At 44.4% G+C, this 288,358-nt stretch overlaps 4 protein-coding genes and 1 long non-coding RNA gene across 7 annotated transcripts; 3 read left to right on the top strand and 2 right to left on the bottom strand.

Moving 5' to 3' along the window:
- The first annotated feature begins 18,017 nt into the window (after positions 1 to 18,017).
- On the top strand, positions 18,018 to 33,834 carry TXNDC15 (thioredoxin domain containing 15). Of its 2 annotated transcripts, none has more exons than XM_010590768.3 (5): positions 18,018 to 18,182; positions 26,736 to 27,217; positions 29,114 to 29,277; positions 31,343 to 31,473; positions 32,961 to 33,834. In XM_010590768.3, exons 1-5 carry the CDS (start codon positions 18,116 to 18,118, stop codon positions 33,155 to 33,157), a joined length of 1,041 nt encoding a protein of 346 aa, XP_010589070.1. In that variant the 5' UTR covers positions 18,018 to 18,115; the 3' UTR covers positions 33,158 to 33,834. The 2 variants fall into 2 exon arrangements, with proteins under 2 accessions (XP_010589070.1, XP_064132540.1); XM_064276470.1 differs by lacking the exon at positions 18,018 to 18,182 and adding an exon at positions 18,661 to 18,895.
- On the bottom strand, positions 33,529 to 42,494 carry LOC135228640 (uncharacterized). Its single transcript, XR_010319342.1, has 2 exons — positions 42,265 to 42,494; positions 33,529 to 38,749 (listed from the first exon to the last, which is right to left on the bottom strand). It is a non-coding gene; the product is annotated as an uncharacterized LOC135228640 (long non-coding RNA).
- A 72-nt stretch (positions 42,495 to 42,566) lies between these two features.
- On the top strand, positions 42,567 to 91,548 carry PCBD2 (pterin-4 alpha-carbinolamine dehydratase 2). Of its 2 annotated transcripts, XM_064276475.1 has the most exons (4): positions 42,567 to 42,694; positions 46,312 to 46,443; positions 90,035 to 90,115; positions 91,301 to 91,548. In XM_064276475.1, the coding sequence occupies exons 1-4, from the start codon at positions 42,605 to 42,607 to the stop codon at positions 91,394 to 91,396; spliced, it is 399 nt and encodes a 132-aa protein (XP_064132545.1). In that variant the 5' UTR covers positions 42,567 to 42,604; the 3' UTR covers positions 91,397 to 91,548. The 2 variants fall into 2 exon arrangements, with proteins under 2 accessions (XP_064132545.1, XP_064132546.1); XM_064276476.1 differs by lacking the exon at positions 46,312 to 46,443 and having other exon boundaries at positions 42,590 to 42,694.
- Positions 91,549 to 91,670: 122 nt separating this feature from the next.
- CATSPER3 (cation channel sperm associated 3) lies at positions 91,671 to 165,542 on the top strand. Its single transcript, XM_003404784.3, has 8 exons — positions 91,671 to 98,890; positions 100,675 to 100,828; positions 146,543 to 146,782; positions 153,533 to 153,715; positions 154,050 to 154,190; positions 154,787 to 154,906; positions 155,826 to 155,983; positions 156,957 to 165,542. The coding sequence occupies exons 1-8, from the start codon at positions 98,790 to 98,792 to the stop codon at positions 157,057 to 157,059; spliced, it is 1,200 nt and encodes a 399-aa protein (XP_003404832.1). The 5' UTR covers positions 91,671 to 98,789; the 3' UTR covers positions 157,060 to 165,542.
- A 7,332-nt stretch (positions 165,543 to 172,874) lies between these two features.
- On the bottom strand, positions 172,875 to 178,162 carry PITX1 (paired like homeodomain 1). The gene is made up of 3 exons (XM_003404785.3): positions 177,994 to 178,162; positions 175,449 to 175,681; positions 172,875 to 173,417 (listed from the first exon to the last, which is right to left on the bottom strand). The coding sequence occupies exons 1-3, from the start codon at positions 178,160 to 178,162 to the stop codon at positions 172,875 to 172,877; spliced, it is 945 nt and encodes a 314-aa protein (XP_003404833.2).
- Between the last annotated feature and the right edge of the window lie 110,196 nt (positions 178,163 to 288,358).

Here is a 288,358-nt window from a genome sequence, read left to right on the forward strand (position 1 = left end):
TATGTATTTTGGAGCCCTGTCATTGGGTACATAAATATTTATTATGGTTATGTCCTCCTAGTATATTGACCCTTTAGTCATTATACAGTGTCCTTCCTTATCCTTTGTGGTGGGTTTTGCTTTAAAGCCTTTTTTGTCAGAGATTAATATTGCCACTCTTGCTCTTTTTTGATTGATGTTTGCTTGATATATTTTTTTCCATCCTTTGAGTTTTAGTTTGTTTGTATCTTTAAGTCTAAGGTGTGTTTCTTGTAGGCAACATATAGACAGATCATTTTTTAAAAATCTATTCTGCCATTCTCTGTCTCTTTGTTGATGCATTTAGTCCATTTGCATTCAGTGTAATTATGGTTAGATATGAGTTTAGTGCTGTCATTTTGATGTCTTTGTGCGCTACTGACAGTTTCTTTGTTCCACTGAATTTTCTGTGCTGAGTCATTTTTCTTTATGTATTTTCATCGTCATCGATTTTGTATTTGCTGAGTATTTATGTTTTTCTTCTTTTTTATTTTGATATTTAGGATTGGTAGTTTCTTTTGTGGTTACCTTAAAATTTACCTTTCTAATTTAAACCAATTTTTTATTTCTTGATATCGCCTTGACTTCCTCTCCATGTGAAAGTTCTATGACTACGTTACTTAAAACCTCTTTTTTAACATTGCCATCTTTTACGTATTGATGTCTGTTTCCCTATTTTCAGTGTTTTAGCTTTGACTTATTTTTGTGACTTCCCTATCTGGCTTGATATCGGGTTGTTCTATCCTGTGTTGTAGTCTTGGGTTGTTATCTGATATTATTGATTCTCTAACCAGAGGACTCCCTTTAGTATTTCTTGTAATTTTCTTTTGGTTTTTACAAATTCCCTTAACTTCTGGTTATCTGGAAATGCCCTAATTTTGCCATCATATCTGAGAGACAGTTTTGCTAGATATATATTTCTTGGCTGGCAGTTTTTTTCCTTCAAGGTTTTATATGTATCATTCCATTGCCTTCTTTCTTGCATGGTTTTTGGTGAGTAGTCAGAGCTTATTCTCATTGACTCTCCTTTGAGATGACTTTTCGCTTATCCCTACCTGCTCTTGAAATTCTCTCTTTATCTTTGATTTTGGCAAGTTTGATTTTAATATGTCTTGGTGACTTTCTTTTGGGATCTACCTTGTGTGGGGTTTGATGAGCTCTTGGATAGATATCTTCTTGTCTTTTGTGATATCAGGGAAGTTTTCTGCCAACAAATCTTCAACAATTCTCTACTTTCTGTTATCCCTCCCTGTTCTGGTTGTCCAGTCACTCGTAGGTTATTCTCTTGATAGAGTTCCACATAATTCTTAGGGTTTCTTCATTAAAAAAAAAAAATTTTTATCTGTGTTTCCTCAAATGAATTGGTGCCAAGTGCTTTATCTTCAATCTCACTAATTCTGACTTCTGTTGCCTCAATTCTGGTCCTATGAGTTTCTATTGAGTTGTCTAATTCTGACATTTTATTATTAATCTTTTGGATTTCTATCTGCTGTCTCTCTATGGATTCTTGCAGCCTGTTAAATTTGTCATTTTGCTTCTGTATCACCTTCTTAAGTTCCTCTATTGCTTTGTCTGTGTGTTCCTTGGCTTGGTCTTTTTTTTGTTTTGCCTGATCTCCTTCCTGTTCTCTTAAAGAGCTCTGTATATTGATCTTTTGAATTCTATCCCCAGTGTCCTAGCTTCTTGTTTTGTTTTGATGTGCCCAAATAGGCTGGTTGTGTGAGCTAGTTTGATTATTGGCATCTTTGAACCTCTCATGTCCTGTCTCCAGGTGGCTAAAGCTGTTACTAGGTATGTGAGCTTTTCTTGTGTGAATTCACCTCAGGTGTCTAGGTTTTTGGTCCCCGAGTGTGTAGTGCAGGCTTTCATCTACAGTCCTAGATGGGCAAGGCTACATAGGGCTGATTGGAGCCGGCACAGGTATCTGGCTACAGTAAAGGGTTATGTGGTGAGCAAGCTAGGGTGCTGATGGCTGCTCCTGAGTGCCTGGGTGGAAGGTGTGTCCCTGTTCCCTAGAGCACACAGGTGGGTGGGTTCTGCACCTGGACTTTCGGCACCCAATACTGTTGGCTGTAAGGACTGGGAGGCACCACTTGCTCTCAGACCCCTGTCACTGGTGGCTGGGTAGAGTGAGTGGAGCCACCAGTCCTCAGGCCCCTGATGTCGATAGGTGAGGACTGTGCTTAATGGGCAGGGTGGCATCAAATGTCAGCAATCTGCCACTCCCCCTTAGCTGTTGCAGTTGAAAATAGGCTTTAGATATATATACCCTGTTGTACTGTGCGAATGAGGGCCCACGCTGTTGAAATGGGCCCACGCTGTTGAAATGGGCCCACACAGGTCTAGGCAGGGGTGAAAGGCAAAGTCTGTGGACCCCTTATGACTGTGCCTAGGCAAAGGGGCTGTGCCTGCCCTGAGGTCCTGGCTTAGGGTAGCTGGCAGATTATTTTTTCCTGTTTGTTAATTTGTTCCCTCTCCAAAGCCAGGAAAATGGCTTAGGCATGCAACGGGTCCCACCCTGGCTCAGGGGGTGGGGCAATCCTTGAAGCTGGACTGGGATGAGAGCAGAGTAGGGAGAGAGCATGTGGATGGGAGAGAGGTACTTCTCAATGGGGGAAGGGTTTTTTAAAATTTTTTTATTTCGTGCGGTAGGTTAGACACTTGCACTTAACTTTTGGAGATTCAGTGCTGCTTCTCCCTGCTTTCGGAGACTTGTGCAGACTCTCTACCTCTTGGTTTCTCCCAGTGTGGAAAATGCATCCTGAGTGCTACTGCTTGCCTCATCCCTGTGTGCCAGCCAATCCAGCCTGTAGGATGCTGATCCAGCCTGTAGGGTGCTGGCCAGGTCAGGTCTGGCAAATCCTTACTGCTTCTGAACTGTCTCTCCTTCCCCCTGCTGCACTGTCTGACTCCCCAACTTTTTCTTTGATGTTCAGGGCTCCTAGATTGTCTTATATAATCGATTCACTTGTTTTTTGAGTCTTTGTTGTAAGAGAGACCACAGGAAATGCCTGACTCCACCATCTTGGCTCCTAAGTCAAATATTTTAAACTAGTTTGACAAATTTCTAATTTCTATATTTATATAACCCTTGGTTCCTACTAATGCAGTTGCTTATGTTATGGGAAAATTTAAGCTCTGTTTTATTAGATCTATGAATACAGTAGGGAGCCCTGGTGGCACAGCAGTTAAAGCACTCAGCTGCTAACCACAGGGTGGTTGTTTGAACCCACCAGCTGCTCTGCAGAAGAGAGATGTGGCAGTTTGATTTTGTAAAGATTTACAGCTTTGGAAACCCTATGGGACAGTTCTACTCTGTCCTACAGGGTTGTTATGAATTAGAATTGACTTGAGGGCAGCAGGTTTTTTTGGGGGGGCGGGGCTTATTAATACAGTTTTTCTGAATATTTGATGTTTCCCATTTCACCTGCCTATCCATATCCTGTATATCGGTTAGGCTTTAGGGTAATCATAGTTGTAACAGAGACTCCAAAATGCACTGGTTCCGATGAGATAAGCATACTCCTCTCTCACTTAACGGTCCAGTGCTCTCCTTCATGCAGTCTTTGAAAGACTTGGGCTTATAGCCACTGCCATTTTCAAAACAGATCACTCCAACTGTCTTTATTCTAGCCAGTGTGAAAGGAGCTGTAGAAGTCATCCTCTTTTAAGCAAATAATGCAAAGCTGCATCACTTTCACATTCTTTTGGCAAGAGCCTGGTCATATGAGGTTGCAGGAGGGGCTGGAAAATGTCATCCTTACTTGGGCAGCCAGGACCAGTTGTTATAGGAGAATGGATTTTAGTGGCAGTATCTACCACATTCCCATAGGTAAGGGTTGTGAGCAGAGACTGAGGTATAATGAAGACGCAAAAATTGTATCTACAGATTACATGAAACCAAATTGAGATTTCTGAAGCTAATTTAAATTATTACTAGTCATTTTTTTTTTTTTTTAACAAATTGTTAGTACACTAAATATTTGAGTGCCATCTTTGAGCCAAATACTATTCTGGGTCCGTGACTGCACTAGACTAGTGGTTTGTAGTCTAGTGAAAGGTTTAGACAAGAAACAATTACAATATGATGAATATTATTTCTGGAGTAAACAGAGGCTATGAGAGTACCCAGAACGAAGTAGTATTTATGCTGAGAACTGAAGAATAAGAATTGGCATAGGGAGATTGTTAAAGACAGAAGAAATGAGACAATACAGAAAAGCCCGTAAAGCATGACATATTATTTCAACAACAAATAACTGTGTATGGTGGGTGGTGGTAGTGAACAAGGGTTGGGAAGAGGAGAAGAAATAGACCAGATCATAAAAGGCCTTGAAAATCAATCTTAAAGAAGTCCTGTTTGTTTGTTTTTAAAATTAATATTCTATTGTGTTTTTGGAGAGAGTTTACACAGCAGATTAGGTTCCCATTTAACAATTTCTACACAAACTATTCAGTGACATTGGTTACATTTTTTGCACTGTGTCAACATTCTCATTTTGTTCTGGTTGTCCCACTTCCAGAAATCTAGTGTCCCTGCCCCTTTACCTTCTCATCTTTGCTCAAGGGTAATTGTTGACCATTTGCTCTCATAGATGATTTTTTTAAAGGGGCACAGGACTCAGGGGTTATGTTCTTTATTTAAGAGCCACTCTTTTATTTACCTAAAAGATAAACTTGGGATCGTTTCGGTTCAAGGTTTAAAGAGTATCTCACGATGATAGTTTTGGGGAGTCCTTCAGTGTCAACTGGTCCAGTAAGTCTGGACTTTTTAAGAATTTGAATTCTGATCCACATTTTTCTCCTGTTCTATCAGATTCCATCTACTGTGGCCCTGCTCAGAATTGTCAGTAGTGGTAGCTGTGTACCATCTATTTCTTCTGGTCTCAGGGTAGATGAGGCTGTGGTTCATGTAGACTGTTAGTCCTGTAGACTAATCTCTTCTCTTTGAGTCTTTGGTTTTCTTCTTTCTCTTTCCCTCTGGTGAAATAGAGGCAGTAGATGGCTGCTCAGAAGGTTTTAAGACCCCAGACACCACTCACCAAACTAGGATGTAGAACATAAACTTTTTGAACTATATTATGCCAACTGACCAAGTTATCGCATGAGACTATGGTCCTAAGCCTTCAAACCCAGACAACCAATCTTGCAAAGTACTTGGTTATGTCTAAGTAGTCATTAACTGTGCCCCCATGTGGTTTATTTTATATATATATATGAATATATATGCATACATATAGATACATATAACCAAAAAACAAATAAACCCATTGCCGTAGAGTCGATTCCAACTAGTAGCAACCCTATAGGACAGAGTAGAACTACCCCATAGGGTTTCCAAGGAGCAGCCGGTGGATTGAGACTGCTAACCTTCTGGTTAGCAGGTGAATGCTTAATCACTGTGCCACCAGGGCTCCACATACACATATAGATACCTTTATATGTGAATACATACATACACACATATACACATCTATGCATATATACATACTTATATAACCACATACTTTTTTTTTGTTTTCAGTTATTGTTGGTGTTGTCCCAAACTATATTATGTCTTATCCTTTATCAAAAATGACCTTTTCTCTTGTGTATTTCTTAGTGGAATCATTTACCTTGGTCAAGCTATTTGCATTTCATCCACATCGCCAAAAATAACAAGTGTCTCTATCTAGGGAATGGTTCCCCCTTCTCCCATCCCTGGTAACCACTAATGAACGTTGATCTCTTTATAAATAGCTATTCTTGTCTTCTTATAAAAGTGTGATCATACAGTATTTGCCCTTTAGTGATTGACTTATTTCACTTAGTATATCCTCCAGATTCACCCACGTTATATGTTTCAAGAACTCATCATTATTATTCATGACAGTATAGTATGTTATTGTATGTATGTACCACATTTTGTTTATCCATTTATCCACTGATGGGCACTTAGGTTGTTTCTATCTCTTTGGTATTATGAATAGTTCTGTAATGAACATAGGTGTACATATGTCTGTTTGTGTCTCTATATTAGATCTCTGGGGTATATACCTAGGAGTGGGATTGCTGGATCATAAGGTATTTCTAGTTCTCATTTTTTTCCAGAAAGTTCCATACCATTTTTCACAGTGGTTGTAGCATTTTACAATCCTACCAACAGTGGATAAGGGTTCCAATCTCTATACATCCTCGCCAGCATTTGTTTTCTGTTTTTTTAATCAGTGCCATTTTAGCAGAGGTGAGACAGTATCTCATTGTGGTATCTCACTGCAGTTTCAATTTGCATCTCTCTGATGGTTAATGATTACAAGCATTTTTTCATGTGTTTGTTGGTTGCTTGAATATCCTCCTTGGCGAAGTGTTTGTTCATGTCCTTTATCCATTTTCTAATTGGTTGTTTGTCTTTTGGTTGTTGAGTTGTTGAAGCTTTTGATTAGACCTTATTGGCCATGTCATTCCTGAAGATTTTTTCCCAGGCTGTAAGTTGCCTTTTTATTATTTTGATCAAGTCTTTTGATGAGCAAATCTATTTAATTTTTATGTCCCAGTTATCTAATTTGTCTTCTGCTGTTTGTATATTTGTAGTTGTGTTTGATAATCTGTTTTTGAAAAAAATTAGGTCCCATAGTTTTGACCCTGTGTTATCTTCCAGGAACTTTATACTTTCAGTTTTAACATTTAGGTTTCTGATCCATTTTGAGTTAGTTTTTATGGATGGTGTGAGGTATGGATCCTGATTCATTTTTCTGCAAATGGATATCCAGTTTTGCCAGCATCATTCATTAAAGAGACTGTTTCTTCTCAATGAATGGACTTTGACCCCTTGTCAAAAATCAGTTGTCCATACATGGATGGATTTATTTCTGGGTTCTCAATTCTATTGCACTGGGCTATGTGTCTATAACTGAACCTGTACCAGTCCATTTTGATTACTCTAGGCTATATAGTATGTTTTCAGGTCAGGGCTTGTTTTCTTCTGAGGACGATGGTGAGCCATTAGAAAGTTTTAAATAAGGAAAGGACTTGCTCAGATTTTTAGTTGAGGAAGATAGGCAGGCACTGTGGTAGGGTCTCATTTGGATGAGAAGACAGCAGTTCAGCTTAGTGTTGGGGCAATGGGGATGGAGAGAAGTGAACAGATGGTAAGATCTGAGACAGAACTATAAAGACATGGTATCACAAATGAGGGAAACAGGAGTCAAAGATGATGCCCAGTTTTGGACCTGAATGGTGATATGGTATTAACTAGGTTAGGGAGCATATGAGTGTGTGTCGTGGTGGGGCAGGAGGTTAAGAGTATATCCAAGCCAAGTATGACAGATTAAAGTCAGCCCCTGCCTATGAGTGTATGTCAAAGGTTTGTATTTTTTCTAGTATAGCCCAAGATCTACCCTTTGTAGATGAAAGTGAACATTATTTTTATAGCTGATGGAGGGTAAGGGACAAAAAAGAACTACTCTTAAACACAGAGAATCTAAATATTTTAAGTAAAAAAACCTATTTCACTTGTTCCTTTTTCCAAGCTTTCATCTGACCTACCAAATTCAACAAGCCTTAGTAACTATTGAGCATCTGCTCTACAATGTGGCAGCCTGTGTACAGTATCCAAAAAGACACAATTCCTACCCTCAAGGAACTTAATAGAAAACAAATGTTTTAATATTAAGCCATGTAATGCCAATTTTTATTCATTTTGAATTGATATTTTAACATGCTTTATCTCTCAAGATAATTAATTTTAGTCCGGAGCAAATGAAACTATAGCCCCATCTACCTATTTCTAAGCTAGTTTTTAGATGGATTTCACCAGAGGAACTAGTTATTGTGCTAATTCTTTCTGAGCTTAGAAGTATCAGCTAAGAGATCATTCATAAATTATGATGATCCTGGCTTTTAAATCATGCTGGGAGCTACTTATATGGCTGTTGTGCTCCCTCTGTCACACAAAGAAATGAATAATAAGAACTACAAAGCATTGTGTATCCACAGTTTGCCAGGTGCAGAATGCCTAATGACTGAAACTGATTATGACTTTTTCTGAGTAACTGACCATGGGACTGTATAAACACACACACGCAAGAAAGAAAAAAGGCATATTTAAAAAAAATTATGTTTATTTTTTTTATTCTGAAATAAAACATACAAAATATAAAGACAGAGTCTAATGACCTTCCACATGCTCATTACCAAGCTTTAGCAGTTAAGTAGTCATGCTTTCTCTTGTTTCATCTATATTCCCATCTGCTCCCCATCCCAATTACTTTGAAGCAACTTCTCCAAATCAAATAATTTTATCCTATAGTAGTATATATATCTAAAACCCAAAGATTCTTTAAAAAGCATAAGCATATCATTATTGTACTTAAAAATTAATAATAGTTCCTCAATAGCAAGTATTTGGTGTTAAAATTTTCCTGATATTCCCATAATTTTAAAAAATGTCCTCACTTGTTATGTCTCTTTATTGAAGTACACTTTATATATCATAAAATTTCACCCATTGTTAAGTATACAGTACATTTTATTTCTTATGGCTATCTAATTATTCCAGCACCATTTGTTGAAAAGACTATGCTTTCTCCATTGAATTGCCTTGGCACATTAATTGAAAATCAGTCAGTGTGGTGGTTTACATCTGGAATGTTTTGTATATTCCACTGATCTATATGTCGATACTTACACCAATACCACACTGTCTTGATTTCTGTAGTTTTATAACAAGTTTTTAAATCAGCTAGTTTAAGTCTTCCTACTTTGTTTTTCTTTTTCAAAATTATTTTGGCTATTCTAGGCCTTTGCATTTCCATATTAATTTTAGGATTAGTTTGTCAATTTCTACAAATCCCTAGGATTTTGTTAGAGATTGCATTGTATCTATAGACTAAGTTGGAGAGAACTGCCATTGACTTTTCCACTCTATGAACATGGTAGTCTCTCCCAGCTACTTAGGTCGTCCTTGATTTCTCTCAGCACTACCTTTAGTTTTCAGTGTACAGAACTTGTACATCTTTTGTTAAGTATTATTTTTGATGCTATTGTGAAAGAAATTGTTTTCCTAATTTAATTTTAGGATTGTTTGTTGATAGTAGATAGACATACAATAGATCCTGATGTATTGATCTTTTATCTGGCAACCTTGCTAAACCATTTATTAGTTCTAGTAGTTTTTTTGTAGATTCCTTAGGATTTTCTAAATATAAGATATGTCATCTGTGTATAAAAGCAACTTTACTTCTTCCTTTCCAAACTATATGTCTTTACTTCTTTTTATTTCCTTATTGTGCTGGCTAGAACCTCCAACACAATGTTTGATACAAGTAGTGAGAGTGGACATCATTGCCTTCTGCCCGATCTAAGGGGGAAAACATTCAGTCTTTCATCATTAACTATGTTAGCTGTAGGTTTATGGTAGATGTCCTTTAACATTTTGAGGAAGTTCTCTTTTATTTCTGGTTTGTTGAGAGTTGTTTATCATGAATGGGTGTTGGATTTTATGAAATACTTTTTCTACATCTATTGTTTTTTTTTTTTTTTTGTACTTATAGTCTGCAAATTTGGTATACTATAATTTATTTGTCGAAAAAACCAGGTCATTTTTTTCTCTACTTTTGGATTTTGCTGATTGTATCCCTGTGGTGTTATTTATATTTTTCTAACTCCTGTGTTTTCTGTAAACTGGTAGTGAATTCTACAGGTGTGATGAGATTCCAATTTGAATTTGATTTTTTGGGAAGAATCCTTCTTAAGTGGTGTTTTGAATTTCCTATTGCATTTTGTTGTTGTTAGCTGCTGTCGAGTGGATTCCAACTTACCATGACTCCATGTGTTAAGAGTAGAACTGCTCCATAGGGTTTTCTTGGCTGTAATCTTTACAGAGGCAGATCGCCAGGCCTCTCCCGTGATTCCACTGGGTGAGTTCAAACTGCCAACCATTAGGTTAGCAGTCAAGCACAAACTGCATCATATTAGGTTGCACACAATAATTGGTTGTCTCGTGTCATATTAATCTGTAGGTTCATGTGTTCTCTGCCTGATCCATCCATTTAAAAATTCCTCATCAGCTTTTCACCTGATGGTTTTAGCAGCCACTGATAATCATTGCCTAGCTCCATTATTTCATTAGGGGTTGCAAAATGTCAATTTTTAATTCTATTATTTCTTCATTAATTAGCACAAATACTTCTGTACAAAAAAGCTTCATCTCATCAAATATTTGGTTACCTTGAAATACACTTTGTGCAGGAAAGCCAAGATAAATGTCTGATAAATACCAGGATGTTGTTGTTAGGTGCCATCAAGTCGGTTCCGACTCACAGTGACCCTATGTGCAACAGAACGAAACACTGCCCGGTCCTGTGCCATTCCCAAAATCGTTGTTATGCTTATTAAGCCCATTTTAAAGCCACTGTGTCAGTCCATCTCATTGAGGGTCTTCTCTTTTTCACTGACCCTCTACTTTACCAAGCATGTATCCTCTAGGGACTGATCCCTCCTGACAACATGTCCAAAGTATGTGAGATGTAGTCTCACCATCCTTGCTTCTAAGAAGCATTCTGGTTGTACTTATTACAAGACAGATTTGTTCATTCTTTTGGCAGTCCATGGTATAGTCAATATTCTTCGCCAACACCACAATTCAAAGGTGTCAATTCTTCTTCAGTCTTCCTTATTCATTGTCCAGCTTTCACATGCATATTTTAAGCAGTTGAAAACACCGTGGCTTGGTCAGGCACACCTTAGTCTTCAAGGTGACATCTTTGCTTTTCAACACTTTAATGAGGTCTTTTGCAGCAGATTCGCCCAATGCAATGTGTCTTTTGATTTCCTGACTGCTGCTTCCATGGGTGTTGATTGTGGATCCAAGAAAAATGAAATCCTTGACAACCTCAATCTTTTCCATGTTTATCATGATGTTGCTTATTGGTTCAGTTGTGAGGATTTTTGTTTTTCTTTATGTTGAGGTGTAATCCATTCTGAAGGGTGTAGTCTTTGATCTTCATCAGTAAGTGCTTCAAGTCCTCTTCATTTTTAGCAAGCAAGGTTGTGTCATCTGCATAACACAGGTTGTTAGAGTCTTCCTCCAATCCTGATGCCCTGTTCTTCATTTGGTCCAGCTTCTCAGATTATTTGCTCGACATACAGATTGATAGATATGGTGAAAGGATACAACTCTGACGCACACTTTCCCAGCATAGGAAGCTTCCTTGTGTGTTGCTATGACAAGATGTTCCACGCTCGCAAAAAGGTCTTTTGAGTTAGCAAGGCAATATAGAGAAGTAGTGTGCTCTGTCTTGAATTTTAGGGTGCATGGTTTTTGGAAGAATTTCTTTCACTTTCCAGAATTGCTATTTTATAAAATATTTAAGCTCTCTGAAAGAATCTGTACAATGGCACTATTATATTTTTAAACTTATTTTAATCAATGGATATTTAAAGAAAGATTAGCACGGTCAGGAAGGGAAGCAAAGAAAACAAACAGCCTCTATTTTGAAGTGCCATACCCAGCCCGAGCGAGATCTGTTCCTAGTCCATCTCTGATTCTAAGGTATCCTTTTGAGCAAACACTGATCATAAATGACTGTTAGCTCGTACTAAGTACTCACATACCTAATGGCAAACTCATGAAATTTCCCTTTGACGATAATGTTAAAACTATATGGATAAAGAAATTGGCAACAATCAATATCTTCATCTAAGTTGCCCGTGGTCTTTCCATCATACCAGTCTGGCAATGCACCAACTTTGGGCTAATTTTGGCTACAGTTTACTCCTGGGATGCTAAGTGTTTTTGGATAAAAGTGCCATTTGCCACTGTAAATTCTTGGTTTCCAAGCACAGCTGGAGTCTCAATGCTGCCAGGAAATTATTTTTTGTATTCTTAGTCAGCTCTCACTGACATTTTTCACTTAGGATATTTCAAATCTCCACTCTCCTTAGATACTTCCATGGGTGCTGTCTCTGCAGACCACCTTCCTTCCTTCTTGATAGAGAAAATAGCTCATCTGCCTGCATCCTTTCCTCCTATTACAACGGAGGAGGTATCCGTCTTACTGTCCCAAGTTTATCCCCCTCTGGATCCCATTCCATGCTTTGTTCTTAGAGATTATCCTTGCTGTAGTACAGGTAGTCCCTTAAGATGGGGTTTCGTTCTGATGACTGCATCCTAAGTCAGTTCTGACATAAGTCAACTGCCTATTTTTTTTTCATTATTGTCTGCTATATGGCAGTGTTTTGAACATAAATCATAACATTGGACATCTGCCAGTGAACATCTGAGAACGATAACATCAGCAAATTAGGTGCTGCAACATTCTATGTAGTATATATTACTAACATAAAATGTACAAAAAAACCAGACAGTTGTAAGTGTGGTTCATCATAACTCAAATAAGTTGGGAGAAGTCGGAAGGTGGGGACTACCTGTATCTTAAACCTCTCCCTATAGGATCCTTCTCATTAGCATTTAAATAAAAGCAACTTATTTAAACTTAATACATACTTAGATGTGCCACAGCAAAAGTATTGCTTAATGATGTGATAGCATTTGAAATGAACTGGTAATTATATACCATGGTGTAAAACGTCTTAAATTCAGATTGGTATTCCAGCCTTAGCTCTGTCAGGACCCCTTACGTGAGACTGAGCAAGCCATATTCTCTGTGCTTCATTTCCTAATGAGTCAAATAGAAACGATATCTTTGGGAGAAAACCACCTGAGTGAAAACATAAATGCCAAGGGGTTAATACCCAGATTACAAATGCAGAGGTCTTCTCTTGAGGTTTATATTTGTGATTATATCAGGTAGCATCTCATGTATATCAGAGTAAAACCTAATTTTGATTAGGGCTGAAATTTTAGGATGTATGCCCTGAATAGACAAAGTTGGGAAAGATAGCTCGTAATTTTTTTTAAGTTTTCTTGACTATACATTGCTCCGATTTACCCTGTGCTCCAGGATACAACACTCTTAAAGTATCTTGGGAGAATAGTGAATTATTGAAGCAGTTGTATAGTTAGGGTACTTTCCATCCAGCTCAGTTTAATCTCCTTTTATCATAACTGCAAGGAATATTCAGTATTGATTAGATAATAATGAGTGCATTGGATCAACTTAGTCCTATCAAAATACAATATTAATAGAGATGAGAAAGGAGCTTGGAAGAATTAACTATGGAGGGAGTGTTGGGAAGATTATGAATATGTGTTCAAAGTACTGACTTATTACATTAATTCAGATACTCTCTTCAGATCAAAAGTATTTCATTATAAAATAAAATGACACAGTTACATTTTTAAAAAGTGACTTCAAATGATAACTAATTTTTCTTTTTTTAATCTCTGTTTCTGTGGGTCAGGAATTTGGGTGAGCTCAACTGAGCACTTCTGGCTCAGGGTCTCTCAAGTAATTGTGGCCAGATGGTGGCTGAAGATGAAAGAGAGTGAGGTTGGGATCAGCTGGGGATGGCAGACATCTGTCTTCATGGAGTCTCAGGGCCTCCCTATGCAAGCTAGTTTGAGCTTCCTCATACCTTGGCAGCCTCAGGACACTCCAACTGCTTATCTTGTGGCTCAGGGCTCCAGTGCAAGTTTTCCAGCAAAAAGAGGATGTACTGTGTGGTCTTTTCTGACCTAGTTTCAGAAGTCATACAAGGTCACCTCTGCCACATTCTGTTGGTTATAAGCTCACCCAGACTCAAGTGGAGGGGAATTAGACTCCACCTATCGGAAACCCTTGTGGTGTAGTGGTTAAGTGCTACAGCTGCTAACCAAGAGGTCGGCAGTTCAAATCCACCAGGTGTTCCTTGGAAACTCTATAGGGCAGTTCTACTCTGTCCTATAGGGTCACTATGAGTCGGAATCAACTCCATGGCAGTGGGATTGGTTTTGGTTTGGTTATTGATGGCCATGGCAAAGTTACACTGTAGAACAGCATGTGGGGCAGGGGATATTGTTGTGGCCATCTTTAGAAAATACAATTTGCCACAGTAATTTAAACAAAAGTAAATTCTTGTCTGTGTATTGGACACAGAGAGTGAGAGAGAGACCCTCATGACTGATCAGATTAAAAAAACCTAGGCAAACTTATCAAAAGGAATAAACTAAACACTGAGAGTGCAGGTCTGTGGTCACGCATAACAATTCCAAATATCAGACTCTTGCATGACCAATCTCTGACCACACATTGTTGGTGAAGAGATTTAATTTTGGCCAAAGGAAGAGGATGTCAATTTCCACCCCCACCAGAGGCAAAAAAAAAATCAAAAAGTTTTAGAACAAACCTGAAGGCAATTTTCTCACTAAAAACAAGTGCATGTGCCACCTGGTGGCAAGAGAGTCAAATGTGCATTCTATTCTATTGAGTTGTCATCAGTGTTTATATATGGTTATTTATTGAAAGACAGCAGTTCTAACATCTGTAAATGCATCTGTCCAAACAGAGCTAAAGCACAAACACAGGAAGGGAAAGGAGATAATAAAAAGGAAGATGTAGTAACCACAAGGCATCCATGCTGGTCAAATCAGCCTCCTTTTCACTAATCATAAATCACAGTGCCCTGTCCCATTAGCTTTTCATGCCCCTTCAAATCAGGTGTAAGGGGGTATGGGCAAGAATAAGTTAAAGAGGGAAAGGTTTGCTGTTACACTCTTGGAGATGAGAGAGGGTAGTTAGCCAAATGATGACTGTAGTGATAAACTGTGGGCTCCTTCATCCATGTTGTTCATAGTCTCAGATCTTCCTGGATACACAAAATGGTACTCAAGGATTCCTATACACGGCAGGCTGTTTGGAACATAAGAAGCAGCCCCAGAGTCAGATTAATAATGCATCTTTCTGGTCTAACAGTCTCTTTGATGGGTACAAGGGGATTATGGTTACTTTCTTAGAATTGTATGATCCAAATTGTAAAAATGGTGGCATGGGGGGCATCACACCTCCTCTAACTTCACCAGGGGGAAGAGAAAGAATCAAGTTCAGCATCAGCCCAAGGCCTATCCCTACAAGGTAGAGGTCAAACATCCCTCTACCCTCCAACCTTTTTATCAATTCTGACACCAGCTGTCCCTCCCACGGCACTGTCTACTTCTCTGCTGGGTTAGATAACTCACTGCAGTGGCCACACAGAACTCAGAGACAATACTCATAATTACAGGGTTTATTACGAAAGTAACAGGTTATAACTCGGGATCAGGATCAACAGGCCACAACTGGGGATCAGGATTAGGAAGCATGTAGGCAAAGTCTCCTTTCTTCAGTGCAGGACAGCTCTTTCAGCTCCTCTCAGCCTTGTAAGGCTCTTCTTGGCCCCCTGAGGACATGCCTCCTTTCTCGTTCTTCCGCCATTATGTCAAGTGTTACAAAGCTCTTTAGCTCCAAGTGCCCTGAGGCCCCAGTCTATCAGCAAGCCTCCTGCCTGAAGACTCTTGGCTCTCTCGGTCCACAGGTTGACATGCCCACTGTAGCCACCTTGCTCCTTGGGCCAGGAAGCTCACTGTGCTATCTCGTGCCTGTCTCCTGGTTCTGCTGCTGCTGTTTATCTGCTGCTGCTTCTTGCTGTCCCTTGTGTTACAGCTCTGTCTCCTGGGTCTAGGAGGTTCTCAGCCAGGGATTCCAGGTCCAATGGATGTGCTCCATTCCTGGCTCTTCTTTCTTGATAATATTGAAGTCCCCCTTTCTGTTCTGGGATTGGCTCTCTTTTTAAGCCTAGCGGGATGGCAAAACTGACCAATCCCCTTGTTAGGGTTCCAAACACTTTATTTGTGTGGTCCCACTGCCACAAGGGTTCCATGTACCTTATTTACATTGTTAGCAAGGTGTCCAATCCCCTTGGTGGCCCACGAGCACTTTATTTGCATAATCCCACCCAGTCATTGTGTGGGAATTACAAGACTATGCTTGGCTAAAAAGGCCATATTAAGTAATTCACTGCACCATACAAATGACTACCACTCTGAAGTGCTTACTATATGTGCCAGGCACGTGCTCACCACTTTACATCTCATTTAATGCACATAACAATTCTGTATCATTTCACCCCATGGTGATGGTGGTCATGGTGGTAGTGAAGCAGGGCCGTTGGGCTCCTGGTACATAGGCCGGGAAAAGGTCAAACGGGACAGAGAGTAGAATAAACAACCTGACCTACTGGCACTGGTGCAACCATAACCCACCTCCTGGAGATTGGAACAGAACACACAGGCCCTATGGGGGAAAAGTTCTTGGCTGTTTGGTGAAACTAACTGAAATGTTTTAAGATGCTGCAAATAAACTGTTGATGTAGATCCTGCAGGTCTCCACAGGTGCAGAGCACGCGCAAAAGAAGTAACAATGACTGCTGTTTGACTTTCCTGTGCCCGCTGAAGAGGGTGATGTGACGAAGAGAACCAGTGCGCCTGCGTTACATCCCATAATAAGTTATGTCAAGGGGAACCAAAGGACTTCCATCTTGAAGAAATCCTGCATGCGTACCTGTATTTACATAGCCCAACCCCTTCTCAGAAATCTCCGTCTTTCCCCCTGAAAACCTCATGAATAAACATCAAGACCCCTCCTTGTCAAATCTTGAATACCTGGCTCTTAGGCAAACCGGAAAGACAGTCTCTCTGAAGGTTCTAGCCTTTACTGTCTCCTTTTGCTAGCTGCTGGCAAAATAAATTTGCTTGTGTGACTCCAGGCTGCCTCAGTAGTCTTATTGGGCAGTGTGAATCCGGTTGGGTTCAACTGAGGTAGGGGCCCTAAGTCACAGTAGTTGCCATACAGTTGATTCTGACTCCTGGCGAACCCATGTGTGCAGAGAAGATTTGCTCCATAGGGTTTTTAAGGCTGTGACCTTTCGGAAGTAGATTGCTGGGCCTGTCTTCCGAGGTGCCTCTGGATGGGTTCCAAACACCAACCATTTGGCTAGCAGTTAAGTGCTTAACCGTTTGCGCCACCCAGGGGCTACTATAAGTGCTGGGGTCAGGAGTCACCCTTAACATCGCTTTATTTACCAATGGATTGATGTAAATATCTTTGAAATCTATTTCTATTTTTCAACCTCTTAGAATAAGTTTGAAAGGCGCAGTCTCTGCATTTATTTAGCACTGGTGGCAGCTCAAGAAATATCTGTTGCATGAACATAGTATTTCTATACTTTAAACTTGCTTTATTCTATTTTAGGCGCCCCCCCACCCTAATCGGTGACAAGGAGAGAGAATCCTCTTCATTCACTCTCAGAATTTTCTTAGCACCCCGCCCCCTCCCTCCTTTGCTTGGGAGTGCAGAGCCCTGGCCCTCAGTTGCACACCTCACTGACCCAGCTATCCCGTCTTCATTCTAGGCTCTTTCCCAGCTTTCTGCTCAGATGGTTCCACATTTGCCAAGTGCCAGAGCCAATACTCGTGGCCCCGGATTTGGGGATGGTTTAGGGAGGGAGTGATTGCCCTACGGGCCAGTTAAATGTTAAAACCAACTAACAGACAGGCAAAACCTCCTGTCCCACGGAGATGTGTAGGGTTAGGGTTGCCAGGAAGCTCCGTTAAACATGAATTTCGGTATGTCCCTTATACTAGAAATTATTCATTGTTCATGTGAAATTAAAATTTAACTGGGCATCCTGTATTTAATCTGGCAACACTAGGTAGGATAGCACGGGTAAAGGCAAGATTTGCGACCTTCAAAAGTTCTGTACTGGATGGGGCACCCGAAGGAGGACGCTTCTGAGCCTTACGGGTTCAGGGAACCAAGCGTGGAAACCCTCCCCGGGCGGGTGCTGTGAATGCTCCAAGCGGCCAGGCCCTGGCTCGCGCGTGAAGAAAGAGGTCCTCTCTGCTGGAGCCCAGCCCTAGATTTGGGGGTCGAGAAAGTTCGCAACGACCTACGATGGCTCGCGCTTGGCTCCTTAAGGAGCTTTGAGTGCGCCAGGTACCGGCCCCCGTCCAGAGGCAGGACGCCCGACTCAAAGATGGCGCCCGCAGCAACTGCCCGCTGCCAATATGGCGGCGCGGGGCCGCGCCCGCGCTCAGTGGCTCTCCGCCCCCAGCCTTCCTCAGGCTGGGAGCGCGACTCGTGTGGCTTTGCGCCGGTTGCCCTTCGGCCTGGGTGGTGGTCCTGGCCGCCACCCGCCCCGCGCCATGCGGCTCCTCAGCTGGTGGCCAGTGTTGCTGTGGGTGCTTGGGCCTCCTGCCCGCGGCCTGGAGGGTGAGTGCGCGTCGGCGGCGGGGGGCCGCAGGCGATGGTGCGGCAGGCGGCGGTGCGTAAGTGATGGGGCGAGGTGGAGATCTACCGGGGCGACGCTTTTACCTGCGTGAAGGCCCGCAATGCGCGCCTCGGCTTTTCTGGGTCCCTCCGTGCGCTTCTCCCCTTGTTATCCTGACCTCTTTCCCCGTGTGCGCTGCCGGCTTGTGGTGGTGATGGTGGTGGTGTGGTTCACCATGGGTACACCCCGGGCTCCTCGCGGCCCGGGCCAGGCTCAGGCTCCCTTTGGCAGGCGTCTGTTAGTCAGGAGTGACCGTGTATTAAGCGCTTACTGTGGGATATCATGTGGTGAGCACTTTATAAATAGTAATAATAATCATAGTAAATACCCAATATTTAATGTACCCTTGTTAAGATTGCAAAGCGTTTTATTACATAATTTTCTACGAGATATGTTCCCTTTGTGTCTCCATTTTACAGATTAAATTGCTGAGCTTCAGAGAGGCTTAAGTAATTTGCCCAAGTTGGCACTTCTGTTAAATGGTCGAGTGTCTCTGACCCCAGAGTCCAGGCTTACCTTGCACCCTGATGGAACACTTTGTTAAGGAGTCCACTCCTGCTCAGATGCCTGCATCAAGGACAGACCAGAAAAACTTATGAGACTCAGTGGGTTACCTGCTGCTCACCAGGGCATGCTCTCAGGACCCCCCTCAGAGGTGAGGAAGGCAGCCATCCTGGCGGCATGGCTGGAGGTGGGGGAGAGGTGGGGCGTGGAGAAGACCTTACTCTCGTTGCTTCCTCACCCCACTCTTAGCAGCCCTGTAAGCCCAGACCCTTTAGGCTTAACTTGTCATTCAGACTTAGCAAGAATAAACCCAAACCAAACTCGTTGTTGAGTTGATTCTGACTCATAGCAATACTATAGGACAGAGTAGAACTGCCCTGTAGGGTTTCCAAGGACCACCTGGTGGATTTGAACTGTTGACCTTTTGGTTAGCAGCCTTGGCTTTTAACTACTATACCACCAGGGTTTCCTGAGCAGGAATAGGCAGGTCTTTCCTTTCCCTGGGATGTCCTGGAAGGAGGGGGTAGAGGCAGACTGTGGGTGAGCCGGGAGAAGGGTGAGGAATAGCAGCACAACAACCATTTATAAAAGGACTCACTCTGTTCCAGGCCTTGTGTTTAGGGCTATTCGTGCATCATTGTATGTAATCTTCATATGCTTATGAAGTAGATGTTGCTATCTTCCCCATTTTATGGATGAATAAAACTGAAACTCAGAACCAGTAGATCTTTTGCCAAGGTGATAAAGGGAGAAGTGGAGAAGCTATGATTCAAGCCATTGTCATCTGGACTTCATAGCCAAATGTAACCTCTGTACTCTCACTGCACTTAACCACCAACCTCAGAAAGGTGATAGCATGTGCTGGGTATCCTGTTTGCCCCCAGATCATTCACCAGCCTTCTCCACCCTGCTCTGTGCCATGGGTGGCTGGCCTGCAGGAATACCAACTGGCTGTCCTGCTTTCTTGGTTCCTTTGGCTTGCAATGAGAGGAGAGTGAGGTCAGGGTATTGATTCCTTCAACTCCCTCCCTCAGGAGTTATCACAGGTTGGCTGTGTTCCTCCACTGAAAGTTACAGCTTCTGGAAGGCTGCCTTCTCTGTGCTGCCCTCGCTGTTCCAAGATCCTATGACTTTTTCCCTCCTCGAACCCTTTAGGACTGTAAGTAGCAATTGGCTGCCTCTGTGCTGTTGCTGATCCTGAAGTTTATTACCATTGCTCTTGGCTTTCCCAACTTCCTGCCCAAACCTTGGTTGTCCCTTTAGTAGCTCTTCTCAAATTTCTCAAGTTAAGTATGCTATGACAGGTCCTGGCAGGACCCTGGATGGTTGAGGGAACTTACTGTTGCTGTCAGTGTGAGCCCACCTTGCACTTAGGGTCAGATCATCAAATTATCTCGCAGATGCTGAAGTTAACATCTGTCATGGGGTGTCATTGGTCATCATGGCCAGTCCATAAATGGGGTGAGGTCACAGGAACTTTCACCAGCTGGTTCCTTCTTCACTGTGTCAAGTCAATTAGATTCTGACTGATAGTGACCTAACAGGACAGAGTAGAACTGCCCCATAGGGGTTCTAGGACCCTAACCTTTACGGACAGTGTTCTGCTGCTATTTATAAGGTTTTCACTGTCTAATTCTTTTCAGAAGTAGACTGCCAGGTCCTTCTTCCTAGTCTGTCTTAGTCTGGAAGCTCAGCTGCAACATGTCTGCCATGGGTGACCCTGCTGGTATCTGAATACCAGTGGCATAGCTTCCAGCAACATGCAAGCCCCCAGAGTATTACAAACCCAACAGACACGTGGGGGAATATAGTCTGATACAGTGCCGGAAGATGAGTCCCCCAGGTTGGAAGGGACTTAAAAGATGACTGGGGAAGTGCTGCCTCCTCAAAGTAGAGTCAACCTTAATGTTGAAAATGGAGTCAAGCTTTTGGGACCTTTATTTGCTGATGTGGAACGACTCAAAATGAGAAAAAACAGCTGCAAATGTCCATTAATAATTGGAATGTGCAATTCACGAAGCATGAATCTAGGAAAATTGGAAGTTGTCAAAAATGAAGTGGAACGCATAAACATCGATATCCTAGGTATTAGTGAGCTGAAATGGACTGGTATTGGCCATTTTGAATTGGACAATGATAAGGTCTACTATGCTGGGAATGAAAACTTGAAGAGGAATGGCTTTGCATTCATCGTCAAAAAAAAAACATTTCAAGATCCATCCGGAAGTACAGTGCTGTCAGTGATAGGATAATATCCATACGCCTATAAGGAAGACCAGTTAATATGACTGTTATTCAAATTTGCACATCAACCACCAAGGCCAGAGATGAAGAAATTGAAGATTTTTACCAGTTCTGCAGTCTGAAATTGATTCAACATGCAGTCATGTTGCATTGATAATTACTGGAGATTGGAATGTGAAAGTTGGAAACAAGGAAGGATCAGTAGTTGGAAAATATGGCCTTGGTGATAGAAACGATGGCAGAGATCGCATGATTGAATTTTGCAAATACCTTTTGTCACCAACATAAACGGCGACTATACACATGGACCTTGCTAGATGGAATACAGAGAAATAAAGTCAACTACATCTGTGGAGAGAAAACATGGAAAACCTCAATATCATCAGTCAGAACAAGGCTAGGGGTGAACTATGGAACAGACCATCAATTGCTCATGTGCAAGTCCAAGTTGAAACTGAAGAAAATTAGAATAAGTCCACGAGAGTCAAAGTACGACCTTGAGTATACTCCACCTGAATTTAGAGACCATCTCAAGAATAGATTTGATGTGTTCAACACTAATGATCAAAGACCAGACAAGTTGTGGCATGACATTAAGGACATCATATGTGAAGAAAGCAAGAGGTCATTAAAAAGACAGGAAAGAAAGAAGAGACCAAAATGGATGTCAGAAGAGACTCTGAAACTTGCTCTTGAACATAGAGTAGCTAAAGCAAAAGGGAGAAATGTTGAAGTAAAAGACCTGAACAGAAGATTCAGAAGGGCAGCTGTAAAAGACAAATTATTATAATGACATGTGCAGAGACCTGGAGATAGAAAACCAAAAGGGAAGAACATGCTTGGCATTTCTTAAGCTGAAAGAACTGAAGAAAAGTTCAGGACTTGAGTTGCAATATTGGAGGATTCTATGGGGAAAACATTAAATGATGCAGGAAGCATCAAAAGAAGATGGAAGGGATGCACAGAGTCACTATACCAAAAGTGGTCTATATTCAACCATTTCAGGAGGGAGCATATGATCAGGAACCAAAGGTACTGAAGGAAGAAGTCCAAGCTGCACTGAAGGAATTCGCAAAAAACAAGGCTCCAGGAATTGATGGGTTACCAATTGAGAAGTTTCAATAAACAGATGCAGTGCTGAAAGTGCTCATCATCTATGCCAAGAAATTTGGAAGATAACTACCTGGCCAACTGACTGGAAGAGATCCATATCTATTCCTATTCCCAAGAAAGGTGATCGAACCAAAATTATTGAACAATATCATTAATATCACCTGGAAATAAAATTTTGCTGAAGATCATTCAAAAATGGTTGGCAGGGAACTGCCAGAAATTCAAGCCAGATTCAGAAGAGAATGTGGAACCAGGGATATCATATGGATCATGGCTGAAAGCAGAGAATACCAGAAAGATGTTTACCTGTGTTTTTGACTGTGCAAAGGCATTCGACTGTGTGGATCATAACAAATTATGGATAACATTCTAAAGAATGGGAATTCCAGAACACTTAGTCATGCTCATGAGGAACCTTTACATAGATCGAGAGGCAGTCATTCGAACAGAACAAGGGTTTAGTGTGTAGTTTAAAGTCAGGAAAGATGTGCATCAGGGTTGTACTCTTTCACCATACCTAGTCAATCTGTATGCTGAGCAAATAATCTGAGAAGCTGGACTGTATGAAGAAGAACAGGGCATCAGGATTGGAGGAAGACTCATTAACAACCTGTGTTATGCAGATGACACAACCTTGCTTGCTGAAAGTGTTGAGGACTTAAAGCACTTACTGATGAAGATCAAAGACTACAGCCTTCAGTATGGATTACACCTCAACATAAAATAAAAATCCTCACAACTGGGCCAATAAGCAACATCATGATAAATGAAGAAAAGATTGAAGTTATCAAGGATTTTATTTTACTTGGATTCACAATCAACACCCATGGAAGCAACAGTCAAGAAATCAAAAAACACATTGCATGGGGCAGATTTGCTGCAAAGACGTCTTTAAAGTGTTGAAAAGCAAAGATGTCACCTTGAGGACTAAGGTGCACCTGACCCAAGCCATGGTGTTTTCAATTGCTTCATATGCATTTGAAAGCTGGACTGTTAATAAGGAAGACCAAAGAAGAATTGACGCCTTTGAATTGTGGTGTTGGTGAAGAATATTGCCGAATGAACAAATTTGTCTTGGAAGAAGTATAACCAGAATGCTCCTTACAAGCAAGGATGGTGAGACTATGTCTCACGTAGTTTGGACATGTAATCAGGAGGGATCAGTTCCTGGAGAAGGACATCATGCTTGGTAGATGGTCAGTGAAAAAGAGGAAGATCCTCAACGAGATGCATCGACACAGTGGTGGCAGCAGTGGGGTCAAGCATAACAGTGATTGTGAGGATGGCGCAGGACAGGGCAGCGTTTTGTTCTATAGTACGTAGGGTCGCTATGAGTTGGAACTGACTCGACAGCATATAACAACAACAATGACATATGATGTTAAACATCTTTTCATATGCTCTATTTGCCATCTGTATATCTTTAGCAAGGTGTCTGTTCAGATCTTTCGCCAATTTTTTAATTGAGTTGTTTTCTTATTGTTGAGTTTTAAAATTTCTTTGTATATTTTGGATATAACTCTTTTATCAGATGTGTTTGGCAAGTATTTTCTTGCAGTCTGTGCCTTGTCTCTTCATTTCTGAACAGTGCCTTTTGTTTTATTTATATATACACACACACACACACACATATATATAAACCCTTTGGCATCAAGTAGATTCCTATAGGACATAGTAAAACTGCCCCATAAGGCTTCCAAGGAGTGGATGGTGGATTCGAACTGTCAGCCTTTTGGTTAGCAGCCAAACAGTTTACCCCTGCACAACCAGGGCCCCATGTATATGTATGTACACTTAACTTTTGAACACAGGGAATACAGTTAAAATTGTTTAAAAATCCTTGCTTACTAATTTTGACATGTGTATCAGTTCTGAGCTAGTTTTGATTGATTGATTATTAAATGTAATCTGAGGTATGGATTACATTTTTCTGCCTGGCAATCTTTGATCAGATGCCAGACATGAATTTTACATTTATTTATTTTATTGTGCTTTAGATGGAAGTTTACAGAGCAAATTAGTTTTTCATTAAACAATTAATACATGTATTGTTTTGTGACATTGGTTGCCAACCCCACGATGTGTCAACACTCTCCCTGTCTTGACCTTGGGTTATCCATTTGCATTCTTGCAGCTTTCCAGTCCCCTCCTGCCTTCCTGTCCCTGACCCTGGGGTGGTATGCCCATTTAGTCTCCTTTACATGGTTGAGCTACTTGTGTTATTGTTTGTTTTATGGGCCTGACTGATCTTTGGCTGAGGGGGGAACCTCAGGAGTGACTTCAGTACTGAGTTAAAAGGATGTCCGGGGCCATACTCTGGGAGTTTCTCCAGTTAGAATTTTGTTCTACATTTTCCCCGGCTCTGTCTAGGATCCTGTATTGTGAGGCCTGTCAGAGTAATCGGTGGTAGTAGCAGGCACCATCTAGTTGTGCTGGACTCAGTCTGGTGGAAGCTGTGGTAGTTGTGGTCCATTAGTCCTTTGGACTAATCTTTCCCTTGTGTCTTTGGTTTTTTTCATTCTCCCTTGCTCCAGGTGGGACCAGTGGAGTATCTTAGATGGCCGCTCACAAGCTTTTAAGACCCCAGATGCTACTGACCAAAGTAGAATGTAGAACATTTTCTTTATAAAATATGTTATGCCAATTGAGCCAGATGTCCCCTGAGACCATGGTCCTCAGCCCAGAAATTTGGTCCTTCAGAGAGAATTTTATGTTTTTGAATGTTGGATATGTTCCTATAAATATTCTTGAGCTTTGTTCTGGGATAGTTAAGTTACTTGGAAAGGTTTTGACCCTTTCAGGTCTTGTTTTTAAGGGTTGTTAGATGTGAACAGAGTTGAATGTAGTCTAAGATTAGCTGTGCTCCGCTACTGAGGCAAGTCCCATTTGTGTATTCTTCCCAGTGCCCCATGAATTACGAGGTTTTCCAGTCTAGCTTGTGGGAACAGGTACTATTTCTAGCTCCGTGTGAGTGCTGGATACTATTATCTCTAATCCTTTGGGATGGTTCTTTCCCTGGCTTTGGGTAGTTTACTCACACACACGTACTGGTCAATATTCTGCTAAATACACAAGAGGGGACCTGCTGAAGATCTCTGGAGTCCTCTCGTCTTGTGTCCTGTGCTGGAAACTATAGCTTCCTTGACCTCCCTGGACTCTTAGCTCTATCTCTTCAATTCAGGAAGCCTACCAGGCTCTGCCTGCGTTCTCTCTCCTTGAACCATGGTTGAGAATTCTCTCAAGGCAGTAAACTGGGGCAATTATAGGGCTTTGTTTCCCCTTTCTCAGGGATCACTGTCTAGTGAGGTCTTTGTTGCCTGATGAGTAGTGTCCTGAAATTATTTAATATATTGTTTATTTTTTGGTTGTTTCAGGAAGGAGGGCTAATTTCATCCCTGCTACTCCATTTTGGCCAGAAGTGGAATTCCCAAAGAATGTTTTTGAATTGCCAAATGAATCTGCAAATTTCTGTGGGGATATTTGAGACCTTATAAAAATGTGCATACACTAGGAAGCTCTCAAACCTTTTCGCAGTTTAAGCCAGTCGGTCATTCACTCTCTGGTGTCATGCTCTTGGCATGACAGATCTCATTCTCATTATACAGGCTGCAGTTCCCCAGCTAGATGGTGAGATTGCCTGAGGGCAGGCACTAAGGTTGTCTGAGGACAGGGGCTGTGCGGGGCTTGTTTGTTTCCCCTGGTCAGTACTTGGTATAGAGCCTGGCAGCTGGTGTGTTGATAAGAGTTGGAGGGCAGGAGTCACTGCTCCAGAGATTAATGGAGATTGCTAAATGGACATGCGAGACTGCCTTGGAGTCTTCTCTTACCTGAGCATTTTGCCAGGACCCACCTTGTGGCTCCAAAGTGGGAGGAAGGCCCCCTTCTTCTTCCTTCTGCTGCTGCCCCTGTTCTTCTGGGCGTTCTTCTTGCACTCCCAAGGGCAGCAGGCAGGCTAGCAGAGTCCAGCTGTCAGGAAGGAGCTGCTATGTGACCCAAGCCTGTTCCTCAGGCAGTGCAGCCCAGGATTCCCAGGGGTATCATGGTGGGAGATTACGTCTGCTCTGGACTAGCAGCCAGGAGACTTTGCTCCTAAACCTGGCTCTGCTGCTTACTAGCTGTGTGCTATTCACATTATACTGAACCTCTCTGTGCCTCAGCTTGGTCATTTATTAATTGATTGAGGATGAACCCTTGTCCTGCCTATCTTGCAGAGCTGTTATTATGTGTGCAAAGATGCTTTGCCATAGTAGAATCTCCCGTAAAGCCATTATTATTTTGGGGGGTATTCTTATCAAACAAAAGGAAATGTTAAAATGTTTGTATCATATTTTCTTAACTGGATGTCTGCACTGGAATGCCTTTGGACATGCCCCAGATGAAAGTGGTAGGCTTTGAGTGAAGCTGTGTATTTGTCCACTTACCTACTTGGTGTTCATTGATCTAGTACCCTGTGAGCACTTTCTTCATGACCTGGAGAATGGTGGGGGCTCTTGGCTCTTAGATAGTTTAACAGGAAGGATAACTTTTTTCTCCAGAGGGGAACATTTCATAGTTGAGGACAACTATAACTATTTGAAGTTCATTTATTTTGAAGTCAGGTATGATCATGACCATGTGGCATGTTTTGGTTGCAGAGGAAAGTGGTCACGTCTGGTCTGAGGAGCGGCCTGCTCACTCTCTCCAGGCTGGGGCTGTGTACCTGAGTGAGGAGGAGCCCCCACATGGCCCGATGGACCAGGACATGTCAGCAGAAGAGGCTGATGCGGTGGTGGGACTGGACAGCGCTGGGGATCACACGGTGATGCTGTCTATGATTCCGGGGGAAGCTGAGGACAAACCGAGCTCAGAGCCCAGTGGTGGCACCTGCGAGGCTGGAGGCGAGGAAGATACGAGGTGCAATCTCAGAGAAAGCCTCTTTTCTCTGGACAACGTTGGAACAAACTTCCCAGATAGAGAGGAGGAATATTACACAGAGCCAGAAGTGGCAGAGTCTGAACACGCTCCGGCAGAGGAGTCCAATAATACTGATAGCCTGAAGTCCCCTAAGGTGAACTGTGAGGAGAGAAATGTGACGGGATTAGAAAACTTCACCCTGAAAATTTTAAATATGTCACAGGTAAACAAACATATTATTTAGTGCTTTCTTCCTTTTCAGCATATACTTTTATGATTTAATTCTTTGTCAACTTTCAAACTGAGGGTCACAATTTTTACTGTACTGTAAGTAGCATGGAGCCCTGGTGACACAGGAACTAAAAGCTACGGCTCTGATCAAAGACGTCGGCAGTTTGAATTCACTAGCCGCTCTTTGGAAACCCTATGGGACAGTTCTACTCTGTCCTGTAGAGTCACTATGAGTCAGAATCGACTCGATGGCAACGGGTTTGGGCAGATGCATAGCATTTCATGGCTGCATCAGTGAAAATTGCCCTCGCTCTCCCTGATGTTTATTGGGAAAGGAGGAAAGATAACTAGTGTCAATTATGCTTTTTAGGTGGCCTAAACCTAGTCACCCTTGGGGTCATCTCACCACCAAACCTCATGATAAAAATCCTCATGGACAGAGAGGTGCTTAGCATTAGAATCACAACATTTTTCTTTTTCAAAATGAAATATTTATTACAGAAGCAACTTCAAAATATCTGAATTAACACGTGGGAAATGTGCTATATGGATGAAAAGTTTCTCTGTCCTCCAAGGAGTGTGAGTCCGGCGTTTAGAGAGCTGAGACAATTGCTACAAACCCAGCCATGCTTTTCCAGATAGCTGGATAAATGATGATTCCAAAGGGAGTGCTGGGATAATGCGAAATTTCTGTGGGATGGTTAAGAAGCCAGAAGAGGAGGATGAATTCCAGGCTACTGATATAAGAGAAGTAAACCCTAGCTCTGAAAGTTGTGATTACTTATTTTATGTGAGAATATGGTACTGTTAGGAGCCCTGGTGGTGCAGTGATTAAGAGCTTGGCTGCTAACCAAAAGGTCAGTGGTTCAAATCCACCAGCCGCTCCTTGGAAACCCTATGGGGAACTTCTGCTCTGTTCTGTAGAGTTGCTATGTGTCAAAATTGACTCGATGGCAACGGGTTTGGTTTATTTATTTTTCCTGGTACTTGTAGTGCTCATAGCTGCCCTCCTAGTGCCAGATCAATGCTGGCCTCACACCCTCCCCCTAGTGCATGGTAGACACTATCCCTCAGCTCTGCAGGACTGTCTAACTGGTGTCACCCACAGCAACCAGGCCAGAGCAGGTTAAACAGTCTGAATTAGGGTGGTGGCAGGGGTGGTGCGCCACTGAATTGAACTAACCTTTAGCCAAATATATTGATCCAACTGCCTCGTACAGACTCCAGTCTGCTGAGGGAATAGTTTGACTCTGAGATCATAGTGCTCCAGCAATGCCATTAGGTCGAGTTAGACAAACAATTCAAAGGCCGGGGCAGCGGTCTCTACCCTGTGAGTGCTTAGTATTTGAATTGATGAATTATGAGAAATATTCAAGTAGCTGTGTAGTAATATTAGGAAAGCTTGATGTTGTTAGGTGTCGTTGAGTCAGTTCTGACTCATAGTGACCCTGTGTACAACAGAACGAAACACTGCCCAGCCCTGTGCCACCCTCACAATCGTTGCTATGCTTGACCCCATTGTTGCAGCTGCTGTGTCAGTCCGTCTTGTTGAGGGTCTTCCTCTTTTTCGCTGACTCTCTACTTTACCAAGTGTGACGTCTTTCTCCAGGGACTGATCCCTCCTGATAACATGTCCAAAATTATCCAAAGGAAAGTTTAGAGGAAGCTTTATAACTTTCCATTTGATAGTACTTTTCTGCTAATGCAGAATTCATCTGGCTCAAAATCCAAAAAGTCCTAAAGCGTATACAGCACAGTCTCCCTCCTGTCCTTGCCCCCACCCACCAGTTCTCTCCCTGGAGGCGGTAGTGTTCCTGTTGGATATCCTTCTAGACAAATGTGCATGTACATTTACTATGGACTTTGACACTTGTTTCTTTCATCGCAGGACCTTATGGATTTTCTAAACCCAAATGGTAGTGACTGCACGCTGGTCCTGTTTTATACCCCGTGGTGCCGATTTTCTGCCAGTTTGGCACCTCATTTTAATTCTTTGCCCCGGGCATTTCCAACTCTTCATTTTTTGGCGCTGGATGCATCTCAGCACAGCAGGTATCTTCCTTTAGGGGGTTTATGTCTCATCCTTTAAGATGGTGGTTGTGGTTATCTGGAGGTCAGAACTAGTTAAGTTAGAAGCAGAGGTGATGGGTGTGACCTTCAAAACTGTATTGAAGAAAGGAAAAGCCAAGGGAAGGTTCGGGTGGCCTAGCTTCTGAGGGAGCCGATGGTGTCATTTTCTGGAGGCCTCTAAAAGAGAGAGTGGACTGTTGTCTGTGTAACGGAATTTAAAGGTAGCTCAGCCTGATGTCCCATAGGGTTTGCCTAAGGGCTGGGGAGGGACTAGAGGACTTTTTTAGCACAATTAGGGTCACACATGCCACATTCCTTTGTGACTTAACCTGCAATTTAGGTTTCCAGCCCTAATATCCCATCTCCTCGGTCTATGTCTACTTAGGATTTCTTTCTTTCCTTCGCTTCTATTTCCCTTCTTTTCACTTACTTACATTTATTTTTGCATGCCTGTCCCACAGATGTTCAGATTAATTCAGTGAATTAATATATCCCTTCAAAATGACATTTTACCCTTGTTTATACTTTTGTTCAATGAGCTTTTGTATTTTTTAAGTGTCAATAAAATAAATTACAGAGAGCTTTGCTCAGATGTCATAGATTTCCCCTGACTGGTCCTGGCTGTCAGCTGTGTGTCCCCTTTTCCTCTGATTTAGAGATGCTCATGAGCTGGTCACAAGGAAGTTGTGTGTAAGTAAATTTAAAATGTCTGGGAGATGGTCAAGTTGGTGATAAAACATTATGAAAGTAAGTTGAAGTTGAGTAAAAGCTTATTAATTCATACTCCAGAGATTTTCAGTATAGGAGATGTTATTGCCAACATTTATCTCAAACTGTTTGTGAAGAAAGACATTGTCAACAAATTAGTAGTTCTCGTAAGGGTTTCAGGAAAATGTCTAAGCTGCCCAAGGGAACAAATTGATGGGAAGGACAGTTGAGGTTGGATGTCCAGTTTTGACTGGGCCCTCCACTGCTTCCGAGCCAACTGGGCTGACTCCCACACCTACTCAGTTCTCTCTGGACTCTCTGGTATGGGGTCCAGCACAGTTCCCTTTGCCTTTTTTCCTTCTCCTCCATGTATCCTTCTCAGTGTCTGGTATGGTGCCTCTCTTAGGGAGAATAGACAATACTTGTTCTTATTGTATGGACTGGGACTGGTGTTTCCCTCACATGCTGATACTAATACTAAGTTACAAATGAAAAAAAAAACCTGATGATCCAATATTATCACCATTTTACTCATGGGGGAACTGAGGCTTAGTAACCTGCCCAGAGGTCACATAGTTCTGAACTAGCAGAACGAAGGCTTGAACCCAGAGTGCTTTGACTCCAGAGCTTATCTTCAGTGCTCTGTATCATGTAAAGGTGAAACAACACCACAGGTCAGATTACGTCCAAACTGCTTTGCCCTAATTGGGAACTTCTTGGCATGTTTGTTAGATCATATATTCTCTTGTACTTACCATAAGTTGATTTTTTTTTTTGAGAATGGGCATTCTGAAGAGTTTGAAAATTATTCTGTCAAATAAACTGACACAATGTCCTTCCTCCATGAATTAGAGTTTTCTGGCCTGATCTGTTTGGTCATTTAGAAACTTAAATAAATAAATAAAAAGCCCAAACCCACTGCTCTTGAGTCGATTCTGACTCACAGTGACCCTATAGGACAAAGTAGAACTGTGCCATAGGATTTCCAAGGAGTGCCTGGTGGATTTGAACTGCTGACCTTTTGCTTAGCATCTGAACCCTTAACCACTACGCCACCCGGGTTCCCATGAAACTTAAATAGTGGAATCATAACTGTGTCATGGGTAGTCCCATATTGTAATAGAAAGCAACTCAAAGAGCAAAACAGGAATGCCCCCAAACCATGACTCATTAGGAAAGAGGTCAAAAACAAACAAAAGCCTAAAGTTTGATTGTTACAAATCTCCTTATGCACACGAAACTGATCCTTTCTCATTTATTTCCATCCATTCTGATAAGGGATTGTGTGAGAAAGCCCACTGTTAATTCAAGTTTTCTGACTGACTTCTTTCTCTTACAGTCTTTCTACCAGGTTTGGCACTGTAGCTGTTCCTAACATTTTGTTATTTCAAGGAGCTAAACCAATGGCTAGATTCAATCATACAGACCGAACACTGGAAATGCTGAAAATTTTCATTTTTAATCAGACAGGTATGTAGGAGAAATAATACGCTGTAGGAGAATTTTATTGCTGGGGGTATATGCCTTCTGTGGGTTCTGACCTGCTGTAATCTATATCCTAAGTGAAGGATTCAAGATTGACTCTGAGATGTAACCTTTTTTTTTATTATTATTATTTTTATAATAAACTACTTCCTGTTAAATACTTCCCCATCAGTGGCAAACTTAACATGAATAAGTAATTGTAATGATTGTAAATAGCTTTTTTTGAGACATGTTTTATTGAGGTAAAATTTACATACCATACACTTTGCCTGTAGATACCTTTTATATACGTTTTAATGTATAATATTTATACAAAAAGGTGCATAAATCACTATGTACAGCATGAGAAATTTTCTCAAAGTGAACACCCCGGGTAAGTAGTACCCAGATCAAGAAACGGGACATTTCTCCCCGTCTTCAGCACTGCCGTTCCCCTAAAGATAACCGCAATCTTGACTCCTAACACCGTAGTCTAGTGTTGCCCGTTTGTGAATTGTGTGTTATTGGGGACGTATAGTATGTATTCTTTTGTGTCTGGCTTATTTCACTCAACATTATGATTGTGAGATTCATCTGTATTATATGTGGTTTGTTTTGTTCATTTTTGTTGCTGTATAATGTTCCATTTATTAATCAATTGTAGATGTTATTTGAATTCATTAACATTTGCCAAAACATACAGCTTTACCTTTTACTCTGTTCGTGAAAGTTTGAGCATTGTAAATTGAAGGCATTTCCTCCATTGGAAAAGTTCTCTCCTCAAAAACTTGCATACCTCAAGTATGAACGCCCTGCTTCTTTCTGAAGTGTATTCCTTGGAAATAGAAAATAAATTATAACATACCTTCCATATATTTTAAATTGAATGTAAGTACTTATATCTAATACTAAAGAAGGAAGAGCTGCTACTTCCAGGAGTTATGAAGTGTTTAGCTATCTCAAGTCTTGTCCTGAATTGTCATTTAGATTGATATGGGGAGAGGGAGACATTTTGCTCAACACTCTGGGAAAATCTAGAATCCAGGAGTCACAGCATGTTTGGCATTCACTGGTCCCAGTGGTAGTTAACTGTTCTGACAGTTCTTCAAATCTTTCAGTACATTATATAAAAGCATTTTTTTTTTTTTTAAAAAAAGCATTACTTATTTTGTGAAAACATTCCATAGAGCCCTGCCAGTAGCTTTACTAGTTACTTGTTGAACTTTGGCCTTAAAAGAGAAGAAAATTCTTGCACTGCATTGGTTAAGAAGCCTTTAATTTTTGAACAGCTGACTGGATTCCTGCTTTCTTGATGTGGTGGGGAGAAAGGCAAGTTGCAAATTACACTGACAGGCAAGTGAAATTGATCCCAGATATACTAGCGGTGGTGTTTATATTAAGACTGCATATCACTTTGCATACCATGCATAATAGTTCAGAAAAATCTGTGGCAGGTGCTTTCTCTGATTTGAAACAACTGATTTCTCTTTCAGGCATAGAAGCCAAGAAAAATGTGGTGGTAACTCAAGTTGACCAAGTGGGCCCTCTTCCCAGCACTTTGATAAAAAGTGTGGACTGGTTGCTCGTATTTTCCTTATTCTTTTTAATTAGTTTTATTATGTATGCTACCATTCGAACTGAGAGCATTCGGTGGCTAATTCCAGGACAAGAACAGGAACATGCGGAGTAGTGTTGGACTGAAAGTAGAAGTTGGAAAGAGGAATTTCAGTCCTTCGTATCAGAAATTAGTGCTATGATTTCATAGATTTTCTTCGGTGAAAGGCTGACTTTCAACATCCTCCAGGTTAAAAGAATCATGCATTTGTTGAACTACTGAATGTGTAAAAAAATTATAAATGGGCGTTTTAACTAGTATTGTAATAAGCAAATGCAAAAATATTCAATAGAATTCACTGTTCTTGTTTTTACTACTTGAACGTAATACAGTATTTTAAGGGAGAAACCCAGTTTAAAATGTGAAGGCGTATTCTGGTGGAATAGTGAGTAGAATGACAATATGTTTACTACATAGAAGGCAGAAATTGGACTTTCAGATTATAGTTTTAGAAAACTCTTGATTCCCCGTATGTCCAAGAAAGTTGGTTTTCTGTTCTTTTGCAATTTCTTTTCCAGAGTCTAAGCAGGAAAATGTTGTGATGGGAAGAGTAACTAGAACCGACAAGTGTGACCTCTCACAAGTAGCAACTGCTACTTGCTGTCTTTACTGATGGAAAATAAAATAATCAAAGACCTTGATGCCTGTAGTCTCTAATTTCACTGGAAGAATTTGAAGTGGTTTAAGAAGTATTTCTGGATAAGGCAGATGCAAAGAGAAAATATATTTTATCACCACAGCTAAAGTTTATCAGTTCTGTAGCATAACGTAAATATTAGTCATAGCTGTCTAATCGGCATGCATTTATTGAGCCCTAAAATGTTCCTAACACTGTGCTAGATTTATTTATGTCTAAAAGAAGTTACACTGCCCTTGCACACAAGTTGATTCCAGGATACTTCAGGACACATTGAGTAAAGAGACACCATATAATTTATACAAACTTTTTTTTTGCATTTTCTTGCATTTTTTTAACTGTGATTTAGGTGAAAGTTTACAGAGCAAATTAGTTTCTCATTAAACAGTTAATACACAAATTGTTTTGTGATATTGTTTGCCAACCCCTTGATACTTTCCCCTCCTCCACCCTAGATTCCCTGTTTCCATTCGTCCAGTTTTCCTGTCCCTACCTACCTTCTCATCTTTGCTTTTGGGCTGGTGTACCCATTAGTCTCATATACATGATTGAACTGTGAAACACAACCCTCACATGTGTTATTGTTGGCCCTATTAAAAAAAAAAAACCCTGTTGCCGTGGAGTCGATTCCAACTCAGAGTGGCCCTATAGGACAGAGCAGAACTGCCTCATAGCTTCCAAGGAGCACCTGGTAGTTTCAAACTGCCAAACTTTTGGTTAGCAGACATAGCTTTCAAACACTACACCACCAGGGTTTCCTGTTGGCCCTATAAACCTTTGGCTGAAGGGTGAACCTCAGGAGTGACTTCAGTACTGAGTTAAAAAGGTGTCCAGGGGCCATACTCTTTTTTCTCCAGTTTCTGTCAGGCCAATGTCATGGATTGGATTATGTCCCCCCAAAAATGTGTATCAGTTTGGCTGGGCAATGATTTCCAGTATTGTGTGGTTGTCCTCTATTTCGTGATTGTAGTTTTATGTTAAAGAGGATTAGGGTGGGATTGTAACACCCTTACCCAGGTCACATTCCTGATCCAATGTAAAGAAAGTTTCCCTGGGGTGTAGCCTGCACCACGTTTTCTCTCTCAAGAGAGAAAAAGGGAAACAAGCAGAGGGTTGGGGACCTCATACCACCAAGAAAGCAGCGCCAGCAACAGAGTGCATCCTTTGGACCTGGGGTTCCTGTGCTTGAGAAGCTCCTTGACCAGGGAAAGATTTAGGACAAGGACCTTCCTCCAGGGCTGACAGAGACAGTCTTCCCCTGGAGCTGACACCCTGAATTTGGACTTTTAGCCTATTTTACTGTGAGGAAATAAATTTCTCTTCGTTAAAGCCATCCACTTGTATTTCTGTTATAGCAGCACTAGATGACTAAGACAACCAGCAAGCCTAGTCTTTTTTTGTGGGTATGAATTTGAATTTTGTTCTACATTTTTCTCCTGCTGTGTGTGGGACCTTCTATTGTGATCCCTGCCAGAGCAGGTGGTGGTGGTAATTGGGCACTGTCTAGTTGTTCTGGGCTCAGTCTGGTGGAGGTCATGGTAGTTGTGGCCTATTCGTCCTTTGGACTGATCTTTCCCTTGTGTCTTTGGTTATACAAACTTTTTGAAAAGCTATTTTTAAAAGATCCCTTAAATTCAGATATAAGATAGCTGATTACATAATGATAAATTATTTTATACTGTTTCCAGTGTTTATTTAGATAAAATGATTGAATGTTCATTTCATAAAGCACTGCAGTACAGTGAATTACTTAATATGGCTCCTTGGAAACTCCATGGGGCAGTTCTACTCTGTCCTATAGGGTCGCTATGAGTTGGAATCGACGGCACTGGGTTTTTTTAGTCTTTGTAACTCTTACCAAATGACTGGGTGGGATTATGCAAAGGAGGCACTTGTGGCCCACCAGGGGGATTGGATAGCTTGCTAATAGTGTAAATAAGGTACATGGCACCCTTGAGGAGGTGGGACTGTGCAAATATGGTGTAGAGAACCCTAATGAGGGGACTGGTCAATGTCTTAGTTATCTAGTACTGCCATAACAGAAATAAAAGTGGATGGCTTTAACAAACAGAAATTTATTTGCTCACAGTCATGGAGGCTAGAAGTCCGAATTCAGGGTTCCAGCTCCAGGGAAAGGCTTTCTCTCTTTGTTGGCTCTGGGAGATGGTCCTTGTCATCAATCTTCCCTTGGTTCTAGGAGCTTCTCAGCACAGGGACCCCAGGTCCAAAGGATGTGCTCCACTCCCAGTGCTTCTTTCTTAGTGGTATGAGGTCCCTCTCTGTTTGCTTCTCTCTTTTATATCTCAGAAGAGATTGACTCAAGATACAACCTAATCCTGTAGATTGTGTTCTGCCTCATTAACATAACTGCCTCTAATCCTGCCTTATTAACATCATAACCAGTAACCCAGTGCCGTCAAAAAAAAAAGAGGTTAGGATTTACAACACATAAGATTATCAGATCACAAAATGGAGGACAACCACACAATCCTGGGAGTCACGGCCTAGCCAATTTGGCACATATTTTTGAGGGATACTATTCAATCCATCCATGACAGTCAGTTTTACCATCCTGCTATGCCTAAAATGAGCCTTCCCAGAGGCGGGAAGGGGGCACCTACTGCCACCAAGAAAGAAGAGCTAGAAGTGTATCCATTGGACCTTGGATCTCTGCGCTGAAACTTCCCCAGGAGACAGAGAGCTGTAACCCTGGGGACAGCAAGAAACAGCAGCAGCAAAGGCAGCCAAACCAGAAGACCTGCAGGAGACAGCACGGTGGGCTTCCTGGCCGACAGAACAAGGTGATTACAGTAGGTGTGTTGACCCATAGTGGGAGAGCCAAGTGCCTTTGGACACAAGGAGTGGGGTGCCTCCTGGCACTTACTGGCAGAGCTAAAAAGGAGTGTAGACGGTGAGGGGCCAGAGAGAGGCCTGCCTGCAGGCATGGTTGAGAAGAGGGTGTCCTGATCAAAGAACTGCATCCTGAGTGTTCCTGAACCTGAATTGTAACCTGTTACTTCTCTAATAAACCCCATAATGTGAATATTGTCTGTGACTTCTGTGTGGCCATTGCAACAAATTATTGAACCCAGCAGAGAAGTAGAGGGTGCTATGGGAGGGGACGGTTGGTGTCAGAATTGGTAAAAAGTTTGGAGCACGGAGGCTTGTCTGACCACCACCTCAAAGGAAAGAGCCTTGGGCTATTTGATTCTTTCCCTCTCGTGAAGTTAGAGGTCAGACACTGCATCCGTGCCATTTTTACAACCACCTTAAATTCTATTAAAGCAGAACTTTAGACGAGTCTCCATCTCAGGGTGCTAAGTTGGATGGGAGTTTGCAACTTTATACTTATGTGTCATGCTGTGGATGGCAATGACTGGGGTGGTCACTGGCAGAAGGGGACCATGGCTCAGAATAGTACCTTTATTTCCATTTTACAAATGAGCAAACTGAGGCACAGAGAGGTTAAATAACTTGCCCAGATTACAAAGATAGTAAATTGATGAAGCTGGGATTCAAACCCTCATGTTTGCATGTGTGTAATTACAAATATATGTATTCCTTCCATCTTCTTTTGATGCTTCCTGCGTCATTTAATATGTTCCCCATAGAATCCTTCACTATAGAAACTTGGGGCTTGAATTTTTTCTTCAGTTCTTTCAGCTTGAGAAATGCTGAGCATGTTCTTCCCTTTTGGTTTTCCATCTCCAGCTCTTTGCACATATCATTATAATACTTTACTTTGCCTTCACGAGCCGCCTTTGAAATCTTCTGTTTAGTTCTCTTACTTCATCAATTCTTCCTTTTGCTTTAGCTGCTCGATGCTCAAGAGCAAGTTTCAGAGTCTCCTCTGACATCCATCTTGGTCTTTTCTTTCTTTCCTGCCTTTTCAGTGACCTCTTGCTTTCTTCATGGATGATGTCCTTGATGTCATTCTACAACTCCTCTGGTCTTCGGTCACTAGTGTTCAATGCGTCAAATTTATTCTTGAGATGGTCTCTAAATTCAGGTGGAATATACTCAAAGTCATATTTTGGCCCTGGTGGACTTGCTCTGATTTTCTTCAGTTTCAGCTTGAACTGGCACATGAGCAGTTGATGGTCTGTTCCACAGTTGGCCCCTGGCCTTGTTCTGACTGATGATATTGAGCTTTTCCATCGTCTCTTTCCACAGATGTAGTCAATTTGATTTTTGTGTGTTCCATCTAGTGAGGTTTGTGTGTATAGTCGCCGTTTATGTTGGTGAAAGAAGGTATTTGCAATGAAGAAGTCGCTGGTCTTGTAAAATTCTATCATTCAATCTCCAGCATTGTTTCTATCACCAAGGCCATATTTTCCAACTACTCCTCCTTTGTTTCCAACTTTCTCATTCCAATCGCCAGTAATTGTCAATGCATCTTGATTGCATTCGATCAATTTCAGGCCGCAGCAGCTGATAAAAATCTATTTCTTCATCTTTGGCCCTAGTGGTTGGTGTGTAAATTTGAATACTAGTCATATTAACTGGTCTTCGTTGTAGGCATATGGGTATTATCCTATCACTAACAGCGTTGTACTTCAGGATAGATCTTGAAATGTTCTTTTTTTTAAGAATTAGTCGAGGTTCAACCATTTCAAGAGGTGGCATATGATCAGGAACCGATGGTACTGAAGGAAGAAGTCCAAGCTACTCTGATGGCACTGGCGAAAAACAAGACTCCAGGAATTGATGGACTATCAACAGATATTTCAACAAACAGATGCAGAGCTGGAGGTGCTCACTCATCTATGCCAAGAAATATGGAAGACAGTTTCCTGGCCAACTGACTGGAAAAGATCCATATTTATGCCTATTCCCAAGAAAGCTGATCCTACCGAATGTGGAAATTATAAAACAATATCATTTAATATCACACGCAAGCAAAATTCTGCTGAAGATCATTCAAAAACAGCTGCAGCAGTATATCGACAGGGAACTGCCAGAAATTCAGGCTGGTTTCAGAAGAGGACGTGGAACCAGGGATATCATTGCTGATGTCAGATGGATCCTGGCTAAAAGCAGAGAATACCATAAGGATGTTTACCTGTGTTTTTTTGACAATGCAAAGGCATTCAACCGTGTGGATCATAACGAATTATGGATAACGTTGCAAAGGATGGGAATTCCAGAACACTTAATTGTGCTCATGAGGAACCTTTACATAGATCAAGAGGCAGTTGTTCGGACAGAACAAGGGGCTACTGATTGGTTGAAAGTCAGGAAAGGTGTGCGTCAGGGTTGTATGCTATCACCATACCTATTCAATCTGTATGCTGAGCAAATAATCCGAGAAGGGGGACTATATGAAGAAGAACAGAGCATCAGGATTGGAGGAAGACTCATTAACAACCTGCGTTATGCAGATGACACGACCTTGCTTGCTGAAAGTGAAGAGGACCACAGCCTTCAATATGGATTGCACCTCAACATAAAGAAAAAAAAAATCCTCACAACTGGGCCAATGAGCAACATCATGATAAACGGAGAAAAGATTGAAGTTGTCAAGGATTTCATTTCACTTGGATCCACGATCAAAAACCATGGAAGCAGCAGTCAAGAAATCAAAAGACACATTGCATTGGGTAAATCTGCTGCAAAGGACCTCTTCAATGTGTTGAAGAGCAAAGATGTCACCTTGAAGACTAAGGTGCGCCTGACCCAAGCCATGGTATTTTCAATCACCTCATATGCATGTGAAAGCTGGACAATGAATAAGGAAGACCGAAGAATTGATGCCTTTGAATTGTGGTGCTGGTGAAGAATATTGAATATACCAAGGACTGCCAGAAGAACGAACAAATCTGTTTTAGAAGAAGTACAGCCAGAATGCTCCTTAGAGGCAAGGATGGCGAGACTGCGTCTTACATACTTTGGACATGTTGTCAGGAGGGATCAGTCCCTGGAGAAGGACATCATGCTTGGCAGAGTACAGGGTCAGCGGAAAAGAGGAAGACCCTTAATGAGGTGGATTGACACAGTGGCTGCAACAATGAGCTCAAGCATAACAAGGATTGTAAGGATGGCTCAGGACCGGGCAGTGTTTTGTTCTGTTGTGCATAGGGTCACTGTCAGTGGGAGCCAACTCGATGGCACCTAACAACAACAATTACAAATATAAGGAAAAAAAAAAAAACCCCAAAATAGTGATTACATCTCTTATAATAATAACATTTGAGTATTACTATATGTGTACCAGGTACTATTTTAAGTGCTTTACATACACTATTTTATTTAATCCACAAAACAGCTCTATGAGATTGACACAATTATTAAATACCCTCATTTTACAGAAGAATAAATAAACTGAGGCACCAAGTTATACAGCTTCCAGTGGTGGGACTGAGCTTCGAACCTAAGCATCCTGACTCCAGAGCCTCTCCATGGGAAGGTACCCACCCCGCTGAGCCTCTTGTGCCACAGCCGTGATGACCATCGTACACATTTCCACTGTGTTTCCCATAGTTATAATTTAGAACCTTGGGTTTTGTGTATGTGTGTGCTTAAGTGATATTTCCTGTTGCTAATAGTTTTTCTAACCTTATCTACATAATAGGCCTTTGAGTAGATGCAGCATTACTTACTGAGTCTATCTTCTTTTGCTGGATATTAGGGTTGTGGATAGCTTCATTTCCTTCAGGGCAGATTCCCTGAGTGGGAATTACCTTATTAAAGGTAAGGACCTTTTTTTTGCTTTCTGGTATATAGGGACTCTAATCCGGGGGTGAGGGGAGGCTCCCAGGCACCAACAGATCCATGGATCTGCTTCTAGCACTTGGCTGAGACCAGCTACACTGGGGTTCTGTGGAGAGAGGGGGTTGAGAGTACAAGGGGAGATGGGGAGCCAGAAGGCACTAGTGTAAAGGGAATGGGAGGTAGAAAGGAGGGGAATGATCCAAGACCAGCTAACCCATCCCAAGCCAAGCATGGTGTTCACTACAGAGGACATGCTCAGTCAATATTTGCTGAGGGAATTAAGTTCTCTTAATTGGGGAGCTAGTGTAGTAAGGCCAGAGCATTCATATTGGTGGGCATTACATCCTGCTGCTGCTGCTTCGTGACTAGAGCTGGGATGCCGCAGTCTCATCCATGGCTTTACGGAAGGAAAATGATAAGTTATTACTAATTTGTTAACTCATACCTATCTGCTAATTCTTCAGTTCTCACTTTAGTGAGCAAATCTGTAGAGCATTTTTCATGATCAAAAACACCCAATGTAAATGTTGGAAATACAATCCTTATTTCCACCTCAAGTTTCTCTTGGCCTTAGGCACCAGGCAAAAGAAACCAAGGATAGCATGGAGTGAAGCTGGGGTCTTGATTTTAGTGTCTCTGGATCCCTGCCTGGAGATCAGCAAGCTACTTTTGATCAGGGTCCCCAGGGTGTTTCCTCCTGAGTTCTCCTCTTCAAATATATCTTGCCAAGTGGGCAAAAGGGAAGAAGCTGCGTCTTACCTTAAGTCTGAATTGTAGGTTATTTTGAGGCAAAGCCTCTATTATTCCCAAGTCTATATGGGAAATAAAACTGACTTACGACTGTTAAATTGAACTTAAATAGACTCTCATCCTTGAAAAAATACATATTCTTGAGTGTATTGCTATATTCTCTGCAAAATGCTTGTTATTCGCTTAAACTAGTAAAAACATGATACACGTGAATACACTAAGAACGACTGAACTATACACTTTAAAAGGGTAAATTTTTAAAATTATATCTCAACAAAAAAAAAGAATAAAACAAAAAAAGTGTGTGTATACATATACCTGTTGCCATAGAGTTGATTCTGACTCATAGTGACCCTAAAGGACAGATAGTACTGCCCCATAGGGTTTCCAAGGAGCAGCTGGTGGATTGGAACTGCTGATCCTTTGGTTAGCAGTCAAGCTCTTAACCACTGTGCCACCAGGGACGGACGGACACACACATACATACATACATACATACATACATACATACATACATACATACATGAAGCAATGCCCCGAAAATGATAGAAGAGGAAATTCAAATCTGTCCACAAGTATCTCTGGAATGCTTACATGTGCCGATGTTAACAATACTGCTACTTTTTGGAGAATTAAGAGCCAGTTTTTCCAGACTATTTTATCTAGGTAAATACATAGGAGAAATCTTGCCCTAGGACTTGTAACCAAGTAACGACAAAGCAGAGTTTAGATTCGAACCCACAGCATTCGTGTTATACAGATGGACTGCTGAGGTTGGGCGCTTGAACTATTGGACATGACCCTGCCCCCGCTTCCCGAATGCTGAATTGATGACAGCCAGAGTGATGGTCCTCAAGCACCCACAGCCCTTCTCCTCGTGCCCCCGTCCCACGACACTCTCCCACCGGCGCGGGCTGCTCGCCCTAACTAACGCCTAGGTGGGTGCCGGGTACGGTCAGCCAGTTCGCGAGTGTGCAGCAATCCGGGCCCCAAGTGGGGGCAGGAGTCCCAACACTCAAGAGCAGCAGAGGAGATCAAGCCTAAGTGTGGGAAAAGGCCCGCAGCGCCCCGCCAGCCGGCGTACCTTCCCTGGACAGACGGGAAAACCGGGCATCAGGTCGGCGATGTCGCGGAAAGAGAGCCGAGGCGGGAAGCGCGGACTGCTCCCCCGGCCCGGGGACCTGCAGCGCCACGTCCGCCCCGGCGGCCATTGAAGCGCCTGGGGGCCTTCCGGGGCCTGGGCTTTCCCGGCGGGGTCGGGCCTGTGCAGGACGGCCCGGCCCAGGGCTGAGAGCTGCTCGCACGTCCCCGGGCTCCAGGCTGGTCCCGCGGCGAGACTGCCGGGGCGCCGGGCCCTGAGCGGGGCGGGCCCTGGACGCGGGCGGGCGGCCAGGCAGCGCGCCGGGCACCTTCGGCAGGCAGCCATGGCGGCGGCGCTGGAGGTGCGGGGGGCGACCCGGCGCCTGTTCGCGGCGCTGCGGCGCCGGAGCCCGAGCCTGAGCCTCGCGGCCATGGTGAGTGCGGAGGGGCTGCGTGGCGGGAGGAGGGCAAGGCCTCCGCGGCGCCGGCTGAGGGACCGGAAGGGCCGGGCAGGTTCCGAAGTCGGCGCAGCTTGGACTTTGGGTCGCCACGTTTGGTGTCTCGGCACCTGCCCGACGCGCTGGTCTGAGTGGAGGGTGTCCACAGCGACTTCCAGTTTGCACTTGGCTTAAAAAATCCTAACTACGAATTTGCTAATCGAAAAACAAACGAGAACGAGTTTTGCTTAAAGAAAAAATATAGAGTGGTTGTAAAAATATTTGGTGCTTAGACTGACAGTAGTGCCGTTCCGGCCTTTAGATCGTACGCTCGGTGAGAGCAGGGCTCTCCACCACGGCACGCTCCTTGTAAGCGGGTGATGGAAATGTTGAATTAACTTATCATTATTATTTTTGGTGTAGTTATTAATTAATGATACTTTTTGTGCCACATATTGCTTTTTTTTTTTTTTGCTTACCATTTTCAAGGGAACATTTAGTCACATGTTTCAGAAATTAGTATTTTGGGGTAAATTAGAGGGGAAAGTTTTAACATGCAGCATCACCTAGTGGACAAATGTTGCAAAAGCGCACCATTTCGTTTTCTTAAAATTGGCCATTTGGCCCTGTTTATTGAAGAAATTTAAAATATCTCCATGGTGGAGGGGAGATAAACACTCTTTTTCCTGACCGTTAAGAAGAGAAGACAAGTTGAGCGCTACTGTCACCTAGGCATCGCTCAAGGCACAACTCTGCTCAAGATGCTGGTGATCAAGTAAACTTTGGTGTTTAGGGCCCAATGAATACACAGACATGATCTGCGTGGCTGCCACGTGCGAAACCCTATGCTGGGCGCCTTCACATTCAAGATCCCTTTAAGCCTTTCAGAAAATCTCAACTGGTAGGTATTGTAATATCGCCACTATAAAAACCCGTTGCCGTCGAGTGGATTCCTACTCTTAGTGACCCTATAGGATAGAGTAGAATTGCTCCATAGAGTTTCCACGGAGCTGCTGGTGGATTCCAGCTGCCAACCATTTGGTTAGCAGCAGTACCACTTAACCACTGCACCACCAGGGCTCCATGCCACTGTAGAGCATTAGAGAGGTTAAGTGACTTCTTTAGGAGCTCTGGTGGCACAGTGGCCAAGCACTTGGCAGCTAACCAAAAGATTGGCAGTTGAAACCCACCAGCTGCCAGTGGTAGAAAAATGTGGCAGTCTGCTTCTGTAAAGATTACAGCCTGGGAAACCCTATGGGGCAGCTCTACTGTGTCCTGTAGGGTCACTATGAGTCAAAATCGATTCCAAGGCAGTGGGTTTGATTTTTTTTGTTGTTGTTAGTTTGTTTTAAGTGACTTCAGTGTTCTATAGCTAAAAGTAACAAAGATAGGCCTTGAATCAAGTTTAACGAGTTAGCCAGTTGCCATTGAGTTGATTTTGACTCATACCAACCCCATGTGCATCAGAATAGAACTGTGGTCCAGAGTTTTCAATGGTTGATATTTTGGCAAATAGATTGCCAGGCTTTTCTTCTGAGGTGCCTCTGGGTGGACTTTGACCTCTAACCTTTTGGTTAGTAGCTAAGTGTGTTCACACCACCCAGGGACTCCTGAATCAAGTTTATTCTCCCCAAATCTTATGCTTTTTCTGGTCTTTCCCCTCTTCCCTTCTCACACCTCCCCCCCCCCCCCCAAAATAAGCCCACCACAAAGGGTTCTACTGAGGTTGGGCCTGCAACCAGGCCATTATATGGTATTATATGAATGCCGTGGCTCCATTCCACGGTCTTAGGCATGATCCCTGGTCCTGGGCAGACATCTGGGGGGAGCACAGACTACACACCATTGATCTCAGTGGGGATGTGGATGGCCAAGCATGCAGAGACAAACAGCTCAGAACCATTCCACAGACCCCAGGTGACTGCCGCATTACAACAGCAGGTTTGATAGTTTTCTTTGTAGCTGTTCACTGTGGACACAGATAATTCGTTTCTTTTCCCAGAGTACTCTGAGTTGACTTAAAATATTTAAGTGTTTAATAAGAATTTTAGATTATTTTCTACAGTGGATCTTGTAAAGATTTTCAGAGCTGTCGTAAAACTGAGTAGATCACTTGGCTCTTAACAGTAAATGGTTTTTGATAGCAAGCCTATAAATGTTTTTATGTAATTAAAAGTTACTTTTTTTTTTTGTCTTTTGTTAGTTGTGGGGAAGGATAGCTGCTCTAGCAAGGAAGAGAAACTACAGAGATGGTTTATTGGCATTTTTTTTCTCTTCACAGAATAAGTTGACTTAAAGTGAAGTAGTTTTGCTCTCTTAATTACAGTGAGGTCAATGATAGACAATTTCAGGATTTCTGAAGTGGGAGTGAATTGCAGCTCCATAGTGGAGAATCGGGCTCAACCCTGCATTGCCATTTGATGAGAGCCCTTGCAAGTTTTTCTGGGCAACCCTCTTTCTCTCACTTGAGCCTACAGTAATCCTGAAGTAGGTAAGGCAGGAGGTATTGGTTCACACTTACACTAGAATGAGGAACCAGCCCTTCTGACTTCTAGCAGGGGTGTGTCCTTTTCTCTGGCCATGGTGTTTAGAATTCTGTCAGTTAAGTAACAAATAGTGTGGTAAGTGTGGGCCTGCTAACCAGCAGAATTCAGATTTGCCACTGCCAGCACTGGAGTGAGTAGAAACAAGGTAGACAGTACGCACGAGTCCTTTGGACTGGGCAGTACTGTGGTCAGACTGGAGGGACTTTGTTTTCTGGTGCTCTCAGAAAGGGGTTTCATAAACTCAGTCCACTAGAGCAAGGGCTTTTTACTTGTAGCCCTGAGAGTCTGTGAAACCCCAGAAGTTATTATACAATTCTGTGTAAATGTGCATTTGGTTTTTCCTCAGATTCTGAAAGGGGATAGTGACCTCAGATGGTTAAGACTCATGTAAATAAGCAGTGAAGGCTACTCAGTTGGTGTGTGACCATCCAAAGAGCAGAAGACCAGGAGTTTGGAACCCTGAGTTCTAATCCTGGTCCTGCCCCTGGACTTGCCGGGTTTTCTTAGGTAGATGTTTTTTATGTTTCCCAAGTCCTAGAGTGCTATATATCTGCAAAATGTCTGAGATGGCCAGTGGTAATGGTCAGTCTCGGTTCCGTCTATAATAAGCCAGAGAAGCAGCATTGTAGAGCTTAAGGCAGCAGTAAGCAGTGGAGAGACAACATACCACGAAGGCAGCTCATTTTGCCCAGAGCTAGCCTTGCTTTTGCCTATCTTTTCAGAACTTTGTATTTTGAGAACAAAGGAACTGAAGATGGTTAGAATTTGTTGTCCTTGAAAGTTTTTTATGCATAAGGCACGTGAGGTAGGAGCCCGGGTGGTACAGTGGTTAAGTGCTCGGCTGCTAACCAAAATATCAGTACTCCGCTGGAGAAAGTTGTGTAGTCTGCTTCCATAAAGATTGATAGTCTTGGAAACCCTATGGGGCAGTTCTCTCCTTCCTATAAGGTCGCTATGAGTTGGAATCAACTTGATGGCAACAGGTATGCATAAGGGAAAGAGTTATAAGTTTATTTGAGTTTTAGCAAACCTCTACATTTCAAGATATTAAATATGTTCTTGTTGCAGTCAGCAGATGCTCACAGGTTGACAGCAGAGGAGAGGAACCAAGTGATACTTGACCTGAAAGCAGCAGGATGGTCAGAATTAAGTGAGAGAAACGCCATCCACAAGGAGTTCTCCTTCAAAAATTTTAATCAGGTAATTATCAGTTCTTGCTAGTGCCATGGTCTATTTTTGTCACTTGAGGCTGTGGCTGTATCTGGTACTGCTGGCTGTCTGGTTCCATGTGGATTCAGGATCCACATCCTCCTTTCCTTAAGACTTCAGTGATAGTTCCCCCATTCTTGATGATAGTTGCCACCACCCACTTGGCCATTTCTCGCCTCTGGGGGCGGGGGTGGTTTGTGTCATTTGGAAAATCGAATTTCAAAATTACTATTGCTTTGATTTGGTGTTGGTTAGGGTATTTAGTTTCTTTTGAAATTTCAGATAACATTAAGAGGGTGTGAGCTTTTTGTATTTATTTGTAAAAATGGTTGAGAAACATATACCTGCCTGTCTGATTTCCTTACTTTGCCTGGGAGGTTGGTAAATTTTCTTTCTTCCTGTAGTTGTATTTATGCTTCTGGAGCATTGCCCAGGCTGCACCCTCTTCCCTGATTGGCCCATTCTCCCCAAGCCCAATAGCCTTAAAGCTCTTGTCAATACCTGACTGCCCCTTTGGCAGCTGGGCCTTAACAAGGTAACTGTTCCATTAGGGCCCCACCCTGTTGAGAGAGTCATCTCCCATGACTTGCCCTTTAGTTATTACTCCACTGCATTTCTGTAAGGTAAATGCTTTTGGCTATTTCATGTTTGTTCAGTTAGTTTGGCAATCCTTTGGACAGATTTATGGTTTTTATTTATATTAGGTGTCGGCATGTAGAAGTCAGAGACCATGTTTGCTTAAATAACTCTCTATTGTACCTAACACCGTTCTGGGTGAAAACAGGCATTTGATAAATGCAGATGTTGATTATAGTGCTTACTGGTTTCTAGGAGGGTGTGTGAGGACCAGATTTCCAACAAAGAAACCTCCGGCTTGTTTTCCTAGTCAGTGCGGTTGGCTCCACTGAGCTGTGTGCACTTTTCTGCTCTCCATGCATCTGGCTGCCAGCCCTCTGCTGTGAGTCCCCAACTCCTAAGGAAACCTGTGGCAAACAAACTGCCTGTCCTGCCACCCCATGCGCTCGACAGCTCTTGTCAGGGGCTTAGCACTTGGTGGCTGGTGGCAGGGAATCCCATTGGTACAGTAAGCTTGTGCATAAGCTCTAGGTAGCATTTTCCAAGCTTATTAAAATTCTTACATGTGTACAGCCTGACTTCTTTAAGCCTGGGCTAATTTATTGGGCTTGAACATGTGGTTTAAAGTACTTGAGTAGGGCTGCCTCGGGCTCTGCCCACGAATCAGTCCTTCAGCACCATTCTAACCTTGAGCGTGGGGTGGCTTTCAGAAATGGCGGGGAAGGGAAGGTATGCACAGCATCCATGACTAATTGTAACCTTCTTCATCAGGACATTTAATTAGGTAGGCTTTTTTTTTTTTTTCTTTCACCCAGCTTTTAGGGGAAAAAGGCAGATGATAAGAAAATCAGCTGATGTCAGGGAATTTATTCAGAGAACCAGCACTGAGATTAGATCCTGGGGTCAGTTTTCCAGCCAGTCTCCTGCATGTACAGTGGCCTGTAATGGCAACTGATAATGACAGCTGTCAGTGCTCTTCCACCAGAGACCACCAGGAACACACCTGTGGTTGAGCAAGTTGGGCATATTACTCGTTGCAGCAAGGGAAAACATATCGTGGAGAATCCCGGGTCATCTCAGGAAGAGAATGTTAGAGAAGACTTATTATAGGATTTGGGCTTCTGTTAGTGATTTGGAGGGAATTTTAAGGAAGCAGAGCTTTTCTCTGGATTAGATGATAATGTCAGGAAGCAAGGGCAATTTTATTTATGGATATTTTAATAAATCTTACCTATAGGGAGAGCAGACTAAAGTGAGGCTTGATTGGTAGAGAATTGGTAGAGAAGCAGTAGTTATTCATGTTAGCTGGGAGGAGAGGGGTGTTTAGTATTTTGTGGCTTGGATGAGGTTCGTGTTTGGCAATGATCAGACATGATTACAGCATGGTCTTGTTTTTATCTTGATCCCATCATGGTCACAGAGAGGCCTTGTCCGATGTTGAAGTTCATGTTCAACAGGAGGACACCAAGGCTCAGCTGTGAGTACCAGGCCAGCTCCCAGATGTGAGGAGCTGCTTTTCTCTTTCCCACAGCTGATGGTCAGAGTGGTGACCCTCTGGCACTCACAGATCCTTCCTCATCTTTCATTTAAGAGATAGGCCATTTTTTTCAGTGTAACAACATATATTACCTTTCCCATGGCAGCTACATTCGTTTTTTCCTATTGTCTTCTAGTCTTTCTCCCTGTGTATAGTTTATTTAAAATGTGTTAATTGTACATCAGTTAACATTAAAAAAAAATTATTTAATTTGTGTTGTAAGAGCAATATTCATTAATTCAGCAGATATTTATTAAGCGTCTTCTCTGTCCCAGGTTCTAAGCTCGTGCAGCTTATATTCCAGTGGGGAAGGTAGACAGTAAATAAAGGAAGAGAGAAAATAATTTCAGGAAATGATAAGTGCCATGCAGGAGAGTAAAATGGGGTGTTGGGGTAGAGAGTATGGAGAGGTGAGGGCACTATTTTAGATGGAGTGGTATGAGAAGGCCTGTCTGGGAAGAGACATCTGGGGCCTGACAAACGTGAAGCAGTTCAGTGTGTGAAGATCTGAGGGAAGAGAAGTCCAGATGGAGAGAACAGCCAAGCACAAAGTTCCAGAAACAGGAATGATCTTGGCATGATGGAGGAGGAGACAGAAGGCCAGTGTTCTGGAGTGGACAGAGAGAGGAGAGAGAGTGGTGGGAGATGAGGCTAAAGTGAGGGGAAGGTGGGTATAGGGTGAGTGGAGGAATTAAATAAGAGGCTTGTTTTGGACATGTCAGTCAGGTTTGAGATACTTATTAGTCATCCAAGTGATGCCGTCAGATTGGCAGTTGGATGTGTGAGGTCACGGCTCAGACTGGGGATATCAGTTTGAGAGTTGCCACTGTACAGATGGTCTTAAAAGCCATGGCTTAAATGATCAAGGTGAGAGGAGAAAATTAAAACAGCACAGTCGTAGATAGGGGGGAGAGGACAGGATGGAATGAGCAGGTGGAGGCAAGAAGGCAGCAGGCAGCGGATATGAGTATAGATGCAAGTAGGTTGGTACATTTGTCCTGGAAGAAGAGGTAGTTCTCTTCTGATTGCTTCTGTTTTTTCAGTGAGGTCATCAACTGAGAGTGAGCAGGGGTGGAAGGGAGTAGTGTTGGAGATCTGGGGTGACAGGAGAAGGTGTGCAGTAGCCAGCTTGGGGAATAGCACAGTGAACTGACTAGGGAGGTATGGTCAGTTCCTGGGAGTACTCTGTGTCCACTGGAAATTGATGGACATACCTTTAACGTGAAGATTTTGTATGTTTTATCCAGTCATGTGCAGCTGCTTGGGCACAGGCTTGGAGAAGGGTTTAACAAACGAGTGCAGTGGAGGAACAGAGGGGCAAGGCAAGTAAAGATGTGTGCAAGGGAGGGATGAACACAATGGGCCATGGAGTCTAAGCTGGTAAGTAGGGAGGTGTGGCTGTGATGTGGGAGAGGGATAGTGAAGAGGTGGGAGTGTAATTTGATGTCATCTTTTTAGAGGGCAGTTATATAATGTCTGCCACTTTTTTAAATGTACATGCCCATTGTCTTACCCTAGAAATTTATTTTCTAGATATAGTCCTGCATGAATGCCAAAATGGATATGAAAGATGTCCTTTATAGCCCCCTGGGTGTGTAACTTTTTATTGTGAGCAGGCCTTATCATCTCTCTTGGCAGGAGTTAAGGGAGGCCCACTGTGCTGCACATCCTCCTGACAACAGCATCACCTCCCCTGGCCTCAGCTCTACAAACTAAAGAAGCCGCAATCCAGAACTGGTGACCCACCCTTCCTTAAGAGACTGTGACCCACACTGGGTGTTATCACATTTTTTATTTTTATTTTTTAAAAATCTTTGCTGAACATACAGGTTAAAAAAAAAAAGCTCTGTTTCTTTTGCTCAATAGTTTATGGACATTTTTCAATTGTTTACATAGCCTTTTCATTTTACTTATGACAAAACTTTAGGCATTGGTTGGGCATTGCAATTTTTAAATAGTTTACTAACACAACATGTATAAAATGGCACCACAAGTTTGCTTCGATATTTATTTTATTGCTAAGGAAAACGAACACTTTCCTTTGTTTGTTGGCTAGATTCATACGTCTTAGAGACATTTTCAGGGATACTGGGCGAAAAGCCTATTTCTCAAACATGTGGGTTATTCAAGGTTTTTACTATATGGTCAATAGCCAGCAAAATACATTTGAAATTTTTTCTCTCTGGTTTTATCTTATTTAGTCCCAAATAGTCCAGATTCATTTGCTAGCTCAGGTGGGTGCAAATACTTGGGGATCATAAGTGTGTAAATTCCCAAGGGATCCTAATGGCACAGGTGGATATAGTCACCTTGGGTTTCGGTTGCTTCCAGCCCACTGTCCCTTGGTGGTGGTGCCTGGCTCTGGATTGCATTGACCTACAGCACAGCTTGGGTTGGTGGGCAGTGTGTTTGTGACAGGTGACACTGTGAGCAGTTAGAGTGTGGCAGTACCAGGACTTGAGGCAGGGAGTTTCCACGCTGGAATGCTGGGACTGAGACAGGGTGGGGCTGGCATTTGTAAAGGAGTTTTGCTTTTTTCTGTTCATGTAGACATAAGGAGGGAGAGGTCTCTAAGAGACATATAAACGTATTCTTAGGTGTTTGGCAACTGCAGGGTGTCTGCATTGAAAGAACAAAATGGCAGTTAGAAATGTGGGTTGGGAGTGTCCCATAAAGATAAATTTTGCTATTCATCATCATGGATGGGGACAAGTGGGGAGTTTACACAATTGGAGGAGATTCGAAGCTTTAGAAGTAGTGTAGAAGGTGAGGTTTTGGAACCTGGGAAACAGCTACAGCAGATGCCAGCAGGTGGAGCCCTCCAGGTTAAGAGCCCAGACTGGCCAGGTGGCAGCTAACCCCCCAGGGGGGCTGCCCCCTTCTCTCACTCCTGGATTCCACAGGCCACCCATATTCAGCTCGGAAACAGGCGAGTAACAGGAATGGGTCAGCAGTGGTGACTGAGAGCCTGACGTGGCTCCATACTTTTGAATGAACGAAGAATTCCAGGTGGAGGATATAAGGAGTTTCCAGTTGGTAATGGAGAACACGTTTAATTCGGGAGAAAGGGACCAAGCTTAATGAGAAGGCACCCTAGTTCCCTGCATTCCTGGAGGAGCTCCTGTGCCTCGTCAGTGTTTTTCTAGGTGGGGCCGCCTGGCAGGACATTTGACTATGTTAGGTTGAATTATACGGGCTGGCTGTTTTGACCTGCAAAAATGGCGGTTTTCCATTTTTCAGTCTAATAGTTTGTCAGAGTGTGGTATCTCTTGCAGGACAGGGTCCCAGCTTTATTTGTTGTGTACTTTCTTCATCACAGTTAGGTTGTCGTAACTACTGCTGTGGAAAGATTCCTGGGGCTGCAGTGGTGGGTGGGAGCAGTGTTGTGAATGGCCTGGCCTTGGGGGTGATGGGGGCCCTGTGCATCTGGCAGCATAGTGGCATCTGTGAGTGTGGGTTTGTGAAATGTGTCTCTTCCTGGGGCCCAGGCGCCTGCTGTAGAGCAGCTGAAAGTTACTGTTGTTGACTTACTTTGTAAAAATGTTTTATTGAGGGATTTGATAATAGGCTTATGGCTAACATTTTGAAGCACTTAGTAAAGTCAAAGCTTGATGATACCAAACAAGAGACAACTGTTAATGAAAATCTTGATCTTCTGCAGGACATCGGTAGAGGTCTCAAAAGCTCTTATTGTGAATGAATTTGTTCAGATCTTATTGCTTGTTGTTGTGCACCAAGTTTACCAGTCAGTAATGCAGTCAGATCAATGTTACATCTGAGCACTCTTGAAAGCAGATCCTCACTCAGCCTGTGAGGGGCGGGAGGCACGCCCAGAGAGGGGGTTTCCAAGACTTAGAATCAGATAGGATAGAAAGTCATTTTGCTTTTAAAGTAGAGTCTGATATTTGCATGTCTGGGAGCCAGCTAAGGGGAACACAAATATGGTTATCACACACAGTAGCTTCTGCTTAACACATGCCTACTGATGGACTTTCCAACTATAGTAGACTAGAAACCTGGGGAAATGTCCATAGCTTTCTTTGGAATGAAGAGTAGAGAAGCTCACATGTTAGCACATTCTACCTAAAATTTGAGGAGCTAATAAAAATATCTGTGTGGCGTATTCAGTGTGGATGTTCACTTTGGGGTAATTCCTGGATTTCCAGGGAGCTGATGTTGTCAGGTAGTGGCTGGAACATCAGTGTTTTGGAGTCTTCTTTCTGCTGTTTATGTCGTACAATAGGTTTAGACCTGATGTGTGTTTGCAAAAACACATGCCGTAGATAGATGAGGGGAAATGTAAAACAGGTGTCAAAAATGCAAATATGACACCACTAGGTAGTGCAAAAACGCTGTGGTCGTTACACCATCCTTTAATAAAAGTGGACTTTTAAATGCATCATTTTTTCTTTGTCGTATAGTAAATCTTCTGTTTACAGAACTTAGTCTGAGTATTTTATAAAAGTCAAACAGTCAAGAAATATAATTTCCTCAACAGTCTTTGTTTTGCCCTTTTACAGATGGCGTAAAGTCAGGTGTGTAAAAAATAAAAAAGCAGTTGAGCTGACGTGAAAGGTATTTCAGATTTATGCTTTGCAGATGATATTGGTATGATTAATGCATTCATTGCTTTTTTTATTGCTTTTCACAGATAATGTACATGATGCATGGAAAATGCTGTGGGTTTAAATCTTTGCCAGGTTTAGACTGTGAATATCAACAGATGTTATCATATAAGTACCATAATTATTATAAAATAAAAAATTTGTTATGAAATACATTGACATAAATTTCATTTATGTAAATTGCTTTCATTAGTATAAAACCTAGTGTAGCTGTTAGGGTTTGTGAAGCACTTTAGATGAGATTAACTTGGTATAATGTGGTCATAAATGGGCTGCTTTAAATTTAACTGACAAGAAAATACCACTCAAGAGTTAGAAAATTACTCAGGCATTTGTTTTCAGCCTGCATTGCTGGTATCGCTTAAATAGGTTGAATATGAATTAATAACAATGGACTGCTGGCTCAGTAATTACAGAAAATAATTTAAAGGAGACCTTAAATAATAACTTACGAGTATTTCGGCCTTGCTCTTTTCCATTGTTTCTGTTTTTCTCTGGTATTCCAGTGCACTGCTTCAATATGGCCATTATCGATAGTGTTCAGATTTACACAGCAGGAGTTTTGCCGATAGAGTTTTTGGTGCATTAGGGCCATGACACAGGAACTTGCCATTCAGCTGTTTCAAAATACTGGCGTTGGGTGCCTGATGGAGGAGATTTATCAGCTAGTCAATAGTTCTTAGCAGCAGAGACAACACTGCACTCATGCTCCTGTGGCCTGGTGGTGACCAGCTGCCACCTGCCCTTGGGAGGGATTCAGGCAACAGTGTGGACAGGTGGGTGAGGTTCTTCCCTGGCTCTGAGCTCTCTGTGCCTGCTCTTTTTTCTCTGTCCTTTTAAACAAAACCAAGCAGTAATATCATCTCCCGTGTTTTGCAGATAATTTATCATCACATTGCCCTTCTGATCTAGGCTAGAATGGGACATTGAACTACTGAATTTTACAGAAGAATGCGGACCTAGACTGAGATCATGGAATTGCCTGGGGTCACACTGGGTCATGTCACAGGTAGTAGGTGCCAGATTCCCACTCTCGTTCCTACAGCAACATTTTAAATCCTCTGTGATACAGCAGGTTCTTTTTTAGGAAATACCTTGTTTTCCAAGGACTACCTGTTGGATTACTTTTCTGACTTAAATGAGTTTCACCATACTTCCCTGAGAAAGGGAATATTCACCAGCTAAAACAAACAAAGCTGTACTTGTTTAGGAGTAACCTAGGTATCACTGTTGAGCAATCAGAGGGCATTTAATTGTATCGCTAAAATCAATCCTATCAAAACAGCAAATGCCACTAGTGAATCTGTTTGCTTGTGTACTCAGCCAGCAAAGCAGGATTGTGGCCTCCTACCAGATCATTCATCAAACCGACTGCTCAAAGAGGCTGTCCTCGCCCTTGCAGCCTTGGCTGTGGACATGGAGCAGGCACCCAAAGCAGACCCAGTTCAGGCTGAGGCAGGAGCCACGTGGCTTCCCCACTGAGAGCCATAGAGCTGTGATTGCTGGCGCAGTGAGTGTAGTGAAGTACATGAGCTGAGGACTAGCACCACTCTGGGCCCAAGGTGTTAAAAACAAAAAAGGTGTAGAAGGATGAAAATGCATAAGAAGTAAATGATTGTTTCTGCTCAGAAAAGCTGTCAGTTTTGTTGGGGGAGGTGACTCATCTGAATTGTACAAGGTAGTTGATATTAAAAAAAATTTTTTTTATTGCCAAGTTAATCAGGCACTAAGTTGTGAAGTACTTAGTGAACGAAAGGAGGTGTACTCTAGGATAGCTGCCGAGAGAAGGGAGTTTTGAGCTGGTCCGTGATAGGTGTTTGTGAGGAAGCTAAGGGAGGGATCAGTAGGTGGCAAAGGTCAAAGATGGGGAAAGAGGACACATCTTGTTGGTAATGTGTTTGGGACATTAGGGCCCTAGTGTTGATTTGGCAAGCTGGGGTACAGATTGGCAGGGAGGGGCCTCGGTGAACTCACCCTGGGCTGAGCATTGCCTCAAGTTTAGGGTGTCTGAAACCGAATTCCTGCCTTTCTATCTTTCCTCCAGATTGCTTGTTTCTCTGAGCAATACCACGATCTTCTCAGTCCCCCAGACCTGAAACTGAAGAATTATCTTCAGTTATCATCCATTATCCTCTTTGGCCAAGAACTGGTCAGTCTTAGTTTAGTGTCTTTCACCAAGACTGTGCATCTGGTCTGGGTGCCCCTCGCCTCCCACTAGGGTTCCTGTCAAAGCCTCCTGACAGCCTTTCACCTCTAGCCTCTCCCTGCCCCCATCTGGCCTGCACGTCACTCTGTATAGGATGCACTTCAACTTCTCAGAGGTTTTCAAAGCTGCCCACAGGTCTGACCCTAATCCTACTTCTCATTTACTCCTCTGCAAGAGGCTTCTTCCCTCTGTTAGACATTAGAACTGTAAGGTGCCTGAGAGTCACCCAGTCATCCCCCCTCACTGAAGAAGTAGGAAAACCAAGGCTCTGGGGGTGGGAGGCGGAGTACCTTGGCCAAGGCCACACAGAGTCAGTGGCCGTGTTGGAACTGGAGCCAAGACCCCTAGCATCTCAGTTCAGTTCTTTTCTACCTTTATTCAAGCTGTTCTTCCCCACCATGCTGCATCCTACCCTACCCTACTCTACTCTATCTGTCCACACCCCACCCATTTCTAGAAAGTTTTACCTGACTTTATGTATTTAATAATAATGAACAATTATTGAGCACTTACTGTGCTAGACACTGGAGATGCAGTTGTGAACAGCACAGATATTGTTCCATCTTCATGGAGCTTATAGTGTAGCGGGGAAGGGAGAGTGTAAATGAAGAAAAGAACGAGTGTATAATTAGAAGTTATGATAAGTGCCATGAAAGAAAATCCTAATAGCTAATGCTTATTGAACACTTGAGCTGTGTGCCAGGCACTATTGTGAGGACTTTACATGTATTCATTCATTTAATCCTCACAAAACCCTGTGAAGTAGATACTATTTTCCTCATTTTAAAGATGAGGAAGCTAAGGCTTAGATTAAGTAACTTGCCTAAGGTCCCACAGCTAGTAAGAAGTGGAGCCAGGATATGACCCTGGGCAGTTAATGCTGTTAGCCCAAGTGCAATACTTCCTCTCCAGCAGAAGAGGGTGCTGTGAGAGAGAATGGTAGGAAGACTGGATTCAGTCTGAGGAAAGTGATCAGGGAGGACCTCTCTAAGGAAGTGATGAACTGATGCATGTTCGGGATGTAATAGGCCACTCTCAGAAGGAGTGGAGGGGCAAAAGTCAACTGGGGAGAGTACTGTGGAGACTGTTGTATTCATCCTGAAGAGATATCATTGCTAGGGTGGACAGGGACTATGAAAGAGGAGACACAGAGAAGTGTGGAGCTTGGAGTTACAGTTTGAAGTTTAAATGAGCAGGAACCAGTGGCACCATGCTAACTCTTTTAGAGAATACAGACGTAAAGACAAAACACAAGTTGCTTTTCCTGGGGGGACTGATAACGGTGCTGAGGAAGCGCAGCAGAGAGTGTTAAGAATGACTGTAGATTTGGGGCACGGAGGAACTGGGTAGTTGAAAGTGATATTACTGAGGAGGGCAAGTGTGGGAAAGGAACAGGATTGGAGTCCAGGGGGAATCAAGATTTCTGTTTTTTACATTGTTCGTATGAGTTGCTGTGAGACATCCAAATGTCTACTTCAAGAAGGTAGTTGGTTATGTGTGTTAGGAGCTTAGAGGAAAGGTCTGGGCTGTAGAAAATTGGAGAGTCATAGGTGTGTATAGAAAAAGCCAAGGTAATGATGAGATCACTCAGGAAGAAATTGTAGTGTGAGAAGGGAAGGGGACTCTGAATTCAGTCCCTATTTAGGGATTAAATAGAAGAGAAGGAGCTGGCAAAAGACCCAGAAGGACTTGTTAGAGAAATAGAAAGAAAACCAGGTCAGTGTCATATTACAGAGTCCAAAAGAAATGAAGATGATGTTTTAAAAAGGATGGAGGAGTCAATTTTGTTGCGAGGTCAAGTAAGATGAGGACTAAAGGATGACCGTTGGATTAAGCAACAAGGAGGTCACCGATGACGGTAGAAAGGATAGTTTTGGTGGGGTGGGGGTGCAGGCCAGCCTGGAGAGGAAGTGGAGCTCATGCGCTCAAACATTAGTCTGTTTGTTCTTTCCATGTAGAATTTAGCCCTTGGGTTATCTTATTTGTTTGCGGTGGTCTTTCAGCCTTGTTTTGATATTGAACCTATGGATGTTAGCACTAGAAGGGATGAGGGCCAAAGATAAAGTGGTTTGCCCACAGTGACAATGAACCAGTGGCAGAATTATGAGACTAAATGGAATTTAGATTATGTACCAGAGAAATGCAACTACTCACCTGTGTCTCTTTCCAGCTAGGATGTAAGCACTTTGAGGACAGAGGCTTGGCTGTGTTGTGTCTATCTCCCATAGTACCCAGCTCAGTGTTGTTGTTGTCAGGTGCCGTCGAGTTGGTTCCAACTCATAGCGACCCTAGGTATGACAGAACAAAAAAACACTGCCTGGTCCTGTGCCATCCTTAAAATCATTGCTCTTTTTGAGCCCATTGTTGTAGCCAGTGTGTCAGTTCTTCTCTTTGAGGATCGTCTTCTTTTTCACTGACCCTCTGCTTTACCAAAAATAATGTCCTTTTCTAGGGACTGGTCCCTTCTAATAACATGTCCAAAGTATGTGAGATTAAAGTCTTGCTATCCTCGCTTCTAAGGAGCATTCTGGCTGTACTTCCTCCAAGACAGATTTGTTCATTCTTCTGGCAGTCTGTGGTTTATTCAATATTCTTCACCAGTACCATAATTCAAAGACATCGATTCTTTTTTGGTCTTCCTTATTCATTGTGCAGCTTTCATATGCATATGAGGTAATTGAAAATACTGTGGCTCGGGTCAGGTGAACCTTAGTCCTCAAAGTGACATATTTGCTTTTCAACACCTTAAAAAGGCCTTTTGCAGCAGGTTTGCCCATTGCAATGCATTTTTGATTTCTGACTGCTACTTCCATGGGCGTTGATTGTGGATCCAAGTAAAATGAAATCCTTGACAGCTTCATTATTTTCTCCATTTATCGTGATGCTACTTATTGGTCCAGTTGTGACGGTTCTTTCTTTATGTTGAGGTGTAATCCATACTGAAAGCTGTAGTCTTTGATCTTCATCATTAAGTGCTTCAAGTCCTCTTTGCTTTCAGCAAGCAAGGCCGTGTAATCTGCATATTGCAGATTGTTAATAAATCTTCCTCCAATCCTGATTCCCCATTCTTCATATAGCCCAGAGTATTTGCTCAGCATACAGACTGAATAAGTATGGTGAAAGGATAACAGCCCTGATGCACACCTTTTCTGATTTTAAACCACTCAGTAATTTCTTGTGTTTGAACCACTACGTCTTGGTCTATGTACAGGTGCTGCATGAGCACAATTAAGTGTTCTATAATTCCCATTCACAATGTTATCCATAATTTGTTATGATCCAAATAGTCAGATGTTTGCATAATCAATAAAAGACAGGTGATCATCTTTCTGGTGTTCTTTGCTTTCAGCCAAGATCCGTCTGACATCAGATGGATGTTCCACGTCCTCTTCTGAATCTGGCTTGAATTTCTGGCAGTTCCCTGATGATGTACTGCAGCAGCTGTTTTTGAATTATCTTCATCAAAAATTTGCTTCTGTGTGATATTAATGATATTGTTCGATAATTTCCTCATTCTGTTGGATCACCTTTCTTTGGAATGGGTACAAGTATGGATCTCTCCATTCAGTTGGCCAGGTAGCTGTCTTCCAAATTTCTTGGCATAGATGAGTGAGCGCTTCTCGCGCTGCATCCGTTTGTTGAAAAATATCAATTGGTATTCTGTCAATTTCTGGAACTTTGTTTTCGTCATTCCTTTCCATGCAGCTTGGACTTCTTCCTTCAGTACCATCGGTTCTTCATCCTGAAATGGTTGAATGTTTACCAGTTCTTTTTGGTACAGTGACTCTTTGTATTCCCTCCATTTTCTTTTGATGCTTCCTGAGTTGTTCAGTATTTTGCCCATAGAATCCTTCAGTATTGCAACTTGAGGCTTGAATTTTTTTCTTCAGTTCTTTCAGCTTGAGAAATGCTGAGCATGTTCTTCCTTTTTGGTTTTTTAACTCCAGGTCTTTGCACATTTCCTTATAATACTTTGTCTTCTCAATCTGCCCTTTGGAATCTTCTATTTAGCTCCTTTATATGATCATGTCTTCCTTTTGCTTTAACTAGTTCACTTTAGCAAGTTTCAGAGTCTCTTCTGACATCCATTTTGGTCTTTTGTTTCTTTCCTGCCTTTTTAATGACCTTTTGCTTTCTTCATGTGTGATGCTCTGGATGTCATCCCACAACTCGTCTGGCCTTTGGTCATTAGTGTTCAATGCCTCAAATCTGTTCTTGAGATGGTCTGTAAATTCAGGTGGGATATACTCAAGGTCATACTTGGGTTCTCATGAACTTGTTTTAATTTTCTTTAGCTTCACCTTGAACTTGCATATAAGCAATTGATGGTCTGTTCTGCAGTTGACACCTGGCACTGTCTGACTGATGATATTGAGCTTCTCCATTGCCTCTTTCTATAGATATAGTAGAAATGGTTCCTGTGTATTCTATCTGGCAATAGTGAATAAGTCATTGGTCTTACAGAATTCTCTCCTGTGATCTCTGACATCATTTCTATCACCAAGATCATATTTTCCAACTACCGATCCTAGTTTGTTTCCAACTTTCACATTCCAATCACCAGTAATTATCAATGCATCTTGATTGCATGTTTGATCAATTTCAGAGTGCAGAAGTTGGTAAAAATCTTCAGTTTCTTCATCTTTGGCATTAGTAGTTGGTGTGTAAATTTGAATCATAGTCCTATTAGCTAGTCTTTCTTATGGGCGTGTGGATATTATCCTATCACTGACAGCATTGTGTTTCAGGTATCTACCATGGGTGACCCTGCTGGTATTTGAAATACAGGTGTCATAGCTTCCAGCATCACAGCAACACAAGCCACCACAGTGTGACAAACTGACAGAAGAATGGTGGAGCCCAGTGTTACCTAGGTGTATTTTGAATATGTGAAGTCCCTTGATCGGGTTCATCATAGGTGATCCTAGTCAACATCCTTAGCCCCAGGGGAACATAGTATTTTTAATCTTTTTGTCTCTTGCAGGTTATTACCTAAAGCCCCTTCTCACCAGGGACTTTTTCTCTCCCATATCTCCTTATTCCTAGACACAAATGATTCCTTATGGGTGACCAGCTTATTTGGCTACTAAGTTGCCGCATATGATGGGATGATAGAGGGTGATCTGCAGTTCCATGGGCACTTCCCTGAAGAACCATAGCCTTGATTCTGCGTTTGTTCCACATGCTGTTTTGAGCATCAGAGAAGGAAACAGGCTCTCATGGGCATCTCTAGTAAATTGCCTCCAATATTGAGAGACTGAAGCTAGTGTTCACCCAGGCTTTTGGCTCCACAGCTTCACCCATGCCCAGCCAGTCTTTTGTGAATACTGGTGTCCTGAAGGTCCATGTCAGATTCTTCCAGGAGATTGCTGCAAGTCCAGTTTACCTGCTGTCAATTAGCCACTTATTTCTGTTTCAAAATAATTCTGTAATGTCAGATCCTTTCTTTCTGTTTCCTTTTCTGTGATCACTGGCTCAGCACTCTGGGCTGATTTTTTTTTTTAAATCATAACTTGGTAGTATTCTGCGTAGGAGAGTTAAAAATATATTGTGTACATTTTGGGGAATATTATTAGAAATTTTGGTGTAAAAATATTGATTTAAGGTCATTCTGCATACAGGTAACCCTTAATGTTGCATTTTTTACCTGAAATGCACCCAAACAAGTTTTCTTTGTGACAGTGTGGAGAGTCACAAAGTGTTTTATGAACAAACGAGTGTGTGAGTGTCTACTAGGTGTTAGTAGCTGTTTGTTAGGTGGTCTGTGAAGTAGAATAGGTTATTTCATTGAAACTTCCCGGCAGTCTTGTCAAGTTAGGTCTTAGTGTCCCCCATTTTGCCAGTGGAGGAAACAGTCGGGGAAGTTAAGGAGCTTGCTCAAACCTACTGAGCAAGCAGATGGCAAGGCCGGTTTCAAAGCCTAGGCATCCCACCCCACTGTGACTGCTCTTCCACTCTTAACACAAGTCTACATTTTGAAGGGTTGTAGAATAACTCAAGATGTGGATTGTGGTTTTGTTTAGTAGTATCCTAGACTTTTGAATGAACAACTATGCTGTTTAAAACTGAGTCTATTTCTTTCTTCTCTTTATGAAAAAAAAGTTTATTTTGGAGGGCTTAAAGGAGACCTTGTATTCTTTGCAAATCTTAATGAGAAGGGTAGCTGCTACCTATAGGAATTTGACCTATAAATTATTACATGGTCCCCTGTGCCCTGAAAGCATTAGTTTATAATGCTAGATTGATCAGTTATCAGTCCTAAATCAATCACAGATTAGAGGTCAACTTCTACCTGGAGGGGAGAGCCCCTTCCATGCAGAAGGTCTACAAACAGCAGCTGAAATCTTTACTTGGAAAACCGGAACTCTGAATAGAGAAGATAAACTTGTCCCATATTGAGTGACCCCAGGTTTCTAAGCCATTCATCACACAGCTGTGGATACAGATGTGTAGAGGAGAAGGCCATTATAATTCTGAGTGTCTTAAGTGTGATTGTGTTATGTAAGCTTGAAAGTGAGTTTATTTCATCTTTCTAGTTGTTTAAAACTGCGAGCTTTAAATAGAAGGTTTAACATTTGTGGAATACTCGTACTCCGCAGAGATCAGCCAGGCCTCTCACTCTTACAGGAATGATATGACCGTACTACATTTGTGTAGTGTGTTTAGCTTGTTAGTACCAAACCAAAAGCAAACCCAGTGCCATCGAATCGATTCCGACTCATAGCGACCCTACAGGACAGAGTAGAACTGCCCCATAGAGTTTCCAAGGAGTGCCTGGTGGATTCGAACTGCCAACCCTTTGGTTAGCAGCCGTAGCACTTAACCAGTGTGCCACTAGGGTTTCCAGCTTGTTAGTAAATACTTTTTTTTTTTGGTTTTTCCGATCACATAATATGTTTTATAATTTGAAAACCAGAAAAGTACAAAGAAGAAAAATATACCTGTAATCCTTCTGCTCACTTAAAAAATAATACGTGTGAATGTGTATTTGTACGTGATTACATATGTTGTTGGTAGTTGCCATCAAGTCTATTCCAACTCATAGTGACTCCATGTGTGTAGGGTAGAACTGTACTCCTTAGGGTTTTCAAGACTGTGACCTTTTGGAAGCAGATCACCAGGCCTTACTCCCAAGGTGCTTCTGGGTGGTTTTGAACCTCCAGCCTTTCAGTTAGCAGTCCAGTGCTTAACCATTCGTACCACCATACATATGTATATATACGTATTTATATGTACTTGGGGTCATACTACAGATGCTTTTTGGTTAGTTGCTTTTTTTACTTCATGTATGGTGAACATTTTTGCAAGTAAGTAAAATATTTTACCTTCGTTATTTCACAGTTTTATATGAATTCCTTTATAATTCTATATAATTCCATTGAATGGATAGGCCATATTTCATTTAACCAATACCTTTCTTCAGTAACTGTCTTCACAGACAAGGCTTTGTGAGTCTACCTTTTTTTTTTTTTTAAAGATCATGCATAAAATATTATTATTTCTATGAAGATAATTATACAGTAGTCTAAAATTCTTCAGAAATAAGTGCTAAAACAGTAAAACTAATTTACACTTCACTATATTTTGCAGCACTTAACCTTAAGTTTTTTTCTTCATATATTTGCATTCATATTTCACAATGATTACAGTAAAGATTATTAGCTTTTTCATAAAGTAGGAAAACAAAACAAAGCCATCACCCTAAATAAAAAAAAAAAAAAATCTGCAGAGCGTAATTTTTTTTGACACAGACAAAAAACTCAAAGAACAATAAATTCACCCCAAACCAAAATATCTTTAACATAAACCCTGTAGGCTTTTCACAAGGGTTCTTAGCGCTTGACTTTTTGGCTGAATTGTTATTAGGTGCTGTTGAGTTGGCTCGGACTCACGGTGACCTTATGTATAACAGAATGAAGTGTTACCCAGTCCTGTGCCATCTTCGTGTTCGCTGGTATGCTTGCTGTTGCTTAGGCTCATTTATATCCAGTGATTTTCATGCATCATGATTTCCAGTTGTCATCCCAAGCAGCTTTCATTTCAGCAAGGTCTGAGGTGGGATACATTGTAAGTTATTAAATTATTCACGTATTTAAAACTCACAAATTAATCACATATTTAAAATCTCTAATGAAACTCAAGTATTTCATCAGAAACAGTGGTTAACCCATTTTTTTCCTTCACTCTCTTTTCATTCAAGAGCCCCCAAACCCCAGTGCTGTACCCTTTAGAAATCTGTAATATAATGTCTACAGGATGTGGCTCACAATTCTGGGGGGAAAATGTCATCTTAAGGAATTTCGTGCATGTTTTATTTTTTCTGCTTTCTTAGAGGTAGATGACCCCAAAATGAGGTCCAAACTTTGGTTCCTTCAAATTGTGTCAAAAAGAATAGTATTGCATGAGGAATATAGCTATCATAGAGTAAGAACTAAAGTTCTAGTTTTCTAGAAAGAAAAATCTTTGCTGATGCAAGTGTCTGTATATATGGAATAACAACCTTAAAAACACCACCGTAGAAGAAGAGGCCAATACAGTTTGCCACCTGACAAAATGGTTGGAATTTATAGTTGGATAAGACCTTATAGATCAGGTAATCCAACTTTCTGATTTTAGAGGAAAGGAAGAAAAGGTCCAAACATGGTAAGTGAATTACCTAAGGACCTTAGCAAGTTAGCTTGTATGATTGTTATTATTTTAAGTTTTTATCGTGCTTTAAGTGAAAGTTTACAAATCAAATCATTCTCTCATACAAAAACTTACATACATCCTGCTGCATACTCCCAATTGCTCTCCCCCTAATGAGACAGCCCACTCCCTCCCTCTGCTCCTTCCTTTTGTGTCCATTTTGCCAGCTTCTGACCCCTTCTACCCTCTCATCTCCCCTCCAGGCAGGAGATGCCAACGTAGTCTCAAGCATCCACCTGATCAAGAAGCTCACTCCTCACCAGCATCCCTCTCCAACCCATTGTCCAGTCCAATCCCTGTCTGAAGAGTTGGGTTTGGGAATGGTTCCTGTCCTGGGGCAACAGAAGGTCTGGGGACCATGACTACCGGGGTCCTTCTAGTCTCAGTCAGACCATTAAGTCTGGTCTTTTTACTAGAATTTGGGGCCTGCATCCCACTGCTCTCCTGCTCCCTCAGGGGTTCTCTGTTGTGTTCCCTGTCAGGGCAGTCACCGGTTGTAGCCGGGCACCACCTAGTTCTTCTGGTTTCAGGCTGATGTAGTTAGTCTCTGGCTCATGTGGCCCTTTCTGTCTCTTGGGCTCGTAATTACCTTTTGTCCTTGGTGTTCTTCATTCTCCTTTGATCCAGGTGGGTTGAGACCAATTGATGTGAGTCTACCTTTCCTAAATGCTCCATTTAAATGCTGTCAGTTGATCACAAAAATATCAGGGATCCATAATAGGTTCTTCTTGCTAAATATACTCAGGATCTTGATGTCCATTGAGATTGGTCATAGGTCTCATTACTTGTTAAATCATCACCTAGACTGATCTATTGAAACTGTAAAAATCAAGCCCTTCAAGTTGCTTGAGAAGGCCAGAAGGAAAATGTTATGTTATATACAGCTTGTAGCTACCATTCTCACTGCTTAGTTCGGTACCCAGTACCCAGTATTTTCGTGGAAGTGTCTCTCTCGTAGGTGTTTTTTTTTTCCCCCCAGATAAAGAAGGCTTGTTAAATTTGGGAAGAGTTATTTCATAGGAAATTAAATCTTTGTAAATCCTCTATCACATTTCCACACTTGCCAGTTCTCTGGCAAATGATGGCTTCTGAATGCTGTAGGAAAGGTTTCTTATAAGCAAATGATTCTGTGATTTATACATACTCATCTTTTTATTTTTGAATCAGGTAAGAGAAACTTGTGTTTTCTTTTTATATTTGTCTGTGGGTGACGTTGCTGGTTCTCAGACTCAGAATGGTACTTATAATGATTTTTTTTTTTCACTTCACCTGATGAGAATGTTTTCTTGGGTGCAGTCAATGACTCTGCAACTTTAAAAACACAACCAGTGATGCTGGCCAGGTGCTGGAGAGTTGCTTAGTGATCAGTGACTGTTACATCTTAGGTTTGGTATGCTCAGTGGTGTCTAATCATGTCATGTGCTTGGGAACCATGAAAGAATTTTCTTTTCAAGTCTTAGTGCATCATTTTTTCTGACATTGATCAAAGGTTAGAAGGCTACTATTACATATGTAACTAGGATATTCATAACTGTCTTACGTTCTTAATATTTTGGCTATTTGGTTGAAATATATCTACGCCTCAAAAGCATAATATCCTTTAACCTACCACTGCAGAGTTAAAATGAATTTTATGTGAAATATTTAGTTGTGGACCACATCTTCAGCTTTTTATACGCCACAGTGGTTGTGTTTTTTTCCCCCTTCCATTGTCTGATAGTGAGGTCATTTTCAGTCCTCTGAGAAATTCTATTCCCAGCCAGATGCGGCTCATATATTAAAAGTAGCACCTGTGGCTAATATCACAGCAGCTTACCATAAATTTACATGGTAACTAGGATTATATCTGTCAAGACTGTTAAAAAACATCTAGATTTAATTTGATTTCCAGTATTGGAGAAGCTATCCAACATTTTACTTCATAACTATATTTTAAAAGTTAAAAATCACTCCATTGTTAAGTTTTATAGCACTCCTAGTGCCCATTAAGTTGATTTGTTCAATGGAGGTCAGAGTAAAGCAACTTGGCTACATTAAGATCGGAAACCAACCCATTTGTGACAAATTTAGTCCTTTCGTGTGAATCTTCTCAACGTCTCTGCACTGATTGGATTCAGGTGTAGCTTATGTCAGTAGCATTTAACCTCAAAAGAATGAGCAATGTGATTTGGTTGTTGTAAATTATAAAGCATTTTGCCTTTGCTTGTTTTAATGTAAGTGTTGACTCTGCTGCCCCACTCCTGGCTGCTCCACTGCATTGGCCTATAAACGACTGGTTTGGTTTTAAAGACATCTCGGAAAATTGGGGTACGTGCCCTTGTCCCTCTCCTCCTTTGTGTGACCTCTCCTAAACTGCTTTATTCCCCCATTATCCTTTGAGTCATCTCCCACATGTTATGATTTGCACACCTGCAGTTATAAAATTATTTTGGGGTGCCATTATATCATGTTGTTCACCAACTTTCCAGCATTTATGAATACAATAATGATTCACCATAAATCACAATAATTTACAAGTGCCAGAGAATCTGTTCCTATAAATAAGAATTAAATGATGAATTTCTTTGGTGTCCTCCCATTTGACATGGGTCCTTAAAAAGAAACTGGTAATGTGTTTCTCTGTATTTATTTGCAAAAATTAATTCACAGTCGAGACTGAATTAAAGTATAAGTTCACCCTTCTGAACATTTAGTGTTTTAAAAGTTGTACGGAAATCGAAACTAAGTTTCTTGATTAGTAGTTGTAATTGCCTCAGCAATAACCTTGCTCCTGGATGAGACAATCGTTAAGTTTGAACCCAGAAGTTAGAGCATCACACGGCAACTCAGCACAGGGTCTGTAACCACGAATGCACGTGTCCACTTTGCGTTGGAACTCAGTGTAGAGGCACTTCCTGCTCTGTCGATCGTCTCTTTGGAGGGAAATATGTAAGTTTCTTTGAGCCGGAGCCGCACCAAGGAAGTGGAACAGCGGCGAAGAATTACTATGCTGAAAAAGTTGTGGCAATGAAAAAAACAATTAGGAGTGAGGCTAAAATTGTATACATTTTATATTATTGTTGTTAGGTGCCGTTGAGTCAGTTCCAACTCATAGTGACCCTATGAATGAAACACTGCCTGGTCCTGTGCCATCCTCACAATCGTTGCTGTTTTGAGCCTGTTGTTGGAGCCGCTGTGTCAGGCCATCTTATGGAGGGTTTTTCTCTTTTTCGCTGACCCTCCTCTGCTTTACCAATCGCCTCATATGCATGTGAAAGTTAGACGATGAATAAGGAAGTCTGAAGAAGAATTGATGCATTTGAATTATGGTGTTGGCTATGGTGTTGGCGTTAGTGTGTCACCAGGTGTAATTAATCACTTACTGATATGAGAAAACGAGTAATTTGGAGCCTTGTGATTTTTTTTTTTTTTTTGGTAAATTATGAAATCTCTTCTTTATTTGTAAAAAAAAAAAAAAAAACCAAACCCAATGCCGTCGAGTCGAATCCGACTCATAGCGACCCTATAAGACAGAGTACAACTGCCCCATAGAGTTTCCAAGGAGTGCCTGGCGGATTCGAACTGCCGACCCTTTGGTTAGCAGCCGTAGCACTTAACCATTACACCACCAGGGTTTCCTTTATTTGTATACCTGGGATAAATTTAGTTCCTTGGGTAACTTAGGTGCCCAACTTGTGAATCTGAATTGCTGCTGCTGTTTGTACTTGAACATACGTGGAGGAAGGGGTAAAATTACAAAGTGAATGTGCCCAGCACCAGTCTCTTACAAAAGCCTTTCTTGATTGTATTCTCCTCTTAATAGCTCTTCATGGTGGCCTTTCTGCCCTCTTCCACTCATTCTGAGCTTTTTGAGGGACTGGGATGGTGTCCCAGGGTCCAGAGTCCAGGAAGGCCCTTGGTACATAGCATAGCAGCAGATTGGTAAATGTGTATCACAAACTTTCATGAGCAGGCTATTAGAAAGATTGTGGATTTTCCACATATTTCGAAAGTTTCAGATCTTGTATGGAAAGCAGAAACATCAGAAATTGGTAACTTGTTTTGCTGTCCCTGATTCTTTTTCTCCTCTGTCTTCCATTGCAGTTAGAAGAATGCATGACGTTGCTTCTAAAGGTATCTTTTGATGCACTGAAGGGGACAGGAATCAGGAGGTTGCTGGCAATGAGGCTACCTCACCATGTAGCCAGCTGCCTTCACCAAAACCTGTTTGCTATTGCCTCATGGGAGACTCTACAGCACTGAATTTAGCCCACAAAGGGCCTCAGAGTTGTGTCTGCCCCATGGTCAACAGACACAACCTTAAAACTTGCTGTTGAATCAATTCCGACTCACAGTGACCCTATAGGACAGAGTAGAACTGTCCCATAAAGTTTCCAAGATGCGGCTAGTGGATTTGAACTGCTGACCTTTTGGTTAGCAGCTGTAGCTCTTAACCACTGTGCTATCAGCGCTCCAACACAGCCTTAGAAAGCTGATTTTTTTTAGAACAGAATTAAAACTTATTATAGAATTCCTGGTCATTCTCAGAGAGAAGCATCATTTCTCCTCAGCTCAGAAATGAGTTAAATCTAAAATAATCATTGAAGTGCACAGTGCCAGCTCTTATCATTTATTAATGCCATTTTACCTTAGGTGGTTCAGATTTGGGAAAAATGGCTACTATTTAAACCCAAATGGACCAATTTTGTAGAGCTCTATTTTTTTTATGTATATAAAGGGCATGCATTGGCTCATAAGGCAATATTTAGCTTGATTTCTTCAAAAGTAACGTCCCTTGTTGAAAAATGAAAACTATGATATTAATTGCATTTTTAGTTAGAATTTTGTTTTAAGCCATGTAAGATAGGCAGTGTCATGTAACTGGTTTTTCAGATTATAGTTTTTGAGTAAATTATATATTTCTTCTAATGAAAGTATTATTTGGCAAATTTTGGCTGTTACAGTTGCTGTTGGATGAGCAAATATTGTATTTTTGTGCAAATAACACATACCCTGCACATTTGTTTGCTAACTGACTGTCCCTGTGCGAGGTATTTTTGTAAGTGCTACTCTGCCAATATTTTTCACATGTTGCTGTAAAAAAAATTAGCATAGCACGCTTACGAAAATAACCTCATTGGGGGAGGGCATGGTTGGCAAACAAATGTAGAAGGCATGTGTTATTTGCGTAAAAACATGGTATATCCATTTTACAAGGAAAAAAATTTTCATCATTTCTATCAACAAGCATTTATCTTTTAAATACATGCAGCTTTCCCTTCACTAGATTATTAAACGTAAGTTTATTTTAAAAATATATCACATTCTAATCACGTTTTTGTTCTATAGAGACTGCGTTATAAATCTCTTCTAATATTGCAATATTCTGGGATTATACTTAAGACTGAATTCTGTTGGTAAATGTTGAGAAGAAGCAAAGAAGAAAGTTACAATACATTGCCTATTTACAAATTAACCATTACCTGCCGAAAGCACATCAGACCCACACAGCGGACATCCGCTAATCCAGTGGTGAGCCGTTCCGGGCTCTAATGCACACTGTTTTACACGTTAACGGTTTTGAAGTTCCAGGCCAAAGCTGACCTTTCACATACGCGCCATTCACAGTAGGAATCTCCAGTCATTGCTTCCTGTCAGAATGGATTATGGTGACACAGCCCAGAGCTCACTTTGGCTGCAATTAAGTTTTTGATCAGAATTATTTCGTTCACAAACAATCACATTTGTTAAAATGTTACATCTGCCCTGAAAACCACTGGCAGCCTCTCAGTTTATCAGTGTGTTGTGAGTGTAATTCTCATTTGTTTTTCATAAAATGGCAAACCATGTTATATATATGTTATTTAATTTTTTTTTTTTTCCTTTTACTGGTTTCTGCCTTTTATTTCATTGGGTTTGGAAGGAAACTATGTCTTGAAATTGGTACGAAGCTCCTTGAAGACTTTTGGGAATTTGAATGAAATTGTTTTTGGTGCAGAGCAAAATTACCGAGTTGGGAGCCAAGACTCAAATATTATTTCCCAAAATTGCTAGTGGTGTTTCCATGTTTCTCACACGAGGAAACGTTTTAGCTTTGTGAGGGTGGGGGTTTGAGGTTTTGATTCTTGGTCTGCAGTTCCTGCAACCTCATGCGTATGATGTTGCTGCCTTTCAGTATTAATCATAACGCACATCACCAGATCCATCACTCTTGCTGCAGACTGTGGGTGTCAGAAGGGAAACCAGCTTTGGCTTTATTAGCCTCTTCTCTCTTGGTTCTTTGACTTGCTTTTAACAGTAATTTTCTCACTAATAAGTGGCAGCAGAGATATACGGAAGTAGCTTTTTCACTGACTAACTACTTTATGTCCGTAATATGATGTGGATATCAGTGGAATTTTTGCATTTTATGCCTGATTTTCACTATATTACGAGGGTATTTGTCTTCGTGAAGAAGAGTCTTTTTACATGGTACTTCTATGTGTTGGGAGGGGTACTTTGGAAACACAGGATTGGAGTCTGGGTTAGGGTTTGACTTAGAATGGGAATCACCCTTTAATTTGACTTTGTGTGAGAGCAAAGATGAGAAAGCTGACACAGGCAGTGGTAGGGAGGCAGGAAGGGACAGAATTAAGAGGCTGTGAAGTTGGGGAAGGCTGGAATGCTTGAATGTCTGAGACGTTTAGAAATTTTAATTACTTTAAAAAAGTATATATTTATAATTCTGTTAAAGAAATTTATTACCACGTTTTAAAATATTACGTTAAAACCCAAACCGTTTCCCATTTATTTTGACGTAACCAAACTCATTTATTACTAACTCGTAAAATTACAAGTAGCAAAAGAAAGGTGTTGTACCAAAAAAGTCTCTTTATTTAGCTATAATTTTTTAAGCTTTTTAATAAAGTAGGATCTAACAATACTCCTAAAATCCAAAGGCTTTACTTAAATGGCCGTACTAATTTATCTTAACATTCATTTTCTCTATTTTCAAGACTTGTGAGCAGATTTTTAAAAAAAACTGAATCCATTATTAAAACTGGGTTTTTAGTATTTTTAAGAATATCACATTTGAAATATACCTGACCATAAAGGAAGCACATTTAAAGAAAATACTGAACAGCATTGGATTTTGAGAGAAAACACCAACCTGGAACTTTTCCAGATTGGCAAACCTTAGTTTCTTTAAGCTGTCACCATTCAGTGCTGCCCTGTCTTCTTAGAAGGTGGTACACAAACAGAAGGTGGCCGGGCAGAATTAGTAAACTATTACAAACTCATGATAATGTAGTTGTTTTCTAGCTTTCAGGTTTTGTTGTTTTTGTTATTTGACAATCTGAAAAATTTAAAACTTTGAATCCATGATCTGTTATATCCATATAATGTGTGGGGGACATCTGCTGGGTCACGGGGTGGGGGTGGGGGGCGTCCTCCTTAACCTTGGAAGCAGGTTTTCCTGAAATCTGAGGCAGTCAGGAGAAAACAGTGGTGCACAGTGCCCGCATCTGTGCAAAAAAAAAAGAGTCCACTCAAGTCCTGTGCAGCATCTACCACGTGTAGGCACAGCTCCTGGCCTAAGACCTTAAATGCATTTAAGGAAGGCAATGGGGGTCTGACCCATAGCCTGCTGTCTACGACAAGCAGCAGCTTCACACGAAGCATGTTAAGAAGGTTCAAAAGTACTCTTTCTACAAAGGCTGAGATAGACATCTGTGACATGGCGTCTGCTCTCACAATACGTGAAACTGAAAGATAAATTGGACACTTAACCACCTTAAAGTTTTACTGGAGCTTGTAAAAACACTTCTAAGGCCCCAACTACAGCATGTATGCCAGACAGAGACCTCTAGATTCTCTCCCAATTACCATGAAAAAACAAACCCTCACTTCGTAAACAACATGACTGCTGGCCTGGGAAGTCCCAATTCGGTGATATGAGAAGAATAATTTTTTATTGGCCAGAAACCTAGCGCTCTTCTCCTTACATTGGTCATGAAGGCATGCAGTGGGGGCCATTAGCCATTCCCTTCCTCCCATGGATGGGGAAGCCGAGGCTGAGAGGGAGAAGAAGTTATCCAAGGTGGTGGAGGGAGGCCTGCACCCCAAGCACTTGCCCTTGTCGGTTCATGGATTTTCTGTATCACAGGACTACTCGGGCACTTTCCCAGAACATTCTACCTTGGCCCAGAGAAATTTCAAGATAAAGCAGAGTGCATGATTTATAGAGAAAATGATTTTAAACTCTAAACATTGTAAGACACACTATTCTGAGCCTCAGGGATTTAAGCCCGGTGACTGCTCTGGCCCCTGCCAGTTCCAACCCTCTTGGTCTCTTGAGGCATCGGGCTCTAGATTGTATACTTCTTCAGAATCACCCCCAATTTATTTCTGACCTCACACCACTTCCCATATTCACAACTCAGCATATTTTTTATTTTGCTACAGCCCTGGATTTGTAACCCTGGATAGTTCTCAAGGTTTCCATGAAGAATACATCTTAGAACACTAGCCTAGGCATGGCTTCCGAGTTTGGGCTGGGAGCTTGAGGTAAGATTAGGCAGGCCACAGGACAATGGAGACTTTGACCTCATTATGAAACCCTATAAATATCATAATTTTGAAAATTTAAGATGTGGAATTTCAGAGCAGTACTCTTTGTGTGTGTATGTTGTTTTTTTAGCACCAAAGATAGAAATATATAAAGCTCTTTTGCATCCCTTGGCCTTCTCATAGCCCCTCTGTGAGTGGTTTTCTCTTGGAGGAATGTGGGAGCTGAGTGTAGAGGTTGGCTGGCATGCCTACGGTCACACATGTGGCTGGAAGAGATATTTTGAGGATATTCCCAGAGGAGTCTACTCTGGGGGTTTTTTCACAGCGCACACTGCTTGCACGTTGGAGGATTTGGTTACAACGTCCCTGCCATTTTCATGTTTGTTGCGTAGAATATTTGCTGTAATAGGTTCAGTTACCATTGTTGTTGGCATGGCAGACTATTACCTGAAGTAATTTGTTGCTTTAATAGGTGCTCGGCTAAAGAGGGCTTTATCATATTATCTAATATGTTAACTGGGCATAGAAAAAAAGATTAAAAAAAAAAAAGCCTTTTTTTATCCCATAAACCCCCAATTATACAATCACTCCTCTATTTTTACCCCTGGAACTCTTTTCAACATGTGTTGGTAGAGAATCCAAAGAATCTTTATGTTCAGGGGGCCTGACTTAAAAAGATATATTTGACATATGTGTCTCTCTTTACATGACTGAAGCATTTACAGGAAATCATTTCTAAAAGAGAAGGCCATCCACCCTGTGAGATTATGCAGCTTCTCAAAATAAGAAAACCATGGAGCCTCATGGAAAATGAGTGGGATGCTTAATAATATGAGAAGATTCAGGATACAAAATTAAACAAACATTATCTTCATAATTATGGCAAAAAGGGCATGGGGAAAAATAAAAACAAAATATATAATAGTTATTTCTTCTTTTTCTAAATCTTCTATAAGCTTTATTTTTCTCTTACAATTAATTTTAAATAAAAATCTCAGAGGACTTTATTTGCTATAATTAGCTTTTAGGTAAAAGAAGTAAGTGGAAAAGTATAATCTGACATGAGGGATTTGTACCTAAACACACACACACACACACACACACGGGACAAACTTGAATTTGAACACACACACACACACACGGGACAAACTTGAATTTGAAAACACACACACACACACACACACACAACAAACTTGAATTTGAAGCCCAGCCTCACTTCTTGTGAGGTGTGTGACCCTGGACGAGTGATTTAACCTCTCTGAGTCTCATTCTCTTCTTTATAAAATGGGAATGATAAACCTGTTTGCAGGGTTTTAGTCAGCGCCTCATGTGGAGTAGTTATTTTATAAATGCTCATGGTGTTTCCCCTTTTCCTTCTTTGTCCCCAGTATTGAACAGTGAGAATCAGTGGCCCAGGTAATGGCCTTGAGATACAATAAGATCCCTAGTCACCAAGAATCAGGTATGCTCAGAAGGTGCTCCTTGATCGCAAAAGAGTCTACTTGTAGGTGTTTCCGTGTACAAGATGAAAATAAAAAAAGTAATTTATAGTGAAAGCTGCAATAATCAGAAAGTAATCAGAAGCATCCTGTTCCTTGTGCATACTAGTTGATGATGGTATTATTATTTAGTATCAGCTAATATTCTTTTTCATTGAACATTACTGTGGGTGCCAGGGTACTGTGCTATGTGATGGATACACACCATCTCCTTGTACCCAGATGGGAATCTTAATCCAGGTTTTAAATTCTTAGTTTGATACTCTTTCAACATTTTACTGCACTGCTTTGATAGAGTGTATTTTTAAAATGTTCTATTCCTCTTGAATGTTTCCAAAAAATAAGAATTTAGATAAATTAACAATTTATGCATTCCTTTGTTGATGGGCAACTTAGATCGCTTCCAGTGTTCATCAATACTGTCAGTCGTGTAACAAGCAGAACTGTATCTTTTTGTGTACAAGTGTGAGAGTTTCCCTAGGATATAAACCTAGAAATAGAATTGCTGGGATAAACCCTCTGATATACAGATTAATAAAAAATGAAGGTCCAGGATTGTGAGAAGGTCAGGGCTTGGTGATAGTCACATTGTAGCTCAGTGACAGCTCTCCGTGTCATTGTAGAACCCTACCTGTGCACAAGGCCGTAGTAACCCATAGTGACCTAAGGCCTCAGGAATTAAGAGCAACATGAGCTGATTTTGAAGTGGCTCCGGAAATCTGGGAAGGTGCATAAGAAGCAAAGATCACTGAAACATGAATTAGCAAGTAGGCCTTCAGTCCAAGCTGTGAGTGCTTTGGAGCAAAAAGAGCCATTCTTTAGCAGCATTCCCTGTTGATAATGCTAACTTGGAGTGTCACCAATAACACTGCAGATTCGTAATCTTTTACCTTATTTTTTTTTTTTTTAACTTGGCTGAGGGTGTTTTATTTTCTCAAAACCCTCTTCCTTAAGCTAAGTTTTATTGTATTTCTGTTGACTGCCAGCATTTCTTTTTTTGTGTGCTTTAGATGTTGGTTTACACAGCAAATTAATTTCTCATTAAACAATTAATACACATACTGTTTTGTGACATTGGTTGCCAACCCCACAATGTGTCAACACTCTTCCCTTCCCGACCTTGAGTTCCCCATTACCAGCTTCCCTGTCTCCTCTTCGCTTCTCATCCTTGCCCATGGACTGATGTGCCTATTTAGTCTTATTTTGTTTGGTGGGCCTGTCTAATCTTTGGCTGAAGGGTGAACCTCAGGAGTGATTTCAGTACAGAGTTAAAAGGGTATCCAAGGACCAGACTCTCAGGATTTCTCCAGTCTTTGTCAGACCAGTAAGTCTGGTCTTTTTTTTTTTTTTTCTTCAATTATGCTTTAGGTGAAAGTTTACAGCTCAAGTTAGTTACTCATACAAAAAATTATACACATATTGTTATGTGACTGTAGTTGCTGTCCCCATAATGTGACAGTACACTCCCACTTTCTACTCTGGATTTCCCGTGTCTGTTCAACCAGCTCCTATCCCTTTCTACCTTCTCATCTTGTCTTGGGACAGGAGCTGCCCATTTAGTCTCCTGTAGCTACTAGAACTAAGAAGCACACTCTTCACAAGTATGATTTTATGTCTTATAGTCTAGTCAAGTCTTTGTCTGAAGAGTTGGCTTTGGGAATGGTTTTAATTCTGGGTTAACAGAGAGTCCGGGGGCCATGCCTTCTGGGATTCCTCTAAGTCTCAGTCAGACCATTAAGTCTGGTCTTTTTAAGTGAATTTGAGTTCTGCACCTCACTTTTCTCCTGCTAAATCTGGTCTTTTTTTGTGAGTTAGAATTTCTACATTTTTTTCCAGCTCTGTCCTGGACCCTCTATTGTGATCCCTGTCAGAGTAGTTGATAGCCGAGTACCATCTAGTTGTGCTAGACTCATTCTGGTGAAGGCTATGGTAGTTGTGGTCCATTAGTCCTTTGGAATAATCTTTACCTTGTGTCTTTGGTTTTCTTCGTTCTTCCTTGCTCCAGATGGAGTGGAACCAGTGGTATATCTTAGATGGCTGCTTACAAGGTTTTAAGACCCTAGATGCTACTCACCAAAGTAGGATGTAGAACATTTTTTTTATAAACTATGTTATGCCAGTTGAGCTAGATGTCCCCCAAGATCATGGTCCCCAGCCCTTAGCCCAGTAATTCAGTCCTTCAGGGAGTTGGATATGTCTGTGAAGCTTCCATGATGTTGCCTTGGTCAAGTTTTGCTGACTTCCCCAGTATTGTGTTCTGTCTTACCCTTCACCAAAGTTACCACTTACCTATTGTCTAGTTAATGTTTTTCTCTCACCACCTGTCCCCTCCCTCATAACCATCAAAGATTGTTTCTTTCTGTGTGTAAGCCTTTTCATGAGTTTTTATAATTGTGGTCTCATACAGTATTTGTCCTTCTGTTGTTGACTTATCTCACCCAGCATAATGCCCTCCAGATTCATCCATGTTGTCAGATGTCTCACAGATTCTTCATTGTTCTTTATCGTTTCATAGGATTCCATTATGTGTATGTTCCATAGTTTGTTTATCCATTCATCTGTCGATGGGCACTTAGGTTTTTCCATTTTTTGCCATTGTGAATAATGCTACAGTGAATGTGGGTGTGCATATGTCTATTCATTTGACGGCTCTTATTTCTCTAGGATATATTCATAGTAGTGGGATAGCTAGATCTGATAGTATTTCTTTTTCTAGCTTTTTAAGGAAGCACCGTATCATTTTCCAAAGTGGTTGTACAATTTCGCACTCCTACCAGCAGTGTATAAGAGTTCTAATCTCCCCCCAGCCTCTCCAACATTTATTATTTTCTGCTTTTTTTTTTTTTTTTAATTCGTGCCAGTAATGTCAAGATGAGATGGTATCTCACTGTAGTTTTGATTTGCATAAAAAAAAAATTTTTTTTTTTTTTTTTAATGGCTAGTGATTGTGAGCATTTCCTCATGTGTCTGTTAGTTGCCTGAATGTCTTCTTTGGTGAAGCGTCTGTTGCGCATTTTTTAATTGGATTGTTTGTCTTTTTGTTGTAGAGATGTTTAATTTTCCTGGAGATTTTAGAGATAAAATCTTTTCAGATTTGTCATAGCCAAAAATTTTTTTCCCATTCTGTGGACTCTTACTCTTTCAGTGAAGTCTTTTGATGAGCGTGTGTTTAATTTTTAGAAGATCCCAGTTACCTAGCTTATCTTCTAGAATTTGCGTGTTGTTAAGTTATGATTTGTCTCCTATTTATACCGTATATTAGTGCCTCTAGCGATGACCTTATTTTTTCTTCTATGATCTTCGTAGTTTTTGGTTTTATCTTTAGGTCTTTGATACATTTTAAATTAGTTTTTGTGTATGGTGTGAGGTATGGGTTCTGTCTCATTTTTTTTACAGAATGACATTCAATTTTGCCAGCACCATTTGTGAAAAAGATTGTCTTTTCCCCCATTTATTGAACTTTGGGTCTTTGCCAAAGATCAGGTGACCATAGGCAGATGGATTTACATCTTGATTCTCAATTATTATTACCTTAAATCTTTACAAATAGGCATGATGTCAGGCTCTAACCCAAGTTATTGAATGTCTATTGCCTGAAAAAGTATACTTCAAAATGATATTTTCCCTTTGATTTTCTGAATCAAAAGGCTCCAGGTCATGACAGAAAGAAACTACTTGCTGTCCTCTTTCTTGTACTGATACCTGTGAGAGACTGAAAAAGGGTGCTGGTCAAGTTGGCCTGGGTGCTGCCTGTTCTGAGCCTGGTAGAAGTGGGTTAGAATGTTGCAGTGGACTTTAGTGGAGATGGGTTTGGGGCGCCTACTATCCCCCAGTACTGTCTCATCCAGCTGTGTTTTAGTAATCATGTTGCTTTCAGTGGAGGGATCTTATTTTACATTGGTCTTTATGGGCAGAAATAATTATACATATATATTTGCCTGGGTAAGCAAATCGATAAACTTGTAATAAAGTGTATCAGACCATTTCTTTGGCAGGACCCACCAGAACAGTTTGTGAAGCAGAGCTGTTTCCAATGGAGCATGAAAAGCTTTGAAAATTCTCAGCAACAGCAGAAAGCAATATTTGAAACCATCCTTAAACAATTGTTTGTTTTCCTCTTACCCAACCAAGTTTATAAAAATTTGGTCAGGCAGGCGTTTTGTTTTGATTTAAAATGTTTTCAAGTGAATTGTTATCTGCCGAATGCACATGTGTTCCTGCACTTTTTCTTTCACTATTGTAACTTTAAACCTTCCTTAGTCCCCCTGAATACCTCCCTCTGCCCAGGAAGGTTTTGCATATTTGAGGAGGGTGAAGGGATTTGGAGCCTGGAGAAACCTAGCAATTTGGAGGCTGTCAATGCAGTTGTGTACCAGAAAAGAATTTCTATGTGGTCAGTGCCATAGTGTGCCCTTTCTCTTTTTCATTCGGGTTCCTTACCCCCAGAAGACATTGATTAATTTGGGCATTACAGTTTGGTTAATCAGACCATGAGCGCCCATGAACATTGCAGGAGGCATGATTGAAGGATTTATAAAAATTTGGCTTATAGTAAGGCCTCATGATTTGTTTTAAAGAATTAGCTCTTCAGTGATATGTAAAAAAAACCGACAACAACCAGGGCTTATAACACCACACCTGGTCCAGATTGTACTGGATGAATCCATATTCGCTTCGCCGTAAATGATTTTGAGGGTGGAATTCTTGGATTGTTTTCTGTCTTGTAAGACCTTGACATTGTACTGGTACCTGTGTGTGCGCAAACCTCCTGACATGGGAAAGGCCAGCCCAGCCTCCCACTGAAATGCAGGTTGGTTGCATTTATTCTGCGTGTTCCTAGAATGAGGAAATGATATGACAATAAACAGAAATGCCCTTGCTGAAGAGAGAAGGGAAGCTGGTGTTTATCTGGTCAGGTGGTTTAGATTAGCCGTGATGCGGCTCTGTATTATGTTACTTTAAATCATTGTGTCCCAACAGGACATAAATTATGAAGATTGTTACAGTATGTTTCATCCTATGTAAGATCAACAAATTGGAATAATTTTTTTATAGGAAAATCACAGTGCTTTTGGCAAGGCTATTGAAGCCTTTAAATTTGACTTGAGTATTTCTTAAATATCACTGCCTAATATATAAAGTATGATTTGCATAAGATATGAAATAATAAACTCTTAAAAGCAAAAGGGAAGTATTCCCCTTTAGCAATTGCATCAAGTGACAGAGCACTCCCACCCCATCAGCATCTATGTGCTTTTTTTGTCCCTGTGTTTTGGAGTCAGTTGCCTTCCTTTCGTCTGTCAGGATGGTAAACAAGCCGAGCAGGTCTTGGTGCAGAGAGGGAGCGTTGCTGTGTGCGCCTGCCGGCTAGCCCTCACCTGCACAGAGAAGGTCGCTCAGTGGAGAAACTGAATCTGAGCCTGCTCTGATGAGGAAAAAACAAACTTTCCCTTTTATATACATTCAGGAAAACATACCTTTTTTTTTTTCTTTCAGTACATTATGAGTTATTTTTTTAAAAAATCCTAGATCAACAGCTGAAGTTAAGGTAAATTTTTATAGAATATTGGAAGAAATCAATTTAAATAAGTATTTATTCTTTTTGAATGTTTCCTCCATCCGTTGCTGTTTTCTGAGTTGACAGTATTATTTGTGAGTTTTGAACACAACGACGTAATAATTTTCTGTTTGTATTTAGGATGCAGCAAAGTTTATTTGGCCACACAGAGCAACTTTTCTAGATTTAAAAAAGTGGCACAAGATTACTTTGTGTAGCATTCAAGCAAATTGGAACCTTGTCAGTGTTCCACAGTAACATGTTTTCTGTGCAAAGCACTCTACACATTTTTATCAGTCCTCCTCACCTAATGGTGAAGTTAAGAAGCCGTGGAGCCTCAGATTTACAGAGACTAGCGGAGGTGAGAGGGGTTTAGGATTCGCTCAAGGCCATAGACGAGACAAAACTCGGAGCAGAACTTTCCGGAATGTGATGACACCACCCAGCCTTGTGAGTCTTTTGATACCAAAAATAGGGTAAGTGCTGAGCTTATTTTACTCTCTAGTAGTCCGGAGATTTTTAAAAAAATTATTAATAATACTGTTTAAAACAGAAAAACCAAAAAATCCCTGCTTTCAGGTTATAAGGGTAGGAGTAGATCTCTCCTTAAGCCTTGTCATAACAGGTTGAGGATAAATTCTGAATATATTTGTGGTTTGCTTCAGCTCAGCGTCTGATGACTCTGACAGGTTCAGGGACCTTTCTAAGTTCACAACCTTGTGTGCCTTTTGAAACATAAATACAGATGACTCCCGAGATGGTCCCTTTCCTTGCTGCACTTCTGAATTGGCACCGTTTTCTGAGACGTGGGTCTGGCAGACGGTTTTCTCCCAGTGACTCATTGCAGCTGTCTATCACCAGAGGTCCTCTGTGCATGGAATTATCAGATGTGATGGGGCGCGAATATTTTGGTGACGTATTTTTCTTACAGGAAATATCGGCAAATGTGGCAGAAACTGCTTAAAAATCTCTTAAAAGGGGAATTGAGTCCCAGAGTAAAAATAAAAGTATGAATTTGTTGGTGTGTGCATACTTTTTTATATCATCAGATATTTTGTGACGTGAAGTGGGATGAGACTGTTTTATGAAATGTGTGCTGCTTGTAGAATATGTATCATTAAGCCAAATTAAGTGTTGCTTTGCTTCTTTAAAGTATTTGTTTAGTGCCCCGCGCCCCCATGGTGGGGAGTGGGTGTTCTTTCTGCCCTGACCCCTGGTCTCTTCCTCCACCCTTTTCGTTGTTGCAGGGTCTTGACTTTCAGTGTAATTTCGTGTGTCCCAATGTGAGCAGAAGACTTTTTCCCTGTTCTCTCTTTTTAAAAAAGCAATTAGATGCATATAGATTCTTTTTATTACCATAACAGAGCAAGACAGTTTCATGCCAAGAGTTATACTGAAGTAGTAGTTGCATCTCTTGAAAGCAGCCGGTTGATTAGAAAGAAGAAAAGCTAGGGAGTAGACTCTGCCATTTTGCATATTATTTGATTTTTTTTTTTAATTTATTTGGTCAGATACTCTGTATATCTTAGTGGTTTGCATGCATAAAGCTAAAACCTAGGGACCTTTTTCTATGTAAATTTGAATTTTTATAACTTTTATGATGAAAGTACCAAGAAGCTTAAATTCTAATTTTTAAGGAGAGTGCTGAAACAAAACAAACTTTAATGTCTTTGTAATACTTTTCACCTCGTAAGACCCTGAAAGCTAACAAATACAGATTACCAACAGATTAGGAAAGGAAACGCCCAACAGGATTTTTTGAGGTAGCTGATTGGCAATAGTGGACAGCCCCAGTGAAGAGGGAGGCATCAGAAGTTATCTTGACATTAGGGAACACCAGGTAAGTGGCTATTCTGAAGAATCCCTCTTGTGGTGATTTTTGAAACCAGTATTTCAGTGTTGTTTTAGGGGGAACAGGTAGACAGAAAGCTGGTGAAATGTGCTGATTCCAAGAGAGTGGAATTGAAGAGCTGTGAAAAATTCAGAAAGGAGCTAATCCGGCTAAGCAATTAGCAGCTGATGATACATGTGAGGAAATGCAATTTAAATTTATGAGCAGAGGAATTTGGAAATGAGTAGTGTCTTTTCAGGGAAAAGATACTCTCATTTTGTGATCGTCTTGGCCAAAATGTCTTTTTGGCATACATCAGCTGTCTGAAATCTGTCTAGTTAGAGGAGTGTCACTAAAAATGGAACAGAAATGAAGGGTCCTTAGGTGAAATTGTGTGTAGAGGTGTTCATGTTGGTTAGACTCTGCTGCCTGGAGAAAGGTGACTTACACTAGTAAACCTCTAGCAAAGCGGAGTTTTCCTAGCCTGGGAATTTAGGAGGAATTTACTAATGCAATGATGAATCCTAGATCTGCAAAAGAAAACTGTTTGGCACCTTGCTTTTTCATTTAACAATATATATTTGAAAGTGGTGCCATGTCATTGACTAGAGAGCTGCCTCATTCTTCCAGATGGCTGCTTAGGATATTATGGTAATTGCTCAAAATGGCAATTTAAGAACTTTTTTCCAAAGGCTGTAAGATGTTCTGGCTCCGTGAACATAGTGTTTGGAGGCAGTGTTTAGAACTGAGTGCTTTCACTGGTAGTGTACTTGTTACCTCTAGCTGAGGTGACTGGTTCAGCCTAGATCCAGTAGAGCCGGCTGCCCTTTTAGTAGCTTGTGGCCATTGCCACAGGTGCCTGGGGAGACCAGCTTTCCTTTCAGATTTGGATATTCTTGGTCTAAATGACTGGAAATGTTGAGCTTGGTAGTGGATCAAGCAGAGGCTAGGTAGATGAATGGCCCAGGATTGGTGGGGGTTTTGTTTGTCACCAGGCACACACACCAACCTGTCCAGAGAATGGTCTTCAGGCAAGGCCTTTAGTCTGGCTTCTCCAGGGAGACGTGAGTCACCTGCTGGGTAAGAAGGCTCATCCACAGATTGCCACTTCCACCAGGGCATCTCCCTACGAGGGTGGCCACTTAGAGAAACAGTCCTAGACGTTTTTGGTTTTCTCAGCCTTGCAAAGAGAAATTCCTTTTGCTTTCAAATGGGTTACCGGCTAGGTCTGGAAAGGAATTGTTCCTTTCCAACCCACAGACGCTATAATGTTAAAGTGTTGATGACGATGATAATAATAACTAAGTGCTTAATAGCGTGCCCGGCCTAATGTAAAGTGTATTACATCATTTATCCCGTTTGTATATGAGGAAACTGAGGCTCGTTCCAAAGGTGAAATAATTTCTCCGAGGCCCTGTAGCTAGTGAATAGCAGAGGCAGGACTTCCACCCAGATCTCTGACCTTAAAGTCTCTGCAGTTAACCACTGTGCTCAAATACAGCTGACAGCCTGGAGAAAAAAAACATGCACTGAATCCATCTTTGATTGGATCTGTTCCTCACAATCTTTGTGCTGATACACAAATCAAGATCTGATGTTCCCTTTGCAGCAGCTAGAGCAGTTAACAAAGAGTGTTTCCCATGTGAAGGTCATGGTGAGACATGCAGTCATATTCTGGCTCAAAGAACGCCTTTCCTCAGTACACCAGGCAATGTTTGCGTGACTGATAAGTCACCAACACCAAGGCAAGGTCCTGTCCCGTGACATGTGCGTGCTTGGCAATGATCTTGCCTTACATTTTGCTTAATAATTTTCATTATTTTTAATTAAAGTTGAAGAAGTGCAGACTCTAGCTGAAATTAAGGTAGGTTGTGTTGCCGGAATCTGGTAATTACTTTAATTGATCACAAGATAGTTTCCTTGATCACCAATTAGACTAAATTGCCGATCATGTTTCAAGACGTGAAGAAATGCCCAAACTGATTTATGTAATAGTGTTTTCATTTCTAATCAGACATAAATATCATTTCCTTCCATAGCAATTGTGTTTTATAAAAGAAGGGTTATAGGCCTACAAACATAAAGGTGATTCATAAACAATAGAGTTCTAATTCATTGAATTAGTAAAGGAAGTATTTAGAGGCTTAATGGAGGTTGTACTGGGGAAATTACTTTGGAGTAGCTGGTGTTCATTTTCTTAGTGGGAGATATGTTGTTTTTTAGTGCATAATTAAAATAGTCTATAATCAAAATATAAAAGGCAGCTGATTTAAAGAACCTATATCAAAGAGAATTGCTCTGAGTAATGAAAGATTTGTATTGTAAATATGTGCTAGAAGTTTAGTCTTAGAACTTTAATAAATCATACATGTTATTTGGACTGGAGCTACATTTTAAATTTGGTTGCTGTTAAGCATTTCACAGATTGAGACAAGATTTTTCCTTTGGTTTTGTGCGTCTGATATTCTTTCACAGTTCCACAGAATAAAATGAAACAAAAGGAACTTTAAGAAAAATTAAAGTTCACAAAGAATACTTGATTTGGGGTTCATGGAAAAACCTTTTAATTGCTGATGGTTTGGAGATTTCCAAATGACAAACTTCATTGGCCTAATTTACTGTGATTGTAATGCTTACATTCCTTAAAATGGCAGAGTGACTTAAAAAGTCATACTTCATCATGCATTCATTGACTTGTTCATAAAATGTTTGTAATTTGCAATAGAGGAAAGACTGAAACTATTATCAGCCATTATATGTTATTTGTTGGCCATATGTTTATTTGAAATGGCCGTAGCTCAACAGAACATGGCTCATAGACAAACTATGCTGTAAATTGGCACTAAAAACCCACCTAAACAGGTAGGCATATGTTAAGAAGTTAACATGAGCCAAAATATTTTAATATGAACCAGGTTACGTGCACTGCAGGGTCCTGGCTCCCTTTATAGTGGGACCTTCATTTACATGTCTTGTTCGTTTTTTCCCAATTAATTTTTAAAAATAGATCAGATATATACATGGTACAAAGTTCAAAAGGTACCAAAGAGTATAGTAAGTCTCTTCTTGTCCCTTATTCTCTATTACCCAGTTCCCCCTTTTTCTCTCTGCTCCTGCAGTCATATCCTGTTCTATAGATATAATGCATATATAAGCATTTAGTTTCTTTTCTTTTATAAAAAAATAAAATTCGTAGACTATTATTCTGCATTTTTTTTCCAATTAGTCATGTATCTTGGAGATGCTTCCATGTTAGCAGATAAATAGCTTTCTCATTCTTAACAGCTGTGCTCTTCCACTGTGTACATGCATCATAATCTATTTAACCAGTCCTTGTTGATGAACATTTAGCAATTTCAAGTCTGTGGCTGTTACAAGCAGTGCTGCAGTGACCATTATTTTAATATATGTATGAGTAAGTCTGTAGGATAAATCCTAGAAGTGGAATTGTTTGGTCTATAGGCATGCACATATTTTTCTAAGAGCATAGGTATTTTTAATTTTGATAGCTTTTGCCGAATTAACTTCCATAATGATTGTATCAACTTATATTCACCAACAATATATGAGAGTGTCTTTTCTCTTATGTCTGTACCAACAGTATCATCAAACTTTTTGATCTTTACCAATCAGATAGGTTTAACTTATAATTTTAATTTGAGTTCCTCTTACCATGAATGAGATTGAGAAATTTTTATTTTGTGCTTAAGAACCATTGAAGTTATTTTCTATTATCTTTCTTTTCATGTTCTTTACACAGTTTAAAAAGTTCAGTGGTGGGTAGTTTTCTTATTAATTTGTGGAAGCTCTTTATATGTTAAGGAAATATGTGTTGCAAAAATAGTTTGTCTTTTGAATTTGTTGGCTTTTATTGTCATACAGAAAATATTTTAATGTAGTCAGATTTATTTTTTAGTAGGATTTTTAAGTTTTCTACATATAGAACTTATACATTTTTTGTTAAGTTTATTCGTAGATAATTTTTGATTCCATTAGAAATAGGATCTTGCAATATATTTTCTAATTAGTTGTTGTTTGTATAAGAAGGATATTAACTTTTATTTTGTCTTATTCTTGATGCTAATGGAATTACCCTAATGTTTCCCTCTTAAGAATGATGCTGCCTTTTAGACTGAGAATATATTTTATCATGTTGAGGGATCCATCTCTTTAAGAGTTTTTAATAAGTAATATTTATCAAATGTCTTTTCAGCGTTTGTGGAAATCATAATTTTTTCTTTTGGTTTATCAATATAGTGAGTTATATTAATATATTCTATAATAGTGAACCAGCCTTGTATTCTCAGAGTAAACCCTACTTGGTCACAGTGTTTTGTTCTTGTTTTGTTAAGATTTTGTCAAATATGAGATTGGTCTATAATTTCATTATTATGTGAGGTCTTTGTGGGATCTTAGGGATGATGTTATGATGGTTTATAAAAATAATTTGAAATTGTTTCTTCTTTTTTCTATGCTCTGGAACAGTTTAAATTATATCGGAGTTAACTGTTCCTTAAAGGTTTGGTAGAATTCCTCTGTGAAATGATTTGGATCTGTTACTTTGTATCTGTTATATTATTTTTTTAGTTCTAGTGCCTGTATTTTATACCTTTAAATATACTTATGTCTCTAATACTTAAATTTTTCAGTTATGAAAGTTTTTTTACTTTCATCTACCTTCTCCTTTTTTTTCTTTTCCTTTTTCAACACCTTTAATTGTTGATAACATTTGCATTCCATTCTATAAGTCCCATAAATATTTTGAATGTATTCCTAGAGCTGAATAAATTTATTGCTCATTGCCAATATCTTTAGTGTAATTTCTCTTTTCATCTCTTAGTTGCTCATAGTTCATCCTTTAGTAGTTTCCTAAAGAAAGATGAATGGGAATTATTCCCTGAGTTATTACATTTCAGAAATGTGTGTCTGTTGCATTTGAGTTTTGAACAATAGTTTAGCTGGGTGTAAAATTCTTTGTTTGCACTTCCATTTTTCTGAAGTCTTTAGGTATTGTTCCACTGACTTTCTTTTTCCTTAATAATATTTTATTGTGTTTTCAATGAAAGTTTACACAACAAATTAGGTTTTCATTTGACAATTTCTACACAAATTGTTCAGTGTCATTAGTTACGTTTTTCATAATATGTCAGTATTCTCTTTAATTGTGTCTGATTGTTCTGTTTCCAGTACTCTAGTTTCCCTACTCTCTTATTTTCTCATCTTTGCTTTAGAATAATTGTTGACTTTTTGGTCTTATATCCAAAGCCAAAGAACCAAGCCCATTGCTGTGGAGTCGATTCCGACTCACAGAGACCCTACAGGACAGAGTAGAACAGCCCCATAGAGTTTCCGAGGAACAGTTGGTAGATTTGAACTGCCAACCTCTTAACCATCGTGCCACCAGGGCTATGGTCTCATACAGCTGGTTTTATAATGGAACAGCATACTCATGGTCTTCTAAATCTCTTACTGGGTTGTTAGTGGTATCTATTCTGCCTTGAGTTGTTTCCAGTTTTCTTTTATGGAATGGTTTTCAAAAGCCTGTATTTTCAGCTAGCTTAAGGCCTTTAGATTCTGATTGGAATTCTGTAAATAAATAGCTAGGGCTATAAAAAGAAACCTTTGAAAGAAGAGGCAGATGCTTTTCCATATCTACCAAATCTGCTCTTTGGTCGTATTTCTTCCTCATTATATTCCAAATAAGCAAAATTCCCCATTTTTTTCTTTTTTCTTCTCCTAGCCACTCGTCTAATTTCCTTGTAGAAGTTCTTTTACTTTAATTTGAATGTGCATTGTTATAGATGTTTCTCATTTGTGGGTTTAAAGATTTTTTTCAGAATTATTTGGTTCTGTTATATGGAAGCAGGATTATGTAATCCTTCTAGAAAAAGATTGTTCTTTCCCTAAGGGAGAATTATGAGTAAATTTTGTGTAAATGGTTTATCAAGCATTGTGATATTGTATTAAATGCATCTATTAGGTGACAGTTGAAGAGAAATGTGCTAAACTGAGGAAAATACAAGTTTGGATGGTCTTTGGATATATCCTTTTATTTTTTACATTGTATGTAGATATGGTAGATTTTTTTTTTTTTTTTTTTAATATACCTCTTAAGATATAGGTTTTTTGATTGGCTCTTGGGAAACAAGGGATTCTAAGCATCACTTTGGGCCTTTTAGGAGGACATGGTTCAAAGAAATTATGGCCACAGGGCTTGAAAACTTGGGCAGTGATTGACTGTGCCCACATGTTCCCTTGTCATTAAGCTGTTATCCCCATTCACTGCAGGTCAAGGTATTACCATCTAGTATGTTATGCTTGTCTGGTGTGTGTGTGTGTGTGTATGTGTATATTCATGGCAAACAAGAAGAGGAAAGGCAAAGACTTTTCTTCTGGGACACAGTAACTGGAATCTTAGATTCGCAAGGCTCTGAAAGAGCTTTTCATCCATTATTACATTTGGCCAGATTTGTCTTTTGCAGTTAGGCCAGTGGTGATTGTGGTAGCAGTAGTCCAGACAGGGACAACCTTCAATAATGCCCCCTTATTGAGCTCTTACTCTATGCCAAGTGCTTTTACATTCCCTATCTCTTTTTTTTTTCTTAGAATGGCTACGTGAGGTTTTTAGTATTTTATCCCATTTTACTGATAAGAAATCTGAGGCTAGAATTAAGACACATGACAATAAAGTGGTAGAGTAAGCATATGAACCCAGGACTTCCTGGCTCAAAATCCTATGCCCTTAGTGTCTGTATTACTGTCTCTCAGTGATGGCGATTAGTCTTAAAAGTCTTTTAAAGCTAAATAAGGATAAAAAATTGAGTAAAAAACTCTCATTATATATCATTCAGTACTCTGAATAGTAAAAAGGAATTTCACAGTTGATTTGTGTCCTCCCATCATAAAATCATACTATCCTAAAAAATCAGATTATGAAATAAGAGTGAGAGAGCAAGTATTATTTTCCCACTGATACTTCCATATGTGGCTAAATGGATTGTGCTTGAACTTCCTTCTTTTCCAAACAGGGGCAACCCTCAGGCTTAAGTGTTAAAATGAGAACCTTTATCCCAAATAAAATTGGCTCTGAGACAGGAACCATTATGAATGAGACAGAGTTGTTGAAAATTGTCCATATTTCCCATTGTTACCCAGGAAATGCGCCCTTATGTCGTTTATGATCCAAAGAGCAGAGCCCAGCTAACATCATGGTAGTTTTACTGGAAAGGGTAATGAAATTAAGTATTTACTCATGTGGGGAATAGGGACTGCCCTGTGAATTCCACTGTAACCTTGTAATTAATATGCTGTTAACTTCGAGTCTTACCAAGTATTTTTGCCTTCTGGACGTGATAGAGACAGACTCTCCTATTGTTTGCGGTTACCCTCACAAAAATTTGAAAGCAAACAAAGAAATTTTTTTTTTCTTTCTCAGTCCAGGTTTGTCTTCTGGTTAACAAAATTATGTTTCCACTTTCCTTGAAGTGAAGTGTAAGACAGAGCCCCATAAGTCCACACTTAGGCCTGTCGCTGGGTTTGCACCTTATTGGCTTGTCTTCTGCCCTGAGGCAGGTACACCGTTGCCTTAAGTGGCAGTGCTGGGCAGCGGCAAGAAGACCCCATGCAGGTAAACCAGGCTTTTCTGTTTCACTCTAGATGTCGAGGGGGCAGTGGTGACTCGATAGAATTCTCGCCTTCCGTGTGGGAGACCTGGATTTGAGTCCTGGCCAGTGTGCCGCACGTGCAGCCACCACCTTATGCCAGTGGAGGCTCGTGTGTTGTTGTGATGCTGAACAGATTTCAGTGATACTTCTAGACCTAGATGAACTAGGAAGAAAGGCCTGGTGATCTACTTCTGAAAATCAGTCAGTGAAAGCCCTGTAGATCAGAACGGTCTGATCCGCACCTGATCACGGGGCAGCGTTTTGTTCTGTTGTGCATGGGGTTGCCATGAGTTGGGGGCAATTCAGTGGCAGCTAACAACAACAACAACTAGATGTAAATGAAAGTAGTCTTTCATTCCTTTCTTTCCTGCTGGGAGGTAGGATTGGGAAACTTCATTTCTGCCAGTGATTTGCTTTAGACACACTCAGAAGACCTTTTCCCATACTCTTGAGGTTGATGACTTAGCAACCCAATACCTAAAAACAAGAGGATCAGTGCTGCACAAAAAGTGACTCCTCGGGTTTGGGACCAGTTAGTGAGACCCAGGGCACTGGCTTGAAGGGAAATTATTCCTGTGCTATTTTGGAGAGTCTTGTCCTAAGGACAATTAATCAGTCCAGACAGGTCATTGGGTGAGACCAATTTCCTGGTTTGTTTATTTGAGCCTGATTGTTTTTCACTATCAAGCAGCAGGTCACAGTCCTGCTTCACCGTCACCCCAGCCTGTGGAGAACAATCCCTTTCTTGATTTCTCCAGGTTTCCATAAGGATTCTAAAAGCCACGTCTTTATCTGGTTGAATTCCTCTGGTATCTTAGGTCCAGAGCAGAGGACAATGTCAGTGTTTAATTTTGACTTCATCCTGTACAGGCATTTGGCTTTATGTCCCGAGTTGCCCTACAAGCAGAGAAGATGAATCATCACCCGGAATGGTTCAACGTGTACAACAAGGTAAGTAAATTGTCTTATTTTTGAGTCATCTTAATTACGGAGCTTAAGAAACTTCTTTCTTCTTTGTCCTATTCTGTGTAGATGAATGTTGTTGTGCTTAGGAAAGTATTCTTTGCCCCTTTCTCTTAGAATCCCTGTGAACTATTGCAAATTAGTAACAAAATTTTAGGTCTGCTCATGAGGACCATGAATGAGCTCTTTATTTTCATGCTTGTCTTTTGTTGAAATTAGTATGAGAAAGTTGGGCCAAATTAGAATTCCAGATTAAACTTGAATATCAGTCATGCAGATAAAATTTTAAACCCTTTAATATAAATTATTGGAAGAAGTAGTAGCAAATAAGATCGCTATATTCTTATGTATTTCATGGAAATAAATTTTCTCAAGACCTGTGCTTTCAGTAATAACTATTTATTAAACACCATTGCATACTTAAGACAAAGGGTAGACTAAAAAGGCTATGGCAAGTATTTTTATGGGGGCACGGTGAGAAAAATCGTGTCCTCCTACCTCCCCAAAAAATGCCCTTGCCTTTAAGGTCATGCCATTTGTAATGTCTTATCATCCAGATTTCTGTGGGGGGTTATTTTCTTTTTGGAAGTCTTCTTTGAAAAAAGATAAATTTTCACAGATAATCTTGTGATTTACTGGAGTAATTCAAAGCACCCTGGTACCAGGATAAACTTTTCTTTCCTGCTTGCCTCTTCTTGCCCATAAATTTGCTTTTGCTTTTTAATTGATCGGTTCAAAACTAATAATCTATTCTTCTTAATTTGAAAATGTGCCTTTTTAACGTCATAGCTAAGATACTGCATTTGATAGCTTGGATTTTCTCAGTGGCCTGAAAATAGTCTGTGTAATTAAAGCAGTGGGAGTTAAAATGGAACCTCAGTCTCTCTTTTTTTCAAGAAACAGGATTTCAGATTCCGGCAGCTGAATTGCTTCTTCATATGAGAGAACTTTTTTGTCCCTGGACGGCTACTGGGCCTAGCCCGATGCAGGCTGTGCCCCTGGAGTTTGCCGGTTTTGGAAATGCAGTGGTTATTCATAATGTAGCATTTTCTAAACTATTTAATCCTCCCAATTCTCAAATATGAATGTAGGATAATAGATTAATTTCTGAACCACTGAAGGAGAATAACGAGAAGTACAGCTCAGGGTTTTAAAAACGTCTCTCTTTCTTAGGTTCAGATAACTCTCACATCGCACGACTGTGGTGGACTGACCAAAAGGGATGTGAAGCTGGCCCAGTTTATTGAAAAAGCAGCTGCTTCTATGTGACTTCTCCCAAAATGCATGTAAATCTAATACACATCTTAGCTGCAGTATACTTCGAAGGCAATTTACATGAACAAATTAAGTTGTAAATTTAGTTTTCCTTTATGCCACATTTTGTAAAATCAGTGCTTAAATACAAAATGATTTAAACTTGATCCTGAGGTGTTTTTCATTACATTTAATCACATACATAAGGTAAACCAACCCAGGTAATTATGTTGGTAATGTTCGAAAAGAGAAGTGACTTTCTTAAAGATCAGAGTTGGGATGAGGGAATATTCACACACTTTATAACCCAGCAATTCTAGCAATTATAGTGACTTTACAAATGCCAAGGTGGAAAAAGAACTGTGAACTCTGAAGGTATAACAATTCTGCTGGAGCTAAAGTTGGTGTAGATTTTGGCTGTTGTTGCTACTTAAGTAGTTAGATTATCAAAGTCAGAGAATTTGGTAAGCCATCCTGGTGTGTTTTATCCTCACTTTGCAGACAGGTAGTCGAAGGAGAGGACAAGTGTCTTGTTCATGGCTTCCAGCAAGGTGGGTGATATAGGGTTCGTTGTCACAGTGACGATTTTCCAGGCCCTTGTTTGCCTTACTAAGTTAAGGAAGAACTAAGGGTCATTTTTTGTTCACTGTTTATGTGATGTGCCCCTGAACTCAGGCTCTGTAGCCAATGAGCTAGAAGCTACTTGGGTATTAGCCAGTAATGAGCCCTACTTACTCTGTGTGGCAGTGATAGACATTAAAAGGAATATCAAGTAATCGGTTTTTTAAAAATTGCGGTAACAGTGTTCTTTGAAGGAACTTGGGAATGTACTTCTAAAGAAATTATAATGTAGATTAAAAGAACATATATAGCCATTCAAGGAACACGTGCTAGTTCTTGAAGCATATGACAAAACAAAAAAAAACCAAACCGGTTGCTGTTGAGTCGATGCTGATTCATAGTGACCCTATGGTACAGAGTAGAACTGCCCCATAGGGTCTCGAGGGAGTGGCTGGTGGATTCGAACTGCCAACTTTTTGGTTAGCAGCTGTAGCTTTTAACCACTGCGCCACCAGAAGCATACGGTAGTAGGATTTAATAGGGATAATCTTTGTAGCCGGCTTCACTTCAGAGGCCAGAAAAATCACTGTGTGTTACACCAAGCAAACCTTCCCCTCCCCAACCCTCTCTTCCACTGCCCTGAACTTGAGAAACCATATGGGAACATGACTAGGAGGCTTAACCCTCTGAAGCCAGTTCTTGGCCTGGGAGTGGCAGAAATGGCCAGTTTGTCCTACGGGTACAGAGTGTGCTGGGAGGGGAGGGGAAAGAAGAGCCACCTACTCTCTTGTGGCTCCCAGGGAACCTAGAGCCTTGACACCAGAGCTTCTATTTCTTAGATTTTTTCAGAGGAAAAGGCAAAGCTATGTATGTTTATAAACTCTTTTGTATCTTATAGATTTGGGAACTTTTATAAACTTTATTACCAAAGATCTTAAGTTCAGTGCCTCAATTTGAATCTTTTTTTTTTCCAAAAACATTTTTATTTTTTATAAGTAATCCTCAAAACAACCCTGCAAAGTAGGTGATATTAGGCTAGCCCCACTGTAAGGATAAATTAACTCACTCATATTTATGTGTTCATCCAACAAATATTTCTGAGGAACTATTATGGGGCAGGTACGTTCTGGGCTCTGGAGGTACAACAGGAAACATAACAGAGAAAAATCTGTGTCTTCCAAATACTGTATGACCCCACTTATATGAAATAGAATAGACAAATGCACAGAAAAATAAGTTTGGATCTTTTTAAACATAAATAGTATATTGAACCCCTATGTATTAATCACCCAGATTGAGCAGTTGCCAAGATTTTGCACCAGTTGCTTCATATATCCTGGTTTCATTTTTCTTTGTTAAAGTATTTAAAAGCAAATCCCAGATAGTATATGATTTCACCCCTATATCCTTCAGTAAGGATCTCTAGAAAATATGGTCGTTTTCTTATGTAAATCATAATGCCTTTATCACACATGACGAAATAAACCATGATTCCTCGATGATCCTAATATCCAGGTGAAATCAAATTGCCCTGAAGGTCTTTGTACTTTCAGGGAACAAAGAATGTCTTTGCACAGTAAATCTATTTTAATCAGTGTCCACATGAAGTCCACTCATCGCATCTGGGTGTTGTGTCTCTTTAATCTCAACCTACAGCAAGCCTCTTTCCCCTGTCTCTTTTCCCCCATGTCATTGACTTACTGTAAAAACCGGGCCAGTTGTCCTGTAGAATATTCTGCCTTCTGGATTTGTCCATTTGTTCCCTTGTGGTATTGTTTGACTTATTTTACTACATCCTGAATGGAACCCTTTCCCCCTATTTTGAATGTAAGTCTGGAAGGATAAACTTGTCGGCTGTGTTGACATATACCAGCATAGTGAAGATAGCAGGATGTGGCTCATAATCCAAATGTGGAGGACCTGGGAGTGCAGTTACTAATTAGCGTCTACATGTGGGCTTGACATAAGGTCCATGTTAAGGGGTGTTGCATCTGCTAGGACTCACAAACTTTACTAGACAGAATCAAAGATCCCATATCAGAAGTCTATGGGAACATTCATTGTGGTAAAATCTGATAGACTGAATCTCCAGACTTGCTTCAAGTAACTGACGTCTCAACTTAAAAGAGACATTGTCAGAGTTGGAGGCGCCAAGTTCCCTTCTGTTTCAAATCTTTGCGTGATGAGGGTGGTTTCTCTGATGTGGTAAGCTTTGGTTCCCTTCCCTTTTCTTTCCGAATGATCACTGGAATAGAGAGTTGTTAAACAGATATGACCTGTGACCCTCTGCATGGTCTCCTCAGGTAACAACCAGGGTGAAATCAAATTGCCCTGAAGGTCCTTTTCTAAAATTGAGCTAGTGAAAGTTCTGGAAATAATGGTTACTTTCTTACAATGCTAGGTTTTAGAAAATCTTTGGATACTAAATTCATTCTTTATGTTTTTTTTTAATAGACAAAAAGCAGCGGCATGTTATGTTGTATTTGGGCACAAAACTGACCTCCATCAATGTACAAAGCTACTGGACTGTTAGGGTTAGTGTATGAGTTTCCTTGAGCCCCTGGGTGCTGCAGATAGTTAACATATTTGGCTGCTAACTGAAAGGTAGGAGGTTTGAGTCCTCCCAGAGGTACCTCAGAAGAAAGGCTTGGCTATCTATTTCAGAAACACCAGCCATTGAAAACCCTATGGATAAAGGATAAGGGCTGTACAGCCGATTAATATAATTGATGTAAGTAAGTTGTATACCTATAAAAAGCTGAATTGGCAAATGTTGTGTGATATATTTATAACAACAACAATGATGAAAAGAGCAGCGGCTGAGGCTGCTTGTGTACAACCAAATACCTCATGGGATTTAGTTTCTTGATTTGGAGGTTTAGGGTCGTGTTTTCATGGGACATCACAGTTAATTAGCTTAATATCATGTTTAGTTCTTCTGTTCTACTTCCTAGTTCATTGCATACTGCCAGGGGTCTTAAAAACTTGCAGTGGCCATCCAAAGTATTGGTCTCTAGTCACCTGGAGCAACACAAGAAGAAGGAGAGTCAGGAATAGGAGGAGGAAATGTAATGAGTGGCTCATTGCCTTCATGAACAACTGCTCTCTTTGCCATGTGACCAGAATTGGATGGTGCCCGGCTACTATCACTGAACATTTTATTCAAAGATTCTGCAGAAGAATCCTGATCAAAGGGGGAAAATGTAGAACAGAATCTCGCATCTCATGTTCTGAAGCCATGGAGGCTTCATGAACCCCTTAAACTATTGTCCTAAGATCATCTTTAAACCTTAAACTAAAAATATCCCCTGAAATCTTCTTAAAATCGAACAATTGTTCAGCTTAACTAGTAAGGAATGTCTGTCTTGAGCATTGTGCTCTTTTAAGATCTGTCTATATGGGATCAATAACAACTTGAAAGATGAGATAGGAACCTTAAGGGGCAATGAGTTTATGTTAACAGGGAAAGAACAGCTCAGAAAAGGAAGATGAGAATATTTCCACAACTTGAAGAATGTAATCAATGTCGATGAATTGTACATGTAGAAACTATTGAATTGGTGTATGTTTTGCTGTGTATATTCTCAACAACAACAAAATAAAATAAATAAATAAAAAAGAAAACCCTATGCGATACAGTTCCACTCTGACATACGTGGGGTAACCATGAGTCAGAATCCATTCAAAGGCAACTGAAAAAAAATTAGTGTGCTAGGGCTGCCATAAGAAAGTACCACAAGGGGGTGGCTTACATCCACAAAAATGTATTGTCTCACAGTTCTGGAGGCTAGAAGTCTGAATTCAGGGTGTTAGCAGAGCCATGCTCTCTCTGAAGGCTCTAGGGGAAGACCTTGTCTCTTTCGACATATCTGGTAGCCCAGAAGTTCCTTGGCTTGCAGCTGCAGCATAACTTTATCTCTGCACCGTCTTCACATTGGCTGTCTTCCCTCTGTGTGTCTCTGTCTTTTCCCCCCTTTCTTAAGGACACTATCCATCTTGGGTTAACACCCACCCTACTTAGGTATGACCTCACGTTAACTGATAACATCTTTGAAGACCCTAGTTCCCACCAAGGTCACATTCATAGGTATCAGGAGTTGGGACTTTTGGGGAACACAGTTCAATCCATAATAGTTATTGGTATTTATAGTTACAAATGAAGCAGTCTATATATTTTCTATTCCAGCATTCAAAAATATACTAGTTGAAGTTTAGAACTTTCAGTTTTATGAAGTTTCCTGAAAAACAGCAAGAGCTGTCATAGAGTTTGGCTATAATATGTGAACTCTGTGTTTCAGTACCAGCTACTTGGGACTAGTAAGGGAATGACTACTCTTGGTAGCCAGAAAGCTTAAGAGTCATCCAGTCACCATGCCTGCCCATTGCTGACTTTCCCTGGCTACGTGCAGCTGAGGCAGTGCACCCAAGTCGGGCAGAGTGTGAACTTGCTGCAAGGACAGAAGAGGTGGCCTTCCACTTCTCATCCTGGGATGCCTGGCCTGCCCACCATCCATGAGAAGGTACAGAGTACAGTCGGTGCTCCGTATCTGCGGGTTCCGCACCTGCAGATTCAACCAGGTGCAAATGGAAAATATTCAGCGGGGGAAAAAGTTCCAAAAAACAGAACTTGAATTTTCTGCACCCCGAGCACTCTGCAGAATCCACATGAATGAAACAATGTGGAGGCATACCCTGCTGTAGCCTCCTACAACTTCATAGATCCCCAGCCTTTCTCTAGCACTCGTGTGAGCATTGTTCACCTCTCATCTTGTCATTGTTCCCTAAACAATACATACAGTACTGTATGACAACTATTTACATAGATTTACGTTATATTAGGTATTATAAGTAATCTAGAGGTAATTTAAAGTGTACAGGAGGATGTGTGTAGGTTATATGCACATACTACGCCATTTTATATAAGGGACTTGAGCATCCTCTGGTTTTGGTATCCGCGGGGGTCTTGGTCCAATCTCCCACAGATACTGGAGGGATGACTGCATTGCAGCAGGCCCTGGCCCTGGAGAAGCTTGTCGCCTCTAATGTCCTGTTGCTTTCCATTTGCCCAGCTGGAGCTCCATTCCCAGGCTCACTGCAGCTGGATACCTTCATCAGCAACCCCAGAAGGCAACTTCGGCTGTGATTGTTTGTGCAGCAGTAGTACACTGAGAACAACTGCTGCTGCCAGCTCCCTGGTCATCGTTCCCCACCCCTCCAAGCAGTGTGAAAGAGTTCATTACATTTTTAATCTCCCTGTCCGTTTCTCCCCAAAAGTGTGCTTCGATGCTTAAAGAGAAGGCACAGATGTGTACTGTTGGGGCTTCTGAAGATGGAATCCCGCTATGCCCTGCTACTGGACTGAGTGTAAGAATCCTGATGCCATTCATTCACATTTCACGTAGCACATGCTTACCGAGGGCCTCTTCTGTGCCCCACGGCATTAGACACCTCAGTGTAGGGGCAGGTGGAGCCAGATGGTGAGCTGATTCAGGCCCTCTCAGAGCAGTACTCAGGAAGGAGGCTGCCGTAGGGGATGTTGGGAACCAGGAACCAGGCAGCTTTAGGGGCCTATGACCAAAAGAGACAGGAGGAGTTCTAGGAGGAGCTGATTCCTGAGAGAGAAAGTTAGAGGGAGAAGTGAGACTAAAGTTTGAATCTTGGGGACATTAATCAAAGTGATTTTAAAGCTTTGCTGTTGATGATTTTAAATGGAGAATTTGAGTACATGTTTTTTTCCCAGTTCAGTATTTTGGTTGCCTACAAGAATATCTTCTTGCTGGGAATGGCTATATACACTTGTTTTAGAATACCAGGGGCAGCGGGGGTGGGAGCAGTGGTTACCTTCTTTTCTTATGCTCTGAGAACTTAGGTTTCCAGGAAGTTGACCAATTTAGCCACTAAACTGGAAACCCTGGTGGCGTAGTAATTAAGAGCTATGGCTGCTAACCAAAAGGTCTGCAGTTTGAATCCACCAGGCGCTGCTTGGAAACCCTATGGAGCAGTTCTACTCTGTCCTATAGGGTCACTATGAGTTGGACTCAACTCCACAGCAACGGGTTAGCCACTAAACGTGTAAAATGACCCGGGGCTACACAGATCCCTCTGTCTCGATTTGCCTCGAAAGTTAAAGGGGTTAGGAGAAAGAAGAGAATATATTAATCCCGAGAGTTGAAGAGAGCAAAAAATCTCTATTGCTCTTGTATTTCAAACATCTCTACCACACGGCCTCATCCGTTACACTGTATTTAGGTGGTTCACGTGTGCATATTCCATACCCCCATTTAGGCCAGCACAGGGATGTGTTACCCCTTCTGCTCCTATATCGTTTATTCCTGCCCCAAACTCATCAAAATCTTCCCTAATTCTTCAAGGCCCATTCCCAGAGCTGAGCCCTGAATCTGTTCTTTCTCTCTTAGGACACCAGAGAATTTTGCTTTTCCCCTTTATATGACACTTCACCTTATTCTAGCACATTATTAAGGGCCTTTGTACACCAGACGGGCTTTTTTTGAGGCAGGGAGGGGTTTTGGCCTATCCCTACTGTCTCCCAGCTTTAGCCTGGAGCTTCAGAGTTGCTGGCTGCTCATAACCCTTTTGCTCAGCTGAGGTGCCCAAACTCCAGGGAAGAGAAAATCTGTGGGTGAGAGACTTGGGGAGAATCCCTCGCCCAGGGGCCTGCAGGCTAGTAGCAGGTACTGGAATGCCCCAAGAGTGACCTCATAAGGTGAGAATTCTCTTCCTGGACCCTTCTTGGCTGCCTATTAGAATCCAGATGCCAAGGAAATCCCTAAGCAGAGATTTTCTGTTGGATGATAAAAGCAAGGAATAAAAATTGAGAATTTAGAAAATGTCTCTATTCTATTATCACCCAAGCCACGCGAGACGTGTTTCTACTACTCTGTTTGATTCTACATCAAGCATGTTCTGTGTGCGACTCAGGAGTTTTAGGTAAATGTACTGCATCTCCACTGCTTGCTAAGAAATGTGCAAACGGCAGTGTGGGGCAGGATGTCATTGCTCTTAGGCTCTTCCTGCAGGCACTCTTCTGCTTCCCAAATTGAGGTGCATGTCCTTGAAGATCTGGTTTCTCTGACTGGTGACCTTGGTGGGGGTTGAGCCAAACATTTTGTTTCTTAGGCTTGGTATCATGACTGACTTGGGTAAGTCAAACATTCAGTCACTCTGTTATTTGACTTGTAGACCGAATGACTAGTTTAATTCAATTTTGAACATTCTGCTAATGACTGTTAGATAAGTTAAAGACTTTTTTTTGTTGTTAGTAGGCCCGAATCTTGACTCGAATAACAATGAAAATGACATATCTTGTTTTCATATTTTATAAATACAAATATATATAAAATATGTATTCTATATTTTTTACTGTTACGAGTGTGTATAGCACATACACTCTGAGAAAAATTGGAAGGCACAAGGTAAGTATAATAAACAGGAAAAAGACTCACCTATAACCAACTTCACCACCCAGATGCAGACACCAGGCGATGTTTTGGAATATTTCCTGCTGAGTTTTTTTTTCTTTCCATTTTTGCATAGTTGAGAACAGTTTGAGTAGAGGATTTTTGTGTCTTGTTTTACAGTTTTTGTGTTTTGCTTACCAGTAAATTAAGCATTTTTCTAAATCATGAAAAATGCATAGACATATTTTAGTATCCATATAATATTCCATGATATGGATATGCCATAATTTACTTAATCAGTCCTTTTCATTAGACTTTTAAATTGTTTTCAAACTTTCTCCACGATGAACATCTTGGGCTAAAGTCAGTGTCTGCATTTCAGATTGTATTCTCTGAGGTAGATTCCTAGAAGAAAAATTACTGCTCAGAAGGTCTGAACAGTTTTGGGCCTTTTCAGAAAGTTTGGGTCTTTTACATTCCCCCGGCAGTTTATGGAAAACCCTGGTGGTATAGTGGTTAAGAGCTACAGCTGCTGAACAAAAGATCCACCAGGCTCTCCTTGGAAACTCTATGGGCCAGTTCTACTCTGTCCTATAGGGTCGCTATGAGTTGGAATTGACTCGATGGCAGTGGGTTTGGTTTGGCAGTATATGAGAATACTCCATAACACCATACCCTTGCCAGCATTATCTATTATATTGTGTAAGTCACTGTTAAATTTTTAAGCAAAAAAATTGGTTTTATTTAACTTGTAGCTCCTTGATTAGAAGTGCTACCATATGTTTTTTGTTCAATTTATTGGCTATTTGTATTTCTTTCATGAAAGAGCTGTTTGTGTGTTTACCCATTTTCCCTTAGGGTATTCAGTTTTTCATCATTGATTTGTAGGAGCTTATGTGGGTGATTATTTGATTATTATCAGTATTTATCAGACTGACAATACTTAGTTTTTCTCACATTGTATCCCCAGTGCCTACTCTGTTGCCTGACACATAGTCGTCACTCAAGAAAAATTTGTTGAGTGAGTAAATGAAGATGATTTTTTTTTTTTCCCTTGGGAAGAAGGAGTAACTGTTCTTTCCGAGAGGTTCAGGGAGAGGGAACTGAGTAACTGAGTGAGGACAGACCATCGATGGTCATCATGTTTCAGTGGTTGTTCAGTCAGCATTTCCTTGCTATTTTAAAGTACATGTAAATTTGTATTCACAGAAGGGGGAAAGCAAACCTCATTCCCTTCAGAAAGATATTTGTTTTGTGTACTTCTGGCTCTGTTGTAAGGTAACCGTACCTACCTCTTATTCAAATTTTTGACAGGAGGAAAGATACTGAGCTTCGGGCTTTTGTGCAGAGAGTCATAGCGGGTCCTCTCTTTAAGATAATTATGATCAGCACCATCTCGATGAATGCCTTTTTTGTGGTCTTGTGGACCAACTATAAAATAAGATTCCGCTTGTTCAGACTTTTCGAGGTAAGCAGACAAAATGGATCCATTTTCTTCTGTTTCACCTGTTTTAATTTTGAAAATGTTTAAGGCATTTTGTCTCAAGAAAATTTTCTGTAGAAAAATTCTAAGAACCTTAAAAATATACTCTCAAATATGGGAATATGGCAGCAGCAGCAACAGTGACACGGTTTTTTAACCTTTTTGAATCTTCTTTTAAAAATAGAGCAACTAGATAGCAAAACCAAAACCTCTCTGTGGCATTTACAACAAAACTAGATAACAAGGTGTCCTCACTAAGAGCCAGAAGAACTGCATGGTGTCAGCTTCTGTGCAGGAAGAAACAGGGAAGCCAATAAGAATTCACTGAAAGTATGGTGGGCTGACTTTCAGGACGGGTACTGCGTAACCCAGTGCCAGGGGAGTGCTTCCTGGTAATTCATGAAGGGGCTACGGGAGTATAGACCACATGAACTTTCAAAAATGGTCAGCCAGCATTCTGTTCAAGGACAGGGCCCCATACCTAGGAAAAATACTGGATGTGGAATAAAAATGGAGGAGATTAGAGACAGAGGAAGGAAGAGGGGATCCGGATAAAAACGGAAGAGGGGAACAGAGCCAGGAAATCCCTAAAAGTATGCTCCCGCATTTTTAGGCACTCAACAGAAGTGAGAACTCTGACATTAGAACCACATCTTCTATAAAGCTAAGAATAACTAATTTCACACAGAAAGGACAACAGAAAAGGATTGAGGTAAAATCCCATACAAAATTATTACAAGAAAATAGAGCATAAGGTAGAGAATAATGTTTCTATAGATAATGAAAGCCCACCAAAAGACATGCTCACAAAAAGATCAAACCTATAGTGTACTATTTCAAAACAAGGTAGATATTTAAGAAAATAATACAAAGCAACTTTGAAAAGGAGGGTGAAACTGGTTGCACAATTTGAAGCATGTAATCAGTGTCACTGAATTGTACATATAGAAATTATTGGGTGTATGTTCTGTGTATATTCTCAACAACAATAAAAACAAATTATAAAAAAGAAAGAATAATACAAGATACAAAAGAACATAAATGAGTGACAAAACTCAGGAAAGACTTAGAAATAAAAGAAAAATCATTTCAAAATGAAGACTAAACTGGACAAAGAGCAACTAAACACAACAGATCATAACTTAAGATTAATACTGGGTGAAATAGAGGAAAATTTAAAAGGTCACTAAGAAATGAGATTAAAAGGATTCAAGAGACAATGATGAACATGAAGATGGGAAATAAAAATCCAACATAAGGATACCAGGAGTCTCTGATTTTGGAACAAACAAAAGAAACAAAAAAACAAAACAAGAACAAACACTAAAAGCTATAACTTAAGAGAAGTTACCTGAAATAAAATAATTTGAAGTTGTATGTTGGAAGACCACAGATTGTGCACCTAAGGATATGGACTCAAAACAACCAATGCCAAAACGTATTCTAGTAAAATTATTAGATTTTAAAGAAAAGCAGTGGAGGAAACTAAGTATCTAGGCAAAGTGGCTCATAAAGAAAAGAAAATTGGATTATCACCAGACTTTGCTACAGTAATGCTTTATGCTAGAGGAAAATGGAGTATAATGTATTTAAGATACTTCAGAAAAGAAAATGTGAACTAAGGATGTTAGATCTTGCAAAACTGACTTTTAAGTGTAAAGGGCACAAACTTACTAACATTCAGAAACTTGGGGAATATTCCTCCACGTGCCCTTCCTGAGGAATCTACTAAAGAATGTATTTCAGCCAACCAAAATGAGTAGAGAAACATCAACATTAGGACTGGTGATGAGCATTGAAAATATAGTTATTTGTAGAATTAAGACTAATTGTGGGCTAACAGGGAAAGAATATAATATATAACGAATATATCCTCTGAAGATGAAGATGTAATATGACTATTTAAACAATGGAGGAGAATGGAGAGCCAAAGAAAAAATATTTTTAAAAACATTTCCAGCAATCAAATTAGTGGTGATACTCTTAATAGTGTTATTCTGAGATTGTTGACATGTGCAATGCAGAGTAAAACAAATGAGTAATTATGGAAGAGTTTAATTCTGTCATCCCCTGTGTCTTGAGAACTAGGATACTCATGGAAGAAAAGAGATACAGATATAATATGGAAGAGTTTAAGTAAAAACCGTGTAGTTCTGCAATGAATGAGGAATATGAACTCTTGAGGTATTTTATCTTTATCCATTGAAAGACCTAGAACATTGATCAACTAAGTAGCAATTACTCAGTCTTAGTGCCCAGAATGTGGTGTTGAAATATTATTTCTCACTAAAAGAAACCAGGGCTTCTTAGAGAAATGGCTGACTCCAGGTCTAGGGCAGGAAATATACAAGATGAGTCAGTAATATCTTGTCATACACACAGCAAGGAAGCTAACAAAGACTACTGGGGTCATGTCAAAAGGACATAGGAGACAACTTGAAGAGGCTTCTACTGGCCAAAGATGGGGCAATTTTAGCGTCAGTAAGGATAAAAATGACAACGAATTGAAACTCATCAAATATCCATGAGTTTATAATGATACAAAATGTGCACACACACACACAACCACCACCTAACTGGTCACTTTTGGAGGGTGATAGGGAACCTTTCTTATATGAACTTATGTGAATTTTCTTAAATGACCTACATTACTGAGTAACCTCATAGTAAATGAGGGGAAACAGCTCTTTCTAGAAGTATCCCAGTTAATAAGTGAGAAATAAATGGTAGACTTTCACCATTTTTTTCGACTCCCAATCAATTAATGTATCTAGGCATTGAGCATCATGGCTGTTAACATCATAAAAATAGAAACAACCAGACATTATGTGCCACCTATGAAAGAATAGCACATGTAATCTTACCAAAAAGATCAAATCTGAATCTGATCAAGTCTTTGGATCCAGCTGCCTATTTGCAGGAAATACAAATGACAGAGGAACATGCTGAGCTGTGCCATGGGTGTGTAGTCAACAAAATTCAGACTTGGAAATTCTACAAGTCAAAGCACCTGGGTTCTTCTACAGAACAATTGTAAGAAAAATAATTTTAAAAAAGGTAATGGGAGAGTTAAAGGACATGTTGTTGTTGTTAGGTGCCATTGAGTCAGTTCCAACTCATAGCGGCCCTATGCACAACAGGACGAAACACTGCCCGGTCCTGCGCCATCCTTACAATCGTTATGCTTGAGCTCATTGTTGCGGCCACTGTGTCAATCCACCTTGTTGAGGGTCTTCCTCTTTTTCACTGACCCTGTACTCTGCCAAGCATGATGTCCCTAAGTCCCTTCTCCAGGGACTGATCCTCCTGACAGCATGTCCAAAGTATGTAAGACGCAGTCTCGCCATCCTTGCCTCTAAGGAGCATTCTGGCCGCACTTCTTCCAAGACAGATTTGTTTGTTCTTTTGGCAGTCCAAGGTATATTCAATATTCTTCACCAACACCACAATTCAAAGGCATCAACTCTTCTTCGGTCTTCCTTAATTCATTGTCCAGCTTTCACGTGCATATGAGGTGATTGAAAATACCATGGCTTGGGTCAGGCGCACCTTAGCCTTCAGGGTGACATCTTTGCTCTTCAACACTTTGAAGAGGTCCTTTGCAGCAGATTTACCCAGTGCAGTGCGTCTTTTGATTTCTTGACTGCTGCTTCCATGGCTGTTGATTGTGGATCCAAGTAAAATGAAATCCTTGACAACTTCAATCTTTTCTCCGTTTATCATGATGTTGCTCATTGGTCTAGTTGTGAGGATTTTTGTTTTCTTTATGTTGAGGCCTCCATACTGAAGGCCATGGTCATTGATCTTCATGAGTAAGTGCTTCAAGTCCTCTTCACTTTCAGCAAGCAAGGTTGTGTCATCTGCATAACGCAGGTTGTTAATGAGTCTTCCTCCAATCCTGATGTCCCGTTCTTCTTCATATAGTCCAGCTTCTCGGATTATTTGTTCAGCATACAGATTGAATAGGTATGGTGAAAGAATACAACCCTGACACACAGCTTTCCTGACTTTAAACCAATCAGTATCCCCTTGTTCTGTCTGAGCAACTGCCTCTTGATCTGTGTAAAGTTTCCTCACGAGCACAGTTAAGTGTTCTGGAATTCCCATTCTTCGCAGTGTTATCCATAGCTTGTTATGATCCACACAGTCGAATGCCTTTGCATAGTCAATAAAACACAGGTAAACATCTTTTTGGTATTCTCTGCTTTCAGCCAGGATCCATCTGACATCGGCAACGATATCCCTGCTTCCATGTCCTCTTCTGAAACCAGCCTGAATTTCTGGCAGTTCCCTGTCGATATACTGCTGCAGCCGTTTTTGAATGATCTTCAGCAAAATTTTGCTTGTGTGTGATATTAATGACATATATATATATATTTATATATCCGTGTCTGTCAGTTTGTCGTACTGTGGGGGCTGACAGGAAGAGATCCATATTTATGCCTATTCCCTAGAAAGGTGATCCATCCGAATGTGGAAATTATCGAACAATACCATTAATATCACACACAAGTAAAATTTTGCTGAAAATCATTCAAAAGCAGTTGCAGTAGTACACCAACAGGGAACTGCCAGAAATTACAAGCTAGATTCAGAGGAGGATGTGGAACAAGGGATATCGTTGCTGATGTCAAATGGATTCTGGCTGAAAGCAGAGAATACTAGAAGGATGTTTACCTGTGTTTCATTGACAACGCGAAGGCGTTCGACTGTGTGGATCATAGCAAATTATGGACAACATTGCGAAGAATGGGAATTCCAGAACTCTTAATTGTGCTTATGAGGAACCTGTACATAGATGAAGAGGCAGTCATTTGGACAGAACAAAGGCATACTGTGTGGTTTAAAGTCAGGAAAGGTGTGCGTCAGGATTGTATCCTTTCACCATACTTACTCAATCCGTATGCTGAGCAAATAACCTGAGAAGCTGGACTATATGAAGAAGAACACAGCATCAGGATTGAAGGAAGACTCATTAATAACCTGCATTGTTCAAATGACACAACCTCGCTTGCTGAAAGTGAAAAGGACTTGAAGCACTTACTGATGAAAATCAAGGATTACAGCTTTTAGTATGGATTACACATTAGCATAAGGAAAAAAATGCTCACAACTGGACCGGTAAGCAACATCATGATAAATGGAGAAAAGATTGAAGTTGTCAGAGATTTCATTTACTTGGATCCACAATCAATGCCCATGGAAGCAGTAGCGAAGAAATCAAATGACATATTGTATTGGGTAAATCTGCAAAAGACCTCTTTAAAGTGTTAAAAGGCAAAAACGTCACCTTGAAGACTAAGACATGCTTGACCCATGCTGTAGTGTTTTCAGTCACGTCATGTGCATGTGAAAGCTGGACAATGAATAAGAAAGACCAAAGAAGAATTGATGCCTTTGAATTATGGTGTTGGCAAAGAATATTGAATATACCATGGACTGCCAAAAGAATGAACAAATCTGTCTTGGAAGAAGTACAGCCAGAATGCCCTTTAGAGGTAAGTATGGCGAGACTGCGTCTCACATACTTTGGACATGTTATCAGCAGGGACCAGACCCTGAAGAAGGACATCATGCTTGGTAAAGTAGAGGGTCAGTGAAAAATAGGAAGACCCTCAACAAGGTGGACTGACACAGTGGCTGCAACAGTGAGCTCAAGCATAATGATTGTGAGAATGATGCAGGGGATCTGGCAGTGTTTTGTTCTGTTGTGCATAGGGTTGCTATGAGTTGGAAATGACTTGATGGCACCTAACAACAACATGATATTAATGAGGTGAGATTAGCGGCAGTTATGTGAATGAGACAGGGTTCAATCTACAAGATTGTTTTGTCTTAAATCAATCTCTTAAGATAGAAAGAAGTGAGCAGAGACATGGGGACCTCAGTAACACTAATCAAGAAGAGCTAGTAGCATTCATCCTTTGGACCCTGGGTCCCTGCACTGAGAAGCTCCTAGACCAGGGAAAGATTGATGACAAAGATCTTCCTTCAGAGCCGACAGAAAGAGAAAGCCTTCCCCTGGAGCTGGTGTCCTGATTTTGGACTTCTAGCCTACTAGACTGAGAGAATAAATGTCTGTTTGTTAAAGCTATCCACTTGTGGCATTTCTGTTGTAGTGACAATAGATGACTATGACAGCATTGATTCTTCCTCAGTCTTCCTTATTCATTGTCCAGTTTTCACGTGCGTATGAGGTGATTGAAAACATCATTGCTTGGATCAGGTGCACCTTAGTCCTTAAAGTAACATCTTTGTTTTTTTTTTTTTAACACTTTCAAGAGATCTTTTGCAGCAGATTTTCCCAGTGCTATGTGTCGTCTGATTTCTTGACTGCTGCTTCCATGGGCGTTGATTGTGGATCCAAGTAAATGAAATCCTTGACAGTGTCAATCTTTTCTCTGTTTATCATGATGTTGCTTATTGGTCCAATTGTGAGGATTTTTTTCTTTATGTTGAGGTATAATCCATAGTGAAGACAATGGTCTTTGATCTTTGTCAGTTAAGTGCTTCAATTCCTTTTCACTTTCAGCAAGCAAGGTTGTGTCATTTGCATATCGCAGGTTGTTAACGAGTCTTCCTCCAATCCTGATGCCACGTTCTTCATATGTCTGGTTTCTCGGATTATTTTCTCAGAATACAGTTTGAGTAAGTATTCCAATTGCCAGTAATTATCAATGTATCTTGATTGCATGTTTGATCAATTTCAGACTGCAGAATTGGTAAAAATCTTCAATTTCCTCATCTTTGGCTTCAGTGGTTGGTGTGTAAATTTCAATTATAGTCATATTAACTAGTCTTCTTTGTAAGCATGTGGATATCATCCTGTCACTTATAGCATTGTACTTCAGGATAGATCTTGAAATGTTCTTTTTGACAAGGAATGCGATGCCATTCTTCTTCAATTTGTCGTTCCCAGCATAGTAGACCATATGATTTTCTGATTCAAAGTAGCCAACACCAGTTCATTTCAGCCCACCAATGCGTAGGATATTGATGTTTATGCATTCCATTTAATTTTTGATATGACTTCCAAGTTGCCTAGATTCATATTTCATACATTCCATGTTCCGATTATTAATGGATGTTTTCAGTTGTTTATTCTCATTTTGAGTTGTGCCACAGCAGCAAATGAATGTCCTGAAAGCTTGACTTCATTGTGTCATTAAGGTCTACTCTACTTTGAGGAGGCAGCTCTTCCTCAGTCATATTTTGAGAGTGCCTTCCAACCTTAGGGGCTCATCTTCCAGCGCTATATTAGACTATGTTCTGCTGTTATTTATAAGGCATAACATAGTTCGTAAGAAAAGGATCTACATCCTACTTTGATGAGTAGCATCTGGGGTCTTAAAAGCTTGTGAGCAGCCATCTGAATACATATATTGGTCCCATCATATCTGAAGCAAAGGAGAATGAAGAAAACCAAAGACACAAGGAAAACATCAATACAAAGGACTAATAGACCACATGAACCATAGCCTCCTCCAGCCTGAGCCCAGAAGAACTAGATGGTGCTGGGTTACCACCACTCACTGCTCTGACAAGGACCACAATACAGGGTCCTGGACAGAGTGGGAGAAAAATGTAGAACAAAATTCAAATTCACAAAAAAAGACCAAATTTACTGGTCTGGTAGAGACTAGAGGAACCCCTGAGACTATGCCCCCTGGACACCCTGCTAACTCAAAACTGAAGCCACTTCCGAAGTCCACATTTCAGCCAAAGATTAGACAGACGTATAAAATTAATAATGACACACATGGGGAACATGATTCTTAGTTCAATCAAGTATATGAGACTAATTGGGCAACACCTGCCTAAAAGCAGAGAGGAAAAGACAGGAAGGTACAGAAAACCTGGACAAATGGACACAGGGAACCTGGGGTGTAAAAGGAAAGGGAGAGAGTAATAACACATTGTGGGTGTTGCAACCAGTGTCACAAAACAATTTGTATATACATTTTTGAATGAGTAACTAAAAAAAAAAAAAAAAAGTCCAACCAACCTAGAGACAACTTAAATGTTCATCAATAGGGGTTGGAAAAGTAAATGTTGACAAAACCATGCCTGGTCCTACACCATCCTCACAGTTGTTGCTATGCTCGAGCCCATTGTTGCAGCTATTGCGTCAATCCATCTTGTTGAGGGTCGTCTTCTTTTTCACTGACCCTCTACTTTACCAAGGATGATGTCCTTCTCCAGGGACTGATTCCACCTGATAACATGTCCAGAGTATGTGACACCAAGCCTTGCTATCCTTGCTTCTAAGGAGCGTTCTGGTTGTACTTCTTCCAACTCAGATTTGTTCGTTCTTTTGACAGTCCGTGGTATATATTCAGTATTCATCGCCAACACCACTATTCAAATGCGTCAATTCTTCTTCGGTCTTCCTTACTCATTGTCCAGCTTTCGCATGCATATGATGTGATTAGAATACCATGGCTTCGGTCAGGCATACCTTAGTCTTCAAGGTGACATCTTTGCTTTACAGCACTTTAAAGAGGTCCTTTGCAGCAGATTTTCCCAATGCAATGCATCTTTTGATCTCTTGATTGCTGCTTCCATGGGTGTGGGAGGAAATGTTTAATTTGTTTTTATACTTTTGGGCTGCTTGAACTCTGTTTTAAAACCAAGTGCATCTACTACTTATAATTTTCAAAATACAGTTTTCAAAATTTGAAAAAAAAAGATGCAAGGAATTGATTACTGTAAAAATCAGGATAATGGTTAATTTGTGGGAAAGGAAGGGACTGTAATTGGGATGGGGTATATGGAGAAGCTTCTGAGGTAGCTGGCAATGTTCTACTTCTTGACGTAGATGGTTGTTACAGAGATGTTGGCCTTATAATAATTCATTAAGCTATATATTTGTGTGGTTCCATATCAGTTTTATTTTATAATCAAAAGGTTAAAAATATACTCTGTTTACCTTCATTTATGGTAAATAACACATTTCCTTCTTGGTGGTGAAAAGGTTTAGCATCAACATAATGTGGCATCAGAGGCACTAGAGATGATGGAATACCCCAGTAAATGCCTGGGATGGGCAGAGAGGGAACTGTACAGTCCACTTGGCACCACTTCTATGAGTATGTTAGCATGGGAACGTCTTCCACATCAGTGTTCCACAGTGTTTGGTTGTGGACTGTAGGACATCATGTTAGTTGTAAGACTCAGGAGGGGCCTAGGGAAGCGAAGAGTTGAGGAACCTGGATCTCCTCTGGATTGTCCTCCAGAGACCACTAAGCATGCATATTGTGGGACCCTGGTTTGCAGGCCTGGGGGAAATGCTGTGCTTTGGAAAGGATGTAGACTTGGGGATCATACAGGTTTGTTCAAGCCTCAGCTCTCCTACCTTCTTACTGTTGTTGTTGTTGTTGCGTGCCGTCAAGTTGATTCTGACTCATAATGATCCTATAGGACAGAGTAGAACTGCCCCATAGGGTTTCCAAGGAGTGGCTGGTGGATTCGAACAGCTGACCTTTTGGTTAGCAACCTGAGCTCTTAACCAGTTTGCCACCAGGGCTCCCACCTTCTTCCTGTTATTGTTGTTGTTAGGTGCTGTCAAGTTGATTCTGACTTGTAGACACTCTGTGCACAACAGAAATGAAACACTGCCTGGTCCTGTATCGTCCTCACAAGTATTGCTATGCTTGAGTCCATTGTTGCAGCCATTGTGTCAGTCCATCTCGTTGACCCTCTGATTTACCAAGCATGATGGCCTTCTCCAGGGACTGATCCCTCCTGATAACATGTTGAAAGTATGTCAGATAGTCTCACCATCTTTGCTTCTAAGGAACATTCTGGTTGTACTTCTTCCAAGACAGATTTGTTCATTCTTTTGGCAGTCCATGGTACATTCAATATTTTCCGCTAAGACCACAATTCAAAGTTGTCAATTCTTCTTCAGTCTTCCTTATTCAACCTTCTTACTAGCTATGAGAATTTGAGCAAGTGACTTAAACTCTCTTTGGTTCATCTGTAACATTTGTGAAATGGTGTTATTAATATCCACCTTATAGAGTGGCTGTGAGGCCATTGAAAATAATACACATGAAAGCTCCTGGTTAACTGTGCAACTCTGTGAGAAGCTATTACCACTCTTAGGGAGCCCAGTGAAGGTACCAGGAAAAACCTGAGAAACCCTGATCTCTTACCTCTTGCTATATCTTGAGGCTCTATGCAAGCAGGAGATAAATGCTAATAAGCAGGGTTGTAAACTGATGGAGGATTGAATACATGCCTTGACACACAAACAGAGCCCCTTGGCAAAGTCTGGAAGACTTACTGCTTTCAGACCTTAAAGAAACCTCTGTCCAACTGTTATGGATTGAATTGTATCTCCTCAAAATGTATGCCAGCTTGTTACGCCATGATTCCTAGTGTTGTGTGGTTGTCCACCGTTTTGTGATCTGATGTAATTATCCTATACATTGTAAATCCTAACCTCTGTTTTTTTTTTTTTTAATAATTTTTATTGTGCTTTAAGTGAAAGTTTACAAATCAAGTCAGTCTCTCACACAAAAACTTACATACACCTTGCTACATACTCCCAATTACTCTTCCCCTGCTCCCTCCCTCCACTCTCTCTTTTCGTGTCCATTTCACCAGCTTCTAACCCCCTCCACCCTCTCATCTCTCCTTCAGGCAGGAGATGCCTGCATAGTCTCAAGTGTCCACCTGATCCAAGAAGCCCACTCCTCACCAGCATCCCTCTCCAACCCATTGTCCAGTCCAATCCATGTCTGAAGAGTTGGCTTCGGGAATGGTTCCTGTCCTGGGCCAACAGAAGGTCTGGGGGCCATGACCACTGGGGTCCTTCTAGTCTCAGTCAGACCATTAAGTCTGGTCTAATGAGAATTTGGGGTCTGCATCCCACTGCTCTCCTGCTCCCTCAGGGGTTCTGTGTTGTGTTCCCTGTCAGGGCAGTCATCGGTTGTAGCCTGGTACCATCTAGTTCTTCTGGTCTCAGGCTGATGTAGTCTCTGGTTCATGTGGCCCTTTCTGTCTCTTGGGCTCATAATTACCTTGTGCCCTTGGTGTTCTTCATTCTCCTTTGATCCAGGTGGGTTAAGGCTCTTTCATGCATCTTAGATGGCTGCTTGCTAGCGTTTAAGACCCCAGACGCCACTCTTCAAAGTGGGATGCAGAATGTTTTCTTAAAAGATTTTATTATGCCTATTGACTTTTTTTTTTTATTATTATTGACTTAGATGTCCCCTGAAACCATGGTCCCCAAACCGCTTCCACTGCTACACTGGCCTTCGAAGCATTCAGCTTGTTCAGGAAACTTCTTTGCTTTTGGTTTAGTCTAGTTGTGCTGACCTCCCCTGTATTGTGTGTTCTCTTTCCCTTCACCTAAAGTAGTTCTTATCTAGTATTTAATTAGTGAATACCCCCTCCCACCCTCACTCCCTCCCCTGTCTTGTAACCACAAAAGAATGTTTTCTTCTCAGTTTAAACTGTTTCTGAAGTTCTTATAATAGTGGTCTTATACAGTATTTGTCCTTTTGCAAGTAATTTCACTCAGCATGATGCCTTCCAGGTTCCTCCATGTTCTGAAATGTTTCACAGATTCCTCATGTTCTTTATCAGTGCGTAGTATTCCATTGTGTGAATATACCATAATTTATTTACCCATTCATCTGTTGATGGGCACCTTGGTTGCTTCCATCTTTTTGCTATTGTAAACAGTGCTGCAGTAAACATGAGTGTGTATATATCCAATCGTTTAAAGGCTCTTATTTCTCTAGGATATGTTCTGAGGAGTGGGATTGCTGGATTGTATCGTAGTTCTATTTCTAGCTTTTTAAAAAAAATTTTAAGGAAGTGCCAAATCAATTTCCAAAGTGGTTGTACCATTTTACATTCCCACCAGCAGTGTAGAAGTGTTCCAATCTCTCCACAGCCTCTCCAACATTTACTATTTTGTGTTTTTTGGATTAATGCCAGCCTTGTTAGAGTGAGATGAAATCTCATTGTAGTTTTGATCTGCATTTCTCTAATGGCTAATGATCGTGAACATTTCCTCATATATCTGTTAGCTACCTGAACGTCTTCTTTAGTGAAGTGTCTATTCGTATCTTTTACCCATTTTTTAATTGGGTTATTTGTCTTTTTGTAGTTGTGTTTTTGCAGTATCATGTAGATTTTAGAGATCAGGCGCTGATAAGAAATGTCATAGCTAAAAACTTTTTCCCAGTCTGCAGGTAGCCTTTTTACTCTTTTCGTGAAGTCTTTGGGTGAGCATAGGTGTTTGATTTTTAGGAGCTCCCAGTTATCTAGTTTTTCTTCTGCATTCTTAATAATGTTTTGTATACTGTTTATGCCATGTATTAGAGCTCCTAACGTTATCCCTATTATTTCTTCCGTGATCTTTATCGTTTTAGCTTTTATAGTTAGGTCTTTAATCCATTTTGAGCTCATTTTTGTGCATGGAGTGAAGTATAGGTCTTGTTTCATTTTTTTGCAGATGGGTATCCAGTTACACCAGCACAATTTGTTCAAAAGACTGTCATTTCCCCATTGAAGTGTTTTGAGGTCTTTGTCAAACATCAGCTGCTCATATGTGGATGGATTTATGTCTGGATTCTCAGTTCTGTTCCACTGGTCTATGTATCTGTTGTACCAGCACCAGGCTGTTTTGACTACTGTGGCGGTATAATAGATTCTAAAATCAGGTAGTGTGAGGTCTCCTACTTTGTTCTTCTTTTTCAGTAATGCCATATTTATCCGGGGCCTCTTTCCCTTCCGTATGAAGTTGGTGATTTGTTTCTCCATCTCATTAAAGAATGTCATTGGGATTTGAATCGGAATTGCGTTAAATGTATAGATCGCTTTTGGTAGAATAGACATTTTTATAATGTTAAGTCTTCCTATCCATGAGCAAGGTATGTTTTTCCACTTACGTAAGTCTCTTCTGGTTTCTTGCAGAAGTGTACTGTAGTTTTCTTTGTATAAGTCTTTTACATCTCTGGTAAGATTTATTCCTAAGTATTTTATCTTCTTGGGGCTACTGTAAATGGCATTGATTTGGTGATTTCCTCTTCGATGTTCTTTTTGTTGGTGTAGAGGAATCCAACTGATTTTTGAATGTTTATCTTATATCCTGATACTCTGCTGAACTCTTCTGTTAATTTCAGTAGTTTTCTTGAGGATTCTTTTAGGGTTTTCTGTGTATGAGATCATGTCATCTGCAAATAGGGGTACTTTTACTTCTTCCTTGCCAATCTGGATGCCCTTTATTTCTTTATCTAGCCTATTTGCTGTGGCTAGGACCTCCAGCACAATGTTGAATATGAGTGGTGATAAGGGGCATCCTTGTCTGGTTCCCGATCTCAGTGGGAATGCTTTCAGGCTCTCTCCATTTGGAGTGATATTGGCTGTTGGCTTTGCATAAATGCCTTTTATTATGTTGAGGAATTTTCCTTCTATTCCCATTTTGCTGAGAATGGGTGTTAAACTTTGTCAAATGCCTTTTCTGCATCAATTGATAAAATCATGTGATTCTTGTCCTTTGTTTTATTTATGTGGTAGATTACATTAATTGTTTCTCTAATGTTGAACCATCCCTGCATACCTGGTATGAATCCCACTTGGTCATGGTGAATAATTTTTTTGATATGTTGTTGAATTCTATTGGCTAGAGTTTTGTTGAGGATTTTTGCATCTGTCCTCATGAGGTCTATAATTTTCTTGTGGTGTCTTTACCTGGTTTTGGTATCAGGGATATGGTGGCTTCATAGAATGAGTTTGGGAGTATTTTGTCCTTTTCTATGCTGCGAAATACCTTTAGTAGTAGTGGTGTTAACTCTTCTCTGAAAGTTTGGTAGCACTCTGCAATGAAGCCATCCGGACCAGGGCTTTTTTTGTTTGGAGTTTTTTGATTACCTTTTCAATCTCTTCTTTTGTTATGGGTCTATTTAGTTGTTCTACCTCTGTTTGTATTAGTTTAGGTAGGTAGTGTGTTTCTAGGAATTCACCCATTTCTTCTAGGTTTTCAAATTTGTTAGAGTAGAATTTTTCATAGTAATCTGATATGATTCTTTTAATTTCAGTTGGGTCTGTTGTAATATTGGCCATCTCATTTCTTATTTGAGTTATTTGCTTTCTCTCCTGTTTTTCTTTTGTCAGTTTGGCCAGTGGTTTATCAATTTTGTTGAGTTTTTCAAAAAACCAGCTTTTGGTCTTTTTAATTCTTTCAATTGTTTTTCTGTTTTCTATTTCATTTAATTCTGCTCTAATTTTTATTGTTTGTTTTCTTCTGGTGCCTGTGGGTTTCTTTTGTTGCTCTCTTTCTATTTTTTCAAGTTGTAGGGATAATTCTTTGATTTTGGCCCTTTCGTCTTTTTGGATGTGTGCATTTATTGATATAAATTGGCCTCTGAGTACCGCTTTTGCTGTGTCCCAAAGGTTCTGATACGAAGTATTTTCATTCTCATTGGATTCTATGAATTTCTTTATTCCATCCTTAATGTCTTCTATAATCCAGTCTTTTTTGAGCAGGGAATTGTTCAGTTTCCAAGTGTTTGATTTCTTTTCCCTGCTTTTCCTGTTACTGATTTCTACTTTTATGGGCTTATGGTCAGAGAAGATGCTTTGTAATATTTCAATGTTTTGGATTCTGCTAAGGCTTGCTTTATGACCTAATATGTGGTCCATTCTAGAGAATGTTCCATGTGCACTAGAAAAGAAAGTATACTTGGCTGCTGTTGGGTGGAGTGTTCTGTATATGTCTATGAGTTCAAGTTGGTTGATTGTGGCATTTAGATCTTCCATGTCTTTATTGAGCTTCTTTCTGGATGTCCTGTCCTTCACCAAAAGTGGTGTGTTGAAGTCTCCTACTGTTATTATGGAGCTGTCTATCTCACTTTTCAATGCTGACAGAGTTTGTTTTATGTATCTTGCAGCCCTGTCATTGGGTACATAAATATTTAATATGGTTATATCTTCTTGGTGTATTGTCCCTTTAATCAGTATATAGTGTCCTTCCTTATCCTTTATGATGGCCTTCATTTTAAAGTCTATTTTGTCAGAAATTAATATTGCCACTCCTGCTCTTTTGTGATTGTTGTTTGCTTGATATATTTGTTTCTATCCTTTGAGTTTAAGTTTGTTTGTGTCTCTAAGTCTAAGGTGTGTCTCTTGTAGGCGGCATATAGAGAGATCTTGTGTTTTAATCCATTCTGCCACTCTCTGTCTCTTTATTGGTGCATTTAGGCCATTTACATTCAGGGTAATTGTGGACAGGTATGAATTTAGTGCTATTAATGTCTTTTTTTCTGTGTGTTGTTGACAGTTTTTTTTTTCTTCTTAATTTTACGTGCTGAGTGGATTATCTTTATATATTGTCCTTTCCTCATATTTTTTGTTCTGTTGATTTTGTTTCTTCTGAGTCTCTATTTTCTTCTTGTATTTTATTTTGATGAGTAGGATGGTTTGTCTCCTTTGTGGTTACCTTATTATTTACCCCTATTTTTCTAAATTTAAAACTAACTTTTATTTCTTTGTATCACCATATCTTCCTCTCCGTATGGAAGGTGTATGATTACATTTCTTCGTCCCTCTTTATTATTTTAATGTTGTCTTTTTTTACATGATAACATCGCTGTTACCCTGTTTTGAGCTTTTTTAAAATAATCTTTCTTTGTTTTTTTGGATTTCCTTGTCTGAGTTGACTTCTGGTTGCTCTGCCCCATGTTCTAGTCTTGGGTTGATACCTGATATTATTGATTTTCTAACCAAAGAACTCCCTTTAGTATTTCTTGTGGTTTTGGTTTGGTTTTTACAAATTCCCTCAGCTTGTGTTTATGTGGAAATGTCTTAATTTCACCTTCATATTTAAGAGACAGTTTTGATGGATATATGATTCTTGGCAGGCATTTTTTTCCTTCAATTTTTTAAATATGTCATCCCATTGCCTTCTTGCCTGCATGGTTTCTGCCGAGTAGTCTGAGCTTATTCTTATTGACTCTCCTTCTTAGGTGACTTTTTGTTTATTCCTAGTTGATCTTAAAATTCTCTCTTTATCTTTGGTTTTGGTAAGTTTGATTATACTATTTCTTGGTGACTTTCTTTTAAGATCTACCTTATGTGGAGTTCGATGAGCATCTTGGATAGATATCTTCTCATCTTTCACGGTATCAGGGAAGTTTTATGCCGTCAAATCTCCAACAATTCTCTCTATATTTTCCTCCCTGTTCTGGTACTCCAATCACTCGTAGGTTATTTCTCTTGATAGAGTCCCACATGATTCTTAAGGTTTCTTCATTTTTTTAAATTCTTTTATCTGATTTTTCTTCACATATATTAGTGCCCAGTGATTTATCTTCGAGTTCAGAAATTCTAGCTTCTGCTTGCTCAGTTCTGCTCCTCTGACTTTCTATTGAGTTGTCTACTTCTGTAATTTTATTGTTAATCTTCTGAATTTCTGATTGTTGTCTGTCTATGGATTTTTCCAGCTTATTAAACTTTTCATTATGTTTCTGAATAATCTTTCTAATTTCTTCAATTGCTTTATCTGTGTGTTCCTTGGCTTGTTCTGCATATTGCCTCATTTCCTTCCTGATGTCTTGAAGGGTTCTGTATGTTAAACTTTTGTATTCTAGCTCTGGTAATTCCAGGAATGCACTTTCATCTAGAAGATCCCTGGATTCTTTGTTCTGAGAGCCTTTTGAGGTGATTATGGTGTGTTTCTTTATATGACTTGATATTGACTTGTCTCCAAGCCATCTATAAGTTATTTTATTAGGTTATGCTTGCTTACTGTGTCGTAGCTTCTTGCTTTGTTTTGTTTTGGTGTACCCCAATGGGTTGCTTGAGTGAGCTAGCTTGATTATTTTTGCCTTTGGAATTGTGACATCCTGTCCCCATATGGCTAGAGCTATTATCCGGTATATCAGTCTAGGAGTCCATTCACTTTTCTTGTATGAATTCAGCTCAGGATTCCAGGTAGCTGATCATCAAGTGTGTGGTACAGGCTTTGTCCTACAGTCTTAGAGGGGCAGGGGTGATTGGCGTATATACCAGTATCTGATTGCTGCAGGAGGTCATGCTCTGAACAAGGCAAGGGGCTGAGAACCGACCCCTGAGTGTCTCTGAGGAAAGTCTGTCCCCGTTCCCTAGAGCGTGCAAGTGTGTGGGTTCTGCAGACCATGGACACCCCAAGTTTTTGGTTGTAAGGACTAGGAGGTACCAGTTATCTTTGGACCCCTGCCGTGGGTGACTGGGTGACCTGAGTGGAGCTACCAGTCCTAGGTCCCTGATGTGGGTAGGTGAGGACCTTGTTTAATAGGCAAAGCAACGTCAAACATCAAAGACCCACCTCTCCACTGCACAGCTGAAACAGTTGGAATCTGCCAACAAGGGCCTATTCTCCCGAAATAGGCCCACACAGGTCCATGCAGAAGGGAAAGGTACTCAAAGTCCACGGACTGTTTATGCCTGGACAGGAGCCGCTTCTGTCCTGAGCTCACCCGGTTAGTGGAGCTAGCAAATTATCTTTTCCCCCATTTCCAAATTTTTTCTTCCCCAAGGCTGGGAGGATGGCTCTAGGTGCTCAACAGTGCCTATCTCAGGCCCAGGGAATTCAGGCACTGAAGCTGTCTTGGGGGTGGGGGGAGCGTGGTAAAATATATGCAAATACTTACGTTTTGCCCAGAGCACCATTCTTCTCAGGTTCCAGAGTTGTGAGTAGGCTGCGTGGCTGGCTGCTTCTCCCTGAGGAAACTGCGGCTGAATGCTGGTACCAGCCCACTGCCGCCGCCGCTGCTCTGGGAATGGTGCCTGAGTACTCCCCGCGATTCAGGTCTGGTAACTCCTATCTGCTTCTGAACGGTCTCTTCCTCTGCCTGCCTGTCAGTTCGTTTTCTAAGTTTGCCTTTGAAGCTCAGGGCTCCCAGTTTGTCACAAATATACTTATTTCACTTGTTTTTTTCGGGTCTTTGTTGTAAAAAGGGCTTGCCAGAAGTGTCTGTCTATTCCACCTTCTTGTCTCCACCTCCCTAACCTCTCTGAATTTAATGAGACAGGATTAGGAGCAGTTATATTATTGAGGCAGGACTCAATCTACAAGATTAGGTTGTATCTTTAGATAATCTCTTTTGAGATATAAAAGAAGGAAGTGAGTGGAGAGGGGAGGGACCTCATACCACCAAGAATGAAGAACGAGGAGGGGAGCTTATCCTTTGGAACTGGGATTGCTGTGCTGAGAAGCTCCCAGACCAGGGAAAGATTGATGAAGCTGGCACCCTGAATTCAAACTTCTAGCCTCCTAGACTTCGAGAGAATGGATTTCTGTTTGTTGAAGACATCCACTTGTGGTATTTCTGTTATAGCAGCACTAGATGATTAAGACACCAACTACTAAGTGAAAGGAGCACAGACTTCAGTGCCTACACATGACAAAGAATACAGGCTTCATAGAATTACTTCTGGAAATTCCCTAAACAAAAACAGCACAACAACAAACCCTGAGAGACAGCAGGGGGGACCCAATTTTCAGAGTTGCCACATTGTATTATTTTAAATATCCAGTTTTTAGCAAAATACAACGAGACATTCAAAGAAACAGGAATGTATAGACAAGAAAATAAAGAAAACAGACAATAGAAACTTTCCATGAGGAAGTCCATACACTGGAGTTACTAGACAAAAATTTTAAAGGAGGTATTATAAATATGTTCAAAGAACTAAAGGAAGCCATATCTAAATGACTGAAGGAAAGTAGATCATCTCATCAAATAGAGAATACGAATAAAGATAGAGAAATTATAAAAAGAGAACTAAATAGAATCACAAAGGAAATTAAAAAACCCATATTTTATTCATCTATGAGATGAATGAAAAAGAAAACACAACATACCAAAACTTATTGGATGCAACTAAACCAATGTTTAGAGGGATATTTATAGATTTATATGACTATTGTACAATGGAAGAAAAATCTCCAATCAATAATGTAACCTTCCACCTTTAGGAACTAGGAAAACAAGAGCACACTAAACCCAAAGCAAACAGAAGAAAAGAAATAAAGATTAGAGCTGCAATTGATTAAATACAGAATAGAAAAACAATAGAGAAAATCGATGAAACCAAAATTGGTCCTTTGAAAGGATCAAAAAGCAATGCTGGAGGACAAAAATGATGGAGTGAGGGGCTCGGCAAATCATCTCCCCCAAAAGCGGTGATAAAACTGGACAAGATGGCCCAAAGCAACCATTTTGATGCTCTGGAAATTGTCTAAAATATAAAAAATGGAGAAGAATTTACTCATGAAAACACTCGTGAACTTCAGGTAAGAACAGTGGAACTTTGTGGCGTTCCTGCCAGGGACTGGTCCGATTCCACACGTCTAGCTCAGTTGGTATAGTTGTTCTATCAGGTAGGGGCAAGATGTGAATACCATCAGTGTTGCTGCTGGAAGGATTTCACTTGATTTGGAGCAGAGTGTGGAAAGTCCCATGCCAGATGGTGCCAGCGACCGTAGCTTTCTTTTTTTTCCATTCAGTCTCATTTCTTTTTAAAATTTTTATTGTGCTTTAAGTGAAAGTTTACAAATCAAGTCAGTCTCTCATATAAAAATTTATACACGCCTTGCTATACACTCCTAATTGCTTTCCCCCTAATGGGACAGCACACTCTTTCCCTCCACTCTCTCTTTTCGTGTCGATTCGGCCAGCTGCTGACCCCCTGCACCTTCTCCTCTCCCCTCCAGACAGGAGATGCCAACATAGTCACATGTGTCTACTTGATCCAAGAAGCTCACTCTTCAACAGTATCATTTTCTATCCCATCGTCCAGTCCAATCCCTGTCTGAAGAGTTCGCTTTGGGAATGGTTCCTGTCTTGGGCTAACAGAAGGTCTGGGGCCCATGACCACTGGGGTCCTTCTAGTCTCTGTCAGACCATTAAGTCTGGTCTTTTTACGAGAATTTGGAGTCTGTATCCCACTGTTCTCCCTCTCCCTCAAGGGTTCTCTGTTGGGTTCCCTGTCAGAGCAGTCATCAGTTTGTAGCCAGGCACCATCTAGTTCTTCTGGTCTCAGGCTGATGTAGTCTCTGTTTTATGTGGCCCTTTTCTGTGTCTTGGGCTCGTAATTACCTTTTGTCCTTGGTGTTCTTCATTTTCATTTGATCCAGGTGGGTTGAGACCAACTGATGCATCTTAGATGGCTACTTGCTAGCGTTTAAGGCCCCAGACGCCACTCTCCAAACTCGGATGCAGAATGTTATCTTAATAGATTTTATTATGCTAATTTACTTAGATGTCCCCTGAAACCATGGTCCCCAAATTCCCGCCCCTGCTACGCTGGCCTTCGAAGCATTCAGTTTATTCAGGAGACTTCTTTGCTTTTGGTTAACTCCAGTTGTGCTGACCTCTCCTGTTTTGGGTGTTGTCTTTCCCTTCACCTAAAATAGTTCTTATCTTCCATCTAATTAGTGAAAGCCCCCTCCCTCCTTCCCTCCTCCCCTTTCTCATAACCATCAAAGAATATTTTCTTCTCTGTTTAAACTATTTCTTGAGTTCTTATAATAGTGGTCTTACACAGTATTTGTCCTTTTGCAACTGACTGATTTTACTCAGCATAATGCCTTCCAGATTCCTCCATGTTAATGAAATGTTTCATGGATTCATCATTGTTCTTCATCGATGCGTAGTATTCCATTGTGTGAATATACCATAATTTATTTCTCCATTCTTCCGTTGATGGGCACCTTGGTTGCTTCCATCTTTTTGCTATTGTAAATAGTGCTACACTGAACACGGGGTGCATATATCTGTTCATGTAAAGGCGCTTATTTCTCTAGGATATATCCCAAGGAGTGGGGTTGCTGGATCGTATGGTAGTTCTATTTCTAGCTTTTTAATGAAACGCCAAGTTGATTTCCAAAGTGATTGTACCATTTTATATTCCCACCAGCAGTATGTAAGTGTTCCAGTCTCTCCACAACCTCTACAGAATTTATTTCTCACTCATTGGAGTGAGATGGAATCTCATTGTAGTTTTGATTTGCATTTCTCTAATGGCTAATGCTTGTGCGCATTTCCTCATGTATCTGTTAGTTACCTGAATGTCCTCTGTAGTGAAGTGTCCGTTCATATCTTTTGACCATTTTTTAATTGGGTTGTCTTTTTGTAGTTGACTTTTTGCAGTGTCGTGTAGATTTTAGAGATCAGGCATTGATTGGGAATGTCATAGCTAAAAACTTTTTCCCAGTCTGTGGGTAATATTTTTACTCTTTTGGTGAAGTCTTTGGATGAGCATAGGTGTTTGATTTTTAGGAGCTCCCAATTATCTAGTTTCTCTTCTAGATTGTTAGTATTGTTTTGTATACTGTTTATGCCATGTATTAGGGCTCCTAACATTATTTGTATTTTTTCTCCCATGATCTTTATTGTTTTAGATTTTATATTTAGGTCTTTGATCCATTTTGAGTTAGTTTTTGTGCATGGTGTGAGGTATGGATCTTGTTTCATTTTTTTGCAGATGGATATCCAGTTATGCCAGCGCCATTTGTTAAACAGACTGTCTTTTCCCCATTTAACTGTTTTGGGGCCTTTGTCAAGTATCAGCTGCTCATATGTGGATGGATTTATGTCAGGATTCTCAGTACTGATGGGAATGCGTTATTTATGTATCTGTTATGAGTCTGTTGTACCAGTACCAGGCTGTTCTCACTACTGTGGCGGTATAATAGGTTCTAAAATCAGGTAGAGTGAAGCCTCCCACTTTGCTCTTTATCAGTAATGCTTTACTTATCCGGGGCCTCTTTCCCTTCCATATGAAGTTGGTGATTTGTTTCTCCATCTCATTAAAAAATGTCATTGGAATTTGGATCGGAATTGCATTGTATCTATAGATGGCCTTTGGTAGAATAGACATTTTTACAATGTTAGGCTTCCTATCCATGAGCAAAGTATGTTTTTCCACTTATGTAGGTCTCTTTTGGTTTTTTGCAGTAGTGTCTTGTAGTTTTCTTTGTATAGGTCTTTTACGTCACTGGTAAAATTTATACCTAAGCGTTTTATCTTCTTAGGGGCTACTGTATATAGTTTGATTTGGTGATTTCCTCTTTCATGTTCTTTTTGTTGGTGTAGAGGAATCCAACTGATTTTTGTATGTTTATCTTATATCCTGATACTCTGCTGAACTCTTCTGTTAATTTCAGTAGTTTTCTTGAGGATTCTTTAGGGTTTTCTGTGTATAAGATCATGTCATCTGCAAATAGAGGTAATTTTACTTCTTCCTTACCAATCTGGATGCCCTTTATTTCTTTATCTAGCCTATTTGCTGTGGCTAGGACCTCCAGCACAATGTTGAATAAGAGTGGTGATAAAGGGCATCCTTGTCTGGTTCCTGATCTCAGTGGGAATGCTTTCAGGCTCTCTCCATTTGGAATGATGTTGGCTGTTGGCTTTGTATAAATCCCCTTTATTGTGTTGAGGAATTTTCCTTCTATTCCTATTTTGCTAAGAGTTTTTATCATCAATGAGTGTTGAACTTTGTCAAATGCCTTTTCTGCATCAATTGATAAAATCATGTGATTCTTGTCCTTTGTTTTATTTATGTGGTAGATTACATTAATTTTTTCTCTAATGTTGAACCATCCCTGCATATCTGGTATGAAGCCCAGTTGGTCATGGTGAATTATTTTTTTGATATGTTGTTAAATTCTGTTGGCTAGAGTTTTGTTGAGGATTTTTGCATCTATGTTCATGAGGTCTATGATTTTCTTTCCTTGTGGTGTCTTTACCTGTTTTTGGTATCAGGGATATGGTGGCTTCACAGAATGAGTTTGGGAGTATTTCGTCCTTTTCTATGCTGCGAAATACCTTTAGTAGTAGTGGTGTTAACTCTTCTCTGAACGTTTGTAGAACTCTTCAGTGAAGCCATCCGGACCAGGCCTTTTTTTTTTTGTTTGGAGTTTTTTGATTACCTTTTCAATCTCTTCTTTTGTTATGGGTCTGTTTAGTTGTTCGACCTCTGTTTGTGTTAGTTTAGGTAGGTAGTGTGTTTCTAGGAATTCACCCATTTCTTCCAGGTTTTCAAATTTGTTAGAGTACAATTTTTCATAGTAATCTGATATGATTCTTTTAATTTCAGTTGGGTCTGTTGTAATATTGGCCATCTTATTTCTTATTCAAGTTACGTGCTTCCTCTCCTGCTTTTCTTTTGTAAGTTTGGCCAATGGTTTATCGATTTTTTTGGAGTTTTTCAAAAAACCAGCTTTTGGTCTTTTTAATTCTTTCAATTGTTTTTCTGTTTTCTATTTCATTTAGTTCAGCTCTAATTTTTATTATTTGTTTTTTTCTGGTGCCTGTGGGTTCCTTTTGTTGCTCTCTTTCTGTTTGTTCAAGTTGTAGGGATAATTCTTTGATTTTGGCCCTTTCGTCTTTTTGGATGTGTGCATTTATTGATATAAATTGGCCTCTGAGCAGCGCTTTTGCTGTGTCCCAAAGGTTCTGATAGGAAGTGTTTTCATTCTCATTGGATTCTATGAATTTCTTTATTCCATCCTTAATGTCTTCTATAATCCAGTCTTTTTTGAGCACGGTATTGTTCAGTTTCCAAGTGTTTGATTTCTTTTCCCTGATTTTCCTGTTATTGATTTCCACTTTTATGGCCTTATGGTCAGAGAAGATGCTTTGTAATATTTCAATGTTTTGGATTCTGCTAAGGCTTGCTTTATGACCTAATATGTGGTCTATTCTAGAGAATGTTCCATGTGCACTAGAAAAGAAAGTATACTTGGTTGCTATTGGGTGGAGTGTTCTGTAGATGTCTATGAGGTCAAGTTGTATTCTACATCTGGTAATTCCAGGAAGGCACTTTCATCTAGAAGATCCCATAATTCTTTGTTTTGAGAGCTTGCTTAATTGATCATGGTCTGTTTTCTTTTTGTGATTTCATATTGACTGTTGTCTCTGAGCCATCTATAAGTTATTGTATTAGTTTATTTTGTGTTTCTTTACTGTATCTTAGCTTCCCGCTTTGTTTTGTTTTGATATGCCCAAATAGGTTGCTTGAGTGAGCTAGCTTGATTATTTTTGCTTTTGAAGTTGTGACGTTCTGTCTCCAGAAGGTTAGAGCTGTTATCAGGTATATCAGTCTTGGAGTCCATTCGCTTTTCTTGTATGGATTCAGCTTAGGTGTCCAGGTAACTGGTCATGAAGTGTGTGGTACAGGCTCTGTCCTACAGTCTTAGAGGGGCAGAGGTGATTGGTGTAGGTACTGGTGTCTGATTGCAGCAGGGAGTCACACTCTGAACAAGGTAGGGGGCTGAGAATCATCCCCCAGGTGACTCTGAAGAAAGTGCATTCCTCTTCCCTAGAGCGTACAGGTGGGTGGGTTCTGCAGATGGACCATGGGCACCCAATGCTTTTGGTTGTAAGGACTGGGAGGTACCAGTTATCCTTGGACCTGTGTTGCAGGTGGCTGGGTGACCTGAGTGGAGCTGCCAGTCCTTAGGTCCCTGATGTGGGTAGGTGAGGACCCTGTTTAATAGGCAAAGTGGTGTCAATAATCAAACACCCACCTCTCCACTGCACAGCTGAAACAGTTGCAGTCTACCAACAAGGGCCTATTCTCATGAAATAGGCCCACACAGGTCCATGCAGGGGGGAAAGGTATTCAAAGTCCACGGACCATTTCTGCGTGGACAGGAGCTGCTTTTGTCCAGATCTCCCCAGGTGTGCTGGCAAATTTATCTTTTCCCCCAATTGCAAATTTACTCTTTCTCCACGGCTGGGAGAATGGCTCCAGGCACTCAACAGGGCGTATCTCAGGCCCAGAGAAATAAACCGCCTCTGAAGCTGGCTTGGGGGTGGGGGGTGCGGTAAAATACATGCAAGTACTCAGCTTTTGCTGAGAACCCCGTTCTTCTCTGGTTACAAAGGTGTCAGTAGGCTGTGCGTCCGGCTGTTTCTCCCTGAGGAAACTGCAGCTGAATGCTACTACCAACCCACCACAGCTGCTCCTGGGAATGGTGCCTGAGGCATCCCAGTGATTCAGTTCTGGTAACTGCCCTCTGCTTCTGAACCGTCTCTCCCTCCCCCTGCTGCTCAGTCCGTTTTCTAACTTTGCCTTTGATGTTTACGGCTCCAAGCTTGACATAAATATAATTGTTTCACTTGTGTTTTTGGGTCTTTGTTGTAAGAGGATCACTGGAAGCGTCTATCTATTCTGCCATCTTGGCTCTGCCTCTCAACAGTAGCTTTCTTGATGGTATGAATGGGGAAGGCGAGCAGCTGAGTGAGCCTGAGGTTTCTATCCTGATTGGGGCAAGCAAATGACTGTCAGACTAGTCAGAAATTTAAAAAGGAGATCCAGGATATGAGGAGTTATAGAGGTCCTTGATATGCTCACCACGTATCCCTAGATGACTGTGAGATCTGCACATATGTGCAGAGGAGACATGAGAGGACCTGAAGGAAAGTAAAAGGGCAGATTTAAAAACTGCCTTAACTTTGAATGTGTTTTCCAACCCACACACCAATCCATTGGCAGAGGGTGGAAGTCATAATGGCTAAAGGTGTTTCAGCAAAATCTTTGACCATTGAAAGGTCATTAAGTGTTGTGAACACAGAGGTGATGCCTTGAAATCCAGGCTTAAAAATAAACACAAGAATAAAAAACCGAGCAGAGAGGCGGAGCCAAGATGGAGGAATAGACAGACGCTTCCGTTGAGCCCTCTTCACAACAAAGACCCAAAGGAACAAGTGAAACAAGTATATTTCTGACAAGCTAGGAGCCCTGAGCATCAAAGGCAGGCTTAGACACTGAAATGGGGGGCAGGGGAAGGAACAGACCGTTCAGAGGAGGAGAGGAGTTGCCGGACCTGAATCGTGGGGGAGCCCTCAGGCACCATTCCCGGAGCGGCGGCGGCGGCAGGCTGATACTAGTGTTTGGCCGAAGTTTCCTCAGGGAGAAGCAGCCAGCCACACAGCCCACTCACACCTCCGGAGCCTAAAGAGAAGGGCGCTCTCAGCAAAAGCTAAGTAATTGCGTATATTTTACCGTGCCCCCTCCACCCCCAAGCCAGCTTCAGCGGCTGAATTCCTAGGCCTGAGATAGACCCTGGTGAGCACCTGGAGCCATCCTCCTGGACTTGGGGAAGGAAAAAATTTGCAACTGGGAGGAAAAGACAATTTGCTAGCCCCATTAACTGGGGAAGCTTAGGACAGAAGTGGCTCCTGTCCAGACATAAACCATCTGTGGACCTTGACCACCTTTCCCTTCTGCATGGACCTGTGTGGGCCTATTTCGGGAAAATAGGCCCTTGTTGGCAAACTCCAACCATTTCAGCGGTGTGGTGGAGTTGTGGGTGTTTGACGTTTGACATTGCTTTGCCTATTAAACACAACCTACACACAACCGGGACCTAAGGACTGGTGGCTCCACTCGGGTCACCCAACCACCCGCGACAGGGGTCCAAGGATAACTGGTACCTCCCAGTCCTTACAACAAAAACTTTGTGTGCCCATGGTCCCTCTGCAGAACCCACCCACCAGCATGCTCTAGGGAACAGAGACACGTTTTCCTCAGAGACACTTGGGGGTCAGTTCTCAGCCCCCTGCCTTGTTCAGAACGTGACCCCCTGCTGCAATCAGATACGGGTATATACGCCAATCACCCTTGCCCCTCTCAGACTGTAGGACAGAGCCTGTACCACACACTTGATATCAGTTATCTGGAAACCTGAGCTGAATTCATACAAGAAAACTGAATGGACTCCTAGACTGATATACCTGATAACAGCTCTAGCCAGCTGGGGACAGGACACCAGAGCTCCAAAGGCGAAAATAATCAAGCTAGCTCACTCAAGCAACCCATAGGGGTATACCAAAACAAAACAAAGCAAGCGGCTATGACACAGTAAACAAGTATAAACTAATACAATAGCGTATAGATGGCTCGGAGACAGCAGTCACTATCAAGTCATATAAAGAAACAGGCCATGATCACCTCAACAGGCTCTCAAAACAAAGAATCCAGGGATCTTTTAGATGAAAGTGCATTCCTGGAATTACCAGATGCAGAATACAAAAGTTTAATATACAGAACCCTTCAAGACATCAGGAAGGAAATGAGGCAATACACAGAACAAGCCAAGGAACACACAGATAAAGCAACTGAAGAAATCAGATTATTCAGGAACATAATGAAAGTTTAATAAGCTGGAAAAATCCATAGACAGATAGCAATCAGAAATTCAGAAGATTAACAATAAAATTACAGAAATAGATAACTCAATAGAAAGTCGGAGGGGCAGAATTGAGCAAGTAGAAGCTAGAATTTATGAACTTGAAGATAAATCACTGGGCACTAATATATTTGAAGAAAAATCAGATAAAAGAATTTTAAAAAATGAAGAAAGCTTGAGAATCATGTGGGACTCTATCAAGAGAAATAACCTACGAGTGATTGGAGTACCAGAACAGGGAGGGGTAACAGAAAATACAGAGAAAATTGTTGAGGATTTGTTGGCAGAAAACTTCCCTGATATTGTGAAAGATGAGAAGATATCTATCAAAGATGCTCATTGAACTCCACATAAGGTAGATCTTAAAAGAAAGTCACCAAGACATAGTATAATCGAGCTTGCCAAAACCAAAGATAAAGAGACAATTATAAGACCAGTGAGGGATAAAAGAAAAGTCACCTGCAAAGGAGAGTCAGTAAGAATAAGCTCAGACTACTCGGCAGAAACCATGCAGGCAAGAAGGCAATTGGATGACATATTTAAAAAATTGAAGGAAAAAAATTGCCTGCCAAGAATCATATATCCATTAAAACTGTCTCTTAAATAAAAAAATATTATGAAGGTGAAATTAAGACATTTCCAGATAAACGCAAGTTGAGGCAATTTGTAAAAACCAAACCAAAACTACAAGAAATACTAAAGGGAGTTCTTTGGTTAGAAAATCAATAATATCAGGTATCAACCCAAGACTAGAACACTGGGCAGAGCAACCAGAAGTCAACCCAGACAGGGAAATCCAAAAACACAAAGCAAGATTAAAAAAAAAAAAAAAAAAAGCCCAACACAGGGTAACAGCAATGTTATTACATAAAAGCAGATAACATTAAAATAATAAAGAGGGACTAAGAAATGTAATCCTACACCTTCCATATGGAGAGGAAGGTATGGCGATACAAAGAAATAATAGTTTTAAATTTAGAAAAATAGGGGTAAATAATAAAGTAACCACAAAGGAGACAAACTATCCTACTCATCAAGATAAAATACAAGGGAAAAAAAACAGACTCAGCAGAAACAAAATCAACAACAACAAAAATGAGGAAAGGACAATATATAACGAAAATCTACTCAGCACACAAAATCAAGTGGGCAAAAGAAGCTGTCAACACACAAAAAAAGACATCAAAATGATAGCACTAAATTCATACCTATCCATAATTACCCTAAATGTAAATGGACTAAATGCATCAATAAAGAGACAGAGAGGGGCAGAATGGATTAAAAAACAAGATCTGTCTATATGCTGCCTACAAGAGACACACCTTAGTCTTAGAAACACAAACAAACTAAAACTCAAAGGATGGAGAAAAACATATCAAGCAAACAACAATCAAAAAAGAGCAGGAGTGGCAATATTAATTTCTGACAAAATAGACTTGAAAGTTAAATCCATCAGAAAGGATAAGGAAGGACACTCTATAATGATTAAAGGGATGATACACTAAGAAGATATAACCATATTAAATATTTATGCACACAATGACAGGCTGCAAGATACAGAAAAAAAACTCTATCAGCATTGAAAAGTGAGATAGACAGCTCCACAATAACAGTAGGAGACTTCAACGCACCACTTTCGGTGAAGGACAGGACATCCAGAAAGAAGCACAATAAAGACACGGGAGATCTAAATGCCACAGTCAACCAACGTGAACTCATAGGCATATACAGAACACTCCACTCATCAGCAACCAACTATACTTTCTTTTCTAGTGCACATGGAACATTCTCTAGAATAGACCACGTATTAGGTCGTAAAGCAAGCCTTAGCAGAATCCAAAACATTGAAATATTACAAAGCATCTTCTCTGACCATAAGGCCATAAAAGTGGAAATCAATAACAGGAAAATCAGGGAAAAGAAATCAAACACTTGGAAACTGAACAATACCGTGCTCAAAAAAGACTGGATTATAGAAGACATTAAGGATGGAATAAAGAAATTCATAGAATCCAATGAGAATGAAAACACTTCCTATCAGAACCTTTGGGACACAGCAAAAGCACTGCTCAGAGGCCAATTTATATCAATAAATGCACACATCCAAAAAGACAAAAGGGCCAAAATCAAAGAACTATCCCTACAACTTGAACAGATGGAGAGCAACAAAAGAAACCCACAGGCACCAGAAGAAAACAAATAATAAAAATTAGAGCAGAACTAAATGAAATAGAAAACAGAAAAACAATTGAAAGAATTAAGAAGACCAAAAGCTGTTTTTTTGAAAAACTCAACAAAATTGATGAACCATTGGCCAAACTGACAAAAGAAAAGCAGGAGAGAAAGCAAATAACCTGACTAAGAAATGAGATGGGCGATATTACAACAGATCCAAATGATATTAAAAGAATCATATCAGATTACTATGAAAAACTATACTCAAACAAATTGGAAAACCTAGAAGAAATGGGTGAATCCCTAGAAACACACTACCTACCTAAACTAATACGAACAGAGTCGAACAACTAAATAGACCCATAACAAAAGAAGAGATTGAAAAGGTAATCAAAAAACTCCCAACAAAAAAAAAGCCCTGGTCCAGATGGCTTCACTGCAGAGTTCCACCAAACTTTCAGAGAAAAGTTAACACCACTACTACTAAAGGTATTTCAGAGCATAGAAAAGGATGGAATACTCCCAAACTCATTCTATGAAGCCACCGTATTCCTGATACCAAAACCGGGTAAAGACACTGCAAGAAAAGAAAATTATAGACGTATATCCCTCATGAATGTAGATGCAAAAATCCTGAACAAAATTCTACCCAATAGAATTCAACAATGTATCAAAAAAATAATCCACAATGACCAAGTGGGATTCATACCAGGTATGCAGGGATGGTTCAACATTAGAAAAACAATTAATGTAATCCACCACATAAATAAAACAAAAGACAAGAATCATGATTTTATCAATTGATGCAGAAAAGGCATTTGACAAAGTTCAACACTCATTGATGATAAAAACTCTCAGCAAAATAGGAATAGAAGGAAAATTTCTTGACATAATAAAGGGGATTTATACAAAGCCAACAGCCAACATCACCCTAAATGGAGAGAGTCTGAAAGCATTTCCATTGAGATCAGGAACCAGACAAGGATGCCCTTTATCACCACTCTTATTCAACATTGTGCTGGAGGTCCTAGCCACAGCAAATAGGCTAGATAAAGAAATAAAGGGCATCCAGATTGGTAAGGAAGGAGTATAATTACCTCTATTTCCAGATGACATACACAGAAAACCCTAAAGAATCCTCAAGAAAACTACTGAAATTAACAGAAGAGTTCAGCAGAGTATCAGGATATAAGATAAACATTCAAAAATCAGTTGGATTCCTCTACACCAACAAAAAGAACATCGAAGAGGAAATCACCAAATCAATGCCATTTACAGTAGCCCCCAAGAAGATAAAATACTTAGGAATAAATCTTACCAGAGATGTAAAAGACTTATACAAAGAAAACTACAGTACACTTCTGCAAATAACCAAAAGAGACCTACATAAGTGGAAAACATACCTTGCTCATGGATAGGAAGACTTAGCATTATTAAAATGTCTACTCTACCAAAAGCTATCTATACATTTAATGCAATTCCGATTCAAATCCCAACGACATTCTTTAATGAGATGGAGAAACAAATCACCAATTTCATACGGAAGGGAAAGAGGCCCCGGATAAATAAGGTATTCTTGAAAAAGAAGAACAAAGTGGGAGGCCTTTCTTTACCTGATTTTAGAACCTAATATACCGCCACTTATACCGCCACACTAGTTGAAACAGCCCGGTACTGGTACAACAACAGATACACGGACCAATGGAACAGAATTGAGAATCCAGACATAAATCCATCCACATATGAGCCGTTGATATTTGACAAAGGCCCCAAAACAGTTAAATCAGGAAAAGACAATCTTTTTAACAAATGGTGCTGGCATAACCGGATAACCATCTGCAAAAAAATGAAACAAAACCCATACTTCACTCCATGCACAAAAATGAGCTCAAAATGGATCAAAGACCTACATATAAAATCTAAAACGATAAAGATCATGGAAGAAATAATAGGGACAACGTTAGGAGCCCTAATACATGGCATTAACAGTATAGAAAACATTATAAAGAATGTAGAAGAAAAACTAGATAACTGGAAGCTCCTAAAAATCAAACACTTAAGCTCATCCAAAGACTTCACCAAAAGAGTAAAAAGAGTACCTACAGACTGGGAAAAAGTTTTTAGCTATGACATTTCTTATCAACACCTGATCTCTAAAATCTACATGACACTGCAAAAACTCAACGCAAAAAGACAAATAACTCAATTAAAAAATGGGCAAAAGATATGAATAGACACTTCACTAAAGAAGACATTCAGGTAGCTAACAGATATATGAGGAAATGTTTACGATTGTTAGCCAATAGAGAAATGCAGATCAAAACTACAATGAGATTTCATCTCACTCCAACAAGGCTGGCATTAATCTAAAAAACACAAAATAATAAATGTTGGAGAGGCTGTGGAGAGATTGGAACACTTCTACACTGGTGGTGGGAATGTAAAATGGTACAACCACTTTGGAAATCGATTTGGCGCTTTCTTAAAAAGTTAGAAATAGAACTACCATACGATCCAGCAATCCCACTCCTTGGAATATATCCTAGAGAAATAAGAGCCTTTACACGAACAGATATATGCACACCCATGTTTATTGCAGCACTATTTACAATAGCAAAAACGTGGAAGCAACCAAGGTGCCCATCAATGGATGAATGGATAAATAAATTATGGGATATTCACACAATGCAATACTATGCATTGATAAAGAACAGTGAGGAATCTGTGAAACATTTCATAACATGGAGGAACCTGGAAGACATTATGCTGAGTGAAATTAGTCAGTTGCAAAAGGACAAATATTGTATAAGACCACTATTATAAGAACTTGAGAAATAGTTTAAACTGAGAAGAAAACATTCTTTTGTGGTTACGAGGGGGGTGGGCGGGAGGGTGGGAGAGGGGTATTCACTAATTAGTAGATAAGAACTACTTTATTGAAGGGAAAGACAGCACACAATTACAGGGGAGATCACCACAATTGGACTAAACCAAAAAGCAAAGAAGTTTCCTGAATAAACTGAATGCTTTGAAGGCCAGCGTAGCAGGGGCAGGGGTCTGGGGACCATGATTTCAGGGGACATCTAAGTCAATTGGCATAATAAAATCTATTAAGAAAACATTCTGCGTCCCACTTTGAAGAGTGGCATCTGGGGCCTTAAATGCTAGCAAGCAGCCATCTAAGATGCATCAATTGGTCTCAACCTACCTGGATCAAAGGAGAATGAAGAACACCAAGGACACAGGGTGATTACGAGCCCAAGAGACAGAAAGGGCCACATGAACCAGAGACTGCATCAGCCTGAGACCAAAAGAACTAGATGGTGCCTGGCTACAACCGATGACTGCCCTGACAGGGAACACAACACAGAACCCCTGAGGGAGCAGGAGAGCAGTGGGATGCAGACCCCAAATTCTCATAAGAGCAGACTTAATGGTCTGACTGAGACTGGAAGGACCCCAGTGGTCACGGCCCCCAGACCTTCTTTCCCCAGGACAGGAACCATTCCCGAAGCCAGCTCTTTAGACATGGATTGGACTGGACAATGGGTTGGAGAGGGATGCTGGTGAGAAGTGAGCTTCTTGGATCAGGTGGACACTTGAGACTATGTTGGCATCTCCTGCCTGGAGATGAGGGGGTGGAGGGGTTTAGAAGCTGGTGAAAAGGACATGAAAAGAGAGGGTCGAGGGAGAGAGCAGGCTGTCTTATTATTGGGAGAGTAGTTGGGAGTGTGTAGTAAGGTGTATATGGGTTTTTATGTGAGAGACTGACTTGATTTGTAAACTTTCACTTAAAGCACAATAAAAATTATTTAAAAAGAATTATATATGTACACTGGATTCTGAAGACTTGGCAAAGGGGAAAAAAGAATGCAAAATATATCCCACTTATTTTGATATAAATTATGTATTAAAATGATAATATTGTAGATGTACTAGATTGAGTAAAATATATTATTAATATTAATTTAACCTATTTTTTATTTTTTCATATTACTAGTAAAATTTAAATATTATACATGGCTTGCATTATATTTTATTGGACAGCAATGAGCTTTAATTCACAAATTTGCTCTGCCAGTTACTTACTTTGGAAAAGTTATTTCATCTCTGAGCCCAGGCAGCTGGGCAGCACAAACTACTAGCCGAAAGGCTGGCAGTTCGAACCCACCCAGAGGCACCTGGGAAAACAGGCCTTGTGATCTGCTTCCAAATGGTCACAGCTTTGAACACCCTATGGAGCAGCTCTACTCCGTACACATGGAGTCACCATGAGTCGGAATCAACAGGACCGCAACTAACAACAACCTAGCATGAAAAAGTATTAGCCAAAGGGGTGCGGGGTTTCTTTCTTGGGTGATAAAAGTATTCTAATATTGAATGTAATGACAGTTGCACAACTCTGTGAATGTACTAAAAGTCAATGAATTGTACACTTTCAATGAGTAAATTGTGCAATATATAAACCGTATCTCAATAGCGCTGTTAAAAAATAAAATACAATACCAAAAAAAAAAAAAAAAAGCCGAGCAGAGACACCAGTGGGGAAACAGCATGGTGGAGACAGATTCTACAAAGTAAGTCCAGGCAAGTTACTACATACAGAAACAAACAAAAACAACAACAAAAAACAGAAGCAACAACCCTCAAGGGAAAAATATTCAGAGTCCAGAATTGCTACAATCTAGTATTTAAAATGTCCACTTTTCACCAAAAATTATGAGGTATGCTGGTATCCCTCATGAATGTAGATGCAAACATTCTTAACAAAATATTAGCAAACTTAATTCAGCAATGTATCAAAATGATTATGCACTGTGGCCAAATAAGATGTATCCAAGGAATGAAGGTTGTTTTAACATCCTCAAATATTATTAACATGATAAACCATAAAAGGTAAAAGTCATATGATTATCTCAAAAGATTCAAAAAAAAAAAAAGCATTTGATAAAACCCAACACTCATCCTGATGGAGCAGGAGAAGAGTGGGATGCAGATCTTAAATTCTCATAAAAAGACCAGGCTTAATGGTCTGACTAAGTCTGGAGGGACCCTAATGGTCATGGTACCCAGACCCTTTGTTAGCCCAAGATTGGAACTATTCCCGAAGCCAACTCTACGGACAGGGATTGGACTGGACTATAAGACAGACAATGATACTGGTGAGGAGTGAGCTTCTCGGCTCAAGTAGATACTTGAGACTACGTGGAGAAGTCCTGTCTAGTGGCGAGATGAGAAGGAAGAGGGGGATGGGAGCTGGTTAAATGGACATGGGGAAGACAGGGTGGAGAGGAAGACTGTGCTGTCTCATTAGGAGGGGAGCAGCTAGGAGCACATAGCAAGTTGTGTATAAGTTTTTGTATGAGAGACTGATTTGATTCGTAAACTTGCACCTAAAGCACAATAAAAGAAAAAAAAATCCAACATGCAATGAAAAACTCAACAAACTAGGAATAGAAGCACATGTCCTCTACCTGATGAAGGACATCTATGAAAAATTTACAGCTGACATCATACTTAGTGGTGTAGACTGAATTCTTCTCCCCAAAGTTCAGCAACAAGACAAGAAAGTCTGCTTTCATCGCTCTTCAACACAGTACAACTACAAGAAAATGGAAAACGTCCATGTCAGATAAGTAAGTAAAACTGCATTTGTACATGACAATATTCCTATATATCTAGAAAATTCCCAAGAATACACATACACACAAACTGCTAGAACTAATATGTTCAGCAAAGTAACAATAGCAATATATAAAAATCAATTGTATTTCTGTGTACTAACAACGAATATCTAAAAATTTGAGAAAACAATTTCATTCAAATAATCCCCAAAAAGAATAAAATACTTAGGAATAAATTTAACAAAAGAAGTTTAAGGTTTGTATACTGAAAATTATAGAACATCATTGAAAGACATTAAAGATCTAAACAAACGGAAAAACATTTCATATTTATAGACCAGAAGACTCAAAATAGTTAAAATGAGAAATTGATCCATAGGTTCAACTCAATCCCCTGACAAAATCCCAGCAGGTTTTATTTTTTTAGAAATGTAATAAGCTGATTCTAAAATGTATATGGAAATGCAAAGTACCCAGAATCGCCAAAACAACTTTGAAAAGGAACAAAGTTTGAGGACATTTATACTGCCCAATTTTACAACCTTCTATAAAGCTATGGTAATCAGGACTGTGTGATTCTGGCACAAAGACAGGCATATAGATCAATGGAACAAAATTGAGAATCCAGAAATTAACCCTATGTTCTCTGCCTACAGTGTAATTAAATTAGAAGTCAATAATAAAAATATAAGTAAAAAGTGTCCATGCTTTAAAAAAACAAATAAAAAAACCCAAAACATTCCCAAATAACTCACAGGTTAAAGAAGAGCTTATAATGAAAATTAGAAAATACATCTGAATGGGAACAAGAACACTACAATCATAAATTGTGAAATGTAGTTAATATATTAAAGGAAAATTGCTACCCTTAAATCTTTATATTAGAGAAAAAGAAAGCCTAAACGTTAAAAATTAATGAGCTAAATAGTTTGTAGTTCTTCAAAAAGTTACACACAGATTCACCATATGATCCAGCAATCCCACTCATAGGTATATACCCAAAAGAACTGAAAACATGTTTACATAAAAACTTGTACATTAATGTTTATAGCAGCATTATTCATAACAGCCAAAAAACAAACATCACAGATGTCCATGAACAGATGAATGGATAAACAAAATACGGTATAGCCACACGATGGAATATTAGTTAGCCATAAAAATGAATGAAGTATTGATCCATGCTACAACATGAATGAAGTTTGAGAACATGCTAAGTGAAAGAAGCCAGACACCAACAGTCACCAATCCTGTGATTACATTAATGTGAAATGCCCAGAATAGGAAAATCATAGAGACAGAAAGTAGATTAGTGGTTTCAGGGACTTGGAGGAGGGGAGAATGAGAAGTGACTGCTAATGGTTATATTGTTTCTTTTTGGGATGATGAAAATTTTTTGGAGTTAGTGGTGATGGTTGCACAACCTTGTGAGTATACTAAAAGTGGCTGAATTCTACACTTTCAAACGGTGAATGTTATATGAATTATATCTCAGAAAATTAATAAGCTGAACTGTTGGAAAAGAACCACAGGATAAAACCAAGAACAGTAGAGAGAAGGAAATAGTAAAGATAAGGGCAGAAATAAATGATATAGAAAATGAAGACTCAATGGAAAGTATCAGCAAAGCCAAAAGTTAGATCTTAGAAAATAATTATAAAATTTATGAAGAGCTCTCTTCATGAAACAATCAAGATTAACAGATAAAAGATCTGAATCACATTAGGAATTAAGAAGGGATAATTACAGACCCAGTAGGTATCAGAAATCCAATACTTTTATGCTATAAATTTGAAAATCTATATGAAATAGACAATTTCCTTTAAAAAAATTATAAAACTAGATTTCAATAAGAAAGAGAAAGCCTGAAGTAATCCTTATATGTTCATATATGTCTTTTAAATGCTATACCACTAAAGCATTGAATTAGTTAAAAAGTTCTACCCCTCAGAACAAACCTAGACTAGATGGTTTTACATTCATGGAAGATATAATACCAAACATAGCAAACTCTTCTAGTGATTAGATAAATCAGCATACCTGTCCCACCATTCCAACACAATTCATTTTGTGACGCTAATATAAACTTCATGCAAAACCTAGATAGGATATAAAAGGAAAATTATATCTAAGGCTATCAACTTGAATGCAAAAATCCCAAACAAAATATTAACCAAAACCAAACCCGTTGCAGTCGAGTTGATTCTGACTCATAGCAACCCTATAGGACAGAGTAGAACCGCCCCATAGGTTTTCCAAGGAGCTGCTGGTGAATTCAAGCTGCTTGCATTTTGGTTAGCGGCCAAGCTTTTTCTGTTTCTTTTTTTTATATATATAATTTTTATTGTGCTTTAAGTGAAAGTTTACAAATTGTCAGTCTCTCACATAAAAACTTATATACACCTTGCTACATACTCCCAATTACTCTTCCCCTAATAATACAGCCTGCTCCCTCCCTCCGCTCTCTCTTTTTGTATCCATTTCACCAGCTTCTAACCCCCTCTACCCTCTCATCTCCCCTCCAGGCAGAAGATGCCAACATATCTCAAGGGTTCACCTGATCCAAGAAACTCACTCCTCATCAGCATCCCTCTCCAACCCATTGTCCAGTCCAATCCCTGTCTGAAGAGTTGGCTTTGGGAATGGTTCCTGTCCTGGGCCAACAGAAGGTCTGGGGGCCATGACCACCAGGGTCCTTCTAGTCTCAGTCAGACCATTAAGTCTGGTCTTTTTATGAGAATTTGGAGTCTGCATCCCATTGCTCTCCCGCTACCTCAGGGGTTCTCTGTTGTGCTCCCCGTCAGGGCAGTCGTCCCTCAGGGGTTCTCTATTGTGCTCCCTGTCAGGGCGTCATCAGCAGCCAAGCTCTTAACCACTGTACCACCAGGGCTTTAACAGAGTATTAGAGACCCAAATAAAAAATGTACAAAGAAGATAATATACCATTGCCAAATTGCGTTTTTCCAGGAATGCAAGGATGGCTTAACAGTTAAAAAATCTGCACGTTTAATTCAACAGCTTAAAATATTAAAGTGTAAAAAAATCATAAGATCAATTCAAGAGTTGCAGAAAAAAAAGTTTATCAGGAATACCTTCATGATAAAAAACTTAGGAAACTAGGAATAGAAGGGATTTGTTTTCAACCTGATTAAGGTTATTTACCAAAAACCTGTATCAAAACTCACACTCAATGGTGACACTTTGGCAGTATTCCCTTTAAAGCAGTATTCCAGTTATTATTAATAAGACTTGTATTAGCATTTTAGCCAATGTACAATATGAGAAAAAGAAATAAAAAGCATTAAGATTAGAGAGAAAGTTATAACACACTCTCATTATTCATAGGTGATTTGATTTCTGCGTAAAATCCCAAAAGAATCTGAAAAAAACAAATTATTAAAATTTATAAATTTCAGCAAGTTCAATGGATATACAGGTGGGCCCCGGGTTACAATCGAGATCCATCCCTAAGTGTGTCTTTAAGTCAAATTTGGAGGTAAGTTGAAATAGGTGCATAGGGTGCTTACTTAGCTTTGCTTTGGCTCAGAGCCTTTTCAATGATTTAAAAGCTGCACATGCAGCAAGTGAAGGTGATTGTGATGAAGAATTTGTTGCAAGTGGGGATGGCTGAGTTGTTTCAGAGGAAGGGCAAACTTACATAACATTATAGGGCAAGGACAAGTTGTCCGTGAACTGAAAGTTGGTAACCTGGGGATAAAACAAAAAAAGGACAGTGTATAATAAATATATAAAATGTATTATATTTAATATACTAACAACAAAAAGATAGTGCTTATGATAGAAATACCAAAAACACTCCATTATCCTCAAGTCGGTTCCGACTCATAGTGACCCTATAGTACAGGGAAAACCTGCCCCATAGAGTTTCCAAGGAGCACCTGGTGGATTTGAACTGCCAACCTTTTGGTTAGCACCCATAGTACTTAACCACTACACCACCAGGGTTTCCATGATAGAAAACAGAAAATATTTATGGGAAAATCTAATGATATGTGTGATTTTTATAGAGAAAAATATAAAAATGTGTAAAGGTTATCGAAGACATAAGGAAATGAAAAGATACCGGACAGAAAAGTTCAGTTTCTTAAAGATACAATTTCCCCGAATCAATCTGTAAAATCCGTATAACTCCAATGGGTCTTGAAAAGCTGACTCTAAAATTTAGATAAAAGAATAAAGACAAAGAATGAGCAAGAGGATTTTAAAAATAAAAAGGGGAGAAAGTTTACTTACCAGAGAATAAGATTTACTATAAAGCTAGAGTAATTAATGCAGGGTGATGATGCCTAGGTAGACAAACTGACCAATAGAGAGGAATAGAGTGCCCAGAAACAGACCCTGGCTTATATGGAAACCTGATATATGTCAGGTGACACTTCAGATCAGCAGTGAAAGGATAGATTCTTCATTAAATTGTGGTAGGATGATTGGTTATCCATATAGAGAAAATGCAATTGGATTCCTACCTCACAGCATACATAGCTGGATTCAAGATCTATCTTGAAAAGTGGAATTTTAAAATGTTTAGGAGAAAATATAGAAAAATGTTTTTATGATCTCAGGGAGGGAAGTTTTCTTAAGCAAGATACAAAATAGATATAAACCATGAAGAAAAAGGTAAATTTGATTCCATTAAAATTTTAAATTTTATTCATCAGAAGACCATTAAAAAGTTGAAAAGACAAGTCAGTGCAGGAGAAGATATTTGCAACACATATAATAGGCAAAGAATTAGGACTCAAAATGTATAAAAGATGTCATCCAAATCAAGAGGAAAAAGATAAAACAATCCGGTAGAAAATTTGGTGAAAGACAGAAACAGGCACTTCACAGTTTAAGCATATAAAAAGGTGCTCAGCTTCATCAATAATTAGAGAAATGAAAATTAGAGCCAAAAATAAGGTAGTATTTCATATTCATCAGACTGACAAAATTAAGAAATCTGACAGTAAGAGGTGTGGGCAAGGACCTACAGCAACAGAAACATTGCCCTTATTAAATTGGTACCATAGCCTATTTGGCAACATCCAGTGACATTAAAGATGCTCATATCCTACAAGCCAGTGATTCCACTCCTAGGTACATAACAGAGAAACTCTTATGCATGTCTACAATAAAACATAGAAGAATCGTTCAAATGTAAAAACACCTTTTAATAGTAAAAAATTGAGCGCAAGCGAAACATCACTCAACAGGTAACTAAATAAAGAAATTGTACTATTTTCGTAAGTGAGATTCCTAACTATCAGTAAAACAGTGAACTAGATTTACACATATCAACATGGATGAATCTCGCAAACATAATTTTAAGTGAAAAAAGCAGATTACTAAATTATCACATTAGTGTATGTTGTTGTTAGGTGCTGTCCAGTTGGTTGACTCATAGTGACCCTGTAGGACAGAGTAGAACTGCCCCATAGGGTTTCCAAGGAGCGGCTGGTGGATTTAAGCTGCCAACCTTTTGGTTAGCAGTTGAGCTCTTAACCACTATGCCACCAGGACTCCAACCTACATTAGTGTATACAGTTTGTATAATGTCTAAAAATAGCATATACTGTTTATATAATGTCTAAAAATGGAAAATGATAGCATGTATATTTAGGGATACATATATGGTAAAAGTATAAAATACATGAGCATGACAAACTCTAAATGTACAATAGGGTTAACTTTGTGGGTTAGAAGGGGATTTGATCAATTAAGCATCCACAGAAAGCTCTAAATGTAATGGTAATATTTTATTTCTTAAGCTGGATGGTATATGGTTGTTCATTATATTATTCTTTATACCTTTTTGTGTTTTTTAAATATTACATAATAGTTTTTTTTAATTAAAAAAAACATGTAAATGGTTACATGGAAACCACAAATCTAAGTATACAGAACAAATAAAAACACCTGCTGACCTAATGTTATCCAAATGGATACTTGTGGCTTGACATATAACTCCCTGTGACAGCATCTGACATAGATTTAAAAGGCGATATATCAAAAAAACTTTCTATTTCCCTCCAGAAACCTTCTGTATTCCCGTTTCAGCCCACCCCAAACTCACCTCAGATAAAGCATCACCATTTACCCATTTGCTCTGTCTGAAACGTTAGGAGCCTTCCTTGCCGTTTCTCTCGCCTATGCATCCTAGTCCATCAGCAAGCTCTGTCATCAGTGCCTACAAAATATGTTCAGATTTGGTCCCCTTCTCTCCACCACTATCCCCCAGTCCAACCATCTCTTGCCTGGATGGCTACAGTGGCCTCCCTAACTGTTCCCCCAGTTGCTATTCTTGGCAGCTCCCCTTCCCCAGTCTTTTTTCCCGCTAAGCAGCCACAGAGATCTCAAAAAAATGTAAGTGAGTTCATATCATTCCTTTGCACAATAGTTCTCCACAGCTGAGTTTAAAATGAAAAAGTCCTCACCAGGCCTGCAGGGTCCTACACAGCCTGGCTCCTGCCTACCTTCCTGACTAAATCTCCTGCTCTGCTCGTCCTCACTCTGTTCTCCAGCCATGCTGACTTTGCTGTTCCTTGAACAACTTCCTCCTCGTCTTAGGGCTTTTGAACTTGCCATTCCCTCACTTCCTTGAAGCATTCTCCCAGTTTTTATTCTGACTCCATTGGTGACTCAGCAAGGCCTCCACTAACCACCTTTTCTAAAACAGCTGCCCCTCTCCAACCTGACCAGTTCTGCAAGCTCATTTTGCTGTTTTATTTATTTTACTTCCTACCTGATGTTATACTATATGAGTATTTATTTAAGTTTATTTCTGTTTCATTGTAAGCTTCGTGGGGATTGGAAATGTTCTGTTTATTCATTGTTATATTTCCTAGTGCCTAAAACTGTCAGTTTGTATAACTGTGGTGTCTCGTGTGTTGCTGTGATGCTGGAAGCTATGCCACCAGGGTCTCCCATGGTGGACAGGTTTCAGAGGAGCTTCCAGACTAAGACAGACTAGGAAAAAGGACCTGGCAATCTACTTCTGAAAAAATTGATCAGTGAAAACCTTATGGATAGCAGCAGAACATTGTATGATACAGTGCCAGAAGATGAGCCCCTCGGGTTGGAAAGCACTCAAAATAAGACTGGGGAAGATCTGTGTCCTCAAAGTAGAGTCAATCTTAATGAGTAAAGCTTTTGAGACCTTCATTTGCTGATGTGGCATGACTGAAAATGAGAGAAACAGCTGCAAACATCCATAAATAATCAGAATGTGGAATGTCCGAAGTATGAATCAAGGAAAATTGAAAGTTGTCAAAAAATGAAATGGAATGCATAAACATCGATATCCTATGCATTAGTGAGCTGAAATGGACTGGTATTGACCATTTTGATTCAGACAGTCGTATAATCTACTATGCTGGGAATGACAAATTGAAGAGGAATGGTGTCACATTCATTCTCAAAAAGAACATTTCAAGATATATCCTGAAGTACAACACTGTCAGTAATAGGATAATATCCGTATGCCTGTAAGGAAGACCAGGTAATATGACTATTATTCAAATTTAGGCACCAATCACTGCATAAATGCAAAAGATGAAGAAATTGAAGATTTTTATCAACTTCTGCAGTCTGAAATTGATCAAACATGCAATCAAGATGAATTGATAATTACTGGTGATTGGATTGTAAGAGTTGGACACAAAAAGAAGGATCAGTAGTTGGAAAATACGGCCTTGGTGATAGAAACAGTACCAGAGATTGCTTAATAGAATTCTGCAAGACCAATGGCTTATTCATTGCAAATACATTTTTCAACAACATAAACAACGACTATACACATGGACCTCGCTGGATGGAATACGGAAATCAAATGGACTCCATCTGTGGAAAGAGATGCTGGAAAATCTCAATATCATCAGTCAGAACAAGACCAGGGGCTGACTGTGGAACAGTCCATCAGTTATTCATATGCAAGTTCAAGTTGAAGTTGAAGAAAATTAAAACAAGTCCACAAGAGCCAGAGTACGACCTTGTGGATATCCCGCTTGAATTTAGAGACCATCTCAAGAATAGATTTGACACATAGAACACTAATATCTGAAGACCAGACAAGTTGTGGGATGACATCAAGGATATCATACATGAAGAAAGCAAAAGGTCATTAAAAAAATCAAAATAGATGTCAGAAGAAACTCTGAAACTTGCTCTTGAACGTAGAATAGATAAAGCGAAAGGAAGAAATTATGAAGTAAAAGAGCTGAATGGAGATATCAAAGGGGGGCTCCAGAAGACAAAGTAAAGTATTATATTGAAATGTGCAAAGACCTGGAGATAGAAAACCAAAAGGGAAGAACATGCTTGGCATTTCTCAAACTGAAAGAACTGAACTAAAAATTAAAGCCTGGAGTTTCAATATTGAAGGATTCTACAGGGAAAATATTAAATGACACAGGAAGCATCAAAAGAAGATGGAAGGAATACACAGAGTCACTGTACCAAAAAGAAATTGGTCAATGTTCAACTATTTCAGGCAGGAGCATATGATCAAGAACTAATGGTACTGAAGGAAGAGGTCCAAGCTGTACTGAAAACAACGGCAAAAAACAAGGCTCTAGGAATTGACAGAATACCAACTGAGATGTTTCAACAAACAGATGCAGTGCTGGAGGTGCTCACTCATCTATGCCAAGAAATTTGGAAGATAGCTACCTGGCCAACTGACTGGAAGAGATCCATATTTGTACCCATTCCAAAGAAAGATGATTCAACAGAATGCGGAAATTATTGAATAATATCAATAATATCACACACAAGTAAAATTATGCTGAAGATAATTAAAAAACTGTTGCAGCAGTAAATTGGCAGGGAATTGCCAGAAATTCAAGCTAGATTTAGAAGAGGACATGGAACAAGGGAAATCATTGCTGATGTCTGATGGATCTTGTCTGAAAGCAGAGAATACTGGAAAGATGTTTACGTCTGTTTCATTGACTATGCAAAGGCATTCGACTGGGTGGATCATAACAAATTATGGATAGCTTTGCAAAGGATGAGAATTCCAGAATACTTAATTGCACTCATGAGGAACTCTACATAGATCAAGAGGGATTCATTTGAACAGAACAAGGATATACTCCATGGTTTAAAGTTAGGAAAGGTGTGCGTCAGGATTGTATCCTTTCACCAGGCTTACTCAACCTGTATGCTGAAGAAACAATCCAAGAAACTGGACTATCTGAAAAAGAATGCAGCATCAGGATTGGAGGAAAACTCATTAACAACCTGCAATATGCAGATGACACAATCGTGCTTGCTGAAGGTGAAAAGGACGTGATGAAAACCAGCCTATAGCCTTTTCTATGGATTACACCTCAACATAAAGAAAACAAAAATCCTCACAACTGGACCAATAAGCAACATCATGATAAATGGAGAAAAGATTGAAGTTGTAAAGAATTTCATTTTACTTCGATCTACAGTCAACACCCTTGGAAGCTGCAGTCAAGAAATCAGACGACATATTGCATTGGGCAAATCGGCTGCGAAAGACCTCTTTAAAATGTTAAAAATCAAATGTCACTTTGAGGACTAAGGTGTCTCTGACTCAAGCCATAGTATTTTCAATTGCCTCATATGCACATGAAAGCCATACAATGAATAAGGAAGACCAAAGAAGAATTGATGCCTTTGAATTATGATGTTGCTGAAGAATATTGAACATACCATGGATTTCCAGATGAACAAATTTGTCCTGGAAGTATAGCCAGAATGTTCCATAGAAGTGAAGATGGCGAGACTTCATCTCACACACTTTGGACATGTTATCAGGAAGGACCAGTTCCTGGAAGGACATCATACTTAGTAAAGTAGGAGTCAGCAAAAAAAAGGAAGACCGTCAAGGAGATGGATTGACACAGTGGCTGAAACAGTGGGCTCAAACATAGCAATGACTTTGAGGATGGTGCAGGACCGGGCAGTGTTTTGTTCTATTGTGAATGGAGTTGCTATGAGTCGGAACCAACCAGATGCCACCTAACAACAACAAAACTGTGCTTGCTTGGTACATCGCAGGTGCTCAATTACAGCTTTTTCAGTCAATGAATGAATTGATTTGTGTGGAAGTTAAGATTATAATTAAATTTGGGTGGAGGTAAATTTAGATGATGAGGAAAAACTTAGATGACTCAAAAAGTGCTCTTGTAAAAACGAAGGTATTGGAGTTGTAGATTCATGAGAAGAATTTGAAGAAAATTATTTCATAAAGTGTGAAAGTGAAAAAAATGATTTCTTCAGACATGTTATTACTTTAGTTAACTGATCTTAAGCATATATGATTAACTCAATTAGTAGATTAAATGTAAGTAGACGTTTAAGTATTTCATCTATATTCCTAAAAGTTTATATGTTCAGGTTGTCTAGAAAACTCTTGGTATCTTCTTTTTGGGAAACCTTATATTCAGGTTGCCTGACATGTGAGTGCCTTGTACTAGGTTTTATATAGTCACTCTTTTGTCAGTCAGTCCTTCCTAAGCACCTGGGGTCAAAGCTGGCCTCAGGTTTAGGGTCATGGCGTAGGGAACATACTGAGTGTTCGTTGTGTGCCAGGGACTTTGCCTGGGCTTTTCACTCACCCTCCCATCCCCCATCCTGAATTGGGTTGCCCAGGCAGGGAGAGGGGCAGGACTATAGGGCTCTGCAGCCTGACCTGACTCCTCTCACCCTTTCACCCCCCTGCAGATCTCGGAGGTCCTTTTTGTGTCCATCTATAGCACCGAGTTCTGCATGAAGGTCTACGTGGACCCCATCAACTACTGGAAGGATGGCTACAACCTGCTGGATGTGCTCATCATCATCATTATCTCAATCCCCTATGCCCTCCGAAAGATCAAGGGCAAACATTACCCCTACCTCAACATTGCTAATGGCATGCAGTCTCTACGCATCCTCAAGCTTATCACCTACAGTCGGGGCATCCGAGTGAGTGCCTGGGGGTGCCATGGTCCTGGGAGTGCAGGCTATAGGGCCCATCTGCCCACCAGCCCCTGATGAAATAATAGTTCTACTACTTACTGTCTTCCAGTTATTGAGTCTCACTGTGTGGCAGGTTGATCTTTACTGATTATCTTGTTTAATCTTAAAACAATTGTAAGACAGGAATCATTAGCTCCGTAGAAGCCCAAGAATGGAGAAATTGAAGCCCAAGGGCACCCAGCATTTAAAGGTCAGTGTCTGACTGCAGAGGCCATTTGGTGCTTTCTTCTCTCCCATGTTGCTAAGTGACTGATTTTCTTATGGTGCATGACCCTTTGAACTATATGCCCAGGAGTCTCCAGCTTTTTGATGACCTTGGCCACTCACTGCTTTCCCCAAGCAGCTAAAATCTGTTGCTTCTGTTGATGGTAATAGTCTTACTACTTCATTCCGGCTGCTCTGGAAATGCTGCTTCTGTTGAGAAGTCTTTCTGTGTTGCTGAAAGCCATGGAATACCCACCCTTTCTCTGACTCGCAAGGTTTCAGGCCAAACCTCAGAGGTGACCCCTTGCCCCCAACCATGCCCTCAGGCAGTTGTCCTGGACACAGTATGCTTGCCCTGGCTCTGTGCCCATTATCCATACTTTTCCAGGAAGGGGCTGATGGGGACCTGCTTGTCCGGTCAGGATGTGTCAGCCTATCCTGCTGAGAGATTGCTCCTGGTCCAGGCCTGGGTGACCTGCTATCTAGGGCCTGGGCCCTACACCTTGGGAGCCTGTTATGGATTGAATTTTGTCTCCCCAAAATATGTGTTGAAATCCTATCCCCTATACCTGTGAAGGAGCCTGGGTGGTGCAAATCTCTTCATGGCCAGGCTTCTGGAAAGAGCTGTCTGACTCCCAGTCCTCACTTACTCATCTTTCATTTACACTCTGCTCTGCCTTCTTCCCCTCCACTCGAGGGTAACTGCCTTCTCCCAGACTGCTAGTAACATCCTTGTCACCAAATCTCATGGCCATTTCCCTTGGCACTTCTTGTCACTGCTTTCCCTTGGTTTTCCTTCAACCTCCTGGGCATGACATCTCAGGTATCTTTTCCTCTGCCTGGCCCTTAAATATTATTTTCTCAGGACATATCATGAGTTCTCTTCTCTTCTCATTCCCTACACTCTGTGTCTGGACAATTTTTTCCACTTTCCAGGGTTTTCTTTTTCTTTCCTTCTGAATTTTATTTATTTTGTTTTTGTTGAGAATATATGCAGCAGAACATACACCAACAGTTTCTACATGTATAATTTAGTGACATTGATTCATTCTTTGAGTTGTACAACCAGTCTCACCCTCCTTTTCTGAGTTGGTCCTCCCTCATTAACATAAATTCACTGCCCCCTAAGGTTCCTATCTAATCTTTCGAGTTGTTTTTGTCGATTTGATCCCATATAGATGGTTCTTAAAAGAGCATAATGGTCAAGGCAGACCTTTTTTACTAGTTAAGGTAAACTATTGTTTAGCTTTAAGATGACTTCAGGAGATATTTTTGTTTAAGGTTTAAAGATTATCTTTGGATAATAGTTTCAGGGGTTCATCCACCCTCCCAGGCTCCAGAAAGTCTAGAGTCCACAAAATTTGAAATTCTGTTCTGCACCCCCCCCCCGCCTTTAATCAGGATTCTTCTATGGAATCTTTAATCAAAATGTTCAGTAATGGTAGCCAGGCACCACCCAGTTCTTCTGGTCTCATGGCAAAGGAGGCAGTTGTTCATAGAGGCAATTAGCCACACATTCTATATCTTCCTCCTGTACCTGACTCTCCTTCTTCCTCTGTTTTTCCAGGGGTCTTCACCTGCCCACACTTCTTTCTTTGGACTTCAGACTCAGTTGCCTTCTGGACATCTCTCATGCTTCTCAAACTCCACATGTCTAAACTAGAATTCATTACCTTTCCCTCACCCTGACCCTCAAGTCCAAAAGCACTGGCCCCTCTGCTATTTCATCTTTTGGTAAAGGGTGCCACCCTTAGTCAATTGCCAAGTCATAACCCTGAGTGTCAGTTTTGAGTCCAATCTCTCAGAGTCCTGCTGCATAGCTTCCTCAATATTTATGGACTTGTCCACTTCTCTTCCCATAGCCATCATCTTTTCTCTGCCACCTGGATTCTTGCAATGGTTTCCCACACTACTGAGAGCCCTGGAGCAGAAATGCCCCAGCAGCTGAAGAGGGGCAGATTTCTAAGTGCACATCAAATCACAACACCCTTCATTTCAAACCCAGCAGTGGCTCCACTTGTTTGTAGGCTAGAGAAAGACTCTACACTGCATCCTAGAAGGAAGGAGGGCAGTGTCTGAGGTGTCAAATGTAGGAGTCAATGTCAGGTTGGGAGGAGAGTAAGGCAGATGGGCAGGAAAGAAGACTGAGTTCACTGAGAGGTCTGTGCCAGGTGATGGAGTGAGGGAGTAATCAGAAAGTGGGAAGTGTAGTCTGGTTATTCTGGGTGACGGGCACCAAGGGAGCAGGGACCTGAGGTGGTACAAGAGTCACCAGAGATTAGGAAGTCAAGGGACAAAGAGGCCTGGGAGAAGGTGGGTAATCCATAAAGATGCCAGGGTCCCTGGAGGCCAGTGGGGTTGGGTGGAGAAGGGAAAGGTAGGCCCTGGTACCAGGCAGAGTTCTGAAGACATGAGGGGTATGGAAAGCTGGAAGGTAGCTCTGCCCAGAAGCAGAGAATTTGTCCATGGAGGCAGGGCTCCAAGGATAATATAGAAGGTGACCTCCTGAACCTGAGGCCAGTGCAGATGAGCAACAATCCTCGAGAGGCTGCTGGGGAGGTGGTGACCTCAGGCAAGAGAGGATTTGCAGGTGAGGCCAGTAGAGAGGTCTGTCTGAGTGTCCTAGTGCTGCCATAACAAATACTACCTACTGGGTGGCTTTGGAGAACAGAAATTTATTGTCTCACAGTTCTGGAGGCTAGAAGTCCAAATCAGAGTATCGGTTGTATCAATTCCTTCGATGGATATGGAGGGAAAATCCATTCCATGCCTCTCTACTATCTTCTGATGGCTCTTGGAACTCCTTGGCTTGTATCACATGCCTCTGTAGTCACATGTCTGTCCATCTGTCTCTCTCTCTCTGCGTTGTTCTCTTTTATAAGATACCACCTGGATGGGACCAGGAGCAACGTGACCTCCTGTTAACTGATAACATCTTCAAAGACCTTTTCCAAACAAGATGACATTTTTGGGTACCAGGTGCTAGGATTTCAACATATCCTTCTGGTGGACAGGATTCAATCTGAAACAGAGGTCATCATGGGATGAGGGTGCCAGCGCCCCATGGAAGTCATATGAGGAAGGGCGTGATGGGCGGTGGGCTGAAGGAAAGGAAGCCCAGGGAAGTGCAGGGGGAAGGAAGCAGAAAGCATTAGCGTCAGGAGTGGCTTCCGTCTTCAGAGGTGGGGGGGACAGTGACCCAGATTGGCCTCTTGTGAGGCCAAAGGCAATCGCTACCTGCTGATTGTATTTGTCCTGGTCAGAAGGTGAGGCCTAATGGTGCCTGGGGTGGAGGCATGGCAGGAGCAGCCCATCTTTCCTACTTGGAACCAGGGAAGGGAGCACAGCCCTCCTTGTTGGCCAAGGGCTTAATCCCAGAGCTCAGCCTGGCTTCCCTTTGACTGCAGGCCTCTGCTCAGCCTCTGGCCCTTGGGGACCTGCAAAGAGACCCGTGGGCATGCACACACACACACACCTCATGTTGTGTGTCCTGTGCTTGGCCTCAGGATTTTTCTGTGGTCAAGCAGAGCCTTGTATCCCAAAGTGGTTCCCTGGGGATCACCAGCCTCCTCATTCTCCCCACTATGGCTAATGTCATGGGACCCAGATCCCCAGGGTCACAGAAGCGACTCTGGGTTAAACATCCTCTGTACTGTACGCTGGCCGGCCCTTCTGGCCAGTGGCAGCTGGAAGTGCCAAAGTGGGGACCTGCACCTCAGTGCTGACTTACAGTAAGTGAAGTCTGAATGAGCCCTTAGCAGAACTGCAGCCTCAGTGCCCAGAGCCGGCACTCTGGCACATTCTTGGCTCTTGTCTTCCAATTAATTAAAACAGCACTCTGCCCTCTGCCTCATGGCAGTAAACCTACACCATGAGGAAACAGTTCCTTGTGTTGCACACAGAGAAGCTCCCTTAGCTGGGCACCTGGGGGCCACACTGCACCCGTCCTCTGTGTTTCAGCCTGAAAAACAGCCCTCAGATGCCAGCTTCCCCTTCCTCCCCCCTCCTCTTAGGGCTGGACAATTTTCTGCGCATGTGAATGGCTGTCCTGCCTGAAGGTCCTCTCCACACCCATAGGCCCCAGGGCCCGAGTGCCGTGGTGCTTGATCCCTAGCCCAAGAAAGCTGAACTGTGGGCTAGGAATTGCTTCCCCAAAGAATTTGTGAATTCAAAATCAGCCCAGGACTTCCTCAGGGAAGGAGCTTCCAGCCTATGGAATTTGGGAAACCATCCACTAGGACTGGACATCTGCACTGTGGCACTAATAGGGTCTGCCTGGATGTGCTTGAAGGACATGGCCTAGACCAATGTGGGGCTTCCTGCAGAGCATGACCTCCTCTTCCCCACTGCCGTTCTCATGCCTGGTCAGCTTTAACCTCAGATGGCACTGGTCCCCAATGGGTAGCCAGGAAGTGGGAGACCCAGCTGGGGCCTCATCCAGCCTTTCTGCACGTGCCTCAGGTTCTAACACTCAGCGCACCCCTCCCTGCCTTGTGCAGACCTGGCCCACAGACCACGTCAGATTGCAGCGTTTCTCTGAGGACTTGCCTCTTTAGCCTCATCAGTTCTTGGGAAAGACATTCTGTCTCCATCTAGCAGAGAGGGGGACAATTTTTTACATCTCAGCTCTTTTGGAATTAATCCAAAACCACTGATTTTCTTCCCCCAAGAAAAGGAGGGCAGCATCTGGCCTGAGTTCACTCCTTGCAGGCAGCTGCCAAATCAGTCCACATGCAGGACAGCCCCAGTGCTCTTGGATTGTTTCCCTGCTTTCCAAGTTGCCTCAGACTGTGTCTCATCTCTACCCAGTACCTCCTTCCTTAGTATTAAGTCAATAACCGGGTTCTGTGCTTAGGAGTGTCAGTGGTTGAGGGTGGTGGTGCAAGGCGATAGGGCTTGGGGGTCAGTCCCAGCTCTGACATTTCACTTCTCTGAACTTCTGATCCTTCTCCTTAAAATGGGCAGAATAATAACGCCTACCTACCTTAAAACCCATCACCCGTCTGTCAGTTTGTTGTACTGTGGTGGCTTGTCTATTGCTATGATGCTGGAAGCTATGCCACTGGTATTTCAAATGCCAGCAGGGTCACCCATGGTGGACAAGTTTCAGTGGAGTTTCCAGACTAAGCCTAGGAAGAAAGGCTTGGTGATCTACTTCTGAAGACTAGCCAATGAAAACCTTATGGATCACGACAGAACACTGTCTAACTTGCTTGCCTTGGACAAGTCATCAGGGTGGAATAGTTGCTGGAGGAGGACATACTGTTTGGTGAAGTAAAGGGCTAGCAAGAGTGAGGGAGACCCTCAGTGAAATGGCTTGGCATAATAGCCTCAATGGTGGACTCAAACATGCCAACAATTTTGAGGATGATGAAGGACTGGGCAATGTTTTGTTCTGTTGTATATAAAGTTGCCATGAGTTGGAGTCGACTGGACAGTAGCTATCTATTTACCTTGAAATCGGAGACCCTGAGTAGTGCAAACAGTTAAAGCACTTGGCTGCTAACCAAAAGGTTGGAAGTTACAGTCTACCCACAGGCATCTCAGAAGAAAAGCCTGTAAATCTACTTCCGGAGAATCAGCCATCAAAAACTCCATGGAGCACAGTTCTACTCTGATACACATGGGGTCACCATGAGTCAGAATCAACTCAACGACAACTGTTTTTTTTTTTATATATAACCTTGAAATTATGTCTGTGAAAGTGTCTAGATAGGTGAACACGTATTGTTGTTGTTACATGCCAACAAGTGGGTTCCGACTTATAGCGACCCTATGTAGTACAGAGTGAAACACCTCCCGGTCCTGCGCCATGCTCACAGTTGTTATGCTTAAGTCTATTATTGCAGCCACTGCGTCAGTCTATCCCATTGAGGGGCTTCCTCTTTTTCACTGACCCTCTACTTTACCAAGGCGTGGAGGATGAACGACGAGGAGCCATAGACAATGCTCCCTACGAGTGATCAATGTAGTGGAGAGATAAATCAAACTCCCATTTCATGGAAGACTGAGGCCACAAGAGAGGACCCAGAAAGAATGGAAGCTATCTTTCTCTCAGCCCTTTCCATTCTTACTCTCAGGGTGGCTCCCCTACTCCTCCTGGGCCTGGGGCAAAGAGTGTTCTGGTCTGGCCCTCAGAGCCAGGCTGGGGTTCAACTGGAGTAGCTAGTGGTCCTGAGAGGGAGGCCAGCTCAGTCCTGAGGCAGCACACATCAGCTGCCCATAGGTGACTAAGGTGGGTGCCAGGTATTCGTAAACCACTGTTTGATCCAGCCCTCAATGTGAGCATGCTTCTGACTAACTCCATCATTCATTCATTCATCCAACATTTGTTGAGCATCTACCATGTGCCAGGCAGGGTGCTGCTTGCTGGAGACAGAGGATGAAGTCACGTCTGCCCTTGAGACAGAGGTCAAGGACAGATGCGACCTTGTCCTCTGGGAACCTCCCAGCTTGGTGCTTTTGCCTAGCCCTGATCTTTCCGCCTTGCAGACGCTCATCATCGCCGTGGGGCAGACAGCCTACACCGTGGCCTCAGTGCTCATCCTCTTCTTCCTCCTGATGTACATCTTCGCTATCTTAGGCTTCTGCCTGTTTGGAGCTCCAGAGATGGGTGACCAGAATAACTGGGGGAACCTGGCTGTGGCCTTCTTTACCCTCTTCAGCTTGGCCACGGTATTGTGTTTGGGAAGAGTGGTGGGGTACACAGGAGCCTTGAGAAGGCACTGCCCGGGTGGTGTGGGCCTGTGGACATGCTGAGCCTCGTGTGGGACCTTCCCCATGTTCAGATACTCAGTTGGGCCAAGGGAAGCTAGGAGCTGACTCCCAGGGTTAGTGAGAGGCCAGTGGATTGGGGAGATTTTGAGGGGCTGATATAGAGGCAGAGCCAGCCGCATCCTCAGTGGTTGGGCAGGAAGCACCCCGTGGACCAGGGCTCCCTGGGGTAGGTAGAATGAGTCCTGCTCCACTGGGTCTTGGCACTCAGCATTCCCCACCCTGGTCTGAGCAGGTGGATGGCTGGACAGACCTGCAGCAGGAGTTAGATGATCGGAATTTTGTGCTGAGCCGGGCATTCACCATTATCTTCATCCTGCTTGCCTCCTTTATCTTCCTCAGCATGTTTGTGGGCGTGATGATCATCCATACAGAGGTGAGGCTGTGCTTGTAAGGATTGGGGGTCAGATGAGGTGTGTCAGGAAGGGCTGTGGGCCACGTCCCCAGGGAGCACCTCAAGCTGTGTCTCCCTTTGGAGGTGGAGATGAGGTGAAGGTGGAGAAGAGGTAGCTACATGGATCCTCTCTACCCCAGCCCAACTCCTCTCCCTGAGCCAGTGCGTTTTCCCTGTACAATGATGGTGGCCAGGAGGACAGTGGAGCTTGGGAAGCCACTGTAGCTGCAGTTGGCAGCTTGAGTTGAGCTCAGTTGAGTTGGCAGTTGAGGCTGGCTGGCCCTGTATTGAGGAAATCCTGGTGGTGTAGTGGTAAAGTGCTACAGCTGCTAACCAAAGCTCAGCAGTTTGAATCCACCAGGCTTTCCTTGGAAACTCTAGGGGGTAGTTCTACTCTGTCCTATAGGGTTGCTGTGAGTTGGAATTGACTCGACGGGAATGGGTATTTTTTTTGGCCCTGTATTGGGGGAGGGGTCCTCCTTCTGAGGGGCCTGAGCAGTGGTGCAAGGCTAGGGAAGGAGGACAGGGTGGGCACGGAGCAAGAGACTGCACCTGACCTCTACCCTTTGAATCTCTAGGACTCCATCAAAAAATTTGAGCGGGATCTGGAGCTGGAGAGGCACATGATCCTCATGGAAGAGAAGCAGGTGATTCTGAAGCGGCAGCAGGAGGAGGTCAGCCATCTGATGCAGACCCAGGTAGGTGCTTGCCACCAGGATGTAGACACAGACAGAGAGACAGATGGACAGTCAGGGCTGAAGAATGGCCAGGAAGAAGGGTCTTGGGACCTGTGTAGAGGGCAGATAGCCTCAGGCATCTGTGGCCTTAGGTAAGGCAGGCATGTACCCCTGTATTTCCCAGAGTCAAGCTTTATGCTCTGCATTTTTATACTTTTCTGGACCTCTCTAATTATAACTTCTCCTTCCCTCATGGGAAAAATTCCACTGATGGGTCTTTGGGGCCAGGCAGTGTGTGCTAGGGCACCTTGGTCACTGAGGTCACGCTGGTGCCAACCAGGCATGGCACCAGTCCGTTGGGTGAGTGAGGACACTGAGGCTTCAAGAGGTTAAATTACTCACCCTTGGTTTCCTTATGTCATTTCTAAAACCAGGCCAAGAATGAGCACAAAAGGCAGGACATGGTCTGAAACATGACACAGCTATGAGGCACTGTGGAGAGCCTTCTTATTTGAGCCTCAATGCCCTGAACTGCCCATGCTAAGCCCTGGGTACCCTGCTGGGTGCTGACCATGCTGCCCCTTTCTTCTTCCTCTGGATGGTCCATCCCTCACTAGCCCCTTCTCTGACTCTGAGACATCTTCCTTCCTGACAGTCTTGTCTCTCTTTCCTGGGCCCAAGCTTTGTCCAGGGTGGGCAGAGGCTGTACTGAGCCAAACTCATGCTCTCACCTATTCCTTCTGAGATACCTGCCTGGTGGATAATGACGGTGTTCATACACTATTTCAGCCAGGGTGGAGTCCAGGCCCAGAGGGGTCAGGGATGAATTTGTGGCTGGCTCAGAACTCTTCTGGGGCCCATGGTGGAGGTCCAGATCCTCATGCAGTTTGAGTGTCACCTCCTCCTCCTCATTGCTTTCACCTTATGCTTCTCTCTCCAGAAAAACGTTGACTATAAAAGCTTCAGTGAGCTGGTGGAGAACTTCAAGAAGACCCTGCAGCACACTGACCCCATGGTCTTGGATGATTTTGGCACTAGCCTACCCTTCATTGACATCTACTTGTCCACTCTGGACAACCAGGATAATACTATCTACAAGTCAGTCCCACCCCCGCCACCCCTAGTCCAAGAAGACTGGGCCTTACCTGGTCCCTGGGGCTTCCTTGAGGCTGGGGTTGTACTGGGTGCCTTAGGACAGTGAGAGGGGAGATGGTCAATGCGCAGGGTGGGTGAGACGAACCGAGGCCCTTCTTTGGGGTGCAGAATTCAATGAGCTGCTGTGGCTGGTGGGACTCTGTTCCCCTTCCCTTCCTCAGGCCACCCTGGCCCATGTTTAAATGCCTTGTCCTGGCTTTACATGTCCAGTGCCTCACTAATCTATTTCCAAGGAGCAGAGGAAAGAGCACTTGATGGCAAGTCAGGAGCCTAGGTTCCTGGCCCAGTTCTGCCACCGTCTTCCTACATGACCCTGGGCAAGCCTCTGTCCCCTTCCCTCTCCCATACATAAAGGGCTTCTGGGATGATTCAATGAAAAAATGCTTGTGCAGCTCTCAGCTTGGCTGGCCCAGGGCCTGTGCTCTAGGTAAGTTAGCTGTGACTGTAACTGGCCTCTACAGAGCAGGAAGGATGTAAAAACCTGGCAGAAGTGGTGGACCCTAGGGAGCCATGGTGGGCTCTTGAAACAGAAGGACATAAGCTGGGCTGCTCAACAAACACCCCCCGGAGGGCTTCCTAGACTAGAGAAACTAGAAAGAGGAGGGTCAAGGAACCCCTACTTCTGGCCCAAGAGTGGGCCAAGCACTGTCTGAGCACCTCCACAGGGTCACCTCACCTGAGCCCAGGGGTTTGTTATCTCTGACCTGACCATGAGATGGAGTGTTTACTCCGGGGGTCACAGCGAGAGGGGCAGACCCTGGATTTCAGTGCTGCACTCTTCCCTGACCCCACACCTGCGAGGTGTGGTGACCGAGCAGGTGCAAGTGTGTGGCGGGGGGGCGGGGGGCCAGGGCGGTGCGGGACCATGGAGCCCACCCTGAGCTCAGGCCCCAACTCCTCCTGCTCTACTTCCCAGGCTTCAAGAGCTGTACTATGAGATGGTGCATGTTCTGAGACTGATGCTTGAAGACTTGCCCAAGAAGCAGCAGTCCCAGTCCTTGGAAGTAGCTGAGAAGTAGATGGGTAAGGAGCACCCAGGCACTGAGAGCGTCCCAGGCTGCAGCAGGCCCCCATTAAACACAGGCCTTTTGAGTGACCTCTCCATAGCTGTGTGATCATGGTGTTTGCCCATGTTTGGGGATCGGGCTTGAGTAGGTACTCATGAAGTCTGATTCCCTGGAACATATCCACCTCCCACCGACGTGACACTGCCAGATGTAAGGAGTGGGGAGGGAGAGTAGGGTCAACACTTGCCCTGGCCAGAAGCCACATCCAGTGGCTACACTGGCTCTAGCCTCCCTTGACCCCAGCAACAAGGACCTCTGGGCTCCAGGGAAGCTGTCTGACAGTCATTCATCTTCCCATCCATATACTGACTGCCACTGACTGAGCTGGGCTGGGTGCTGGGGTGCCGCAGTGAGAAACCCACAGTCCAGCCCTGGCCGTCTTGAGCTCATGGTTGAGTAGGGGACACAGTAATCCAGCCAGACCTGATGAGAGAATGTTTCCCTGAAGAAGTGACAATAATTGTTACAATGCAGTGAGCACATGTCTTCTAAGAAACTAAAATCATTTCCATTTGCAAATGTTCACCACACTCTCAGGGCCAAGTTGAGAATTGTGACAATGAGGCCCAGAAGGATGGCCCATGAGCGTGAACCCCATCTCCATGTGGGGGAGCCCTCTGAAGAAAAGGATGTAGCTTAGCTGCTTTCTGGATGGAGAGAACTTTGCACCAATGCCCAGAGGAGGCCTGAAGTAGGTAGGGTGTTTGTGCCCCTCTTTGTAGGGGGAGAAGCTCAGGGCCCTACATGTCAGTGCCTGACTGTGAAGGAGTCGACTCCAGGCAGGAAGCCTTAGTGTGTTCAGGTGAATGGGTTTCCGGAGTGCTTGAGCGCATGTAGCCCCATCAGTAGGGCCGGCAGGCCCCAGGCAGTGGCTCCAACTCACCTCTCAGGGCTGGGCAAAGCAGATATTGCCAACTGCTCACACTGGGTGTGCCCAGGATGCTCAGGGAACTGTTAAAACACATCCACCTGCTCTCAGCAGGAATCTGGGAACGAACAAAAGGGTTAAAAAGTTACCTCAAAGGGAACAAAGTTGAAAGAGCCATGATTTTGGAGACAGGAGACCTGGGTTCCTTAAGTGGGTGACCTTGGGCAAGATGTCTGATCTTCTTAAGCCTTGGCTATTCCTTCTGAGAAATGGGATGACAAAACCAGCTAGCTCTAAGGATCAAATACAACACAGTACAGTCAACTGTGGTTTGTGCTTCCCAGCCATCAGCCTTCTACCCTGCCACTGGGAGGCCAGCTGCAGTGGGGTGTGCACGCCTCTGCTTCTCATCCAGATGGGGCCAACATCAAGGCAGCAGGAGGGAAACATGGGGCTGAGGGCAGGAAGCAGAGGCCAAGAGCCAGCAGAAGCAGGTGTGAATGGGTTCCTAGATGGAGCTGGTGCCGGATGGGCAGATGGCACTTCAGACCTGGATGAGTCGGGTCCTGGGCCCAGCAGGGCAGCCCTGGGCATGGACCTCTGAGTGTGGTGTGGGAGGGCAAGTGCCTCTAAGGGCATAAGTAGACAGGCTGTCACAGAGCAGAGCACTGGGAGGGGTGACGTGCAGAGGGCCAACCCAGCCCTGCTGGCAGAACCAGCTGATGGATATTTGGCACAAAGTCCCAAAGCAGCATTTCTGTTTGGCTCTATTTGCCTGCAGAGCAAACACTGGCAGATTGGAATTCCCACTTGGGCTCTCCCCAACTCAAACAGGCTTGGCCAAAACTTTCAATTGATTTGCCTGGGGCAGAAGTGGCTCTGCTTGCCCAGGCCCGGCTGTGGAAAGCAGGATGCTTTTCCTATCTCCCACCCTGGGATCCAGCAGGGCTGTCCCCAGATGGCTCATTTATCACCATTCTGCCAGCCTCGTGGCTTGGGGACTGCAGGGAAATGCAGGGGCCCCTGGCCTGAGTCTTCCTCTGGTCACACCCAGTCCCTCCCCCAGCTCTTGTGGGAGGGATCTAGAGCCCAAGGTTGGAGGTGTTTGGAAAGTGGCTGGATTTTTTAAAACTGCTTGTTGATTTCCCCAGCAGAAAGCTGGGGACCCAGGCCTAGACTAGGAATATAAGCTCTCCTGTTTATTCTAACAGCCCCAGGAAATCCAATAGTGAGAGGCTGGAGACTATACACCTTGATGTTTTCTTCTAATGCAGGTGAGACAGGATACCTCCCAAAACACATTGTCCTTCAACAGGTCCGCTTTTGCTCCTAGTGGTGTCTCCTCCTGTTTTGGTCTCTGTCCCAGGTGCCAAACTGCCTGGGCCTGCTCCATTGTCCCACAGACTCTTGAGACAGAGGTGACTCTAAGTTCTAACGAGACTACTCAGAGAGGCAAGGTGATTGTTGTTGATTCTAGTCCTATAAACTCATTTCCATCAAGGTGATGCCGACTTATAGTGACCCTGTAGTACAGAGTAGAGCTGCCCCATAGGGTTTCTAAGGAGTGGCTGGTGAATTCGAACTGCCGACCTTTTTGGTTAGCAGCTAAAGCTCTTAACCACTGTACCACCAGGGCTCCGATTCTAGTCGTAGGGTTGTAAAATGGGGAAAAGGAGCTAAATCTAATGAAGCCAGATTTATTAACAATGAGAGTCCTCACTCTTCCCCACACTCCGCTAGAAAGAATTTTGTCTCTGCTTGGTCAGCTACATGCCTCCCCTCCCACGAGTTCTATTTTGACTGTATTTATTTTAGGCTTTTGGTGATATAGTATGAGGAGAATGGTGGGGAATCAGAACTAGAGAGCTGGAAGAAAAGGGCAACATTCTTGCTTCCTAGGTCTGCCCCTGGATTCTCCATGTGGAGAACCAGGGTAATGGGCAAAACAGAGAGCAAACTGAGACACCAGCAAGACTTGGTTAATTGACACAATAAAGAGCTGGAGCCAGGGAGTGAAGAAGGAAGTGAAAGCTGAGAACTGGGAGTCAGAAACTTTTGGAGAGAGGCTGGTGTGAGTTCTGGAAAGGGGGAAATGGGGATTGAAAGTGTCCTTGTGGATTAAGAATTGGATTCACTTCGATGTTCTTTGAGAGAGGCAAATAATGGTTGGAATTATTTTTAGGTTACTTAAGGTTGCTGTAATGTGCCTTTTTTTTTTAAAATAATTTTTATTGTGCTTTAAGTGAAAGTTACAAATCAAGTCAGTCTGTCACATATAAGCTTATATACACCTTACTACATACTCCCACTTACTCTCCCCCTAATGAGTCAGCCCGCTCCCTTCTTCCAGTCTCTCCTTTCATGACCGTTTTGCCAGTTTCTAACCCTCTCTACCCTCGCATCTTCCCTCCAGACAGGAGATGCCAATACAGTCTCAAGTGTCCACCTGATACAAGTAGCTCACTCTTCATCAGCATCTCTCTCCAACCCATTGTCTAGTCCCTTCCATGTCTGATGAGTAGTCTTCAGGAATGGTTCCTGTCCTGGGCCAACAGAAGGTTTGGGGACCATGACCACCGGGATTCTTCTAGTCTCAGTCAGACCATTAAGTCTGGTCTTTTTATGAGAATTTGGGGTCTGCATCCCACTGTTCTCCTGCTCTCAGGGGTTCTCTGTTGTGCTCCCTGTTAGGGCAGTCATCGGTTGTGGCCGGGCACCATCTAGTTCTTCTGGTCTCAGGATGATGTAAGTCTCTAGTTCACGTGGCCCTTTCTGTCTCTTGGGCTCATAGTTATCGTGTGACCTTGGTGTTCTTCATTCTCCTTTGATCCAGGTGGGTTGAGACCAATTGATGCATCTTAGATGGCCGCTTGTTAGCATGTAATGTGCCTTTTTTTTAATGGAACCCCAGGAATAGATTAGACGATGTGGAACCTGGATTATATTCGGGTTACATAAAAGATCACCCTGTGTAATGGAGACCTCTCAGGCTAGAAATCAAGAAATGTGCAGAGGGCTTTAGCTATCAATGCATGCGTTTAGCTATCATGCATTGAGCCCCCTAGCTAGGATCTGAGGCCTCTGGATGAAATACCACCCAGAGTGTGCAGCAACAAGTGTGACTAGCTTTTGCAAAATGAAGCTCAAGTCTCAAAAGGTAAGAGTGGCAAGAGGGGGATGAAGAGCGTGTGCTAAAACTCTTGGAAAGAAACCAGAAGATAACTCTAGCCAGTGTAAAACAGCAGACAGGCACTGCCCTTCCCTGTCCCCCCATTCAGCAACCTGAGAGGACTACTGTCCCCTAGAATTGAGGCTTGAGATAAAAAGACCTCCTCAAAAATTGCCCGTGTGCCAGAGAAGAAGGCGTCCAAGTAGAGGTTAGGCCTGGGCTACAAAGGTACAGCCGAGTTCTCCTTGTTGACTATGGAAATAGTGCCTCTTGTTTCGCGGCATTTCTGTGCACAAGATACTTTCATAGCATGATTCGAGTCTCATAACAACCCTGTTAAACAGGTATTTTCATTACTCCCGTTAAACAGATGGTAAAACTGAGGTTCAAAGAGGAGATGTAATTTACCCGAGGTTGCACAATTAAGAGGGAAGGAACCAAGATTCACAACCAAGTTTGTCTAGCTCTTTAACCACTCTGCTAGAATGCTGTGCGGCAGTCTTCTGAGGAAAATGTCGTGTCCATTTTATAGGTAAGCAAGTCGGCCCTCAGAGAGACTGTCTTGACCAAGGCAAGAGTCTTTAAAAGGCAGAGTCAGTATTTGAATACCAGTCACACATGTACCCCTCTGCTCCACTACGTCATAGCAATCTTGTTATTATCAAAGCTGTTTATTGAACTTCAGAAACCAAGCCATGATTCCTTTCTGAGCAGGGCTTGGCTCTGAGAGGCAGGAGAGTGGCCCCTCAGGCAGGCCTGGTTTGCCACTTCCCTGGCACCTTCTCACTACCCTGTTGAGGCTCTGAAGTCTGCGAGCCCAGTGGCTCCTGGCTTGGACCTAGGAGCCACAGTGATTGAGACCATGCCAGTAGGAAGCAATCAGTGTGTTCAGATGGGGTGGTGACTGCGGGCCTAATCAGGAAATTAGAGCCTGGGCAGAGAGGGGTTTGGCTTAGATGCCGCCTTTCCCTGGGTTTCAGTAAAGCAGGCCCACACGGAGGCTTGGCTGGCAGATGGGATGCACTGAGCAGGCATGACTGGGCCTTAGCAGGCAGAACTCGCTGGCTTGTCAGTGGCTATGTGAGGCTGTCCCCAAGGTCCGGAAGTTTGGCCTCTGTACTGGTGACATTATACTCAGCCCTTTCTGGCCCTCTGCCTATGCTTGCATCCACTGTTAGCTCATTCAGCAGGGGTGGGAGCTGTGGGCACCTGGAAGGAGGCAATTGGTTTGTATATGGTTTTCTTTGGCCTGACCCTTGAATGAGCAAACAGAGGAGTGAAAGAATTGTCCTGTAGGAAAACCCATTTGCAGAACTGTACATACATGGCACCATCTGTATTTAAAAAAAAAAAGGAAAAGGAAAAATATAACCACACACACAAAATGGCAGTGAGATATTTTTTCTTTTTCAGGTGGCAAAGATGATAGACAAAACCCAGTTATCAGCAGAGGTGTGGGGAACGGGTACCTTACACACTTTTGGCAGTGCAAGTTGATGTGGCCTTCCCAGAAGGCAGCATGTTTTAGGTTTTATGTATGTGTTCCCATGGACCAGCACTTCTGGTTCTAAATCACCCTAAGGAGCCAAATGACAAAGTCACAGAAATGTACAGATTAGAACGTTTACCATGGCCTATTATAAGAAAAACAAAACAAGACAGGGAATGACCTAAATGCCCATTGATGAGGAAACTGGTGAAATGATTATGAATCCATACATGTGGCCATTAAAAATAATGATGCGTTGACAAGAATAGATGTTCTCGGCATTTTGTTGAGTGGAAAAAGCAGACTGGAGCAGCAGGTGATAGGATAGCTTTTCTGTAACGGCAAGTGAGCGTGTATACCGTATGTGCACACAGACACGTGCACGTGCTGAGGGAGGTCTGGAGGATCATCACCAAAATATTAGCAGTGGTTTGGGTGATCTTTTTGTCCTCACATTTTTCTGAAATTTTGAATTTTTAAGAATGAACACGTACTTTATGATTAGGAATGACGGACAACATAGTTTTCACCGTGAAAAGGAAAGGCATTAAGCAGTGTGTGTACACGCCAGTTGTGTGCGCGCTGTGTGTGCACGCATGGGGCAGGTGGAAGGGCGTGCCAGGCAAACAGAACCACATGCACAGAGGAAAAGCTGCAGGAGCTTGCAGAGAGCGATGAGAAGTTGGTGTGGCTACAGCCTGCGGTGTGGGGCGGGGGGAAGGGGAGCAGATCATGAGGGCCGTCAGTGCTCATCTTGGCCCTGTAAGCTTTGGTAACATGAGCCATAAAGGACCGTAAGCAAGACACTGCCCCGGCCAGACTTGATTCCTGCTGCCACTCTGACAGTGGCAGTATCCCCATCACCTGGCACTGAAGGCTTCCCTATTCTGTCTCCTTCTCTTCCCGTATTTCCCAGGGCTCCCCTTTGCCTGGCTCAGTCTAGCCTCCACTCCTGCATACTCGTTCCCAGTCCTGCCTGTCCACAAGACTCAGCACCAAACCCTAACAGGAGCCTTCCCAGATTGGTCCTGTTAGCCTTAATTTCTCCTTTATCACACCCTCAACGTTGACCTTTTATACCTGACCTTCAATCAGACCTCAGTTCCTCCACCCATAGATACTTCTTCTCCCAACACCAATCAGGAAGGGTTATAGACTAAGAGGTTATGCCCTGACACCTGATGCCAGTGACTAGACTGTCTGAGATAGGCCAGCTTCAGTCCTGATGTGGGGAGAAAGTGGACAGGAAAGAGACCCAGTAGTTATTTTGAGCCTATTATGTCATAGGTGAAGTACTAAACACTCTATGTACCTTTTTACATTTATCCCCATTTTACAGATGAGAAAACTGAGGTTCAGAAAGGTTATGTAACAGCAAATAAGCAGTGGGAGCTGTAAGTTGAAGCCAGGCTCTAATTCCAAAGCCCTTACTCTTAGCCTTTTTGGTCTACTTATCTCCTGCCTTCACCCCCTGGAGGTTGACCGGGCTGGGGCTGGGTTTCCCTAGGCCTGAGGTGGAGCCTTCTTTTACCTTGCTGCTCAGGGCCCTTTGGAAATGCAGAAGGCTGACAGAAATCCAGGACTCCAGGGACTACAGGGTGGAGAGATGATTCCTTCTTACTTAAGTAATAGTTCTTGACCTAGTCACGAACTGGGGGGCAACGCAGCATCCCTGCTGAGGCCTTGGGGGTGCCGTTATGTCCAAGAAAATAAAGCAAGATACTTCCCTTATGAGGTCTGCCTGGTCAGGGGAACTATGGGGGGAAAGGAGGAGGCGGGTAATGGCGACTGACATGTTGATCAAGAAAGGGCTTCCTGATTCAGAAATTCTCCAGTGGTAGTACGTCAGTGAGATGATAGAAGGCAGCCCACCTGAACACCATTCAGGGCCTGAGCTTCTTAAAACCTGTCACATCCAGGGTCTGTTTAGACCCTTACAATGAACTCTGAGAGGCAGGCAGATCCAGTACCCAGGGGACCTTGGGCTCCATGAAGGGAAGGTCATGTCTGAGGAGAAGCCTAGCCCAAGGACTAGGAGCCAGGCCGCTTGACTCTGGAGCAGCCCTGGCCTCCTCCAGGCAGGTACACCAGCCTCAGCTCTATACATGCCTTGAGGGACTGAGTGCATCTCTATGAGCCTGGGGGGGCTAGGTGGGCCTTGGCAGCCCCACCCTGGGCTCTGGACTCTGGGAGAGTGGAGAAGCTTTGGTGGGGTTGGTACCAAGTTTGGAAGAAGCCAGATGTTCACTGTAAATTGTGTGTGCTGTGTACTCAATACCAGCCATGGTGACTCAATAGAAATGCCAGCTTGAGGTAGAGGAGGGATCCTCGGTCACACCGGGTCTGGGGTGATCTTTTGTGTAAACATATCCTTTATTAAATCAGATTTACTTAAAAGGAGAGAGAGGTGTGTGCATGCGTCTGTGCGAGCACGAGTGTACACAAAGGGCTGAAGTACCAGTGGGGATGAGCATCCATCCAGTGTGTTCTGGAAAGTTCCCAGATAAGCCACAGGCAGGAACAGTTTGGGGAGGCCCTTGCTGGGCGCCACCACAACCTGGCAGCCGGTGCAGTGGCCAGCCACCTTGTGGCTGCAGCGTCTGGAAGGGTTCGCCAAGCACTTTCTGTGAAGTCACTGGGACGTTAAGCCCTTGGTTCAATTAAATGAGTTAATAAGCTTCGTCTGATTCTGTTGAATAATAATAATATAATGTGATAATAGCACTAATGGTGCTATTAGCTGTGATTATCACACGTGCCCGCACCATTCCAGGCACGGAGGGGAGGCGCAGCAGACATTTTCCACTCATAAAACCCCATTCTTCAAAGCCTTTCCAGCCCAACTCCCTATATCCATTTTCGGGACAAATTACCAACACTTAAAAAAAATTGGGCCATTTTTCGTGAAAGCCAAGTCCAAATTACTGTTACTTTCCTCTTTATGTTTTGAAACTTAAAAAGAAGTAAAGGTGGTGGGGGGGTGCGGGGGACACAGGGGACAGACCTAGGAGGAAAAAGGGAGAAGAGGGAGAAAAGCGTAGGAGCGAAGAAGAGAAACTCCGAGCCTTGTTTCAGTAAAAATGTATTTCTGGAATGATGTTTTAGTTTGCTCAGGCAGAAAAATTAGAAATGGTGTGCTTATTAAACAGGCTAAGTAAGCATGCCTATTTTTAGTAGTATAGTAAAACCCTGGTAATTTGGACCTCTTTAATAAAGATTCCATGATCTTGCTGCTGGCGTGTAGGCTGTGTGTGTGTGGTGGGGTGGGAGCAGGGCGAGGCAGGAGGGCAAACGGCTCGCTCGATTGGAGAACAGGGGTGTGTATGAAGTGGGGACACAGGTGAGAGGAAGAGGGAAGACCCTTGCACTTAAAAGAACTCTTTCTCTTTACTTAGCAATAAAATATAGCTCACTACAAAGTCTTCTATCTCTACATTCCTATTGGCACCTACTGGTTTGACACTCACTTAAAGAAGGATGTATTTATTAACAAAAATTTGATTTCTGTAAAAAAAAAATCTGTAGGGTTTACATGACACCTGTCACACAGGCCTCCCTCTAAAGACACTGAATCCTGAGGGTTAGCGCATCCCAAGTGGGTGATGACCAGCATCTCTGGGGTGAGGACAGGGGCCCTGCCCAACCCAGACCCAGTGCCATTAAGTCGATTTCGATTCATAGCGTCCCTATAGGACAGAGTAGAACCGCCCCATACAGTTTCCAAGGAGCACCTGACGGATTTGAACTGCCAACCCTTTGGTTAGCAGCCATAGCACTTAACCACTACACCACCAGGGTTTCCAGGGGCCCTGCAGGGGTGGAGAATCAGGGCGAGGGCTACAGGGAGTCAGCTGCCACTGGGGCCTCAAAGGGGCTGCTGGTAGGGAAAGGTTTGTCAGCCACCAGTGAACCGGCTCTGGTAGTGGGCTCAGTCCATGGGGGTCCTGGGTGCCAGCCTCGTAATGCCTTGCTGGACAAGGCAAGGACATAAATACAGACACACTTTAAAAAGCAGTGTTGAGAGCTGCCTGTGCGAGAGGGAGGAGCGAGTCAGTAAAGAAGGGAAGAAGCAATAGAGAGGAAAGGAGCGGAGAGAGGAAAAAAGGGCCAAGATGCATTCTGCGGAGTATGTGAGCGAGCTAAGGCACCCCTTTGATTCTTTTATTGGCAAACATTGAGCACCTATTGTGTGGAGAGACCTCTCCAAGTGTTGCTGTCTACACCTGTTTGACTCAGTTCACCCTCCTGGCTCTCTGTGCCTGCAGCAACCCTGCACATCTGCAGCGCCCAGCCTCTAGGAGGCAGTGCTCACAGGAGTTAAGCCCCTGGGCTCTGCAGTCAGACAGGCCAGGGTTTCAGTCCCCAAAGTTTCGTGCCTTTGCACAAGTTACCTGACTTCCTGAACCACAGCTTTGCCAGCTGTAAAATGAGGCTAATAAGAGAAATAAAACAGGTAAAGAGCACAGCAGGGGCCGATGCAGAGACAGGTGGCTACGCTGGTACAGAGAGAGCCAGCCAGCCAGTACAGCGCTCATCCTCCTTTATGAAGCCATCCTGCCCTCTGCCTCCACCCCGCTCCAACTGCAGCTTCCTGCACCTTGACCTTGCTGTAGTGCAGCGTCCAGATTCATGGAATCACAGCCTCCAACCTGGCTGGGGTCCAGTGGCCGTGTCTCCTGGGTGCCCTGCAGCCACTTGAGAGGTGGACACCTGCCCTGGGCAACACCAGCCAGTCAGGAGGCAAGAGAGCCAGGCACCTGGAAAGGCAACACCACAGTGTGATGCGTAGGGTTCCTGAGGTGTGAGGGGCCCGCAGGGCCGGGGGGAGAGGTCTGGAAGGGCTTACCGGGGGAGGCAGAAACTGGAAACACCAATCTAGGAAATAGTTACTATTCCAGCGCTGCCAACCTTGAGGCCCTGCCTTCACCAGGAAACTCCTCTGTGCCCCTGCCTGCCCATCCCACCCTCCTGCCCCCGCCCAGTGTCTCCTTAGTACCTGATGTTACCCAGGCCCTTTGCTGTCCTGATACACAGCTGAGTCTGTGAGGGCAAATCCCAGGGCCTGGTGCCTTCTCTTTCTCTTTCCCGGAGTGTAGCTGAACACAACCTCTTGATGTGAATTAGTCTTTTCTTTTTTTCCCCTTCAGTACAAATGTGCCTCACTTTGGTTATAAAGACTCAGGACAGTGAACGGCACAGTAGGACCATGAGCCCTGGTCAGAGGGCCTAAGTGCCAGTCCCATCGTTCATGAGCTGTGTGATCTTGGGCAGGTTAGTTGTCCTCTCTGAGCTCCCATTTCTTCCTGTGTAAGAGAGGACAAGCCCCTGCCTCCTGAGGTTGCTGTGGGGAGTGCAAAACAGAATTCTTATAAAGTGCTTGGCATGGGGCCTGGCACTCAGTAAGGGCCTGATGTTAGCTACTGATAACACAGCATAACCTAGAAAAGGGGAAGTCCCTTCTAGGTTTGCATCAAAGGAAACATCGGGCATCCTCATCCCATGCTGCAAGGAGCCCTTAGAGTATTTGGGGGTGGGTGTTCACCCTCTGCTCCCGTGGCTCCTCTCTCCAAGTGCTGACCATATACCAGTCTGCCTCGCCTCCAATGCCCAGTGGACAGCTGGGATTGGGCTGGTTCCTCTGGGTCTCCCAGGGCCTGGGCCACTGTGGTGCTGGGAAGAGTTGCTGCACTGACTGAGCTACGTGACAATAGGCTGGGTTACTGTGACACAAGTCTAGGATGGTTCCTGGGTGGGGTGGGGTGGGAAAGTGGGGGGCAGAAAGACCATCGGTCATGACACACATTGACAACCCACACTGAAGCTGGAGGGAAAGCCAAGTCAGGCTCCAAACTGCATTTTCAGAAATGACCTACTAGAGAAATTTAGACAGAGAATTCCTATAATGCAGAAAGTGGCAGAACAGGGCCCTCAAGAGGAGAGCCAGAACACTTCACTTTAATAATACCATCAATAATAACTATTGGACACTTACTATATGCCAGCACAACTAATACTTTCTATGAAGTATCTTACTTGTCTCTTTAAAAGACTGTGCGAAGTATTTGTTATTCCCTTTTATGGAAGAGGAAACAGAGGCTCAGAAAAGTTAAGCCCCTTGCCCAGGTAACTCAGGGTGGAGCCAGAGCTCACACCATTGCCCCACTGCCTCCTTACTCTCAGAGACAACAGGAGACGTTCCTGCAGGTGCCAGGGCCAACTAACTGTCCCAGGAAATGGGAAGGGCTACAGGCATAGTGCCACCCTCACCCTCATTTCCCAGATTGGCCGTCTAGGTGACCAAGGCCCTGCTGCTATCTCATGGGGGAGCGCCAGGCTCAGGCCTATGGAGCTGGAGTGCAGCACTGTGCCATCTCCAGGGCCTGGCCCCTGGGCATTGTTCCCTCCTTTCAGCTGTGCTCCCCTCCCCTAGCTGGGCTCAGGGATGCTGTGGCCCAGAGGGAGACCTGCAGCCTGGGCAGGGCCATAAAGCTAGGGGTGACTTGGTGCCTGTCCCTTGACAACCAGGCACTCCAGGGGTTGACACAGTGGCTCATTCCAGGTTCTTTTGGTGCCCCACAGTGCCTGCAAACAGGTGTGGGTGTCAGCCTCCTTGCCTTCCTGTCTTAATTCCTGCCCTCCCTACACTTGTTGCAGGCCTTTGGGCCTCACTTCCTTAGGGCCAAGTAAGAATAAATGTGCTTGACTGTTTCTTGGGGGATAGTCTTGTGTTTCCAGCTGAAATTATGATCTCTTCAAGGTCAAAGGCCTTCCTCTGTGTTGCCCATGGTGCCTGACATGGGGCAGCCCAGTGCAGAGGGCAGAGAGTGGGCACTGACTAGGTTTGAATCTTCTCTGTCACTTCCTGCTGTGTGACCTTGGCTGAGTGACTTGAGCTCTCTAAGCCTCAGGCACATCATCAGGAAGGGGGTAATAAAGAACCCTTCTTTACAGGGTCGTGGTGCAGAGAGGTACTCTTGAATGGAGTGTACACTTAGCCAAGGGCCAGCATGGGCTCAATAGATACTAGTGCTTGCTGGTGGAGACAAAGGCAGAGCCCCGCACCAGGGCAGCCTCGCCTGACCACCCTGTTTAAAGTAGAAAAAAACCCATTGCCATCTCATAGAGACCCTATAGTACAGAGTAGAACTGCCCCACAGGGTTTCTAAGGAGCAGCTGGTGGATTTGACCTACAGGCCTTTTGGTTAGCAGCTGTAGCTCTAAACCACTGCACCACCAGGGTTCTGTTTAAAGTTGGACTCCCATTTTTTCTTACAGCACCCTGTTCTTTTTCTTCAAAAGCACTCAGCCTAGTTTGTAATTATCCATGTGTTTGTTTACTTGTCCACAAGAGCAGGGACTGTGTCTGTTTTCCTCTGCTTAATCTCTAGTGCCAAGAGCAAGAGTACAGAAAATGTGGAATGAGTGACGGCCCCCTCCCCAGTCTTCTTCAGACAGAGAAGAACTGGACTTTCCCCTTTTTCTCAAAGGACCTGACTTTCAGAGCCCCCTGTCTTCCCCAGTCCCCTCTAGATATAATCCTGCATCTAGTACGGCTCAGAGGGCTGGATACTCTCTTCTGTGCCAGCCACAGAATAGCTGGGTGAGAATAGCTGGCTGGGGCCAAGGCTGGGCCTTACACTCACCTGGTTGGCCATGGCTCCAGGTCCTTGATGGATGATGGGGTCATTCTGGAACTGCTTCTGCCCTTCACCAGTCTGCAGCTGTCTGGCCTGTGGCCCCACAGACACACTAGGTCTCCACCAGCACCCTGGTTTGCCCCCTCTCACCTGGGGCTAGGCTGGACTTTCAGGAGAGACCTCCTCCCTGCCTCCCACTTTTCTCCAGCCCCCACCACCTCCCTCTAGGTCTCTCCTGCCTCTTGCCCTCCACTGAGACCAGGGCCCCTGGCCTTGGCAGATGTGTGAGGCTGGGGGAGGCACTCTGAATCCAGATGTGATTGTGTTTATGTTTCCAGAGAGTAAGGGGTCGGAGCTCTGGACTGGAGCCGCTGGGGGAGGGGTAGTCTGGCTCCAGCCCCTTGCCCCAGCCTTCCCTCCCCCCACCTCCCTCCTCTAGCCTGTGTATCTGGCCCTGCCCGTCTCAGAACCACACACTCCAAGTCCCACAGCATCAGGCTGAGCCGTCCTCCACAGAGAACCACCCCTCACCTGCAGGTGGGAAGACCAATGGAAGAAGACCAGCCTGACTTTGGAATCTGAAGACTTACTGGCTCCATATGACCTTGGCTCAGTTACATAGTCTCTTCGAGCTTTGTTTTCCATCATCTCTAAATAGGGATAATACTCCTGACCTCAGAGCCAGTGTTGACCTGGTTTGAGAATATGTGCACAGGGCTCTCCAGCTATTAGCTCATGATTAAGCCCAGGGCTGTGTCCCACTCCCAGCTAGGGCTTGCCTAGGTCCAGTTCCTGTCACAAGGTGATTCTAAAGCCGAATAGCAGCCCCTCCTCCCTCCCCCGCTGCAGCTGCAAACATTTTGTTTTGCCATTAGAAGTGACTTACTTAAGAAAATCAGAATTTTACAGGCAGTTTACAGGCTGGCCTTGTTCAGTAGTTTCCAAAAACTGAAAGAGGGCGGAGGCTGCCGGTAGCTTCCGATAAGCTGGGATGGAAGGGAAGTGAGAAATGAGTGTCCTGTGATGAGCACTTTCTCTAGCGCAGCCGCACGCCCCTGGTGGATCTCGGAGGCACTAGGCGGCGGGAGGCCCAGGCAAGAGTGTGTCAGACCCAGCCTCCTCAGTCCTGCTAACAGCCAGGGCTGGGCACCGAGGGTCGGGTACCGGGCCCACAGGAGGAAAGGCAACCTCAGACTCTCAGCAGCCCCGACCCCGTAGCGCTCTGCGGCCTTAGGGGTCACCGCAGACCCAGCCTGGAAAGAGCTTGCAGAGTTCAGCCGGGGGCGGGTGGGAGTTCCAGCTACGGCGGCCCCGCGCGCAGCCGCTGCACACACGGCGGGCGCGGAGAGGGAGCTCGGGATGCCCGGCTGCTCCGGGCTGGAAGGAACAGGTTAGGAATGGTGGTGGAAAAGTGGAGGGTGGAGGACCCCGACGGGAGGCTGTCTGGCTTCTCCCTCCCACTTGCGGAGCCCCGAGCGGGCGCAGTTCCCTTCCTACGTACCTCCCTTCTTGGCCGAATGAAGCAGTCAGGGCTCGGCAATGGTCAGCACGCTCGGACTATGGTTTTAATAGACGTACATGGACAAGTCGATATAGACAGATTTATAATTCTATACAGTCAGTCCGACATACACGGGGACGCTGTAAACAGGGGCGCGGGCCGGAGAGCGGGTGTGCAAAATGGGCGCGGCGCGGGACCCGCGCCGCGCCCCGCGCTCTCCCGGCTCGACTCTTGCACGGTGGGCAGGGTGGAAGGGGCTGTTCGCCGGGACTGGGACCACCTCCTAGCCCAGGAGCAGAGCAGAGGGCCTGGGTGTGCGGCTTAGTTCGGGAGCTAGGATGCTCCGAGGCGAGCCCTCACCATCCGTTTCGTGACAACAGCACCGCGGGCTGCGGCTCTGTAGCCTTAAAATCGGGCTACGGGGTGCCCCGGGGCTTTGTGCGGCATTACGGCGAGTCCCGGATCCCGGGCTGGGCACTGCCATCCCCAGCCCAACGCCCACTCCACCTCGGATCGGAATGGAGCTAAGGCGCGCTTGGCCCGACCTGCCTCGGAGAGGGTGCCTCGGAGAGGGCGCCTCGGTTCGTACGGGGCCGAAGGCTTCCAGGCCTGTCTGGGGAGGCGCCGAGACCCGAAGCTGGCCCGGCTCCGCGCAGTCGGTTCGTGGGCGCGGCCGACACGGCCGGTGGCACTCAGTCCAGGTCCAGCGCGGCGGGAACGCGGGCTACAAGGATGCCCTTTCCGGGCTTCCAGGCCTCGGAGCTTGTCTCCTGCGCCGCGTCCTCTCCGTGGAGTGGCCCGCCGGGGCCCTTGGGAGCGAACACACAACATCCGCGCAACCCCGAGGGAAATTGCAACTCATCCGTTTTTTTTTGCGGCACTTTCTCCTACGTCTTTTTGTTTTTGATATTTTGTTTTGTTGGAGGGCAGAGTGGGGTCCGGAAAAGCAAACACAAACCAACCGGTAGGCGAGGGAATTAAGGAGGTGGGGGCTGCGCAGGCGCGCGGTTCGCGGCGCGGCGAGAGTCCTCCGCGCCCGCGCCCGCGCCCGCCCTCGCCCCGGCGCTGTGCCGGCCGCCGGCCCGCGTGGCCGGGCTGGGCGGTCAGCTGTTGTACTGGCACGCGTTGAGGCCCGAGGCCGGGCCCTGCAGGCCGCCGTAACCGAACGACGAGTGCTGCTTGGACTTGAGCCGCAGGCTGGCTAGGCTCGAGTTGCACGTGTCCCGGTAGACGCTGTAGGGCGAGGCGGGTGTACCGTACGGGCAGGCGCCCGGCGACATGGCCGAGTTTAGCGAGGAGCCGGTGAGGTTGTTGATATTGTTGAGGCCCGAGTTGGGCATGCCGGGCACGGCGCCCGGGCCCATGCTCGATGGCATGGTCATGGAGGAGATGGAGCTGGGTGCCGAGAACATGGACTGCGACGACAGCGGGCTCATGGAGTTGAAGAAGGTGAAGCTCTTGGTGGAGAGCGGCGCTGGCGCCAGGCTTTTGGCAGCCCAGTTGTTGTAGGAGTAGCCGGCGGCATACACGTCCTCGTAGGGCTGCACCAAGCCGCTGAACTGCGGCACGTAGCCGCCCTTGCACAGGTCCAGCTGCTGGTTGCGCTCGCGCTTCCGCCACTTGGCTCTCCGGTTCTTGAACCAGACCTGGGGAGGGGGCGGGAGAAGGGTCAGGGTTGCCCAAGGCGGGAAGGCGACCCCCACCCCCACCCCCCGCCATCCTGAATCCTCCGTCCGCTTCCTTCTCTCCGAATTGTTTCTTTTTTTCGGCCGAAATTTCCGCTCTTGCTTTCTCTCCATAATGATTCCTTTCCTGTCCTCAGAAAATATTAGTCTTTTCCTTTTTCAGATCTTTAGCCTCTTTCCCAAATTAAACTCGTTTTCTTTTTCTAATAGGGATCCTTTGTTTTAACAAATACTCGTCCGCCTCTACCAGGCATCCATTCTCTGCCTTCTCCCCTAAACGGGTATATCTCCTAAATATTCTACCCTTTTTCTCTCCCTCAAATACAAAGTATTTTTCATCTCTTAAACATAGGATCTTCCTCCTCCCCCCAATTCTCCAATCTATGTTTCATCCCTCAAATGGTCTGTTTTCATCTTTATTGGCAATTTTATATTTTCAGTTCTGCTGCATGTGTTTGTTTTCATTCAGTCCACCTCGCTCTCTGAACCTCTTTTTTTCTCCCTTAGTCCATTTTCTTTTTTATCCCCGACTTTTTTAATCCATTTCATTCTTCCCAAATATTTAGTTTTTTAAATTATTTTAAAATAATCTGATCTCCTCTGCTTCTCTGCTGTAGTTCTTTTCTCAAAAACTTGATCCTTTCGCTTCTCCCTATTTAATTTCTTTGCTGCCGCCTATGTATACGCCATATATGTTTTTCTGCAAATATTTAATTTCCTTTCGCTTCTTACTAGTTTTGCTCTAATCTCCCCCTCCACTTTCTTGCATAAAACTTGGTAAGAACCTCACCTTTCCCAACTCCTGTCCTCACTGATCCTCTCTTATCCTCCCACCAAATGCCCCCTGTTCTCCAGTCCCTCCTCCAACCCTGGGCTGAGTTCGCTTAGCTGGATTGCTGGACCCCTGCATTTTGGCTTCCTCTGTCCCCAGTACCGGCACTCTCTGATCCCACCCCCACCCCACCCCACCCCTGCCACTATAAACCAGGGCAGGATTAGAGAGTTTAGGGTTAGTGAGTGCTGTGTCTTCACCCCATGTCCCACCAGGCTAGCCAACCTGACTGAGGAAGGGTGAGGGCTGGAGTTATAGCAGGGAGCCTGCTGGCCAGGTGGGACTTTGGTCTGGCTGGGGAGGTGCTCCCAATATCTGATTAAATATTTGCACACCCAGGGAAGAAATGATTCTCTAACTGCCCTGGTGGGGAAGACTTGCTTTTATTGGGAACCAAGAGTAAGGAGCAGGAGTTGCAGTCTAGTCTTGGGTCTGAGACCTTACATCGGAAAATGGACTTGGTTCCAGGGTCACTCAGCCACCAGAGCCACCATCACTTGACTTGATCCAAGCCCTATAGGAAAGGGCATCAGGTAAAGGGCCCAACTTACTAGCTGAATGGCGGGGGGAAGAGTCAGGTGGCAACTATCCTGAGATTTTGGAGAGACTGGGTGTAGGATGAGATCACTGCCCCAGGAAGTTTTGAGACACCAAACCTATGCACCCTGTAGATATCTTTGAGGTGGCCAGGCAGGACTTGCCATTCCCTTTCGTTTTTTGGCGGGGAGGGGGGAGGCACCAACAGCTCCTGAGGTCCCCTGCAGTGGGGAATCCTCTTTAGGGTGTCCAGTTAACATCCATCTGAGTGTGCCCTGGTCTTATAGGGCATGGGAGAGCTCCCTGGGGCCACAGGTTTTTGGGCTTAGGCTTTGGCAGAGCTGAGGGTCAAGTAGGACTCAGGTCAGAGGAGTCGAGTGGGATCCTGGCCAAGGAAGGGGCGAGGGTGCTAGCAGCTAAGGGTCTTAGCAGCCACTGAAAGGGCCAGAAGCTAAAGCAGGGTTTCCTTCCGTGGAGAAAAGGAGCAGATCTGAGTGGTGGAATTAAGGGTGAAAGTCTGAGCACGAGTCTAAGTTTTCTAGGGGTGCGGCAAAGGCAGCGACAGCTCTTTCGCGGGTCCCCCTAGATGAATCAGGCCCCTTAGGTCCTCGCCCCGGGCTCACCCTCACGCGCGGCTCGGTGAGGTTGGTCCACACGGCGATCTCCTCCCGCATGCTCATGTCGGGGTAGCGGTTCCTCTGGAACGTTGCCTCCAGCTCTTGCAATTGCTGGCTTGTGAAATGCGTTCGTTGCCGCCGCTGCTTCTTCTTCTTAGCAGGGTCCTCAGCTCCGCCGCAGCCTGCGCCGCTGGCACCGCTGTCCTCTGGCCCCTTGGGTTCCCCACCACGCTCCTTCTCTGTGGCAGGCAGGACAGGGCGCCAGTCACCTGGGGCGTATGCCCATTGCACCCTGTCCCGGCTCCACCGAAGCACCTGCCACAGTTTTGGTGGCCGCCCTCCCTCCTGCCAGGGGCCCTGGAATTGTCCCCATTGGAAAGAGCCCACCCTGGTGCTTGGTCATCGGTGGCGTGCGGGGCAGAAGATTTCAGCAGCTGAAGCCGTGAGCCTGGGTTCCTGGCTGGGCAGGGCCTGTTCCCCAAGCCTGAGCTCAGGCTGGGGCCCTGCTGTGCTGTCACCGGTAAATGTACACTTTTTTGCAGGCTCTTGGGGCTCTAAGTATGAGGGGTCTCTGGTTTTCTGAACTAGAATCTAGAAGAGTTCAGATTTTTCTCTCTGAAGCCAGCGGAATCGGTGAGGCAAGAGCTAGGCTGTGGCCGGTAGCCCCCTCTTTTTTCTCCCCAGGGTTTGTGGGAGGCCTAGGTCAGGCCCAGCAGGCACAACACAGGCAGAACACAGCCGATTCTCCACTTTAGCTCCCGTTTTTGGTTCTCCGCCTTAGCAACAGGCCTCCAGTCCCAAGGCCTGTAAAACCTCTCCACCAGCAGCCCAGACAGTCTAGGAGACCCTGTTAAGCTTTCGATAGCCTGCGCTCTCTCTTTGAAACTACACAAATCACATGCAGTCATAGAAACGCTGAAACATGAAAAAGAATTTAAAAGCAAAATACAGAAGCCCAGAAAAGCTCAGAGCTCTATGTCTTAAAACACAGAAAGGGTCACAAATGCTCAAAAATAGGCAGGTAGGAACACAGTGCAAATGCAGATTAAGAAGCCAGAAACCTGTGTGCAAACAGACACCTAGCTTAATACAGTGCTGTACGTGTATAAAGCCTAGGCAGACATCGACGTTTATTTCTCTGGGATTAAAACAATCATTGTAGATTTTTAACAGCCTCCCAATAACCAACGCCCTGGTAAAGATAAAATTTAAATCACAGAGAAATACATTACAGTTAGATAATTTAAGTTCTCAAAAAAAACACTGTAAATAGATTTTGAGAAAATCCCAAAGAAACACGCCATTTTGGAGTGACTTAAAAAATTTCATAAGACTTTTTGCATACAGATATTTTAAATTCCAGAGAAATACTTCTGGTATATTAACTCTTATTCGAAAAATACAGTAAATTGTTAATCTTTTTCGATTTAGTTTTAAAATCAATCTATAACTATATTTCTCTGGGTTTAAAAAAGAAAAACCAACCAAAGACCATGCTTTCAAACTTTTGAAAACAAAAGCTCAGGCCAGCGGTGACTGTTTTTTTAACCAAGCAAACAAAACTCTTCAGAAAAAGGCATTTAGGGATGAAAAACAGAAACAAATACATTAAAAGCCCGAAGGGAAACACTCAGCGGTAGATTGAGAAATGAACGAAGGAGGTGCCCATGGGCCGGGGACGAGCCCGGAGCTCGACGGCAGCGCGGAGTTAGGTCCGCGAGCGAGCGCAGGAGTGGCTCGGGGAAACCCAGGCGGCCAGGACCGGCCGGGAACTACTAGCCGCCTTCCACTGGGCCCGCGCCGCCCACTCGCCGATCATGCTGGCGGCGGGGAAAAAAAAGTTCAAGCTCGGACAAAAAAGCGCCGAGGGAGACGTACCGGAGCTGCATCGGAGCACTGGCTTGGGGGACTGGCGGCTCCGGCCTCCGCAGAGCACTTGGGGCCAGAATCTTTGGATCAGAGTTCGGGCTGGCCCTGTCGGGACCAGGGCCTCGCTCTGTGACCCGCTCGCCCTCGCTGTTCTCTCTGTGCCTTCCTTTTCTGGACATCTCTCCCTCCCCCCGTTTGCTTTTCTGATTTTCTCCCGCCCTCCCCCTTCTCTTCGATTTCTCCCTCTTGGTCTGTCATCCACGGTCTGTTGGGGGTGTCTGCCCCTCTGCGTCTGTCTGGGCACTTTCTCTTGTCCGCCTCCCCCATTCGCGTCTGAATCTGCCCCTCTCTTCCCTCTGATCTGCCTGGAGCACCCAGTGGCGCAAACCCAACTCTTTTCGTTCTATTTGCTCCTGATCAAGAGCAGCTGTCAGTCTGGCCCTCAGGTCGTAGGTCTTTGCATCTGCCGGCCTCTTGGCGCGTGGGGATCTCGTGGAAGTGCCTTCGTGTGTGTGTCTGTGTAAATTTCCGCGTTCACCATCAGCTCAAGAGCGGGAAAAGGAAAGCTCACTGGGCGGAAAGAGAACCTTGCTGTCCCGGCTGGCGCCAGGCCCTGCTCCTGGCTCCCCGCCTCTTGCGCCCGGGAAGGCTTAGTGCGCACCGCGCGGGGAGACGCTCTTACCTGGCAGCTCCGTGTCAGACGACTCGCTGGCGGAGTTCTCGAGCGGCTCGCGGGGGTCGGTGGCGCGGGCCAAGTGGAAGGCGGGCCCTATGTCGTGCGGCGGTGGTGGCGGTGGCCGGAGCCCCTCTGGCAGCCGCTCCAAGCTCATGCCCCCCTTGAAGGCGTCCATGGAGGCGGGGACCGCGGCAGGCGCTCCAGGAGCCGGGGCTGGGCACGCCCGGCCGGCCTGGTGGCGACCTGCGGGGACAAGAGCGCAGTGCCTAAGCGGCTGCTCCTCGGGGCTGCCCGCGCCCGCGGCGACGCCGCGCCCGCTCCATGGACCGCCCGGGACTGCGGGGCCAGGCGGGCGGCGGCGGTGGTTTCTCACGACCGGGCGCCCGGCTCCGTGCTGCGGTCCCGCCGCTTGGGTCTCAGCCGCCCGCCCGGCCCCGGCTCCGGCTCCCGATCCGGGGCCGGTTTCTTAGGCTCCGGACGGCGCCGGCAGAGTCTGTCTTAAAGCGACAGCACACACCGCCAGGTTCCAGCAGTCCCTGCGCCAGGGGTGGTGGGTGGGGTGGACCCGGGTGGGAGGGGGCTGAGGAGGAGGGAGCGAGCGAGAGAGCGAGGGAGCGCGGGCGGAATCCAGCTCCGAGCCGCCCGCGCCGCCGCGCCCTCGCTGCCGCCCTCCCTCCCTCCCTGCCTCTCCCGGGCCCTCCCCCTCTGCAGGCACCTTCCCGCCGCCTCCCCGCCCCCTGCGGCCTCGCCGCGCCTCTCCCTCCTCTCCCGGTGACACACCGAGTTCTCCCTCGGCCGCACAAAAGAAACGCATCTGGCTTGCAAGTCCCGCGCGGCTACTGCCCACCTCAGGCCCCAAATGACTTGTTTCGCTCAGAACCGGCTCCTGTCTGGGCTGCCTCAAAATCCCCAGTCCCAGCGTGAACAACTGCAGAATGAGTGAATGTTCGCTGAGCAGGATTGCACCGAGCCGGCGCCTCCGAGCCAGCGCCAGGGCGGGGGCAGAGCCCGGGCCCGTTCCGGCAGCTCCCAACAGTGTCCTCGTCGAGGGGCCGCGGGCCCCTCCCCCCCCCCCCCCGCCTCTTCTCCCGGGACCTGAGCCCGGCTGAGTGACAGCAGCCTTCGCTGTAATGGGCCCCCGCATGCTGCCTCCTAATTAGCCTGGACCCTCTCCCCGAAGGCTGCTTCTCAGGCCTCCCCCTCTGCACCACTGTCAATTTTCCGGGATTGGGATAGAAATGATGGCGTCTAATCAGACAAAACGTTTCTGTTGGCTCCAGGCCGCTGGCGAGTGCAGTGGGAGACCCCAAGAGCACCAACAGGCCCCACAGCCTCTTCTTCTCTCCCCTTGCTTTACACCTTCCAGGACCTAGCCAAATCGTCCAGGCCCCTGCAGGCACAGGGTCTGTCTCTGACCCCTGCAGGGCAGCTTTGCCAGCCTGGAGCCCACGCTCCGGCTTCCTTGGGCTGCGAGGTGACTTCTGTCTCTGAACCCCAGCCCAGCAGCTTGGGGAGTCTTTGGTCTTCCGAGCTTCTCCCACACAGTGGGAACTAAGAGGCAGCACCCTCACTGGGCACAAAGATGTTATCCTCCCCACCCCTGAGAACGATCCCCTCCTTCAGTCCTCCAGCTTCAGTGAAGTTTGTCGAAGGATTTTGCTCAACAATTGTTAACTGGCCATGAGACCTCAGCGTCTTGAGCAAACAGACAACATGGGGTGATAGGACACAGCCCTGACCTGCTCCTCTGGACACAACCAGACCCCAGGCTGCCCTCTGCCCCTCACCTGCTTTCCAGCTCCGCCAGACACAGCAACCTAAGGGAGCCCCTGTCGGCAGGACAGTGACCAGGCCCAGCGCCTCACCCAGCCTAATGTATCTTCATCTCCTCCTGGGGGTCTCTACTTGGGATTGCCTGTGCAGGCTGTCAGCATCTGGGGCGCTCCGAGGGCACTGCCTTTGAGCCCTTACCCTGCCCTCACGGAGGGATGCAACCAAGCCCTAGGCTGAGCTCCTTGGTGAGGACTGTAGGGCAGGGGTGGGCACAGGATGGAACCAGGCCTACCTCCCACTCCCTTGGCCTGAGCCCAAGGCTCCTAGCTCTGGGCCATGGGGAAAGGGCACAGCTCCTTAGGGCCTGGCCCATTCTCACTGGGTGCCTGTGACCACAGGGGGAAGGTTCTGAAGTTGAGGCCAGAGGGAGGCTGTTTCCTGAGTCTGGGTTAGGGAGGCTCAGCACCTCTTGCTGTTTCCTCCAAGGGAAGTTTCTCTAAGTTCAGAGATGCCTGAGAAGAAATTAGTCTTGGTTATGGGGGGAGGGGAACATGGGGAAGTATGATTGCCCAGCGTTTGCCCTCAGCCCACCTTTTGCCACATTTCTTGGCCAGGTCTCCTGCAGCAGCTTTCAAAAAGGTATCTAGGTGGTGCAGCATACCAGGGAGTGCCCCTTCACACACACTCCTCCATGTAGCTGCCCTACCCCAGCAGTGTGTCACTTAGCCTGGCTGGGTACAGACAGGGCACATATTCATGCACGCATACCTACAAACTGCACACACACGGGTGTGCCATGTTCATGGGAACACACATCATCACTGCACCCAGGCATGTATGTGTACACACAGCCAGGCCTCTGGGTCTCCTGGTGCAAAAAAGCTGGCTGGTATGGGGTAGGAGGTGTGATCTAAGCCCACCAAGGTGGGGAGCACAACACACCTCTGGGCAGGGCCGTGGAAAAAATGATGTGCTTATGGGCATCCAGAGGCCTGGAGTTGAAGACCCCAAGGCAAAAAGAGCCTTCAGCCGTCCATGAATGGGGGCTGGGACTGTTCTGTGACTTTGCAGCTCCAGCTGTGCAGTCTGAGGGGCGTGGGTCCCTCACTGTTCACGCATTTAATGCAGCTATTGAGCACCTGCTGTGTGCCCCTCTGGGCTCAGGCCTCTGGCAGTGCTCCAGGCAGACACAACAGTCCCTTTATTTGGAAATCTTGATGCCTGCTGTGGATGGAAAAGCCCTCAGACCCTTTCAGGTAAAGCCTTGTGTTCTCGGGGGCCCTGAGCCCCAGAGAGGGGATGAAGCTAGTGGGGATCCCCGGGGAGTCTGTTCTGCTGGGCCTGGGCAATGCTGAATAAGCAGGAGGCAAGGCAGGTATGGAGGAGAGAGGAGGCTGTGGCCTGGTTCCAGGTGTTCCCTGCAGAAGGACTTGGGTACTTGATGCTGTCTCTCTGCTCTCCCTCAGCCACAGCCTCTGGTTGATTATACTCCGTCAAGGCGGGGGCTTCTTGCACACTCACACAGATATCACATACAACACATACACAGGAAAGGAGGCAGCAAGAGCAGAGGTTCAGTGTTTCCCTGACTTGGCTATGTGACCTTGGGCAAGGCTTCACGTGCCCTGTGCTTCAGCTCCCGTGTCTGACATGGGACACAGCAATTTCTGCCTGCTGCTTCAGTAGTCAGGTCACTTAAGGATGGGACATGAGGGTAGGAGGAAAAGGGGCTCACTGGAGCTGGAACCATGTGCCCTAATCCCTTATCCCTCGCAGGCCACACAGAGTCAGCAGTGATTTCGTGACTTTCAGGAGATTTGAGGCTTGAGGTCCTGGCTGAGCAGAGGAGCCTGGGCTGTGGTGAGGACTGAAAGAACTGCCATAGGGACCTTTTCTGAGGTTGGGGTCACTCAGAACAGACTCTGTGCCCAAGAATGGTCCAGTAATTTAATTTGGGAAGGGTGGTTGAAGGGGCCTCATGGGGGGCATCCTTCCACCAACCCATGGGGTATTCTGCCCTAATCCTTGTCCCCCAGAATCAAGGGATTTTAGGAAAAGGGAAAGAATGTGCCATGGCCTGCCCCGGGGCCATCTATGGCTCTCTGGGACATTCCAGCCCTAAGCCTCTTAGGCTGTGGAGAAGTTCAAACTAGAAAACCCAGTTTTGGGAGTGCAGTTGGGACCACCTACCTCCTTCTGCCTGACTTAACACCCCCTCCCCAATAAAAGCTCTTGTTTCTTTGAACGCAAGCAATTATTGGGTGAGGGTGCTCAGGCAGGGGCTGGGAACGATCTCGCTGGGTCTTTTAGGCCTCCCAGGACCCCAGCCCAAGGATTCCTACCATTCCGGGATCCCCAGCGTGTCCTGTTGGGGAGCTGTGGGATGCACTCGGCTGGACGGTGCTAGTGGCACGCCAGCGGGAGTGAGGAACTGGTCTCTGTGCTGTGGACTGCTCAGCCTGCTCGGTCAGGGCAGCGGCTGGTAGGGCCCCTGGCTCTCCTGAGCCCAGCAAAAAACGTTTGGTTCCTGAGGGTGGCTGAGCGAAAGAGAGGGCTAGGAAAGTGGCCATGGCTGGCCACATAACTGGGGAGTAGAGGGTCAGGTTTTGCTGCACCACAGCCTCCTCTTTCCAGCAGCTGCTTTTCTGGGAGAAGGGCGTTCTGAGTCTGGCTCGGAGGTCAACAAATAGAGCCTCTACCACCTAGAGTTGAAGCAGCCACAGATCGGTGCCCCAGCTCACCACTTTTCCTTTCTTTGGCAGAGGTGGAGAGTCCCAAAATGTCTTGGGGAAGGGCAGGAGGACAGCAAGTCCCTCTCCTATGCTGCCCTGGTGCCCACAGCCTTTGTCATTACCCTAGACTTCTTCATTACCCTAGACCTGCATCCTCGGCCAAGTGGACAGCAACCTGGGGTTTCCTGCTCTGGCCCTGGTGGCTGTCGGAGGCAACCACAAATCCAGCATACCGGGGCCTTAGTTTTTCAGAGAAGTGGATTTAATATTTTTAGATTCAGGGAATTCCCAAATCAGAAGACCTTTGAACCATGATTCCAGACCGGGGTTCCCATTTTTGCTACCTGGCTTCAGAGCCCTTGCTTTGCCACAGTAGAATCGGCTCCAACTTTCGTGGCTGTTCAGTTTCAGAATCCCTAGACCCGGCTCTAGAGAAGAAGCTGTGTGCTGGGGAATCCTCCGTCAGCAACCAGAACCGGGAGAAGCCGTGGGAATGTCTTTATTGGACTTTACGAAAAGCATTTAGGGTTTCTGTAAGGGGAAGGTGAGGCCCAACCCGTATGGGAGAGGGCAGCTCTGCGCGCGGGGCAGGCCGCCCTGGGCTGGGGGTGCCTCCCAGCGCTGCGGCGGACGTCGGGGTTGGCGATCGAAGGGACCCGAGGCTCCGGGGCTCCGGCCGATGTCTGCTGCTTTTCTGCCATATTGCTGCTCGAACGAACAAACGAGCGAAGCGGTTTCGTTTAGGACAAATACCCTCTTGACGCGAAGCTACGGCCGAAGTCCCGGGCCATGGAGAGGGGCCTGCGCGTCCGCCTGTGCTGGGGGCCCTCAACCCAGGGCATATCGGGGAACAGCGGACAGCCCTCTCGCCTGTCCCTTTCTCCCTGGGGACCCCTTGCGCCCTGGCCACCGCTAGACGTTGCGCGGGGCGTCCAGGGTGTCCTTGGCCTGCGCCCCCAAGGCTGCTGCCTTCTTGGGGTGCCTGGGGCCGAAGCGCGGGGTGGGCCCACCAGTTAGGTGAGGTAGCGCCCGGAGATGGCAGCTGTGACCGTGCGCACCACTCAGGAATGAACTCCTCGCTCTGCCCCGATGGCGCCTGGCCTTCCGCGCATTGCGCTCGGTCCTGCCCCACCGGCTGGACCGCACGGAGCGAACAGCGCGGGACTCGGCGGCCACTTCCCTGCGCTCCTCCACCGTGGAGCGTCGGCGTCCCCTAGCCCAGCGTTTCTAACCCTACCTGGGCTGCGCTGCGTCTGCGGCTCGTCGGCTCCGGGCTCGCCTGCCGCCGACTCAGATTTAGATTTCGGCTCCGGCTGGGGCCCCGGATCCAATTCAGTCTCCGACTCTGCGCGCTGCTTCGGCCCCCGCCGGGTGGCTACATCCCAGCGCGTAAGGTCCGGGCTGCCTCGGCTCGGCCCGCTCCTCCTGCCGCGGCGGCTGCCGCCGCCCGTCGCCCGCGGGGAAGGCGGGGACACCGGCCGGGGAGGCGGGAAGGGGGGGAGGGGAAGCAAGGCGCTAGCCTAGGCAAGCGGGGAGGGGGCGGCGCGCAGTCCAGCGGGCTAGGGGCCCTGTCCTCCCTCGGGGCGCAGGCTGGGGTCTCACGGCTCTCCGCAGAGGCACTAGGCCGGGAAGCGCGCCCCGGGACGGCTGGTGCGTGGGAGGGGCTCCAGCCGCCTGCGGTTGAAGCTGCTGGGGTCCCACCCTAGCCCAGACACTTTACTCTTGCTGGGCTCAGTTACCCACCTGGCACGTTAGGGGACGGGCCGGCTTCCGTTTAGTCCGGGTCTGATCGGAGTTTCCCGGGGGCCTGCCAGGTGATGGTCAAGCTGGGGTTATGAGAGTCAATCCTTTCCTCTTCCTGCTCAGCCTGCGGGAGGGAGCCGGGTTTGCATGTTGGCAGAGAGAATCAGCTGTGCAGATTTTGGCAGCCACGGAGGTTTGAGGTCAGACCCCAAGGTTTCTCTATGTAAGGGGGTGCTCGGGAGGGGCAATCGCCCGACCGGCCCTGCTTGGGGAATTTCCCCTTCTCCCTCTTCAGAGACTCGTCTGGGGAATAAAGGGGAGGCCAACCTCACGAGGACAGACGCCTCTGCGACTCCTTGTCTGGTCCCTTCCCTTGCACACCCTCCAGCGGCCGCCTTTCTCCCGGACGGCGCACGTGGGAGGCCTCTGCCCATGTGGTCCCTCAGGTCGGTTCCTGGCTGGCAGCCATTGGGAGACTGGAAGGACTGAGGGGACCTGGGGGCCTGCCCCTCTCTCACCCGTAGGCCTCCGGGTTCCCCAGCGTTGCCTAGTGGCCAGATAACCCCGCAAGTGAAGCCTCAAGGGGGAGACCCATTGGCAGAACCTGCTCCGGCTTTCCCCAAGCTCTCAGTCTGAGGCTCCGGCTTCTGGAATGGTGGGATGGGACAACGAGTTCGGCTGTGACTGTTTATCCAGGCCCAGACTGCGGGACAAGAGCGGCCGAGCCTGCCCGCCGACACCACAGGGCTCTGGGGTGGCCGCTTCGCTTCGGCGCTAGGTGCCGGGAGATGGCAGCGCGGCGGCCGGCATCAATGTTGCACGAGATGCCATCATCGGCGGCGCCTCCCTCCCTGGTTCTCGCTGACAGCTGGTGCTGGTGAGGCTGCAGCCCCGACGCCCGACCTGGCGCCCTGCTCCGCCGCGCCTCCAGGGCCGCCTAGCCTCGGAAAGCGCAGAGCCGAGACCCCCGCCCTACCCTCAAGGCCGGAAGCCAGCCCGACGCAAGCTCCCAGAGGCCAGGGCATTCAGGCCCTGCGGGGTGGCCCTTGCACCCAGTCCTGCTTTTCCGGGACTCCGCGACCTCCTCTCAATCCTTAAAAGCCGGAACCCTTCTCCAGGGGTGTGTGGGGATCAGTGCGCACGGGGTCATAAGGGCTAAAAGACGCGCCTTGGACGCCGGCGCTTTCAGACCTGGACCTAGAGGCCTACTTGGGGAAACGCAATCTTGTGGCTTGGACCTTGCGCTGCCCGGGATTGCAATCCCACGCCTCTCTCCCCACCGCTAGTTGTGCGTTTTATGTGTGAAAATGGCCTGTTGGCAGGCCTGGCCCTGTGGGCCTTGTCCCTGGCAGCCTTACCCCCCACCCCAAGCGCCCAGACACCTTTGGGCATAAATGCAACCGCAGGACCCTTATTGTGAAGGCCGAGAGACAGGCACCTGGCTGGGGTGGCTTCATTTAGGTGTCTCACCCTTCCACCCCTGTACACCAGCGATTTTCAGGGGTTTTGTTCCCAGTGGGTGACGGGGTGGTGGTGTCATCATTCTCTGATATGTTCTTGTTCTCGGCTAGGGCCTGTGGCACCAAGACACTGCTAATGGCCTGTGCTGGAGTCTTGTCTGTGCCTTATACTAGCTGTTTGGCTTTGGGCAAGTCACATAACCTCTGCCAGCCTCAACTTATCTGTCTATGAAACAGGAGAGTAAGAGTATCGACTTTACAAGGCAGTTGAGGAATCTGCGACAAAGCAAGTGAAGGGCTTAGCACTATGTTTTGTGGAGTTGAATGCTAAAGGTAACACCCGTCAGGTCACTTTGTTCTTTAAAAGTTTGCTCTAATTTTTGTTTCCCTCTTTCACCAGTGACGAGCCCTGGTGGCCAGTGGTTAAAGCCTTTGGCTGCTAACGGAAAGGTCAGCAGTATGAACCCACGGGAGAAAGATGTGGCTGTCTGCTTCCATAAAGATTTATAGCCTTGGAAACCCTATGGGGGCAGTTCCACTCTGTCCTATAGGGTCTCGATGGCAGTGGGTTTGTTGGGTTTTCCCCAGCATGGTCACATTGGTTGAGTCAGGCAGGAGCAGAACACCTCTCTGATTTAGCAGAGCTGCTCCTTATTCCCTCCAGGCTGGGCAGACTGGGTGGGGCCAGAGCCTGACAACCTGGAAGTTCTTGGAAGGTCAAAACAGGCTTTGTATGATTTCATTTTCCCCTCTTCCAAAAAAAATTTTCCACAATTTCCCTTTAGCTTTTGACATCTTGGGGCACATATATTTCCACTGTCAAGGCAGATGGATTGGAAATCAAAGAGAGGAAGAGCGGGGCAGGGTCCACTAGGAACAGAAGTAACACAGTCCCTGTACCTAAGTGTCACTTTAGCTTTGAGCTTCCTAGTACCTAAGTGAAAAGTGCAACAAGATTGGTTGACACAGTTGTTTTGTCTCTTCTTCCAAAATGGCATGCTTCCTTTAGTCAGAAGAAGTTTTTCTCCATAGTACAAAACTCCAAGTTGGATTTGTCACATCTGAATAGCATAATGGGCAAATGGCTTCAGTCACAGTTTTGCAGTGTTTCTTAATATCCAGTAAAAGTAGGGAGAGTGTCTGTCTTAGTTATCTAATGCTGCCATAACAGAAAGACCACAGTGGATGGCTTTAACAAAGAGAAATTTATTCTCTCACAATTGAGCAGGCTACAACTCCAAATTCAGGGTGTCAGCTCCAGGGGAAGGCCTTGTCTCTCTGTCGGCTCTGGAGGAAGGTCCTTGTCATCAGTCTTTCCCTGGTCGAGGAGCTTCTCAGTGCAGGGACCCTGGGTCCAAAGGATATGCTCTGCTCCTGGCTCTGCTTTCCTGGTGGTACGAGGTCCCCATGTCTCTCTGCTTGCTTCTCTCTTTTATATCTCAAAAGAGATTGGCTTAAGACGTCATCTAATCTTGTAGGTCTCATCAACGTAACCGCCACTAATCCATCTCATTACATTATAGTGATAGGATTTACAACACGTAGGAAAATCATGTCAGATGACAAAATGGTAGACAATCATACAATACTGGGAATCATGACCTAGCCAAGTTGACAGATATTTTTGGAGGACACAATTCCATCCATGACAGTGACCTTTTCCTTCATGGGTCTTATTGCAATAGTATTGAAATAATTATTTGTGTAATGATTGGTTAAAATCTGTTGCCCTTACCATTTGTAAGCTCCTTGAGAGCAGAGCTGAGCCTCTCTTGCTCACTACAGGACCCTTGCTAGCATGGTCAAGGGATTCGATTATGCCGATTGGCTGGGTACAGCTCACATGCCCACTCCTAAACCAATCTCTTTGTGGAGAAGAGTGGTTTAGGGGTGTGGTTGGCCAGGCCAGGGTCACAGGCTCCACCCTAGAAGGATTACTCCCTACCAAAAGGAATACTCACTACATTCCCCCAAGAATCTTAGCTGCTGTCCCTTAGCAAGCTCTCAGAGTTAGAATTGTGGCAGGGAAGGTGTTAGTCTTCAAAGAAGCCCCTGCCCTGTGAAGGTTCTCAAGGGCCTGGTGGTGGAGTGGGTAAGAGTCCACCCTAACGTGATGGGGAGGCACTGGTTCTCTTGGGAGAGTCTGAAGTCCAACAGGACTGTTCTGGCACTCATCTGTGGCAAAGAGGTGAGAGTGCCACCAGAAAGCCTGAGGGGAGGCTCAGAGTCTGCTGATTCCATATAGAGATGGACCCACAAAGCAAGGGAGGGTATCCATTTGTGGTCCCTTGCTCATCCTTGAGAAGGAGGGAGTTGGAGAATCTGAAAGTGGAGAAGACCTCCTAGGATCAGGCAAGATGTTGATGTACTTGAACATTGATTATAGTGCACTCTGAGGCTCCTGGGAGCCAAAGCAAAAAGAGAAACCTTTTGAGCATCTCAAGTACTTTTTTTTTTTTTTCATTGCAGACCTGTCAGCATCTGTAAGGAACAGTGGGAAGAACCCTGGTCTGGGACCCTCTTGGACTGGCCTCTCTCAGGTCAGCAAAGGTTTAGAAAGCACACACTTCATGCCCATGATCACAGAGATGCAGAGATGGATGGCTTCTGCTCATGTGGGTTGAGCTGAGGAGGCAGACGTACAAACCCATAACCATATTTGGAGCACAAATGCTGGAGACGAAATCTGCAGCCCGCTGTTGAAGGGTCTTGAATGACATACTACAGAGTTTGTTTGGAACAGTATTTCCACCCCGCCCCTCTCCACTCCCTGGGAAAACAGTACGAACAAAGGCCCAGAGGTGAGAGAATTGTGGTATACCTGAGAATTTGAAAGAAGGGCAGTGTGGCTACAGAATAGCATTGAGGGCAGGTGAGAAGGCAGAGAATGGGGGAAGAGGAGGTTGGAGAATTAAATAGGAGCCGGATACTGTGGGGCTTCATGAAGCTTTGTAGTAGTATAGTGGGGTATTATTCTGAAGACGAAGAGACGTAGATGAAGGGTTTAAGAAGGGAGACGGTTGGTTAGATTAATATTTCAGAAAGATCACTCAGCCTGGAGAGTGTAGGATGGATTCCAGGGGGTGAGGTGGGAGCAGGCTATTGTAACATCATTCACTCAGCCACTACATCCATCTGTTTGTCCATCCATGCGCCATGAGCACAGTTGGCCACAGCTTGGCAGAGGAAATATGAGGGTGAGAAGTTATGGTCTCTGAGTTTCTGGAGGGCCTTAGTTTACCCATCTGTAGGCTTGGCCTGTCTCTCCCATCCTCACAGGCTCTTGTGGCCAGTGCTTCACAGCCCCCCTGCTGTCTGCTTTCTGCATGGGGAGACAGGGTGTGCAGGGCCTGAAGGGGCACAGCCACTACTGCAGACAGATGATTTGGGGAGCCAGCACAGTGAACAACTTGGTCGGAAGCTTTTAAAATAATTACCCCTGCCTGCGCTGGCTGACTGGCTGACGGGAGCCCATTAGTCCTGAGTTGGAAATTCTGAATTGTTTCATGACAATTGAAAACAAGATTGGAGGCCAGGAGGGATCTACCCATGAAATATTCATGTTTCCTTGGTGTTGTGAGGCTGCTTCCCCTCAGCTGGGGAACCCTGGATGTAAATAGGGCTGATGCTTTGGAGTGATTGCCATTTGTTCTGCGGTCTTTGGGCTGACTCTCTGCAGGGAGATAGGAGTGTGTTTTTGTGCAGGGCTGTGAGGCTAGTTTGGAGATCGGCCTCATTTCAAGTTGTGCGCCTCTGCGCTTCAGCCTCACTTCCTGGCCTGAGTTCCATAGAGCTTGAGATGTTCATCTGGCCCGGATTCTCCTCAGCACTCAAGGCTCGTCTGGAGTCAGACTGGGTGTGAATGCCAGCTCTGCTCCCTTAGCATCATGAGCCTTGGCTTTCTCAGCCATTCAGTGGGAGATGCTAAGAGCTCCTGGCTCTCAGGGCTGCTGTGAGATTAGGGAGGACCATACGTGCAGGGCTGCCCTCAGCCACAGGCATATCAGCTCCTCATGAGCAGCCTATGGGAGGTTTTGGGGGCAGCCCAGCGCCACTCTGGGAGTTCTTGCCAGATGCCCAGGGCTTTCATGGCCCCTTCTCTTCTGCAAGCAAAGAATGCTTAGAAATACTTTGCGTTTTTCCCTTCCCTGCAAATCCCAAATAAATATTACTGCTGAGAGGGTGTGTGCTGAACTGGCAGGCACTTCTAGTAGGTGAGGTGCCCTGGGGTCTTGGTCAGGGACCCTACATGCCCAACTCAGGTCTCTGCTTATTGGACTGAGGCTCTGAGATGGCAGATCAAGCTGGTGAATGAAGCCTGCTGGCTGCTTGCCCTCAGAACCCAGGCAGAGCAGCAGGAGAAGGACCTTTGCCTGAGCTCTTGACTTGCCAGCTACAGCGAATGGCCCACTTTTCTCACCCTGGAAAGTAGACCAGGCAGAAAGTATTCGCCTGTTTTATAGATGAGGGTGATGGAAGCCGTACTTCATTCCTTCATTCAACAGGCATCCACTCCATGTGCTGGCACTGGATGGGATGCTGGAGACCCAGGGGTGATGGACAATCTTGATCCAATCCCTCATGGGAGATTGGTTCTAAACATGAATGCACTTTTAGCAGTTGGGGGATGCATCTTTAAAAGTGGGGTGTGTTAGGAGCCATGAGAACATGGAATAGGGGCAGCAAAAGTAGCCCTGGAGATCAGGGCAGACTTCCTGGAGGAAGCGGGCTTCCTGCTGAGTCTGAAGAAGGAGCAGGAGTCTGCCCTGGAGCTGGGTGGGGGTAGGGCTGTGGCAAGGCTCATGAAGGGCAGGCTCAGCCTGGATGTTCTTATCTACCTGGGGCTGGGGGCACATCACTCTGTGTTCTCTCTGACCCCATGCCATGGGGAGCAGCCAAGAGAGACACTAAGTGACTCTTGAGGGGCCTCCATAGCTCCAGGGTTCCTTGCCCATGGCCCTCTCTAGGCCTTATTTTCTTCACTTGAAAAATAAGAAGTTGGATTACTAAGCAGTAGGACACATTTTTTTCAAATGAAATCTTAGTAGGACCCCTAAGTAGATGAATGTAGGGATGCTCTGGTTGAGGGTGGGTGTAGAGGTAGGCTCATCTACAGACACCCCCGAGGAGTTTCAGGGCTCCCTGAGCACTGTAAGCAAGCTGCAGGGCAAAGAGCCTCTTGTTGGGCTGTCCAGCCTGGACCCTGGGGGTAGCCAAGTCAGCTTCACCTCTCCATCCTGATGGAAGGACCCCATGGGCCTGTTGTGCCTTGTCCTTTTTAGTTTCCTGTAAGCCATCTGCAATTTCAGTCAACAGGTATCTATTAAGTACCTACTGGATGTATGCCGGAATCCCTGGTGGTGTAGTGGTTAGGTGCTATAGCTGCTAACCAAAAGGTCAGCAGTTCAAATCTACCAGGTGCTCTTGGAAACTCCATGGGGCAGTTCTACTTTGTCCTCTAGGGTCACTATGAGTCAGAATTGACTCAACAGAAGTGGGTTTGGTTTTGGCTAGTTTTTGGATGTGTGCAAGGAACCCTGGTGGTGCAGTGGTTAAGCACTTGATACCTAACCAAAATGCTGGTCCTTTGAACCCACTAGCTGCTCCACAGCAGAAAGATGTGGCAGTCTGCTTCTGTAAAGATTACAGCCTTGGAAACTTTTGAGGCAGTTCTACTCTGTCTTCTTAGGGTCACTATGAGTTGGGTTTGGGTTTGGTGGGGATGTGTACAGAGGGGCGCTAACGTTTATCAGCATCAGCTGCATGCTACATCTATACTGGGTTCTTTGTATCAGCTCATTTCCTCATCTGTACCAGCTGCAGCCCCATTTTACAGGTGAGAAGAAACAAGCTGGGAGAGGCTCAGTGTCTTGCCCAAGATCATGAATATAGTCATAATAACAATGGCTCCCATGGATTAGGCATCCAGGGGTGTGTCAGGCTCTTTGCTAACATCTTCCCGTGCATTATCTCTTTTAGTTCTCAAAGCAACCCTGTAAAGCAGGGACTTTTTGGATCCCTAAGGATCAAAGGCACGAAGGCTGAGGGTAGTAAAGGGACCTATCTCTTTCTGTCTGTCCTGCCCATATGCTGAGGCAGCTACTTATGTGGTCTCTAGGCCAGTGAGCTCCTGTGTTCCCACTGTGCAAACAGGGAAACTGAGGCCTGGAGACTCACACCCCTCTAGAACGTCTCTGCCCTCTGGGGCCTCAGTCCGGCACCGGCTTCTGTCTGTCTCCTCCCTGGTGTGGCCTATGAAATCAGTATCTGGCATCTCCCCAGAGTACTCACCTTTCTGGGAGCCATCTGCCTCCTGAAGCCCTGATCAGGGCATGCTGACCTCGAATGGCCGGGGAGCATCCTGGGGAGTCCAGGACACAGGGTGGGGTCAGCTCCTCTCATGGAGGCTGGAGCAGGGGTTGAGCCACAGGTAGATGCTCTAGCTCCCCTTCCTTCTTCTCCTGTTGCGCTCTCACTCGCGTTTGCCCCTACCCGAAACCTAGAGTCCTCACAGACTCCCCCTCTTCTCCTCTGCAAAGCCTGCTCAAACTCACTGGCACTGACATGTAACTGGTGGACTAATGGACTGACAGACCCTGGATGTGATTCTTGCCCTGGGGGACTGCATGATACCACGGGACAATGGTGGCATTTCAGGTGGGATTGAGAGAGGCTGGACTTTTGGTGGAAAGAGGGACCCCCACCTTGGTATACCTACAGGTGGGGCCTTGGGGGGCACCACAGAGGATGGGGGCTCCCCGCTGAGCCTTAGGGTAGAGGCTTGTCTGTGCACAGAGCCCAGATCTCACTGAGTAGACAAACACTGGGAGCACAAAGTGAGGGGACGAGTCTTGACAAATGTTTGCCAAGTCCCTGGCTGACTTGGGATTCAGGAGCCAGCTTGTTCGGCAGAACAAAGGGGAGAGCAGCCTCCAAGGGGCCCTGAATAGTGAGGAAGGAGGAGCAACTGAGCTGAAGGCTCCATGGGACCTCGTCCCCAGGCTTAGGCCCTCTGCTGAAGCACGCCACCATTCTCTCTCCTGTGCTTTGGACCAGATGGCTGAGTCTAGACCATGGTTGAGGCAGCCTTCCTGTCCCCTGAGCCCCTCCTGGGTGCTGGGTCATCTGCAGAGTTTGCCTAGGCTGGGAGGCCAGTGTCATCCCAAGGTCCCTCTTCCTCTGGGAACCAGGAAGTTTGGCTAATGTTAATAGTGGCAGAGCTCCCAAGGGAGGCAGAGCTGGTCTGGCACTACGGCTCGGGAGCTTGTGCCACCTAGATAAACTCAGGCTGACAGAGGGTCTGGCCACCTTCCCCCACACTGGGGTATTTAAGGTGACTTCCTTTTCTCTGTCTACAGTCCAGACAAATATGACCACTTACCTCTGTGGGCAAGAAGTACAGAGCAGCAGAGGTGGAAGGTGGCAAAGCAAGACACTCTCCCTACTTGGGCCTCAGTTTCCTCAGCTCTAATATGGGATCCTCATCCTTGGCCAGCCAACTCAGCTCCCCAGGGGTTACCATGAGCATTTGGTGAGATAGCGGTGGGCCTGGGAATCAGAGGGGACATACTAACGCGGGAACATTTTCCACTGGGACTAGAGACATAGGCAAGATTTCTTTAAGAGCGGATGGGGAGAACATTTAGGAAAAGTACACAGAATAGTGGGACCGTGGGGAGTGTTTAAGGATTTGTAAGTTCAGTTTAGTTTTGTGTAGCGGAGCCCAGAGTGATTGTGGGGGTGTGATGGGAGCTAGGCTGGAGAGGCCAACTGGGCCCTAAATGCCAGCAAGGGATGTCCTGGGCAATGGGGAGTCACTGAGGGTGACTGAGCTGGGAAGTGGCCTGAGCAGGGCTCTGCTCTAGGATGATGGGGACCGGGCAGGTGACAGAGGCTCATCTGAGTGAGATGCCGGAGTTGGACTATAGAGGGCACCTGGCTTTCTTCTCTGGGTTAAAGAAGGGGGCCCTGGCCGCGGTGGGGATGGGGGGAATCCAAACCCCAGCCTTCACTCTGCTGAGCTGGCCTACCTAGCGGGGCTGGGCTTCTATTTGTTTTGAGTGAGCTGCCCATTCTCATGCTCTCTCCATACTTGCCCATTGGTTCTGTATCCCCTGTACCCAATCTTCTGCAAGCAGCCCACTCCAGGGCCTCCAGGATGGGAAGGGGCAGCCAGGAGGCCTGATGGGCAAAGGCTGGGTGTTGTCTCCCATCCTGAGTCCTGTCACAGGCCCACCCAGAGTTATCGTAAAGCTATGACTAGATGGCCAAGCTGCCCGGCTGGGGGTGGGGTAGGGCTGGAGGCCTAAGGGCCTGAGAGAGGAAGAGACTCACCCAAGTTCATACACATCCCTGCATTCAGCGACCCTGAAAACCCTGCCTGACGGGGGGTCTAGCCAGGCCCCAGATGTGGCAGTGGAGAAGCCCCAGTTAGCTACCCACAGCCTGCCAGGAGGGGGTAGGGATTTGGGTAGTAGCAGGGCTGCAAATGTGTGTGGGAAGCTGCCTCTGGGGAGGGGCAAGGGGCTCCCCAAGGTATAGTGACTTGCCCTGTTGGGAGGATGGAGAAATGCAGGGCCCTGTCCTTTGCAGAGCTTCCTGCTGGGTTTCAGGTCCCTGTGTCTGGGCTCCCCTCTTTCTGCTCACACTTCTGTTTTACCCTCCACTCTCAGGCAGGCCTGGGATGGGGCTGAGGGTGGAAGAGTGGAAAAAGGCAAGCGGCTCTCCAGTTACCCCAGCCACCTCTTTGCAGGTTTTGATGGTTTGGCCAGTGTGTCTGATGATTAGTGTCTTGAGTCAGTCTCCAGTCCCCATCCTGATTTGATTTTTATTTATTTTTTAGCTTTATTGTATATACTTAAAAATAGGTCATCCTGTTTTTTTTTTGAGAGGAGGTAGGTGTAAATACGTAAAGGTAATTAAGTCAACCGTAAACAACTTTTTAAAAGATTACATTTGAAGAAACATTTTGAACAGTGTTAAAAATGGGGCAAAAGCTTGGCGTCTTGTAATAGCCCCAAACTAGAGACAACTAAAATACCCTGCAGTAGGTAAATGGCTAAACAAACTGGTACAACTATACCACGGAAACTACTCAGCAATAAAAAGGTATGAGTTACTGGTACATGTAACAACTTAGATGGATCTCAAGGGTGTTATGCCGAGTGAGAAAAGCCAATCCCAAAAGGCCACATCCTGTATAAGTCCATTTAGGTACATTCTCAAAGTGACAAAATTATAAAGATGGAGAGCAGGTGAATGGTCGCCAGTAAGTAGAGACGGTGGGGAGGAAAATGGTCACCATTGGGGGAAACCCCGTGAAGGGTACAAGGAGCCTGGCTGTATTATCCTTGTAAATTCCTGTGAATCTGTTCTTTTAAAGTAAAACGTTAAAAAACTTAACAACAAATAACAACAACAAAAAGCCGGTTTGAAGTTCTGCTGGGGGGCGGAGAGCATGCCCCTCGGGAACTGGGGACTCTTGGAAAGGAGGAGGGTGAGGGACTAGAGCGATGGGAGGCGGAGGTCGCGAGTCCCTGGGGCAAGGGACAAGGAGCTAGGAGCGCGCGCTCGGAATCGAATAGCACTGAGCCGGGCCGGTGCCGCTGCTGCTGCTGCTGCTGCTGCTGCTGCTGTCGGGATAGACGACCGGAGGCTGGAAGCACGGTCCGACCGGAGTGAGCGTGGGGCAGCCTGGCTGAGCTGTGCCGAGAGAGGAGCAGGGCGGAGAAGGCTGTAGGTTTTTCCTCCAAAGGTTCTGACCGAGCCAGGGACAGTGAGGGCCCTGGACGTCGTCCTAGCAGAGGAGAGGCGCACGCCGGGTGTCCGCGCCGCCTGGTTGTCCCGCAGCGCGGACACCCGGGGCACCCTGGAACAGGCGCCGGCGTCCAGGCTCCGAGGTGGCGCCTTCGCAGAGCCGGCTGCAAGATCCGAGAGACCTCTGGAGCCGCCAGGGCCGCACTCTGGGCGCCTGGCTCCGGCCTCTCAGTTGCCCTCGAGAAGCGCTTCCGCATCGGGAAGCCAGACGGTGAGTGCAATGACCCGGTTCCGTGAGGGCGGCGGGCCTGCCGGCTCAAGGACCCCTGCTCATGGCCCGGCGACCCCACAGCCCCGGCGGCCCGGAGCGATCCCGGGCATTCTCCTGCTCAGGTCTATTCACCTGCTAATTCTTCCTGTTTCCAGGGCCCCTCCCCTATCTATGGACCTCTGCTGCCGCTGTCCAAGAGGAGTTCCCAGAAAAGCGAATCTAAACTGAGGGCTCCTCCCCATCGCCCTACCCTTTACCACCTCTGGACTCGACGGCACTGGGTTTTTTGGGACTCCACATTAAGCACCTTCAGCTCAAGGCTGGAGCTACCCAGCCTACATTTAAGGCTCTTGCCAACTGGATGCTGTTCCACCCTTTCTGCTCACCCTCAGTTGCTGGAGCCCAGCTGTCTTTCTGCCTCAGCTTCCTGGGGTTCACCCAACACCAGCCTTTACTGACTCTGTAGAGAATGGCTTCTTCCTTCTGCTTTTTTTGGCAAACTCCTACTCCCGGGCCAGTCCAGAGACTCCTCTTTGAGAAGCCTTCTCCAGTTTCCCTCTCTGGACCATGATTCTGTCTCCACTCCTGCTCCCTCAGCACAATCCCAGATTATGGCATTTAGTGTATCCTGTATTTATAAGTTTGTTTTTGGCCACAGACTGTGGGATCCCTGTAACCATGCCTTTCTCCATCTCTGTAACAGACCCCACTTCCCCGCAAGCATAGTGACTCAAGTTGGGAGCCCAGTAAGGTTTGCCACACATGTAAGGCTGGCGACAGGGCCACCATCATTCAGATGAGGCTGGTGTAAAGGTTTCAGGCCTCCTGGGCACAGCCAGTCTGGGAAAAATGGGCCATGAGTTCTGTCATCTTGGACACTTTTGCAGCTGGGATGCCCAGCCACGCAATGTGAAGGCTGCTCACATTTGTTCAGCTGCTTCTGTGTGTTGGGTCCTGTGAGGTTAGGGACTGACTGGATGACCATTTTATAGGTGAGAAAACCAAGGCCCAGAGGCAGTTACTGCCCAGGCAGCAGCAAGGGGAGGAGTTGGAATTCAGACCTAGGTTGCCTGATGCAAGATCTGTTTTTGCCTGTGTTTTTAACCATTTCACAATCCTGGCAAGTTCAAGAAGGTGGGGATGGCAGAGTCCCAGCCACTGCCTGAGTGTGACCCCCTGGGAGGCTGCTATGACTCCAGGCCCAGCAGGGAGTACTAGGTTATAGCGGTTAGGAGGGAGCCCTGAGACATGCAGAGTGTCCTGTTGGGGTCTGCTTACTTGTCTCAGGAAAACCCTAGTCCCAGCCCTCTTTTCGGGTGGCTGTAGCCCAGTCAGGGCTGCTAGGAGGGTTTGGCTTTGCAGATTTACTGCCATGCTCGGGAATTCCTGGTCCAGTTTAGATCTGGGTGTCTGGGTGGCAGCGCCTGGGCTGGGAGGAAAACTGGGGTTATCTAGATCTCCAGATGAGGTGGTATCTGCTTGCAGAGTTACCAGGGAAGACTCTTTGCCTTGGATCTTGCTCGCTCTCTCCTTCCGGCCCCTGATAAAGAGTCCCAAACACAGGGCTGTAAAGGCGGCCATAAAAACGGAGAAGAAACGCCAGTGCAGCTGGCTTATCAAAGAGCATCGCGGACACCAGCCAGGTCTCCCTACTTCAAGTTTATTTCTTCTCCTCTGCTTTCTCTCAGAAGGTGTCTCGTAAACAGCTAAGAGGGTCATTTATAAATGTCTTCTGCTTTCTCTTCTCAGCACAGGCGCTGCTGCTTTGCTCTTTCTGTTCCTGCAGGCCTGGTGATGGTAAAGAGATGGTCCAGGCACTGAGCAGGGCAACCTCTTTCTCCCTTCTCCCAGGTGCCAGCAGAGATGCAGTGTGGAAGCTGGAAGGAGTCCAGGCATCCCCAGATAGGAATGAGGCTCCCAGAGGTAAGTGATGGTGACACCTTTGACCCTGGTCCTGCCAACATCCTCCCCCACACCCTGTCAATGTGCTGGTGGGGTGGGGATGAGGGGCTAACTGACCTCCGGGTGGGTGTTGGTGTTTGACCCACATCACAGACTCAATCTCGTGGCATCAGAGTTGAAAGGACTTTAGAGAGAGCTTTGTGCAAATCTCTCATTATTCCAGTGAGGCCGAGGGATGGTGGGGTGAGGAGGCACTTTCCTGACGTTTCACAGCAAATTAGAGGTACAAGCAGGAGCAAACCTGAATCTCTTGTTTCCTCACTGGCTTGGAGAGAGCATAGCCATATAGCCATAACAGCAAGAATCCCTCTGTTTGTGGAACGTGCTTCAAGATGTGAAAGCTTGGATGTTCCCCATTTTGTCTGATCTTTGCAGTGACTCTTTGGGCAAAGAATATTATTCCCATTTTACAGACTCGGGGAATGCGTGCTCATAGATGCTGGTGACTTCATTGTAGAGATTGCCCGGGGGCTCTGTTAACCACGACTGTCCTTGTTGCCTCCTTCCATTCGTTAGAGTTTTCTTTGTTGAGTTTTTTCTCCTTCATTTTCCAAGGGAGGTTCCAGGACATAATCTAAACACAGCCCTCAGTATCCTAGTCCCACCACCATCTCCCTAACCCCTTGACCTTCATAGTCATGAGATGATGCAGCGCAACTTCGTTTCCTGGGCCTCGGTTCCACTTCCTGGGGATGTTTGGGTTCCTCCAGTATGCTTTTGACTGGGGTTGGGCAAAGGCCCCCAAATGGTGAGAGGCACTGAGGACTGGGTCCTGGCTGAGAGGACCCCAGATTGCACAGGTACATGGGTGGGAGTGCTCAGACAGGTGTGGGAAGGGCCCTGGCTGTGGGAGCATGTTCGGTTCACACCTGTGCCTGAGCTCCGTGTCTCCCTGGCAGCAGCCCTGTGCCAGCATGCAGCAGAAATCTGGGAAATGCAAACTGGGCCAATTAGCCCAGCCTCGGGTGGCCATGCTAATTGCACCTGTGCCTGCAGAGTGGCTTCTTCTCTGTGATATCATTTTTTGTGAGAAGGTACCTATGTATTATATCGTATCTATTTAGTATCCTTTCCGCCCTCCTCCCCAATCAGATCAGAGTGTTTCCAGATTGGTCGCTCCTTAACTCAGCGGAACTTGGTGGTTTTCACTCTTGGCTTTGTCTGTTCACCTCTTACATGGGGCTTCGAGCTCCTTCTGTAATTTTTCCCTTCCTGGGTTCTCACTTTCCAGTGATAACTGATTCCTTCATGTGGCCTGATTTGATATTTGAACACTCCTCCAAAAATAGGTATTCCGTGTTTCACCTCCCTTGTTCTGGAGGAAACAGAGTGTTAACGTGATCAGGTGCCTTTGCCGAGGTCGCACAGACCTGGAGGCAGAGCCAGGGCTATAATCCTGGCCTCAGTGTCTCTTCTTTCGCCTTCTTTCTTGTTCCTTCCTGGTAAAACTTGCTGACGGTCAGGGGGATGTGCAGTGTCCAGGCTGCTGTGGTGAAGACCCTTGTGAGGCCAGGCGAGGGAGGCGTGGAGCATGGGGAGGGGGCCCTTGTGTCTGCCTGGTGCCTGTAATATATTTGAATTATCTCTGCAGATGAGCCCTGGTTTAGCAAACAGTCTAGAGTAAACCTCAGCTCGAAGACAAATACAATTGACACTGGGCTTGAGTGGTTCAAAGGTTATTGGCACAAAACTGTCAGCTTTGTTTAGCCGAGGGGCTGTATTTATGACGGCGATACGGCAGTGCCATCCATAACTTGCCAGTGAGTGCGGCTGACGTCGGACCAGAGACAACCTATTTACACTGAGCCTGGAGTTTAGTTTCTGTACCGGGTAATGTAAAGGCAATTTGACTCTTGGCCAAGTTGCTTTATGTGTTGCTGGCTTAAGTCTGGTGTCATAATTTGGGTCATCTGTTAACCTTGTTGGAGGTGTCTGAAAGGAGATTGTGTCACTCAAGGAGTTGTTTGTTGGGTGTGTGATGAAGTGTGCAGTAACACTGGTGAGCTGGGAAAGAGGAGTGAGTGGTGGGAGAGGCTCTTGGGGTTATTTGGAAGGACCTCATCAGTGGGTTCCACTTTGGCTTCTAAGGTGGCATAGACAGGAATAGCAATTCTGTGTCACTGGGTCTTGGGCTTGATGATTACTTTCTGTGTCTCCTGTGGTTAGTTTAGGGAAGCCTTGCGCGGAAGGGGTGCATGTATCTGCAATGCTAGGCAGGCATGTTTTATAGATACAAACTTCAGATGGAGAGAAATTACCCCAGAAATGAGCACACTTATGCGAGGAGTCATGGCCAGAAGTGGCAGAGATATGTGTGAGTGGCTACCAAAGGTTGGCCTGTGGTTTGGTATTTTGGAGAAGGGGAGGCAGTATGTATCAAGGGCCTTAAAATGTACTTCTCTTGTGACCCATTCATTCCACCGCTGGAAATCCATCCTGATGAAAATCATCATAGATGTGGACAAAGATTCATGCACCTAGATGTTCACTGCAGTGTTGTTTATAATAGCAAAACATGGGAAATAAATCTTTAATAATAGGGTTTTTTTTAATTACATTAATTATGGCACATTATTAAAATGGAATATTGTACCTTGATTCAAATTGATGTATATATGAAGAATTTTTTTTCTTTTTTTATTGTGCTTTAAGTCGAAGTTCACAATTCAAGTCAGTTTCTCATACAAAAACTTATACACACATTGTTATGTGACCCTAGTTGCTCTCCCTACGATGTAACAGCACACTCCTCCTCTCCACCCTGTATTTCCTGGGTCCATTCAGCCAACTCCTGTCCCCCTCTGCCTTCTCATCTCACCTCCGGACAGGAGCTGGCAACAATGTCTCATGTGTCTACTTGAGCTAAGAAGCACACTCCTCGCCAGTATCATTTTATGTCTATATGAAGAATTTTTAATGAATTGTCAAGATAATTCTAATTGGAGAAAAAAAAATTACAGATTGTAGAATGTGCTTTTGATTGTGTAAAACAGTCTCAGAGAAGGAGGGAGACACACCAGAATATAAGGGGAGATCAGTTTAGGTGGTGGGACTGTGATGTTTTAATTCTGTTACCTCTCCATGGCATATATTTTTAATTTCTGCTAGGGGAGTGTATGCTTTTGATCTTCAGGAACAATTCTTAAACGAATAAACAAAAATTCAGGTTCCCACACTTTGGTGGTCCCTGCCCTTCTCCAGGCCTCAGTTTTCTCTGGGCATAAAAGGGAAACTGGGCTGGGAGAATGACCCTCTGGGGCAGCTTTAGTGGCCTGCCCATGATCACATGATCACTGTGTCCTGGGTCCAATGGGTCACCTAATTTTAGTGCCTGTTGGTGCAGCTGCCTAAGTGTGGGCCTAGCTGCCGGGCAGACGGTCAGGGTGGTGTCGGCAGCGTTGGCAGCATCTCAGCCAATCTGGTGAGGTCAGAGCCAGCTTGGGAGCCGAGCTGGGTAATTCACAGAGCAACAGGGGGATTCTCAAGTGTCTAGGACACAGAACATCACAACCTGCATTTGAAAAGAAATCCTCTAGCCAGCATCCCTGGACTGAGCAGAGGGGAAGGGGTACATTTGGGGGGTAAGAAGAAGGAAGGGCTGCAGTCCCCAAGTGCTGAAAAGTCAGCTGGAATTCCAGAAGCCAGCCTGCCATCAGAGTTTCTAATTTATGGCTTGAACTTGTCCCTGGGCCCACTTCTGTCTGTCAACTGGGGACTTGGATGTAGACGTGAATGTTTTCCCAAAAGGTCTTGGCTGAGGGCTTCTTGTGATAGCAGGCAGCTGTGGGCACCGTGCCCTAAACCTGGAGTAGCTGGGCGTGTGAGGTCCCTGGAGGTATAAACTTGAGAACATTCCTACTGGGGAGAACACCCAGGGGCAAATGGGGAGCAGGGCTCAATTGGTGTGGGGAGGCAGGCTGCCACAGCCTCCTCCTAGTCTTCTGACTTGAATCTTGTGTCTCCCGCTTTGCAAGTCCAGCCATCTTTCTACATGCAGCTCTGACTTGTTGCTGTCCTTTCTGATTTGGCTCTGCAGAGCCAGTGAAGTAAAGCCAAGACCTTTGAATGTGGCATTCAAGACAATTTCCCAACTTGGCTCCACCTACTTTCCTGCTTCTATCTCTACCTACTCTCTGCTCTAGTCAAACCGTGCTCATTCTCTCCTCTCTTCCTGAACACACCATAAATTCTCAGTTCCCTTGGGTGGAATGCCCTTCTTCTGCTCTGTGGTTTAGTCACCAGCTATTTATCGAATACCTGCCATGGACTGGGCAAGATTCACCTGGTAAACTCCTATTCAACCTTCAAAGCCCACGTGGCTTTTGGACTGAAATACCTTGTCTCATGCTGAGATACCAGCATGACCTCTCTGTCCACTCCTTCTCTAGCCCCACTGATGATGTCTGTGTCTCGTATTCTCAAAGTGTTGTGCCTACTTTTCCCACTGGGACTTAGTAACTTTCCTCTGTGTTCCTGGCACAAGCCATAATTCTCTGTAAATAGTGCTTAGGTGTTATCACGTAGAGAAGAGTGGTTAGTGAATGCCGATGAAGCAAGTGGGAGGATCTATTCCCTGAAGTTGTAAGGACATGGGGATAATGATAGCAAGCAGTGTCAGCTTACACTTACCACGCACTAACCATGTGCCAGGCACTGTACTGAGTGCTTTCCATGTATTAGCCCATTTAATCCTTCCATAGCCCAAGAGATAGGTGCTGTTATCACCTCATGTTACAGGTGAGGAAAATGAGACGCGGGAAAGCTAAGTCTTACTCAGAATCACATAGCTAGTAAGCAGACGAACTGGGATTTGAATGGATCCAGACAGGCTCTCAAGATCACACACTCTTCTGCTTCTTTCCTACCAGGTGTGAAGGTGATGCTTGTCCACAGGGAAGAGAAGAGCAGCCCCATACCTGGAGGATTCTGATACTAATGACTCTTGGTGACTTTGCTTGGGTGTGTGGCTGGTGGGGTGTGGGGAATCCCCTCAGAGTTGCGGTTTTGTTGGATCTGTCTTAGTGATGCATCTTGTCATGTTTTTATGTCTTCCTTTCCATACCCTCACCGACTGCCATGCAGGGGGAGAAGCTCTTACTCCTCTACTTACCCTCTGCAGCAAGACGCTTTCAGTTTACACACACAGGGGCCCAGCAGTCCCTGCCCCCATGGAGCATGGTTGAGTCAGTTGGCATGGTTTTAATGTCTAGTCCACAGATGCAGGCCTAACACAAATCCTGAGGGTGCCCACCCCCGCTTGTGTTTGCCTTGAGCCTCAGAGTATTCCTGAGGACCCTATGCCTTCCATACCTTCCATCTGTCCAGGGCTCTGTTTAGACAGACTGACAGACTGACCAAGACAGACTGGGCTTTTGACTGAGTGACACAGTCAACATTAAATCTCTGGAGAACATAGGTTAACACTCTGGGTGATTCAGAAGGCAGAGGGTCAAAGCTGGGGACAGTGATTCTTTCATGAGTTAACATCAGTTGTTGGAAGCACATTGGTGATGGGGGGCATCTGTCTGGTCCTTGAGACCCGTCATAGAGCTTTTCTGTCTCAGTTCTCACTGTCCGTGCCCCCATTCTGGTGAAGTGGACATGCCATGGGTGAGGGGATGGGACTGGCCAGGGATATCCTGAGGGAAATGCTTGGGGAGCTGCCTTGTGGAATTGCTGGACTTGCGGCACTGTTCGCCATTTCTGTCTTATCAGGGGAGCCCACATCAGGCTGAGGGGGCTGCTTGGATTCTGAGGAAGCTGGAAGGGCTTCGCTGGCCCAGCCTCCCAGCTTTGGGAAGCCTTGGGAGAGACACGGACAACTAAAGATGGCTGAGGGGGTTGAGGAAGCAGCCGAGTAATCAAGTTGCTTCTTTGCCCGCCTTTCCTCTTAGAAATGCAAATGGTATCTTCGGAGGAATCCTTTTAAGGGATGAAAGCAGTTTTTGAAAAGACATTAATCTCCTCACTCACTTCCTTCTGATGGCTGGAGATGAGTGACAAGCCTCGTAATGGAAGATGGTGGGGCTGATAATTCCACAGTAGCCCGGGGAAGGATGTCTCAGGCTGTGAATCACCGTGCACTACACAGATCCGAGTGTCTTGGTGATGGTATCTCCCAGGCCCGCAAAGCTCTTCCTGGCGCATGAAGGTGCACACGCCTTTGAAGGCTTGAGTCGAAGGGTCCTCAGGCTGGCCGAATGTGTCTCCCTGGCCCAGGAAAGTTTCCTGCAGAGCAGCTGCTGCAGCAGGCAGCAAAATTGAGCGACTCGATGGCACTGGGTACTGTGCACGGAAGGGGGAGTTTTGACGTTTGATACATTTCTGTTGAATGGGTGTATGAAAACCTCCAGGTAGGAATCTTGGATGCTTAGACCAAGCCCTGCGAGGCCCCCAGTGCTCTCCTCCTCCCTCCACAGCAGTCTGCCCTGGTGTCTTCAGTGGGTTGACCAGCTCTGTGGTGTTGGGTGAATGTGAGGGGAGAGTTGACCTTTCCATCGTAAACACCCATGGCCCCACTCTTGTGCGAGTACTTTGGATCCCCTACCCTCAGCTGAACCTGGTAGGGGGTATTCACTGTATCACCATGCTTGGAGAGCGGGCAGGCAGTAGGGAGCAGAGAGGAAGCCAAGGAGGGGTTTATAGACCTGGGGGAGCCCTCGCCCTGTTCATAGGCCCTGATGAGGTGTGCCTGGTCAGTGTTACTAGCACCTCGGGACAGGTCTAGCTCTGAGTTGGGTAGGGTGTGAGAAGAGCGATGAGTAAACACGGTCCTGCCTTCAAGGAGCATCCGATTGATGGGGATAGCTCAACTGTGAGGCCTGCAACTCTTGGATACCCCTCTCTGGGGGCTTATCTCAACCTAGAGTGTGGGCTTCTGCTCAGGCCTCCTCTGCAACATTATTGAGCTCGGAGCTGGACACATCGTGGGGGAGGGAGCTGAGATGAAGTAGAGACGCACAGAGTGTCCTCAAGGGACCTGGCTGCAACCCCCCCCCCCCGACAGCAGGTGACAGTGCTTTCTGTGTCCCTGGGCTAGGGGTGCATTTCAGAACAAGGGTAGGGGACTGAGCAACTAAGCAGCAAAGATACCCCAAGGCACATCTTTTCTTTGCCCCACCCATAGATGCTGACAGGCTGTCAGTGACTTGTGGATACTTCTTTCTCCAGGAAGCCCCCTTGGGGTGGAGTGATGGCCTTCTGTATGAGCCCTCACTCAGGGAGTCCGGTGCTGACCCATGATGCTGCTGTGGGGTGATAGAGTCTCCATCAGTGCAGAAGATGGGCTGAGGGGAGCCCTCCTGGTCCCATGACCTTCCTAGCAGTGCCTTGTTGAGCCAAATTGGCGCCTAAAGAAAAGGAACAATTGATAATAGTGGTCCTGTATTTCCTTAAAATTTTAGTGTTTAGTTCATCATTTTTTTGCATAATTTTGATATTTAAAAATATTGCATTAAAATATTGTTTGTCTTGATTACTGAGTTGTTTAGTGCCCCCTTCAATTTTGTGCCGGAGGTGATTGCTGCACTTGCCTCACCCTAGTCCTGGCTCTGCTCCCCAGACAAGACCCCTGGGATGCTCATATCCCTGGGAACTTCCTGTGGTATCCCATCCTCTCTCTTGAGGAGGAAGAGGAGAGGTGAGCTGGGTGCAGAGGAGAGGAGTGGCTGGTGACATGGCCATTCATCTTGGTTTCTCTTAGTATCTGCCACAGCTGCCAGCAGACATGAGTGTGTGGGCTGAGCCGATGGCAGGGGTTTCTCCTGGATCTGCCCTGTCCCAGCAGGGAATGATTTCTCCACTTCTCCTCAGAGGCCCAGCCCTTCGAACATCTGGCTGTCTTGACTGAGGACACTTCCTGTGTGTAGGGGGGCTGAAGGGGCGTGGGCTGCTGGGGTGTGAGAACAGGAGAGGAGGCTTTTGGTGATGACGACCTGAGCAGCCAGCCCAGCGGCTGGGTGTGTGTCTCTGTCGCTGGTCGCTGGGAGCTGTGGTGCTGGTTGGCTGACTGTATGTCCTGTTGGCAGGGCCTGGGCTCCTGGGCCTGATGCTCAGCACGCTGTCAACACTCAGCAAATAATAAATAATAATAATATCTCCAGCATGTTGGGGGGGGAGGGGGAGGAGGGAAGGAGCACCGAAAACATGTGTTCTGTCTCATGGCGGGTGCTGAGAAGCTGGAGTCTGCTCAGGGCCTGTCTTTAGGCGGGGGTTTAAAAAAAAAAAAAAATTTTTTTTTTTTTTTTTAAGGGAGCTGTTTTCACCTGAAGCTTGGAACAGGAGGAGGGCAACAGCTGGGGCCTGCCTTGGGAACCGGGGACTTGGAGAGATTGTCCACGGGTCTTCCTGAACTTTCCTTTGTAAAGGGCTTGGATGGTCCTCAGGTGGCATTTAGAAATGACCAGCCTTGGCTCAACCACTTTAGACAGGCCATTTAACCTCTCGGAGCCCCTAGGTTTTCTCACTTATAAAATGGGGATGGTTATAAAATGCGCATGGCTAGGCGAGTTAAATGAGAGTGGTGCAAAGTGCTTGCGCAGGAGCTGGCAGCTGATAAGCAGCACTGCTGGCCTTGTAGCACAGTCTGTCGTGTGTGTCTGGCCCTTGGTGTGAGGCCCGAGTTTGGTCGTGAGGGGAGATTGGGAGGGGCAGAACCACTTGGGTGGCTGGCACCAGTACCAGGTCTGGGGAAGGATTCTGTAGACCCTCAGCCTTCTGCAAGTCACCCCACTGAGTCACTGTTGATTGACTGTATGACCCTAGAGTGTGGGGCAGGGGAGGGAGACTGAGTGCTTGGTGCTGAAACTCTCTAGAACTTGGACCCTGGAGTGTGAGTGAAGTCCCCCCGGCAACAGGAGACTGCATGGGGTGGCGGGGGTTGGGGGGGCTCCGCATCTTGGGTTGCTGGCTCCCTGGGCTGCAGAACCAGATGGGGGAGCTGAGTTGGGCGAAGGCAGTGGGACTTGGGAAGGTCTCTGGGCACAGTCCCCCCATTTCTCCCTGGCCTGCTTCCTTAAGAGGCTGGGAGGGGGCTGGAGACTCACTGTAGGAGTATAGGGAGTCAGAAGCTGCTTCCTACGCAGTAAGGCTGAGTGTCCCCCAACTGTTCAGCCAATGAGGCAGGGCTGAAGCCCCAGACCTGTCTGAGAGGGGGTCCAGTGTGCCCTTGAATCTGTCTCTGTGGCTGCAGACCAGATGAGCCAGTCTCAGGGGTGAAGCTGTGGGGGCTGCCTAGTCTCCCCTGTGAGGACAAATGTTTCTGGCATTCCCTTTCCAGAAGGGGGGCCCTTGTCATTCACCATCTCCTTTCTCCCCACTTCTGGCTTCCTCCAAGCACAAAATGGGCTGTTGTCCGTTCTTCCCATGACTCCCCTGCCTCCTGCCCTGAGCCGCCTGGTCCTACCTGCCTGGGAGCGAGGGCTCCTCACGGGTGGGCCAGTGAGGCCAAGCGGCCATCCCCTTTGGCCTGGCTCAGTGCCTGCCACAGGGGATGGGCCACTTGTCAAGAGCTGTTTTTTAATTTTCTTCACTCAGACTCTGCTTGTTCCAACACCCTGCGATGACACGCGTGTTAACAGAGCACCAGGGACTATAATTATCGGGGGTTGAGAGACAAGAATCTCCTGGTGGTGTGGCAGCTGCAGGCAGGAGCCGCTGTCTGATCTGTCCCCAGAGAGCAGCCGCTCCAGCCTGACTCGTGTCTGAAGAGCCGCCGGCTGTGCACCCTTCACCCTCCCGTTTGTTCTGACTGCAGCCCTGCAGGAATTCCTCCCTCTGAGCAAGGCCCTGCACGGCTTCTCTCGGTGGGGCAGATCCGTGTTGCTCACCATCATTTGTGATGAAGGACAGGCACTTTGTGTGGTCTTGTTGACATGCTGAGGCTGCTGCGCTGGGGAGGGGCAGGTTGGACTGGCTCTGTGCTGAGGAGGCCTCAGCGGGCTGCAGTGTGGCCCGGTCAGGGGCTGGACTTTATTCAGAATAAATGCAAAGTTTTGCATTTAGGTTCAAGAAATGAATTCCCACAAGTCCTTGGTGAGGCAGACCAGGCTCAACAGCAGGGATTTTGGCTACAAAGTTAGGGTGAAACTAGTCACGTGCTAGTGCTATGGTTGCTTAAAAAAACAAAAAGCAAAAAACCCAGCTATGAAGGCCATCTCCAGGAGCATGAACAGACATTTATTGTCTTGGTTGGGTGAGGAGACAGGGTGTTCTCCTGGGAGTAGATGGCTCATTGTAAGAGAGACATAGGCAGCCTGGGGCTGTGAGGAGTGGGGTCACCTTTTCACGTGGAGGATACTGTGGGATATGGGGATGGTCTGGGAAGGGATGCTTACCTGTTCCCAGGCGTGTGAAGGGCATGTGCGAGGAGGGGCAGCAGATGGCTGAGCTTAACTCTGGGGAGGAAGGTTTGGGCTGAGTATAGATCAGAGCTGCTGACAATCAGATGATCCAGAACGGAGAGGGTTGAGTTGCCAGTGCCTGAGGCCCCAGGTTTCAGGGTCCCCAGCAGGCAGGCAGGGTGGCACATGGAGAGAAGGGTTCCTGCACGGGGAGGGGCTCAGGTTAGATGTCGTCCCCTGGGCATAGGGTCTGTTGCCCTGAGATTAGTCTGGTTCTGCCACTAACCGGTATCGGCCCCCAGATTGGTCTATTCCCTCTCTATGCCTCTGTGTTCCTGCCTGGGACAGGGTCTGAGGGGCTGCTGCTCCCCCTGGGATTTTGTCCTGTGGATGCTATAAGGTGGGTATGGGGAGTAGGGTGTAGACAGGGACTCTGGGAACCTCTGTGGGCACAGGATGCAGGCACACTGAACCAGGTGACACAGAGCCCATGATGGTCAGTATTTGTGGATAGAGCACTTTCTCCTAAGTCCTCTGGTTCCCCAGTGAGCCCCTACGGCCTTGGAAATGACATGTTCCAGAGTGTGTCTGTGCTGTTGGAGCTGGTGTCAGGACCTGGGATACGGGAGACATCTGAGGTCATACAGCCAGGGAAGGTGGAGGCCCTCATCAGGGTCTTCCATCTCTTCCTGGTCCAGCTCCCATGAACACACAGTGGGCCCTTTCTCGGTCAGCACATTCAAGGAGTTCTGCCAGTGGCACAGTCCCAGCTGCCAATGGGTGAGCCTAATTTCTAGAGCCAAAGACGGGCTTCCTCAGGGTCCCCTGGCCTTCTGGGCTTGCTCCGGGGCAAGGGGACGGGGCCTGGGGAGGAAGGAGAAACTGGAGCTCACACGGAGCATCAAAGGGCTGGTGCGAGGTTTATTGGGGCCTTTACTGCCCTACTTTTCATTATTTACACCCTGTTGATTCTAGGAGCTCCCGTTAAACGTGTAATAAATATAAAAATATTTTACAGGCCAGTGAAAATTCCACAGCAAAAATAACTCTATAAAGAGGGATTTCACCCTGCTCTGCCTGCTGCCGAATTCTGTGTGGCATTACTCAAGCTGCTTGGCTGGCAGCAGGACCATGAGGTGGCTGAGTTCCCCGGTAGTGGTGGGAGGCATGCCGGATGTTTAATTACCCCCTTTACCAGGCTGTGAATGGAGGTGCTTCCCGCTCCTCCGGGGCCTGAGCCTGCCAGCTCTTCCAGGGGGCAGGGGGTGAGAGTGCCCTGGAGTTGGGCCTGGGTCCCAGGGTGGCCTGTGGAGGTCTGGGGACCAGTGGGAGGAAAGGAGGGAGCAGGCTAGAGCTGTTCTCCTGGCACTTCCCTTCCCCAGCCAGGCAGTTTGAGGTGTGGCCAAGGGGGCAGAAAGGAAGGGTGGAGTTTAGAAGACAGTGTAGAGTAGTGATTAGAAGGGGGGGTGGGTGGAGGTAGGGGTGGGGTGGGGGTGGAGACACAGATTGCCTGGTTTTGCCTGGTTCCAATCCCACCTCTCCCACTTAATAGCTAGGTGACCTTGGACAGGTGACTCGTCCTCTCTGTGCCTCATTTTCCTCCTTTGTGAAATCCTATCTCACTGATTGCTGTAACATATGCCTAACACATAGTAAGGACTCAGTCAATGATCATTATTATTTTATGCTCAAAATTGTAATCATTTTTAATAAGGATCAGGGCATTCAGCCACAGTTCCAAGCTTGGAAAATTAGGTGTAGGGAGAGGGACCCCTGTTAAGGAGGTTCAGCTCCCCCACTTCTGGCTTCTACTAAAAAAAAGCAAAAACAAAAAGCAAAACCAAACCCATTGCCCTATTCTGCCTCATAACAACTGGCTTCCATTAGACCTGTCCAATTTGGGAGCCACTAAGCCACATGTGACTACTGAGAATTTGAAATGTATTTAGTCCAAATTGAGACGTGTTCTAAGGGTAAAACACACACCAGATTTCAAAGACTTAGTATGAAAAAAGGCTCTGAAATATCTCAATAATTTTTTATTTAAATTATATGTTGAAATGATAATATTTTTAATATCTGAGATTAAGTAAAATTATTAAATTTAGTGTCACTTGTTTCTTTTTACTTTTTTAAATGCAGGTAATAGAAAATTTAAGATGACATATGTGACTTGCACTGGGGGCCTGCAAGATGTTTCTGTTGGACTATTCTGTCTTCCTCTGGCAAGGGGGTGCTGAAGCTCTGAGGCTGTCACGCCCTGGCCCAGCTCAGCCACCCGTTTTACAGAAAGGGAGACCAAAGCCAAGGAGGGCCCAATATCTGGAACTCTTTGGTTGCAAAGTTGCTCTTGGGGAAATGGTAACAGTTTACTTTGCCTCTCCCCTCTTCTGGTTGTAGGGAAGATCACACCAGGGTGACTTAGGACAAGTATATGTATGTGTGTGTGCAACAGGTTTTGTTAAATGAGGCCTGTGGCATTTGGCGAACTCCATGGTAGTAGCTTTCGGGGAGGGAGGGTGGGGAGCAGAGAAAGATGCAGGTGACTCATTGGCTTGGATGGCACATATATTGGTGCACCTCTTGAAGATGCAAATGTACCTATCCTACCCCTGAGAGTTCTGCTGATACTTGGGCTTGAGGCAGGATGACTGGAGAGAGGTTTCTTGAATAATGGTAAAACCCCATGTTTACTGAGCACTGACTGTGTTCCAGGCTGTGCTAAGTCATCTAAACCTCCCAACAGTCCCACAGACTGAGACTATTAGTGGCTTCACTTTAGAGTTGAGGAATAGGAGGCTTAGAGTGGTTAGTGCTTGTAAGTGGCAGACCTGGGATCTGAATCCAGGTCTATTTGATTCTAAGGCTTGTACTCTGAGATTACGTAAATAGATAGCTAGCTGCGATGGAGCCAGCTCCAACTCATGGCAACCTCATGTACAACAGAACTAAACATTGCTTGGTCCTGTGTAATCCTCATGATCACTGGCATGGTCAAGTCCATTGTTGCAGCTATTGTGCCAATCTGTTTCCCAGAGGATCTCCTTCACTCTCATTGGCCGTTTACTTAACTGAATGATTTCCTCCTCCAGCGATTGATCCTTCCTGATGACATGTCCAAAGCAAGTGAATTGGACAGTGTTCTGTTGTGATCCATAAGGTTTATATTGGCTAGTTTTTGGAAGTAGATTTCCAAGCCTTTCTTCCTAGTCTTAGTATGGAAGCTCCGCTGAAACCTGTCCACCATGGGTGACCCTGGGGTATTTGAAATACCAGTAGCATAGCTTCCAGAATCATAGCAATGCACAAGCCGCCACAGGATGACAAACTGACGGACGGGTGGTAGGCTCTGAGTTTAGCTCATGCCGAACTGCTGCCATTTCGCCCACTCACCTGCTGAGGGACCCTTCTTCTCTCTGATCCTCACTGCCACAGGGAGGGGAGGGGATGAGCTAGATGCTGTCCAAGTGTCGGCCCCTGGCTCTGATACTCAGAGTCTGTGTAGACTCTGGATTCAGTGGCATCACCACTCCCTGGCTGTGTGACCTGGGGTAAGTCACTCCCCTCTCTGGGCCTTGGTTTCCTCTTCTGGGAGATGAAGGTAATGAATACCTACCTTCCAGGGCTGGTGTGAGGTGTAAAGGAAATGATGCGTGCCTGGCACATAGTTGGTGCTCAGTTTGGAGAGAACGTAGAATATAGGCATCCTCTTAAAAAGTAGTCTTCAGAGTGCAGACAGTTAGAATTTTCCCCGACATCACTTTGGAAGCACGTCTCATGTTTGCTCTTTATCCCACTGGGTGGGGGGATCACATCCTCATCCTCACCTGGCAGTGGCTATGCCCTTGAACCCCGGGTGTCATGGGGAGAGGACTGTAGAATACCAGCCTTTCTGTGACCACCGTCTGGAGACCGGCTGCCCCAGCACAGGCCCTTCATGTGTGAGTGGTGGTAATGGGGGTGGTGGTGGTGGGGAGGAGCTGATGTAACAGTCGGCGTTCGCCAGGCTCTGTGCCACAGGCTTTACATATTATCTCTTTTCATACACATCTTCACCCCAGCAGGCAGTTGCTATTATTAGCCCCATTTTAGAGAGGAGGAGACTGAGACCAGGGAGGTTCAGCACCCTGCCCCCCAACATGATGCAGCAGGGAAGCAGCGGGACTGGGATTTGAAACCAGGTGGTCTGAGGCTAGGCCAGGCTCCTTGTCACTGGGCTGATGCCACCAGGTGAGGTAGAGGCTGTATGGTCCCAGGGAGGTCAGCTCAGGGCTGCTTACCTGGTCCTCCTCCCTCCTCGGGCATGTCCAGGGCTCTGACCAGCCCTACCTCCTTGATGCTCAGCCAGTGAGTGAAAGGGATATTGTCACAGGACTCTCCTTAAATCTCTTCTAAATTGATAGAAGTGGTAAATGGATCCCAAACATTGGTGCTTAATTTTAGCCAAGGTGACTTGGAGACGCCTAGACCAGAATGAAAACGGCAGGATTTCCCCTGTGCTCCCAGAGCCTACTAATGTGGAGACCCCCAGAGTGAAGCCACACATGCGTTTTAAGCAGTGTGCTACGCACTCACCTGTACTACCTCGTCCTTTCCCTTTGTGGTAGTGGTTACAACTAGGACCCCTGGGAGATGATTGTATGGCTCATGTCCAGATTAGGGGGATGATGGTTTGTCACACTAACCAGTGGATGGAGCTGACTTGGTTCTGGTGCTTTTTCAGGCTCTCATTGGTAAGGCCCATGGGCAGGAGATAGCCAGCCCGGACAGCATCCCTCCTTGCCTGGGGCAGGTAGTGCCCGTCAGCAGGCAGCTGTGTAGTCACTGGTATTTGGGGTGATGGGAAGTATGTGTGTATGGCCTGTCAAGTTTCAACCCCTCGGGCTTGGTGTGCCCATCACAACCTGAAAAGAGGGTCTTATCTGTCTTGCGAAGGGCTGCCGATCTGTCTACTTCCTGCCAAGCCCCAGCCACCACGACAGACAACACAGTTGCAAAGCTGAGACCTCAACAGGAATAGGAGTGCAGAGAAAGATCTCTAGGCTGCTGGGTTGGCAGCACACCTAAGGCGATGTCTCAGGCTGGGTTTTCTAGAGAAGCAAAACTAGTAAAGCATATATATATACATATCTCTCGACAGCAATGGGTTTTATATATATGTGTGTGTGTATATATATATATATACATATATATATTTATATTAAAGAAATGGTTCATGAGGTTATAGAGGCTGGAAAGTTCCAATTCCTGGGTCAGGCTAGGGGCTTCTCCTGACTCACATAGCTGCAAGGGCTGTCAAACCCAAGATCAGCAGGTCAGACAGCAGGGTTCTGGCTCACAGGCTGCAGAGACCAATGAATCCTGAGATCAGCAGGCAAGATGGCAGGTAAGCTGCTAGCTGAAGTCCCAAGAACCAGCGGTCAGATGAACAGGAGCCAGCTACAGGATCCAGAGCAAGCAAAAGCCCATGAGCCTTGCCGGAAAGTCCACCTATATTGGATGCAGGCCACACCCCCAAGGAAAAACCCTTTCAACTGATTGGCTACTCACAGCAGATCCCATCATGGGGGTGATCACATATCAAATCTCATCATGAAAGTGATCACAACATCATGTAACTGCCAAACCACTGAGAATCATAGCCCAGCCAAGTTGACACACAACCTTAACGATCACAGGTGGTGTGGGTGAGGTCCAGAAGTAGGGCTTAGGGTCTGAGAGGTCTTGCCTCCCTCAACGTGGGGTTTCTCCCGTTTCCAGGGACTCTGCCACTGGTCCAGAGGCCTCTTGCTCAAATCAGCAGGCCAGGCCCTGTTGCTGTCCAGCCTCAATGCTCACGGTGTGTAGGCCACCATGTCTGTGGGGGCTGCAAAGTGGGGGAGGAAAGGATATATGTCTGACCCTGTGCCTTCCTATCCTTCTGGCCTAGTCTGCTTCTTCATGGTAGGGCAGGGCAAGGCAGGGAGTCACTTCCCCTTGGCAGACTCTTTGACTGTTCCAGCCGGTTTTCTCTCTCTCTTCTGCTGACATGTGCCTTATAGAACCACCCATTTTAGTATTAATAATTGTGCTTCTATTATTGTGAGTCTTGGCTGTGGGTCTTAACTCCTAAACTAGGCCAAATTCTTAGGGGTTGGCATCTCTGTCTTTCTCCCCAAGCACATGGGCTGGGGTTGGGGGCATTATAAAGCATTGGGGTAAAATTGCCTACATAGAGCACACAGTCCACAGCAACAACCTCCTTTGCCCGCTCTCTCTGCCCCCTGGGCCAGCACACCTCACAGAGAGGCCTTGAGATGCAGCAGTCTGAGCTGGCAATGGACTTCTCTGAGGCTTGCTGCTCCATGTCTTCAGGAGTGGACCGTGAGTTTTTCCAGATGTGGTTTGGGAGGGCCATGGCCCACAAGAGGCAGAGGGTTAGGGAGCTGGGTGATCAGCTTAGGATGAAATCCACCCCATGAGGTCATGATCTCGGGGGAGAGGCCCAGATGAACCCCCCTAGGCTTACCTCACCTGGCTCTTGCCTGTGTGGTGGTCCCAGCCTCAACCTTTCTTAATCCAGCAAGGGAAGATAGTATTATCTGGAGGCCATGCTGGGTTTTGGCAGCCAGAAAAGGGCCTCAAATTCTTTGGGTAGAGGGACTTCCTGTGGCACATTCCCCTGTCCAGTACAATAACAACCGTGTCTTTTTCCCAGTCAAATTCCTCTGTTCCTTCCCTCAGGATGAGGTTTTGCACCTTCTCGCCCTAGAGGATGCTGGAACGAGGCTATGGCCCTGCAGAGTGGCCACTTCCAGGCCCAAGTCGGCAGTTGACTCTTCCCAGACAGCCTGGCCTTGGCTAGAGAGAGGACAACCTGTGTAAGGTGCAGCGCCATCCTCTGGGGCCATGACTGTGAGAGGGAGAGGGCCTGAGTAGGGCAAGAGGGCAGTGGCCTCTGTGGTGGTCGAGGGGGTACGGCTTCTTCTGGGTACTGGAAGGCTGCAAGGTGTTGTGAAAGCAGAATCAGAATTTCAAGCTAGGCACATGTGCTGAATACCTGCCCACCTCCTTCATCTCTCATGGAGGATGCTTGTGGGGTGGGGGTCACTTCTCTCAGCTCTGGGTATTACTAGCTGTAGCCTTTTGGCTTTGAGGGTGCAGACCTGGCCTCCCTGGCCCGGCAGGCAGTCTTTAATCCCTCCTTTGTGTCATTATGGGCTGGGGTGAGAGTTCATGAGAGATGAGGGTACCTGGGCTATGTAATTAAGTTGTACACTTGGCACAGAGACCTGGTTTTTAGTTCACGTATCCTATTTGCTGGCTTTTCCAGGCCATTGTCCCCGCTCTGGGCCTGTGGACTAATTACAAGATGTGGGCTCTGAGGTGCTTCAGTGGGGCCCCGCTGGTCATGCTGAGTCGTGCCTCCTCCTGGGTGCTGTGTTGTTTGTGCTGGGAGCAGACGTGACCTACCTGCTACCTGCAACTCTGGGAGTTGCTGCTGGGGGACAGAAGGCTGTCTGCCTCGATGACAGCTCTGTGTGACTGGGCAGGCCAGAGGACCCCTTTGGAGCTGACCTGGGGAGGGGGCTGTGGGAGCCCAGAACAGTGGGGTTCACTTCTGGAGGAGATGTCTGAGTTCTCCCAAGCATGATGAGGTTGGGTTGCCTTATGGGGTGGGTTTCAGCATCACTTGGGGTAGAAAGAAATATAGATGGGGAGCAGCACTCTGGCAAGGGGTCTCTGGTGGATGTGAGGAAGTGCTTCTGGGGCTGTGGGCTCTCGATGGACTATGGTGTGGCTTCCTGAAGTGGCTGTGAAGCTCTTGCTAACATACCTGGCTGTCTGTTTGTAGCTTTGTGGTCCTCGTGCTGTGGTGAGGACTCTCTCTGTTATTCCCAGAGTGCAGTGGGGTTGAACAACGGACTCATGAGCAACAGCATATCATGGTGGAAGAGCCCACCAACTCCAAGCGCCCATCATGGTGAATTACAACTGTAAAACAGGGGCCCCAGCTTTGCAGATGGGCGAGGATGTGCTTCTAGGGAAGCCTGGATACCTTGGGTGTACACAGTGCACCCAGAACAGCTCCCCCGGCCCTAAGTTTGGTTCCAAATGAATATGTTAGTCATCACAGGCATTACGCTACGCATTACCTGCTTTTTACCAGCCTCGTGGAGCCCTGGTGGGCCAGTGGTTAAGTGCTACAGCTGCTAACCATATTCACCAGGTGCTTCTTGGAAACACCATGGGGCAGTTCTACTCTGTCCTATAGGGTTGCTAAGAGTCAGAATCGACTCAACAGCAACAGGTTTATTTTATTTTTTTGGTTACTAGCCTTAGATTTTGGAGTAGATTTGAGGGAATGGTTTGCTTGATTCAAGTCTCTTAAAAAAAAAAAAGAAAAGGTATCAGTAAACTTTTTTTTCCCTTTAAGATCTGCCCCCAGAAAACCAGAGTCATTCAGGGTTATTTCTCTTGGCCTGTAACTGTGCCCTGGGTAGTGGAGGATAAGAGATGCTGCTTGGACATGCCAACAACAGCTTCTCCATTGGCGTTTGTCCTCCAGAGTAGTATCGGAGGAGTCATAATAGCTAACATCATGCAGAGCCAGCCTGGGCCAGGATCTCCGGGCCCTTGATGTGCATTATTTTAATCCTCAGACAACCTTTTGAAGTACTGGCTATTATGAAAATTATTGATAAGTAAGGAAACTGAGGCCCAGAGAGGGTAAATGACATGCCTTAGATCACACAGCGAAGAAGTGGTGGTCCGGGCTTGGGAAGCAGCTCTCCACTGCCTGACCCACTCTGGCTCTATAAGGAAAGGCCGACCAGCATCCTCACCTGGGTTTTTCTGGTTACTGTGAGTCACACAGCGAGGGCCCTGGGGTTAGACTCTGGCCTTGTTGTCCACGATGGTTGTGGGTGGCCCCACTGAAGGAGGCCCATGCATACCACTGAGTGGTCTCACAAACCTTTCTTCCATGTGACCCATCTGCCCAGCTCTCCTCCTGTCCTGGCTGCCTGCCTCTTGCAAGATCATGGGCAGTAGGACGTGTCACCTACTCTAAGAAAGACTTCTGAGCAGAAAATCCTTTTATAAATATGAATCTCAACCTCAATCCAGCAAAGAGCAGCTGGGTGCCCACGAGGTATAGCAGTGTTTCTGATTATGGCATGCATTCCTTTGTTATGCTGGAGGATGCACTGGCATCAAAGGTGTCGCGGGGAGACCCTGTGAGCTGTCAGCCACACAGCAGGCAGCGTGTGGGTCTCAGAGAAGAGCTGCCACAGGCACAGTGCAGGCCCCACCAGGATGCTCCAGGAGCTCTGGGTCCTGCATCCGTGAGTGCCGTGGCTGAACCAGGCAGACCCCGCCTGAGCTGTCCTCTGTGGTCTGGGTGGGGACCTGGGGGTCCTTGAGCCAGGCACAGGGTCTTAGTTAGGTTATCTGCTTCGCGGGACCTAGCCAGGACTGCCTTGGGGTGTAGTTAATGCTTGTTTCTAAATATTGATTTTTTTTTAATGAAAAAAACAAACTATGGATAATTCCCTCGCTTGCACAGGGGCCAGGTTCTCTTGCCGGGGAGATCTCCTTTATCTCACAATGGTCCCGTGAGCACCCCAGCTCAATGCTGCTCCTCAGCCTACCCTGCTCCCTCTGGCTTCTGCACCTTTGCATACGCCGTTCCCTCTGCCTGCACTGCCTCGCCACCTCTAACCCCTTTGGCCTGGCCCCGCTAATACCTACTCAGCCTTCAGGTCTCAGCTGGGATATCACCCCTTTGGGGCTGTCCCTTATCCCCACCAAGTCTGGGTGAGGGCCCTTCCCTGGGTTTTTAAGGAACCAGTGATCACACTGTGCAAACTGGCAGCTCCACTGCACTCGGTGGCAAGGACAGCCTTGTTTTCACCGCTGTATCTTCCGCATGTGGTATGATAGTAATAATAATGAGTGACAATAACAATAATGATAACAAGCACTTGACAAATGTCAGCTCTGTGCCAGGTGCTGCTTTCAGCATCTCACAGGTTCTTATTTCTCACATCAGCCTTGAGAACCAGGTATTCGTCTTACTGCCATTTGGCAGATAAAGGAACAGAGGCATAAAGAGTCTAACCTAGTGTTGTGGCTTGAATTGTGTCCCCCACAAAGATATGCTCAAGTCCTAACACCAAACCTGTGGATGTGACTCTGGGAATAGGGTCTTTGCAGACATAATTAGTTAACATGAGGTTGTACTGGAGTGGGATGAGCCTTACTCTAATGTGATTGACGTCCTTATAAGAAGAGAAGAGACGTACAGAGAGAACACCAGGTGACCTATGGAGGCAGAGACTGGAGAGATGCGTTTACAAGTCAAGGAATGCTTGTCAGCAACACCAGGGGATATGAGAAAGGCATGGAACAGATCCTCCCTCAGAGCCTTCAGAGAGAACACGGCCCTGCCAACACCTTGATTTTAGACTTCCAGCCTCCAGAACTGTGAGAGAATAAATTTCAGTTCTTATAAGCCACTTAGTTTGTGGTGATTTTTTACAGCAGCCCTAGGCAACTAATAGACCTAGTAAGTGGTAGAGCTGGGATTCGACCCAGGCAGTGTGTTGTCAAGGTTAGCTCTCTCTGCCTTTTTAAATTACTGTGGTTAAATATATATAACATAAAATCTACCTTTTTATGCAGAACAGAATTTCAAATTCTCAAAGACTACAGACTTTCTGGATCCACGAAGGTTGGATGAACTCCTGAAACTATTGCCCTGAGATAATTTTTAAACCTTAAAACAAAAATATCCCCTGAGGTCTTCTTAAAACCGAACAATAGTTTAGCTTAACTGGTAGAAAATATCTGCCTCGAGCATTATGCTCTTTTAAGAACTATCTATATGGGATCAAATTGACAACAGCAACTTGAAAGGTTAGATAGGAACCTTAGCGGGCAGTGAGTTCATGTTAAGGGGAGAAGAACAACTCAGAAAAGGAGGATGAGAATGGTTGCACAACTTGAAGAATGTAATTAATGTCACTAAATGGTACATGTAGGAAAAAAATAGCCATTTTAACCATTTTTAAGTATAGAATTCAGTGTCATTAGTTAAATTCAGCATGTCATGCAACCATTACCACTGTCTATTTCCAAAACTTTTTCATCACCCCAAACAGAAACTCAATACCCATTAGGCAATAACTTCTTGACCCCCAGCCCCTGGTAACCACTACGCTACTTCCTGTCTCTATGCATTTGCCTATTCTAGATATTTCATATGTGTAGGATCATACAAAGATGCTAGCTCTTAGCTGCTATGCCAGGCTGCCTCTAGTGGGTGGTATCTGGAGATGTTTGAGCAACATCTATTCTTTCAACAAAGTATTTTTGTTCTCCCTCTTCACATGAGGGCTGAGGCTGAAAAGGTGGCTAAGGTCATGTGACTGGTGGTGAGTAGTTTTCAGGGGACTCTGGCCCACAGTAGACCACAAGCTCCTTGAGGGCAGGGACTTGGATTACTTTGTCCTTCACTGTGTCACCACCTTCTGCCTTGGAGCCTGGAGCATAGAACCAGTTGCTGTCAAGTCGATTCTGACTCATGGTGATCCCGCGCATGTCAGAGTAGAACTGTGCTCTATAGGGTTTTCAGTGGCTGATTTTTTGGAAGTAGATTGCCAGGCCTTCCTTCTGAGGCACCTCTGGGTGGACTTGAACTGACAATTTTTAGGTTAGCAACAGAACGGTTAACCATTTGCACCACCAGGGACTCAGGGGCATAGTAGGTGCTCAGTAGGTATTTGCTGTCTCATTGAATGACATTCATCCCCTGCCAGCATATCCAAACCCAGCAGGGGGACTTGGGCCTCACAAACCAGGAGCCCCCGTTGTTGGCTGTTGGATGAGGCCGTGGCAAGCAGTCAGGGGCAGCATGTAGGCGTGTGAGGCAGCAGGAGGATGCCAGGCAGTACACCTTATGCTCCTGTTTCCAGCTCCGTGGGAGCTGTGGGGAGGCACCTGTACCCCTCTGACAGGGCACCGGAGTCCACCTTTGTCTGAGAGCAGTGCTGTCTGGGAATGCCTGCCCACAGGGAGCTGGCCCTGGGACTTCTGAGCTGAATCTATTTGGTGCAGCCCGCAGTGGGAGAGGAGGTGCTTGTCTCAGAAAGTGAGGCTTTGTTTTCCCTGCACCCTGTACTGAAGGGATGTCTGTGAGCTCCTGTCTGACCCCTCCTGTCCATCCTCGCGGTGAGCAAACAGGACTCTGTAGTTAGTATCGCGGCAGCGTGGCCTTTTGTCGGGCACACCTAGCTCAAACATCTCACGGGGTGAGTGACTGTGCCCGCCCCTCCTCTCTGCATAGCAGTGCAGAGTTGTTTCGAACATTCTTGTTTGGGCTCTGACAACTATGTCAGCTTCTGGCCTCAGAGGCAAAAGGCACGTCGACAGTGAAGTTTAAATCTGTTGTCTGATGGCCTTCCTGCCTGTCCAAGTGGCACTGTCCTGGCCTCGGCTGCAGCATCTACAGCCCAGCTCACCACGTGTCTCTTGATAGCCCCTAACACAGAATAACACTTTGTGCTACGTGCCCTTTCCTTCAGAGAAGCCCAGAGCCCTTTTTAAATGTTGCTGTTGTTAGCCGCCGTGGAGTCCGCCTGTGATTCATGGTAACCCCATGCACAACGGGATCGGACTGTGTGATTCACAGGGTTTTTTCATTGGTTGACTTTTTGGATGTAGATTGCCAGACCTTTCTTCCTAGTCCTTCTTAGCCTGGAAGATCCGCTGAAACATGTTCAGCATCATACCAATGTTCAGGGCTCCACCGACAGATGGGTGGTGACTGTGCTTGAGGTGTATTGGCCGGGAATCAAACCCAGGTCTCCTGCATGGAAGGTGAGAATTCTACCACTGAACCAGCACAGCCCCCTCTTACCCCCTTTAAATATGAGTTAAGACATTAGAGTCACTGGGCTAAGTCATTATACCAAACGTCTCGTGGGGACACTGACCACAGCAAGTTTGGATATTCTCATCATTTATGCCGAGGTCAGAACAAGCCAGAAAAATGGTAGATCAAAGATTGCTCTCACTGGCCCTTGAGGCCAGAATTTGGAAACCCATAATTAAGCTGTTCAATAAAATTAATTTCCATAACTCTCTTTTGTACTAATAAGTCACGTCACCTTCTGAAATTCAAGCCTCGCTCACCTTAGCCGTGTTATTAAAATTGGGGATATCTTTTCCTCTTTGTAAACTAGCAACACAATGACTGTTAAATAAAAAAGGGAACTGTAATTTATTTTAAGATTCAGGGATTTCGTATTTGCAAATAGGCAGCAATTATGAAACGAATACTATAATTATAACCACTCTGGAAAAATGAGTGAGGCAGTAACTAGCCGAGATGTGTGTTCTGGTTAGAAAATACATTATCTCAGTCCTGAGCAAACTCAGCTGGGCCTCCAGTTCATCCATCTCCCCCCACCCCCACCCCGCCACCTCCCCTGGGTTCTTGGGAGCTGAATCAGAGGATGATTAAAAGCCTGGAAAAGCCCCATCTTTACCCAGGGCTTTGAACCGGCCCCTTCCCGTTTGAACCCCTGCCGAGAATTTGCATTTCTAACAAGTTCCCAGGCCATGCTAATACTGCTGGTTAGGGACCAATCCTGAGAATCACTAGTAGAACAATGGGTCTCAAAATTTATTATACATAAGACTCATCTGGGGATCTTGTTAAAACATGGATTCTGATTCAGTATATCTGGGGTGAAAGTGCAAATTCTCAGCAGAGGTTCCAACCAGAACGAACCAGTTCAAAGCCCTGTCTTCACCTGTACTGCTGAGGGAGAGATGAGGTGACCTTTTTTCAGGTAAGCAGGGACATTTTCTTGGAAGTCAAGTAGCAAGCCCAGGTAAGGGGCTCAGACCAGAAGACTTACAGCCAAAGCCAGTAAGGTGGCCTGCTGCCCACCACGGCCAAGTCAACCCCAGGCTTTTCTGTCTTCTCCTCTGTCCTCCACCTGTGCCTCACAGGAAGGGCAGGTGTATATAAAGCCTGATGACCTGGCAGGGTTCCATCCTTGAGGGGCCAGAGCTGTCCCTCATTTGGAGTCTTCCTCGGGTTCTGCCAGACCAGATCTGTCCTGGTGATATATGCCCAGAAGAGCATGGTACTTCTTTTCTATTTCGTTTTTTGGAATGTACTCTGGAACCCACAATTAGATCCCACAACCTGAGTTATCTTTGTCTGGTGATGTGTTTTTCTAAGAGACAGTTTTAACTCTTGGGTACAACATTCTTGAGGGCATCCATAGGAACATCTCAGGACTTGCTAGATGTTTTCAAGCCTATCTGGGTTCTTGGTAGGTGGCCTAATGCTCAAAGTTTTCCCACAACTGGATGGTAAAGAATTAAAAAATGTTCAACGTAGCTTGACATCTGACCTGACTGGGGAAACTCAGACAGAAAATAGGACCGAGTTTTATAATTCATGGGTCTCTTTTCTCAATGTAGATGTGGCTTCAGGATCACGTAGCCCTTTTAATAGATATAGTGATTGAAGCCAAGGTTTAAATATTAGAGAAAAATTAGATTCTTGACAAAGAGTGTGAAGAGAAATGGACTTTGCTGCCCTGATTAGGAAAGAAATCAGCAAGCATAAAATTTCTTTTTCTTGCATTCTTAAAAGAACATAAGCTTCATGAGGTTAAGGATACATCTGTATTTTTGTTCTTGGTTGTATCCTCTGCACCTGGAACAGTATCTGGCTTAGGAAGATGCTCAATAAGTATGAACAAATCTCCTAAAAGAAAAAACTGGGTTTGCCTTACGCTGCCCTTGTTGGAATGAGAAGTGCTTCATGGATGTATACTTGTGGTTAGGGCCTGAGGCCTCCTGGTAAATACTTCCTCTTGGGGGAAAGAGAAGAGGCCCGCACTCACCAAGTTATCCTACTGAGTCCTGTTACCCAGGCACTGGCAGAAGCAATAACTGCTGGTTTTTAAGGGTGCTGATTGAGCAGTCCCTGGGCGGCGCAAACGTTTGCTCTCAGTAACTAACCAAAAGGCTGGTAGTTTGAACCCATCCAGTGGCTCTGTGGAAGAAAGGCCTAGTGATCTGCTTCCATAAGTTTACAGCCAAGAAAACGCTATAGAGCGTTCTCCTCTGTAACACCCTGTAGTGGGGCCACCATGAATTGGAATCAACTTGGTGGTAATGGGTTGGTTTGTTTGGTTTTGGTTTTATGTTGCAGATTTTTGTTTGTTCTTTTCAGCATTAACACCTTCCAGTCTCTTTGGGTGGTGCTAGCATCAGGTAGCTAATGTTAACACAAGCCAGAGTTCGTACCCTAGCTGCCGATGTCTAAGTGTGACTATATTTAGTTACGTACATAAAGAACAAAGATCAGTATATTCTGATAACTTAAAGCATAGATGTTAAGAGTACCACAGTGGGGTATGTTGTCCTGTTTGCTCATCTGAGATCACACCAAATAATATAATTAAGTAAATGTAACTCATTTTCGGGGAAGTAGATGGACTTGTCTGCTGTCTGTTGATTTGTAAAGCCAAGGCATTGAATGTGAGGCCGCCTGCAATAAATCATATCCTGAATACAGAATGGGGCCGGCTATGGCATGTGCATGCAGCCGTCTTGTTCCATGGAACGTGTGCTCTGAGGCTGCTAGTGTGTGTGTGTGTATATGTATATGTGTGTTTTCTTTTTAAAATGGAGTTCTACAGAAGAATTCCTGCTTGGGGGTTAAATAACTGACTTGGCATTAATTGGGGCAGACTCAGGCTGATGCGGGTGTGGTTGATCCTGGGTGTGGACTTGGGGTCTCTGAGAGGCTTTGAGGCAGGCTTCCCCCACCCTCACACTCACTAGGAGGGCAACTTCCAGCTAGTTGGGAGCTGCCAACCCTGCCTTACTAGGGTTCCACTGCCTCCTGAGCCCTGGAACCAGAGATGAAGGTCCCTGCGCCTTCTCCCTCTTAGTGGGTCTTGCTCTTCACTTGTTCCGGGCTCTTCCTGCACAGCCACCTCAAGACCCATGGCTCTCTTCTCTGCAGGGCTGACAAGCTGGCAGAGTGGTTGTTTCTGAACCCCCAAGCTGAGTGATCAAAACAAACACACACACATCCTCTCTGCCACCCTGGCCCTTTCCATCTCCCTCGGAATGCTCAGGGTTCCATCATCACAGATATGGCTATCGTGAGCCCGATAAATGGCAATGCGGCATCAGCGCTCGTGGTGACAGAGTTGCCTGTGGCCTGTGAGGTGGAAGATGTGAACACAGAGTGGGTTCGGGCCGAGGTGAGTCATTGCGGGCCTCGGAAATGTGCTGGTGATGATGGATGACGAGGGTGCTCGAAGGCTCCCCTGACACTGTTTGCACAAACCGGGAACTCAAAGGAACGGGGCTTTTCACAAGCTTATATAAGTCGGTTGGCAACACACAGCACCCCAGCTGTGTGGCATGACAGGACAGAGCTGTGCGATCCTGTTTAGAAACAGGTGACTTTCAGAACCAGTTTGCCTGTGTCAGGACTTGAAATGGTTTGCTCTGCCCTTCTGTTGTCATAACCCCCCCTTTCTCTTTGCCTTTCTCTTTGTAAAAACTTTCTTTGCAAAGGGATTCTTATAACTGGGACAGTAGGGCTACTGTTGCTTCTAGCAGCCGCCCAGGGGGTTTGCTTTTCTTTGGGACGCTGACTTCCTTGAAAGACGTGTCAGGGAGGGAACCGCAGGTGTGTGTGGCTGAGTGCTCGGAGAGCTGGCGGGGGGAAGGGTGCAGGGGCAGGAGTGGGGGATGGCTCAGCACACACCAGGGGTTGTCGCCAAGGGTCTGTGAGAGTCAGGTGTGGTGCTGACAAGGACTGAGTACATGTTCATGTGGCACTTCACCATTGCCGTGCACACAGTAGGCATCTCATTTGCTCCTTCCATCAGCCCTAAGGGAAGGTAGGCAGGGCAGGGACTATTGCCACACATAAATGTAACAGAGGGTCAGAGGGGTGATGAGGCTCTTGCAAAGTCCTCCAGCTTGCCAGAGCAGAGCTAGCCTGTACCCTGAAGGATGCATTTCAGTCCTCACACGTGCTGTCAGGTTTCCAGCCTGGCCTTCTGGAGGCTCCAGGGGCAGGGAGAGAGGGACTTCTGAAGGTGAAGCCTGGATTTCGAGACCACACCCAAGTACATGGGCAGTCCCCTCCGCCCTTGGTGCCGTGGGACATGCTGGCAGCCATCCACGTCTGATCACATTCCACGATTGATTGCTGCAGAGATTATGGAAGCCATTAGTTTTATACAGGGACAAGTGTCTAAGCCAGGCTTTTGTTCTAGATATTTATTTATAAGAAAAAAGTATTTTTCCTTATTAAAAAGCAGTACATGTTCATTGTAGAAACCCAGAAAATATAAGGGAAAAAAAAGATGTGTGTAAAACAAAATGAGATCATGCTAAATATATAACATTTTTGTAGCCCAAATTTCTCCTTTTACTTTACTGTGAGTGCTCATGACTGTCATTGAACATTCCTGAGCAACAGCTTTGTGGCCGTGGATTGTCTTCTCACTGGTTGGAGCCATGCTTTGTTGGTGGGTGTGTAGGCTGCTTCTGACTTTGTGCTCTCCTCAACACTACAGTGGTGAACATCCCCGTAGCCAAATCTCTACTCAGATTTATTATTCAACAAATATTTGTTGAGTGCAAGGCACATTTTCCATAGGATAAATTCTTAAAAGTGGATTAGCTGATATTAAGAAGCATCTTCTCTGACCAGAAGGCCATAAAAGTAGAAATCAATAACAGAAAAAGCAGGGAAAAGAAATCAAACACTTGGAAACTGAACAATACCCTGCTCAAAAAAGACTGGATTATAGAAGATATTAAGGATGGAATAAAGAAATTCACAGAATCCAATGAGAATGAAAACACTTCTTATCAGAACCTTTGGGACACAGCGAAAGCAGTGCTCAGAGGTCAATTTCTATCAATAAATGCAAACATACAAAAAGAAGAAAAGGCCAAAATCAAAGCATTATCCCTACAACTTGAACAAATAGAAAGAAAGTAACAAAAGAATCCCTGAGGCACCAGAAGAAAACAAATAATAAAAATTAGAGCAGAACTAAATGAAATAGAAAACAGGAAACACTTAAAAGAATTAACAAGACCAAAAGCTGGTTCTTTGAAAAACTCAACAAAATTGATAAACCATTGGCCAAACTGACAAAAGAAAAACAGGAGAGGAAGCAAATAGCCCGAATAAGAAATGAGATGGGCGATATTACAACAGACCCAAATGAAATTAAAAGAATCATATCAGATTACTACGAAAAAATTATGCTCTAACAAATTTGAAAACCTAGAAGAAATGGGTAAATTCCTAGAAATACACTACCTACCTAAACTAACACAACAGAGGTAGAACAACTGAATAGACCCATAACAAAAGAAGAGATTGAAAAGGTAATCAAAAAACTCCCAACAAAAAAAAGCCCTGGCCTGGACGGCTTCACTGCAGAGTTCCACCAAACTTTCAGAGAAAAGTTAACACCACTACTACTAAAGGTATTTCAGAGCATAGAAAAGGATGTAATACTCCCAAACTCATTCTATGAAGCCAGCATATCCCTGATACCAAAACCAGGTAAAGACACCACAAAAAAAGAAAATTATAGACCTATATCCCTCATGAACTTAGATGCAAAAATCCTCAACAAAATTCTAGATAGAATTCAAGAATGTATCAAAGAAATGATTCACCATGATCGAGTGGGATTCATACCAGGTATGCAGGCATGGTTCAGCATTAGAAAAATAATTAATGTAATCCATCACATAAATAAAACAAAAGACAAGATCCACATGATTTTATCAATTGATGCAGAAGAGGCATTTGACAAAGTTCAACACCCATTCATGATAAAAACTCTCAGCAAAATAGGAACAAAAGGAAAATTCCTCAACATAATAAAGGGCATTTATACAAAGCCAACAGCCAACATCATCCTAAATGGAGAGAGTCTGAAAGCATTCCCCTTGAGATCAGGAACTAGTCAAGGATGCTCTTTATCACCACTCTTATTCAGCATTGTGCTGGAGGTCCTAGCCAGAGCAATTAGGCTAGAGAAAGAAATAAAGGGCATCCAGACTGGTAAGGAAGAACTAAAAGTATCTCTATTTGCAGGTGACGTAATCTTATACACAGAACACCCTAGGGAATCCTCAAGAAAACTACTGAAACTAATAGAAGAGTTCAGCAGAGTATTGGGATACAAGATAAACATACAAAAATCAGTTGGATTCCTCTACACCAACAAAAAGAACACCGAAGAGGAAATCACCAAATCGATACCGTTTACTGTGGCCCCCAAGAAGATAAAATACCTAGGAATAAATCTTACCAGAGATGTAAAAGACTTATACAAAGAAAACTACAAACACTTCTGCAAGAAACCAGAAGAGACCTACACAAGTGGAAAAACATACCTTGCTTGTGGATAGGAAGACTTAACATTGTAAAAATGTCTATTCTACCAAAAGCGATCTATACATTTAATGCAATTCTGATCCACGTTCCAATGGCATTTTTTAATAAGATGGAGAAACAAATCACCAACTGCATATGGAAGGGAAAGAGGCCCCATATAAATAAAGCATTACTGAAAAAGAAGAACAAAGTGGGAGGCCTCACTCTACCTGACTTTAGAACATATTATACTGCCACAGTAGTCAAAACAGCCTGGTACTGGTAGAACAACAGTTACATAGACCAATGGAACAGAATTGAGAATCCAGACATAAATCCATCCACATATGAGCAGCTGATATTTGACAAAGGCTCCAAATCAGTTAAATGGGGAAAAGACAGTCTCTTTAACAAATGGTGCTGGCATAACTGGATATCCCTCAGCAAAAAAATGAAACAAGACCCATAGCTCACACTATGCACAAAAACAAACTCAAAATGGATCAAAGACCTAAATATAAAATCTAAAACGATAAAGATCATGGAAGAAGAAATAGGGACAATGTTAGGAGCCCTAATATATGGCATAAACAGTATACAAAACATTATTAAGAATGCACAAGAAAAACTAGATAACTGGGAGCGCCTAAAAATCAAACACCTATGCTCATCCAAAGACTTCACGAAGAAAGTAAGAAGATTACCTACAGCCTGGGAAAAAGTTTTTAACTATGACATTTCCGGCCAGTGCCTGATTTCTAAAATGTACATGATACTGCAAAAACTCAACTACAAAAAGACAAATAACCCAATTAAAAAATGGGCAAAAGATATGAACAGACACTTCACTAAAGAAGACATTCAGGTAGCTAACAGATACATGAAGAAATGCTCACGATCATTAGTCTTTAAAGAAATGCAAATCAAAACTACAATGAGATTCCATCTCACAAGGCTGGCATTAATCCAAAAAACACTAAATAATAAATGTTGGAGAGGTTGTGGAGAGACTGGAACACTTATACACTGCTGGTGGGAATGTAAAATGGTACAACCCTTTAGAAATCGATTTGGTGCTTCTTTAAAAAGCTAGAAATAGAACTGCGATATGATCCAGCAATCCCACTCCTTGGAATATATCCTAGAGAAATAAGAGCCTTTACATAAACAGATGTGTGCACACCCATGTTCATTGAAACACTGTTTAAAATAGCAAAACTATGGAAGCAACCAAGGTGCCCATCAACGGATAAGTGGATCAATAAATTATGGTATATTCACACAATGGGATATTATGCATCAATAAAGAACAGTGACGAATCTGTGAAACATTTCATAACATGGAGGAATCTGGAAGGAATTATGCTGACTGAAATTAGTCAGTTGCAAAAGGACAAATATTGTATAAGACTTCTATTATAAGAACACCAGAAATAGTTTAAACAGAGAAGAAAATGTCCTTTTATAGTTACGAGGTGGGGAGGGAGGAGGGAAAGAGGGAGAGGAGTTTTCACTAATTAGATAGTAGATAAGAACTATTTTAGGTGATCTTGATTATTTCCTTTTGTCTGGTGGCTGTGGGCTTCTTTTGCTATTCTCTTTCTTCTTGTTCAAGTTGTATAGCTAATGTTTTGATTTTGTTCCTTTCTTCTTTTTAGATGTGTGCATCTATTGCTATAAATTGGCCTCTGAAGACTGCCTTTGATGTGTTCCAAAGGTTTTGGGTATAAGGTGTTTTCATTCTCATTTGATTCTAGGAATTTTTTGATTCCATCTCTGATTTCTTCTATTATCCAGTGGTTTTTAAGCAGGGTGTTATTCAGTTTCCATGTAATTCATTTTTTTCCTTGCTCTTCCTATTGTTAATTTCTACTTTGGTGGCATTATGGTCAGAGAAGATACTTTGTATTATCTCAATGTTTTGGATTTTGTTATTGCTCTGTGGCCTAAGACATGGTCTATTCTGGAGAATGTTCCATGTGTGTTGGAAAAGAATGCGTGCTTTGCAGCTGTTGGGTGGAGTGTTCTATACATGCCCATGAGGTAAAGATGGCTGATTGTGCCCTTTCGATCTTCCGTATCTTTGTTGAGTTTCTTTCTAGATGCTGTGTCCTTTACGAGGAGTGGTGTGTTGAAGTCTCCCACGATTATTGTGGAACTGTTAATTTCTCTTTTCATTGCTGTTAGAGTTTGTTTTTATGTATTTTGGAGCCCTGTCGTTGGGTGTGTAGATATTTATTATGGTTATGTCTTCATGATGAATCATCCCTTTAATCATTATATTGTGTCCTTCTTTGTCTTTTATGTCTTTTATAGTGGATTTTGTCTTAAAGTCTATTTTATCTGAGATTAGTATTGCCACTCATGCTCTTTTGTGGTAGCTGTTTGCTTGATATATTTTTTTTATCCTTTGATTTTTAATAAATTTACATCTTTGTTTCTAAGTTGTGTCTCATATAGACAGCATATTGATTTATCTTGTTTTTCTTTCTTTCTTTTTTTTTTTTTTAAATCCATTCTGTCACTGTGTGACTCTTTACGGGCCTTCCATCTTCTTTTGATGCTTCCTGCATTGTTTAATATTTTCGCTGTAGAATTCTTCAATATTGCAATGTGAGGCTTGAATTTTTCTTCGGTTCTTTTAGTTTAAGAAATGCCAAGTGTGTTCTTCCCTTTTGGTTTTCCATCTCCAGGTCTTTGGACATATCATTATAATGCTTTACTTTGTCTTCTGGAGGTGCTCTTTGAAGTCTTCTTTTCAGCTCTTTGATTTCACCATTTCTTCCTTTCGCTTTAGCTAGTCTATGTTCAAGAGTCAGTTTCAAAATCCCTCTGCCATCCATTTTGATTTTTTTTTTCTTTCTTGTATTTTTAACGAGCTCTTGCTTTCTTCATGTATGATGTTCTTGATGTCATCCCACAACTCATCTGGTCTCCAGGGTTTAGTGTTTAACACATCACATCTATTCTTGATATGGTCACTAAATTCAGGTGGGATATACTCAAAGTCGTACTTTGGCTCTCGTGGACTTGTTCTAATTTTCTTCAACTTCAACTTGAACGTGCATATGAGCAATTGATGGCCTTTTCCACAGTCGGCACCTGATGACATTGAGCTTTTCCATTGTTCGTTTCCACAAATGCAGTGGATTTGATTCCTGTGTATTCCATCTGGTGAGGGTCACATGTATAGTTGCTGTCTATATTGTTGAAAAAAGGTATTTGTAATGAAGAGTCATTGGTCTTGCAAAATTCTATCATGCGATCTCTGGCATCATTTCTATCACCAAGGCCATATTTTCCAACTACCAATCCTTCTTTATTTTTTCCAATTTTTGCATTCCAATCACCAGTAATTATCCATGCATCTTGATTGCATGTTTGATTAATTTCAGACTGCAGAAGTTTGTAAAAATCTTCAATTTCTTCATCTTTGGCATTAGTGGTTGGTGCATAAATTTAAATAATAGTTGTATTAACTGGTCTTCCTCATAGGTATATGGATATTATCCTATCACTGACAGCGTTGTACTTCAGGATAGATCTTAATATGCTCTTTTAGAAGATGAATGTGATGCCATTCCTCTTCAATTTGTCTTTCCTGACATAGTAGATCATATAATTTTCTGATTCTAAATGGCTAATGCCAGTCCATTTTAGCTCATTAATGCCTAGAATATCGATGCTTATGCGTTCCATTCTTGACGATTTCCAATTTTCCTGGATTCATACTTTGTACATTCCACATTCTGATTATCAATGTCTGTTTGTAGCTATTTCTTCTCATTTTGGGTCGTGCCATACCAGCAGATGAAGGTCCCAAAAGCTTGACTCTATCCATATCATTAAGGTCGACTCTGCTTTGAGGAGACAGCTCTTCACCAGGTGTATTTTGAGTGCCTTCCAACCTGAGGGGCTCATCTTCTGGTACTATATCAGACAATGTCCCACTACTATTCATAAGATTTTCACTTGCCGATTTTTTCAGAAGTTGACTTCCAGGACCTTCTTCCTAGTCAGTCTTAGTCTGGAAAAAAAAAAGAAATCTGTCCACTAAGGGTGATCCTGCTGGTATTTGAAATACTGGTGGCAAAGCTTCCAGTATCACAGCAACACGCAAGCCACCACAGTAGGACAAACTGACAGACACATAAAATTTCAATAGCTATTGCTAAATCTATGTACATGTTTTAAATTATCATACATGTTGACCAGCTATATTACAGGAAGGCTGTACCTATTTACACTCTTACTGGGATTGTGGATTATCAATTTAAAAGTATATCTATTAGGTAAACAGGAAGGGATTTAATTTTTGTACATTAAATTGCATTTTTTTCTGTAACTAGTGTGATTACAGCTGAAATTGTGCTTTGGAACAAATATCTTGTGTTGTGCTTTGTGTTACAGGCTTTCTGACCAGCGTTGTCTTCCCTGGGAGATTCTCTTGTGAAGCCCAAAGAAGTGTCCCCACTTCTGTCATCCGTGCCTGTGGTCTGCCTCTGCCTCTGGAATGCCATTCCTGTAACAGTGCTCTGGCTTTCTGGTAAGGAACCTCCTGGTGTTGTATTTTTACCTATCCTTGTCATCTTTCACTCACCCCCACACGGTCCCTGAGTCTTCTGTCCTCTGTCACCTGAGGTCACTAGACAACTTTAGCTCTGGCTGGCTTTGAAGGAAGGGTGGGGTCATGAACTGGCCTGCTAGAAAGCAAGTCTCAGGATCCCTTTCTGAGAACTGAATCAGGATCTGTTGAGCAGCTCTCATGTGCCAGGCACTATGCTGGCTTCTTCCCGTGGATTATTCCAATTAATCCTCCTAGTGGGCCAGTAATGAGGCCATCATTATCCCAGCTCATAGAGGTTCAGCAAAGTTGAGAAGCTTTCCCAGGGTCATAAAGCCAGTCAGTGCCAGAGCCCAGAGCTGAGCAACTGCAAGGCCTGTGTTTCTTCTTCTGCTTCATGCTGCTGAAGATAGGTAGATCTCAGCTTACATCCCTTAAACCGGTGGCTGTCAAGTTGACTTCGACCCATGGCGACCCCACATGTCAGAATTCAACTGTGCTGCATAAGGTTTTCAATGGTTGATTTTTTGGAAGTAAATTGCATTTCTTCTGAGGCACCTCTGGGTGGGCTGGAACCACCAACCTTTTGGTTAGCATTTGAAGGCAGTAATCATGTCCTCCACTGTGGGACTTCTAGCAGTATAGAAATCCTCCACCAGAGAGGCTTCATTGGATGAGGCCAGAAGGACACTTGAGACCTCGTGCAGGCTGCAATGGACAGCTTGAAGAGATTAGAGAACATCCCCACTTAAAAGCAATGATGACCACCACCCAGCCTCACTGAGTCCAAGCTAAGCTAAGTCCCTCTTCAGCCCCTGGCCTAAGTAAGCCTAGTGGGTGTGATCACATTATGCCAGGGAGATAGAGTTCTGCCACCCATAGGACAGAGCTTGCAGGGACACAGCTGCCTGCCAGCAAGCATGGCCAAGGTCCTAGTTCAGGAGGTGAGGTGAGGGATCCACTCACAAGGCTTCCAGCTTTCTGGAGTGGGCTTTCTCTAATCTATGTTGATTTGGCCACACATCCTCCTATATCCTCTGGGTGACAATTTATTTAAAAAATGAAAACATCTGAATTAGTTATTTTAGCATTGATTTATTTTCTTATTTTTAAATCTTTATTTTTCATGTTGGTACTCATCATAAAAAGTCCAAACATTATAATGCATAATATATACAGGTGCTCAATAAATATTTGAAGAATGAATGAGTGAATGTAATATAGAAGGTATACATTCCCATAGTCCTACTTCCCAGACCACTGTTAACAGTTGACTTTATAAACTTTCACCACTTTTTCTAGGCATATAATTACACATATTATTATTGCTGTTGTTATTTATGCAAATGTACTCATACGATACATATAGTTGTGCATTCATCATTTCATTTAATAATGTTTCTTGGCCATCTTTCCACATCAGCACACAAAGCTCCACCTTCTTTCAAACACTTGGTTTGTGTTCCATTTTATGGGTGTCCTACATTTGTTGAACAAGTCCCTTATTGATAGACATTTGGAGTGTTTCCAGTTTTTTATTTTTAAAAACAATGTTGCAAATAGGATAATTTTTTGAAAGGCCTCTGTCTTAGTCACCTAGTGCTGCCTTAACAAATATCACAAGAGGATGGCTTTAACAACTAGAAGTTTATTCTCTCACAGTCTAGTAGGCTAGAAGTTCAAATTCAGAGCGTCAGCTCCAGAGGAAGGCTTGCTCTGTCTGCTCTGGAGGAAGGTTCTTGTCATCACTCTTCCCCTGGACTAGGAGTTTCTCTGCACAGGAACTCCAGGTTCAAAGGACTTGCTCTGCTCCTGGCGCTGCTTTCTTGGTGGTATGAGGTCCCCCTGTCTCTCTGCTTGATTCTTTCTTTTATATCTCAAAAAAGATTGCTCAAGACACAATCCAGTCTTGTAGATTGAGTCCTGCCTCATTAACATAACTGCCACCTATTCCATCTCATTAACATCATAGAGATAGAATTTACAACACATAGGAAAATCATATCAGATGACAAAATGGTGGACACTCACACAATACTGGGAACCACGGCCTAGCCAAATAGGTACACATATTTTTGGGGCACACAAATTCAATCCATGATAGCCTCTTTGAGTTGAATAGAAAAATTCTGGGGCACATGAACTCCATGCTGGAAATTATTGATCAGACTTGCTGATCTAGCCACTCAGAATTAAAATCCCTTTCTCCTTGGTCCCATTGCCTGTGACCTGCCCTTTCACCCTCTACTTGTCCCCCATCCTGGCTTGGATGAATTTCTTGCCTGATGGTTTCTGAGCTCTTGACAGTGGCCAGAGCACAGCTTTCTCCATCTTTCCTTTTTTTGAGGGGGAGTATTTGTTTTTTAAATTTAGTTTTACTTTGTTATCAAAGTTATCCATTAACATAATTTCAAGAATTAACTACTTATACAATACTTGCTTTGAACAAAGAAGTCCCTCTTCCACCCACATGCTTGCCTATTTCCATTTTCACTTCAAGAAACGAGTTTTAACCCTTCTAATTGATTTTTTTTGTATTTACTTCTATAACTCTGTAAAAGATTGTTTGTATAGTTACTTTTTACTTTTTCAGTTTTAGGCATTACCTGTTGGAAGGTGAGCATCCACTTTGTTTTCTATTTCTTTCTCACTCTCTCTACACACATGTTCTCTTCCTGTTCCTCTAAGCTCCCCAGAGAGTTATTATATGTTTTGATAGATCAGTGTTTACAATATTTGGCTATGCCATATTAAACAATGAGTATTTTCCCTTTGCTATGTAAGTTTTTGTTTTCCCCACAGTTAATAATTGTCGTTATCATTTGCTTAGCTTTATGTTTATCACTATTTTGTTTCCTTGCTATGCCCCCAGTTGTGTAAATTTCCTCTCAATATCTTTAAACACATTAGGTGTTTTATCAGGTTCATCTTCCTGAGAAAGTCACTCCAGGAGCCTTCAGGCTTGCCCCAGTCTGGGCTGGTTTCCCTCCATGCCTGGTGTATATCCGCTATCTTGAGATTTTTTTCTTCACCATTATCCCGAGAATTAGCTTCATCTGTCTTCTGAGTGGAAACTCTGGTGGCATAGTGGTTAAGAGCTATGGCTGCTAACCAAAAGTGGGCAGATCGAATTCACCAGGTGCTCCTTGGAAACCCTATGGGACAGTTCTAGCCTGTCCTGTAGGGTCGCCATGAGTTGGAACTGGCTTGATGGCAATGGGTTTGGTTTTGGCTTGTTCTTCTGAGTAAGATCTCTTGTTTCCTGTATCCCATGCCCTCCTTCTTCTGGTTTACTCCCTCCTTCTGAATGAGCACATTCTCTGTGGTTTCCTGAGAAAGGGTACATTGGAGGTAATTTTTTTAAAACCTTGTACGTGTTATAAGTTCTTTGTTTTTCTATTGCATTTGATTTGATAGTTCGGCTGGGTATATAATTCAGAATTTTGAAGGCTTTGTCCTTTGTCTTCTTAGCGTCTGATGTTGCTGTTGAAATTTTTGGTGCCGTTTTGCTTTTGTATGATGTTTTGTATGAACTTGTTGCTACTTTCTCTCTAGAGGCTTTTAGGAACTACTTTTTTTTTTTTTAATTGAACTTTAGATAAAGGTTTACAGAACAAACTAGTTTCTCATCAAACAGTTAGTACACACATTTTTGTATGACATTGGTTAACTAGGAACTACTTTTTGTTACCAGTGTTCTGAAATATCATGTTGATATTTGGTATGATCCTATTTTCTTTCATTTACTATACTCTCGGTGGGCTGTTCAATCTGGAAATTCATGTCCTCCAGTTTTAGGAGCTCTACTTGAATTATTTATTTTATGATTTCCTCCTATCCATTCGCTCAATTTTCTGTCTCTTTTTTGAAGTCTTACTTGGTAGATAGCAAAAACGGCCTCTTCCTCATGATAAAACGTATCATGTTACAAGCAGAGGACTGAAAGCTACTTGAGTGATGGAGCTTGCTTGCTTTGCCTGCCACCATCACTATGAGAAGAACATACCCAGGCTAGCCCACTGATCCCAGGAAGATGATGATAGACATATGTGGAGCAGAGCCAACCCACAGCCTAGATCAGCAAACACCCCAGATTCATGCTTATTGCTGTATGCCACTGAGGTGTTGTTGTTTACTAGTCAGCATTATTGTGACAATAATGTATATATTTGATTATTTGTATGTTGGACCTTGGCATAGTTCTCTAATTTTCTTTTTATTGCCCTTTCTGGAAGATCCTCTCAACGTCATCTTTCATCCCTTCTGAATTTTTGATTTCCGTTATCATATTTTTAATTTCTGAAAACTTTTTTTTTTTGTTCTCTGCATATTGTTGTTGCTTTAGCATCCTCTTTTTATTTCATGGAAGTGATATTATTTTTTACCACATTATGTAACTATTATTTTTAAAGTCTTCCTCTCCATGGGTAGTATCTTTCCTCCAAGATGCTTTTTCATTCTGCTTGTTTTATCCTCTTTTATATTAGAGAATATCCTCTAATGTCTGCAATCTTTGCCTGTGCACTTGTATGCCCCAAAAAACTGGTTAGAAGCTCACTCTCTCTCTCTCTCTGTGTTGTTCCCAGAACAGCAGTCTTTTCGGGAGAACTTCTGATTCTTTTCTCTAGGGTTGACTAAATGACCCAGAGCGACCGCCTCTATTCTGCTGTCTTGAGGTCTGCTAGCGTTCTGAGATCTGAAGCCTTAACATTCAGAATATAAACTTGCATTTAATCCCCCTGTTTTCAGTATGGTATCTCTGCCCTTAACTGTACTTGATGTCCCCCAAACTAGAGTCTCTCTGCTTAACTCTTCGAGGAAAATAATCCTCCAGTCTTCGGCCAGAGGGGAGGGGGGAGTCACCTGGCTGCAGGGAGTTGAGAAGGGTACCTGTGTATCCTCAAGGCGGATTATAGGGGCTTTCAGCCAGCTCTCCTGCTCTCAGCCCCACCTTTCCTAGGTCCCTGGTGCCTCTAATTCCTAAGGCTTTGTATAATTCTATGGCGAACATGGTAGCTTTTTGGCTCTTCACTGCTGCCTTAGGATTTAGTTTTCTTAGGTCTGTTAAGTCAGTTCTTCTCACCCATCTGCTTTCTAGTTTCCAAAATTTTGTTGCTGTTGTTTCCTCTCCTGCTCTTCCTATACTGGTGGACTTAGGTCTTTTTTTTTTTTTTCCTTACACTAGTGCTTTATTTTAATAGAATGTCTTTATTGCTTCTTTAATAATATGTGATCCTTATAAAAAATGAAAACAATCTACAGCAAGTAGAAACTCCCTCATAATCTGCTCCCCCATAGCTCCTCCTAAGCGTTTGTCCTTCCATATATTTTTGCCAATATAATTTATATACACGTGTGTGCTGAAATAAATGCGTATATAAACACAGACACTTTGCAAGTATACATAGGATTATCCTACACTACTTTTTTTTTTTTTTTTATTACTTTACCCTACCTTACCCTATCCTAGCTTATTCTTTCCACCCAACACTAAATCTTGGACATCTTTCAATCATACACGAGGAGCTACTGCTTTCTCTCTTTTTTAAAAAAAATTATTTATTTTATTTGTTGTTGAGAATATACATAGCAGAACATGTACCAATTCAACAATTTCTACATGTACAATTCAGTGACATTGATTACATTCTTCAAATTGTGCCATCATTCTCACCCACTTTTTTCCAATTGTTCCTCTCCCATTAACATAAATTCACTGCCCCCTAGATTTCCTATCTCATCTTTTGAGTTTCTGTTGTTAATTTGATTCCATATAGATAGTTCTTAAAACAGCACAATGCCCAAGGCAGACATTCTTTACTAGTTAAGCTAAACTATTGTTTGGTTTTAAGATGACTTCAGGGGATATTTTTGCCTTAAGGTTTAAAGATTATCTCAGGGCAATAGTTTTGGGGGTTTATCCAGCCTCCATGGCTTCAGAAAGTCTGTATTCCATGGGAATTTGAAATTCTGTTCTGCATTTTCTCCTTTTGGATCAACATTCTTCTATAGAATCTTTGATCAAAACATTCAGTAATGGTACACTGCTTTCTTTTTAATAAGATACATCATATTCTATCTTACCATAATTTATACACCCAGTGCCTTATTAATGAATATTTATGGTTCTTCCAATTTTTCATTACTATAAAAAGTGCTACTCTGAATAGCAGTACATCCACATCTTTGCATACCTATCCTTTTGTTTCCTTAGGTATTTCCATGAAGTGGAATTGCTATATGGACATGCAAATAGATATTGTGGTGGGTGGTGGATAGTGCCAGATTGCCCTCCAGAGAGGTGTGCCAATTTTTTCTTTGCTCCTTGGTATATAAAAGGCCTTTTCCCTGTCTCTTTGTCTGCTTCTGTGTTCACCACTCTTTTGTTGCCAGTCTGTTGGGTGAAAAATGCTGTTTGGTTTGCATTTCTTTGAATAGTAAGGCTGAGCCATTTTGTGCATGCCCAAGGCCATCATGGTTCTTCTGTGGACTGCTTGCTTTCTATGGGTGTTTCTCTCTCTTCTGGAGTAAGACCTCAGACCCTAGGCTCATCCCCAGCTTTGCTGCCTGGGTGTTGTGAGCCTGGGGTCCACTGGCTGGCAGGCTGCATGGTCGGTGGGGAGAGGCATAGTACTGAGGGTGGCGGGAAGCCAGAGAGTAGTGTGTGCCCTGGTGAATCTTTCAGCTTTCCCTGAAAAAAGTCACTGAACTGTTGTTCCTAGATTGGGAATGGCCATGGCCTTCTCCCCCATCAGCATGTGGTGGAGCTGACAGGCCCCCAGGGGCACGGTGGCCCTCCTGTGCAGTAGACTCATTGGGCTGCTCTGCGCACGGCCCCATCAGCTTCTGATCCTGGTTGGTGATTCTGGCACCAGCCTGAGTTTTGACATTCACAAGCGTTTACATTCCACAAAGACAGTTATCCTTTTTTTTTTTTACCTTTTAAAAATTGTGAAATACAACACATATAGAAAATTTTCAGGTTAACAAATTATTATAAAGCAAACACCCATGAAACCACCACCCAGAGAGACAGTTGACTTTTAATAATACAATGGCAGGTGGAGCTGACACTTTGCCCCTTGACTGTTGGGCTATATGCTCCCCTCCAGTCCAGCCCAGGTCTCTGGCTGGGAAGGTGTCCCTTAGTCGTGGGAGGACCACTTCAGGTGTGGAAGTCCTGGGGCAGGGTGCTGGGGTCTAGTCTGGGGGGCAGAAATTGAGTCTATGACTTGTGCTTCACCTCAGCCCCCCTTCACTGGTCTCTTCCCTGACAGACTAGAGAACATTCAGAGCTAAAGAATTTGGGTGGAACTCCAGGGAGCAGGGAAGTCTAGAAATTCAAAAGCGTGAAGCCCTGGGGCAAGCCTATAGGCAGGGTCTGTTTGGCTTGGGGTTTGGGACTGGCCCTAAGATGCTTCCCTCCATACCCCCCTGTGCTGGCAGAGCTCGGCCCCCAGCCCAGGTCTGGCTGTGCTGGGGAAGGAGGAGTGTGAGGCAAAGGCTGTGGCATGTGGTTGGAGCCTCCTTCTCTGTGGCTTCCCTCACTTAAGAGTTTGGAGGAGGACCGCCCTGCTTGGGGAGATTTTCCTCATGGATTGGGCCAGGCTGTAGGCAATTGAGGTGAGACTGGATCTATGTGTTTTTTACTCTTGTGGGGGGCCATAGCTGAGTGGTCATCTCCCGCCAGGGTCAGGAAGGCAGCCCTTTACTGCACCAGCCCTGTGGTCCTTCCCAAGGTGGGATGAATTCACCCACTGACCAACCCTCAAGTGGAATGCTCAGATCCTTTGAAGGGCAGCATCTAACACAGGAGACAGGACTCCACCCCTCACACTCACTCATCTGCCTCCACTTCCTTCCCTGTCAGCTGCTCGTTCACTTGTTCAGCCCACATGGAGCTTCCTGCTGTCTACCAGGCACTATGCCAGACATTGGATGACTGTTAGGAGCAGGACAGACTCAGCCCCTGCCCTTGTGGAACTTACAGTCTGAGCAGTGCTCTCCAAAAGAACTTTCTGTGATGATGGGCACATAGTATTGGACAGGGCAGGGAGGGAGGTGGAGAGATGAGGGAATGGAATACAGGGCCCTGGGAGCTCACAGAGCTTGGCATGGCAAGGTGGCGGTCAGGGAAGGCTTCCTGCATAAAACTAGACCCAAAGGATGCAGAGTGAGAACCGGGCAAAGGGTCAGGAAGAGCGATCAAGGCCAAGGGAATGGCATGTGCAAAGGGGTGGTGATGAGGGGCAGCACTCATGGCCCAGGAATGAGGAAGGGCTGGAGAGCAGAACAACACAGGAGAAGAGTGGTGAGAGAGATGGGAGGGGCCAGATATGCAGAACCTGTGAGCCAAGCCAGGGACTTTATGCAGAGGGCAATGGTGAGCCATGGAGGGAATTTGGGTATGAATATGCATGGCCACATTTGCATTTTTAGATCACCCTGACTGCTGTGTGGAAGAGGAATGGCCTGGAAAGGGGAGGAAGACCAGTTAGGAAGCCGTTGTGGTTATCCTGATGGGAGGTGTATCAACAGTGGGATGGAGAACTGGAAGTAGGATTGGCAGGATTTGCTGATGAAATGGATGTTGAGAGAGCAAATGGTATCCTGGGTGGCCTCCACACTTCTTGCTTAGGAACCTGGATGATGGGAGCTATCATTGGAGTTGGGAAATGCTGGTGGAGGGGCAGGCCTGGAGGGGAAAGGGATGACTGTTAGGGCAAGTTGCATGTGAGATTCCTGAGGGTCATCTAGTAGGAGGTACGGAGTAGGCTTTGGATAGAGGAGTCTGGTGCTCAGGGGAGAAGTCTAGGCTGGGGACAGAACTGTGAGAGTAACCAGCATGGAGGGTACCCCTCACGTGCCTGCTTATCTCTGGCACTTCCCCCTAAGCTGTTACTCTTGAGTTGTTCTGGATCAGCCTGGCATGGGAAAAGTGTAGTTATGACCAGGATGCCACCACAGTTCACCCAGGTCTACCTGTGATGTGTGTGTGTGTGCATGTGTGTGTATATGCCAATGTGTGTATGTAGAAGGGGATTTTGCATACCCCCAGCCCAATGTAAGGATGGAAGGGGCTGGAAGTGGAGGATGGAGAAACAAGCAGAGGCAAGGTAGGACTTGCTTCTGCAAAATTAATTTTGTTGTGTTAGATTAGGCTCACCACATGGACACCAGCTGATTTTGGGGACTCTGGGCACTGGCTGATGGGAGAAGAATTGTCCTTGCTCCTAAGCTTTGCTTTCTGACTGGATTATGTGACAGACTTGTTTCTCTTGGGAATTATGTTCTGACCAGCAGCCCTCAGGTTGCCTAATTATATTGGTGTCCCTCTGGGGGACCAGAACTTTGGAATGCAAACTAAAATTCAGTATGCCAAAGCCAACTTAAGCTATTTAGGTATGGGCAGTATTCTAGGACCTTATAGGGTATGTGCCCACTTAGCTGTCCTCCTCCTCCAGCCCCTCCTTCCTGCCAATCTGTGGACAATCTGGACTTATCCCCAGCTTTTGACAGGAAAGGAGGCTCAACACATCCTTTAGCTGTTCAGAGGTACAAAAACTGGCCAAGTTAAGCCATGTCATGCCTAGAAAGCATGTACTGTTGAGTACCTTGGATGGGGCTCTGGGTTGAGATTTTAGACTCACTTCTCCCTCCTCCCAGCAGTGCCTGCCTGGCAAAGTCCTCTCTGACAGTGAGGACCCAGCCTATGGGGTGAAGCCATAGAGGGATCAGTAAGCTTGGTCTGTGGCCTTAAGCGGGGGCACCAGCTGCGGCCCCTGACTTGGCCAGGTGCATAGTTGGAACAGGTGAAAAGCATGCTGGCTCAGGAGGCCTATCCCCAGGGCCAGGTTTATGGAAGATGCTCATGTCTTCCTCTCTCAGCATCCATAGGCCAGGTGAGCCCCAGCTACGTTGACTCTGCCTCCATGCTCTCTCCCAGATGTGTCCACTTCTTTCACTTGAACCACTGCCACCACTCAGTTCAGGCCTTCGCCATCTCTCACAGGTCTTTCTACCTTCTCTCATCCATCCAACCCTCTTTGGTAGCCAGTCCTGATCCCTTCACAGATTCTGTTTCTTGTGTCCGGAGTGCTCCTCGCCTCTCCACCCCACTCCCCTTTGCATGGCCAATTTGTAGGCCATTCAGTGCCTGACACATAGTAGGTATTCATATGTTTCTTGAATGAATGAATGTAAGTAAATGTCAATGGAATCTTTTTGATATTGGTTGATTTTTATTTCATAAGAAAGTCTTCTCTTACTCCCTTCTTATTTTACATAGCACCTACACTCTGTGAGAGTAATTGCAAATGTGTGGTTATTTGGCAAGGCTCCTCTCAGATCTGGGGGCCGGGGCCATGACAGGCTAACTTTAGTCTTTACCAGTATCTGCCACACGCTGGGTGTCAGCAAATGATTGTTGAATTAAATTGCGTAACCTTCTGGTGGCATAGTGGTTAAGTGCTACAGCTGCTAATCAAAGGGTCAGCAGTTCGAATCCGCCAGGCGCTCCTTGGAAACTCTTTGGGGCAGTTCTATTCTATCCTAGAGGGTCGCTATGAGTCGAAATCGACTTGACGGCACTGGGCTTGGTTTGGTTTTTGGTTTTATCTTTCTGTACTGAGAAAAGTCAGTGAAACCCTATAAGAGTCTTTTCTTCAGATACTTTCTCTGTTATTTGGATTCTTGTGGTGGGGAGAAGACTTTGTGTCTTTGTTTTCAGCTCCTGGCTTCATGGGAGGAGGTAGCTTTTTATTTACTTATTTGTATTGTACTTTAGATGAAGGTTTACAGAACAAACTAGCTTCTCATTAAACAATCAAAACACATATTGTTTTGTGACATTGATTGCCAACCCTATGATGTGTCAACGCTCTCACCTTCTCGACCTTGGATTCCCTATTACCATCTTTCCTGACCCCTCCTGTCTTCTAGTCCTTGCCCTTGGGCCGGTGTGCCCCTGCTAGGATGCCATTATGGGCCTGTCTAATCTTTGGCTGAAGGATGAACCTCAGGAGTGACTTCATTACTGAATTAAAAAGCATCCGGGGGCCATACTCTCGGGGTTTCTCCAGCCTCTGTCAGACCAATAAGTCTGGTCTTTTTTTTTTTTGTGAGTTAGAATTTTGTTCTGCATTTTAGAAGGTGACTTTTGAGTGAGCCTTGGAGGTTGGAAGGATTTGATCCTGAGAAGATAAGGTAGGGAAGGCCACTTCAGACAGAGAGAGTCTTGAACTAATGTGAGATGGGTGAGATATATTTTCATAAAACTGAATTAGAGATCACCACCACTGCCATCAGATTAGTGGCTCTGCGTTGTCTACAGGCTGATGTTAAACTTCTTTCCTGGGCTTAGGGTCCTCTGAACCCGGTCTTGCCTTGCTTCACTTTCTCATTTTTTGATACTTCTTGCCTCCAAGACTTTGCTCATGCTGTTGCCCCTGCTAGGATGCCGTTTCTCGGGATGTGTCCTGGAAGCCTGAGCTTTCCCATCTTTCATCAAGCATTTTGATTGTTAGCACCTGCATAGCTTGCATCTTTCCTAATGTTCCTCAACTGCTTGTATCTTGTGTTTCCATGACAACTTCATCATTCATCCTTCTGCACAAAGTCCTTTGGTTGTTTACTCATGTGTCTAATATGTGCTTATTACTGCCAGGGTCTATGGTGAAGTCAGGTGCATAAGACATGATCTCTGCCCTCATGGAGTTCATGGTCTACCTAAGGAGTCAAGACATAGAAGAAATGGTTGCTCATGGTAGTCTACAAGTTAGAGGTGCTGAGTGCTATCAGATAAGCCTTCTTCCACAGTTCTGAAGAGGGAGCAATCAACCATGGCTTCCAGTTGGGAGTGTCAGGCAAGGCTTCATGGAGGAGGTGGCCTATGGGTTCAGTCTTGACATTTGGGGAAGGGATTTGGTCCTGTAAAGTTGGGGTTGAGAGCCTTCCAGGCAGAAGGACAGTCTTGAACTAATTTAAGAAGATAGAAGCTGGGAGCTTGTCAAGGGGCCAGGCAGGAGTTCAGATGATGGACTGAAGTGTAATAGGAGACTGTGTCTGGAAAAGCAGGTAGGGGCAAGGTCTCAGGAGGATGGAAATTTCACCTCTGCTGAAAGAGAGCTCTTGCTGGCATTAAGCAGTGAGGTATGCTACTATTTTTGATAAGCTAAGATAAAAAATTAAAGAAAGGTGATCAGGCACCAATAGGTAAGATGGTTTAGGGTGGAGGGAGGTGGCTGTGGGAGCCAGGCAGAGATGTTCCAGGAGCTGAGGAGAGTGGTACTGAGGGCGACCCAACTCTGCTGACCCCTCAGTAATTTAGCTGGAACTGAACTGTGTGAGCTGGTTAGTACTCAGTGACTTCAAATGGGCCGGCAGAGGGTTGAAGGCCACGGGCGTCTCCTCAGAGGGGGCTGTTCCAGCTGCACATAGTGTCTACACTGGGGCTGTGGCTTCCCTGTTTTACTTAATACACTTTTCTATCCTTTGACAATTTTGCCAAATTTACCAGAATACTACTATACTAATTAAGATGATACCATTTTTGTCCTAATTCAGAACAGAAAAGAAGGCAGGTTGTCTGACATAATTTGGGTGGTGATGAGCTGCATGGGGATGGGGACTGAGCTCCAAGAAATGGGTCTGAACTCTGGTGGGTTGCAGTGTGAGACGAGGTGTCTTTAGAGAACCACAGCACACAGTCCATGGCTGGTTGGAAAAGATATGACAGGTTATGATACAAGACAAACTGTCATCATGGATTAAAATACTTTTGCAATCCAAGGATAAGAGTCATTTCTTGGAACATTTGCTAATCTTTTAAAATTTTACCAATGTGAAGCAAATCAGCTGCTTGAGACTGGGTTGTTTAAAGGTTGTTTATGCATTCATATATTCATTTAAGGTTCTTTATTCGTCTAACTGATAGCTATTGATGTTAACCTTGAAAGAACATATACCAGAAGAAGGTGGGTTCCCAAGAAGGTGTGGTTAGAAGAGGGTCGACTTTTCACCCCCGTGTGGATTAAGATGCTGTAGTTTCTGGGGGTATGAAAGGCAGCTTGTAGTGCAGCACGGCACCCCACAACAACAACAACAGCAGTGTAGGTTAATTGTCTTTATTCTTGCCAGAGGTACCTGGGTGGTACAAATGTTTAAGCACTTGCTTACTAGTTGAAAGATTGGAGGTTCGAACCCACCCAGAGGTGCCACAGAAGATAGGCCTGGCAATCTGCTTCTGAAACGTCACAGCCTTGAAAACCCTATGGAGCAGTTCTACTCTGCACACATGGGGTCACCATGAATCGGAACTGACTCCCCAGCAACCACCACCGCCAACATTCCTGCCAGAGTAATGTGAAAAACACTAAAAAGTGCAACTTATAAACTAAAGGCACAGTGTAAAAATTGTGTGACAAGGGCGTCTGGCCTTCTCATCTAACTTTACAAGGGGGAAGGAGAATCAAGATCAACAGCCCAAGGCTGATTCCTATGAGGCGGAGGCCAGACATGCCTCTACCCTCCAATTGTTTTTACCAATTCTGACACCAACTGTCCCTCCCACAGCACTCTCTACTTCTCTGCTGGGTTTCGTAGTTTGTTGCAGTGGCCGTACAAAACTCACAGACTGTACTCATAGTTATGGGATTTATTAGGGAAATAATAGGTAACAATTCAGGTTCAGGATGTTCAGGATACAGTTCTTCCATCAGGAGAGCCTCTTCTCAGCTGTGCCTGCAGACAGGCCTCCGTCTGACCCTCAGCTCCGCTGCCTCTTGGCTTGGCCTCTGCCCTGCTCAGGCAAATGTTACAAAACTCTTTTAACTCTGCCAATAAGTACCCAGAGGCACCCTACTCCACCAGTGAGCCTTGGCCTGAAGGTGCTCAGCTCTAGCTTGGTGGGTCGGCAAACCTAGCGCCACCACGTGCCCGGAGGCACCCTATTCCACCAGCAAGCCTTCTGACTGAAAGCACTCAGCTTTCTCCCTCCATGGGCTGGGAAGCCCACCATGCCATCTCTGGCCAGTCTCCTGCCTCTGCTGCCACTGTCTCTTGCCATCTTCGATGTTACAACTCTTCTTCGCAGTATTCTGGCTCCAGGAGCTCTCAGTGTGGGGATCCTGGGTCCAGAGGATGTACTCCACTCTTGGCTCTTCTTTCTTGGTTGTGGTGAGATCCTCTCTTCCTACCTCTGGGATGGCTCGTTTGGTGGGAGTTGCAAAGACTATGGCTCCCATAGAAGGGCCATATTAAGAATTCACTGTACCACACAGACATGTAGCATTTTGTGGGGCTTCCGTAGGCTGCATGTTTCAGGGTCATGTATATAGAGGATGAGGAGGTGGAAAGGGGAATAAAGATGAGAGGGAGGAGGGGCAGGTGAGAAGCCAGAATGTCTGGTCCTAGGGCAGTGGGTCTCATCAATGACCATCATACAATCTTGGGGTGCTGGTTGAGCATGCAAGTTCTGGGCCCCACCCCAGACAGTCAAGTTTAGAAGTCTGGGCTGAGCCCTGAAGCCCACAGGCTCAACCAGGCACCTACCCCAGGTGGTTCTGAGGAGTGGTGGGTCACTTGGAGAAGTGAGCCCCAAAGACGCTGAGTAGAACGTGGGTCTGATGGCTTTCAGGGCCACACTGGATCCGTCCACTAGGGAGGATGGCTGGAGCTATCAGCTTCCTCCATTCAGTCCCACAGCCCACCCCTCAGCTCCTGCAGCCTAGGTGTCACATGCCAGAGGCCTGAAACCGGCAGGCTGAGGCCCAGACACTGTGGGTGTGGTGATCTGTGCATGGCAGATTGCCTCCTGGAGGGGGACCCTGAATGTTGGGAAAATCCTGTGAGCCAGAGGCACTGAGCAGGAAGGACCAACCCTCTATTCTGAGTTCCAGACAGATGGCGGAGGACCCCTGCTTGCTCCACGCTGCTACCTAGGGGCTCTGTCTGCTGGAGGGTAGGGGGTGGGGTCTGTGTTTTCTAAAAACCCTTCTTCTGCTCCAGACTGTGACCAAAGGGCACATTGGAAAGCAATGTGAGAGGGCTTGAGAGCTTGTTTGTCCAACCATCTCAGTTTACAGACGGGTAAACCAAGGCCAAGAGAGGGGAGAAGATGCATGGAGGAAGAGAAAAGGTGGGTGAAGAAGTCATACAGAAGTGGGTGCTTCTCCACCTCTGCCATCCCAACTGGGTGACTGTGAACAAATTATGTGGCCTCTCGATGCCTCACTTTGCTTATCTGTATGATGAGGATAATAATAACAACACTTAGGGTGATTAGGAACCTGACATCCAGTAGGTACTACTGTTGTTGATGCCTAGCGCCTGTCAGTGGTGGGGCAGACTGGAATAGGGTCTCTGACTCCTAGCCAAGGGTCCTGGTCTGTACCCCCACCGCTGCTGGGCCCTGTGATGCACTACAGCCTCGTCAGGCCCTTGCTCAGCTGTGATAGTTGGGACTGGGCAGTGAGCGGGCTCTGTTTGCTAACTTTGTATATTGCTTAATAAGGAAAACATGGCTTGTCTTGGCAAACAGTGGATCCGGCCATATATGGGGAAAAGGAGTAACTTGGATACAGACAAGGACTCAATCCTGAGCTCTTCTTATTTAAAACAAAATCAAAGGCAGTATGGAGTTGCCATTCTTCCTTGTTCAGTTTGGTGATGGAGGAATTTCTGGTTATAAATAGGCAGCATCTTACAGTGTGAGCCTTGGAAATATCTGTGGACAGTTTGGGGAGCAAATCCTTTCCATACTTGAAAGAACTTGGCATAGAGTAAGGGTCCCAGTGGATGGAGAGAAAGGGACTGATTTGCAGCCTGCAAAGTGAATTGAGGCCCCTTTCACCCGGCCTTGACAGGCTGAGTACCAGGCCCACTGAGCTGGGCTGGGTCGTGGTTGGCAGCTTTGAATGGATTCCAAATCTGGGGCCCTCCCAGCTCTCTGCCGGGTCACCGCTGACCATCAGCGCTGTTTTCCTCCAACTCTCTGCTTTGTGGTGTCATCATTACCCCCATTCCTTTAGCTGTCACGTACTCATTCCTTCGTGGACTAATTCCAGCACATACTGAGCCTGTCCTGTGCTGGGCAATGCTCCTGGTTTCCTTCTGCTCCTCTTCCCTCCTCATTGATGGCTTCTTCGCCGGCTGCTCCATGCTTGTGGCTATTGCCCTGGGCTCTGTTCATGCCCCTTTTCAAGTCTCCCCTTGCACACTCTCTCTTTTCTAGTCTTGGCCTTGATTCATACAGCATAGTGATTAAGAAGGCCACTCTGCCTGGGTTCATTGCTGGCTCTACCACTTCCCAGCAGGTTGTGACCTCTCTGTGACTCACTTTCCTCACCTGTAAACTGAGGATGAGAGGAGTCTAACCTCCTAGGGTGGTTGTGAGGCCTGAAGGAGTTAATCCACGTAGAGCTCTTAGAATGTGCCTGACAGAAGGTCAGCCCTGTCAGGGAGGCTGCTGCGATTCTTGCTGATGACTCCCAGCTCTCTCTCCCAAGCTCCAGAGAGAGCCCGCCAGCTGCTGGCTGGGCATCCCTCAATCACTCAGTCAGTTCAAACTGCACTCCTACTGTGTGCCATCCTGTTCTTGGAACTCAGCTCCAGGGATATGGCATTGAGGAAGACACAGGCAGGTTGATAAGATGTGCTAGGAGAGGGGACCATGCACAGTAGTGCATGTCCTGCCAAATAACGCTCAGCAGGTCCAGGCTCAGGCTTTGCCCACATATCCTTCCCCAAGTCTGCTGCCCCTCCCATGGAAAGCCCCTTCTCAGGGGTGAAATGGGAAAGGGACAAAAAAGGCCCAGGTTTCCAGCCTGGGTGGGTGGTGGTGCCACTCATTCTGTTTCTGAACTGTTTCTTGATTCTGTGATCTCCTCTTCATGCCCACAGCCCCTGCCTCACCACTATGCCTCCATTGTGTGATCCCACTGCCAAGCCTCTTCCCCTTCTTCTTCCTCATCCTCTGCCCCCATCTGGCCAGTGCCAGGCCAGGCCTTTGTAAAGCTCCTCAGAGGTTTCCCATCACCTGCCACCAGGGTTTGCACTCATCCTCCTCTGCCTGCGGCCCTGGGCCTGTACTGGGCCCCACTCCATTGGCCTGATCTCCCAGAAAGTGAGCCATTGTGACCCCCTCTGGGGGCTGTCCCCTGGCTGCCCTATGCTGTTGCCCAGGGTGGCCAAAACACTAGCTGTGTGAGTGTTGATTCCCCCTTCTATGTCTGCTGAGAGCCTGGTCCACAGGGTCCACTAGTAACTGAGTGCTGTGAGCTGGGGAGGCAGGGCTGGTGTGGCATAGGCTGCCACAGGAGCACGAGGCTGAGCGATTCATCACGAATTTCCCCAGTCCAAGCAGAATTAGTAAATAATTATCTCCACCATTTCTTGGCAGTTCCCCAGGTCTGCCCTTGCCACCTCTCGCATACCCTCTTTCATCATTGCTCCTGCTCTGGCCAAATGGACTTGGCCCCCCTGTTGGCAGGGACCAGTCTCAGACTTCTCTTAACGGTGGTATCTTCCCTGGATTTCTAAGTTGACTTTGCCTGTTTCCCAGGGTGAAACTTCAGACCTTCCTGAAACTGTCTCCAGCCCCCTCCTCTAAGAAGCCACTCTGACCTCCAGCTGGTGATGTGAGACTCAGCCCTCTGACTTTCCTCTGTGGGAGTCCTTTCTCCCACCTGACTGTGTGCTTCTGGAGGGCAGGAACTGGGCAGCCTCCTTGGCTTCTCTCAGAGTGAGCACACATAGAGCTGGCGCACACAGATCTCAGCCCCCAAGCCTTTGCCTCCTTGGGAGTAGGCAAGTGTGCTTTCTACCTGGGGCTCCATTTTATCTTTTGTCTGAAGAGAAGTTTCCTCTGCTAAGATCTTCTTTAGAGAAAGCCAAGAACCCCTAGGCTAATCAATCTGATCTTCAAAACTCCCTTAATGCCCAACCTTAGCAGATTCTTTATGCTCCAGGTTCATTCTTGCCCTGCCTTGTTCCTGACCTGCTCTGTGGTTCCTCTCATGCTGAAGCCTGCAGGACTCATGCTGTCTGAACGTCAGTGGTGGATTCTGAGCTAAAACCTGGACTCAGGTAGTCTGTAGATCTCAGGCACAGCCAATCCAGCAAGTGGACCCTGTGTGTGGCCAGGCCAGAGTGGGTCTTAGACTGAGGACACTGCCCAGGGGTTGGCCCGGCTCTAAGCCACTGTATCTCCACCTAGATGCTGGGCCCTCAGGGCTTACCTGTCAACTTGGGAATCTTCCTGCCTGAGATGTTGGGACAAAGCACAGGACAGCCACCTCCTTGCCTCCCCAGCCTGGGGAGGGTAGACAGCAAGGGCGTCATTCACAAGCCCCCCTGCCTCCATCCCAGAGCATGGAGGTTGTCCATTCTGGGCATGTGCAGCCTCTTCTCTGGATTGGGTCCCTAGAGTTCATTGGATGCGCCCTCTTTACCCCTCCACCACCCCCACACAGTGGGCAAAATTGAGCCTTTCCATCGTTTTCCAAGGGTCCTGCTCAAAGATGCTCCCCCTTGTCAGATTCCTTCCCTATGCCCCTAGAGTGGTACTTGTGGATGGGGCCATGGCCTCTTGGCTCTCTGCCCCTCCTTTGGACAGTAGTGGTTAAGAGCATAGACCTTGGAGCCATGGAGCCTACTTCTCTCTAAGCGTTCTCATCTATTAAATCAGGGTATTGACTAACAAATAATGCAGCTGAAGTACAGTGTACCTGGTACAGAATGAGCACTCTGGGATAATGATGGTGATGGTGATGGTGGCTCCCCACCCTGCCCCACCTCCCCTTTGGTGCCCTCCACTTGGATTGCCTCTTGTGTATTCCGAGAGTTTGGGGATGAGGGCACAGACCAGAATCCAATATCGGTGAGAGGCAATGGTGGGGTTCCAGGAGGGATCCAAGGATCCTATTAGAACGAGTCTGAAGTGACTTAGAGTCTGGTGTCTGGATACAAATGGGAAGCTCAGGTGTTTCTCAAAGCAGCTGGCAGAACTGCTGAGGCGGGTGGGGATCTCTCCAGATATATGACGACCAGAGTTGTCCTTCATTTTTCAGCCATTCAAAAAAAAAAAAACTATTCTTTTGGAGTTACTATGTACCAGGCACAGTGCCAGCATGAGGGTACAACAGTAAACTAAAAATATATGACCAAAAGTAACTCATTGCATATTACAGGTATTTTCCTGGAGGTGGGAGTGGGTGAGCAGTGAAGTGAGAGAGAAGTTTTGTTTTTTTTTTTTGTAAAAATGTTAGTGCTCACTTAAAATTTTTCAGACAATACATAAAAGTACAAAGGAAATTAAACAAACCAAGATTCCCCAGGTATTAACATTTTGATGAACTTCCTATGAGCATACACTTTTATATAAGTGGTATCCTATTGTTTATAATTTCTTTTTTTCACTCAACCCTATGTTGTGGACATTTTTCATATTTATAAAAATCATATTTTATAGGTATCTTATCTCTTAACATCTTTTTCTGATTACAAAGTTACCACATGCCCATTGTAAAATGTTCAGATATAGAAGTGTAGAATGTAGGTAGTGAAAGTCCCTGTAATCTCAGCCTCAGAAGTAGAATGGCTGGTTTACAAGGTTACAGAGTGTTCCGTGACTATCATAATTTACTTGGTGAGTCTGCTGTTGGTGTTCATTTAGGTTGTTGTTTCCAATTTTTCTTTATCATAAACAAATGTCAATTAACATCTTTGTAGATACACCTTTTTACAAGGTCAAAGGTTTTGCACTTTTATCATTTCGATGCATGATATCAAATTGTCCCCTGAAAGGGTCCTTTTACTGCACAAGAATGCCACACCTTGGGTTTTGTTAATCTTTTTTGTTTTTTACTGATTGTTGTTATGTGCCATTGAGTCAGTTCTGACTCATAGTGACCTTATGTACAACAGAACGAAATACTGCCTGGTCCTGTGCCATCCTCACAATTGTTAATATGCTTGAGCCCATTGTTGCAGTCAGTGTGTTAGTCTATCTGGTTGAGGGTCTTCCTCTTTTTTGCTGACCCTCTACTTTATCAAGCATGATGTCCTTCTGCAGGGACTGGTCCCTCCTGATAACACGCACAAAATATGTGAGATGAAGTCTTGCCATCCTCACTTCTAAAGAGCATTCTGGCTGCATTTCTTCCAAGACAGATTTGTTCATTCTTCTGGCAGCCTGTGGTATATTCAATATTCTTCACTGGCACCAAAATTCGAAGGCATCAATTCTTCTTCAGTCTTCCTTTTTCATTGTCCAGCTTTCGCACGCATATGTGGAAATTGAAAATAACATGGCTTGGGTCAGGCACACCTTCGTTCTCAAAGTGACATCTTTCCTTTTTAACACTTTAAAGAAGTCTTTTGCCACAGATTTTTCCAGTGCAATACCTCATTTGATTTCTTGACTGCTGCTTCCATGGGTGTTGATTGTGGATCCAAGTAAAACGACATCTTTGACAATTTCAATATTTCTCCATTTATCATGATGTTGCTTATTGGTACAGTTGTGAGGATTTTTTTTTTTTTTTTATGTTGAGGTATAATCCATACTGAAGGCTGCAGTCTCTGATCTTCAACAGTAAGTACTTTAAGTCCTCTTCACTTTCAGCAAGCAAGGTTGTATCATCGGAATATTGCAGGTTGTTAATGATTCTTCCTGCAATCCTGATGCTTCATTCTTCATATAGTCCAGCTTCTGGGATTATTTGCTCAGCATACAGATTGAATAAGTATAGTGAAAGGATACAACCCTGACACACACCTTTCCTGACTTTAAACCATGAAGTATCCCTTTGTTGTATTCGAACAACTGCCTCTTGTTCTATGTACAGGTTCCTCATGAGCACAATTAAGCGTTCTAGAATTCCCATTCTTTGGAATGTTATCCATAATTTGCTATGATCCATGCAGTTGAATGCCTTTGCAAAGTCAATAAAACACAGGTCAACATCTTTCTGGATTGTCTGCATTTAGCCAAGATCTGTCAGATATCAGCAATGATATCCCTTGTTCCATGTCCTCTTGTGAATCCGGCTTGAATTTCTGGCAGTTCCCTGTCGAGGTATTTCTGTAACCGCTTTTGAATGATCTTCAGAATTTTACTTGCATATGATATTGATAATATCGTTTGATAATTTCTGCATTCTGTTGGATCACCTTTCTTTGGAATGGGTACAAATATGGATCTCTTCCTGTTGGTTGGCCAGCTAACTATCTTCCAAATTTCTTGGCATAGAGGAGTGAGCACCTCCAGCACTGCATCAGTTTGTTGAAACATTTCAATGAGTATTCCGCTAATTCCTGGAACCTTGTTTTTCACCAATGCCTTCAGTGCATCTTGGACTTCTTCCTTTGATATCACTGGTTCTTGATCATATGCCACCTCCCGAAATGGTTGAACATTGACCAGTTTTTTTTGGTACAGTAACTCTGTGAATTCCTTCCATCTTCTTTTGATGCTTCCTGTGTTGTTCAGTGTTTTGCCCATAGAACCCTTCAATATTGTAACTCAAGGCTTGAATTTTTTCTTTCATTCTTTCAGGTTGAGAAATGCTGAGTGTGTTACCTTTTGGTTTTTAACTCCAGGTCTTTCCACATGTCATTATAATACTTTGTCTTCTTGAGGCACCATTTTAAATCTTCTGTTCAGCCTGTTTACTTCATCATTTCTTCCATTCAATTTAGCTGGTCTTTGTTCAAAAGCAAATTCAGAGTCTCTTCTGATATCCATTTTGGTCTTTTCTCTCTTTTTAATGACCTTTCGCTTTCTTCATTTAATATTTCCTTGATGTGATCCCATAACTCTTCTGGTCTTTGGTCATTAACATTCAATGCATTGAATCTAATTCTTAAGATGGTGTCTAAATCCAGGTGGGATATACTCAAGGTCTTATTTTGGCTCTCATGGACTTGTTTTAATTTCCTTCAGCTTCAACTTGAACTTGCATATGAGCAATTGATGGTCTGTTCCGCAGTCACCCCCTGGCCTTGTTCTGACTGATATTTAGCTTTTCTATTGTCTCTTTCCACAGATGTAGTCAATTTGATTCCTGTGTATTCTGTGTGGTGAGGTACATGTGTGTCGTGGATTGAATTGTGGCCACCCCAAAATATGTGTCAGCTTGGCTAGGCCTTGATTTCCAGTATATGTGACTGTCCATCATTTTGTCATCTGATGTGATTTCCCTATATGTTGTAAATCCTACCTCTATGATGTTGATGAAGCAGAATTAGAGGCAGCTGTGTTAATGAGGCAGGACTCAATCAACAAGATTAGGTGGTATCTTAATCCAATCTCTTTTGAGATATAAAAGAGAGAAGTGAGCAGAGAGACATGGGGACCTCATACAACCAAGAAAGTAGAGCCAGGAGCATGTGTCCTTTGCGTCCAGGTGCTGAGAAGCTCCTAGAGCAGGGGAGGATTGATGACAAGGACCTTCCCCAGAGCCAGCAGAGAGAGGAAGCCTTCCCTTAAAGATACCACCCTAAATTTGGACTTCTAACCTCCTAGACTGTAGGAGAATAAATTTCTCTTTGTTAAAGCCATCCACTTGTGGTATTTCCGTTTTAGCAGCACTAGATAACTAAGACAATGTGTATAGTGGCTGTTTATGTTGTTGAAAAAAGGCATTTGCACTGAAGAAGTCTTTAGTCTTGCAAAATTCTATCATGTGATCCCTGGTGTTGTTTCTATCACCAAAGCCATATTTTGCAACTACTGATCCTTCTTCTTTGTTTCTACCTTTTGCATTGCAATCACAGTAATTATCAGTGCATCTTGATTGTGTGTTTGATATATTTCAGACTGAAGGAGTTGGTAAAAATCTTTAATTTCTTCAACTTTTGCATTGGTGTTTGGTGCATAAATTTGAATAATAGCTATATTAACTGGTCTTCCTTGTAGGTATATAGATATTATCCTATCACGGACAATGTTGTACTTCAGGATAGATCTGGAAATGTTCTTTTTAACAATGAACACGATAGCACTCCAATTTGTCATTCCCGGTAGAGCGGACCATATGATTGCCCAATTCAGAATGGCCAATACTAGTCCATTTCAGCTCACTAATGCCTAGGATGTCGATCTTTATGTGTTCCATTTCATTTTTGACAATTTCCAGTTTTCCTAGATTCATACATAGTACACTCCACATTCTGATTATTAATGAATGTTTGCAGCTATTTATTCTCATTTTGAGTTGTGCCACATCAGCAAATGACGGTTCTGAAAGCTTGACTCCATCCACGTCATTAAGATTGACTCTACTTTGAGGAGGCAGCTCTTCTCTAGTCATATTTCGAGTGCCTTCCAACCTGAGGGGCTCATCTTCCAGCACTATATCAGACAGTGTTCCACTGTTATTCATAAAGTTTTCACTGGCCGAATTTCAGAAGTAGACTTCCAGGTCCTTCTCTGTAGTCTGTCTTAGTCTGGAAGCTCCAATGAATCCTGTCCACCATTGGTGACCCGACGGTAGTATTTGAACTACCAATGGTATAGCTTCTAGCATCACAGCAACACATGAGTCACTACAGTATGACAAACTGACAGTGGAGTGGTGGTGTTTAGGTAGTAGAAAATTTATATATTGTGTTTGTTTGCATTTGTTTGACTGTTAGTCGCCGTTTGGTTTTATGAATTGTGTTTATTTCTTTGTACATTTTTCTACTGGGGGCTCATTTTAAAGAACTGAATGGTGAGAGCTCTTTGAATGTTAGAAATGTAGGAATACTGTTAGGAATACCAGTATGCAGTAGGCCCTTCACAAATGTTTGTTGACAGTTAACTCTTTGTTGTATATGTTGTATTTCATTTAATCTTTGTTTTTTGCAAAGTAGGTTTTTATTGTGATTAATTTTTTCTCTTTCATGGCTTTTAGTATTTTTAATGACATGGTTAGAAAACATCTCTTTCCTCTAAGACTTTAAAACTATCCACCCATATTTTCTTCTAGTACTTGTTTCATTTTTTAATTTTGAACTCCTGGTGGTCTATCTAGAATTTATTATAGTCTGATGAGAGATTTATGAATTTAACTATTCCCTCCTCTACGCTCCAAAACAAATAGCAATCGGTTGTTCTGACAACACTTATTGAATAGTTCGTTTCCACCTCACTGAGTAGAGATGCTACCTGTATCATATATTAAATTCCCATACATGCTTGTGGTTCATTTATGGATTTTTTCCCCTGTTCATATTTCTGGTTGTAAAAGTGCTTTTGATAATAACTACAAATTACTGAGTTCCTACTATATGCTTCAGGTACTTTACACACATTATCTCAAATCTTTCCCAACATCCTACATAGTGTAGGCACCATGAAACCAAGGCTTGGAGCTTTGCCATCTGATGTGACACGAGTAGTAAGGTAGAAGTAAGTGGGATCAGTTAGAAATAGAACCAAGACTTGGAGCTTTGTCATCTGATGTGACATGAGTAGCAAGGTAGTAAGTGGGATTCATTTAGAAAGCAAACTTAGGAATGCTTGGTTCTGAGCTTGGGCCCTCCCTACTACCCCTTGTGTGGCCCTTCTCCTCACCTCTGGTGCATGTAGGAGAGGGCTTAGAGAATCCCAGCTGGAAGGTAACTGAAAGTGATGGTTAAGATTGTGTGCCAGCTTGGCTTGACCGTGATTCTCATTGATTTGGCAGATGTAATCATCGTCCATGATGTGATCTGTCATGAGTAGCCAAACAGTTGAGAGAGACTTTTCCTTGGGGGGTTAAGAGTTATGTCTACTAACCAAAAGGTCGGCAGTTCAAATCCACCAGGTTCTCCTAGGAAACTCTATGGGGCAGTGCTACTCAGTCCTATAGGGTTGTTATGAGTCGGAATCAACTGAAAGGCAATGAGTTTAATGCATATAAAAGTTATGTTTACATTATACCATAGTCTATTAAGTGTGTAATAGCATTATGCTTAAAAAAAAAAGTACATACTTTAATTAGAAAATACTTTATTGCTGAGAACGCTAACCATCATCTGAGCCTTCAGCGAGTTGTAATCTTTTTGCTGGTGGAGGAGGGTCTTGCCTCGATCTTGATGGCTGCTGCTTGATCAGGGCGATGGTTCCTGAAGGTTGGGATGGCAGTGGTAATTTCTTAAGACAATAATGAAGTTTGCTGTGTCTATTTACTCTTCCTTTCATGAAAGATTTCTCTGTAGCATGCAGTGCTGTTTGATAGCATTTTACCCATGTAGAACTTCTTTCAAAATTGGAATCAATCCTCTCAAACCCTGCTACTGCCATATTAACTAGGGTTATGTTGATACTCTAAATCCTTTGTTGTCATTTCAACAGTGTTCACAGCATCTTCACCAGGCATAGTTTCCATCTCCAGACACCACCTGCTTTGCTCATCCATAAGAAGCAGCACCTCATCTGTTTAAGTTTTATCATGAGATTGCAGCAATTTGGTCACATCTTTAATCTCTACTTCTAACTCTAGTTCTCTTGCTGTTTCTACCACATTTGCAGTTACTTCCTCTACTAAAGTCTTGAACCCCTCAAAGTCATCCAAGAGGGTTGGAATCAACTTCCAAACTCCTGTTAGTTTTATTATTTTGACCTCCTTCCATGAAGCATGAATGTTCTTAATGGCATCTAGAACAGTGAATCCTTTCCAGAATGTTTTCAATTTACTTTGCCCAGATACATTAGAGGAATCACTATCTATGGCAGTTATAGCCTTACAAAGTGTGTTTCTTAAATAATAAGAGCTGAAAGTTGAAATTACTCATTGATCCACATGCTGCAGGATGGATGCTGTGTAAGCAGGAATGAAGAAAACGTTAATCTCCTTGTACATCTCCATCAGAGCTCTTGGGTGACCAGGTGCGTTGTCAATGAGCAGTACTATTTTGAAAGGAATCTTTTTTTTCTAAGAAGTAAGTCTCAATAGTGGACTTTAAGTATTTAATAAACTGTGTTGTAAACAGATGTGCTGTCATCCAGGCTTTATTGTTCCAATTATACAGCACAGGCAGAGTAGGTCGAGCACAATTCTTAAGGGCCCAAGGATTTTCAGAATGGTAAATAAGCATTGGCTTCAACTTAAAGTCACCGGGTGAATTAGACCCTACCTAACAAGAGGGAAACCCTGGGGGTGTAGTGGTTAAGTGCTACAGCTGCTAACCCAAGGGTCGGCAGTTGGAATCCGCCAGGCGCTCCTTGGAAACTCTATGGGGCAGTTCTACCCTGTCCTATAGGGTCGCTATGAGTCGGAATTGACTCCACGGCACTGGGTGGGCTCACAAGAGAGTCAGCCTGTCCTTTGAAGCTTCGAAGCCAGACATTGACTTCTCCTCTGTAGCTATGAAAGTCTCAGATGGCATCTTCTTCCAACAGAAGGCTGTTTTGTCTACATTGAAAACCTGTTGTTAGTGTAGCCGCCTTCACCAATTATCTCAGCTAGACCTTCTGGATACCTTGCTGCGGCTTCTACATCAGCACATGCTGCCTCACCTTGCACTTTTATGTTATGGAGACAGCTTCTTTCCTTAAACCTTATGAACCAACCTCTGCTATCTTCAAACTTTTCTTCTGTAGCTTCCTCGCCTCTCTCAGCCTTCATAGAATTGAAGAGAGTTAGGGCCTTGCTCTCGATTAGGCTTTGGCTTAAGTGAATGTTGTGTCTGGCTTGACCTTCTATCCAGACCACGAAAACTTTCTCCATATCAGCAATAAGATTGTTTTGTTTTCTTATCATTTGTATGTCCACTGAAGTAGCACTTTAATTTCCTTCAAGAACTTTTCCTTTGCATTCAAACTTGACTGTTTGGTGCAAGAGGCCTAGCTTTCAGCTTGTCTTGGCTTCTGATGTGCCTTTCTTACTAAGCTTAATCATTTCTAGCTTTTGATTTAAAGTGAGAGACGTGCAACTCTTCCCTTCACTTGAACAGCTAGAGGCAATTGTAGGGTTATTAATTGGCCTAATTTCTATATTGTCATGTCTTGGGGAATAGGACAGCCCAAAGAGAGGGAGAGAGATGGGAGAATGGTTGGTTGGCGGAGCAGTCACAACACACACAACATTTATCAATTAAGTTTGCTGTCTTACTTGGGTGTGGTTCGTGATGTCCCAAAACAATTAGAATAGTAACATGAAAGATCGCTGATTACTGATCACCATAACATATATACTAATAATGAAAAAGTTTGAAATATTGTGAGAATTACCAAATTGTGACACAGAGACACGAAGTGAGCACATGCTTTTGTGAAAATGGCACTGATAGACTTGCTTGATGCAGGGTTGCCACAAACACTCAATTTGTAAAAAACGCAGCATCTGTGAAGTGCAATAAAGCAAAGCACAATAAAATGAGGTATGCCTGTATATGGATGTTGTGGCAAAGCTCACCCTCTCTTGATCCTGTATCTGACTCAACATCCTCTAACCTCTGGTTCTTGACAAATGAACCAGCAGCCTGCTGTCAGACCTGCAGATTTGGAATTTGCCAGCTCCTGTATCCATATGGGAAACCCTTGTTACGTAGTGGTTAAGAGCTACAGCTGCACACCTTAAAGATTGGCAGTTTGAATGCACCAGGCGCTCCTTAGAAACTCTATGGGGCAGTTCTACTCTGTCCTATAGGGTCGCTATGAGTCAGAATCGACTCGATTGCTATGGGTTTGGTTTTGGTTTGGTAGCCATATGAGGTAGCAGCCTGCTGTCTCACCTGCAGATTTTGGGTTTGTCAGCCCCTGCAACCATGTGAGTCAGGAGAAACCTCCTGCCTGATGCCTGAACCATGGATTTGGGACTTGCCAGCCTCCACAACTGGGTGAGCCATTTCCCTGAAATAAATCTCTCTCTCTCTATATATATATGCTTGACTGGTTTTGCTCCTCTAGAGAACCCAGCCTAAGATATTTGGTACAAAGAATGGCTCTAGAGGAACAAAATTGTAAGGGTGAGTTTTCTGAATTGGTTCTCCAGTTTGGCTAGCCTTAAAGGCCCTGATGAATCTACCTCCAGTAGTAAAGAGGGCACTACTAATATATGGTGTGAGGTGTCAATAGAAATACACAAAATATCACCACCAATGGATCAAATATTTGTGAGCGACAAGGCTCTGGGTGATTGCATATTTGATACTTTTCTACACTTTTGTCAGAATGAAAAGTATAAGGAAGCTGACTGGTTGGTTCTGCTTTCGCTGGACAAAGTGGTGAAAGAAAGAGGTGAGTTCAGGGCTTCAGAGTCACAGCTCAAGTGCCGCATAAGGAACTGAAAGTTGCCACTTGTGCCCTGAAAGAAAGCCTTATTTCTTGTAGTAACTGAGCTGATATTGCTGAAAAACAAAGCCAGAGTCTTATGGTAAGAGTGGCTGAATTACAACACCAATTGAATTCCCAATCTTGAATGATGTCTGAAGTTAAAATAAGGGCATTGATTGGAAAGAAATGTCATCCTGACACTTGGCATATGGATGTACATACAGATATCAGGAAGCTGGGGAAATTTTGCTCCTAAATTCTGTTGAATCACTCCTGCCAAGAGAAACAGCCCTCTTGCTCCCATCTAAAGAGATTACTCCATCTTTGTCTTTGTAACACCATTAAGCCTCCCACCCCCATTTGATGAGATTAACCCAGTTGTGTCTAAGTTGTGTCTGAGATATTGCCTGGGGTGGAGCCTGGAGCGTTACCCGGAACATCGCCTGAGGCAGATGCTTTACAAGACATTGCTGTATGCCCCAGGACCCACCCCACCCCCCATTTTTGCTCCTAGACCTCAAACTAGGGTTAAGTCCCAGCAAGCCCCAAGAGGTGAAGTACAAAGTGTGATCCATAAGGAGGTATACTACACTCCATAAGAACTGCTTGATTTTTCTAATATATACAAACAGAAACTTGGGGAATATGTGTGGGAATGTCCATTAAGGGTGTGGGATAATGGTGCAAGGAACATAAAGTTGAATCAGCCCGAGTTTATTGATACAGGCCTGTTAAGCATGGATTCTTCATTCAGTGCTTCAGCTTGAGAGGTTAGAAAAGAATCTAATAGTTTTTTTGGTTGGTTCACTGAAACATGGATTAAGTGGCAGCCTACACTAAACCAAGTTGAAATGCCAGACTTGCCTTGGTATACTGTAGAAGAAGGTATCCAAATGCTTAGGGTTATTGGCACATTAGAGTGGATTTGTCAGATTGACTCCACAGACCCATCCATGAAGTGCCCAGAGGATCCATCTTTTACAACAACGATGAGCAACAAATTTGTGAAGGGAGCCCCTGCATCCTTGAAGACTGCTGTGATTACTATTTTATGTAAGTCAGATTTGACAGTGGAAGCTTCCTAACTGAATTAAGACACCTAACTAAAATGGGGAGCCCTGGTGGCACAGTGGTTAAGAGCTAAGGCTGTTAACCAAAAGGTTGGCAGTTTGAATCCACCAGCCACTTCTTGGAAGCCATACGGGACAGTTCTACTCTGTCCTATAGGATCGCTATGAGTTGGAATTAACTCGACAGCAATGGTTTTTTTTTTTTTTTAAAGTACAATGGGGCTGATTGCACCTTGTGGTGGTAGAGGCCAAGTGGCGGCACTTAATCGACAAAGACAAGCTGGGCATGTTTACCATAGTGGATAGCAGAGTCAAAGTACTAATCAGAATAGTCTGACTCATATAGATTTATGCATTGGCTACTTATTCATGGTGTCCCTAGGAATGAAATAGATGGGAAATCTACTAAATATCTACTTGATCTGTACAAGCAGAAGAATTCTAGATCAAGTGAACAGCAGTCTAATTTGCATCACCAGAATAAAGCCACACCCCCTCAATAAATTCCTAGACTTGAGCCAGCTTACAAGCCCACAATCCCTTGAATGAAGAGGAGGCTGGGTCCCCTTCAGGAAGGATGCCACTACAATGCCAAAAATTTATACTGTTAATCTTCCAGCCTTCTCCAAAGGGATCTCCAGCCTTTTACAAGAGCGACCATTCATTGAGGAAAAGGAAATAATCAGACTTTTCAAGGATTACTGGACACTGGCTCTGAACTGATACCCAAAATGCCACAGTGGCCCACCAGCCAGAATAGGGGCATATGGAGGCCAGGTTATTAAAGAGTCTTAGCTCAGGCCCATCTCATGGTGGGTCCCCAAACCCATCCTGTATTTATTTCTCTAGTTCCAGAATGCACAATTGGAATAGACATACTCAGCAACTGGTAGAACCCCCACACTGGAGCCCTCACATGTCAAGTAAAGGGTATTATGGTAGGAAAAACCAAGTGGAAGCCATTAGAACTGCCCCTACTTAGGAAAATAGTAAATCAAAATCAATACCAAATTCCTGGAGGGGTTTCAGAGATTACTGCTACCATCAAGGACCTGAAGGATGCAGGGGTGGTGATTTCTCCATTCAACTTGCCTATTTGGCCTGAGCAAAAAACATACGGATCTTGGAGAATGATAGTGGATTGTCATAAACTTAACCAAGCAGTGACTTCAATTGCAGATTCTGTTCCAGATGTGGTTTCATTGCTTGAGCAAATTAATACATCTCCTGGTACCTGGTATGCAGGTACTGATCTGGCTAATGCCTTTTTCTCCATACCTGTTTTGAAGGACCACTAAGATCAGTTCGCCTTCAGCTGGGAAGGCCAGCAATGTACTTTTACTGTCCTACCTCAGGGGTATATTAACATTCCAGCCCTATGTCATAATTTAGTCCACAGGGACCTTGATTTCCTTTTCCTTCCACAAGACATCACACTGATCCATTACATTATTGGCATTATGTTGATTAGACCTGGTGAGGAAGAAGTATCAATGACTCTAGACTTACTGGTGAGACATTTGCGTGCTAGAGGATGGGAAATTAACCCGACAAAAATTCGGGCATTTTCCACCTCAGTAAAATTTCTAGGGATCCAGTGGGGTGGGGCATGCTGAGATATTCCTTCTAAAGTGAAGGATAAGTTGTTGCATCTGGCCCCACCTACAACTAAAAAGGAGGCACAATACCTGGTGGGTCTCTTTGAATTTTGGAGGCAATATATCCCTCATTTGGGTGTGCTACTCTAGCCTATGTATCAAGGGAATTGAAAAGATGCTAGTTTTGAGTGGGGCCCGGAACAAAATTAGGCTCTGCAACAGGTTCGGGCTGCCGTGCAAGCTGCTCTGCCTGTTGGGCCATATGATCTGACTGATCCAATGGTGCCTGAAGTGTCCGTGGCAGGTGGAGATGCTGTTTTGAGTCTTTGACAGGCCCCTATTGGTGAATTACAACACAGACCCTTAGGATTTTGGAGCAAAGCCCTGCCATCCTCTGCAGATAACTACTCTCCTTTGGAGAAACCACTTTTGGCTTGTTACTGGACCTTAATAGAGATTGAACACTTAACCATGGGCCACCAAGTCACCATGAGGCCTGTGCTGCCCATCATGAACTGGTCGTTGTGTGATCCACAGAGTCATAAAGTTGGATGTGCACAGCAGCACTCCATTATTAAATGGAAGTAGAATATATGAGATTGGGCTTGAGGAGGACCTGAAGGCACAAGTAAGTTGCATGAGGAAGTGGCTCAAATGCCCATGGTTGTCATGCCTGTCACATTACCTTCCCTCTCCCAGTCTGCACCCATGACCTTATGGGGAGTTCCTTATGATTAGTTGACTGAGGAAGAGAAAACTTGTGCCTGGCTTACAGCTGGCCCTGTGTGATACACAGGCACTACTCAGAAGTTGACAGTGGCAGTACTGCATCCCCTTTCTTGGGCCTCCCTGCAGCACAGTGGTGAAGGGAAGGGAAATCCTCCCAGTGGGCAGAACTTTGAGCAGTGCACCTGGTTGTTCATTTTGCTTGGAAGGAGAGATGGCCAGATGTACAATTGTATACCAATTGATAGGCTGTAGCCAGTGGTTTGGCTCGAAGGTCAGGGACTTGTAAGGAACACGATTAGGAAATTGGTGAAGAGGAGGTATGGGGAAGAAGTATGTGGATAGTTCTCTCCGAATTGGCCAAAGAAGTTAAGACATTTGTGTCTCATGTGAATACTTGCCAAAAGGTGACCTAAGCAGAGGAGGATTTTAACAATCACGTGGATAGGATGATGCATTCTGTGGATACCAGTCAACCTGTTTCCCCAGCCACTGCCATCATTGCCCAGTGGGCTTATGAACAAAATGGCCTCGGTGGCAGTGATGGAGGTTATGCATGGTCTCAGAAAAATAGACTTCCACTCACCAAGGCTGACTTGGCCACAGCCACTGCTGAGTACCCAATCTGCCAGCAGTAGAGACCAACAGTGAGCCCCTGATATGGTGCCATTCTTAGGGGCAATCAGCAAGCAGTCTGGTGGCAAGTTGATTATATTGGACCACTTCTATCATGGAAAGGGCAGCATTTTGTTCTTAATGGGATATGGACTTAACTCTGGATGTGGATTTGCCTTCCCTGCATGCAATGCTTCTGCCAAAACTACCACCCATGGACTTAAAGAATGCCTTATCCACCATCATGTCATCCCACACAGCATCACCTTGGATCAAGAGACTCACTTCACAGCAAATGAAGTGTGGTAATGGACCTGTGCTTATGGAATTCACTGGTCTTACCATGTGCCCCATCGTCCTGAAGCAGCTGGCTTGATAAAATGATGGAACGACCTTCTAAAGACACAACTATGACACCAGCTAGGAGGAAATACCTTGCAAGGTTGGGGCCGTGTTCTCCAGGAGGCTGTATATGCTCCAAACCAGCATCCAGTATGTGGTGCTTTTTCTCCCATAGCCAAGATTCATGGGTCCAGGAATCAAGGGGTAGAAATGGGAGTGGCACCACTCATTATTCTCCCTAGTGACCCACTCACAAAATTTTTGCTTCCTTTCTCTGTGACCCTATGCTCTGAGGCTCTAGAAGTCTTGGTTTCAAAAGCAAGAATGGTCCCACCCGGAGACACAACACTGATTTCCTTGAACTGGAAGTTAAGAATACCACCTGGCCACTTTGGGCTTCTCATGCCTCTGGATCAACAGGCAAAGAAGGGAGTTGCCATATTGGTTTATGTGATTGATCCTGATTACCAAGGGGAAATCAGACTGATATTACGTAATGAAGATAAAGAACAGTATGTCTGGAATACACAAGATCTTTTAGGACATCACTTAGTACTCTCATGTCCTGTGATTTAAATCAGTGGAAAAGTACAATTCTAACATGACTACTAATGGCCCAGACCCTTCAGGCAAAGAACCGTAATCAGCTGAGGTGCTTGCTGAGGGTAAAAGGAATATGGAATGGGTGGTAGAAGAATGTAGTTGTAAATACCAGCTATGAATGCTTGACCTGTTGCAGAAACCAGGACTGTAATTGTTTTTAGTATTTCTTCCTTGTTTTGTTATACGTTTGTGTGACTTTTATTTTTTTTTTACTTTTAAAATAATTTTTATTGTGCATTAAGTGAAAGTTTACAAATCAAGACAGTCTCTCACACAAAAACCCATATACACCTTGCTACACACTCCCAATTACTCTCCCGATAATGAGACAGCCTGCTCTCTCCCTCCACTCTCTCTTTTCGTCAGCTTCTAACCCCCTCCACCCTCTCATCTCCCCTCCAGGCAGGAGATGCCAACATAGTCTCAAGTGTCCACCTGATCCAAGAAGCTCACTCCTCACCAGCATCCCTCTCCAACCCCTTCTCCAGTCCGATTCCTGTCTGAAGAGTTGGCTTCGGGAATGATTCCTGTCCTGGGGCAACAGAAGGTCTGGGGGCCATGACCACTGGGGTCCTTCCAGTCTCAGTCAGACCATTAATTCTGCTCTTATGAGAATTTGGGGGTCTGCATCCCACTGCTCTCCTGCTCCCTCAGGGGTGCTTTGTTGTGTTCCCTGTCAGGGCAGTCATTGGTTGTAGTCGGGCACCATCTAGTTCTTCTGGTCTCAGGATGATGTAGTCGCTGGTTCATGTGGCCCTGTCTCTTGGGTTTGTAATCACCTTGTGTCCTTGGTGTTTTTCATTCTCCTTTGATCCAGGGGGGTTGAGACCAATTGATGCATCTTAGATGGCTGCTTGCTAGCGTTTAAGACCCCAGATGCCACTCTTCCAAGTGGGATGCAGAACGTTTTCTTAATAGATTTTATTATGCCAATTGACTTAGATGTCCCCTGAAACCATGGTCTCCAGACCCCTGCCCCTGCTACGCTGGCCTTCGAAGCATTCAGTTTATTTAGGAAACTTCTTTGCTTTTTGGTTTAGTCCAATTGTGCTGACCTCCCCTGTATTGTGTGCTGTCTTTCCCTTCACCCAAAGTAGTTCTTATTTACTATCTAATTAACGAATACCCCTCTCCCACCCTCCCTCCCTCCCCACTCTCGTAACCACAAAAGAATGTTTTCTTCTCAGTTTAAACTATTTCTCAAGTTCTTATAATAGTGGTCTTATACAATATTTGTCCTTTTGCAACTGACTAATTTCACTCAGCATAATGCCTTCCAGATTCCTCCATGTTATGAAATGTTTCACAGATTCCTCACTGTTCTTTATCGATGTGTAGTATTCTGTTGTGTGAATATACCATAATTTATTTATCCATTCATCCGTTGATGGGCACCTTGGTTGGTTCCATGTTTTTGCTGTGGTAAACAGTGCTGCAATGAACATGGGTGTGCATGTGTCTGTTCGTGTAAAGGCTCTTATTTCTCTAGGATATATTCCAAGGAGTGGGATTGCTGGATCATATGGTAGTTCTATTTCTAGCTTTTGAAGGAAGAACCAAATCAATTTCCAAAGTGGTTGTACCATTTGACATTCCCACCACCAGTGTAGAAGTGTTCCAATCTCTCCACAGCCTCTCCAACATTTATTATTTTGTGTTTTTTGGATTAATGCCAGCCTTGTTGGAGTGAGATGAAACCTCATTGTAGTTTTGATCTGCATTTCTCTAATGGCTAATGCTCCTGAACATTTCCTCATATATCTGTTAGCTACCTGAATGTCTTCTTTAGTGAAGTGTCTATTCATATCTTTTGCCCATTTTTTAATTGGGTAATTTGTCTTTTTGCAGTATCATGTAGATTTTAGAGATCAGGCTCCGATCAGAAATGTCATAGCTAAAAACTTTTTCCCAGTCTGTAGGTAGTCTTTTTACTCTTTTGGTGAAGTCTTTGGGCGAGCATAAGTGTTTGATTTTTAGGAGCTCCCAGTTATCTAGTTTTTCTTCTACGTTCTTTGTAATGTTTTCTGTACTGTTTATGCCATGTATTAGGGCTCCTAACGTTGTCCCTATTATTTCTTCCATGATCTTTATCGTTTTAGATTTTATATTTAGGTCTTTGATCCATTTTGAGTTTGTTTTTGTGCATGGAGTGAGGTATGGGCCTTGGTTCATTTTTTTGCTGATGGATATCCAGTTATGCCAGCACCATTTGTTAAAAAGACTGTCTTTTCCCACATTTAACTGTTTTGGTGCCTTTGTCAAATATCAGCTGCTCATATGTGGATGGATTTATGTCTGGATTCTCAATTCTGTTCCATTCATCCATGTATCTGTTGTTGTACCAGTACTAGGCTGTTCTGACTAGTGTGACGGTATAATAGGTTCTAAAATCAGGTAAAGTAAGGACTCCCACTTTGTTCTTCTTTTTCAGTAATGCCTTATTTATCCGGGGCCTCTTTCCCTTCCATATGAAATTGATGATTTGTTTCTCCATCTCATTAAAGAATGTCATTGGGATTTGGATCGGAATTGCATTAAATGTATAGATCACTTTTGGTAGAATAGACATTTTTATAATATTAAGTCTTCCTATCCATGAGCAAGGTATGTTCTTCCACTTATGTAAGTCCCTTTTGGTTTCTTGCAGAAGTGTACTGTAGTTTTCTTTGTATAAGTCTTTTACAACTCTGGTAAGATTTATTCCTAAGTATTTTATCTTCTTGGGGGCTACTGTAAATGGTATTTTATCTTCTTGGGGGCTACTGTAAATGGCAATTATTTGGTGATTTCCTCTTTGATGTTCTTTTTGTTGTTGTAGAGGAATCCAACTGATTTTTGTATGTTTATCTTGTATCCCGATGCTCTGCTGAACTCTTCTATTAGTTTCAGGAGTTTGCTTGAGGATTCCTTAGGGTTTTCTGTGTATAAGATCAAGTCATCTGCAAATAGAGGTAATTTTACTTCTTCCTTACCAATCTGGATGCCCTTTATTTCTTTATCTAGCCTAATTGCTCTGGCTAGGACTTCCAGCACAATGTTGAATAAGAGTGGTGATAAAGGGCATCCTTGTCTGGTTCCCAATCTCAATGGGAATGTTTTCAGACTCTATCCATTTAGGATGATGTTGGCTATTGGCTTTGTATAAATGCCCTTTATTATGTTGAGAAATTTTCCTTCTATTCCTATTTTGCTGAGAGTTTTTTAAATCATGAATGAGTGTTGAACTTTGTCAAATGCCTTTTCTGCATCAATTGATAAAATCATGTGATTCTTGTCTTTTATTTATGTGGTGTGGATTACATTAATTGTTTTTCTAATGTTGCACCATCCCTGCATACCTGGTATGAATCCTACTTGGTCATGGTGGATTATTTTTTTGATACATTGTTGAATTCTATTGGCTAGAATTTTGTTGAGGATTTTTGCATCTACATTAATGAGGGATATATAATTTTCTTTTCTTGTGGTGTCTTTACCTGGTTTTGGTATCAAGAATATGGTGGCTTCATAGAATGCGTTTGGGAGTATTCCATCCTTTTCTATGCTCTGAAATACCTTTAGCAGTAGTGGTGTTAACTCTTCTCTGAAAGTTTGGTAGAACTCTGCAGTGAAGCCATCAGACCAGGGTTTTTTTTTTGTTGGGAATTTTTTGATTACCTTTTCAATCTCTTGTTATGGGTGTATTTGGTTGTTCTACCTCTGTTTGCGTTAGTTTAGGTAGGTAGTGTGTTTCTAGGAATTCATCCATTTCTTCTAGGTTTTCAAATTTGTTTGAGTATAGTTTTTCATAGTAATCTGGTATGATTTCTTTTAACTTCTTTTGGGTTTGTTGTAATATCGCCCATCTCATTTCTTATTCAGGTTATTTGCTTCCTCTCTTGTTTTTCTTTTGTCAGTTTGGCCAATGGTTTATCAATTTTGTTGAGTTTTTCAAAAAACCAGATTTTGGTCTTGTTAGTTCTTTCAATTGTTTTTCTGTTTTCTATTTCATTTAGTTCTGCTCTCATTTTTATTATTTATTTTCTTCTGGCGCCTGTGGGTTTCTTTTGTTGCTCTCTTTCTATTTGTTCAAGTTGTAGAGATAGTTCTTTGATTTTGGCCCTTTCTTCTTTTTGGATGAGTGCATTTATTGATATACATTGCCCTGTGAGCACCGCTTTTGTTGTGTCCCAAAGGTTCTGATAGGAAGTGTGTTTGTTCTCATTGGATTCTATGAATTTCTTTATTCCATCCTTAATGTCTTCTATAATCCAGTCTCTTTTGAGCAGGGTATTGTTCAGTTTCCAAGTGTTTGATTTCTTTTCCCTGCTTTTTCTGTTATTGATTTCCACTTTTATGGCCTTATGGTCAGAGAAGATGCTTTGTCATATTTCAATGTTTTGGATTCTGCTAAGGCTTGCTTTATGACCTAATATGTGGTCTATTCTAGAGAATGTTCCACGTGCACTAGAAAAGAAAGTATACTTGGTTGCTGTTGGGTGGAGTGTTCTGTATATGTCTACGAGGTCAAGTTGGTTGATTGTGGCATTATAGATCTTCCGTGTCTTTATTGAGCTTCTTTCTGAATGTCCTGCCCTTCACCAAAAGTGGTGCGTTGAAGTCTCCTACTATTATTGTGGAGCTGTCTATCTCATTTTTCAATGCTGATAGAGTTTGTTTTATGTATCTTGCAGCCCTGTCATTGGGTGCATAAATATTTAATATGGTTATATCTTCTTGGTGTATTGTCCCTTTAATCATTATATAGTGTCCTTCCTTATCCTTTCTGATGGATTTAACTTTCAAGTCTATTTTGTCAGAAATTAATATTGCCACTCCTGCTCTTTTTTGATTGTTGTTTGCTTGATATATTTTTTCCCATCCTTTGAGTTTTAATTTGTGTCGCTAAGTCTGAGGTGTGTCTCTCGTAGGCAGCATATAGATGGATCTTGTTTTTTAATCCATTCTGCCACTCTCTGTTTCTTTATTGGTGCATTTAGTCCATTTACATTCAGGGTAATTATGGATAGGTATGAATTTAGTGCTATCATTTTGATGTCTTTTTTTGTGTGTTGACAGCTTCTTTTTCCCACTTGATTTTAAGTGCTGAGTAGATTTTCTTTATATATTGTCCTTTCCTCATATTTGTTGTTGTTGATTTTGTTTCTGCTGAGTCTGTATTTTTCCCTTGTATTTTATCTTGATGAGTAGGATAGTTTGTCTCCTTTGTGGTTACCTTATTATTTACCCCTATTTTTCTAAATTTATAACTTTTATTTCTTTGTATCACTGTATCTTCCTCTTCATATGGAAGGTGTATTATTACATTTCTTAGTCCCTCTTTATTATTTTAATGTTGTCTTCTTTTATATAAGAACATCGCCATTACCCTGTGTTGGGCTTTTTTTTTTTTAATCTTGCCTTTTTTTTTTTTTTTTGGATTTCCCTGTCTGGGTTGACTTCTGGTTGCTCTGCCCAGTGTTCTAGTCTTGGGTCGATACCTGATGTTATTGATTTTCTAACCAAGGAGCTCCCTTTAGTATTTCTTGTAGTTTTGGTTTGGTTCTTACGAGTTCCCCCAACTTGTGTTTTTCTGGAAATGTCTTAATTTCACCTTCATATCTAAGAGACAGTTTTGATGGATATATGATTCTTGGCAGGCAACTTTTTTCCTTCAATTTTTTAAATATGTCATCCCGTTGCCTTCTTGCCTGCATGGTTTCTGCCGAGTAGTCCAAGCTTATTCTTATTGACTCTCCCTTGTAGGTGACTTTTGCTTTATCCCTCGCTGGTCTTATAATTGTCTCTTTATCTTTGGTTTTGGCAAGGTTGATTATACTATGTCTTGGTGACTTTCTTTTAAGATTTACCTTATGTGGAGTTCAATGAACGTCTTCGATAGGTATCTTCTCATCTTTCACAATATCAGGGAAGTTTTCAGCCAACAAACCCTCAACAATTTTCTGTGTATTTTCTGTTATCCCTCCCTCTTCTGGTACTCCAATCACTCATAGGTTATTTCTTTTGATAGAGTCCCACATGATTCTTAAGGTTTCTTCATTTTTTTAAATTCTTTTATCTGATTTTTCTTGAAATATATTAGTGCCAAGTGATTTATCTTCGAGTTCAGAAATTCTATCTTCTACTTGCTCAGTTCTGCTCCTCTGACTTTCTATTGAGTTATCTAATTGTGTAATTTTATTGTTAATCTTCTGAATTTCTGATTGCTATCTGTCTATGGATTTTTCCAGCTTATTAAACTTTTCATTATGTTCCTGAATAATCTTTCTGATTTCTTCAGTTGCTTTATCTGTGTGTTCCTTGGCTTGTTCTGAGTATTGCCTCATTTTCTTCATGATGTCTTGAAGGGTTCAGTATATTAAACTTTTTTATTCTGCAGCTGGTTATTCCAGGAATGCACTTTCATCTAAAAGATCCCTGGATTCTTCGTTTTGAGAGCTTGTTGAGGTGATCATGGCCTGTTTCTTTATATGACTTGATATTGACTGCTGTCTCTGAGCCATCTATAAGTTAATGTATTAGTTTATGCTTGCTTACTGTGTTGTAGCTGGTTGCTTTGTCTTTTTTTTTTTTTTGGTATACCCTTGTGAGTTGCTTGAGTGAGCTAGCTTGATTATTTTCACCTTTGGAGCTCTGGTGTCCTGTCCCCAGCTGGCTAGAGCTGTTATCAGGTATATCGGTCTAGGAGTCCATTCAGTTTTCTTGTATGAATTCAGCTCAGGTTTCCAGGTAGCTGATATCAAGTGTGTGGTACAGGCTCTGTCCTACAGTCTGAGAGGGGCAGGGGTGATTGGTGTATATACCCATATCTGATTGCAGCAGGGGGTCACGCTCTGAACAAGGCAGGGGGCTGAGAACTGACCCCCAAGTGTCTCTGAGGAAAACGCATCTCTGTTCCCTAGAGCGTGCTGGTGGGTGGGCTCTGCAGAGGGACCATGGGCACCCAAATGTTTTGTTGTAAGGACTGGGAGGTACCTGGACCCCTGTCGTGGGTGGCTGGGTGACCCGAGTGGAGCCACCAGTCCTTAGGTACCTGTTGTATGTAGGTGAGGACCTTGTTTAATAGGCTAAGCAATGTCAAACATCAAATACCCACCTCTCCACCGCACTGCTGAAATGGTTGGAGTTTGCCAACAAGGGCCTATTCTCCTGAAATAGGCCCACACAGGTCCATGCAGAAGGGAAAGGTGGTCAAGGTCCATGGACGGTTTATGCCTTCAGAGGAGCCGCTTCTGTCCTGAGCTCCCCCAGTTAATGGGGCTAGCAAATTATCTTTTCCCCCCAGTTGCAAATTTTTTCCTTCCCCAAGGCCGGGAGGACAGCTCCAGATGCTCACCAGGGTCTATCTCAGACCTAGGGATTCAGCTGCTGAAGCTGGCTTGGGGGGAGGGGCGGTAAAATATATGCAAGTACTTAGCTTTTGCCGAGAGTGCCCTTCTCCTCAGGCTCCGGAGGTGTGAGTGGGCTGTGTGGCTGGCTGCTTCTCCCTGAGGAAACTGTGGCCGAATGCTAGGACCAGTCCGCCACCACCGCCGCCGCTGCTACCGCTCAGGGAATGGTGCCTGAGGGCTCCCCGCAATTCAGGTCCAGCAACTTCTCTGCGCTTCTGAATTGTCTCTTCCTTCCCCTGCCCCTCAGTTCGTTGTCTAAGCTTACCTTTGATGCTCAGGGCTCCCAGCTTGTCACAAATATACTCGTTTCACTTGTTTTTTTGGGTCTTTTTGTAAAGAGGGCTCCACAGAAGCGTCTGTCTATTCTGCCATCTTGGCTCTGCCTCTTATGTGTGACTTTTATACATATACAGGTGTATATATGTGTATATATATATAGCAAATATCTTTGTTTTCTTCCCTCCTTTATTTCATTAATTATTATAAAATCTAACATGTAAACGGGGCTAGTGTGTGTTCGGCTGTATGTATGTTAATTGTATCAGGCTAGGTGCAAGTTTAACTCTGTAATTGTCTTTATTTAGAGATTTTGTATGGTTTAAGGAGGTGTACAGGTGCCAAGGTGACGAGGGGTAGATTGTGATGGCTAAGGTTATGTGTCACCTCGGCTAGTCTATGATTCGCAGTGATTCTGCAGATATGATGTAATCACTATCCATGATGTGATCTATTGTGAGCACCCAATCAGTTCAAAGGGGAGTTTCCTTGGCCTTGTGGCCTGCATCCAATATATATGGATGTTCTGGCAAAGCTTCCTCTCTCTCGATCCTACATCCAACTTGTCATCCTCTGACTTCCTTTTCTTGGGATGTGAGCCTGCAGACTGCTGTCTGACCCGCAGATTTGGGATTTACTAGCCCCTCTGCCTGGTGAGCCAGAAGTCTGCTGTCTGACCTGCCAATTTTGGATACATCAGCCCCTGCAACCATGTGAGTCAGGAGAAACCTGACGCGTGAGCCATGAATTTGGGACTCGCTAGCCTCCACAACTGTGTGAGATATTTCCTTGAAATAAACCTGTCTGTATATATATTTATATATATATGCTCCACTGGTTTTGCTCCTTTAGAGAACCCAGCCTAAGACACTGACCCTCACTTTGCATCTTTGGAAATTGAAGCCACGAGGAGCCGAGGCTTTTTCCCAAAACCACAGGCATGGCTGAAGAGCCAAGTCTGGCACTCTCAGCCCACTGACTTTGCATCTCCAAACCAGTGTCATAACCAAATTGACCTGTTGGCATGGTGATGGCATTATGTGTGGCTGGCAGTCTCCCTCTTAGGAAATAAATGGGTCAGGCTGGTGCCCAGGTGAACTCCTGCCTCATTGCTGAACAGATGGGAATTACATGATTCCTTTGTGTTTTAGAGTGGTAGAATAGACAGACCCTAAGAGATCATACATCCCAGCCCTGCCATCTTCATTTATTTATTTTATTGTACTTTAGATGAAGGTTAACAGAACAAGCTAGCTTCTCATTAAACAGTACACATATTGTTCTATGACATTGGTTAACAACCCCACAACATGTCAGCACTCTCCCTTCTCTACCTTGGGTTCCCTATTACTAGGTTTCTTGTCCCCTCCTGCCTTCTAGTCCTTACCCCTGGGCTGGTGTGTCCCTTTAGACTCATTTTGTTTTATGGGACTGTCTAATCTTTGGATGAAAGGTGAACCTCAGGAATGACTTCGTTACTGAGCTAAAAGAGTGCCTGGGACCCATACTCTAGGGATTTCCCCAGTCTCTGTCAAGCCAGTAAGTGTGGTCTTTTTTGTGTGAGTTAGAATCTTGTTCTACATTTTTCCCCAGCTCTGTTGGGGACCCTCTATTTTGATCCCTCTCAGAGCAGTTGGTTGTGGTAGCTGGGCACCATCTAATTGCACTGGACTTAGTCTGGTGGAGGCTATGGTAGTTGTGGTCCATTAGTCCTTTGGACTAATCTTTCCCTTGTATCTTTAGTTTTCTTCATTCTCCTTTGCTCTCAAAGCGGTGAGAGCAGTGGAGTATCATAGATGGCTGCACACAGGCTTTTAAGACCCCAGATGCTACTCACCAAAGTAGAATGTAGAACATTTTCTTTATAAACTATGATATGCCAATTGAGCTAGATGTTCCCTGAGACCATTGTCCCCACAGCCGTCAGCCCAGTAATTTGGTCCCTTGCGGAGTTTGGACGTGTCTGTGGAGCTTCCATGACCTTGCCTTGTACAAGCTGTGCTGGCTTCCCTAGTGCTCTGCCATTTTTAAATGGAGAGTTGGTGTTCAGAGAAGGAACAGGCCTTGCCCAAAGTCCTCCACAACGTTGACAGCAATACCAGCTTTCCTAGATGATGTGGTGAGCTTGGGCATACTCTGAAATTCACACCCTGTAATGAGGCCTGTTGAGTAAGAATTGCAGCTGGAATATTTCTTGGCTGCCAGGGACAGTGGTACTAAGGTGTTAGGTTATACCACAGCCTAATCTCCTGGAACTCCTGAAGATAAGCCTTGCTAAACTGCTGTAGGAAGGTGTATGTAAGGTGGCATGCCGTGGCTCCTTATCTAGCCTTTCCCTGTCCCTATGGTCTTCATGGCTGACACCATGGTTGTTTTCCAAGAACATGACAAACGTTGCTGTTGAGATTGGCACCTCCTGGTAGCACTTCCAATGCCCCAAGTGTTGCCTGCTGCTTATTCCCGTGGAAGAAGCAGCCCAGCTACAGATCTGCATAATCACCTTGGCCCTGTAATGCAGCGTGTGCATGTGTGTGTGCATACACACACGTGCATAGAGCTGTTAGTTTGTGGTTGCCCCACAGTGCGGTCTGGGCCAAACCAGAGTCCCTTGGCCAAGGTCCGTGGGTACAAGTTTTCCATTGCAATCTTGGACAATCCTTTCTCCATGCTTTTGCCTTGGCCCTTCTGCCCAGCTGTATTGATGTCTCCCTTTTCTTCACATGTTAAAATTCTGGCCAATCTTTAAGGCTCAGCTCAGTCTTCCTCTGTCTCTTCTGTGAAGTCTTCTATCCCCAGTCTCATACAAAGGCCTGGAATCCTCCCCTCTTCTGAATGCTGATGGCTTTCGTCCGTGTTGTTCATGTGATACTTATGTACGTACTGCCTTGGGATACCTCTTCCTTGAAACTTTCCCTTATAGCTTTATTGTTATAATTTTTCGTGAGATGAAATTTTGCTGATCCAATGAGGTGCTGAACTCACATTTCACACTATTTTATGTTCCCATCAGAGTATCTGGCACATAGTAGGCCCTCAGGAAATGTTGGTTGCCCAGTGGATTTGGAATTTGCCAATACATAAACAAAGGCTGAAATGCTTTCAGGCCTAAGTGGGCATTAGGTGCTTGCCTGCACATGCTGGCTGCCATTCAGAGGGCTGAAGTGGGCTTATTCCAATCCTGCGGGCATTTCTAATCCAAGGAGAGCTGTGCCAGTGATGGGCCAGAGAGAAACCCTGAGGACTCGGGATTAACAAGATAACATGGAACCAGAGTAACACATCTGGAAGTGCTTTATTCCACTGTGTAAGTGTTAAAGGATGCATTTGGGCAGTGAGTGAGAGGACAGGGATGTGGTAATGTCACTTTCAAGCAGAATAGTTGAGAGAACTTGACTTCTCTCTTTACCTAGAAGGCTTCCTAGAGAAGGAGGGGTAAAGGGTTTTGAGTCAGGCAACAGGGTGTAGTTCATTCTCAAGGATCCTCTTTGGGCCCACATCTTCCTCCTTTCCAGTCTTGTGGGCCCTCAGAAGATTGTACAGGAGCAGGACATATTTTTCCCTTAGATCCTAAAGGGATGCTAATTGCTAATGCTGAGGGCCTATTTTTGCTTGTCATTCCTTTGTTTTTCATTCATTCGGTGCTGGGCCTGGTGATGTGATGCTGATCTGCTAAAAAGGCTAAACAGGGTCGCCTAGCTTATAATTCTGAAGCAGTTGGTGATTGTCTCTGGCAGGAGGATGAGTTTGAAGGTTATGGCTCTCTGACACCCAGGATAATACCTAGGCTCCTGATGAAGGCATTTAGTGACCTTCTTCCCTGTCCTCCACAGACTACGCTGGGCTCTCCATTCTCTGTTTGCCCTCTAGGACTTCCTCCAGCCCTACCAGTCCACTTGCATTTCCCAGCCACACTGGCTGTCTCGCGCTACCGTGTGTTTGTTCTTGCTGATTCCTCTGCTTGCACATGCCCCCTTCTCCTGTGAGCATGACTAAGCCACAGTTGTCCTATTAGTCTCCTAGTGCTGTGGTAGGAGAAAGAGCATGGACTTTGGAGACAGCTAGATCTGGGTTCAAATTCTGCCTCCACTATTTCCGGGCTCCATAAGTTACTTGTCTGGACCTGTCCTGTTTACAATGCATTTAATAGTGTTGACCTTGCAGGCCAGTGGTGAGGGTTAAAATGAGGGAGATAGTAATGCAGCATACCCTGGATGTGCTGCCCTTTCTTCTCTCTCTGCTTCTACCATTATTCTTAGTGCTAGACCTTTGGATGCCTTGTCTCCCTAGTTGGTTGTTCTCAGCTGAGCCCTTTCATTCAACAAATATTTGTTGACCATCTACTGTATGCCAGGTGCTGTGTTGGGCACCAGGAATAATTTTTGTTGGAGTGTCTGCTACCGAGATATTGTGGAATAATATGGCACTGTGACAGCCCATAATGGGCGGGGGCGGGGGGGTCTGATCTAGTCAGGGATTAGGGAAGAATTCCTGGAGGAAGTGATGTTTGAACTGATATCTGGAAGATAAGTTGGAGGAGACTTGGAGAAGATAAGATGGAAGAGAGCTCCAGGCAGAGAGAGCAGCAGGGTGAGTGGAGCAGTCAGAAGGATTCTGTGCTAAAGTAGGACATGCTTACATTTGCATTCCAAAAAGCAGACAAAAGAAGAGCTATAAAGGAAGCTGGGAGACCAATGAGGAGGTGGAGTTGTCCAAGGGAGAGACCTAGCTGTGGTTGGGGTGGAGGATGTGGACATGGAGAGAACTCTGGGAAATATTTTGGAGATACTTGGGATGTCCAATTGCTAGACTTGGTGATGGGTGGTTTTATGGATTGAATTGTGTCCCCCTAGAATTTGTGTTGTAATTCCTAACCTCTATGCCTGTGGTTATCATCCCATTTGGGAATGGGTTGTCTTTGTTATGTTAATGAGGCAGGATTAGTATAGGGTTTGTCTTGAGTCAATTTCTTTTGAGATATAAAAGAGATAAGACAAGAAGTGAGCTAGCAGAGATGGGGGAAGAGAGAGGCCAAGTCAATGAAGATTGCCCAGGAGCAGAAGCTCAAAGAGACAAGGACCTTCCTTCCTCCAGAGCTGACAGAGAGAGAAAGCCTTTCCCTAGAGCGAGCACCCTGAATTCAGACTTCTAGCCTTCTAAATTGTAAGAAGGAATTTGGAATAGTGAACACTATACCAAAAAGAATTGGTTGATATTCAACCATTTCAGGAGGTAGCATATGATCAGGACTGATGGTACTGAAAGAAGAAGTCCAAGCCACACTAAAGGCATTTACAAAAGACAAGGCTCCAGGAATTGACGGAATATCAATTAAGATGTTTCAGCAGATGGATGCAGTGCTGAAAGTGCTCACTCCTCTTTGCCAAGAAATTTGGAAGACAGCTCCCTGGCCAACTAATTGGAAAAGATCCATATTTATGCCTATTGCCAAGAAAGATGATCCATCTGAATGAGGAGATTATTGAACAATATTCATTAATATCACATGCGAGTAAGATTTTGTCGAAGATCATTCAAAATCGGCTGCAGCAGCATGTTGACAGGGAACTACCAGAAATTCAACCTGGATTCAGAAGGGGATGTGGAACAAGGGATATCATACCTGATTCAAATGGATCCTGGCTGAAAGGAGAGAATACCAGAAAGATGTTTACCTGTATTTTATTGACTACGCAAAGGCATTTGACTGTGTGGATCTTAACAAATTATGGATAACATTGTGAATAATGGGAATTCCAGAACACTTAATTGTGCTCATGATGAACCTATACGTAGACAAAGAGGCTGCTGTTTTAACAGAGCAAGAGGATACTGCATAGTTTAATGTCAGGAAAGTGTGCACCAGAGTTGTATTCTTTCACCATATCTATTCAATCTTTATGCAGAGCAAATAATCCAAGAAGCTGGACTATGTGAAGAAGAACTCGGTATCAGGATTGGAGGAATACTCATCAACAGCCTGCGTTATGCAGATGACACAACCTTGCTTGCTGAAAGTAAAGAGGGTTTGAAGCACTTACTGATGAAGATCAAAGACCACAGTCTTCAGTATGGATTACACCTCAACATAAAGGGCCAATAAGCAACATCAGGATAAACAGAGAAAAGATTGAAGTTGTCAAAGATTTCATTTTACTTGGATCCACAATCAACACCCACGGAAGCAGCAGTCAAGAAACCAAAAGACGCATTGCATTGGGCAAATCTGCTGCAAAAAAGACCTGTTTAAAGTGTTGAAAAGCAAAGATGTCACCTTGAAGATTAAGGTGTGTCTGACTCAAGCCATGGTGTTTTCGATCGTCTCATATGCATATGAGAGCTGGACGATGAATAAGAAGCATTGACACCTTTGAGTTGTGGTGTTGATGGAGAATATTGAATATACCATGGACTGCCAAAAGAATGAATAAATCTGTCTTAGAAAAAGTACAACCAGAATGTTCCTTAGAAGCAAGGATGGTGAGACTATGTCTCACATACTTTGGACATGTTATAAGAAGGATCAGTCCCTGGAGAAGGACATCATGCTTGGTAAAGTAGAGAGTCAACAAAAAAGAAAAAGACCGTCAATAAAATGGACTGACACAGTGGCTGCAACAATGGGCTCAAGCATAACAAGGATTGTGAGGATGGTGCAGGACTGGGCAGTGTTTCGTTCTGTTGTAAATAGAGTCACTATGAGTTGGAAGCAACTCAACGTCACCTAAAAGCAACAAACTGTGAGAAAATAAATTTCTGTTTTTTAAAGCCATCCAATTGTGGTATTTCTGCTATAGCAGCAATGGATAACTAAGACAGGTGGGACATGGGCAGTGAGGGTTAGGGAGGTAAACAGTGACTCCCAGGTTTCTGGCTCTGTGGCAGGATGTATGTTTGGTGGAGGAGTGGACTGGGGAATGAGGTAAGATCAGCCCTCAGCTCATCTCCCCAAAGGTCTGTAAGGCTTTCTTTGGGCCGGGATGGGCTCTCAGACTCTTGGCCTCCCCATGGGCACTGAGTGCCCAGGAGGATGTGGGAGACTTATTCCTGGTTGAGGTTGGCAAATTAGCCTTCGTCCCCAGTCAGTTGGAAGACTTGACTGTGACATGCCCCTTGGAGTCTGAGACCCTCTATGTTGGGGAGTTGGCCTCCAGCCCCATCTCCTGCAGGAGACCTTGCTTCCCCCAGGAGCTACATGCCTGGCCTAGTACACCTGGCCTCCTTGGTCTCAGGTGTGGGGCTCCCACCACCTCACTGAGGCTGGCATGGGGTTAGCCTCCTTCCCGGCTGTGTTGTATCCAGTGGGAAGTATTTTGAACATGTGAGTATAAGTTTTGGCTCTTTTGAATATGTGAGTATAAGTTTTGGCTGGAGGAAACCTCCATTTCTCCCATTACTGGGAAAGAGCTAGGCTACCAGAGGCTACCAGATGTTCTGTGTCATATAATGTATATTTTATGGCAAATGAAAAAAAAAATATAAAATTTATACCCAGAGAGCTTCCTGCTCACTTAAAGGGGACTGGATCCTTCTTTTTATTCCTGTCCTATTCAAATTTTAGGCAAGAATTCCCTTCTGGGCAGTGAACTTATCTGCCAGTTGGGGCCCAGCGGGAACCCTTATGGGGGACTCGTAAACCCCGTCTTTTGAGGAAATCTTGGGGCCGAGGCCACGTTCAGCCCCACATGTTTACACAATAGTCTCGCGCAGCTCTGAGGGGCCATTAGAGTTAATTGGGTGAATAATCTGTGTTTTAAAAGTCCCCAAATACGTATTTACATAATCCAAGCTTTGCCCAAGCCTGTTTAAGCCTATATGTGGGATCAGAAGTAGATCCTGGGCTTGGAGGCCTTCTCCCACCACCTGTGCTTCCAGAGCAGATTCTCCTTTTGGTGATCACCCTTTGAGGACCCCACCTCTGTCTGATGTCATGGCAGGGCTTACGTTAGCCTTGCGATCTTTCGGAGTCCTCCTCAGACACGTTTTGTGGATCATGAAGAGATGCTATGTGGAAAAAGGTTCTGTGGTCTGATAAGTTTGAGAAGCACTGTGTCTTATCTCTTTTCCTCATACACATTTACATCAAAGGTTCTGAGAAGTCCTGCAGTAAAGAAACTGATTTAACTTTGTCTAATGTAGCTTACTTCAAATGTATTTGAATCTCATCGTTCCTAACCCATAATCCTGATAAATATCCTGTAGGACTGGCATTCTGTATAAAACATTTTGTGAGACAGACATTCCACTCCTTCTTTTGCAAGGGGACACTTTGGGTTTTGGCCACTCACCCAAATGATGTGTTTGCTGTTCTTCACCTGAGTCCACTGTGTACACCCAACTCCCAAGACTACTCAGTACTACAGCCCTGCCTCAGTTCTTGGAGCAGGAAAGAGGGTCCAGGCACCAGAGGGAGACATGCAGAGGGTTGCATGGAGCTGCTGCATTCCAGGGACAGGAAGCCCTTAACCGGCTCTCTAGTCCTGTGCCCCACTGGTTGTTGGAATCCCCTCTGTAATATAGTGGCTCCCCCCAGATACAGACTGGGCCTGGGGCTTGGGACATCAGCAGGACATCCAACTGTGGCAATGTGGCCCTTACGCTAGGGCCTGCTGGGAACAAATGCTGACATCTCATGCTGCTGAGTTATTTGACTAGTCCTGCTTGTCAGGCTTCACATGGTTCTCAATCTTGGCTGTACCTTAGAATCACCTGGAGAGATAAAAAAAATCCCAATGCTCAGGCATAGCACCCTAGACCCATTAAATCAGTACTGGGGGGTTGAGATACCCAGGCAGCAATTAGTTTAAGCCCCCCCAGGTGATTCCAACATACAGCCAGAGTGGCGAACTGTTGTGCTAGAGCCTCACATGGAGAGACATGTTGTAGGAAGTGGCGGTCGGCAGGAATTCTTGGCTGTAGTCCGTGCTTGACAGCAATACCACCTGCTTGCCCTTGGGTAGCTCATGCCACCTCTCTGGGTCCCAGTGTCTTCAGAGAACCAAACACAGTGATAGTCCTGCTCAGGCAGCCCTTCGCAGTGTGTCTAGCGATGCTGGATGAAGTGGAAGCTCCTGCCATGCTTACATCAGAGACGCCATAGTCAGGTGGGTGATGAGGAGGATGATTGCCAACCTTATTGGGCATCTACTGTGTGTCAGGCACCATGCCACATATTGTCTCATTTAACCCTTACACTCCCCTATGAGCTAGAATTTCCATTTATAGTTGTGGAAACTAAGGTACAGGGTGGCTATGGAATGCACCCACAGTCACAGGTGTTCTTAAGTGATGGAGCAGTGATTTGGATCCAGGAAGTCTGAGGGGAAGAGTCCTTGGTGTGGTACTGGTAAACAGTCTTGTCATTCACTTGGGCAGAAGCAGTGTGTGGGTGAAGCATGGCTGGGCCACATGGCGCCATGGGCTGAGAGGATGGGGGTGGGGCTAAGAAGGAACAGAGCCAGGAGGGTACTGGAGCCAGCTTGCATGAGCTGATTGTGTGCGTTTCTTCCTAACTATGAGCTGAGTGACATCTCGCTGGAAGCTTGAAATCAGCCATAGTGGGAATATTTACACCACAGAGATCGGCAAACACTACACGTCAGGTTTTTGTTTATTTATTTTCAAAGAGAGCTGGTCGTTAAATATTTACCAGCACACCACTGGACATAACCCAGCATCCTTGTCTCATTTCCTTTGGATTAAGGAAAGGGAAGGAAGCTAGAGCCCAGGGAGAGAAAATTGAATGAAAAGCTGTTTGTATAATGGAGTAAATGGTTGCATCAAGGCAAATGAAACGAGAGGAGTGAGCTTCTGTGACTTTGGGCAAGACAGTGGAGGAATATGGTTAGTGCTGAGTAAATGTTAATTTCCCTTAAAATTGGGCCTATTGAAAAATCTCAGCAGATTTAGTGGCAGCAGAGCTGGGATACAATGAGGTAGGGACAGAGACCATTCGTCAAAGATCTGCAAACTGACATGGAAGTTTTGCCACACCACGACAGGAGATGAACTCAGGGATACAAGTTGTAGTTTGCAAGCCCTGGGCCAGAAAGCAACCTGTGAGTCTGTCTCCTGAGCCCAGTTTTTGGTGGGGGATGAGGGTGGTGGACAGAGGCTCCAGCAATGAGATGGTTAAATCAGAATAACCCGGGGCGGGGGGGCGGTGATTTATCTCCAGCCCCAACATACCCTTGCTTACTGCCCTTGCTGGCCCTGCTAATGCTCCCAGGTTGCAAATCTACCTATTTGTCGAGTCCCTTTCCACAGCCTGGCTCTCTCTGGCTGCTTGCGTGGTTTATTAAAGAGGTGTTTGCTACCTGTCATCTCAAACGGCCTCTTTTATCCAAAACAGAATAATAGAGATATCTCCCTCCAGGGACGCTGGATGCAAATACCGGAGGACAGGTTGCCAATTTGCTGCATGTATTAGGGGAAGGAAGCTGTCAAGGGAAACGGCTGGGATCCAGGCTCTCCTAACAAGCTCATTTCTGGGTTGAGGGGAGACCTGGGCCGCTACAGTTTAGATTATGTGGGTACGCGCCTCCGCTTTCCTATGGACAGCTGTCAGCAGCAAGCGTTTCTCCCCAGGAAACAAAATTGGCTTTTCTTCCTCCTCGCCCTCCCCTCCGCCCATCCTCTGGAGCAAGGCCCTGCCAATAACTGTCAAGAACCCATCCAGCTGTGGAGCTGCTGAGCACTCTGTGCTCTGAGGAGTGAAGCTACCGAACAGCAGTGTACTGCTTTGGAGACTGGCGGTGGGAAGAGTGGCTGCCCTGTGGGGCCCTGATTTGCAGCCTGTGGAAGTAGATCCAAGGCTGGTGCAACCTGGTTTGCTGGGGGCCGACAGGAGATGGGTTGTTTCCGCTTTCTTATCCTGGAGGGGATTTAATCAAAGAAGAAATCCTGTCCTGGGGTGGGGGGCAGAGTAGGGGCAAAGTTGCTCCTCACAGCCCTCCTTCCTCTCCAGGAATCTCTCCATGTAGAATTCATCAGGAACCCCACCTTCGGGTCTTTGGCTTGACCCTTGCTCACCTTACAACGGCCCTGGTTTCGGGTCATTCAGTTTGGCACTCTGGGTCCAGTGACTTTGTGTCTCCAGGGAGGCTCAGGGCAGCAAGAGGGCTCAGGCATATAGGTGGAAGGGGCCTGCCACACCTATTAGATGATCCCTTATCTCCCCTGCTCCTCCAGACACCCTGTGCAACCCTCCCCCTATTTCACAGGTGAGAAAGCCTTGGCACAGGGGCTTGGTGACAGCTGGTAGAACTTGAGTCCGGGGCAGGACTGTTCCATTTCCCGGCATGACCCCACCAAGGACCATTAGGGATATGCTTTGCAGAGGGCTTCACCTCCTTGGGGTCAGCCCAAGGCCTGCCTGGCTACCTTGGGACCTGTAGTGGCTTTTGACTGTGTGTATGTGTGTGAGGCCTCCTGGGTTCCTAAGAGCTCTCATGGCCAACACTGGCCCCATGTTCTCACCTCAATTCTGACCCCATGCTGCTTCAAGACTGTGAGATCTCTAGGCCTGGAGGGCACAGAAGTGCTCCAGGAGTTTGTCCTGGAGCTGGGCAGAGGCAACTCCAGTACTCCGAGACACCTGCTGGACCCTGTGTTGCAGCCTGGAGGCCAGGACTGGCCGAGCTTCAAGAACGAACCTCAGGGTAGGGTTCAATGCTCTGCAGGCAGACTGGGCATCTGCCTTTGGCAATGTGGCCCCACTTAGCTATGAGCACCACAGGGCTGGATGTAGCTGTTTGTGAATTTGGTTTCTCCCAGTCCTGTCATGTTTTTGGTAGGAGTTTAATGCTTGTTGCTAGACTGCCCCACACTCTTCCCTGGTGTCATTCTCACCCTGTTGGGGGCTCTGTCTTAGACACCCACCAACTCTCATGGGGCACCGAGCATCTGCCGAGTACCATGCCTCATCTGGCAGTTTCACCTGCCACATGCTTATTCCCCACAGGAATCTTAATTTTCTTCCTTACCTGCTGCAGCCTGTCTTTTCCCAGCACCTCTCTGTGAGGTCAACTGCCCAGTACTCCCAATCCCACCTCCTCTATTACTATCCTAATTGTATAGATAGGAGACTAACCCTCAGAGATGTTAAGGTCAGAAGAGGATTTGAACTTGACCCCGAAGTCCATGCTCCTACTCCTGGCTGGGCTGTGTGTTGGCTGCAAATGTTTGAGCTTCGGAGTGGGACTTTGCAAACTTGAAGACCCTGACAACTCTGAGAGTCCACATCACTTGGCTGTTCTGGGTGTTGGTGCTTCTGTGAAAAGGAGCTAAGTTGCCCTGTCTGGCCTACAACTCGGGGCCGCCTGGTGCCAGGAGGATGGAATTTTTGGAGAGGAGCATCTTCTGAGCAGGCATGAAGGGCCCTGACTATTTGGGGGTATGCTGGGCTTGTGCTGTGGCAGGAGCTGGGGAGAGTTCCAGGTACCTGGACCTGCATGGATGTTGTCCTGGCCTGTGGCCTCCCACTGTTGGAGCCTTAGGCTATCTAGGCTGTGGCCATGAGCCAGCCCAATGGAGCCACCAGCCCCTGGAATGGGATGCCCTACAGGCTTTGCCAGGGCCAGCCAGCCATACACCAGACAAACCTGACATAGGCCACTCTGCACTCCTGCATAACATGGTGGGATAGTCAGATGCAGCTGATTGGGAGGCCAGTGAGCCCACAAGCATCTGTCCAGAGTTCCTTGTACAGACAGAGTCAATGGTCACCAGAATACTCCGTCAAAGAAGGCAGCCTCTAGGGTGAGGGATGAGCAGCTCAGAAAGAAAAAAATGGAACATTTGTTGGGCTCCACTCACAAATGATGTTGATATACTTGGGACCATACCGTGACTTGAATGGGATCTTGGAAAAGTCAGTGATTCTCTCTGAGCCTCAGTTTTCTCACCCAGTACCTGACACAAGGCAAGCACTCACATCTTTGTTGGATGAATAAATGAATGAATCTGTAAAGTGGGGATGGTAATAGTTCTTCTCGGAGAGGCGTGCCAAGAAGATTGAGTGAGATAAAGCATGGAGAGGACCAGGTATGCAGTAAGCACTCAGCAAGTGCTTGCAGCATTTCTTTCTGTGGGTGGACTGGGGTGCCTGGCTCTCCTCCTATCTCATGAAGCCTCTTGCTTATTCTAGCTTCCTCCCTGTTATCTGCTTGCCCTCTGCTCTGGGACTCTGAGGCCTCACTCTAGAATACAGACAATTTCTCTGGGGGAGATTTCCCAGGAACAAACATCATGAAGTCTTTGAATAGGTATGTGAATGCCAGAGCTGGAAAGGCCTCCAGAGGCAGCATGGAACTGTGCAACGAGCACCGGCGGAGCAGACAGACAGACCTGAGTCTCACCCAGCTCTACTGCCTACTGGCAGTGTGACCTTGGGAAGCCTACCTCCCCTCTCTGAGCAGGCTCCTCAACAGTTCCTAGTCTCAGGGCTCTTGTGAGGCCGGAATGAAGGGTCAGTGTAAAGCACCACAGGTGTTAATCAACACCCCCAACTTCCACTGACCCACGCCTGCCAATGGTGACTATGCCCTCTTTGTCCAAAGAACCTGGTGGGTCAGAGCCACTGGCCTCTGTGAGACCTCTCTGGAGCTTTTCAGACACCCCAGGGAAAAGCAAACCCCCCTCACCCAAGCTGGCAGCGCCCTCTGTCAGAGCCTAGAGAGCCAGGCTTGGCTTAGGGAGAAGGCGTGGTGGAAGAGTTTGTGCTTTAGGGGAAAACTAGCCCCAAATAACTCCCAGATTCAGGCCTGAGCTGTGCAGGTGAAGGCAGGTAGGAAATTACAGCCACTTGAGGCTTTCTCTCCCAGGGACTTGATTAAAGCTGAGGAGTGTTGGAGCTGAAATAGCTGGGAAAAGTATCCTTTGATATGTTCATTTGGTTTTAATTTGGGGGGGGGAGCCCACAGGGCGGCCCCAGCTTGTTTTATTTCTGCTTTCTTTTAGCGGCTTTCCCTTGGCTCCTATCCCCCACTCCCACCGATCCCCCCTTGCTGGAGTTTGTGAATTTCAAGGTCAGCTGAAAGTCAAACTTTACCATGTTGGTGATGAAATGCAAGCAGATGTGGCTGGTTTGGCTGATGGTGACCACACCCTTAGAGCCGTGCTCAGTCCTGTAGGTGATGCCTGGCAAAATTAACAAAGTCTGATCGCTGACAACCCTGGGTTTCCATCTCTGAGATTCAGATTTCAAAGTGTGTACCAACCAGGCGGAAACCCTGCTGGCATAGTGGTTAAGTGCTACAGCTGCTAACCAAGGGTTCGGTAGTTTGAATCCGCCAGGCACTCCTTGGAAACTCTATGGGGCAGTTCTACTCTGTCCTATAGGATCGCTATGAGTTGGCATCGACTCAATGGCAGTGGGTTTACCAATCAGGCATGTGTTTATCTCGGAGTGGTGGGGGGAGGTTTGAGAAGTGATGCTGGTTAGAGAAGGTGTGGCTGCCTTGTCCCCATGTGGCCGAGACTCAGAGCAGGCAAGTGGGTGCCCAGGAGTGAGTTTGGCCTTTGTCATGTGGTGTTGGCTTTGCCAGAGGGCGGGGGAGGGGGGAGCTGCAGAATGTTGTCTGCTGGTCCTCCTTACTGGACGATGGGGTTGGTGGATTTTCCAATGCTGGCCATATCACTTGCTGAGCCAGTTACCATCTCCCGCTATGCAGTGGGCTAAGCCATTGGTGAGTGCCTCCAAGTGACCAGCCCTGGGCTGGTGGTGACCTCAGGGAGAAGGTCAATTTTCAGCCAGGCTTCCTGGAGTTGCCTGCACCCCACTGTGACTCAGAAAGTAGCTCAGCTGGCTGTCTTCTGCTCCGGCACTCTGGTAGACATGGTTGGGTGGTGCGCAGAGAAGTGGCTTTGTGATGTCCCAGCTGCTGCTGCTGCTACCCCAGATACTGCCCCTCAGGTCCACGAAGGGCCTACAGTGTTCTCCTACTTGGGGTCTTGGATGAACTGGGGCTGTTTAATCTGAGGTACACCTGGGAATCCACCCTCCTGGCAACATGCTGGGACTGGCTTTCCCAGGGGAACTGGGAAACCCAGCAGCCTTAGGTTTTTTTGTCTGTGCTCACCAGCCTTTCCCAGCCCAGCTTTTTGCACCCACCACTTCCTAGCAGCCAGCCGCAGGGTGGAGCAGACACATGCACAGGCTATGGCAGGAGGGCTTAAGGATGGATGTCTGTGAGTCTGTGCTGTGTCGGAAACCCAGCTCCTTCAATGGTCAGCTGTGGGGGCTTGGCCAACTTCCTTAGCTTTTCTAAGCCTCAGTTTCTTCATCTGTAAAGAGGGGATAATGGTGTCTCCCTTACAGGGTGTTGTGAGGATTAATGAAATGGTGCATGTAAAGTGCCTGGCACAGTGCCTGGTACATGGTGCTTCATAATGTCTGCTATTATAGCTATTGTCCAAACCCTGGGAGAGCAGTTCAAGAAAGCAGCGGGGAGAGGGACTGGCCCT

The sequence above is a fragment of the Loxodonta africana genome, chromosome 2, assembly GCF_030014295.1.
Source record: "Loxodonta africana isolate mLoxAfr1 chromosome 2, mLoxAfr1.hap2, whole genome shotgun sequence".
NCBI classification, from domain to species: Eukaryota; Metazoa; Chordata; class Mammalia; order Proboscidea; family Elephantidae; genus Loxodonta; species Loxodonta africana.

What these genes read in the sequence shown, in the direction of transcription:
- PITX1 (XM_003404785.3), bottom strand. Translation starts at nt 178,162, where the DNA reads ATGGACGCCTTCAAGGGGGGCATGAGCTTGGAGCGGCTGCCAGAGGGG. An exon ending in GTCTGACACGGAGCTGCCAG is followed by an intron (nt 175,682 to 177,993) that starts GTAAGAGCGTCT and finishes TGCCTGCCACAG; the next exon opens with AGAAGGAGCGTGGTGGGGAA. An exon ending in TCACCGAGCCGCGCGTGAGG is followed by an intron (nt 173,418 to 175,448) that starts GTGAGCCCGGGG and finishes CCCCCTCCCCAG; the next exon opens with GTCTGGTTCAAGAACCGGAG.
- CATSPER3 (XM_003404784.3), top strand. Translation starts at nt 98,790, where the DNA reads ATGTCTCTATTCTATTATCACCCAAGCCACGCGAGACGTGTTTCTACT. An exon ending in GTGCGACTCAGGAGTTTTAG is followed by an intron (nt 98,891 to 100,674) that starts GTAAATGTACTG and finishes AATTTTTGACAG; the next exon opens with GAGGAAAGATACTGAGCTTC. An exon ending in GCTTGTTCAGACTTTTCGAG is followed by an intron (nt 100,829 to 146,542) that starts GTAAGCAGACAA and finishes ACCCCCCTGCAG; the next exon opens with ATCTCGGAGGTCCTTTTTGT.
- TXNDC15 (XM_010590768.3), top strand. Translation starts at nt 18,116, where the DNA reads ATGCGGCTCCTCAGCTGGTGGCCAGTGTTGCTGTGGGTGCTTGGGCCT. An exon ending in AAATTTTAAATATGTCACAG is followed by an intron (nt 27,218 to 29,113) that starts GTAAACAAACAT and finishes CTTTCATCGCAG; the next exon opens with GACCTTATGGATTTTCTAAA. An exon ending in GATGCATCTCAGCACAGCAG is followed by an intron (nt 29,278 to 31,342) that starts GTATCTTCCTTT and finishes TTTCTCTTACAG; the next exon opens with TCTTTCTACCAGGTTTGGCA.
- PCBD2 (XM_064276475.1), top strand. Translation starts at nt 42,605, where the DNA reads ATGGCGGCGGCGCTGGAGGTGCGGGGGGCGACCCGGCGCCTGTTCGCG. An exon ending in GCCTGAGCCTCGCGGCCATG is followed by an intron (nt 42,695 to 46,311) that starts GTGAGTGCGGAG and finishes TTCTTGTTGCAG; the next exon opens with TCAGCAGATGCTCACAGGTT. An exon ending in CCTTCAAAAATTTTAATCAG is followed by an intron (nt 46,444 to 90,034) that starts GTAATTATCAGT and finishes CATCCTGTACAG; the next exon opens with GCATTTGGCTTTATGTCCCG.